The sequence below is a fragment of the Phyllobates terribilis genome, unplaced genomic scaffold (assembly GCF_046119375.1).
Source record: "Phyllobates terribilis strain yellow unplaced genomic scaffold, ASM4611937v1 Scaffold_5__5_contigs__length_657084704, whole genome shotgun sequence".
Taxonomy (NCBI): Eukaryota; Metazoa; Chordata; class Amphibia; order Anura; family Dendrobatidae; genus Phyllobates; species Phyllobates terribilis.
In genome coordinates, this window is record NW_027362765.1 from 156,358,219 (window position 1) to 156,620,017 (window position 261,799).

At 45.6% G+C, this 261,799-nt stretch overlaps 4 protein-coding genes across 10 annotated transcripts; 3 read left to right on the top strand and 1 right to left on the bottom strand.

Moving 5' to 3' along the window:
- Positions 1-24,203: 24,203 nt before the first annotated feature.
- Positions 24,204-38,404, top strand: PHOSPHO1 (phosphoethanolamine/phosphocholine phosphatase 1). Its single transcript, XM_073683293.1, has 2 exons — positions 24,204-24,357; positions 32,890-38,404. The coding sequence occupies exon 2, from the start codon at positions 32,899-32,901 to the stop codon at positions 33,640-33,642; it is 744 nt and encodes a 247-aa protein (XP_073539394.1). The 5' UTR covers positions 24,204-24,357; positions 32,890-32,898; the 3' UTR covers positions 33,643-38,404.
- A 73,432-nt stretch (positions 38,405-111,836) lies between these two features.
- ABI3 (ABI family member 3) lies at positions 111,837-200,776 on the bottom strand. Of its 5 annotated transcripts, none has more exons than XM_073681074.1 (11): positions 200,432-200,774; positions 195,964-196,131; positions 193,832-194,008; positions 186,971-187,056; positions 175,254-175,322; positions 170,936-171,057; positions 165,848-165,955; positions 149,459-149,566; positions 121,261-121,368; positions 115,004-115,099; positions 111,837-112,028 (listed from the first exon to the last, which is right to left on the bottom strand). In XM_073681074.1, the coding sequence occupies exons 1-11, from the start codon at positions 200,603-200,605 to the stop codon at positions 111,970-111,972; spliced, it is 1,275 nt and encodes a 424-aa protein (XP_073537175.1). In that variant the 5' UTR covers positions 200,606-200,774; the 3' UTR covers positions 111,837-111,969. The 5 variants fall into 5 exon arrangements, with proteins under 5 accessions (XP_073537175.1, XP_073537174.1, XP_073537178.1 ...); XM_073681073.1 differs by having other exon boundaries at positions 111,837-112,031; positions 200,432-200,773; XM_073681077.1 differs by lacking the exon at positions 193,832-194,008 and having other exon boundaries at positions 111,837-112,031; positions 200,432-200,776.
- LOC141270793 (cingulin-like) lies at positions 123,846-139,638 on the top strand. The gene is made up of 3 exons (XM_073680903.1): positions 123,846-123,908; positions 124,702-125,826; positions 139,537-139,638. Exons 1-3 carry the CDS (start codon positions 123,846-123,848, stop codon positions 139,636-139,638), a joined length of 1,290 nt encoding a protein of 429 aa, XP_073537004.1.
- Positions 197,246-221,560, top strand: GNGT2 (G protein subunit gamma transducin 2). 3 transcript variants are annotated; one of them, XR_012321788.1, is made up of 3 exons: positions 197,246-197,328; positions 197,724-197,794; positions 221,286-221,421. XR_012321788.1 is itself a non-coding variant. In XM_073681078.1 (2 exons), the coding sequence occupies exons 1-2, from the start codon at positions 210,849-210,851 to the stop codon at positions 221,409-221,411; spliced, it is 210 nt and encodes a 69-aa protein (XP_073537179.1). In that variant the 5' UTR covers positions 210,542-210,848; the 3' UTR covers positions 221,412-221,560. The 3 variants fall into 3 exon arrangements, 1 of the variants encoding a protein (XP_073537179.1); XR_012321789.1 differs by lacking the exons at positions 197,246-197,328; positions 197,724-197,794 and adding an exon at positions 202,048-202,184 and having other exon boundaries at positions 221,286-221,365; XM_073681078.1 differs by lacking the exons at positions 197,246-197,328; positions 197,724-197,794 and adding an exon at positions 210,542-210,932 and having other exon boundaries at positions 221,286-221,560.
- Positions 221,561-261,799: the final 40,239 nt, after the last annotated feature.

Below are 261,799 nucleotides of genomic sequence, written 5' to 3' on the forward strand. Positions count from 1 at the left end.
CAGTGCTCAGAAAGCTGGGCCCTGTATGACCCCGCCCACATCACTGATTGGCAGCTTTCTGTGAATAGGCTGATTGGTGGTGGGGTTGGGGTTACACAGAGCAATTGATTAGAAGGCACGAGATGTCTAGTCCTGTAGTGATAATCTCCTGCTGATAAAACACGGACTTTATTGAAACAGCAACACACAGCCTAATAAGTGATACATCACTGGAATCAGGGTCTCAGCCCGTACATCATGTTGCTCTCAGATTACACACCAGATTTCACAATATTGGATACATTATAAGACCCAATGTGGCCGATATACTTATATTGAAAATCCATGTCAGAATGGCTGTATAATCCTAGAAATTTAAAATGAGCGTTTTCCGAGTGTCAGATTTATGAGTGCCAGTATATATTGTGAAATCTGGTAACAGATCCTTTTTCAGCAACCTAATGTGGAAAGCACTTATTATTGGAAGATGTCCATTTGAAAAAAAATTGTAGCTGGGTCCAATCCATTATTGGAGCAACAATGTATTTGGGTTCATTTTCCCCCTCCTACTTGGCAAAATTGGAGCAAATTCAAACAGAGCATACAATTCTGCTTTCCTTTACTGAGAATGGTAAAAGGACCTCATATGCACACCCTATTGGGGTGTTGCACACTTCTTGACAGTCCTGCTTGATCTTTGATATTAACCAGTATAGTTCTGCATACCTGCTGGTATTTTTTATCATGTTTCTTGCTGTGAATTATGTGAGCTACAAAGTATGTGAGATTTTATTGTCTGTAGCAGAAATTGACCTGAAGTACTGATTTTAGTGTACATTTACGGGATGTTAATATAGATTGTGTCTTTACACAAAATCCACATGTAATGAATGCAGATTTTGTTTTGGATTTGTGTTAGATCAGTGGCAAATTCCACAGCAGAAAAATGGTATGTGTAGGCCTTGTTCACATTGCTGTATATGCTGCGGATTTGTGGTACACACTGCACAACCATAGGAAATTGCTATACCATTCAAGTGAATGGGATTTTTTAAAAACCTCTCCACTTGTAGCAGAAAAAAAATCTGCAAAACAAAAACCTGCATGTTGCGAGTTTCCAAGTCTTCAGAATGTTCATTCTGCAGAAAAGCAGCAGATTTCACCTTTAGTAATGCTTTATAATGCCCTCTCCATACTAAGTTTCTTATAATTACATCTAATAATGGTTATTTATACTAGTGCTTACATTCCTGCTCCTCGTTATTGGCACCAATGAGGTTTAAGTACATAATGCGGAATATCTCCTGGAAAACATTAATCAAGTGAAACACTTTTCATGTGTAGAGCACTCGTGTTAAAGGGAACCTGTCATATCTTATCTACTATGTAAACTGCCCCCATTGCTTTGTTAGTGATGCAATGTGCATCACTAACATGCTTTTTTCATTAAAATTGGTGCTAATATCATGTCTATAGCATTTTATACGCTTATATGCTACCTGCTCTTTCAGTCATAGGGGTGTGATCCTCGCATTCGGTCAGTGGTGACGCTGCCCACGCATTTGAATTTTGCTCCCGGCTAGCGCTGATGTAAGTGGGGCGCTTGCGCAGTATGACATGGCCAGCCGCTGCTCCCCGCGCGCCCCACTTACATCAGCACTAGCCGGGAGCAAAATTCAAATGCGTGGGCAGCGTCACCCCTGACCGAATGCGAGGATCACACCCCTATGACTGAAAGAGCAGGTAGCATATAAGCGTATAAAATGTTATAGACATGATATTAGCACCAATTTTAATGAAAAAAGCGCACTAACAAAGCAATGGGGGCAGTTTACATAGTAGATAAGATATGACAGGTTCCCTTTAAATACAAAAGTGCAAATGATAAACAATAATTTAAAACAAAAAACAATTGGAGGGAAAATAGAAAAACCTAAGCTTGCTGTGTCACTAGTATCGGCACCCTTTACATTAATTTAGTATGAAAACACATTTTGACTTTCCTGTGGTAAATCACAAAAGAGATTCACCTGTGGTAAATCACAAAAGAGATTCACCTGTGATTAATTGTCGGTGCCCATGTGACATAAATTAGCCAATGAATGAAGACGTCAGTGTTTTAAAAAGCCACATGGTAGGCCCTGATCCTTTGTCACAATGGTGTAGACAAAGGAGCTGTCTGAGGACATCAGAACTGCTATTATTAGCAAACACAAGACTTCCAAAGGGTATAAGGCCATCTCCAAAGACCTTGGTATCCAAGTTTCAACAGTGATCAATGTTATTAAGAAGTTTAGCAAGCATGGAACTGTCAAGACCTTCCTGGACATGGGGGAAAGAGGAAAATTAACAAGATATGTCTTTGAAGGTTGGTGTGAATGGTGGAAAAAAACACTTCAAACATCCACAGACCTGAAGGCCAACCTGGCACAGTCTGGGGTCATGGTTTCAACTAGTACCATACGCCGCACACTAACAAGCACAGCTTTATGGGCGAAGGCCAAGCAAGAAACCATTGCTGAAGAAAAGACATAAAAAGGAACGACTAATCTTTTCCACAGAGTACCTTGACAAACCACAATCCTTCTGGGAAAATGTTCTGTGGACAGAAGAAACAAAAATAGAGCTTTTTGGCAATGCAAAGCAACAGTTTGTTTACAGACGACGCAATGAAGCTTATAAGGAAAATAACCCCTTACCAAAAGTTAAGCATGATGGAGGATCCGTAATGCGGTGGGGTTGCTTTGCTGCGTCTGGAACTGGAGGCCTTGACTATCACAGGAATTATTATATCAGAAAATTATCAAGAGATTTTAGACCGAAATGTCCTAGCCAGTGTAAGAAAACTTTATCTTGCTGGGGGATCCATGCTCTTTGACTCAAACCATGACCCAAAACATATAGGAATGGTTGAAAAATAAAAAATGAACTGTTTAAAATGGCCAGCAATGAGTCTTGACCTCAATCCCATTGAAAATCTTTGGTGTGAGCTGAAATCCGCCATTGGGAAAAAGAACCCTGCAAACATTCAAGAGCTTGAACAAACTGCAAAGAAAGAGTGGGAGAAAATTTCAGCTGAGAACTGCAAGAAGCTTATAGATGGCTACAAGAAACGTTTGGAGGCTGTCAGCAATTCCAAAGAGTGTGCAACCAAGTATTAATTTGGGGTGCCTTTATTGCTGCACATGCTGTTTATTCTTTTTTTGCTTTGAAATTACAACATGGAAGTTGAAAAACAATGTTTATTGTTGTATTACTTTGGACCACTAATTAAAAAATCCTGAGGGTATAACTTTGGTATATTTCCATTTATTTCTGAAGATATATGTAGCTAAAATACATCAGTTTAGTTTCAAGTGTATCTGTTTCAAGTGGTTAGGCTATCCTCTGTGTGTACATGAGGAATCACACTATATCTGGCCATTAAGCATAATGTCCCTACAGCCCCTATACACAGCACATCCCACTATAAACCGCATGATGGCCCCACAGACAGTATGAGGGACCACACACAGCATGATGGCCCCACAGTGTGCGGAATCACACACAGTATGATGGTCCCCACATGCAGTATGATGGTCCCAACATGCAGTATGAGGGCCCTAACTCCCCCCCTCATACACACTATAATGTCCCCTACCGCTCCTCACACAATGTGATGTACCCCACAGGCAATATGAGATCTTCCCCACTGCCTCCAACACAGTATGTGGACCTCCACACAATTTGATAGCAATATAGCCCCCACTCCCACACACTATGATGCCACCACAAGGTATGTCCCCCCAAAATAAACTGACAAAAAAGTAATACAAACTACTCACCTTCTGCCGTTCCCCTGATGTTTGCTCTGGTCAGTGCACTGTGCAAACTGAGGCTCTGCCTGCACGGGAGGTGCGATCTAATGACCTAAACGAGCCTGCAGAGCTGATTCACTCTGACGCACAGTCTGAATGGTGCAGAAGGGAGCTGACTGCTTCCTGCTGCACCATTCTTCACAACGCTATCTGCATCATATGAATGCAGATACCGATGAAATTGCGATGACAGGCAGGGGGAATTGGGAGGAAGGACCCCTCACCTCACCCCATAGCAGTGATCTGCCGTTAGGGGTGTACAGTCTATATCTTCATTTTTCATCAGTCCGGGGGGGCCCCTTGCAGTCTCCCAACTTTTCCTTGACTCAGAGTTAGTGGAGGAACACTAACTGCTACGAGGTCTTCTATATAAAGCACACAGAAACAAGGGATTTCTGCCTCCGCTAGTAACTCGAACACATCCGGCATATGCTTTTGAGTAGCTATATGTTATCAGTTAAATGGATGCCAGAAGGTGACCATACAGTGGCATCCCTCAGGTTTAGAAATTCATGCTTATTAGATATTCATAAATCATATACCGATCACTGCACATGTACGGTGAAATCGTGTTGTCTGCTACACTTTGCCACTTTTTTTTTTGTATGCTCACCAAAAACCAGAAAGACACTCTTGACTTCCCACTGTCAATGGACCACTGTGGCCATGTTTAGCATGTACATCGGGAACTCTCCCAGCAGATATGCTAAATTTAGGGTTTGGAAGTTACTGAAGAACTGTACTTTTGCTATAGCCTACACACAGTAGTGCTCATTTGGCAGGTATTTCTTCATCTTTGTGTCTATGGTACTTCCACACATTTTGCTTTGATCTATAAACAACTGTTGATATTTTAGGCTTTGGTCATGACCTTTATTAAAAGATCCCGATGAACCGAAATGAATTGGGTCTGTCAAATTTCCTTTGGAGTCTTTGTATTTATGGTAAGAAGTCTTGCACCTGCTGCTACCTTTTTTTTTGTAAGTTATGAGATGGGTCCTTCATGGTTCGGGCATGTTGTTCCAACACATCCCACAGTTGTATGCTTAGATTATTATTATTTTATTTATTTATATAGCACCATTGATTCCATGGTGCTGGACATGAGAAGGGGTTACATACAAAATACAGATATCACTTACAGTAAACTAACAATGATAGACTGGTACAGAGGGAAGAGGACCCTGCCCTTGCGGGCTTACATTCTACAGGATGATGGGGAAGGAGACTGTAGGTTTGGAGGTTGCAGCAGCTCTGGTGGTGTTGAGGTGGCAGCGTGGTCATTGCAGGTTGTAAGCTTTCTTGAAGAGATGAGTTTTCAGGTTCCGTCTGAAGGATCCGAGTGTGGTGGCTAGCCGGACGTGTTGAGGCACAGAATTCCAGAGGATGGAGGATATTTGGGAGAAGTCTTGGAGGCGATTGGGTGAGGAACGAATAAGTGTGGAGGAGAGAAGGAGGTCTTGGGAGGACTGGAGATTACTTGAGGGAAGATATCGAGAGATTCGGAGGTGTTTGAGGAGAAAGGTTATAGATGGCTTTGTAGGTCAGATGTTGAGATTTTGGAGGGCAAGTTAACACCTTGAAGTTTTTGTTGTGGTTCTTAAACTATTCCTGACCCGATGGGTTTCCCTTTGCTCTAAGTGAGCCTTGAGCATCCATCACCCTGCCGCTGGTTGATATTTGAAGCACTTTTGGTAGGTACAAACCACCGCATACCAGGAATATATCACAAGATCACCCCTGTTTGAGATGATTTTACTGTGTCCTCTAGTTCTCACACTTTGGCCCTCATCATAGTTGCTCAAATCCTTGTTTTTGCCCATTTTTCAGGCTTCCAGCACACGAGTTTCACTGTTCACTTGATGCCTAATTTATCCCAGGACTTTTTTTCTTGGACTCCATATGAAGGAAAACTTTAAAAAAGATGATTAAAGACTTTGCTGATGATAAACATATATTAGTTGGCTTACCGACCCTACAACTCTTAAAGTGCTGGTTTGCTGGAGCAAGAAATAGACAATCAGGAGGCCCATCTGTTCAGCTTTTTTCCAGCTGCTGTCCCCCTGAATGTCTTGATCTTTTATTAATAGATTATTTTTGGTGAGGGGCAAGAAAAAGAAAAACTAATTACGTTAACTGAAATACATTGATTTAAAAATATTTGAGCTTAGATGGTCATTTAGGAGGAGACTGAGGTGTTGAAGATCCAGCCTAGCAGCATTGACTGTGAATGTCTTTCTGCATTTTTCTGCGGCTTTAATTCTTTAATAGGATCCAATTGCAAAATGTCCATACCCTTTAAAGACTATCTTTCACCAAGTCAATAGTGTCCAGACTTTTCTGCTCTCCTGGTATGCTGTTTTTGTGTTTTTCAAATCTGCTATATGACTTTAGAGATATGTACCTTTTTATTTAGTTTTGCTTTTTATCATCTTTACTAGTGATGATCGAGCATGCTCGTTGCTCGAGATTTACGAGCATGCTCGGGCCGAGCACCTATTATCTTCAGCGTGGTCGGGGGTTAAGTTTTCGTCGCTTTGTGAACATAATTTGCGAGTGTATGACATCTTTAATACATGTGAGGAATGCTGGAAAAACAGGCATTCCTCACATGTATTAAAGGATCTTTTTGCTGAAATCTTGCTTTCTTCTGGATCTTGCAGTACTACACGTCTCCGTGAAATTGGTATCCTTTTCCTGCAGGGGAGCGGATCTTCACTTTCTATTCAGTCAAAGACTGGCCACTTCTGACCTGATGACCAGTCCTCTTTGCTACAATAAGAAAATGACCTATTGTTTAAATCAGATTTTTGTGTTTAAATGTTTTTTTTCTTGTCAATTTTCCATATAATAATCTGTATTTAAATGTTTAAATCTTGCAATTTTTGTATTGGCAACTTATTATTTTTATAGCGCTATTTTTTCCATGGCGCTTTACATGTGAACTGAGGCTTCTTTAGAATCGAACTTCCTGTTGTTGTACATAGGGTCAGAGTCTGTTCGCTGTGGTTATCTTTTGAAATGAAGCTTCTGATGAGGGTGTGCAAAGATCATTGTGAAGGCAGGGGAAGCAAGGTCAGCTGTGACAACACATATTGTGAATCTTGTGTTCTCAGCTGTGTACAGCAGCGTTACCTGTCATTGTAATCCTGCCTCTGCTGATAAGGAGTCTGCTGAAAGCTCTTCCCTAAAAGACAGGAAGTGTGAGTCTTAAAAAGACTTTTCTAAAAATGTAACAAAAAAAAAGCGTTAGTTAAATTATTGGTCAATTTCTGATAATGGCTTCCATTAAGGTCTATATTAGGCTTTGAATTAAGATAATGCATTATCTCTGTATATTTGTGACAGTAAAGACCACCATACAAATTAAAATGGTCAGGCCTATGTTTAGGGGTCTCCTGCTTCCAGAGAATAGCTGTAGACAAAAGAATCAGAACGTTCAAGTGTCAACACATTATCCTTTTGTTTTCAGGGGAGATAAGGCAGGAACAGGTGTCTTCCCAATAGTTTTCTTACTTTAATCTGTAGAACATTGACACTAGGTATTCACACCAGGGCCTGACATATGACATATAGGATAGGTAGGGGTCTGTCTGCTACAGACATCTGTTTATTACATTGTATGTCAGTAACAGAGGTAATTAGCACCTTCACTCCCAATTACTGGGGGAATCTTGATGAAATATAAAGGGATCCATTATGATCACATGGGGCCCAAAGAGGTTTTGCACAGGACCCCCAGCTGCCTGCTCCGTTTGGTTCACACAACTTTAGGTCCATGCTGACATTTTAAAGCGTTCCTGTATATGGAAATGATTCTTTACCATAGTGTTTTCAGCAGAGGTTACCTACGCTAACAACTGCCCATTGTGTGCAGAGACAAAGGCGTTTTATGTTCCTCAGGCGCATAAAGAGCTACTCTAGGAGGTTTGATGGACTGTAGCCATAGACCCAGCATTGCTTTCAGATTATAATCCCATTTATATACTGTAGCCGTTTCACATATCCATCAGATTGGGTGGTGCTGTTCATCCTGATCTTTCTGGTTGATGACTAATGAAAGCTGCAGTGAAGACTGACAGGAAGGTAAATTAGGAGATGGAGCAGATTGAAGGCACATATTTCCATGCTCTGGAGAAAGGTAATTACAAGTGGTTGACAAGCAGCAAAAAAACTTAATTAACAGAGCTTTCCCCTGTTAAACTTGATATCCATAAAATTTGTGAGATATCTGAAAGATTTGGAAAAGGGCGGTAGTCTTTTGTAATGCCAAACCATTGGCAGAATGGGGGTAAACCTGCCCACCCTTTATTAACCATGGTCAAATGAAACCACAATCTCATACTGTCCAGCGGGATAAAAAAGGACTACTTTCTGCCACAAACAGCACCACACCTGTTGTAAGGCTGTGTGTGGTATTGCAGCTTGCAGAGTTGATTTTTCAGCTACACTTCCAAACACGGCCTATTGATGGGTGTGGTGATCTTTGTACAAGCAAGCAGCCAAGTTTTTCCAACCCATTTTTCCATCGGGCGGCCCCACAAGCTGTGTGTAGCACGCTGTACACTTATTTTAGGTCTACAAATAAGCAGCGCACCCTCCATGTGGTACACGCTTGTATGATAATTAGAGGCGACATAATGGTTACCAGCCCAGAGCGGGAGCTAAAATAACTCCTGTGGATGTGGAGCGGCGGGGTCTGTGCGACCACAGGGCTCCCTGTCATTATCCGGTCAGTGGTGCTGTGTACAAAGCGTCTACACGGCACCTTCTGATCTCTGGATTGGCGTCGTATGCTGAACACTATAATTTACCTGATTCCATACTAGCGCAAATAGCTGCAGCCCCGCACGTAACGCAGGGTCTATAAAAAGCCTTCTCCTTTCACAGCTCCAACTGGTTTGCAAAGAAGAAAGAGGAATAAATGGCACCTTCTGTATATACAGAGCTGATGAAGGGGGCCTCTGTAGTTGGGGGTGAAAATGATGGGGTAAATGTGTGTTTTAGGTGCTCTACTAGAGTTAATTGATTTGAGTTTACATCTGTCGCAATAAATAACGGCAGCACAATGTTATTTCACTTCATATAACCCCCATACACAATAGACTAAAGTCAGCCGAACGCACCGCTATCGAATGGTTCGGCCAACAATCCAACATGTATGGGGGCCCCGGCCGACTGATGGTCGGAGGAGATATCGATCGTGCATGGCCAATGGCATCATTCTCTCGGATGGGCGAATCGGCTATCATCCGAACGATTGGCTGACTCCTCTAATTTGTAAGGCCAGCTTTATTCCAGAATGTACAGACCAGTTGTTTCCAGTGCAACAAAACTGAGAATTTCTCAAGACCAAGCAGAACGAAGAGAACAAAGAAATTATTCTTACAAGGTTAAGATATCAGTTATGGGGTCATCTGTGTACAGCTCTGTTCCCCGGGACCTTATTAACCCCTTAGTGACTGAGCCAATTTTGAACTTAATGACCAAGCCAATTTTTACACTTCTGACCACTGTCACTTTATGAAGTAATTACTCTGGAACGCTTCAACGGATTCCCCTGATTCTGAGACTGTTTTTTTGTAACATATTGTACTACATGATTGTGGTAAAATTTCTTCGATATCACTTGCATTTATTTGTGAAAAAAAAAACAAATTTGGCAATTTTTTTTTGCCATTTTCAAACTTTTATTTCTTGTGCCCTTAAATCAGAGAGATATGTCATTCAAAATAGTTAATAAATAACATTTCCCACATGTCTACTTTATATCAGCACAATGTTGTAACCAACATTTTTTTTTTTTTTTGTTAGGAAGTTATAAGGGTTAAAAGTTGACCATCGATTTCTCATTGTTCCAACAAAATTGACAAAAACAATTTTTTTAGGGACCACATCACATTTAAAGTGACTTTGAAGGGTCTTTATGACAGAAAATACTCAAAAGTGACACCATTCTAAAAACTGCACCCCTCAAGGTGCTCAAAACCACATTGAAGAAGTTTATTAACCCTTCAGCTGCTTTACAGGAACTGAAGCCATGTAGAAGGAAAAAATTAACATTTAACTTTTTTTCAAACAAGTTTTACTTTAGAGGGTAACAGGAGAAAATAGACCCCAAAATTTGTTGTTCAATTTCTCCTGAGCACGCCAATACCCCATATGTGGGGGAAAACCACTGATTGGGCGCACGGCAGGGCTCGGAAGGGAAGGAGCACAGTTTGACTTTTTGAACGCAAAAATGGATGGAATTGAGAGTGGATGCCATGTCGTGTTTGAGAGCCCCTGATGTACCTAAACAGTATAAACCCTCCACATGTGACCCCACTGGGGAAACTATGCCCCTCAAGGATTTTATCCAGGGGTATAGTGAGCATTTTGAACCCACAGGTACAACACTATATTTGATGACATTAGGTCGTCATATTGAAAAAGTTCATTTTTTTTCACAAAAATATTGCTTTAGCCCCAAATCTCTCACTTTTGCAAGAAGTAACACCGAAAAGTGGCACTTTCTTACGAGCACAGTGATACTCCACATGTAGTCCAAAAGTTTTGTTTGGACAAACGGCAGGGCTCGGAACAGAAGGAGCAATATTTGAATTTTGTAACACAAATTTGGCTGAAAGACAGCAGGCACCATGTCACATTTTCAGGGCCCCTAAGGTGCCTAAACAGCAGAAACACCCCAAAACTGACCCCATTTTGGAAACTATACCCCTCCAGGAATTTATCCAGGGGTATCATTTGACAGTACATTTGATATTAGGTCATCATATTGAATACGTTGTCATTAGTTTTGAGCGCAAGTGATCGTTGCGTGAGTTTGCATTGGGTACTCAGGTATGCACCGAGTATTGCGGGTGTTCGAGTGACATGCTTGCATTTCCGCCCAGCATGTTTTGTGGCCATTAGACAAAAAAAAATGCTGGAATGGCCCGTATATAGCAGGCAATCCCCGCATAGTTTTTTTGGGAGTCTTAACAGCAGCAAAACATGTAGGGCGGGGACTTGAGCATGTCACTCAAGCACCCGCGATGCAAACTTGAGTAGCGAGCACTTGCGCTCAACACTAGTCGCCATATTGTCATTTTTTTTAAAACTTTTGAAGTAAACTCTACCCCTAACCCCAACTGTAACCCTAACACAACTATACCCCTAACCCCAACTGTAACACTAACACAACCGTAACCCCAACTGTAACCCTAACAAAGCCCTAACCTTAAGCCCAACACAACCCTAACCCCAACCCTAACTGCAACAAATTAAATTTTTTTTTATTTTTATTTTATAATTTTTATGCGACCGGGAGATTTGATTAATGATTGGCTTTTGATCACTTTGATATCACAGATCACTGTGATCTCTCAGTGATCAAAAGCAACCAACAGGAAAAAAAATTATCTGCTGTTGCTGGGTACCGGCCGACAGACCTTGGCAGGTGCACTGTGCATGTGTGGCGCCCCTGAGGGTTCAGTCGCCACAGAGGTACTGCACCTCACCCAGAGGTGTGGTGTCTCCCTTCTCTCAGGTAAGGAGGGAGTGCTTCCCAGAACCCCAAACACCTGCATCCAGCACCACACTGCTCCAGGCCGGCTGGAGGGGCAAGACGCAATGTATGTTTTCTGCTGAGCCCTGACCCTGGCTGGAGTGGGGGGAACCCAAAGGTAGGGGGTACCAGTAGTGGGTGTGGGTGGAGGAAGTAGTTAGGGGAAGAACTTTGGTAGGAGTATATATAGGGAAGCCATCTTAGGGTGGCAGAACAGTCGAGTAGTAGAGGAGAGCAGTTCAGAAGAACAGCTCGGGACAGTTCAGAAGCACAGTCCGGGAGCAGAGTCTCACTAGGAGCTCTGCTCCACAAGTAGGGCCAAGTCTGGAGGCCCGGGAGGGGAGCAGGGAGTAGGCTCCGTTCTAAGAAGGGATCCTAGGGGGTACGGCGCATGCAGGACGGCACCCGTACGCCCCGCATCTGTCAGAAGACAGAGGGATCGTAAGCCGCGTTCTAATCCCCAGGAGGGTCAAGCAGGTCCGGGATCCGACGTACAGGAAGGACTTCAGAGCACCCGAGCTTGATTGAGAGTGGGCAGCGCAGAGCAGGAGGGAGAAAGACCCAGTGTGAAGTCGGTCTAGTGAGGAACACAGGAAAGTGGGGTTCTGCCAGGCATTCCCAAATCACATGAGGAAGAACTGAACCCCTGCCGGGTGAACGCGACGCGGGAGGTTGTAAGCTGATAGTGCACCCTGTGGAACTAAAGAACTGTGAGTAAAGACACGGATGACTGCACCGCACCGCCTCTGTCCAATTATTTCATCCGTGCCAACATTCCCTCTCTGCACCACAGCGCTTAGCACAACCACCATTTACCTTACACTGCCCTGGAGCTAAGCTCTACCTGTGGAGAGCCACACCACCCCTGCTGCCATAACATCAGCTCCAGAGGACTGCTCCGCAGCGGCGGCTCCCTTTAGCCACATTTCACAGGTGGCGTCACGAACAATCCCGAAAACCCCATATAAAATTATTCCCCTTTTTAGTGACCGCCCTGGGCCACGGACCAGGCCAGCCATCGTGCTATTCCCCCAGACCGGCATCCAGAGGCCCGGCTGCCGAGTACCCCACGGCCCTGGGGGCGCGTCACATGCACCCGCCATTTTTTTTACAGGAAGATGATGCAGAGGCCGGGGGACGGATCAGGAGGGCATCAAAGCATTTTTGATGTCACTTGACAAATTCTCAATCGGATTGAGGTCTGGGGATTAGGCTAACCACTTCATAACATCAATCTTGTTGTTCTGAAACCAGGATGTTGCCTGCTTGGTGTGTTTGGGGTCGTTATCCTGCTGAAACACCCATTTCTTCTTCAGCATAAGGCAACATGACCTCTTACAGTATTTTGATACTGGAAGAGGTTCATGGTGTGCGATAAATGGGCCCTACTACATAGCATGAGAAACATCCCCAAACCATTATGCTTGCGCCTCCATGTTTTTCAGTCTTCACAGTGTACTTTGGCTTGAGATCAGTGTTTGTGGGTCGTCTTACAAACTGTCTGCAGCCCTCAGACCCAATAAGAACAATCTTGCTCTCATTTGGCTATAGAATGTTACACCACTTCTCTTTAGGCCAGTCAATGTGTTCTTGGCAAACTGTAACCTTTTCAACATGTTTTTTTGTGGCGCCCCTGCGGATTCAGTCGCCTCAGAGGTACTGCATCTCACCCAGAGGTGTGGTACCCCACTCTCAGGTAAGGATGGAGTACTGCCCGGGACCCAAACACCTGCACCCAACACTACACCACTCCAGACCAGCAGGCAGGGCAAGACGCACTTTGCTCACTGCTGAGCCCTGCCCCTGGCTGGAATGGGGGGAACCAAGAGAGGGGGAACCATGTAGTGGGTGTGGGTGGAGGAAGTAGTTTAGGGGAGCACTTCAGGAGTAGTGTAAAAAGGGAAGCCATCTTGGGAGTGGAGTACAGTTCAGGTGAGAACAGTCTGAGGGAACAGTGAGGAGAAGTAGTGGAAGCAGGAGCTCTGCTCAGGAGGAGAGGGCCTGAATGAGAGAGGCCCAGGAGGTGAGACTGACTGAAGAGAGGAGAGGAGCAGGAAAGAAGGCTCCAAGAAGGAAAGAAGGGATCCTAGGGGTACGGGAAGTGCTGGAGGCCACCCGTACGCCTGAATCTACCAGGACGTGGAGGGATCAAGCCGCAGAGGGGACCGGCGCCTAACTAGTGAGAATTGCAATATTCAGCTACAAACCGGAGGCTTCTACATTTCCAGGGTGTAGTTGCCACAGCCGCAATTAATCGCCAAAAAGGTAGCCACACAGGATCCAGGGAACACCAGGTTGCCCGCCAAGATCTAAGGTTACCGGCTTGGGACACTGTTTGCGAGGCGCAGGGCAGGAGGGTGAGAGCCAGCGCAGGAAGACGACTGAGAAAGGCACATAGAAAGGGGTCCCGTTAAGTGCTCTTGAACTACCTGAGGGATTGCTGAACCCCTCCCGTGGTGAACGCAGGACGACGCTCGTGGTTGTGATCTGCAGTTGTAACCAGGAGCAAGGTGATAACCGTGAGTAAACCCTGAAGACTGCACCCCACTGTCTCTGTGAATTATTACTGCGCCATCATCTCCTGCACCACACTGTGCAACAACATCTACCTCATCATCAATCACCACAGCAACGCCCTGGAGCTTAGCTCTACCTGTGGAGAGCTGAACCAACTCTGCTGCATTAACAACAGCTCGAGAGGACCTGCTCCGCAGCGGCGGCTCCCTTTAGCCGCATTCCACAGGTGGCGTCATGAACATTTCATAAAAACTTTATTTCCCTTTTACTATAAATACCCTTTTATTGACCGCCCTGGGTCACGGACCGGGTCACCGCCACTGTGACATCTCCCCTAGCAACGATTGGCCTGGTTACTGAGTACCCCACGGCCCAGGGTGCGCGTCATTTTTTTCGGCAATGGTACTTTACAAGGGTTTATTGCACATAGTTTGGCTTTACGTAGGTGTCTTCTGATGGTTGCAGGACTCACAGGTAACTGAAGAGCTTTGATCTCCCTGGAGCTGATCATTGGATGCTTCTTTGCCATTCTTGTGATTCCATGATCTATATGGATGGTTGTATTTCTTTTCCTACAACGTGTTTCGGGTTTTATCTTCCATTTTAAAGCATTGGAAATCTTTTTAGCTGAGCAGCCAGTTATTTTCTGCACTTTTTTTATACGTTTTCCCCACTCCAATCAACTTCTTGATTAAAGTTCTTTCTCCTTCGGTACAATGTCTTGAACGACCCATTTTATTCACTGGGTCACTAAAACTAGCAGGTACAACATTTTCTGCCCTCCTTCTTTAACTAAAGGCCATAATTGACACCTGTTTCTTCACAGAATAAATGACCTCACTAATTGAACTCTGCATTGCTTTTAATTTGAACACCCCTCCTTTCATTAAATGAGTCAATTACACCCAATTAGCAGAGTGCATGTCATGACTGATGATTATGTTGGTTGCCCATTACTCGCCTACACCTAGAATTTGTTCCCATTGTCCCAAAAACAGTAATTAAACACATTACTGATGTTAGACTATTATTTTGCACATAACTGTATGACCATGACCTATATCCTATCAGTATTACTGCTATACTATGGTATTTGTATAGTGTTGTACACAGAGGTCACACCAGTCACTATAGCGCTATAATACGACTTCTGCATCACACTGTAGGGCTGATTCCTTAGGAAGCTGATTAGACTGAATATATATTTAGAGTGCAGAAGAAAGAAAATATTGACAGAGCACTTGACAGATATTAAGTGGCACTTTAAGTAAATGAGCGAGACCGGAGGCAACAAATATTAGGAAATGTTTGTCTTGGTGAGAAAGACCTTGTGGTAGCTGAGTTAGGACAGGTCCACAAGGCCGTAGTAAATCACTAATACCTGGACTCACTGTGACCCCACTGATCTGAATCCTCATCATCGTAGACCCTGAAGCTGGATTTCACTGGCCGATTATTAGGAAGTGTTCCAAAGAAAACTCGTTTCTTGATAATATTACAGTGTAAACAGGCGGCCGATCACCTGATGAGCAAGTAAAATGCTTAAAAAAAAATATAATAATTCTCTGTAATATATCGTCCTGTATAAACAAGACGTGCTGCTGAAAACAATGACAGCTGGTGCACACTGAGGCTATGTGCACACAATGCGTTTTTAATGCGTTTCCGCTGCGACTTCTCCGCCGCGGAAACGCTTCAAAAATGCTTGTTAATTGGTCTGCCATGTACAAGAATGATAATCCGGATGCATTGTGCACCATGATGCGGAAATTTCCTTTCCGGATTCGCATTGCGTGAAACACCGCAGCAAGACCATTGTTTGGGCGTTTCGCACCCATTGACTTGCATTGAATCGCAGCAAACCCGCAGGTATAATATCTGTACCTGCAGATTTGCTGCGTTTCAATGAAAGTCAACAAGCGCAAATTCACGCCAGAAACACGCTGCGGGTGGTACCTGGTTCGGGAGAGGAGGCTACTACTCCTCTTATCCGATCGTCGCTTTCGCTGATAACAGCGAGAGTGGCGTGGCTGGGAGGAGCAGTAGTCTAAAAAAAAGAAAAAAAATGTAAAAATTAAAAATAAACCTCTATACTCACCTGTCCGGCGGCCCCCGGTGTCCTCATGGTCCCCGACGGCGATGTCTTCAGCCCGGCGGCCAGCAGTACACTGCGGGGAGCGGGTCCTGGAAGCACAGTATACTGTGCTTCCAGGACCTGTGCTGACGTCAGCGATCAGCAGCATCAGCTGATTGCCGGCTTCATCGATCAGCCGATCGGTCTTTAAGCAATGTCCCACCAAATAGCTTCATTTAGCTCCAAAAAGGAGTCATTGATGTACAAAAACGCTTGGAAAAAAAACGCGTCAAAAATGCCCAGCGTTTTTCCTGCCAAAGAGATGCAGAAACGCTCAGGAAATTTCTGCTTCAAAACCTGATCGTGTGCACATTCCCTTACAGATTGTTCTGTGCATATAGGAAATGCGGTCAACCTATCTAAGTAAGCCATTAAATGATCAGCGGTAGTAGACTGCGTCTGGGTGTACGCCCGAAAATGATGCACGGTAGAGCGGACGTTCGCTCTGTTGGCACCATTATAGTCTATGGCACCATTATAGTCTATGGCCCCATCTGCCCAAATCCTGTTTTGCAGGGGGTCTGGACGTAAGCCCCAACGGGGCCACCGAACGGTTGCCTGAACGTAATGTGAAGGTACCCTTAGATATTGAACATTTGCAGGCCACTTTTAGGCCAGTGCCAAACACCAGGAACACTGTCACATTTTAGCTCCTGCATTATGCGAAAGAAAATTACGTAGAAAGAAGGTAGTGCTTGGTAGTTACAGAATCTCCAGAAGTGCCAGGGGGTATTGAGCACAAGCAGCTGGTGCAACCCTTCAAAAAAACCTAGAGATCAGAAACAATGGCACAAGCCAAACATATCGGTTTGGATAACAGCCAAAAACTATAGATGCAAGGGACTGCCTATATTTCTGCCAAAATTTTCCTATTCATCTGTTTTCAGTCCCAAGTGTGAGAAATCCCCCCCCCACTAAAGCTCACCCATTATTTCACCCAGACCGTAATAAAAGCATCCCTCACAACTACATATAAAGGCCCAATATGTACTTCCTCTCCATCACTTCCCAGCATACACTGTTCCCATCATTATCTAATGGCTCGCGACTCCTGAGCTAAAAACTCGCCTCACATACAAAAGAGCAGGAGCAGAGGGATAAAGCCCAGTTTTTCTGTAATTCTCCGCTCTGCAGCTACAGACAGATGACACTTTACAATAGGCGGTGAGCATCAAATTAAATAGAAGGGAGACACCAAACGCCCTCATAGGCATTAGATAAGTCAGACAAAATCCATTTTTTTTTGGGATGATCAGCCAACCTTCTAATGTGTATGGGGTCTTTTCAGCTGTCCCCCAGACAGATGCCATCGGGGGAGAGAAGAGAAGGATCCGTCCTATTAAATTTCAATGGCCAAATATTTTGTCTGGCTGGAGATGAGTGTCTGGCAGAGGACTGAGCGGTCCTCTGTATGCAGGAGTCGGGAGAGTAGCTGGCAGGTTAACGATCCTTTGGCCACCTACTATCTGACTAACTACTAGCTTAGATATCTGAGTTTGGAGGTTTTTTTTGGGATGAAAACTTAATTTTGGATAAATTGAAGGGCTGTCCTGCCTTGGGGTACAAGTCTGCAGTCACTACGCGCTGTGAGGATTCCCCAGTGCTGCTGCCGGGAGCATGTGGTCATGTGACCACAAGTATACGATATGCACACTTCCGGCCACATCCTGACTAGACGTGTTGGGCCTCATTCAATACATTTGCATTGAGTAAGGCTGCGCACGTCTAGTCGGCACGTGACTGCATTTAGGAAAATCACATACTTGCGGTCATGCGCCTGCTGCTCCTGGCTCCGGACAGCGCACAGTCCGCATTCTGGGAGTTGTCACAAGTCTGCAGTCACTCTATGTACCCTAAGGCTGGACAACCCCTTTAAGTATCATTTTGCTAGCCATTATATTAGCCAGCAGATGGCTTTGCATACCACTTAAAGTGACAGTAACCTCTCAGAGTTTGTGCCTCACTGTGAGAAATAATACACTTATTTTTGCATCACACAATGGCTCAGGGTGCGGTCCCCAATGTGTTATGTGAGCGGAGGGGTAACCTAGCATTCTATGTGTTTGCCTCTCAGCCTACACATACCTGCTGTCTCCTTGGGTACTGCCTCAAGGAAAAACATAATTAGTGGTGTGACAGATGCCAGAATGACTGAGCACATTCTGCACAGGTACAGGGAAGAAGCTGTCACCATAGACCTCATCACTGAGAGGGGGTAGGTGGGGGAGGGGAGACAGGCTGAAAAAACAGGTCCAAGCAGAGGAGACCGGATCAATCTTCATACACCTCTGTCCACTGGACACTGAAAGTATTTGCTGGTAAATGCTGAATTATTACACTGGGGGTATGACGGAGGCACGTGCGAGGCTGCTAAACGGCAGCATTCCTGGACAGTCCTTAAAAAGTTCTCCTCTTCCCACTGTCCGTAACAAAAACATTTCATGAGTCCGTGATGATTTTTTGACGCTGGAGAAGCTTGTGCAGGTTATTAGGATCATTCTCCTCATTGTACAGTCCCCAGCGCAGACGTCCTCATGTCTGAATTATGGGCTGTAGACGCATCGTGCAGAATCAGACTATCTGCGATTTCTGGATAAGATGTTCAGAAAAAAAATCAAAAGTCAAGTTGGAAACCCTGGGCAGATGACAGGGGGATATGGGGGCAACACTATAGCGGAAGCTGAACAGTCTTCTCCATGTTGCCCACAGCTCCCTGCTGGAGAGTTTCAGAGTATGCTGGGAGTTGTGGTTTTGATACAGCTGGAGAACCATATGCCACAGATGGCTGCTCTACACTATATTCTGTTATTTGTCCTTCATGACCTTGACAGAATGGCGACAGCACCTCTACTGCGCTGCGGAATAAGTTGGCGCTACCTAAGGAAAGGAAATACTTCTCTATTAACTCCATTCAGGTCTTCAGGACTCAAATCTGACCTGACGTGTCATGTGCTGGGCATCACCGGCTGCAGTCACCCGACCCATATGTATGTACAGGTGCTTCTCACTAAATTAGAATATCATCAAAAAGTTCATTTATTTCAGTTCTTCAATACAAAAAGTGAAACTCATATTATATAGTCATTACAAACAGAGTGATCTATTTCAAGTGTTTATTTCTGTTAATGTTGATGATTATGGCTTACAGCCAATGAAAACACACAAGTCATTATCTCAGTAAATTAGAATAATTTATAACAACAGCTTGAAAAATGTTTTTAAATTCTGATATGTTGGCCTACTGAAATGTATGTTCAGTAAATGCACTCAATACTTGGTCGGGGCTCCTTTTGCATCAATTACTGCATCAATGCGGCGTGGCATGGAGGTGATCAGCCTGTGGCACTGCGGAGGTGTTATGGAAGCCCAGGTTGCTTTGATAGCAGCCTTCAGCTCGTCTGCATTGTTGGGTCTGGTGTCTCTCATCTTCCTCTTGACAATACCCCATAGATTCTCTATGGGGTTAAGGTCAGGTGAGTTTGCTGGCCAATCAAGCACAGTGATACTGCTGTTTTTATACCAGGTATTGGTACTTTTGGCAGTGTGGACAGGTGCCAAGTCCCGCTGTACAATGAAATTTCCATCTCCAAAAAGCTTGTCGGCAGAGGGAAGCATGAAGTACTCTAAAATTTCCTGGTAGACGGCTGCGCTGACTTTGGTCTTGATAAAACACAGTGGACCTACACCAGCAGATGACATGGCTCCCCAAACCATCGCTGATTGTGGAAACTTCACACTAGACCTCAAGCAGCTTGGATTGTGGCCTCTCCACTCTCCCTCCAGACTCTGGGACCTTGATTTCCAAATTTCCAAAATTTACTTTCATCTGAAAACAACACCTTGGACCACTGAGCAACAGTCCAGGTCATTTTCTCCTTGGCCCAGGTAAGACACTTCTGGCGTTGTCTATTGGTCATGAGTGGCTCGACACAAGGAATGCGACACTTGTAGGCCATGTCCTAGATACGTCTGTGTGTGGTGGCTCTTGAAGCTCTCTTAATCCTTTCAAGGCTGCGGTTTATCCCGGTTGCTTGTGCACATTTTTCTACCACACTTTTTCCTTCCACTCAACTTTCCATTAATATGTTTGGATACAGCACTCTGTGAACAGCCTTTTGTGGCTTACCCTCCTTGTGGAGTATGTCAATGACTGCCTTCTGGACATCTGTCAAGTCAGCAGTCTTCCCCATGATTGTGGAGCCTACTGAAACGGACTAAGGGACCTTTTTAAATGCTTAGGAAGCCTTTGCAGGTGTTGTTAATTATTCTAATTTACTGAGATAATGACTTTTGTGTTTTCATTGGCTGTAAGCCATAATCATCAACATTAACAGAAATAGAACACTTGAAATAGATCACTCTGTTTGTAATGACTCTATATAATATATGAGTTTCACTTTTTGTATTGAAGAACTGAAATAAATTAACTTTTTGAGGATATTCTAATTTTGTGAGAAGCACCTGTACATATGAATTAAATATATGTGTATATACCTATAGAAAACTATGTATTACGGTATATGAATAGGATAGACACACCTATATATACACACACACATTCACACACATATATACACATATACATACACATGATGTACACACACACACATATATACACTGCTCAAAAAAATAAAGGGAACACTCAGATAACACATCCTAGATCTGAATGAAATATTCTCATTGAATACTTTGTTCTGTACAAAGTTGAATGGACTGACAACAAAATCACACAAAAATCATCAATGGAAATCAAATTTATTAACCAATGGAGGCCTGGATTTGGAGTCACCCCCAAAAGTAAAGTGGAAAAACACACTACAGACTGATCCAACTTTGATGTCCAAATGAGGCTCAGTATTGTGTGTGGCCTCCACGTGCCTGTATGACCTCCCTACAACGCCTGAGCATGCTCCTGATGAGGTTGCGGATGGTCTCCTGTGGGATCTCCTCCCAGACCTGGACTAAAGCATCCGCCAACTCCTGGACAGTCTGGGGTGCAACGTGACGTACGTGGATGGAGCGAAACATGATGTCCCAGATGTGCTCAATCGGATTCAGGTCTGGGGAACGGGCGGGCCAGTCCATAGCTTCAAGGCCTTCATCTTGCAGGAACTGCTGACACACTCCAGCCACATGAGGTCTGGCATTGTCCTGCATTAGGAGGAACCCAGGGCCAACCGCACCAGCATATGGTCTCACAAGGGGTCTAAGGATCTCATCTCGGTACCTAATGGCAGTCAGGCTACCTCTGGCGAGCACATGGAGGGCTGTGCGGCCCTCCAAAGAAATGCCACCCCACACCATTACTGACCCACTGCCAAACCGGTCATGCTGATGGATGTTGCAGGCAGCAGATCGCTCTCCACGGCGTCTCCAGACTCTGTCACGTCTGTCACATGTGCTCAGTGTGAACCTGCTTTCATCTGTGAAGAGCACAGGGTGCCACTGGCGACTTTGCCAATCCTGGTGTTCTGTGACAAATGCAAAGCATCCTGCACAGTGTTGGGCTGTGAGCACAACCCCCATCTGTGGACGTCAGGCCCTCATACCACCCTCATGGAGTTGGTTTCTAACCGTTTGTGCGGACACATACACATTTGTGGCCTGCTGGAGGTCATTTTGCAGGGCTCTGGCAGTGCTCCTCCTGTTCCTCCTTGCACAGAGAATGAGGTAGCGGTCATGCTGCTGAGTTGTTGCCCTCCTATGGCTCCCTCCACATCTCCTGGTATCTGCTCCAGGCTCTGGACACTGTGCTGACAGACACAGCTACCCTTCTTGCCACAGCTCGCACTGATGTGCCATCCTGGATAAACTGCACTACCTGAGCAACTTCTGTGGGTCGTACTGTAGACACCGCCTCATGCTACTGTACCTCTAGGGGTGAGAGCAATGGCAAAATGAAAAAGTGACCAAAACAACAGCCAAAAAGGATGAGAACAGAGAAATGGTCAGTGATCACCACCTGCAGAACCACTGCTTTAAAGGGGGTATCTTGTTAATTGCCAGTTGTCTGTTCCATTTGCACAACAGCAGGAGAAATTGATTCACAATCAGTGTTGCTTCATAACTGGACAGGTAGATTTCACAGAAGTGTTATTGAATTGGAGTTATATTCTGTTGTTTGTGTTCCCTTTATTTTTTTGAGCAGTGTATATACATATATACACACATATATATACACACACACATACATACACATGATGTACACACACACACATATACAGTACAGACCAAAAGTTTGAACACACCTTCTCATTTAATGATTTTTCTGCATTTTCTGTATGAAAATTGTACATTCACACTGAAGGCACCAAAACTATGAATTAACACATGTGGAATTATATAGTTAACAAAAAAGTGTGAAACAACTGAAAATATGTCTTATATTCTAGGTTCTTCAAAGTAGCCACCTTTTGCTTTGATGACTGCTTTGCACACTCTTGGCATTCTCTTGATGATCTTCAAGAGGTAGTCACCGGAAATGGTCTTCCAACAATCTTGAAGGAGTTCCCAGAGATGCTTAGCACTTGTTGGCCCTTTTGCCTTCACTCTGCGGTCCAGCTCACCCCAAACCATCTCGATTGGGTTCAGGTCTGGTGACTGTGGAGGCCAGGTCATCTGGCGTAGCACCCCATCACTCTCCTCCTTGGTCAAATAGCCCTTACACAGCCTGGATGAGTGTTTGGGGTCATTGTCCTGTTGAAAAATAAATGATGGTCCAACTAAACGCAAACCGGATGGAATAGCATGCCGCTGCAAGATGCTGTGGTAGCCATGCTGGTTCAGTATGCCTTCATTCTTGAATAAATCCCCAACAGTGTCACCAGCAAAGCACCCCCACACCATCACACCTCCTCCATGCTTCATGGTGGGAACCAGGCATGTAGAGTCCATCCGTTCACCTTTTCTGCATCCCACAAAGACACGGTGGTTGGAACCAAAGATCTCAAATTTGGACTCATTAGACCAAAGCACAGATTTCCACTGGTCTAATGTCCATTCCTTGTGTTCTTTAGCCCAAACAAGTCTCTTCTGCTTGTTGCCTGTCCATAGCAGTGGTTTCCTAGCAGCTATTTTACCATGAAGGCCTGCTGCACAAAGTCTCCTCTTAACAGTTGTTGTAGAGATGTGTCTGCTGCTAGAACTCTGTGTGGCATTGACCTGGTCTCTAATCTGAGCTGCTGTTAACCTGCGATTTCTGAGGCTGGTGACTCGGATAAACTTATCCTCAGAAGCAGAGGTGACTCTTGGTCTTCCTTTCCTGGGGCGGTCCTCATGTGAGCCAGTTTCTTTGTATCGCTTGATGGTTTTTGCAACTGCACTTGGGAACACTTTCAAAGTTTTCCCAATTTTTCAGACTGACTGACCTTCATTTCTTAAAGTAATGATGGCCACTCGTTTTTCTTTACTTAGCTGCTTTTTTTTGCCATAATACAAATTCTAACAGTCTATTCAGTAGGACTATCAGCTGTGTATCCACCTGACTTCTGCACAACACAACTGATGGTCCCAACCCCATTTATAAGGCAAGAAATCCCACTTATTAAACCTGACAGGGCACACCTGTGAAGTGAAAACCATTTCCGGTGACTACCTCTTGAAGCTCATCAAGAGAATGCCAAGAGTGTGCAAAGCAGTCATCAAAGCAAAAGGTGTCTACTTTGAAGAACCTAGAATATAAGACATATTTTCAGTTGTTTCACACTTTTTTGTTAAGTATATAATTCCACATGTGTTAATTCATAGTTTTGATGCCTTCAGTGTGAATGTACAATATATATATATATACACACACACAGACATGAACATATATATATATATATATACACACACATATATGCACACATATACACAGACATATATACATAAGCACACATATACATACACATGATGTACACACACACACACATACACATACATGCATATATACAAACACATACACATATACACACACATACATACACACTTATACATGTTCACACCGATATACACACTTCTACCTTCCTATATATAAACCTCTAGCGCAGGAGAGCTCTCCTGCTACCACCCATTACGGGCGTGATTCTCAGCAGTGGGCGTTCCTCTCCCACCCACGTGGCTGCTTGTGAATGGGAATGGGCGGGGTTACTGGCCGTGGGGCGCTGCCGTCCCTCCCCGTTGCGGCGTCCTCTGATCACAGCTGAGACCCGATTGGCTCCTCACCGTGTGACGCGAGGCGATGCGATGCAGCCGGTTCTCGCTTGATATAAAATATCGGAGGAGATAACACACAGGACATCAGCTAACCGCCTACAGAAGAGGGAAGCCGTCAAGAAAAGAGCGTAAGCTAATCCTGCAACCCCCCCCCCCTTGCATGACATGGACTGTCTTGACCTCCCGTGCTATTCAATGAGGGGGGGAGATACCACTTGGGGTAGCAAGGGGGTTAACTTGTAGAGGGCAAAGCAAGGAGTGGGAGCAACCACTAGATATGTGGGGGGAATAATATTGTATATTTAATTTTTAAAGGGTTATTATATTTAATTTTTTTTAACGGGGTGTTCTAAATGAAGAAGCATTAGATCAGTCATACACAGCGGTACTTGGTGCAGAGGGGGCATTGCTTTGACCTTAGTGTCAGTGTAGAAGCAGATGGATACATGAGATCTACAGTTCTGGCACTTTATAGTCGTGAAGGCAACATTGTAGCTGAGTTCAGAGTCAGGGCTCATCAGGGCTCTGATCCTGCACCTTTACTTGGCCATCAACACATTTCTGTCCAGAACATTCTAGAATTGATAATAATATAATTTAATAGATGCAAGTGATTTTTTTCTTTTTTTTTTATAAGCAGCACTTAAAGCGTTAGTGCTCCTGAGCTGGTCCTCCTAGTCTCTGTGGCCATCTACAGAGCTTTGGTAGGAGACCTGGTGCAGGGAAGACATGATGTCCTGTCCTACCAGGGATCGCATTACCGAAGTCCTAGAATAACAGGGTGGTCCCAGCCCTCTCCATAACACCTGCTCATCTGGAGCCCCAGCACCCTGATTAGGAGCCCGTGCCGATAGGTTACATTTATCCCCTCTCCTACAATTATCTGACCCCGCTGTATAAATATTAGAATAATCACTATATTTTGATTATATTTGATTATATTTGATTATATTCCCGTTATCACTGAGCACAATGTAATAATTTAGTAGAGGATGTGAGGAGTACACAGTAATTAAATGGTGGAGGATGTAGGAGATGAATGTCCAGGGGTGTAACTATAACAGGTGCATCCTATTAAAGATCTATATTGGGGGCCCTGTTAAAGAATTTGCATCAGGGCTCATGAGCTTTAAAGGGGTGTTCCCATCTCCAAGATCCTATCCCAATATGTAGTAGGTGTAATAATTAGCAAATATCTCCAATTAGAAATGTAGTATAGTTCTTCTGATTAGCTGTGTCTTTTACCTTATGTGCAGGATAGTGAAGCAGCTCAGGTATCCATGTTGACGACCACTAACTAACTGTCACTATAGGAGTAGTTGTAATCATGGATAACTAAGGTCCTGCGATGCCCTGCATGTTGGGTAAGCGACATAGCGAATTAGAAGAACTATACTACATTACTAATTGGAGGTATTTGCTAATATTATTATTATTATTACACCTGCTACATATTGGGATAGGATCTTGGAGATGGGTATAATCCTTTAAGTTACGCCATTGGGGTGGTCATTCACATATATTCAGGGGGAATGATAGAATTGGGAGTAGAAAAAAAAACTATCCTATTTATCTTTACAAGTGACAGGGCTATAGGAATTGCAGAAATAGAAATTGTATTTGGGCCATATTCCACTTTACAACATAAAAAGGATCAGTAGAAAACAATCAAAAGATCTTTATATATATAATATAAGTCAATCGACCAAAATCACACTGAAAAGCTGTCTTGTAGGAAGTGGTCGTCTCAGAGGTGGCCAGTCTATAAACTGTATGGTGGAACTAAAAATCTGTCACTGAAAATGTGACAGGCAGGTAATTACTAACTACCAGCCTGTCCTGCCCGCCGCCGATCACTGCCGGCTCAAAGCAGTCACAGACCACTCCTGCTGGCGATCCTGTGGTTTTTGCCAACGTCACGTCAATGGAACAGCTGCTTCTCTTCCGCTCTGCTCTGTTGACGGGTCATGACTGCCGACGTCATGCTGATTGGCAGCCAACTCCCTGCTGCCTAACTGCGGGAGCCGGCTGTTAATCAGCATGATGCCAGCAGTCACCCCCCATTGACAGAGCAGCCCGGAAGAGGAAGAGCTGCTCTGTTGACATGAAGCAGCAGAATCGCTGGCGGGAGCGGTCCGGGACCACTCTGAGCTTAGTTCTTTGGCCTAACTTAAAAAAAAAAAAGTAGTCCCGGAAAGCCCCTTTAACTTCATACTTTGGTTGAGATTTCATTAGGATCAGATTATTATGTCATATTGCTGAAATAGAAGGGATCCACCTACAAATATGTAACGCCTATTTAAAGGGCTTGTCCAGGTCAGAAAAGGCTTCTTGTCCTGGGACTGTGTCTGACTTGCTTCATTCACTTACAGGGGACCTTTCACGTGTCCTAAATATGTCCTATTTTACCTGCTTTAAATCTTGCTGTTCTCCTGAATCTTATGTTGTTTCTCCTTTGTGTTTGCGCCTCTCTGTTCCTCAGATATGGCCGCCCAACTCCTTGTATATAAATCTAGTCTTTTAATCCATCTGGGAATGGTCCTCAAGAAGACACCCACACAGAATTGTTTAGGACAACGCCCACTTGGCTAAAGAGACTAAATTAACATATAGGGAAGAAAGGTCATATCTCAGGAATAGAGAAACACAGGAAAAAAAGAAATACAATGCCAGATTCAGGAGACCCACGGCATTTACACCAGAAGAAAAAAATGTACATTAATGGCAATTAACTGGTCGTGCTTAAAGGGGGATGAGATGTCATATCAGAAACGGCTTTATTTCCCAGGAGGGTCAATGAGACTACATGAGCGCACATCTATCACATACCATTAATATGCAAACATAGAAATCTAAGATAGTAGGTAGTGGTTGACATGAAGGACCCCCAGCTTTTCATCAGCGTCGCCATCTGCTCTACGCAGCAGTTTGCAGACGAGTTTTCCAGCTGTTTTTACTACCAGATCTATAATTATCACATCAGTCCATGCATATGATTAACCTATATTTAGCTCCGGATCGCACTTCACGTACGATCATCTAAATGTATGCTCATCTGAGGCTGGGGAGCAATTCATGAAAAATCCTCTAAATATATATATAATATCTTTCCTTCAATCCATCATCAGATATTATAATACACCTCTAAAAGCAGCGCCACACATGTCTATGGCTGTGTCTGGTATTGCATCTAATTGAAGTGAATCACACTAAGGGCTCGCTCACATCACCGTATTATCAGTCTGAGTGCGATCCGACAAAACATCAGATTGCACTCAGACCTATGTTATGCTATGGGGCCGCGCACATGTCCGATTTTTTCCTCTGACCTAATCGCTGCATGCCCAGGTTTGATCTGATCGCAGGATTGCACTCGGCTATGCAAGTCAATGAGTCCGTGGAAAACATTGAACTGCACTTGGATGACATCTGAGTGCAGTCTGATTTCCGTGCAGTGACACAATAGAGAAGATGGAGAAATTTTGTCTTCTATCTTCTCCTCATCCGAAAGAATCAGATCACACTATGCTGACTCTCTGACCAGCGTGCCATTCGCACAATTGTCCCGATTCTCTCAGATGAGAGAATCTGCGGCCATTTGACACTAGCATTAGGGCAGGTTTAAACGAGCGTATAAAAAATTGTTCTGCGTTCGTCCATAAAAGTGGGACGAATTGAGTGGGCGAGTCTCATCCGATTTACAGTAGAAACTAGTGCATGCTGCGATTTTTTTTTTCATAAACTGATTCGGTCAGTGAAAAAAAAATCGCTCCTCTGCACCGCCCTATAGTCTGAATGCGGTCTCCTGGGGTTTTTTTTGCACGAACGGCTCTCAGACCGAAAATACGGTAGTGTGAACGAGCGCTAACAGTGGACAGGGTTAGTGCTGGTGTTTGGAAGAAAGCAGTCATGTCTTCTAATCATGTGCAAGCTCATTTAAGCCATAGCAGTCTTCTGATGTGTCATAAAGGCATGTGGAAAGATGACTTTCATGTGGCTTAAACCCCTTTGGCACCGATCAGAAATTTATGTTTTGCAAGACTTTTGGCAACAAAAATCTCCAAACAGTGCTAAATGGGTTTTACCTTTCTAGACGGGTTTTTTTTTGCCTAAGATCCCGCTCTTCACCAGTATCATCGCCTCATATGTGTGTATCACATATCATTGTTGCAGCTGACATTTATTTCTACAGAACATCGCAAAGGCTCCGATCCACGGCACCATTACACTGCACCATTACACGGCACCATTACACGGCGCCATTACACGGCGCCATTGGACGGCACCATTGGACGGCACCATTGGACGGCACCATTACACGGCACCATTACACGGCACCATTACACGGCACCATTGGACGGCACCATTGGACGGCACCATTGGACGGCACCATTGGACGGCACCATTGGACGGCACCTTTAGACGGCAACATTGGACGGCACCATTAGACGGCACCATTAGATGGCACCATTGGACAGCACTATTAGATATCACCATTAGATGGCACTATTAGACTGCACCATTGGACATCACCATTAGACGGCACCATTAGATGGCACCATTGGACATCACCATTAGATGGCACCATTAGACAGCACTATTAGACGACACCTTTAGACGGCACCTTTAGACGGCACCTTTAGACGGCACCATTAGACGGCACCTTTACACAGCACCATTAGACGGCACCATTAGACGGCACCTTTAGACGGCACCATTAGACGGCACCATTAGACGGCACCATTAGACGGCACCATTGGACATCACCATTAGACGGCACCATTAGACAGCACTATTAGACGGCACCATTAGACGGCACCTTTACACAGCACCATGAGACGGCACCATTAGACGGCACCATTAGACGGCACCATTAGACTACACCATTAGACGGCACCATTAGACGGCACCATTAGACGGCACCGTTAGACGGCACCGTTAGACGGCACCATTAGACGGCACCATTAGACGGCGCCATTACACGGCACCATTACACGGCGCCATTACACGGCGCCATTACACGGCGCCATTACACGGCACCATTGCACGGCGCCATTACACGGCGCCATTACACGGCGCCATTACACGGCGCCATTACACGGCGCCATTACACGGCGCCATTGCACGGCGCCATTACACGGCGCCATTACACGGCACCATTACACGGCGCCATTACACGGCGCCATTGGACGGCACCATTGGACGGCACCATTGGACGGCACCATTACACGGCACCATTACACGGCACCATTGGATGGCACCATTGGACGGCACCATTGGACGGCACCATTGGACGGCACCATTGGACGGCACCTTTAGACGGCAACATTGGACGGCACCATTAGACGGCACCATTAGACGGCACCATTAGATGGCACCATTGGACAGCACTATTAGATATCACCATTAGATGGCACTATTAGACTGCACCATTGGACATCACCATTAGACGGCACCATTAGATGGCACCATTAGATGGCACCATTGGACATCACCATTAGATGGCACCATTAGACAGCACTATTAGACGACACCTTTAGACGGCACCTTTAGACGGCACCTTTAGACGGCACCATTAGACGGCACCTTTACACAGCACCATTAGACGGCACCATTAGACGGCACCTTTAGACGGCACCATTAGACGGCACCATTAGACGGCACCATTACACGACACCATTACACGACACCATTAGACGGCACCATTAGACGGCACCATTAGACGGCACCGTTAGACGGCACCATTACACGGCACCATTACACGGCGCCATTACACGGCGCCATTACACGGCGCCATTACACGGCACCATTACAGAGCACCATTACACGGCGCCATTACACGGCGCCATTACACGGCGCCATTACACGGCGCCATTACACGGCGCCATTACACGGCACCATTACACGGCACCATTACACGGCACCATTACACGGCACCATTGCACGGCGCCATTGCACGGCGCCATTACACGGCGCCATTACACGGCACCATTACACGGCACCATTACACGGCACCATTACACGGCACCATTACACTGCACCATTACACGGCACCATTACACGGCGCCATTACACGGCACCATTGGACGGCACCATTGGACGGCACCATTGGACGGCACCATTACACGGCACCATTACACGGCACCATTGGACGGCACCATTGGACGGCACCATTAGACGGCACCATTGGACGGCACCTTTAGACGGCAACATTGGACGGCACCATTAGACGGCACCATTAGATGGCACCATTGGACAGCACTATTAGATATCACCATTAGATGGCACTATTAGACTGCACCATTGGACATCACCATTAGACGGCACCATTAGATGGCACCATTGGACATCACCATTAGACGGCACCATTAGACAGCACTATTAGACGACACCTTTAGACGGCACCTTTAGACGGCACCTTTAGACGGCACCATTAGACGGCACCTTTACACGGCACCATGAGACGGCACCATTAGACGGCACCATTAGACGGCACCGTTAGACGGCACCGTTAGACGGCACCGTTAGACGGCACCGTTAGACGGCACCGTTAGACGGCGCCATTAGACGGCACCATTACACGGCGCCATTACACGGCGCCATTACACGGCGCCATTACACGGCGCCATTACACGGCGCCATTACACGGCGCCATTGCACGGCGCCATTGCACGGCGCCATTGCACGGCGCCATTACACGGCGCCATTACACGGCACCATTACACGGCGCCATTACACGGCGCCATTACACGGCGCCATTGGACGGCACCATTGGACGGCACCATTACACGGCACCATTACACGGCACCATTGGATGGCACCATTGGACGGCACCATTGGACGGCACCATTGGACGGCACCATTGGACGGCACCTTTAGACGGCAACATTGGACGGCACCATTAGACGGCACCATTAGACGGCACCATTAGATGGCACCATTGGACAGCACTATTAGATATCACCATTAGATGGCACTATTAGACTGCACCATTGGACATCACCATTAGACGGCACCATTAGATGGCACCATTGGACATCACCATTAGACGGCACCATTAGACAGCACTATTAGACGACACCTTTAGACGGCACCTTTAGACGGCACCATTAGACGGCACCTTTACACGGCACCATTAGACGGCACCATTACACGACACCATTAGACGGCACCATTAGACGGCACGATTAGACGGCACCGTTAGACGGCACCGTTAGACGGCACCATTAGACGGCACCATTAGACGGCACCTTTACACGGCACCATTACACGGCACCATTACACGGCACCATTACACGGCACCATTAGACGGCACCATTAGACGGCACCATTAGACGGCACCTTTAGACGGCACCTTTAGACGTCACCATTAGACGTCACCATTAGACGTCACCATTAGACGTCACCATTAGACGTCACCATTAGACGTCACCTTTAGACGCCACCTTTAGACGCCACCTTTAGACGGCACCATTAGACGGCGCATAATCCATTTGTTCCACTTGTGTCCTCATGCGTCAGTAATGTGCTGTAATATGCTGAAACGAACCTCAGCATGGACTGCTTTAAAGCTCCAGCTATACACACAATGCATCTGTAGACCACATCAGAAGAGTTTATTATATACCACATGTATTAATTCTGTAGCAATCCTAAAATGATTCAGTCACTACCAAGCTTAATGTTTTTTTCCCAGAATCCCAACTCATTACCTATTCACCTTTGGGACCCCCGCCGATGTTGAAAACAGGGGTTGCATTTTAATGGGACGGCAATTAAGTGTAGACAGAGCCGATCTATTCAGATTCTATAGAACAGACAGGGATAGCTGAGGACTGTGCTTCATTCAAGCAGAGGGAACATGAATCCTAGGACCACCGTGATCAGACGTCTAGCACCTTTCCCATGAATAGGCAATAAGTTGTGATTCTTAGGATATGTCTCTTAAGAGGCAATAATACATTTTAAAATGACTTTTGCCATACCATCACATTACAATGGTGAGTGTCCATATGTGCTACCAAAGGGCTTCCAAGCAGTATCTGACTAAGCTTCCTTGGACCAACCAAAGGAGATAATTCCTAGGTCAACCCTATGTAGTAGCACATGATGGCTCTAAATGGATTTGTCTTCTGCTGGACTTTTGGTCCTACTAATGTATCAGATCTTAGGCTTGCTGAATGATCCACTGGTACTTAAATAAACTTGTCTGACATTTAAAGGGATGATCCCATCTCCAAGATCCTATCCCAATATGTCGTAGGTGTAATGACAATAATATTAGCAAATACCTCCAATTAGAAATGTAGTATATGTCTTCTGATTCACTAAGTAGATTACCCCATGTATAGGGCATTGCAGTAGCTTAGATATCCATTGTTACAACTGCTGATATAGTGACTGTTAGTTTTTAGTGGTTGTAACCATGGATACCTAAGCTGCTGCAATGTCCTGAACATGGGGTAAGCAACACACAGTAGTGAATCAGAAGAACTATACTACATTTCTAATTGGAGGTATTTGTTAATATTATTACTATTACACGTACTACATATTGGGATATGATCTTGGAGATGAGAATATGACTTTATTCTTTACTACAATGCTAGGAGCTCTATGAGAATGTTCCAACTTGTATTAACTATAACATTGTTTTGTAGGTGACAAAGATGGCATCCACCCACAAGTACCTTCTTGTTTTTGACTTTGACGAGACAATTGTGAATGAGAATAGTGATGATTCGGTGGTTCAGGTTGCGCCTGAGCAGGAGCTTCCTGATTGGTTACGGGAATCCTTCCAAGATGGTTTTTATAACCAGTACATGCAGAGAGTGTTTAAATATTTTGGAGATAAAGGCGTGACGGTGAGCGACCTCAAATCTGTGTATGAAAAAATCCCCCTATCACCCGGAATGCCTACTCTCTTCCGTTTTTTGGCCAAGAACCAAGATCGGTTTGAGATCATCCTCATTTCTGATGCTAACATGTTTGGCATTGAGAGCAACTTGAAAAGGTTCGGCTATCATTCTCTCTTCCGCAGGGTTATTAGCAACCCTACCAGTGTAGAAAAGACTGGATACTTAACTCTAGGACCTTATCATTCTCATAGTTGCCCTCAGTGCCCGGCAAACATGTGCAAAAGGAAGATAGTGACCGAGTACCTCAATGAACGATCCCAAGAAGGAGTAAAGTTTGAGAGCCTTTTATATGTTGGTGATGGCGCCAATGATTTTTGCCCGACCGTTATATTTACTTCCACCGATGTTGCTTTTCCTCGAAAGAGTTATCCCATGCACAAGCTGATTAGAAAATCAGAAGAAAAGCAGAAAGGGTCCTTCAAAGCCAAAGTTGTCCCATGGGAATCAGCTGATGTGGTTGCCCAGTATCTACAGGCACTTCTGAACAAGTCCTAAGAGGATCGACAACATTTTTCATTAGAACAAGGTCTCTGAGCACTGTGACGTATCTCCGTTTCTACAGTCTGTCCTACTATGCAGTTATGTCAACTTCCAACAATAACTTCCATAGGGTTGTTGAGTTGTCTCTCACATGCCGGTGTCCAAATATGCTAATGTCTTCTCAAGGTACTATGGACTGTTCTTTCCGACGCTTAACAGAACAGAGACGTAATGATTTCTATGTATTTGTCTTCACAGAAGAAAAAAGAACAATTCCTTTGTAACTTCTTAACATTTTCGCGCACTGCTGATGCATGAAGAAGATGCATTTACTATATACCTCTCGAATCTATAGAAGTTCAAATATCTAAAAATTCTGTTGTATTTCAAGGGTTAATCATTATGGGAAATGGGCTGGATCCATCAATTTGCACAAAGTACTCTTGACATCATTTAATGTAAATTTCTTCCGTGGGTTAATAAGACCACATCATTACAGGACCATAGAAGGAATTAGCATAGAGCCATTGGATGTGAACTTGGTACCAGGCTGTAGGAGTGGATTACTTTTTAGCCTTTCTGAGATAATTGAACCTCGGCATTTAATGGATATGTTCTTGTCATCTAAAGGCGTCCATTAACCTTAAATATTGGTCCCCTGAGGTCTCGTTCAGCTGACAGCTATCTCTCCCATCTCCCTTATACAGAAAAATGCTTGGCTTGGTTGAGCGTTTCTGTCTTTTCTATGGGAAGAGATTAGCTAGTCGCTGCCAGATTCATCTGCCTTGTAATCAAAAGGGTCTGGGTTTAAATTGTAACCACCCATTCCTTATCTTCTCTTACATCATCTGTCTTGAGGTGCCTATACATATTAGATGGTTGACCGATCCATGTTAATCTACTGTGTATGGAGACCTTTAAAGTGGGTCATCAAAGGGGCTATCTAGCTTCTATACCATGTTATAGAATTTTTAGTTACTATTGGAGGGGTCCTTAATTAATTATCCTCATCCATAATCTAGACTGTAGAGTGGCTACAATGGACACCTCTTGCTCAGGAGGATCCAGCATGTCTGTAATTATACAGATGACTCATTGATTTCAATGTGGATTGTGTAATGCTTTATTTCACCAATGGGGGTGCTGTGGGGTAACTGAACACTTGCACCCAGGTTACTTTACAGTTTACATCTGATCTCCAGATTGTGATTGGTCTATCAGCAGACCCCCTTAATATTTACAGAACAAGAAACAGTAGCAATAGAGTATTTATCATTAAAATTCAGAACTCATGATTAAGAATGTAGAACTGCATGGATCCCCGCCAGGCACATTATATATATATATATACCTGCACATCATGGAGGTGAGGTCTCCATTACTACAGTTTGGTCTGTTACAGGATCACAAACAAAAAATCCTAATGGGAGTTGATTAAAGGGTTGTCTGAGATTGACGAAAAAAAAATGCTTTACCTGTTTTTCTAAAACTAGTTCACTGGTGCCCATAGGCAGTGCCTAGAATTGCTGCTCAGCTCCACTACATAGCCAATCATGGTGCAGAAACAGCAGGAGGTGGGTTGTGAAGTGGACGGGGATGAGTGAGCAATCAGATAGCGGGCATGATAAATACAGCAGGAGATCACGGTGCTCAGTAAGTGGAAGGCAGTGATCTGGTGACCTATCTGATCAGCACAGGCCTTGGGTTGTCATCCTCAATGGCGACATTAGAGTAAAGTCGGCAGAGCCCTCCAATATTAACGGGTCTAATGTGTATGGAAGAGGCGGCCAACTGATGGTCTGGAGAGATGTCGATTGGGCATGATATCAGACGGCCAATCACATTGTTCTCCCAGAGATAAGTCACCCATTGGCTTTCTCATAGAGAACACACCAGCGCTCGGTTGAATACTCCTGTGTACGGGAGAGATGGCCGAACGATCAGCCGACAGTCAGCTAATGGCATGGTGGCCTTTAGGCACACAAAGTACCCAAAGATGCCCTAATCTATGGAAGGACAGATGCACATGCACTTCATTCCATAGTTTATGAATGGGGCAGTGATATATAGGCACTGAATGTGCTATTTATTACTAGTTGGCAGACGGAAGGGCATAGTGACATATAAGAAGATGCAGAGTCAGGTAGGCTTTCGTTTTTCTTATTGCCATGCCAAGACACAGTGGCTTCTTGCCTCCTCCGTGTTGGTACCCAGCACATAAGCATCTTCATCATCGTCCAACACTATGACAATCCAACCAGAGACATAGCATGTTATGGGTTTTCTGAAGGGGTTGTTCTGGTTTGGAAGCAATTCTTTCAAAAACCACGCCATACCTGTCCACAGGTTATGTATACTATTGCGGCTCAGCCCTATTCACTTCAATGGAGATGAGCTGCAATATCAAACACAACCAAGTGTCAGGGGTGGAGCCGTTTTTAGAAGAAAGCAGCATCTTGTTGTTTTAAGGAGTTATCTCATCAAGAATTTTCCTATCCTAATGCCCTATTACAGTATACGTGGTCGCTGTATTTTGCACTGACATCTTAAAACTGCCATTACACATATAACAAGCACAACATGATATACTTTACCGTACTCATCCATTCCCAGGGAAGACTACTAAATGGAGTGTATGTGTGTGCTTAGTTCTCGGAGCAAGTCTATGTAGCTATCGAGTTAAGGGAGTATTTATTGTTTGACCTAACTTTTTACCTGTGGGTGTTACTGGTTAGAATTCTTCCTTTGCAATAAGAACTTTTGTACTTCCAAGGCACAAAGCGTACATAGAAAGTGATCCTGTTAGTATATAGGTGTATCACGGAGTTACGAGATGGTGTATGGTCCTCAGGAAACTTAATAACCAATAAGTGTATTAATGGGAAAATTGCTCAGAATTTCTGTATGTATCTGTTACATTATATATTACGAATTATTTACTTATTGTTAATAACATTGTACTTAAGGAATCCACATATTAAACCTATACATATAACCTGTCTGATATGTCCTCCTATTACTCTGTATAACTAGGGTTGGTGCGTATCGATTCACAAGTTTGTGTCCGTTGCATGAAAGTGGGAGTACCATCCCTTACTGGCTGGCTGCCGTGGTCCTCTTTTTGAACATTGTGCCAGCCCATCAGATGATCAAAAGAAGATCCGTCAGTACTTCCTCTCCTGTTCATCGGCCACAGACCACTAATGTGGCCAATGGAAAGTGACTTGCGAATATATTTGCACCAACTCCACATATAGAGTGACATGTAAAAGTTTGGGCACCCCTGGTCAAAATTACTGTTATTGTGAGCAGTTAAGCAAGTTGAAGATGAAATGATCTCTAAAAGGCTTAAAGTTAAAGATAACAGATTTCCTTTGTATTTTACGCAAAATAAAAAAAAAAATATTTTCATGTTTTACATTTTAAAAATTACAAAAAGAAAGTGGGCCAATTCAAGTTTGGGCGCTCTGCATGGTTAGTTCATAGTAGCACCCCTTTTGAAAGTATCACAGCTTATAAACGCTTTTTGTAGCCAGACAAGAGTCTTTCAATTCTTGTTTGAGGGATTTTCATCATTTCTTCCTTGGAAAATTCTTCCAGTTCTGTAAGATAAAAACTGAAGGTCTGAACTGGAATGTAAATTGGTGTGCATGCAACATGTAAGAGCATGTTCACAGTTCTGTGAGATTCCTTGGTCATCTTGCATACACTGCTATTTTGAGGTCTAGCCACAGATTTTCAATGATGTTCAGATCAGGGGACTGTGAGGACCATTGTAAAACCTTCAGCTTGCGCCTTTTGAGGTAATCTATAGTGGAGTTGATGTGTGTTTAGGATAATTAACCATTTGTAGAAGCCATTCTCTTTTCAACTTCAGTTTTTTTACAGATGGTGTTATGTTTGTATCAAGAATGTATTGAAATGTCATTGAATCCATTCTTCCCTCTACTCATGAAATGTTCCCCGTGCCATTTGCTGTAACACAACCCCAAAGCATGATTGATCCACCCCAATGCCTCATGGTTGGCGAGATGTTCTTTTCCTGAAGTTCTGTGCCCTTTTTTCTCCACACAAAAATTTGATGATTGTGGCCAAAGATTTCTATTTTAACTTCATCAATCCACAGGACTTGTTTCCAAAATGCATCAGACTTGTTTAGATGTTCTTTTGCATATTTCTGAAGCTGAATTTTATGGTAATAATGCAGAAGAGATTTTCTTCGGATGACTCTTCCATGAAGGTCTTATTTGTGTCCCTGAACAGTAGAACAATGAACCACAACTCCAGAGTCTGCTAAATCTTTCTGAAGGTCTTTTGCAGGCAAGCAGGGGTTCTGATTTGCCTCTCTAGTTATCTTATGAGCAGCTCTCATTGAAATTTTGCTTGGTTTTCCAGACCTTATCTTGACCTTCACTGTTCCTGCTAACTGCCATTTCTTAATTACATTTTGAACTGATAAAATGGCAACTTGAAAACTCCTTGATATCTTTTTATAGCCTTCTCCTGCTTTTTGGGCCTCTACCATTTTCATTTTCAGAGTGGTAGGCAGCTGCTTAGAAGAACCCATGGCTGCTGTTTTTTTGGCACAAGGTTAGAGGAGGCTGAGTTTTTATAATGCTGGGAAATTTGGATCACCTGGCTTTTTCGAACGATGATAGTAAACAAACCATAATCTTAACAGGCTAATTAAAGGGAACCTGTCATGTCCTAGTTGCTATGTACACTGCCCCCATAGCGTTGTTAGTGATGCAATGTGCATCACTAACAAGCTGTTTTCATGAAAATCGGTGATAGTATAATGATGTTATAACGTTTTATATACTTTATCCTACCTGCTCGTATTCAGTCATAAGGGTGCGATTCTCAGATTCAGTCATGGGCGGGCTCCGCATTCAGTCAGTGCTGGCGCCGCCCATGACATTTGAATACTGCTCCTGACAAGTGCTATGTTTGTGGAACGCATGCGCACTTGCAGACATCGGGCTGCTGGTCCAGCGCGTGCGCACTGAGGCTGTGTGATTACCAGCTTCAGTGCGCACTCGCTGTGACCTGTCGCTCCCGGCGCGTGCGCAGTCAATGTATCTCACGGTCACCACTGCAGTGTCACTGTGCATGCGCCCCACAAACATAGCGCTTGCCAGGAGCAGTATTCAAATGTTATGGGCAGCGCTAGAATTAACTGAACGCAGCGACCGCCCATCTGAGAGTCACACCCCTATGACTGAATACGAGCAGGTAGAATAAAGTATATAAAATGTTATAAAATCATTATACTACCACCGATTTTCATGAAAACAGCTTTTTAGTGATGCACATTGCATCACTAACAAACTAATTGGGGTAGTGTTTATAGCAACTAGGATGTGACAGGTTCCCTTTAAAGTCTGAAACCTTGGTCAAAGTCATCTGAGCACACAAATCTCCAAGGGTGCCCAAACTTTTGTATCGGCCCATTTCCATTTTTGTAATTTTTATAATGAAAAAAAAAAGACAATATATTTTTTCTTTGCCTAAAATACAAAGGAAATGTGTGATCTTTAACTTTAGGACTTTTAGAGATCATTTCGTCTTCAACTTGCTTAACTGTTCACAATAACAGTAATTTTGACAAGGGGTGCACAAACTTTTACATGCCACTTTAACCTCCCCTGTATCTCCTCCTATTACTCCATATAACCTCCCTATATCTCCTCCTATTACTCCATATAGCCTCCCTATATCTCCTCCTATTACTCCATATAACCTCCCTATATCTCCTATTACTCCATATAACCTCCCTATATCTCCTCCTATTACTCCATATAACCTCCCCTATATCTCCTCCTATTACTCCATATAACCTCCCTATATCTCCTCCTATTACTCCATATAACCTCCCTATATCTCCTCCTATTACTCCATATAACCTCCCCTATATCTCCTCCTATTACTCCATATAACCTCCCTATATCTCCTATTACTCCATATAACCTTCCTATATCTCCTCCTACTACTCCATATATCCTCTCTATATCTCCTCCCTATATCTCCTCCTATTACTCCATATAACCTCCCCTATATCTCCCCCTATTACTCCATATAACAACCCTATATTTCCTCCTATTACTCCGTATAACCTCTCTATACCTATTCCTCCATATAACCTCCCTATATCTCCTCCAATTACTCCATATAACCTCCCCTATATCTCTTCCTATTACTCCATATAACCCCCCTATATCTCCTCCTATTACTCCATATAACCTCCCTATATCTCCTCCTATTACTCCATATAACCTCCCCTATATCTCCTCCTATTACTCCATATAACCTCCCCTATATCTCCTCCTATTACTCCATATAACCTCCCCTATATCTCCTCCTATTACTCCATATAACCTCCCTATATCTCCTCCTATTACTCCATATAACCTCCCTATATCTTCTCCTATTACTCCATATAACCTCCCTATATCTCCTCCTATTACTCCATATAACCTCCCTATATCTCCTCCTATTACTCCATATAACCTCCCCTATATCTCCTCTTATTACTCCATATAACCTCCCCTATATCTCCTCCTATTACTCCATATAACCTCCCTATATCTCCTCCTATTACTCCATATAACCTCCCTATATCTCCTCCTATTACTCCATATAACCTCCCTATATCTTCTCCTATTACTCCATACAACCTCCCTATATCTCCTCCTATTACTCCATATAACCTCCCTATATCTCCTCCTATTACTCCATATAACCTCCCTATATCTCCTCCTATTACTTCATATAACCTCCCTATATCTCCTCCTATTACTCCATATAACCTCCCTATATCTTCTCCTATTACTCCATATAACCTCCCTATATCTCCTCCTATTACTCCATATAACCGCCTTATATCTCCTCCTATTACTCCATATAACCTCCCTATATCTCCTCCTATTACTCCATATAGCCTCCCTATATCTCCTCCTATTACTCCATATAACCGCCTTATATCTCCTCCTATTACTCCATATAACCTCCCTATATCTCCTCCTATTACTCCATATAACCTCCCTATATCTCCTCCTATTACTCCATATAACCTCCCTATATCTCCTCCTATTACTCCATATAACCTCCCTATATCTCCTCCTATTACTCCATATAACCTCCCTATATCTCCTCCTATTACTCCATATAACCTCTCCTATATTTCCTCCTATTACTCCATATAACCTCCCTATATCTCCTCCTATTACTCCATATAACCGCCTTATATCTCCTCCTATTACTCCATATAACCTCCCATATATCACCTCCTATTACTCCATATAACCTCCCTATATCTACTTCTATTACTCCATATAACCTCCCTATATCTCCTCCTATTACTCCATATAACCTCCCTATATCTCCTCCTATTACTCCATATAACCTCCCTATATCTCCTCCTATTACTCCATATAACCTCCTTATATCTCCTCTTATTACTCCATATAACCTCCCTATACAGTCATATGAAAAAGTTTGGGCACCCCTATTAATCTTAAGCTTAATGTTTTATAAAAATTGGTGTTTTTGCAACAGCTATTTCAGTTTGATATATGTAATAACTGTTGGACACAGTAATGTTTATGCCTTGAAATGAGGTTTATTGTACTAACAGAAAATGTGCAATCTGCATTTAAACAAAATTTGACAGGTGCATAAGTATGGGCACCCTTATCATTTTCTTGTTTTAAATACTCCTTCCTACTTTTTACTGACTTACTAAAGCACTTTTTTTGGTTTTGTAACCTCATTGAGCTTTGAACTTCATAGCCAGGTGTATGCAATCATGAGAAAAGCTACTTAAAGTGGCCACTTGCAAGTTGTTCTCCTGTTTGAATCTCCTCTGAAGAGTGGCATCATGGGCTCCTCAAAACAACTGTCAAATGATCTGAAAACAAATATTATTCAACATAGTTGTTCAGGGGAAGGATACAAAAAGCTGTCTCAGAGATTTAACCTGTCAGTTTCCACTGTGAGGAACATAGTAAGGAAATGGAAGAACACAGGGACAGTTCTTGTTAAGGCCAGAAGTGGCAGGTCAAGAAAAACATCAGAAAGGCAGAGAAGAAAAATGGTGAGATCAGTCAAGGACAATCCTCAGACCACCTCCAGAGAGCTGTAGCATCAACTTGCTGCAGATGGTGTCACTGTGCATCGGTCAACTATACAACGCACTTTGCACAAGGAGAAGCTGTATGGGAGAGTGATGCGAAAGAAGCCGTTTCTGCAAGCACGCCACAAACAGAGTCGGCTGAGTTATGCAAAAGCACATTTGGAGAAGCCAATTTCTTTTTGGAAGAAGGTCCTGTGGACTGATGAAACCAAGATTGAGTTATTTGGTCATACAAAAAGGCGTTATGCATGGTGGCAAAAAAACACAGCATTCCAAGAAAAACACTTGCTACCCACAGTAAAATTTGGTGGAGGTTCCATCATGCTTTGGGGCTGTGTGGTCAATGCCGGCACCGGGAATCTTGTTAAAGTTGAGGGACGCATGGATTCCACTCAGTATCAGCAGATTCTTGACAATAGTGTGAAAGAATCAGTGACAAAGTTGAAGTTACGCAGGGGATGGATCTTTCAGCAAGACAATGATCCAAAACACCGCTCCAAATCTACTCAGGCATTCATGCAGAGGAACAATTACAATGTTATGGAATGGCCATCCCAGTCCCCTGACCTGAATATCATTGAACATCTGTGGGATCATTTGAAGAGGGCTGTCCATGCTCGGCGACCATCAAACTTAACTGAACTGGAATTGTTTTGTAAAGAGGAATGGTCAAAAATACCTTCATCCAGGATCCAGGAACTCATTAAAAGCTACAGGAAGTGACTAGAGGCTGTTATTTTTGCAAAAGGAGGATCTACTAAATATTAATGTCACTTTTCTGGTGAGGTGCCCATACTTATGCACCTGTCAAATTTTGTTTGAATGCAGATTGCACATTTTCTGTTAGTACAATAAACCTCATTTCAAGGCAGAAACATTACTGTGTCCAACAGTTATTACATATATCAAACTGAAATAGCTGTTGCAAAAACACCAATTTTTATAAAACATTAAGCTTAAGATTAATAGGGGTGCCCAAACTTTTTCATATGACTGTATCTCCTCCTATTACTCCATATAACCTCCCCTATATCTCCTCCTATTACTCCATATAACCTCTCCTATATTTCCTCCTATTACTCCATATAACCTCCCCTATATCTCCTCCTATTACTCCATATAACCTCCCTATATCTCCTCCTATTACTCCATATAACCTCCCCTATATCTCCTCCTATTACTCCATATAACCTCCCTATATCTCCTCCTATTACTCCATATAACCCCCCCATCTCCTCCTATTACTCCATATAACCTCCCTATATCTCCTCCTATTACTCCATATAACCTCCTTATATCTCCTCTTATTACTCCATATAACCTCCCCTATATCTCCTCCTATTACTCCATATAACCTCCCCTATATCTCCTCCTATTACTCCATATAACCTCTCCTATATCTCCTCCTATTACTCCATATAACCTCCCTATATCTCCTCTTATTACTCCATATAACCTCCCCTATATCTCCTCCTATTACTCCATATAACCTCCCCTATATCTCCTCCTATTACTCCATATAACCTCCCTATATCTCCTCCTATTACTCCATATAACCTCCCCTATATCTCCTCCTATTACTCCATATAACCTCCCCTATATCTCCTCCTATTATTCCATATAACCTCCCTATATCTCCTCCTATTACTCCATATAACCTCCCCTATATCTCCTCCTATTACTCCATATAACCTCCCTATATCTCCTCCTATTACTCCATATAACCTCCCCTATATCTCCTCCTATTATTCCATATAACCTCCCTATATCTCCTCCTATTACTCCATATAACCTCCCCTATATCTCCTCCTATTACTCCATATAACCTCCCTATATCTCCTCCTATTACTCCATATAACCTCCCTATATCTCCTCCTATTACTCCATATAACCTCTCCTATATTTCCTCCTATTACTCCATATAACCTCCCTATATCTCCTCCTATTACTCCATATAACCTCCCTATATCTCCTCCTATTACTCCATATAACCTCTTCTATATCTCCTCCTATTACTCCATATAACCTCCCCTATATCTCCTCCTATTACTCCATATAACCTCCCCTATATCTCCTCCTATTACTCCATATAACCTCCCTATATCTCCTCCTATTACTCCATATAACCTCCCTATATCTCCTCTTATTACTCCATATAACCTCCCCTATATCTCCTCCTATTACTCCATATAACCTCCCTATATCTCCTCCTATTACTCCATATAACCTCTTCTATATCTCCTCCTATTACTCCATATAACCTCCCCTATATCTCCTCCTATTACTCCATATAACCTCCCCTATATCTCCTCCTATTACTCCATATAACCTCCCTATCTCTCCTCCTATTACTCCATATAACCTCCCCTATATCTCCTCCTATTACTCCATATAACCTCTCCTATATTTCCTCCTATTACTCCATATAACCTCCCCTATATCTTCTCCTATTACTCCATATAACCTCCCTATATCTCCTCCTATTACTCCATATAACCTCCCTATATCTCCTCCTATTACTCCATATAACCTCCCTATATCTCCTCCTATTACTCCATATAACCTCCCCTATATCTCCTCCTATTATTCCATATAACCTCCCTATATCTCCTCCTATTACTCCATATAACCTCCCCTATATCTCCTCCTATTACTCCATATAACCTCCATATATCTCCTCCTATTACTCCATATAACCTCCCTATATCTCCTCCTATTACTCCATATAACCTCTCCTATATTTCCTCCTATTACTCCATATAACCTCCCTATATCTCCTCCTATTACTCCATATAACCTCCCTATATCTCCTCCTATTACTCCATATAACCTCTCCTATATCTCCTCCTATTACTCCATATAACCTCCCCTATATCTCCTCCTATTACTCCATATAACCTCCCTATATCTCCTCCTATTACTCCATATAACCTCCCTATATCTCCTCCTATTACTCCATATAACCTCTCCTATATTTCCTCCTATTACTCCATATAACCTCCCTATATCTCCTCCTATTACTCCATATAACCTCCCTATATCTCCTCCTATTACTCCATATAATCTCCCTATATCTCCTCCTATTACTCCATATAACCTCCCCTATATTTCCTCCTATTACTCCATATAACCTCCCTATATCTCCTATTACTCCATATAACCTCCCTATATCTCCTCCTATTACTCCATATAACCTCTCCTATATTTCCTCCTATTACTCCATATAACCTTCCTATATCTCCTCCTATTACTCCATATAACCTCCCTATATCTCCTCCTATTACTCCATATAACCTCCCTATATCTCCTCCTATTACTCCATATAACCTCCCTATATCTCCTCCTATTACTCCATATAACCTCCCCTATATCTCCTCCTATTACTCCATATAACCTCCCTATATCTCCTCCTATTACTCCATATAACCTCCCCTATATCTCCTCCTATTACTCCATATAACCTCCCTATATCTCCTCCTATTACTCCATATAATCTCCCTATATCTCCTCCTATTACTCCATATAACCTCCCCTATATTTCCTCCTATTACTCCATATAACCTCCCCTATATCTCCTTTGATTATGTTATATAACCTCGCCTTATAACTGTTTGTCTTGTTGGATGTCTCGGCTCTGTATATCGTCCTGTACTATAGACCACCAGGATTTCTTTTATTACCTTAAGCCATATGAACTCTTTTCTCACAAATGATGCAACTGTTAAAAATGATAGATATGTACAAGTATATTCTGTATTTATATATTTCAGCATGTAACATGGATGACTACGATATAATAAACACCTAGAGAGCATGTCTTCTTTTCCTTATTCCTTTAGCCTTAATTGAAAATGTGACTGTTCTGCCGAATCCTCATGTGCAGTAATTATGTACAGTCTTTTCTCATGTAGGATAAGCTTTTTCTGCAGCAGATTGGCCTTCTGGTTTTGGGACAGGAAGTAGCTGTCGTACAGTAACTTCCTGTCAGCTACCATACTCCTCATAGTTCCAGCACATTCTTCCCTCTCATTCTCCAAGATCTTTTGCCAGTCAATCACAATGAGAGAACCCAAAAATTTTGATGACCAGTCAGTTCTTCTCCAGATGGTCCCACCTCTTGGCCTTCAGTGTACATGATTTCATTGTCACCATCCATGTTGGTTGTCCTCTACTAATCATCATAATAAGGCCTATGTCCAGGGTCGGACTGGGGTGTCTGGGGCCCACAGGGGGAATTGGCTCTAGGGGCCCACCTACAGCAATATGCAAATATCTGTCATCCACTATGCCTGTTATAGTGAAGCATTGACTGGCGGCTCCTGCACATCTATTGTGCGACACTATAACTGGGATGTACATGTTTGCATTAAAACGGTTCTTTGGTTAAAACAAGTTATCACCGATCCATGGGCTCTACAGGATCGGTGATCACTTATTGAGCGTTTGGGTCAGAACATTGGAAAACGCACCTATCGGAAGAATAAGGAAGTTTTATCCCTTACAGGACACTTATCCCCATTTTAAAATGCAGCGACAGGTGGGACGTCTGACCGCAGCTCTATTCATTCTCTTGGTGGCTTCCAAAAAAGAGCAGCGCTCACAGCCACTGAGGGAATGAATGGGTCAGTGGTCGAGTCGCACATGAGCTCCAGTCTAATGGGGAGAAAAGCTCCACATTCTGCCGGTGTGTGCCAGCAGTCAGACCCCCACCAATCAATATTATCACTGATCCTGTGGAGAGGTGATTACTTGTTTTCACCAGAGAACCCCTGTAAGTGCATCTCTGCTGCTCTGGTCCAAGTATTTAATCTGTAAGGCCACGGCCCTACTATCAGTATTCAGTCAGTATTTTTTCTCAGGAGTGGGAGCCAAAACCAGGTGAGGAACAATCAGAGAAAGGGCTAATAGAAACAAGTCACCTATTCTGCATTTATCACCCACTCCTGGTTTTGGCAGCCACTCCTGAGAAAAAATACTGACCAAATACTGATGGTGAGGCTGTGGCCTAATGGAAAAAAATCTTTTCCTAGTTAATATCAGCGAGAACAAAATGACCGCCATACACAACACAGTCAACTATATCAACACCAATAATACTACATACAAAAGGGACAAATATTGCCACACCATGACTAGATCACATAATCCCACCACATAGTGACCGAATAATACCACATACAAGGAATAAATACGGCCACACCATGACCAGACCACATATTACCACCCCAAAGTGACCAAATACTACAATACTGATCATGAATACAAACCATAATGCTAACAACACTGTTATTACCACCAGCGACATTATACACAGGAGCTCTGTATATAGTGTATAGGTAATACAGTGATCATCAGTGACATACACAGGAGCTCTGTATATACTACTGTTGGTACCCCTCGTTTAATGAAAGAAAAACCCACAATGGTCACAGAAATAACTTGAATCTGACAAAAGTAATAATAAATTAAAAATCTATGAAAATGAACAAATGAAAGTCAGACATTGCTTTTCAAACCTGCTTCCATAGAATTTTTATAAAAAATTAAACTCATGTAATAGGCCTTGACAGAAATGATGGTACCCCTGAAAATAATGTGACAAAAGGGACATGTTAAATCAAGTTGCGTCCACTAATTAGCATCACAGGTGTCTACAATCTTGTAATCAGTCAGTGGGCCTGTATATAGTGCTACAGATACTCACTGTGCTGTTTGGTGACATGGTCTGTACCACACTCAACATGGACCAGAGGAAGAAAAGGAAAGAGTTGTCTCAGGAGATTAGAAAGAAAATTATAGAAAAGCATGTTTAAGGTAAAGGTTATAAGACCATCTCCAAGCAGCTTGACGTTCCTGTGACTACATTTGCACATATTATTCAGAAATTTAAGATCCATGGGACTGTAGCCAACCTCCCTGGACGTGGCCACAGGAGGAAAATTGATAACAAATCAAAGAGACGGATAATACGAATGGTAACAAAAGAGCCCAGGATAACTTCTAAAGAGATTAAAGGTGAACTTCAAGCTCAAGGAACATCAGTGTCAGATTGCACCATCCGTCGTTGTTTGATCCAAAGTGGACTTCATGGGAGACGACCAAGGAGAACACCATTGTTGAAAAAAAATCTTAAAAAAGACAGACTGGAATTTGCCAAACTACATGTTGACAAGTCACAAAGCTTCTGGGAGAATGTCCTATGGACAGATGAGACAAAAATGGAAGTTTTTGGCAAAGCACATCAGCTCTATGTTCACAGACGGAAAAATGAAGCATATCAAGAAAAGAACACTGTCCCTACTGTGAAACATGGAGGAGGCTCTGTTATTTTCTGGGGCTGGTCTGCTGCATCTGGCACAGGGTGTCTTGAATCTGTGCAGGGTACAATGAAATCTCAAGACTATCAATTCTTGTACCGTGTTAGCCAGTAGATAGAAAAATATTTAGATTTGAGAGTCCTCAGTGGTTGATACCTTTTAATGGCTAACTGAAAAGATGGTAACAAATTGCAAGCTTTCGAGACTACGCAGGTCTCTTCATCAGGCTAGTATAACACAAAATCTGAAGAGTCACATGTTTATACACAATAAGACACAAAAATAATGCAATAGATAAGACAAGTGATGGAAAGCAGAGTTATCATGGAAGAGATAAACAGTTCTGGCTATAAATATTTTAGCAGTTAATAGATAAGGAGGGTGAAGGCAATTTGTTACCATCTTTTCAGTTAGCCATTAAAAGGTATCAACCACTGAGGACTCTCAAATCTAAATATTTTTCAAGACTATCAAGGGATTCTAAAGAGAAATTTGCTGCCCAGTGTCAGAAAGCTTGGTCTCAATCGCAAGTCATGGGTCTTGCAACAGCATAATAACCCAAAACACACAGCTAAAAACACCCAAGAATGGCTAAGAGGAAAACATTGGACTATTCTGAAGTGGCCTTCTATGAGCCCTGACCTAAATCCTATTGAGCATCTTTGGAAAGGGCTGAAACATGCCGTCTGGAAAAGGCAGCCTTCAAACACGAGACAACTGGAGCAGTTTGCTCATGAGGAGTGGGCCAAAATACCTGTCGAGAGGTGCAGAAGTCTCATTGACAGTTACAGGAATCGTTTGATTGCAGTGATTGCTTCAGAAGGTTGTTCAGCAAAATATTAAGTTAAGGCTGCGTGCCCACGTTGCATATTACAAGCGTATATGCTGCGGAATTTCCGCAGCGTAAATGTAGCACCCTGAGGATTCGGCTGCTACAGGGGTATTGCACCTCACTCCAGAGGTGTGGTATTCCACTCCCGGGTAAGGATGGAGTGTGGAACTGAGCTTAGTAGGCTGCATGCACTACATACATCCCATTTCCGGGGGACAGAACAACGGTACTCCCACCAGTATATGTGCAGGTACGACAGCGTCTGTCCCTGGCTGGAGTGGGAGGGGAGTGGAACATCCCAGTAGTGTAGGGGCAGATAGGGGGAGTAGTCTGGGTAAAGCTAGGAGCCCATTGGGTGCTGGTCACCTGGGCACACACATAGAGGGAGTATATAAGGTGGGCACCATCTTAGAATAGGGTCTTTAGTCAGAGAGCCTGAGGAGAAGCAGAGCAGAGGAGCTCAGCCAGGAGGGCTGACAGGGAGCTGTGGCTCCGGCTGGGCCCAGCTCCAGAGCAAGGCCTGCAGAGAGAGAGAGAGAGAGGAGTCAGAAGGACCCAGAGAGAAAGACAGAAGGAACCCCAAGAACCCAGAAACAGACCAGAAAGGGTGAGGGGTTGGCGGACACGGGTACCGGAACCCAAGCTGGCAGAGGCAGAAGTAACCCTTAGCCAGGAACCGGAGGTCGTGGTCAAGATTTGCCACGACCCTCACCAAATCCACCAGAAAGGCACACCAAGCATAGGGTCAGAGAACCCAGAGGAGGTTTGACCACCAGGAGACCCGAGGGAGCCGGCCAAAGGTGGATCCCTGGTGGGAACGGCCAGGAGGAAGAGAGAGACAGGGAAGCTCAGGACCACGCTCCGGACTGCCTGGGGGTTGGCCGAGTCCAGGACCTGGTGGACGCAGCACGGCTCGGGTGGTCACTCAAGGCCAGAGTGACTAAAGAAACATCAGTGAGTAAAAACCCTGAAACTGCATCTCCTGACTCTGCCTCTCCTTCCTGCATCATCACAACCCCCATCATCCACACCTGCTGCCCTGAGGCCATACCCCTCCCGTTGGGGGTTATACCATCACTGCTGCACATATACCACCGGCCTCAGCGGACTGCTCTGCAGCGGCGGCTTCAAAGCCGCAATCAACGGGTGGCGTAGTCGACACTTAACAACATCTACAAAGACTGCCACACACTTAGTTTGACACCCTGGGCACGGACCGGGTCACCGCCACAAGGACTACTACCCCCATACAGATCCAGCTCCGGGTATCCCCTGAACATGGCCCTGGGGGCGCGTCAACTTTGGCGTAGTCGGCAGGATAACGTGCCCGCAACCACCGGGTACTGCGTGCCTGAAGAAAAGTTCATATTTACCGTAAAAAGAAGTCTCCCGTCAATTCCGGAGGGTCCCCGCCATCGGACGCCATCTCGGATCGGTTCCCGCCGTTTGCCCGCCATCTGCAGTCTTTTCCCGCCATCCACAGAGTGTCCCGCCATTGGGAAGCGGTTCCCGCCATCTGAGAAGATTTCCCGCCTTGGCAGAGCGGACGCCATTATGGGCGTGCCAGAGGGTGGCAAGAGGCCACCTCCCATCGTGGGCCAGGACCAAGAATGGCGCCAAAAACGAAGACCGCCCCCACCAGCAGAGATTGCAATGATTGAGATGTCCATCAGCGTGGGGGGTCTGCCCCTGGAACTGACAATCACCAAGTTGCCCCAGGACCGCCCTCAATGGGGGCGGGGAGAGAACAAACGAGAGAAGATGGGAGCAGCTTGGAGGAGTCTAGAGAGAACGCACCCGGAGATGGAGGGAGAGGCAGGCAGCACCGACCCAGTGGTCAGGAGCCTGTTGCAAGCGACTGCCCCAGAAGGCCTGGTGGAGATCCTGGCGCAGCTCCCCAGAGATCGGGAGCATGCACGGACCGCACTGGAGGGCTTGGCTCAGAGGATGGCCCGAGTGCAGCGAGACGTACTGGCCGCGTGGAGCAGAGAAATGGCCCAGCAGGCTGGAACCCGCCAGCAAAAGACACCGCCAGCAGCGAGGAGCACGCCTGCCCTTGAAGGAAGAGCAGGAGGGACGAAGGCCGGAGACGGCGCCGTGGAGGGAGCTGAAGTAACGGAGGCAGGTAATGGGGACGTCTACACCCCGTACCCGGAGGCCGAGAACCTGCCCCAGCTCCCCGTCGCAGAGCCCGAAATCCCGTTCACTGCGCCCGTCGCTGCACCGCCACTGCTCCAAACTAGGCCTCAAGCGGCAGGAGCCGCGGCCGCGCTCCCCGTGACGTCACGCGCCTCAAATCAGAGTGCGACCAAACAGGAAGCGCCATCGGCCTGGTCACAGGGCAGAGTACCCCCGAGCGCAGCCGTCTCCACAGTGCCCTTCACATTCAGAGTGCCCCCGGGCGCCGTGGCAATCATCGCGCCCGTAACCTCCATCATGCTACCCCTGGGAGAAGACTTGTTTACCCAGCATACTTGCCCGGATGGGCAGCCCTTTGTGTGGCCGCCGGAGTTCGTCAATCCCCGACTCCGGAGGGAACGGCCTCTGGATGAGCCCCTGATCCCGGCTCCGGCGCCCGCCAAGATCACCCCACTCTCGTTGGAGGAGGCGCAGTTCGCGTGGGACCCCACTGGAGAAGACCTCATCGGGTTCACCCAAGAGACCCGGGCGGCCGCAGCCCAGCGTGCAGAGTGCTGCCGACAGCAGTTAGAGGTCTTCGACAGAGAAAGGAGAGAGAGGCGGGTCTGCGAGGAGCGGCTGCAAATCCGGAGTGCAGAGCAGAAAAGCCGGACCCGAAGAAACCCCCGTGCAGCCCACGGTCCCCGTGCCACCGGGACTGTAATTAAATTCCAACTGCAGCACGGTTGGGGCTTCATCAGAGATCATCACACCCCCGGCGACATCTTCGTGACCAGGAGAGATGTCGAGTCCCACCTACCGGAGGGACACAGAGGTCGTGACCTTTACCTGGGTGATGAGGTCACCTTTACCCGGCACCAGTGTGCCAAAGGACCCTATGCACTTCATGTACATCGCCTGACGGAAGAGGAGTTGCGGTGTGAGGAAGGTCAAGAGGACCCGGACGGGTCTGAAGCCTACCCTCAGGAAGGAGCAGGAGGGCATCGTCACCATTAAGAGGTGAACTGAAACTGTATATAGTTACCCGTAAGGGTATATGCCATGCTGCTTAATTAAAATGAGTTCCCCGTTGGGACAAGTGTGAACTGTTCCAGTGTGTCCCATCTCCCCACAGGCTGAGGACTGTGAACAGCCATCCCTATTCCCCACTGGCCGAGGACTGAGAGCGGCCATATCCATTGTATATAGTTGCGCTTCCTAAAGCGCCCCCTACTGGTTTTATAGGAAACTGTTTTTTTTTTTCTACAAGAGACTGTGGCACTTACCTGGTCACAATTTGCACAAGTGGCCAGAGGTCAAAAATGTTTTACATGAAAAGTTTTATTATGCTGAAAGAGTTAATATTGTTTTATGATGTGTCTGTAACATTTTAAGAGAGAAGTACCTCCCATAAAGGGATGGGTTGAAAGTTATATTTTATATGCAAGTGCACTTTCAAAAATTTGTATGTTTTATGTTTTGCTCTTTTACAGCCCGAGGACGTGCTGTGATTTACCAGGGGGGAATGTAGCACCCTGAGGATTCGGCTGCTACAGGGGTATTGCACCTCACTCCAGAGGTGTGGTATTCCACTCCCGGGTAAGGATGGAGTGTGGAACTGAGCTTAGTAGGCTGCATGCACTACATACATCCCATTTCCGGGGGACAGAACAACGGTACTCCCACCAGTATATGTGCAGGTACGACAGCGTCTGTCCCTGGCTGGAGTGGGAGGGGGGTGGAACATCCCAGTAGTGTAGGGGCAGATAGGGGGAGTAGTCTGGGTAAAGCTAGGAGCCCATTGGGTGCTGGTCACCTGGGCTCACACATAGAGGGAGTATATAAGGTGGGCACCATCTTAGAATAGGGTCTTTAGTCAGAGAGCCTGAGGAGAAGCAGAGCAGAGGAGCTCAGCCAGGAGGGCTGACAGGGAGCTGTGGCTCCGGCTGGGCCCAGCTCCAGAGCAAGGCCTGCAGAGAGAGAGAGAGAGGAGTCAGAAGGACCCAGAGAGAAAGACAGAAGGAACCCCAAGAACCCAGAAACAGACCAGAAAGGGTGAGGGGTTGGCGGACACGGGTACCGGAACCCAAGCTGGCAGAGGCAGAAGTAACCCTTAGCCAGGAACCGGAGGTCGTGGTCAAGATTTGCCACGACCCTCACCAAATCCACCAGAAAGGCACACCAAGCATAGGGTCAGGGAACCCAGAGGAGGTTTGACCACCAGGAGACCCGAGGGAGCCGGCCAAAGGTGGATCCCTGGTGGGAACGGCCAGGAGGAAGAGAGAGACAGGGAAGCTCAGGACCACACTCCGGACTGCCTGGGGGTTGGCCGAGTCCAGGACCTGGTGGACGCAGCACGGCTCGGGTGGTCACTCAAGGCCAGAGTGACTAAAGCAACATCAGTGAGTAAAAACCCTGAAACTGCATCTCCTGACTCTGCCTCTCCTTCCTGCATCATCACAACCCCCATCATCCACACCTGCTGCCCTGAGGCCATACCCCTCCCGTTGGGGGTTATACCATCACTGCTGCACATATACCACCGGCCTCAGCGGACTGCTCTGCAGCGGCGGCTTCAAAGCCGCACTCAACGGGTGGCGTAGTCGACACTTAACAACATCTACAAAGACTGCCACACACTTAGTTTGACACCCTGGGCACGGACCGGGTCACCGCCACAAGGACTACTACCCCCATACAGATCCGGCTCCGGGTATCCCCTGAACATGGCCCTGGGGGCGCGTCATAAACGCTTGTAAAACGCATGTATATCCGCACCCCATGGTCCCCAATGGCATTCCGCAATGTCAATGCCCATGCTGCGGATTTTTCCGCAGCGTATATGCTGCGGTCAAAAATCCGCAGCATGTTCATTAATTTTGAGGAAGCGCAGCGGAATCAATGTGCGGATGGTACCCAAGTCTGGATGAGAGGAGACTCTCATCCAGACCTGGGTACCAAAGAACCTGTAAAAAAAAGAAAAAATAAAGTTTATACTTATCTTCTGATGTCTTCCCGGTGTTTTCCCGCCGTCGCGCTGTTGTGTGAAGGACCTGCCACGTCATTGAGTCATGTGACCCATCACATGACTCAATGACGTCACCGCAGGTCCTGCACACAACAGCGTGAGCCGCTCAAGACTCCGGACGGGGCAGAGAATGCATCGGAAGGTGAGTATAAACTTTATTTTTTTATTTTTTACCATTATGATTCTTTTTTTTTAACTATTACTTGGTCACACTATATAAATCCATGCCGGTTGCATGGATTTATATAGTGTGAACAAGTTGTCAAGCACTTTTCCAAGTGATGCTAAAATCACTTGGAGAAGTGCTTGATAACCCGCATGCGGAAATGCATGCAAAGACGCTGCAAAGACGCCTCACAAACGCTTCTACCTGGCGGGAAAACCGCATGTAAAATCAGCATGCGATTTTCCCACCAGGGAGAAGCGTAAAAAATATGCTTCAGTTCCGCAACATGGGCACATAGCCTAAGAGTACCATCATTTCTGTCCATGCCCATTTCATGAGTTTAATTTTTTTCAAAATTCTGTGGAAGCAGGGTTGAAAAGCAATGTCTGACTTTCATTTGATCATTTTCAAAGAATTTTAATTTATTATTCGTTATGTCAGATTCAAGTTATTTCTGTGACCATTGTGGGTTTTTCTTTCATTAAACGAGGGGTACCAACAATTTTGACCACATGTGTAGTGTAAGTGTACATGTAATACACTGACTCACCAGTGACGTCTCTAGGTGAAGTCCTTCATCTTCGCTTTTCTTCTTCATCTTGCACAGACAGCCATCACTTCTTCCAGCCAGGACTCCTCTCTGCAGAAAATAACACACAGTTATCAATAACTGATCTCTTCTAGCGCACATTCCAATTCCCCCCCCCCCCCCCGACTTCTACACTACACCAGTTGAAGAAAAAAAGCAATATAGTGCCACCCTGCACAGTAACCGGAGCCCTCTTTTGTCCCATCCCATGGAAAACAATTTCCTAAAAAGTAAATTATATTACAGAAGTAATAATGTCCCTAATTGGACTCTAATATAATAATGTTCCCCACTAGCCACCATAAACTAATAAAGTATGTTCCTCAATCTGGCCCCCAAACAGTAATTAAGTCCCTTGCCCAGCCTGGCACCCACATATATCCATCCTGGCCCCCCTTCACTGCATATGTCCATCCTGACACCCCCCATATATCCCTTCTGGCCACCAAGTGTCCAGTGTGACCCCTCCATATATTTATCCTAGCCTACGTGTATCGAGCCTGCCCCCTCCCATATACCCATCCTAGTCCCCCATGAGGCCAACCTGCCCCCCCTGCATATCCATCCTGGCCTCCATGTTTCCAGCCTCCCCCCCCATATATCTGTCCTGGCCTCCATGTGTCCAGCCTGACCCCCTATATATCCATCCTGGCCTCCATGTGTCCAGCCTGCCCCCCCATATATCTATCCTGGCCTCCATGTGTCCATCCTGCCCCCCCATGTATCCATCCTGGCCTCCATGTGTCCAGCCTGCCCCCCCAATATATCCATCCTGGCCTCCATGTGTCCAGCCTGCCCCCCCATATATCCATCTTGGCCTCCATGTGTCCAGCCTGCCCCCGCATATATCCATCCTGCCCTTCCCCCCTGCATATATCCATCCTGACACCCCCCCCAAATATCCCTTCTGGCCCCCATATGTCCATTGTGACCCCTCCATATATTTATCCTAGCCTATGTGTATCGAGCCTGCCCAATCCCATGTACCCATCATAGTCCCCCATGTGGCCAACCTGCCCCCCCCACATATCCATCCTGGCCTCCATGTTTCCAGCCTGCCCCCCCATATATCTGTCCTGGCCTCCATGTGTCCAGCCTGCCCCCCTATATATCCATCCTGGCCTCCATGTGTCCAGCCTGCCTCCCCATATATCCATCCTGGTCTCCATGTGTCCAGCCTGCCCCCCCCCATGTATCCATCCTGGCCTCCATGTGTCCAGCCTGCCCCCCCATATATCCATCCTGGCCTCCGTGTGTCCAGCCTGCCCCCATATACCCATCCTGCCCCCCCTTAATGTACCAGCCAGCTCCCCCCTCGTCTGTCCAGCTGGGCTCCCACCTCGTGTGTCCATCCGGGCTCCCCCCTCGTGTGTCCAGCCAGGGTTCCCCCCTTGTGTGTCCAGCCAGGGTTCCCCCCTCGTGTGCCCAGCCGGGCCCCCCCTCGTGTGTCCATCCAGGGCCCCCCCTCGTGTGTCCAGCCAGGGTTCCCCCTCATGTGTCCAGCTGAGCTCCCCCCTCGTGTGTCCACCCAGGGTTCCCCCTCGTGTGTCCATCCGGATCCCACCATGTGTGTCCAGCCGGCTCCCCCCTTGTGTGTCCAGCCAGGGCCCCCCCTTGTGTGTCCCGCCAGGGTTCCCCCTTGTGTGTCCAACCAGGCCCCCCTTGTGTGTCCAGCCAGGGTTCCCCCTTGTGTGTCCAACCAGGCCCCCCTTGTGTATCCAGCCAGGGTTCCCCTGTGTGTCCAGCCAGGGCCCCCCCTTGTGTGTTCAGCCAGGGGCCCATCCCATTCTGCATCCACTCATATACATACACACACACACACACAGATACCTCTTACCTTCCTGCGCTCCCATGCAGTGTCCTCCTTCTCCGGCGGCTGAGTTGCGCGCCTCCTTCACGATGATGTAATACGCCGGCGAAGGGAGACGCGCAGCTTCAGCTGCTTCACTGGGACGTGTGCCGCAGCGGTTCAGGTAATGAACGCCGCATGCGCGCGTCCCTGCATACATTGTGCCTGCGCTTTTAAAGGGCCCATGTCCCTAAAAACCGCAGTTTTTTTTTTTTCGTTCTCTTCTGCCACCTCTCCTCTGCAGCAGGAGGCGGAGCCCACCGGGAAAATTCCCGGTACCCCGACAGCCCAGTCCGACCCTGCCTATGTCTGTCATTTAGGTGTGTCCTCCACTCTGGACATTTCTTTGTTAGCTACAATTAAGAACCACTTGAATCAATTATTTATATAGACACATTTGAAGATCCTCAGGATGGATAGTAATGGGGGAGTCTACAGGACTTATCGAGACCTTTGTGTCTGCATAATTACAGTCTGCAAAGAACCCCCATGTGTATTGTGACCTTGCTATGATATTCTAAGACTCCCATACACATTAGAATAAAGAACACCCGATAATTACACTGGACTAGCCGACCATCTACTGATGTTGTGGGAGGTAAGGATTGGGCAGTTCAAATTCAATCACCTGATCCTTTTGTTCCCCAGGTAGGCAAATTGATTCTTCAGAGAGGAATAGGACCAGAACTCTAGTGCCACCTACAGGAAGTAGCAATCCTAAAAGTCAATAGTGACCCTTTAACGAGCCTGTCACATGACTTAGGATATAAGCCAGAACCAGAAACTCAATTTGCAGACACTGTGTTTCGAGGTATTGCACCTTGTCAGTGCAAAGTGTGAGTTCTGGTTTGGCTTGGAGAGAGGCGTCAGACCGGTATCTAAGAAGTAATGTTTCTCCTTGCAGAGAGTGACATGTTAAGCATGTCACGGTGAGGAGACTTTTAAAGCCACAATGCTCCTCTGGGAAATAAACAAATTGTCTCTTCAGAGAGGAAGAGGACCAGAACTCTAGTGCCACCTACAGTTCCCCAGGTAGAACAGCCACTGCCAGACAGGTTTGACAACAGTTTACTTCACTCTCCGTATACTATCCGTATGAAAAATTCTATAATGAATGGTCGACCGAGCCACATTTTAATGTGTACAAGGGAGTCATAAGAAATAGCTAAAGTGCATGAACTCCTTATCTCCCTTCTACTGTGTGTCGTTTCTATTTACCCGCTTCTCAATATGTGATGTACTTGTACGTTATAAGTCGGGTACAGATGCTCCGGAGCTCAGCCGGCTTTACACTGTTCACATGCGCACTATGTTATTCAGCCGGCTTCTGCCACTAACGGCAATCATCCAATCATTGCTGTTTAACCAGTTAAATCTGTTGTCAATCTCTGATAGCGCCTTTAAAAGACACAGTTGCATTGTGTAATTGTTCCAGTGGCCATCGCCCACCCAATGCAAGAACAATTTTAATAGCTCAAAACAAGTAATACAACAAGTGATTTCCTTAAATCACAAAATGCTTCTTTTACTGACTACTGCAGTCTCAGAATTATTAATTCCCTTTATAACTACCATCTTTAGTACTTAGTAAAGCTCCTCTGGCTGTTATGACCTGCTGCAAATGACGCGCCCCCTGGGCCATATTCAGGGGATACCCGGAGCCGGATCTGGATAGGGGTAGTAGTCCTTGTGGCGGTGACCCGGTCCGTGCCCAGGGTGTCAAACTAAGTGGCAGTCTATGGCAGTAGATGTTAACTTGATCGACTACGCCACCCGTTGAGTGCGGCTTTGAAGCCGCCGCTGCAGAACAGTCCACTGAGGCCAGGTGTATAAGGATGTGCAGCGTGGTGGTATAACCCCCAACGGGAGGGGTATGGCCTCAGGGCAGCAGGGATAGATGATGGGGGTGATGGTGGTACACGAGCGCAACAAAGACAACTCGGAGTCTTGGTGGTGCAGTTCAGGGTCTTTACTCACGGTTACTTGGTTACTGCTCCAGGCCACCGCTGCAGAGGTGGCCGCCTGCGTCGCGCTGTGCTCACCAGGTGAGGGGCTCGGTTAACTCCCAGGTCTTTCTGGAGTGCTTTGCAGGACCCCCTTTATGTCCCCTGTTTCTGGTCTTCAACCCCACTAGTGACCACGCTTATGTCCAGCTGCCTCGGACCTTCTTGGTGGGCAAATGTTGGCCTGCGTTTCCCAGGTCCTATGTGGTGCCTTTCTAGCGGGTGTGGCGAGGGGCTGCTCCACATGTAATGTCGCAGCCTCCGGTTCTTAGTTGAGGGTAGTTTCTCTCCTCCACTAATTTGGGATCCGGTTCCCATCTTCTTGACCTGACCCCCCTACTCAGGTAGCGGCGGGCGTGTGGTGGCTACCAGCCAGTCCACACCCCTGGGGTCCCCTCTGTCCTTCCTGGAGCCCAGTCTGCTCCTCTTCCTCCTTCTTCCCTCCTCCAGGCTCAGGCCTCCTGACAGGGCCTGCCTGTGGAGCAGAGCCCATAAAGCAGCTCTGCTCCCTGTCTTCTCCTCTCTCAACTCCCTCCCTTTCCAAGATGGTGCCTCCCTTTATACTCCTGTACAGAGTGCACCCAGGATCTACTTCCCCCACGCACACACTACCGGGTTCCCTTCTCTAGGTGTTCCCTCCCCCCACTCCAGCCAGGGACATGCTCACTCGTGCCTGCATAACTAATGGGAGCACCGTCGAGCTGTCCCCCGGAAATGTGGTGTAGTGCATGTGGGTGTTAGGGTCCTGAGCCACACTCCATCCTTACCTGGAAGTGAGATATCGCACATCTGGGTGAGATGCAATACCTCTGTAGCAACCGAACCCTCGGGGTGCTACACAAACATAATGCATAGCCAGATACCATCCTCTAGCAGCATCTCTGAGGAGTTTTATCCAGTGGCGTAACTAGAGTCTGATGGCCTATCCTGATTGTATATGTATGTGTGTGTCTATCCTGATTGTATATATATCCTCCATATATCCTCCATCCTGGTATTTATGCCCTCCATCCTGGTATATATATATATATATATATATATATATATATATATATGCCCTCCATCCTGGTATTTATGTCTCTCATTCTGATATATGTCACTGGGCCCCATCCTGATATATCCCCCATCCTGGTATATGTCCCCCATTCTGACGCTGTTGTTTAATGTATAGAAAAAAATAAACCATTATACTCACCAGGGGCGTACATAGAAGTCGTGAGGCCCCATAGCAGAAGTATAATACACTCCCCATAGTCCTCCCTATAATATAATGCACCCCCATAGTCCTCCATACAGTATAATGCAAGCACACCCACATAGTCCTCCATAGAGTATAATGCTCCCCCATAGTCCTTCATATATTATAACACACCTCCCTTAGTCCTCCATATAGCGTAATGCATCCCATAGTTCTCCATACAGTATAATGTATCCCATAATCCTCCATATAGTATAATGCACCCCATAGTCCTCCATATAATATAATGCACCCTCCATAGTCCTCCATATATAACGCACAGCCCAAAGTCCTCCATATAGTATAATGCACAGCTCATAGTCCTCCATATAGTATAATGCACAGCCCATAGTCATCCATATAGTTTAATGCACCACATAGTCCTCCATATAATATAATGCACACCCCATAGTCCTCCATATATAATGCACCCCCCATATTGCTCCATATAGTATAATGCACCTCTATATATAATGCACAGCCCTTAATCCTCCATATTAGTATCATACACAGACCATATCTTTGATATAATATAATGCACAGCCCATTTTTCGCCATATAGTATAATTCACAGCCAATATTCATATACTATAATGCGCCTCCATATATAATGCACAGCCCATAGTCATCCATGTAGTATAATGCACAGCCCATAGTCATCCATGTAGTATACAGTCCATAGTCATCCATGTAGTATAATGAACAGCTCATAGTCATCCATGTAGTATAATGCACAGCCCATAGTCAATAGTCATCCATGTAGTATAATGCAAAGCTCATAGTCATTCATGTAGTATAGTCCATGAAAAATAGAAAAAAGGTGGCACTCACCGTCCTCTTAAAAAACCTTTATTTCATGTCCTTAAAACATTGCAGCTGTGTGATCATGTGGATGCTGGACGAACAGCATGTAGTATACAGCCCATAGTCATTCATGTAGTATAATGTACTACCCATAGTCTGGAGTTGGGACCCGGTCCTATTTGTCTACCCTTTTATATGCATTACTTCAACTTTGATATACAGTAAGGTTTTTAATATAGGCAGTATAGGTACCGTCCCAATTTAGGGTCACCTTGCCGCTGGTGGGACGGCTTGTATACTTTTTTTGATCAAAAATAGTTCACTAAGTACCCTATATTTATTATGCAACTTTGCTTTACATTTATATATAATTATGGTAGGGTATGAGATATATTTTTGTCTTGCTTCTTTTTTGCTAGTGTGAACATGCCTCTGTTTCTTGTATGTCTGCCATCTTAGACCTCAGTTCACATTGTCTGGTTTTTTGACTTGTTTGCATTCTGTGCAATTTAAGGGTGTGGCATGCCCTTTGTTGAGCTGATTGGTATATATGTAGCTTACCACGGGCCTAGGTGGTCTGGAGTTGGGACGCGGTCCTATTTGTCTACCCTTTTATATGCATTACTTCAACTTTGATATACAGTAAGGTTTTTAATATAGGCAGTATAGGTACCGTCCCAATTTAGGGTCACCTTGCCGCTGGTGGGACGGCTTGTATACTTTTTTTGATCAAAAATAGTTCACTAAGTACCCTATATTTATTATGCAACTTTGCTTTACATTTATATATAATTATGGTAGGGTATGAGATATATTTTTGTCTTGCTTCTTTTTTGCTAGTGTGAACATGCCTCTGTTTCTTGTATGTCTGCCATCTTAGACCTCAGTTCACATTGTCTGGTTTTTTGACTTGTTTGCATTCTGTGCAATTTAAGGGTGTGGCATGCCCTTTGTTGAGCTGATTGGTATATATGTAGCTTACCACGGGCCTAGGTGGTCTGGAGTTGGGACCCGGTCCTATTTGTCTACCCTTTTATATGCATTACTTCAACTTTGATATACAGTAAGGTTTTTAATATAGGCAGTATAGGTACCGTCCCAATTTAGGGTCACCTTGCCGCTGGTGGGACGGCTTGTATACTTTTTTTGATCAAAAATAGTTCACTAAGTACCCTATATTTATTATGCAACTTTGCTTTACATTTATATATAATTATGGTAGGGTATGAGATATATTTTTGTCTTGCTTCTTTTTTGCCATAGTCATCCATGTAGTATAATGAACAGCTCATAGTCATCCATATGATATAATGCACAGCTCATAGTCATCCATGTCGTGTAATGCACAGCCCATAGTTATATATGTAGTATAATACACGGCCCATAGTCATAGTATAATGCATAGCCCATAGTCATATATGTAGTATAATACACAGCCCATAGTCTTCCATGTAGTATAATGCACATCCCATAGTCATCCATGTAGTAGAATGGCCACTGTGTACTCACTGATTAAAAAAAAATAAATACCTTCCCTCCGCTCCCCCCCATCCTTGTGCGGTGTCCTCTTCTGAAGCTGTGCAAGTGACGGGAGCCGTGACGTCAGGGCCGGCTCCAGGTTTTTCTGGGCCCCGGTCGAAAGAGTCTCAATGGGCCCGTTTAACACATACCACAATTCATGATGCACAGATACCGCGGAGAAATATAGGTATAGTACAATGCAAAGATTTCACTTCTTACATTACATGAGCGATATCTATTGTAAATTCCACAATAGCTCAGAAACTGGCGAATCGCTCCACACAGTATGCTGGCCCCCATAAAATGCTCCATACAGAATACTGGCCCTCATATAACACTCCATATGGAATACTGGCCCCCATATAACGCTCCATACAGAATACTGGCCCCCATATAACACTCCATACGGAATACTGGCCCCCATATAACGCTCCATACAGAATACTGGCCCCCATAAAACGCTCCGTACAGGATACTGGTCCCCTTATAACGCTCCATACAGGATACTGGCCCCCATATAATGCTCCATGCAGGCTGTTCCCCCCACATAATTCCCTATGCAGGCTGTTCCCCCCTTATAATGCCCCATGCAGGATGTCACTCCCCCCTATATAATGCCCCATGCAGGATGTCACTCCCCCCATATAATGCCCCATGCAGGATGTCACTTCTCTTCCCCATATAATGCCCTATGCAGGATGTCCCTTTCCCCTCCATATAATGCCCCATGCAGGATGTCCCCCCCCCATATAATGCCTCATGCAGGATGTCACCCCTAATATAATGCCCCATGTAGGATGTCACCCCCCCATATAATGCCCCATGCAGGATGTCCCTTTCCCCCATATAATGCCCCATGCAGGATGTCCCTTTCCCCCCCATATAATACCCCATGCAGGAAGTCCCTTTCCCCCATATAATGCCCCATGCAGGATGCCACTCCCCCCATATAATGCCCCATGCAGGATGTCCCTTTCCCCCCCATATAATGCCCCATGCAGGATGTCCCTTTCCCCCGCATATAATGCCCCATGCAGGATGTCCCTTTCCTCCACATATAATGCCCTATGCAAGATGTCCCTTTCCCCCCATATAATGCCCCATGCAGGATGTCACCCCCCCATATAATGCCCCTTGCAGGATGTCCCTCCCCCCCCCCATATAATGCCCCATGCAGGATGTCCCTTTCCCCCCCATATAATGCCCCATGCAGGATGTCACTCCCCCCCATATAATGCCCCATGCAGGATGTCCCTTTCCCCCCTATATAATGCCCCATGAAGGATGTCCCTTTCCCCCATATAATGCCCCATGCAGGATGTCCCTTTCCCCCCCATATAATGCCCCATGCAGGATGTCCCTTTCCCCCCCATATAATGCCCCTTGCAGGATGTCCCTCCCCCCCCATATAATGCCCCAAGCAGGATGTCCCTTTCCCCCCCATATAATGCCCCATGCAGGATGTCCCTTTCCCCCCATATAATGCCCCATGCAGGATGTCCCTTTCCCCTCTATATAATGCCCCATGCAGGATGTCCTTTCCCCCCATATAATGCCCCATGCAGGATGTCCCTTTCCCCCCCATATAATGCCCCATGCAGGATGTCACCCCCCATATAATGCCCCTTGCAGGATGTCCCTTTCCTCCCCATATAATGCCCCATGCAGGATGTCGTCGTCCCCCCATATAATGCCCCATGCAGGATGTCCCTTCCCCCCCCATATAATGCCCCATGCAGGATGTCACCCCCCACCTATAATGCCCCATGCCTCCATACATAAAAAAAAAAAAATTCAAATACTCACCTCATTCCTCCTCACCTGCTACCGCTGCTCAGGTCCGGACTCCAGCGTCATCGGCGTCTTCCCGCTTTGCGCTGCCTGTGATGGCTCAGGGGAGGGAGCGGTGGAAAGACGTCACCGCACCCTCTGACCTGAGACGTCACAGGGAGCGCACAGCAGGAAGACAGCAGATCTGCGGAGGCACGGGTAGAGGTAAGTATCCGGCCACCGGGGCCCTGAGCAAGCGGGGGAGAAGGGCGGGCGCTGGCACCGCTTTCCTCCGCCCATTGCCCGACGGGGTGCCGACCGCGAGTGGGTCCCCCCCCCCCCGCCTGCTCAGGGCCCCGGCATTTGCTCGGGTGCTGACGCCGGCCCTGCGTGACGTGCACGTCGACATCAGCTACTGGCCTCTGATTGGCCAGCAACGTGTATTGTCGTGCACGGACCCGATGGGTCAGTGCGCTGTAATACACTTCAGCTGAATGTGCATCTGAGGACACATATCCAGGTGAAGTATTTACTGGCATCGGAGGGCCCCACACCAGCCACGGCAACCGCTGCAACTACGGTAGTTACGCCCCTGGTCTTATCGCATTTCTTGTGGACAATACCTTCCAGTTCACTAATATTCTTGGGTTTGCCCTTTGAATTGTTGTCATTCATAACTACAACTTATCCAGCAAAACAACAAGACCTTAGACGACGGTTTAGAGAACAATCAAATAGCTCTGACTCTTGGAGGTCTGATGGGATTAAGCATAGGGGGTAGCGGAAGTGAAGCAGCATGGGTACAAGTCCTGTCTACTGCAGAATCTGAGGAGACGGTGCGTGAGTATGCTCTCCACTGTGAATCCCTGAGTCTTGCACTGCGCCCTCAGGGAACCAGAAGATTTGCTTTGATGACAGGCTTTTCATGTCCTGATCTCAGTTGCTGATGAAGGTAATTATGGCAGAATGGAGCCTATTCTAGTTATTATAGGACCACAATACTTAAAACTACCCTAAGTAGAGTCTTCTATGGAATCTTAGAAAAGTCCTCAAAGAAATGTAGATTATTTTTCTCTTTCTTTTGATAGTAGTGAGTGGCGGGGTGGATTTTGGGGACAATACCACAGGCACAAAAGGAACATATACATAAATGTGAAAGTATGCAATAATGAATAGGGTGTGGTGACAACTAATAGGATTAAGATACCTGGCATTTATGGCATTCTTCTAAGTGAATATATTTTTGTTCTCTCCTTCAAACTGTTTTATGAGATGAGAATAAAAGGTAATTTTTTTCTAGAAACAGCGCCAATCTTGACTGTGTTTGGCATTGCAGTTTAGCTTTATTCCATGAATGGGGTGGTTCATCGACCTAGCCTATGGATGAGAATGGGGCTGCCTTTAATATCATGATAGGCCTATAGACATCCAGTCAGACCAATCTCAGATATATAACATTCAAAATGGGAAAATGCAGCACACGGGATGAGTTGAGCTAGGTTAAAAAAAAAAAAAAAAGAATTAGGTGCACTGTGCTGGAGTAAATGATTATTTTAGGACCAATTGTGACCCCAGCAAAATTCAACCCACAGGAGATAGTAATCAAAATTAAGGAAGCCCTCCTCCTCCCATCAAAGTTTTTTTCCCTCTTAATAAATTGCAGTCATCATATTATACAACACTGTGTACTTACAATTGCTAATTTTTCCCTTCTATCCAGCTAATTATTCTCTTTTCCATTAGGTCTATGATATCACATGATTGAAAACTGACTAGCTGAATCCTTCTAAGCTTTATGTAGAAACAGGAGGTCTCTCTTCCCTGCATGAGTCATGAGTCACTGCAAAAGTCCCTGGCAGGGGGAGGAGGGAGCAGCTGGGTCAGAAGTTGAAGAGTCAAATGATTCATGGAGGAAAAAGACACTTCCTGTTTCTACATAGAGCAGAGAAAAGAGAAGAATTAGCTGGGTAGAAAGGCAAAATGAGCAACTGCAAGTACACAGTGTTATATAATATGATGATTGCAATATATTAAGAGAAAAGCTTTGATGGGAGGAGTGCTTCTTTAATACATGTGTAGTGTAACTGTTCTGGGGTCCCAAGGTGAAATATGTAACAGGCCCCCCACCCACCCTCTGTCATTTATAATACTGGTATCTTATTTTATGACCGTGTGGGTTTTGAACCCTTTCAGTCACTAGGACCTGGGTGTAACTTCTACCTTAAAATCCCTACAGCTACTCTCCTGATTCTCACCCATGACCATCACTGTGCCGTGTATGCTGCCTTATTCCATGTCTTATACTACTTTTATTGGCACATTTACAGGTTGACATTAATATTACGAGCACTGTCTAATAACACAGAGGACGCCAGGAACGACTTTTGTTATAGAGGTTTTATTATTTATTATTATTTTATTATCACTCCAAAATACATACTGATAGGGAATTTAGATTGTGAGCCCCAATGGGGACAGTGCCAATATTTTCTGTGAAGCGCTGTGGAATTAATGGCGATGTATGAGTGAGTAAAATAAATAAATAAATACAAAATATGGCTTTCAGCCTTATGTATCAGATTGGGAGATTATTTTTCCTTTAGGGCTTCCAAACCTGAAATAATTCCATGGCGTGAACTGAAGACGTGTTATGTGGAAAGCGGAGAATAGGACAATGCAGCCATTATGTGAGAGAGGCATAGGACATTAGAAAAGTCAACTCTGACTCTGAAATACTTCAGCCTGAAGAGTTGCATGATACGGATTATTGGAACGGTCTATAAGGCTAAATTCACATGTCCAGTAATAATCCTTTACAATTGATATGTGTCCAAAAAGAAAAAGAAGGCATGCTTATAAGCAGTGATCACCCTATATAGTCAAAAATCAATTGATATATAGAAAATTCAACAATTTATTTATTATAGAAACCTGCACAACATATCAAATGTATTAAAACACAAGTAAAAAAAATCTTGTGGTATTAGCCACTGACTAGAAGCCCATATACTTCAGAAACCTACCCAAATGAATAAGATAAAGAAAGATAAACAATCAATATACCAAAGCGGCTGAATTAGAAGTTTTCTCTGGTAACCAATATTGCACAAGGACTCAATAGTAGATGGAAGCAGATTCATAAACACAATGCATACACTGTGTGCAGAATTATTAGGCAAATGAGTATTTTGATCACATGATACTTTTTATACATGTTGTCCTACTACAAGCTGCATAGGCTTGAGAGCCAACTACCAATTAAGTAAATCTGGTGATGTGCATCTCTGTAATGAGGAGGGGTGTTGACTAATGACATCAACACCCTATATAAGGTGTGCTTAATTATTAGGCAACTTCCTTTCCTTTGGCAAAATGGGTCAGAAGAGAGATTTGACGGGCTCTGAAAAGTGCAAAATTGTGAGATGTCTTGCAGAGGGATGCAGCAGTCTTGAAATTTCCAAACTTTTGAAGCGTGATCACCGAACAATCAAGCGTTTCATGGCAAATAGCCAACAGGGTCGCAAGAAGCGTGTTGGCCAAAAAAGGCGCAAAATAACTGCCCACGAATTGAGGAAAATCAAGCGTGAAGCTGCCAAGATGCCATTCACCACCAGTTTTGCCATATTTCAGAGCTACAACGTTATTGGAGTATCAAAAAGCACAAGGTGTGCGATACTCAGGGACATGGCCAAGGTAAGGAAGGCTGAAAAACGACCACCTTTGAACAAGAAACATAAGATAAAACGTCAAGAATGGGCCAAGAAATATCTTAAGACTGATTTTTCAAAGGTTTTATGGACGGATGAATTGAGAGTGACTCTTGATGGGCCAGATGGATGGGCCAGAGGCTGGATCAGTAAAGGGCAGTGAGCTCCACTCCGAGTCAGACGCCAGCAAGGTGGAGGTGGGGTATTGGTATTGGCTGGTATCATCAAAGATGAACTTGTGGGACCTTTTTGGGTTGAGGAAGGAGTGAAGCTCAACTTCCAGACCTACTGCCAGTTTCTGGAAGACAACTTCTTCAAGCAGTGGTACAGAAAGTCAGTATAGTTCAAGAAAAAGATGATTTTCATGCAGGACAATGCTCCATCACATGCATCCAACTACTCCACAGCGTGGCTGGCCAGTAAAGGTCTAAAAGAAGAAAAAATAATGACATGGCCCCCTTGTTCACCAGATCTGAACCCCATATAGAACCTGTGGTCCATCATAAAATGTGAGATCTACAGGGAGGGAAAACAGTACACCTCTCGGAACAGTGTCTGGGAGGCTGTGGTGACTGCTGCACGCAATGTTGATCCAAAACAGATCAAGCAACTGACAGAATCTATGGGTGGAAGGCTGTTGAGTGTCATCATAAAGAAAGGTGGCTATATTGATCACTAATTTTTTTGTTTTTTGTTTTTGCATGTCAGAAATGTTTATTTCTAAATTTTGTGCACTGATATTGGTTTACCTGGTGAAAATAAACAAGTGAGATGGGATTATATTTGTTTTTTTTAAGTTGCCTAATAATTCTGCACAGTAATAGTTACCTGCGCAAACTGATATCCTCCTAAGATAGCCAAATCTAAAAAAAAAAACCACTCGAACTTCCAATAATATTAAGCTTGGATATTTATGAGTCTTTTGGGTTGATTGAGAACATACCGTAGTTGTTGATCAATAATAAAAATAATCCTCTAAAATACAACTTGCCTAATAATTCTGCACACAGTGTATATGGCGGTTAATAAAGTGAAAATAGAGTAAGAAAGGGGTGGTACCACTATGGAGTGGCGTTAGAGTGGTATCTCCACCTAATAAAAAATATAGAACAACCAAGATAACCCCAGTTCATCAAAAAGGAAATATACCCACAGCAGTAACCTATGCAATAAGGCCAAATTGTCCTTGAGATAAGAAATGGTTGATGTCCCTGATTGGACCAATATTTGACATTTACTAACCTATAAATAGCATTTGGTGCTCTTCTGGATAGTGGTGGACTCATTTTTTGGCATAGTATATTGTTTTTGGGTACATTAGTAATAACCCTCTTTTTGTGGCTATTGTTCTCCGCGAGCACTGGAGACCCTATTGGTGAAATGCCTGAGTATTTTTATGGGATTGCTGAGAGATTACACTCCAGCTGTTTGCGGTCTCCATGATGATGAAAGTGTTCCTCTCACTACACGGTCGGCTGCGTCCTGCACATGCGCTATAATGATCACTTCTGAGTCTGCGCAACTGGCAGAGGGACGGAGTCCCGGCTGTTGCGGTCTCAATGACGATGATAGCGTCCCCTTCTCTGGACGATCAGCAATGGTCTGCGCATGCGTTATAGTGACCACTTCCGGTTCCAGGTTAGTGCCACTGTTTCTGCCGCGCACAGCTTCAGGCTGTCTCCCACAGCTGATTTACCGGTAATCGCATTATTTTGAGCTATATATATAACAGCGCCGTGACATGTACCTCATAAGCTCCTGACGAAGCCACCGTGTGTGGCGATACGCGTTGGGCATTACAAGCCCATATACACTTTCCTGGGTACAGGCTCTTCTTATCTCAAGGACAAATTGGCCTTATTGCATAAGTTACTGCTGTGGGTATATTTCCTTTTTGATGAACTGGTGTTATCTTGGTTGTTCTTTTTTTTTTTAATAGGTGGTTTAACTTGTGTTTTAATACATTTGATATGTTGTGCATGTTTCTATAATAAATAAATTGTTGAATTTTCTATATATCAATTGATTTTTGACTATATGGGGTGATCACTGCTCATAAGCATGCCTTCTTTTTCTTTTTAGTAATAGAAGATGCAGCACTACTGGACCTGGGTGCACGAGTAGGGTCCAAAACCGTGAAGATATGTAGAGAAACCTCGGCACACCAAATAGTAGAATTTGATATTTTTATTTTTTTGCAGTCCACAGTAATAAACGTTTCGGTCAGTAAGACCTTCATCAGTGTACTACATGTGAAAATGAACAGACAAAACATATCATATTTAACTGAAAAACCAAAAATTCAAATAGAAAAAATAGGTCACAGTGTCTCATAATAAGATGTCATATCATATATGCAGTACAAATGCAAGTTCAGATAACCTACCCAATTACTGGGAAATAGGGCAAGGAGTTGGAGAGCGCAGTGTCCCGGAATCTGGCATCTGGTTTCAGGTGTGATTTTTATATTGGCCACACCTGTTACTTGCCACAGGTGAGTTTGAACGAGCATCACATGCTTGAAACAAAGCTGATTACCCACATTTTTGGAAAGGTGCCAACAATTTTGTCCTGCCCATATTTGGGGTTTTCTGTGAAATTATTTCCAATTTGCCTTTTTTTCAGTTTCTTTGTGTTGTACGAAAACACACAAAGGAAATAAACATGTGTATAACAAAACATATAACTGCAATAATTTTCTGGGAGAAATATCTAATTTTTTGGAACAATTTAAAGGATGCCAACACTTTCTGCCATGACTTTAGACAATTGTTGTTCAGATAGGACACATATGTAAGACAGCTGTTGGATCTCCTGATCTCTCCGTAAACAAGAATGTTTAACTCGCAGCAGCGAAAGTTTCTTTCAAGGGAGAGGAGACAAACTTCTGCAGATGTTTCTAGCAGTGGCTTCTCTTATGACAGAAGAAAGGATCAGGCATGTTGAAATCCTTCATGCTCAATCCATGTTTGACTAATGATCTGCTGTCAGAAGACAGTCAATAGACCTCAAAATACATTAGCCCGTTATCTCATTGGATCCCATCAACAGAAATCTATCTCTTTGTATGTAAAACAATAGGTTTCAACAATCCAACAACCGCTTCATCCTATTAATTTCTAGATGGAGACACATACAATGTTGTTCCAGAACTGTACCATCGTAGGAACTTGATTAGGTGACAGAATGACCCACAATTGTGTTGCGTTGCCGCATGTGCGATTACATTACATGTACCTTGGCTAAAAGTGTAATATCTGGAGGTCTCATCGATCAGTAGAATGGAGCATCCAATCGCCCATTCTTCCTTACTGTTCCCAGATTTAATGGATCTAATAGAGTCATAGTCACACATGACCAATGCTGCTCCATTCATGTTTATGGGACTGTCTGAGGTGGCCAAGTGCTGTAGTTGGCTATATCCATACCTTTTTATTTTCTTCTACTTCCTTCTTAGCCATTACAGATTTGAGAAGGAATCAGCTTGACAGGAGTTGTACAAGATTAGAATAATATGGCTGCTTTCTTTCTGAAACAGCGCCACTCTTGTCCATAGGCTATCTCAGGTATTACAGCTCAGCCACATTCCCTTGTTCTTTTTACTAGGCAGAATTTCAACTCCTCAGCTATTGACCTTATCTTCAGTACACAGACATTACTTTCTCACCCTTCCTTAGCTCTCCACCCTCAATCGAAATCTGGGTGTGGTGTGTATAGATCTAAGCTCACAAATTGAGAGTGACTAGCGGAAAAGATTGTACTGTATGTAATGGCTGGCAATAACAAGTCTTGTCTAATTATGATTAGTTATTGGGTAGAATAATAATGCCAACTGAGGATATATACCCTACTGGGAACTTCTGTGCTATTAGATGGGGGTCGGTGGGCCGCTCTGGACCATCAGTTACTAGTCAGCTTGTCGAGTGATGTGGGTTGTGCATTTAATCTGATGGGAACTGTGTAATACTTAATTTGCCCTGTGGTGGCGCTGCAGGGAACTTGAACAATTGCTGCCAGTAACCACAGGTGTAGCTAAAAGAGTGTCTGCCATACAAAGAAAGCAAGCAAACATTACATGGACCCCACTTCTTCTTTTTCTATGAAACTGAGTATAAGAAGACATCAGGTGTTCGAAACGCGCTCAGTTGTCTTGTTTTTTGTACCTTCCTTGCCCCAACTACATTCTAATGAAAGGTCACAACGACTGCCTTATGTTCTAATGGATCTAATAAAGACTTTCTGATTTTATATTGCCGAAGCTGGATCCGTTTTCCTTCACTTTCGCTTACTACGTCTGGCAGAGACGTGTTCTCGTGCTTCGTTCCATGAATTCCACTGGAAATGGAAGGGTGAGCTGAAAAAACCTTTTTCTCTTTGTGTGTCAAAAAAAAGGTGCACCTTAGCCCATTCCAAACATATCACGTACTAAACAATGTTTTTGATGAAAAAAAAAGCGTAAAAGCCATCCCACCAGCGCCAAGGTGTATCTAGTCTATCCAGTCGGAACGGTCCTGACATGTACTATTAAAACCTTCCCATGTGTCCAAAATGACCTCCATGTTACTTATATGCACTGTTGCGTTTTACTTTCTTATAGCAGGGTATATGTTCATTTTGTTTCTTACTTTGTTACTTTGCATATATACCAATTTATATTCCAGTTCATTTCTTCAGAAGTCTCTGGGGACTGGAGATTAGTCGGACAGGTGGGTCTCCGGTTGCTTCTCCCCGCCGCTGCCCTGGATTGACCGGTCTCTGCCTATATGTGCACATAGTCAGAGACCTGCATTTTAGGGTCAAACATACATATCTGAGATTATACAGCCAGTGACTTTCCATGGATTGGGCAGCATGTATCAGGTTCTCTTTAACCCAATTTTGCTGCAACCAATTTTGTTTTTTTTTGGAGGCTTTTGTTTTATCCTTCCCGTCTTCCAAGAAACATAACTTTTTTATTTTTCTGTTGACATAACCATAAGAAGGCTTGTTTTTGCAGAAAGAACTGGAGTTTTGAATCAAATCATTTATTTTACCATACAATCCACTGAAAAACAGGGACAAATACAAAGCAGGGTGAAATACCCCCCCAAAAAATCCACAATTCCACCATTGTTTTTTAGGTTTTGTTTTTGCGGCTTTCATTGTGCTGTAAAAATGACCTCAATACATGATTCTCCAAGTCAGTATGATTACACCGATACAAAACTTGTATAGTTTTTTTTTTATTGTGGTGGGGCAACCAAAAACCTCCAATTTTTTATGTTTCACGCTAGTTATTGTACAGCTCAATTCATTGGATATTTTGATAGATCGAACTTTTACGTATGCAGCAATACCAAATATGTTTTTTTTTTAATATCTTTATTTTTAATGGGTGAAAAAGGAGGATAATTAAACCTTTTTTTTTTTTCATTTTTAAAAATGTTAACTTTTTTAAGTACTTGAATCTAATTACTTGTTCAATATTTTGCAGTATATAACTAAAATGACAATCTACAGTAAAGAACTGCTTGTGGCTGGGCTTCACAGGAGTACCAACAAAGCAGCTATGGGGGTCTCTAACAGTCCCGTGGCTGCCATAGCAACGCATCGGCACCACATGATCAAGTTGCGCTTGGTTTATTCCCCTGCACCTGACATGTGCCATACATGTATGGCGGATGTTAATGCTTTTTACTACACTGCTCAAAAAATAAAGGGAACACTCAAATAACACATCCTAGATCTGAATGAATGAAATATTCTCATTGAATACTTTGTTCTGTACAAAGTTGAATGGGCTGACAACAAAATCACACAAAAATAATCAATGGAAATCAAATTTATTAACCAATGGAGGCCTGGATTTGGAGTCACCCCCAAAATGAAAGTGGAAAACACACTACAGGCTGATCCAACTTTGATGTAATGTCCTTAAAACAAGTCAAAATGAGGCTCAGTATTGTGTGTGGCCTCCATGTGCCTGTATGACCTCCTTACAACGCCTGGGCATGCTCCTGATGAGGTTGTGGATGGTCTCCTGTGGGATCTCCTCCCAGACCTGGACTAAAGCGTCCGCCAACTCCTGGACAGTCTGTGGTGCAACGTGACGTTGGTGGATGGATCGAGACATGGGGTACCAGATGTGCTCAATCGGATTCAGGTCTGGGGAACGGGCGGGCCAGTCCATAGCTTCAATGCCTTCATCTTGCAGGAACTGCTGACACACTCCAGCCACAAGAGGCCTGGCATTGTCCTGCATTAGGAGGAACCCAGGGCCAACTGCACCAGCATATGGTCTCACAAGGGGTCTGAGGATCTCATCTCGGTACCTAATGGTAGTCAGGCTACCTCTGGCGAGCACATGGAGAGCTGTGCGGCCCTCCAAAGAAATGCCACCCCACACCATTACTGACCCACTACCAAACCTGTCATGCTGATGGATGTTGCAGGCAGCAGATCGCTCTCCACGGCGTCTCCAGACTGTCACGTCTGTCACATGTGCTCAGTGTGAACCGGCTTTCATCTATAAAGAGCACAGGGCGCCAGTGGTGACTTTGCCAATCCTAGTGTTCTGTGGCAAATGCCAAGCGTCCTGCATGGTGTTGGGCTGTGAGCACAACCCCCATGTGTGGACGTCGGGCCCTTATACCACCCTCATGGAGTCGGTTTCTAACTGTTTGTGCGGACACATGCACATTTGTGGCCTGCTGGAGGTCATTTTGCAGGGCTCTGGCAGTGCTCCACCTGTTCCTCTGACACGCCCAGGGGATGGGGACGACTCGGCGCCCGGGCCTTGTTGTTGCCTGACCTTGGGGGATGTCGCGGTGGTCGGCTCCCGGGCCCGTACCCTGGGGTCACTCTTAAAAGAAGGGGGGAAAGTTATATGGGATAGGGAATGTTTGTGACACCACCCTTGGCGTCCGGTGAGGATCACCAGCGCTGTGACAGTCCTCTGAGGCCGGTGTTCAGGCAGCTTAGTTGGTGCGGCTCCCCACAGGTGGAGCGGGACCTCAGGGCAGCGTAGAGAGAGTGTAGAATAGAGCGTTGGCGGGTGCAGGGCCGCGGAGGAAAGAACAGACAGAGGCAGTAGTTGAAGTCATCCAAGTCTATACTCACTTTGGTGTGTAGTCAGCTCAGAGCTTCTCTCTGCTGTCACACGTTGAGCTGCGGCTGCCAGGGTGGGGTTCAGCACACTCCAGATAGTTCAGGAGCACTTGTCAGGACCCCCGCTCTAGTGTGTTCCTCTCTTGTTCAACTTCTCCCGCCTTGTGTCCCGCCCACTGAGTCCCGTACGGGTACTGCGATGTCCCTTGTGGGTAACGTGTAGTTCCCGGACCGACTGGGTGCCCTTTTTGGTGACTTGTGGTGAGAACGTGACGTAAGACCGGGTCCCTCTGGATTAACTCAGATTAGGACATACAGGTGGCGACTCCGCTCCGTCCGTATCCCCCTGGGATCCACATAAGCCTCCGGACTTTTCCGACAGAGACGTGAAGTGCAAAGTCAGATAATCGGGGACCGGTACCCCATCTTGCGGCAGGGTCTCTCTGGCTGGGCCAGAATAAGGTATGCAGGTGGCGACTCCGCTCCGTCCGCACCCCCTGAGATCCTTTCGCCTTTGGAGCCTATCTCGTCTGCTCCCCTCCTGGGCCTTCTTGCTTGGACCCTGACCGGGGACAGAGCCGGTTATAACTCTGCCCCGACCCCCCCATCTCGAGGCCTGAGACCGGGGACCGTGGACCCTCAGCTGGCTGCAGCCTTGTGCCGACTTGCCGTCCCAAGGACCCACAACCAAAGACCTTGTTATTAAAATGGCCTCCAGTTATATAGAATTCTATTAAAGTGCTTAGGTAAATGCTTCCTCCACCCTCACTCACTACGTGGTTCCCCCTAACTTTGGTTCCCCCCAACTCCTCCATTCAGGCCCGGGGCAGCACTATGGTGCTTTAGGCCCCCTTCAGAACTGGAGTGGTGTAGTGTTGAGTGTGTGGTTGGGGTCCTGAGTAGTACTCTATCCTTACCTGGGAGAGGAGATACCACACCTTGTTCTGAGGTGCAGTACCCCTGTGGCGACTGAACCCTCATGGGCGCCACATTCCCCCCTGGTGAAACACAGCACGTCCGCGGACTGCAATAGAGCAAAGACATGGTATATTTCAGACATTCAAAAATTTAAATGCTTTTTAAACAATAACAATCTTCCCTTTATGGGAGGCACCTTTCTTAACGTTACAGGTTATACGTGATAAATATAAAAGCATTGTATATATAGAAAACAGTAGAAAATATTGTATAAGTGCAAGTTCAGCAGCATGAGGGACCTGTCCAAAGCAAACCCTCAACGTAGGCCCTGGGGTGGCTGCAGGGCATGGCGATCCCGAGTTGGACCTCCACTTGTGCCACACCAGACGGGTTTTTGTTCTGAGGTCTGGTGTTGTGCATATAAAACCAATAGGTGGCACCTTAATAGGTGCAAACTATATGCAATTGAGTTTGTTGACTGCTCACTGTCCGCTGGAACCATGTCTTAGTAAACATACAACTAACTGGGAGGTAAGGAAGTTCAGCCTCCAGTGCCGCACTATTGATGGTATCCCCACCGGGGTTACCGCTCGTGCTTGCCCACAGATCCGGACCGGTCACCCGTGGCAGTGCGCAGGGGGGCATCTTCCTTGAACACCCGGTGCACCTCTGGGCGTACCACCCACGTATTCCGTGGTGGCGGGTGTATGAGACCAAGTCTCCAGGGTAGAGATTGCGGTCGGGGTGGCCTTGCTCCAACTGGGGCTCAACGACCCGCCGATTAACGAAGACATCACGGTTGAACTGGGGGCTGCGGATGAAGCCCCATCCCGCTTCCTGGTGAAACCGGACGATAAGTCCTTCCTCCCGGGGGCTGGGACGGGAGGCCTCCGCCTGTCTGGCTTGGGCCTTGGCGGCTTTTGACCGCACCTCCAGTTGCTCACAGCGGACCCTCCGGGCACGTCGTTCCCTCTCTAGCTGGAGGAGCTCACGTTCACAAAACTCCTCCCGCCGTCGAGCTTCAGCTTGGGTCTCCCGGGGAAACCCCATTAGTCCCCCCCCCCTGGTTGTCCCATCTAAATTCCTCCCCTCCTGGGCAGGCAACTGGGGGTGCTGGCAACGGCGTTAACGGGGGCCGCTGTTGGTCCTCCACCTACGCGGACCAGTCCAGGTTCGGGTGTGAGTACACCCAGGCAAGGGCAGCTGCTGACGGTTCCGGGAGCGGGAGGGGTAGCAGGCCTCCGGAGGCTGCGGCCGCTTGGGCCTCAGGATCCGGAGCCAATAACTGCTCCCAAGCGGTGACGCCCGGGGATGGAGGCAACGGTAGGAGGTCCAGGAGCAGGTCGGCGCACTCTGCGCCCGGGACAAGGGGGTTTCTCCCTTACCCGCTCCTGGGCTGCACGCGGCCTTCTGGTTTTCCTCCTTTTCCGCCTGGGCTGGGGCATCGCTGGTGGGGCGTGACGTATCTTGGCGTCGGGCCGCAAGCTTCCCCAGCAGGTCCTCTCTCCATTCCGCGACCGCTTTCCGCTGGGCCTCCTCAACTCGACGGGTCAGGTCCTGCGTCTCGCCGTGGAGGAACTCAGCCTCCTCCGCTGTTAGATGGATGCTGTATCCCTCCAGGGTGAGGGAGGAGGCTGCTGGTGGGCCAGCGACCGAGGGCATCCTGTTCTCCTTCCATCGCGGCTGCCAGGTGTGGTCTGTCTAGACTTGCCCAGACCACACCCTGTCTCCCTCTCTTTCTCCTCCTCTTTCGGGGGCTGTTCAGTGCCTGCTCGTAGACGGTCACTCCTTGGGACGTCCCATCCGTCTTGACGGACAGAACTATGCGGACAGTCTCTATTGCAAGGGGCGGTCTGTGTTTTTGGAGCCATTGGAGAACCTGGCCCACGATGGGAGGTCTTAAGTTGTTGTCGTCTTCCCTGCACATAATGGCGCTCGTTCTTCTTGGGCGGGCACCACATTGAATGTGGAAATACAGTCTTTAGAAAAAGGCGCACAGTACCCGGTGGCAATGGGTATAGATTTCTGCCATTGCCGCGGGCACAAAATCCTGTTCGTGACGCCAGGAAGAGATGACGCGCCCAGGGGATTGAGACGACTCGGCGCCCGGGCCTTGCTGTTGCCTGACCTTGGGGGATGTCGCGGTGGTCGGCTCCCGGGCCTGTACCCTGGGGTCACTCTTAAAAGAAGGGGGGAAAGTTATATGGGATAGGGAATGTTCGTGACGCCACCCGTGGATTCTGGTGAGGATCACCAGCGCTGCGACAGTCTTCTGAGGCCGGTGTTCAGGCAGCTTAGTTGGTGCGGCTCCCCACAGGTGGAGCGGGACCTCAGGGCAGCGTAGAGAGAGTGTAGAATAGAGCGTTGGCGGGTGCAGGGCCGCGGAGGAAAGAACAGACAGAGGCAGTAGTTGAAGTCATCCAAGTCTTTACTCACTTTGGTGTGTAGTCAGCTCAGAGCTTCTCTCTGCTGTCACATGGCGAGCTGCGGCCGCCAGGGCGGGGTTCAGCACACTCCAGATAGTTCAGGAGCACTTGTCAGGACCCCCGCTCTAGTGTGTTCCTCTCTTGTTCAACTTCTCCCGCCTTGTGTCCCCCACTGAGTCCCGTACGGGTACTGCGATGTCCCTTGTGGGTAACGTGTAGTTACCAGACCGACTGGGTGCCCTTTTTGGTGACTTGTGGTGAGAACGTGGCATAAGGCCGGGTCCCTCTGGATAAACTCAGATTAGGGCATACAGGTGGCGACTCCGCTCTGTCCGTATCCCCCTGGGATCCACATAAGCCTCCGGACTTTTCCGACAGAGACGTGAAGTGCAAAGTCAGATAATAGGGGACCGGTACCCCCTCTTGCGGCAGGGTCTCTCTGGCTGGGCCAGAATAAGGTATGCAGGTGGCGACTGTAACGGGTCTGGGAGGCGGAACCTCTGAGCAACTATACAAGGGGGCGGCCCTTGTAAGGAAGCGGGTGGCGCCCAGGGAAGACGGGCAGGTAGTCACAGCAAGTGACAGGGACAGTCTCTGGGAAAACGGGCAGGTGGTCACGGCAAGTGACCGGGACAGTCTCTGGGTAAACGGGCAGGTGGTCACCGCAAGTGACCGGGACAGTCTCTGGGTAAACGGGCAGGTGGTCACGGCAAGTGACCGGGACAGTCTCTTGACAGGCGGGTGGTCACGGCAAGTGACGGCAGAGCCTCCAGGTAGGCAAGCAGGCTGGTAGCAGGTGGACGCTCCCAGGTGAGCGGGCAAGAGTCTCTGGACAGGCAGGTGTCAGACAGGAAACTGGCAGGAAACTGGCAGGTAACTGGCAGGTAACTGGAAACGGGACCTGAGGGCTGAAGCAGAGTGATGAACTGTGCTACAACATTGCTCGGGCACCTCCATTTTGGAGGAGGTGCCTTATATATGGTGAAGTCCTCCGGCCATTGGCCGGGGACTCCTTAGGAAAGCGCGCGCTGCTAGCAGAGCGGGAGGAAGACGCCGGGCACGGAGCGGAGAGGTGAGGGGAACAGCATCCCTGCCTAGCAGGAGGCAGGGACGCCGACGCTACAGTACCCCCCCTTTAGGCCCCCCCTTTTTTAGGCCAGACAGAAATTTAGCAAGGATGAGCGGGGCATGGATGTTCTCCCGGGGCTCCCACGTTCTCTCCTCAGGACCAAACCCCTTCCAATCTACCAGAAAAAAGGTCTTTCCTCTTACCCTTTTGGTGGCCAGAATGTTCTCTACCTCAAACTCGTCTTCAGCAGAAACCGGAGCAGGAGGCGTACCTGTAGACCTGGAAAAAAAGTTAAGTACCACGGGTTTGAGGAGAGATACATGGAAGGAGTTAGGGATCCGCAAGTTGGCCGGGAGTTTCAATTTATAGGCCACCGGGTTGATCTGTTTGATAACCTCCAGTGGGCCGATGAACCGAGGCCCTAACTTGTAGGAGGGAATCTTGAGCCGGACATACTTGGACGAGAGCCAGACTTTATCTCCAGGACGGAATTGTGGAGGATCCAGGCGTTTTTTGTCAGCGTGTTTTTTCATCCGCTCGGACGACTGAAGGAGTGCGGATCGGGTACTCTCCCAAATGGAGGAAAATTCGCTAACGAGAGATTCCGCAGCTGGATTATCCACCGAGGTGGAGACGGGAAATGGGATCCGAGGATGCTGACCGAAGACTACAAAAAACGGGGATTTGGAGGAAGATTCGCTCTCGTGATTGTTGTAAGAGAATTCGGCCCATGGCAGGAGATCCACCCAGTCTGAATGGTGGGCATTAACGAAGTGCCGGAGGTAACTGGTCAGGATCTGATTGATCCGCTCCACTTGACCATTGGACTGTGGATGGTAAGCGGAGGAGAAGTCCAAGGTGACGTCTAGCAGTTTACATGTGGCTCTCCAGAAGCGTGAGGTGAACTGAACCCCACGATCCGACACGATGTGGAGAGGCAGGCCATGAAGACGGAAGATGTGGCGGATAAAGTCTTTAGCCAGCTCGGGTGCAGACGGGAGGCCTGGCAGGGGAATGAAATGGGCCATTTTGGAAAAGCGGTCAGCGACCACCCAAATGACTGTACAACCGGCAGAGACAGGGAGGTCTGTTATGAAGTCCATAGCTATATGCTGCCAGGGGGCAGCAGGTACAGGAAGCGGAAGGAGGCGACAGGCTGGCAGGTGTCTCGGAACCTTGTTGCGGGCGCAGGACACACAGGCAGAAACAAAGTCTATTACGTCCTTGTGCAGGGTAGGCCACCAGTAGTGCCGGGTAATAAGCTGGAGGGTCTTTTTCTGACCGGCGTGGCCAGCAAGTTTAGACGAGTGACCCCAGTGTAGGATCTTCTCCCGATCAGGTACAGTGACGAACGTCTTACCGGGAGGGAGACGATTTAGACTCACGGGAGCCACCTGCATTACTCTGGCGGGATCGATGATATGTTTAGGTTCCTCCTCGAGATCAGACACCAGAAAGGATCGGGACAAGGCGTCCGCTTTGATGTTTTTGTCAGCCGGGCGAAAATGAAGAACAAAATCAAAGCGAGCGAAAAACAAGGACCACCTGGCTTGGCGCGGGTTAAGTCTCTGGGCACTCTGGAGGTAAGCCAAGTTCTTGTGGTCAGTGTAAATTATTACCGGGTGAAGAGCCCCCTCGAGCAGGTAACGCCACTCCTCCAAAGCTAGCTTAATGGCCAATAACTCTCGGTCTCCAATAGAATAGTTGCGCTCAGAAGAGGAGAAGAGTTTGGAGAAGAAGCCGCAAGTTACCATTCTCCCGGAAGACGATTTTTGGGTAAGTACCGCTCCGGCTCCAGAGGAGGAGGCGTCAACTTCCAGGAAGAACTGCTTGTTGCCGTCCGGGCGATGCAGCATCGGGGCGGAAGAGAAAGCCTATTTTAAGGAAAGAAAGGCTTCCTCTGCTGCGGGCGGCCATTCTCTGGGATTAGTGCCCTTACGGGTGAGCGCGGAAATTGGGGCAGTCCGGGAAGAGAAGTGCGGTATAAAGAAGAGGTAATAGTTGGCGAAGCCCAGGAACCGCTGAATAGCCTTCAACCCCTCTGGTCGAGGCCACTTCTCGATGGCAGACAGCTTCTCAGGATCCATTCGTAGGCCGGTCTGAGAAATTATGTAGCCCAAAAACGGAAGCGAGGTCTGCTCAAAGAGGCACTTCTCATATTTAGCGTAGAGGTGGTTCTGCCTGAGCCTGAGCAGGACCTGACGAACATCCCTCCGGTGAGTCTGGAGATCCAGAGAGAAGACCAAGATGTCGTCCAGGTACACCACTACGCAGGAGTAGAGAAGGTCCCGGAAGATGTCATTGACCAACTCTTGAAAGACGGCGGGAGCGTTACAGAGACCAAAGGGCATTACCAGATATTCATAGTGGCCGTCCCGGGTGTTGAATGCCGTCTTCCATTCATCCCCCTGACGGATACGGACCAGGTTATACGCCCCACGGAGGTCCAGTTTGGTGAAGATTCTAGCCCCCCTCAGGCGGTCAAATAATTCAGGAATGAGCGGGAGGGGGTATTTATTCTTCACTGTAATCTGGTTAAGGCCTCTGTAATCTATACATGGACGGAGTGAGCCGTCCTTCTTTTTGACGAAGAAGAAGCCTGCTCCCGCCGGGGAGGTAGATTTCCGGATAAATCCCCGGGCCAGATTCTCCTCAATATATTCAGACATGGACCGGGTCTCTGCTGCGGACAAAGGGTAGATACGCCCACGGGGAGGAGTAGAGCCGGGTATCAGGTCGATTGGACAGTCATATGGTCTATGAGGGGGTAATGTCTCTGCTTCTTTTTTATTGAAGACATCCGCATAAGACCAATAGGGAGCCGGTAGACCGGGTAGATTGACTGGGGTAGGAGAAGGACGAGCAGGATGAACGGGAACTAGACAAGTCTTATGGCAGTCCTGTCCCCAGCGAAGGACCTCTCCGGTCTGCCAGTCAAGCACGGGTGCATGTTTCTGGAGCCAAGGTAGACCCAGCAAGAGTGCGTGAGAGAGTCCAGGTAGAACATGAAAGGAGATGCTCTCAGAATGCAGCATTCCCACCTGCAGAGTTATGGATTCTGTGATGAGTTGGATAGGATGTGGTAAGAGGCCCCCATCCACGGCGGCGACAGATAAAGGTACGGCCAGAGGTTTGGTAGGAATGCGGTACCTCTCTACCAGGGATTGAGAGATGAGGGATTTACCAGCAGCTCCTGAGTCAAGTTGAGCCAGTTCGAAATAGCGGTTCTCTCCGCAGGTGATAGAGACTGACAGCATCAGGGATGGAGAGGGTTTACTTTTGTCTAGGGCGACCTCTCTGAGCGACCCTAGACACAGGCGTTTCCCGATCTCTCAGGGCAGGAACGGATCCGGTGCTCCTTACTGCCACAGTAGAAGCAGCTCCCCTCGGCACGGCATGAGTCTTGACGGGTTTTGACCATCTTGGTCTGGTCGACCTGCATAGGCTCAGGTGAGTGTGCCTGGGGAGTAACGGAGGGAGTGACGGGTTTCTGGAAAGTAGGGGCTAGACGTGGAAACCTCCTCTCACGGGTGACCTCTTTGGCGCGCTCCTGGAACCGGATGTCAATCCGGGTGGCAAGTGTTATCAAGTCGTCGAGAGTGGTAGGAATGTCCCGACCGGCGAGTTCATCTTTAATACGGCCGGACAGACCCTCCCAGAAGACAGACACCAGAGCGTCGTTATCCCAGGCCAGCTCCGAAGCAAGGGTACGGAACCGTATGGCATATTGGCCCACGGTGAGATCTCCTTGACGGAGGCGTAGCAGAGACGATGCGGATGAGGTCTTCCGTCCGGGTTCGTCGAAGACTTTCCGGAAAGCCGTGAGAAAGGCTGGCAGGTCGGACACCAGGAGGTCTCCTCTCTCCCATAGAGGATTTAGCCAAGCCAGTGCCTCCCCCGTGAGATGAGACATGATGAAGGCAACTTTGGCCCGGTCGGAGATAAACTGGTGGGACAGGAGTTCAAAGTGCAGGGTGCACTGGTTTATGAAGCCCCGAGCTTGAGCGGGGTCGCCTCCGAAGCGAGGAGGTGCAGAAAGCCGGGGTCCAGGGCAGGATACCACGGTATTGGTGGGTAGCGGCGCTGCCGGGTTGCGGGTCATGACGCTAGCGATGGTTGCTGGTGGAGCAGTCAGAGTGTCCAGGCGAGAGTTGACATTCCGCAGGTGACCCAGGATGGACTCCTGTTGGGACCTCTGACGGGACAGTTCATGACATAGGTCCGAGAGCGAGGGAGCTTGGGTGCCACCGGGTTCCATGGCCCGAGCAAACTGTAACGGGTCTGGGAGGCGGAACCTCTGAGCAACTATACAAGGGGGCGGCCCTTGTAAGGAAGCGGGTGGCGCCCAGGGAAGACGGGCAGGTAGTCACAGCAAGTGACAGGGACAGTCTCTGGGAAAACGGGCAGGTGGTCACGGCAAGTGACCGGGACAGTCTCTGGGTAAACGGGCAGGTGGTCACGGCAAGTGACCGGGACAGTCTCTGGGTAAACGGGCAGGTGGTCACGGCAAGTGACCGGGACAGTCTCTGGGTAAACGGGCAGGTGGTCACGGCAAGTGACCGGGGCAGTCTCTGGGTAAACGGGCAGGTGGTCACGGCAAGTGACCGGGACAGTCTCTTGACAGGCGGGTGGTCACGGCAAGTGACGGCAGAGCCTCCAGGTAGGCAAGCAGGCTGGTAGCAGGTGGACGCTCCCAGGTGAGCGGGCAAGAGTCTCTGGACAGGCAGGTGTCAGACAGGAAACTGGCAGGAAACTGGCAGGTAACTGGAAACGGGACCTGAGGGCTGAAGCAGAGTGATGAACTGTGCTACAACATTGCTCGGGCACCTCCATTTTGGAGGAGGTGCCTTATATATGGTGAAGTCCTCCGGCCATTGGCCGGGGACTCCTTAGGACGGCGCGCGCGGCCCCTTTAAGAGAGGGGGAGCACGCGCGCGCCCTAAGCACCGTGGCCGGGAAGGAGCGCGCGCTGCTAGCAGAGCGGGAGGAAGACGCCGGACACGGAGCGGAGAGGTGAGGGGAACAGCGTCCCTGCCTTGCAGGAGGCAGGGACGCCGACGCTACAGCGACTCCGCTCCGTCCGCACCCGCTGAGATCCTTTCGCCTGTGGAGCCTATCTCCTCTGCTCGCCTCCTGGGCCATCTTGCTTGGACCCTGACCGGGGACAGAGCCGGTTATAACTCTGCCCCGACCCCCCCATCTCAAGGCCTGAGACCGGGGACCGTGGACCCTCAGCCGGCTGCAGCCTTGTGCTGACTTGCCGTCCCAAGGACCCACGACCAAAGACCTTGTTATTAAAATGGCCTCCAGTTATATAGAATTCTAGTAAAGTGCTTAGGTAAATGCTTCCTCCACCCTCACTCACTACGTGGTTCCCCCTAACTTTGGTTCCCCCCAACTCCTCCATTCAGGCCCGGGGCAGCACTATGGTGCTTTAGGCCCCCTTCAGAACTGGAGTGGTGTAGTGTTGAGTGTGTGGTTGGGGTCCTGAGTAGTACTCCATCCTTACCTGGGAGAGGAGATACCACACCTCGTTCTGAGGTGCAGTACCCCTGTGGCGACTGAACCCTCAGGGGCGCCACACCTCATTGCACAAAGGAGAAGGTAGCGGTCCTGCTGCTGCGTTGTTGCCCTCATACGGCCCCCTCCACGTCTCCTGGTGTACTGGCCTGTCTTCTGGTAGCGCCTCCAGCCTCTGGACACTACGCTGACAGACACAGCAAACCTTCTTGCCACAGCTCGCATTGATGTGCCATCCTGGATGAGCTGCACTACCTGAGCAACTTCTGTGGGTTGTAGAGTCCGTCTCATGCTACCACGAGTGTGAAAGCACAACCAACATTCAAAAGTGACCAAAACATCAGCCAGAAAGCATTGGTACTGAGATGTGGTCTGTTGTCCCCACCTGCAGAACCACTCCTTTATTGAGGGTGTCTTGATAATTGCCAGTAATTTCCATCTATTGTCTATTCCATTTGCACAACAGCATGTGAAATTGATTGTCAATCAGTCTTGCTTCCTAAGTGGACAGTTTAATTTCACAGAAGTTTGATTTACTTGGAGTTGTATTCTGTTGTTTAAGTGTTCCCTTTATTTTTTTGAGCAGTGTATGTTCTGAGTTTAATGCTGTTTACTATGTTCACTATATTCTATGAACACAATTTTGCTACAAATGTGCAACCTGAGTGTATGATTTGCTGTATTAGTCAACCAAGTAGTTGATGGCATCATGTGGGGTAGGCCCGGACTGGCAATCTGCCAAAGGCAGCCAGGTGCCCGGTGGGCCTGCGGCTCTGAACTACAAAGTGGGCCACTGGCCCTTAAAACTTCTCAATATAGGCCCTGTGTGCACCCTCTCTCTCGCTTGTGTGGGCTGACAAGGGCCACAGCCTTTTTTCTGACCATGCATCCCTCCCACTAATTCCTTCCACTCATTCACAGGTGGTTTTAACTAGCTCTACCAGCAAATACATTGTAGGTTTATAGCCCAAGCAGAGACATATTGTCCATACAGGCTTACAGCCCAAGAGTGGCATGTCTAGTGGTAGCGTAGTTACCCATCAGACGGAGGTTACCTTGTCGTGGTTGATGGGCACACATGAATTGGCCAAATTATGCGCAAAAACCTTCATGTTGTAAGTATATTTCATTAAGTGACAAATCAGTCTAGATTCAATATTTCCTATGTATTCATGTATTTTGAGTACTCGCCGCAGCGGCGACCCGTGTCAGTACATGCAAGAGCGTGAGTGCACGCACACAGGGCCTTTATTGAGAAGTTTGAAAGGGTCGCAGTGGCACGAATAGGGCTCTTTCTGTCTGATGCTGGCCAGTACCAGCGTCGGAAGATCTTTTTTTGGCGGCGTTCACACTCACCAGTGTGTGGGGCCCATGAGGAGAAGACATTGCTGCAGAAAAAAACCCTCTTGTGCCATAGTTAGCTAGCAAGTGGGAGTTAAGTATTAAGGGGCATCACTCTGTGGCTTTGTAAGGGCTACAGTAAAACAATATTACAAAGTCTAGTCAGAGCTACAATTAATGATGTTCCAAGTGGATGTTACACGCATGCCGCTAGGTTCAGATAGGGCTAGATGGGTTTCATTAATTTTTTGGAATCCTGGGGGAAACGTTACTCAGGGCGACCATAGGCTGCAGCTTCTCTCAGGCACACAATAGATTCAATGGCTGACCAGACACATCTGACTAGAGTCTTTTTCAACAATTTAACAGTGGAATTTAATCTGAAGCACGGCCAGTGCAATTCAGGGATATTACAGCAACAATCTTCATTAGAGTACAGTCTCATAAAGCAGGCACAGTAACGTCAGTCTCTTCAGTAGCATAATTCAGCACAGATTAGATCTCTTGGCAGCATACTTCTATGCATAAACAACAGGCTTTTCCTTCACAAGGACTCACTAGTACACAGCATTCTTTATCCTGCATAGAGATGGAGGGAGGGAGGGTTTGATGAGAAAGATGATCCCTATGACATAATTCCTTCCAGTCCTTATCTTTCTGCCTGATAATACTCCACACTGTTAGCTCAGGGAGTCTATCTGACCTATATTTAGCTTCCCTCCTGACCTGAATTCTGTTTCCTTGTCTTCTGTGAGATACAGATCACACACCACCTTTCTCTATGGCTCCAGCCAGAACAGTAAACAACCCCCCCCACAATCTCCCTGGGGCTCTGCTAACCACTCCCTGTCTCCTGTGACTGTGTTAACTCTTATACTTGCTGGATGCTTTTGAAGCAACAGCACTACTTCTGCATGTCAAACTCTTTCCTTCTTTTTGAATGTCGTCCTCAATCTGACCAATTTTGAGACAGTGGTAACATTTGAATAACTTTATGTACAAATTGGCATTGTCAAATTGGCATAACTGTAACATCACTGGCGGTGTGCTGGCATGGCTTACCATCTCCCACCATGCAAGACCGCCAACTTACCTATCAGTCCAGGCTGCACACTTTGCTCCATTACTTGCTGTGTGCATGTCTCTTGTCTGATTGCTTAGGGCGGCGGCCCTGTTACTTCCTGATTCTTAAAGTTACAGTGTGCTCAGTCCTAATGTGTCCCCAGCCTATTGCTGTGAGTCACTGGATACTTAAACCCCCTCCACCCAGTAGGAGGTGCCTGAGCAACACTTTCTTTCAGTGTGTTCTGTGCAACTGAGTTGCCAGGTCCTGTCCAGTATCTTGTCTGTTTCCGCCACCCTGGGGGCTGAGTACCCAGGCCCGTTACCTGTATCTGTGACTTCCAGTCTGTTTCCGCCACCCTGGGGGCTGAGTACCCAGGCTTGTTCCTGTATCTTGTTCCAGGTTCAGTTCCTGTCTGAACTGTGTTCTAGCCCATTACCAGTTTGGCTCTATGTCCGATCCTTCCCTTTTCCTGCAGTGTCTGAACCTGCACCTAACTCCAACTCGTTGTCTCTGTACTTCTATTTGTGAGTTTTGTGTCCACTCACTACTTCATTGCAAGTACCTTGTGTGTATCTGGTTCTGCTTGTCCCGTTTCCCTGCCCCCGTATCTACCTCCTGTGTTCTAGCTATCTTCCTGTGTTTCCCAGTCTGTTCCATGTGAACAGAACCTTGTCCTGTCTGCCTGCACCTGTGGCTCTGCTCCGCTTGTCCTCTGCACCTGCGGCTCTGCTTCGCTCTGCTCCTCTTTCCCTCTGCACCTGCATCTTAACTCTGCTCTGCTCCGCTTATTCTCTGCGCCTGCGGTTCCGCACTGCTCCGCTTGTCCTCCGCGTCTGCGGTTCTGCTCTGCTCCGCTTGACCTCCGCGTCTGCGGTTCTGCTCCGCTTGTCCTCCGCATCTGCGGTTCTGCTCCGCTTGTCCTCCGCGTCTGCGGTTCTGCTCTGCTCCGCTTGTCCTCTGCATCTGAGGTTCTGTTCTGCTCCGCTTGTCCTCCGCGTCTGCGGTTCTGCTCTGCTTGTCCTCCGCCCTGCGGCTCTGCTCTGCTCTGCTTGTCCACCGCACCTGCGGCTCTGTTCCTGTATCCCAGTCTGTACTGGTCCCTATCCAGCTTGTTTCCCTACCTGCCAGAAACCGCCTGTCTGCATTATCGGCCTGTCTGCATTCCAGCCATGCCTGCCAGTACCCGTCTGTCTGCATACCAGCCGTGCCTGCCGGTACCCGCCTGCCTACCAGCCGTTCCTGCCAGTACCCACCTGTCTGCATACCAGCCAAACCTGACCGTTCCTGCATTCCCCGGTGTGGGTCAACAGCTGTCCACCTCCCATGTCCCTCCTCTGACCACGGAGTCGATTAAGCCGCCGTGTGTTCGTGGTCGGATCTGGTGAGGCCCCTAGTCACGCCCCTCCAGGCACTCCTCGGTTCGTGGCCCAGTGGGACCACTAACCACGATCATGCCAGTCAGTCCGGGCTTGAGGGTAACAATAACATTTACAAATATCAATAACAACCTATTCTTACGACCTTTTGCTTGTAGAACTCCTGTAAGAAATAAACAATTAACACAATTAAAACAATCAGCATCTCTTCCCCTGGAGCTTTTCGTACATCTTCAACCAGCTCTCTCTCTCACTAGGCCAAAACTAGTCTTTCCACCAGGTAACATTGTCCATACTGTCTCTCGGTGGTGAATAGGTCCATAGGCAGAGATATTTGTTTCCTATCGAAAGTCCTTGGCACTTGGCTTGGTTCACCAAGTGTCTCCTACGTCAGCATCACAGGACTTCTGACTTCTCGAGTCGACATCCTCCTGATGGGTTGTTCCTCAAATACCACGGGTTCCTAGGTTGCAGGAATTTCTTCTGCCGCACTCATTTCTCGTACTTCCTCAGATGATCTTGGAACTGCCTCTGTAAGTTGATATAAGATATAGAAAACCATTGCGCTGAAAACACTGAGAAGGGTGTGTAGTGATTAGTCAAAGGATAAATGGACTCCACTTAGGAATTATTATGCAAAAAAAAATTATTTATTATTTCTATTACTAAAATACTGGTAGGGATTTCATAAAGTACAAAATTACATAAAACCAAGGAGTCGAGCTGTGTAAAGGGGGTGATCCCTGGAAGACCAATCCAAAGATCACCCCTTTACACAGCTTGACTCCTTGGTTTTATGTAATTTTGTACTTTGTGAAATCCCTACCAGTATTTTAGTAATAGAAATAATAAATACATTTTTTTTGCATAATAATTCCTAAGTGGAGTCCATTTATCCTTTGACTAATCACTACACACCCTTCTCAGTGTTTTCAGCGCAATGGTTTTCTATATCTTATATTACCCCTACAGTGGTCTATGGTGACACTTACCATTTGCAGCAGACTCACTAAGTTTACTTACTTACCAGCGCCCCTAACTCTATATTTTAATACATACCCAGCCTCTGTAAGTTGGTGTGCGTCTCTTGAATAGTCCGTTTCCACCTGATCTGGTAATTCTGCTAATCCTAACTGTCGATTGGTCTCTTCAATGACCGGTGTTCGATCATCCATCCGATCTGGATTGGACTTCATCTGTATTCCTTGGTACAAACTCTGGAGCCTCGGGACTTAATTCACTCTCCTGAGGATGGTACATCCCTCTCCTTGCCGGTCCGAGAAATACAATGGTGTTTTCTTCTTCATCTGCACTTTCAAGGTCACTACCCACCTTCAGAGCTTCAGTCTGTGGTGATCCCTTAGTCGATCTCGGATGATGTTGGTCTACTTCTGGGAAGTCTTGTTGTGGTGGGAGATAATCACAGGGTAGTAGGAAATTCCGATGGACTATTCTAGTTTTCTTGTCTCCCGTTTCCAATCGGATTTCATACACTGGGCTGTCATCGGCTTTCCTCCTTACGACCACATACACCTTGTCTTCCCAGTACGAACAAAGTTTTCCTGGACCGCCTTTCTCATGTACATTCTTGACTAGCACCCGGCTTCCCGGTGCCAATTCTGCTCCATAACACTTTCGATCATAGTACTCTTTGCTCTTGCTCTGTCCTTGCGTAACCACTTTGGACGCTATGTTGTATGCCTCTGCCATCCGTTCCTTCCATTTCCGAACGTACTCCGTATACGTTCTGTAAGTCTCTGACACCGGAGTATCGAACATGATGTTGATTGGCAGTCTTGGCAATCGTCCATACAGTAGAAAGAAGAGTGAGTAACCCATTGCATCACTCTTTGTACAGTTATAGGCATGTACCACTTTTGACAGAGAACTCTTCCAGTCTTTCTTCTCGTCAGCTGTTAAAGTACGCAACATCGATAATAATGTCCGGTTAAAACATTCCACTTGTCCATTGCCCTCTGGGTGATAGGGCATTGTGTGGGATCTCTGAATCCTACAGTACTTTCCTAGCTTGGCAAAGAGCTGGTTCTCAAATTCTCTTCCTTGATCATGGTGTTATCTCGTAGGGAACCCAAACTTCAGAGCAAAATCATTGAATATGTTCTCTGCCGCTGTTCGACCCGCTTTATTGGTGGTGGAATATGCTTGAGCAAATCGAGTAAAAGGGTCCATCACCACCAAGATGCATTCGTAACCACCCTTGCACGTCTCGAGATGTAGAAAGTCTATTGAGACCATCTCAAATGGATACATAGTTTGGATGTTGCCCATAGGTGCCCGGGTTGATGTGTTAGGACGTTTATCTTTCAGTCACCCACACTCCCTGGTCACGTACCTCTCAATATCTCTCTGCATGTACGGCCAGAAGAAACGTTCACGGCTCAAATTTGTTGTACTTTCCACTCCTAGGTGTCCCATGTTTTCATGGAGTTCTTTGAAGACCAACCTACGGAATACTCTGGGTAGTACCAACTGCTGGTTTTGACCTCCTTTACGATACAGGATACCGTCTTCACTGAGATAGAGCTTTGTCCATTCTTCAACTAAAACAGGTACTGCTGGTAACTCATTATCTCTCTACTGTTTACTTGGAAACCGATTTTGGTCCACATAAAGTAGTATTCTACTAATTATCTGAACTTCCCGTTGTGCTCTACTGATTTTTTCTTTTGGTAGTTGTTGAATAGACAGGGGTGATATTGTTCTCTCGCTTTATTGGTGGTTTCCACCATCAACAGACACCACAATGGTGTGTCTTCCTCTTGATTAGCTTGTACTGCTTGGGTAGTGCCCTCAATTGCTTCCAGACTGACTTTCTCCGAGCATTCTTGCATGAACTCCTCAGGCTCTAGTGGCATTCTAGACAATCCGTCAGCATCTGCATTGCATTTTTCTGGCTTGTACTTGATGCTGAAATTAAAGTCAGCTAGTTCAGCGACCCATCTCTGACCTGTTGCATTAAGTTTGGCTGTAGTGAGGACATAGGTCAAAGGGTTGTTGTCAGTGTATACCTCAAACTCTTTGCTGTAGTAGAGATAATCTCTAAATCATTCAGAGATAGCCCATTTCAACGCCAAGAACTCCAATTTTCCAGAATGTAGATGGCAATTCTTCTCGGCGTCTGTCAACGTTCTAGAACCATAACCGATGACTCTCAATTTTCCATCTTGACACTGATACAGGGCAGCTCCCAGCCCAACTTCAGAAGCGTCACAATGAAGAACAAACGGTAAGTTGAAATCAGGATATCCCAAGATGGGTGGTTTTACCAGGTAGTCTACTAGCTCTTCCAATACCTCCTGGTGGCCTGCTGTCCAGAGAATGGGCTGTTGGGACGAAACGGCGTTGTTTCTTTGAAGCCCTGTCCTACCCGCGTTCTTCTTTTTCTCCGTAGGTGTTGTTGTCTTTTAAGGCCAGTACCGGAGCGATTTCTGCTGAGTCCATGGTATATCCTTCTCCTGACACAATTTTCCCTAGAAATCAGACTTACCTTTTGAACAGTTCACACTTCTTTGGGGTCAACTTAACTCCATGTTGTTGATACCGCTGAAATACGGTCCTCACGTGCTCCCGGAAGGTTTTGCTGTGTACCACATTGTCATCCAAGTACGGCTGGCAGATATCGTCCCTCAATCCTTCTAAACATGTCTCCATGCTCCTCTGGAATTCTGCTGGAGCTGAACTGAGCCCAAACTGTATGCGTATCCACTCATATAACCCCCACGGTGTGATGAATGCTGTCAAAGGTCTACTGGACTCTTCAACAAACCCTTGATGGTATGCTTTACCCTGATCGAGGACAGAGAACCAGGTACTTCCTGATAGGCTATCCAGCATATATTGAATCTTTAGTATCGGGAGCCGATCGGGTACTGACTTTTGGTTCAGTTCCCGGTAATCACAGCAGAGTCTCAAGTGTTCGCTGTCTGACCCAGTGGATGGCCATGGAACAATGAGGTGGAATAAGATTCTACAGGTGAACAACTGGCTACGTCGATGGTGCCGTCAACAAGGATTTGGATTTCTGGATCACGGAATGAATTACCTATACGATGGACTACTTGCTAGAGATGGGGTGCACCTTACGAAGACTGGAAAACATGTATTTGGAAGTCGCCTTGCTACACTCATCAGAAGAGCTTTAAACTAGAACAATGTGGGAAGGGAAGCAAAAGGCCAGAAAAAGCCATACAGCTGACAAATACTATTGAGATCTCTGCTACTGGAAGTGGAAAGGAAGAACAAAGACAAAACAATTTAAATAATAAAAATATGGGAGAAAGAGAAACCAATCACAAACTAAAATGTTTTTATACAAATGCACAAAGCATGGGCAACAAACAAGGAGAATTGGAACTACTAATGCAGGAAAAGGAATATGATGTCATTGGAATCACTGAAACTTGGTGGGACGATACACATGATTGGAATAAAAGGCTAAAAGGATACAACTTATTTGCAAGAAACAGACTTGATAAACGAGGAGGAGGTGTTGCATTGTATGTTAGAAAAGCGTATATCTGCACAGAGATTGAAGCTTCAGAGACTGGGAGTTCTGTGGAAACTGTTTGGGTAAGAATACAAGGAGAGAACAACGGAAAGGACACCATTGTAGGCATTTACTACAGGCCACCTGGGCAAGCTGAAGATATGGATGAACTCTTTATGTATCAAATGACCAAGTTCTCCAAAAAATATGACGTAGTGGTCATGGGAGATTTCAACTATCCAGACATTTGTTGGGAATCTCTCTCAAGTAAAACTAACAGGTCAAGCAAATTCTTATCCTCTCTTGCTGACAGCTTTATCTTCCAAAAGGTAGGGGAGAAAACAAGGGGATCTGCTACTTTGGATCTAATCCTTATAAACAGGGAGGAAATGGTTGAGGAGGTAAAGGTGGCTGGGACCCTAGGAGGCAGCGATCATGCTATTATAGAATTTTGGATAACTAGAGGAGGAAGACATGTGAAGACTCAGACTTCAAGGTTAGATTTTAGAAAGGCAGATTTTAAGAGACTCAGAAAGAGAATAGGAGGGATCCAATGGCTGGATGTCCTTAAGGACAAAAATGTCCAGGAAGGATGGGAAATTTTTAAAAATGAGATTCTCAAAGCACAATCGTTAACAATCCCGAAAAGTAGGAAGAATGGGAAGCATTTAAGGAAACCAGGATGGATGAACACAGAACTTAAACACATGCTAAAAAGAAAGAAAGAAATGTTTATTAAATGGAAAGAGGGAGGCATATCTAAAGAAGATTATAATGCAGTCTGCAGATCCTGCAGGGCACGTATCAGGTTAGCTAAAGCTGACAATGAATTAAGGCTTGCAAGAGATGTCAAAAGCAATAAAAAAGGATTTTGGGGGTATGTCAAAAGTAAAAGAAAAGTCAAAGATGCTATAGGATTTTTACAGGATGAAAATGGAGAAATGGTAAGAGAGGATGTTGAGAAGGCCGAACTTTTTAATTCCTATTTTGCATCTGTTTTTTCTCAGAAAGAAAATGTAACATCAACTGATCTTCACTGTCCTTTTAAAGGAATAGAGGAATCCAAGTTATCTGTAAACAGAAAGATTGTGAGGGAATATTTAGCTAACATAAATGAGTTCAAGTCTCCAGGTCCAGATGAATTACACCCCAGAGTACTGAAGGAGATCGTAGAAGAAATTTTAGAACCACTCTCCATAATCTTTGAAAATTCTTGGAGAACAGGAGAAGTCCCAGAAGACTGGAGAAGAGCAAATGTTGTTCCTATCTTCAAAAAGGGGAAGAAGGTGGACCCAGGGAACTATAGGCCGGTGAGTCTGACTTCTATACCAGGAAAGATCTTTGAACAAATTATTAAACAACATGTATGTAAGTACATGGATAAGAATGAAGTGATTAACCAGAGTCAGCATGGGTTTGTAACTAACAAGTCATGTCAGACTAACTTAATTTCCTTCTATGACAGAATCACTGACTGGGTGGATCAGGGAAATGCTGTAGATATAGTATATCTTGACTTCAGCAAAGCATTTGACAAAGTATCTCACACCATCCTTATTGAAAAAATGACCAAGTATGCAATGGACCAGGCAACTGTTAGGTGGATTCATAACTGGCTTAGTGATCGGACTCAAAGGGTGGTTGTAAATGGCTTCACATCCAGCTGGATGAATGTCTCAAGTGGGGTACCACAGGGCTCCGTCCTGGGACCTGTATTGTTCAACATCTTTATCAATGATTTAGATGAAGGAATTGAGGGTAAACTGATTAAATTTGCTGATGACACAAAGCTAGGAGGGATAGCTAATACTAGAGAAGAGAGAGAGAGGATTCAAAAAGACCTAAATAAACTGGAGCAGTGGGCAGCAACCAACAGAATGGTTTTTAACAGGGAAAAATGCAAAGTACTACATCTGGGCAATAAAAATGAAAAAAGCATATACAGAATGGGAGGAATAGAGCTAAGCAACAGTACATGTGAAAAAGACTTAGGTATACTAATAGATCATAGACTGAACATGAGTCAACAGTGTGATGCAGCAGCAAAAAAGGCAAATACAATTCTGGGATGTATTAACAGAAGCATACAGTCTAGATCACGTGAAGTCATTATCGGTCTTTACTCCTCTTTGGTCAGACCTCATCTGGAATACTGTGTACAGTTTTGGGCACCACATTTTAAAAAAGACATAGACAAACTGGAGCAAGTTCAGAGAAGAGCGACCAGAATGGTGACTGGTCTGCAAACCATGTCCTATGAGGAACGGTTGCAGGATTTGGGAATGTTTAGCTTGCAAAAAAGAAGACTGAGAGGAGACTTAATAGCTGTCTACAAATATGTCAAGGGCTGTCACATTGTAGAAGGATCATCTTTATTCTCATTTGCACAAGGAAAGACTAGAAGCAATGGGATGAAACTAAATGGGAGGAGACACAGATTAGATATTAGAAAAAACTTTTTGACAGTTAGGGTGATTAATGAGTGGAACAGGCTGCCACGAGAGGTGGTGAGTTCCCCTTCAATGGACGTCTTCAAACAGAGGCTGGACAGACATCTGTCTGAGATGATCTAGTGAATCCTGCTTTGAGCAGGGGGTTGGACCAGATGACCCAGGAGGTCCCTTCCAACTCTACCATTCTATGATTCTATGATTCTATGATTCTATGACTCCAAACTAGCTGCCTCATTAATTTTTTCAATTAGGACTTCGTCCAGAATGGCAGGATCTTCTAGGTACTGTTTCAGCTGCAACTTGATGTCTTTGCTGATTAACCCCGTTCTCAATAATCCCAAGAACTTCTTCTGGACTTGTCCAGCATCAAACCTCTCCTCCTCTTCTACATTTCTGGATGCAAACAACAGTCTACCCTTCAGTTCAATTGCTCTGAACAAGAAACTTTGAGGTGATTCATTATTTTTCTGTGAGAGGTTAATGAGTCGGTGGAACAATTCTGAAGTACTCTCTTCCTTATAGTGCCCTTTTAAAATCATATTCAGTTGTTGCAAGGTCAATTGACTCTTCATTTCTAGCATACTACGGAGGTTCAATAATGGGCTGATCGCTTTCACCACCCCCTCAACGATCTCATCTGGCTGGTAACCTTTCTGTAAGCCTGCAGCGATCTAGTGCAACAAGTTCATTTAAGACAGTTTCTCTTTTTGTTCACACTCTCCAATCTGTCCCAGGATCTTGAGTTCTTTCCTTATGATGATTTGTGGTGTTAGAGAGGACTGTTTTCCTGATTTATCTAGCCCGAGCAGGTTAAAGGTTCTGTCTGAGTCTGTCACCCATTCAGAGGTTTTGGTCGATTCCTGCAGGGCTGTTGTTAGGTCTTTGAGTTGTTCTTTCAATCACTGTAATTCAGTCTGTGGACGGAGATTCCCGCTTTTAGTTATTGGAGCCGCCCCTACATCCTCCAACTTAAACCTGGTTAGAAACTGTGTTAGCTCCTGGAGGAATGTCCCCATGATGTCTTCAGCTTCCTTCTCCCCCAGCTCATCCATTTTACCATTAATGGCAGCTAACAGTTGCCTGCGGTTGTGTGCTTTAGAAATCTGTTCTTCTGACATCTTTATATGTTCTGCTACTGTTCTCAATTCTTCACAGGTTAACTGAAGCAGCAGCTCACTAATTCTGTCCATTTGTATTTCCACATCCATTGCTGCTAGTGAGTTTTATTTAGGGCTGGTCCCCTTTAACTGGTGTAGCAGAGTTGAGTTGAGGTGCTGTGCTGTGGTGTTTTTACAGACACTTTTCCTCTACACGCTAATTCCCGCTCAGGACTCCCCGTACGGGCCACTAATGTTACACGCACGCCGCTAGGTTCACATAGGGCAAGACGGGTTTCATGAATTTGTTGGGATCCTGGAGGAACCGTTACTCAGGGCGACCATAGGCTGCAACTTCTCTCAGGCACACGATAGATTCAGTTGCTGACCAAACACATCTGACAAGAGTCTTTTTCAACAGTTTAACAGTGGAATTTAATCTGAAGCATGGCCAGTGCAATTCAGGCATATTACAGCAACAACCTTCATTACAGTACAGTCTCATAAAGCAGGCACAGTAACGTCAGTCTCTTCAGTAGCATAATTCAGCACAGATTAGATCTCTTGGCAGCACACTTCTATGCAAAAACTGCAGGCTTTTCCTTCACAAGGGCTCACTAGTACACAGCATTATTTATCCTGCATGGAGATGGAGGGGGAAGGGTTTGATGAGGGTGATGATCCCTATGACACGATTCCTTCCAGTCCTTATCTTTCTGCCTGATAGACTCCCTGAGCTAACAGTGTGGAGAATTATCTGACCTGTGTTTAGCTTCCCTCCTGATCCCTTGTCTTCTGTGAGATACATATCACACACCACCTTTCTCTACGACTCCAGCCAGAACAGTAAACAACTCCCCTACTTTCCTCCTGGGGCTCTGCTAACCACTCCCTGTCTCCTGTGACTGTGTTAACTCTTATACTTGCTGGATGCTTTTGAAGTAACAGCACTACTTCTGTATGTGACATGGAGAAGAATAGGCCACCTGAATGAGGGAGTATCTCAATTAGAGAGGAAACGATTGCCACTGCAGACAAAACCACAGAGGCTGATGCTTGAGTGTGAAGAGTGCATTTACATATGAGGTGTGAGAAACCACATCAGAGGAATCTGAGAGCTAATGACTAGATTGTTAATAGGAGTGCCACTCCATAGACTAGTGCTTTGTCTGAAGTGGTGACTGTGAGGAGTATGCCGTGAGCATGCCAGATTATCCATACAAGTTTCTGCATGGCATTGTTGCCAAACCAAGATAGGACAAGCACTTTTCTTGACAAGCACTGTAGGTGGAACTGCTAAGAAAGTGGCACACAGACAGTTGGGAGAGTGAAGGAGGTGCTGCTGAGGTGATTGTCAGCAGACCATTGCAAGTGTTACATGTGTCAGCAAAAAGCCACAAGATTATAATAACCTTAATTGCTGAATTCAACCTGTTGCTTCCTGTGAGGCTGTGCAACCATCAAGCTTGTTGCTTCCCTGTCAGTAAAATTCTTGAACTGACATGTGTATGCCTGAATCCTTCCACCATCCCCGAGGGTGAACCACTCTACTACCAAGTACAGCACTTTACCTATATTATACTTTATAGAAAACCTTAATATTCTATCTTATAAGGGGGTCTGAGCCCCTAAACCCTAACTGTACTGACCCCGCTACATGCTGAAACAGGCAGCGTAAGGTAGTAATCTGTAGTTATCACACTAAGGAGTGTACTGAGAGGCAGACTAGGACCAAGAATGCTTATGTTGTCACTAGTGTTGAGCCACCCCCGTAGTGTTCGAGTTCGGTTCGTCGAACACCAGTATGTTCGCCGAACTGTTCGTCGAACTGTTCGTCGAACACCTTCGAACACCGTTAAAACCAATGGCAGGCAAACAACAACACATAGAAACACATAGAAAACACTTCAAAGGTGTCCAAAAGCTGACAAACTGCTCAGAAGACACAACTAACACATAGAAAAGTGACAAGTACATATAGTCATGCGAAAAGAAAAGAGGTGGAGGAGTAAAAGGAGGGGGAGACACAGATATAGGCATGTCATGCCCTTCTAAAATCAAGAAAGGCTGGAGTAAAAATCTAAAATCAGCCTACCAACACCCAGACGTCGTGACAAGAAAATTAAAAAAAGAAATATCTTTAGGTAGAATGGCGGTTCCATTCAGAACACTTTCCTTACAAGACGTAGTGGTATCCCCGTTGTGAGTTGTGCCAAAAACGGAACCCAATACATTCGGACTAATCCACCATTTGTCATATCCAAGGGGCAGGTCAGTAAACGACAACATCAACGCGGAACCAAGTACAGTAGTATATACTGTACATCCTTTGACAAGGCAATCAGGCGGATCAAGAAGTTGGGAAGGGTCACCCTAATGGCCAAAACAGATATTGATGCGGCGTTCCGGTTACTTACTACCTGTGCCTCCGAATAGTGTCCACCTATTGGGCTGCTTCTGGGAAGGAGCATACTATATAGATCGCTGTTTGCCCATGGGGTGCTCCAGATCCTGCTCACTATTTGAGGTGTTTAGTTGCTTCCTCGAATGGGTTGTAATGGACGTTTCTAAGCGGGCACATATTATCCATTACCTCGACAACTTCTTATGCCTGGGGCCAAAAGATTCGCCACAGTGTGAATACACGCGGTAGTCCACCTGTGAGAAGGAGAGAGCTGGAGGGAGAGCTGACACCACAGAGCCGAGGGGTTAGATGGAGAAAGGAAGAAGGAAAGAGGGCCAGGGAGGTAAGGGAGTACAGTGGAAGGCCGACCTGAGCTCCCCCACGTTCCTGCTGGGCGGGGAACAGCCCTGGGAAGAAAGGGCAGAGGGACTACGCTGGAGTGCGAAGCCGACACGGCCAGTCCGTTCCGGCCCGTGCGACCTCTGTGTCGACGGGTTTGTACCAGCGCCGCGGTGGACTCTGATGACCAGCCCCCCTCTCCCAATACAGGTGCCTGTCTGCTGGTGGGTCGAGCCCCCCCGCGGTGGGGGGGAGTAACATCTGCAGAAGAAAGACCATCTTCCAGCCAAACTAAGATGTCTACTTCTTTTCGTGGACAATGTGATACGATCCCTTTCTTACGGACACGCCCATCGCTACAAATTCCAGATGAGGCACAAAAACAGCAGGTGCTTCAACGGATATCAAGTGTTCCTTCAAGTGGGCTCTCCTCCACCTCAACTTCAACATCACAAATACTCCAGTCCTCAGAGGTGTCACCCCAATCGCACTTGCTTCCTCACAGCTCCCAAGTCTCCAGCTGCCCGTCTGAGTATGGGGTAACACAGATGGTTGAGTCTGCACAGCTGTTTACTCATACTATAGCCTGGGAAATGGAGGTCTGCTCCAGAGCTTCTGTTAATCCAGACGAGGAAATGATCTGCACTGATGCCCAGAATCTTTATGAGTCGGATCCAGGACCAGATGAAGAAGGTTCTGAGCATAATGTAGACCCTCGTTCCCAACTGTAACTCCTGTTGGTGGAGACAATGATGAAGACGATGATGAGACTCAAATACCTGATTGGAGCGACAACTTGACTTTTCGGTCAGGGCAGGAAGAGGTTGGCTCTGAGGACGACGGGTGTGAGAACACACAGGGTGATGATGACGAGGTTGGAGATCCCACTTACTGTCAACCCACAGTCAGCCAGTCGATGAGGTCAGCAGAGGAGGTGGAGGAGGATGTGACTAGCCCAGGGGATGGGGATGACTTGGTACCTGGGCCTTTGCCTGGCCTTGGGGATGTCGCGGTGGTCGGCTCCCGGGCCCGTACCCTGGGGTCACTCTTTAAAAGGGTGGATAATTGTTAATTTTATAAGAGTTCGTGACGCCACCTGTGGTATCTGGTGAGAAGCACCAGCGCTGCAGCAGTCCACTGAGGCCGGTGATAAGGCAGCTCGATGGTATAGCTCCCCACAGGTGGAGCTAGGCCTCAGAAAAGCGTATGCAGGGGGAATGCAGGACAGGCGAGACCTAGCTGGGTCAGAGCAAGAACGGGAACAGACACGGTAGTCACTTCAGTACCTTTTACTGGTGGAAATTCAGGCACATCCCGGAGCACTGTAGGGTGAAGGGTGCATATCAGGATCCTCCCCAATGAGCGGGTGTAGGGCCTCCTGTTTCTTGCCTCTGCGTAGTAAGTTTCTGACCTGCCTGGAGCTAGGCCTAACTTTGTCTCTGTCCTGCGCTGGCTGACCTTGTGGTAGGGCCTTGTCTTGGAGTTCATGCTCCCAGTATGCAGGGCCTAAGCATCTCCTGGCTCTGTTACGTATCAGCACCTTAGCGATCCTGGGACTTGTAATTCTTCAGGTATTCCGGTTATGCCTTACTGGGTCACCAGTGGAAACACAAGCTGGTGTTGAGCGCTCTCTGACATCGAGAGCACCACGTTTGGATCAAGGCAACCTAACTTTTCCGTCTGCATCTTCCTCACAGACCGGCAGTTTGCCGGGGACACCCTACTCAACCCCGTCTAAGCACAACAGCCAGCCCTCGGTCCCTCAGATGTGGACAAGTAAAAGACCATTTCCTCCTAGCCATGACAAAGCTAAGAGGTTGAATTTCACCATCTGCAAGCTGTTGGCTAGAGAAATGCTGCCTTTCCGCCTGGTGGACACAGAGGATTTTCGAGACCTTATGTCCGTCGCAGTGCCCCAGTACCAGATGCCCAGTCGGCACTACTTCTCAAAGAATGGTGTGCCTGCGCTACACCAGCATGTCGAACACAACATCACCGCTTCTTTGAGAAACTCTGTGTGTGACAGTGTGTATTTCACCACAGACACTTGGACGAGTAGGCATGGACAGGGGGGTTACATGTCGCTGACTGGGCACTGGGTAACTATGGTGACAGCAGGACAAGGGCCTGCTGTCCAAGTCTTGCCGTCCCCACAAGTTGTGCGTCAATCCTCTTTATCTAGAAGTTCCTCCACTGCTTCTGCCTCCTCAACCTCCTCTCGGTCCTCCACCTGCACCCAAAGCCTGTCTGGTAATGCCACCCGCTTTCTAACTGCGCAGAAGGAATCCTGCACACCTCCTTACTATGCTGGCAGCAGGGCTCAACGGCATCAGGCGGTGTTTACTTTGAAATGTCTGGGAAATGTGAGTCACACAGCTGAGGAGTTGTGGTCAGCTCTGGAGACCCAGTTTCATGAATGGTTGTCTCCACTGGACCTGCAACCAGGGAAGGCCGTGTGCGACAATGCTGCAAACCTGGGTGCGGCCCTTCGCCGGGGCAATGTCACACACGTGCCTTGTATGGCTCACGTGTTGAACCTGGTTGTCCAGCAATTTTTAGCCCACTATCCCGTACTAGATGGCCTTCTGCAGAGGGCACGGTCGCTGTGTGCTCACTTCCGCCGTTCGCATCCCGCAGCTCAACGACTTACATCTCTACAGAAGTCATTGGGCCTGCCAGTTCACCGGCTGAAATGCGATGTGCCGACACGGTGGAATTCAACTCTGCACATGTTGCAGCGACTGTGGCAGCACCGACAAGCCCTGGTGCAATACATTCTGACGTATAGCCTGGGCCAACGAGATCCAGAGGCGGGGCAAATCACGCTGCAGGAGTGGTCTCAGATCAGGGACCTATGAAGTTGATGCGCCCCCTGGGCCGTGGGGTACCTGGAGCCGGGCCGGTAGATGCTGGGGGTTGTAGTCACTGTGGCGGTGACCCGGTCCGTGACCCAGGGCGGTCAATCCAAGGGTAATTTGTATATATGGGTTTTATAATGTCCGACTACGCCACCTGTGGAGTGCGGCCAAAGGGGCTGCCGCTGCGGAACAGTCCTCTGAAGCTGGTGGTTTTGCAGCAATGGTATTATTACTCCCCACAGGAAGATTGTAGCTTCAGGGCAGTGTGGGTGGATGATGGTGGTTGTAGTGCAGGGAGTCAGTAATGAACACAGAGTCCATGTGATGCAGTCCCAAGATCTTTACTCACAGTTGTTACAGTCTAGATTACAGGTACCAGAGCAATCTCCCCCGTCATGCTGTGCATACTCAGTGAGGGGCTCAGTCCACCCCCAGATAGCTCCGGAGTACTTAGCAGGACCCCCTTCTGTGTGTCCTTTCTCTGGCCTTCTCTCTGCACTTCACACCCAGTGACACTTCTATCCGGTATCCTCGGGCCTTGGCGGGCGACGTGTGTTCCGTCCCCTGGGTCCTATGTGGCTACCTTCTTAGTGAGACTGGTGTGGACTTTGGCCTGCAGTACATGAAATGCTGCAGCCTCCGGTTTCTAGTTGAGCCTTGCTGTTTCTCCGCTAGTTGAGGGACCGGTTTCCCTTATCTGGCCTGACCCCTCTACCTCCTGGTAGTAGCGGGCGTACGGGTGGCCTTCTGCACGGCCCGTACCCCTAGGGTCCCTTCGGTTCCTGGAGCCTTCCTGCTCCCACTCCTCTCTTCTCTCCTTCAGTTCTGGGCCTCCCAGGCTAGGCCCGCCTCCGGAGCAGAGCTCCTGTCACTTCTCCTCCTCTGACTGGCTTGCTCTTTTTAAGATGGCTTCCTATTTATACTCTCCCTGTCATGTGCTCCCCTAAGCTGCTTTCTCCACCCACACCCTCTACATAGGACCCTCCCACCAGCTAGGGACCTGGGACTGTGCTCTCCCTTAGGAGCAATCTCGCCCTACCCCCACTGCGGGTATGTGTTGGATGCAGGTGTTAGGGTCCCGAGCCATACTACTTCCTTACCTGATGGTGAAATACCACACCTCTGGATGAGATGCAGTACCTCTGTGGCGACTGAACCCTCAGGGGCGCCACACACCCTTCTGCACAGTTTTGAAATGGCGACGAAGATGTTTAGTGCTGATGATGCCATTATCAGCATAACTATTCCAGTGATTTACATGCTGGAGCACACGTTAAACAGAATTCAGAGTCAGGTGGTGGGACAAGAGGAGGTGGAGGAAGTAGAGGAAGAGTCGTATGCGGAAGGGATAACATCTCCAAGGTCCAGACGGTCGGCAGCACCAAGGCGGCAGGCATAGGAGGGTGGGGGAGAGGGATTAACCAGGGTGCATGGTAGCAGCCAAACTGTTGAGGAAGGTGCAGGAGCTGAGGAAGAAGTGGAGGACGAACTGGCGATGGGCATGTAAGACTCATCAGATGAGGGAGACCTTGATCACATTTCTGTTGTGTGAGGTTGGGGGGAGAGGGCAGAGGAAGGAAGCATGATTCTTACCTCGCTACCAACACAACAAGGACTTGGTCCTCCTGGATGTGCAAGACACATGAGTGCCTTCTTGCTGCACTACCTGCAACATGACCCTTGGATTGTCAGAATTCGAAGTAATCCCGACTACTGGGTTGCCACACTCTTAGATCCCCGGTACAAAAGTAAATTTGCCGAAATAATTCCTGCCATAGAAAGGGATTCACGCATGCAGGAGTATCAGCAGAGGCTGTTGCAGAATCTTACATGTGCTTTTCCACAAAACACCAGTGGTGCACATAGTGAATCTCACAGTTCTAACTTGCAAACCGTGGGACTGTCGAGTCTTCATCACTCAAACCGTAACAGTAACACAGTATCTGCTGGTAACAGCAATTTTGTGGAATCGTTTCACCACTTTTTTAGACCATCCTTTGCAAGGCCACAGGAGACAAGAAGTCTGACACATAGTCAACGCCTAGAGAGGATGGTACAGGAGTATCTCCAAGTGAACATCGAAGCCATGACTGTGTCACTGGACCCTTGCTCATTTTGGGATTCCAATCTGGAAAAATGTCCGGAGCTCGCCACTCACGCCTTGGAGATCTTGTCATGCCCTGCAGCCAGCTTTCTCTCTGAATATGTGTTCAGCGCTGCTGGTGGTGTGCTGACAGATAAGCGCATGCGGCTGTCCACTGAGAATGTAGACAGACTCATGTTCATAAAGATGAACAAATCATGGATCCGCAAGGACTTTTCTACCCCTGTGTCATCCTGGGGAGACTAAAAGCTTGAGGATTTGGTAAAATCACCTCACCAACCGTTTTAAGCAACTCTGGGGCAATTGATGCCCCTTAAGTGGTGTCTGTGCCACAATTTACGTGACGTTGACATCGTCAATTCCAGGTGGGTTGGTTCGCCCCCCCCCCCTTTTAACTGTAAGAAACTGCATATACTATGGTATGGCTTGGGGTAACACAGATGGTTGAGTCTGAAGAGCTGTTTACTCAGAGGTCTGCTCCAAAGCTTCAGTGTCTGCTAGTCAGCGTAGAATTTTTAACTACATCTAGCCTAGGCAATACTTTCGGCGTAGTAGCCCAGCTGCGAAGCAAGCTTCACCGCCTGTGTATCTAATAAGAATTTTTAAATGCATCTAGCCTAGGCAGACTGTGGGGACCCCCAACCAAACCCAGACGCTCAGCCCCCCTACCGCCCCCATTTCCTTGACAATACAATAATGTAACTCTTACAACTGGATGGGTGAGGATCGGTCACAGCTTTATTAAATCTTTATACTCATTCCATTAGAAAGGCATTTTATTTCTAAAATAATTCAGCTTGTTGCAGCATGCCCTGGGTCTCCACACCGGCAAGTTGGCCAACAAGTGTAACTCTCCAACATGTCCTTTCTATTTCCAGGCCACGGAGGATGCTGCGTACTTGTATGCAGGACTCTGACCCCCATCCATCACTCTTAACGCTTGTTCCACTCCGTCCTGGAGTCCTGACAGGAATATGTCCAGTCCAATATCCATTAAGTGAACACCGTCGGGCCGTATGAGGCCTGCTTTATCTCCTTCCAGTTGTCGGTGTTGTATCACTACACCGCCTCTGTCTCTTCTAAATTTTGCCATATTTATTACCCGCCTTGTCCGTTCGATGGCAGTGATGTCTCGCGCACCTTGCCATACCGCTATCGGCACAATCTCTGACCATACTATAGTTAGTTTTGTGAAAAATTCTCTGAAGCGCTCAGTGTCTAGTTTCATTATTGCCATTAGTTATGCGCTCTTGTGATGACCTAGGTCGTTTCCCCCGGCCTGTATAACTAAGATGACCGGACCTCTTGCCTCTCTCCCTACCTTGATTACCTCCATTAGTACCTGTGGCCATAGCAGGCCTCTAATATCTCTCCAGTTGAAATATGTGTTATGAAACTCTAATTTCCTCCCGCCTGGGCGGACTTTCGCCCTTTTTTCTGCCCAATACATATACGAGTGGCCTATCACCTGTAAAAGAAACAAACCACGTTAGGATAACAAGTCCGGTCTTATGTATCTCGCCAAACACGTCGATCTCCATCTCCCTATCCTCTGAACTTCCGTTTCTGACAGTCCTGCTCTTGCTGCTTCCGTGGCCGCGCCTATGTCGAATGAGTGTGTCCCATAATCTTTGGGGTGGTTCCCTGCCGATGTTAAATATAGCTTGGAACTGGTATCTTGATAATGGCATTCCATCAATGTGTGATAGGAAGAAATTACTTTGTGATCTGATGGTTATATATGTTTTTACTATTGTTACCCGACTCAGTGCACCGTTTTTGGGTTGTAGAAGTACCCAAGTGCCCCTGCCCGCTGGAACCATTTTCGATTGGCATATGCGTAGACGTATTGCATTATTGGCTATGACTACGTCCTGGTGTAATAAGCCTCCACTGGTGGTAATTTTGGATTGAGGGACTAATTCGCTTATGCATAGCGCCCCGAAGAAGGCGATCGCAAATGCAGTAGACAGTAGTGTTGCTTCAAATTGTGAGTGTCATGTTAATGGTGTTAGGGATATGATGTGAAAAATCAGTTTTAGTGACACGGGACGGGACGTCTACACTACTGACTTGGCTGACCCCTTTTCCACCCTTTTATGGATTGTCTGATGATGAATCTCTTTGTCACATCTCCCCAATTCAGTAGTTGGAAGTGAAATGCTACTCCGGTCAGACACCGCTGCGCTGACACCCCTGATATGCCCCTCATCATTAGCTGGTGGAGAAATTCTATGGTGACTTGTAATCTGGCTTGTTCACATTGGTCAACCCGTCTGCCTGCTACTAGTCGTGTCCACTCTTCCCATGACTTACCGTATGCTTGCCACGTCGACGGGGCAACTTACGCTCTGATTAATGGCATCAACTATTCGCCACTAGATCCCATAGGGAGGGTGGGCAACTGTTGCCCAATGGGTGGGCTTTGGGCAGGAGCTCTGTGAAGATCTGCCAATTGAATTGTGATAAAGCGTTAGCAGCAGCTTTAGACCCCTCAGCATCGTGGCTAGCGCGGACCCATACATTGTGTTTTAGGCACAGGAATGCTAGCCGGCGTAGTAGGCCTAGCACTGGGAGAGACGATGATGCTATCTTATTAATGCAGTGCGCTAGGCTGGTGTTTTTTGTTATGAAGCGTATATTTTTGTTAGCCAGGCGCGCGCCCCATTCTATTGCTACCACTATTGGGAAGAAAAATTATTTTCCGGGCTAGATGCAGCTAAAAATTATTATTAATTTCAAAGCTGGTGGAGCTTGGTATAGATGGCCTAATACAATAAGTACGACACACTGCTACTATGCCCAAAATTATTTTCCAGGCAAGATGCAGCTAAAAATTATTATTAATTTCAAAACTGGTGGAGCTTGGTATCGATGGCCTAATACAATGAGTACCACACACTGCTACTATGCCCAAAATTATTTTCCAGGCAAGATGCAGCTAAAAATTATTTGTAATTTGCAAGCTGGTGGAGCTTAGTATAGATGGCCTAATAGAATGAGTACCACACACTGCTAATATGCCCAAAATTATTTTACAGGCAAGATGCAGCTAAAAATTATTATTAATTTCAAAGCTGGTGGAGCTTGGTATAGATGGCCTAATACAATGAGTACCACACACTACTACTATGCCCAAAATTATTTTCCAGGCAAGATGCAGCTAAAAATTATTATTAATTTCAAAACTGGTGGAGCTTGGTATCGATGGCCTAATACAATGAGTACCACACACTGCTACTATGCCCAAAATTATTTTCCAGGCAAGATGCAGCTAAAAATTATTTGTAATTTGCAAGCTGGTGGAGCTTAGTATAGATGGACTAATAGAATAAGTCCCACACACTGCTACAAGCCCAAAATTATTTTCCGAGCTAGATGCAGATAAAAATTATTTGTAATTTGCAAGCTGGTGGAGCTTAGTATAGATGGACTAATAGAATAAGCCCCACACACTGCTACAAGCCCAAAATTATTTTCTGAGCTAGATGCAGATAAAAATTATTAGTAATTTGCAAGCTGGTGGAGCTTAGTATAGATGGCCTAATAGAATGATGCTATGCCCAAAAGGTTTTACTTGGCTAGGTGCAGTAAAAAAAATAGTATTCTATACACAGGTGGTGTAGCTTGCAACACAGATGCGCTACTCCACTGACTAACACACACTGCAAGAGGCCAAAAAGGATTTGCTTAGCTAGATTTAGCCAAATGTTATGAAAAACACTTGCACAGCACTGGCACAGACCTGCCTGGCAAAAAGTCCTAGGAAATGCTGTAACCTAGTCCTCAAAAGGACTGCAATTACAACTAGTCCCTACTCCCAAGCTGTCCCTTTAAGAGCACAGACCTGCCTGCTAAAAGTCGTAGGAAATGCTGTAACCTAGTCCTCAAAAGGACTGCAATCACAACTATTCCCTACTCCCAAGCTATCTGTATATTTCTGAGAAAATTGGCTTGAAATTAACAAGGTATAGCGCACACAGCAACAGCGGTGCCATCTAACACGCAGCTGCAGCAGTGAGAAAATGGTGGCAACGGGGAAAATGGCTGGGTCTTATAGGGCAAGGACATGTGACATACACTGCCAATGACACATGCCCTTGCTTGTGTGAAAAAAAGCACTTCGCTCCGTGTGTGCGCTGCTGATAGGCTGACAGATTGCACCTCCCCACTGTAAATGCGGGAAAGAGAAAAAAAAAATGGAGATCTTCATTATTTATGCAGAGATCCATCCCCTGCCCCTCCCCCCACCCCGCTGTACACTCAAACTGCGTATTAACATTAATTTTCATCATTACTGGGAAAAAATCCAGTTATGATTTTGGTGCACGAACAGTTATCGAACATAACCTCGAACAGCCGAATTTTTTTCAAATCGTTCGTGTTCGCCGAACAGCTCGAATTTGAGATTGGCGAATAGTTCGAGTCGAACACCGCTCATCTCTAGTTGTCACATTAGATCTTGTCCAGGTTAGACTTAACCCCTTGGCCGGCTGTGATACCACAGCTCTATGCGAAGTCATCAGGACACCAAGACAATACAGAAATAGAGTGGGATAAAGTTAATAAAGCATTAAAAGCAGTAGAGAAAGTTGTGCAATTCAGCAAGACAACAGAAGTCAGTTGCACAACGTCCCAGCATTCAGTGCCTCGGGGAATACTTAGCTCTGATATAACACACCTTAAGTCCTGTGTAAATGTCTGCATTCCATGTTGGCACATGGACTGCGAGCTCAACACTCTGTCACATCCTTAGTTAACACCAATATATCCTGACCAGCTCTCATTAGTCAGGTAGCTCTGGTCTCATCTGGTGAAGAACCATTAGTTATGCTCCATAAACACTTCACTAGATGTGAATCAAGAAAATTGTGCTGAAAAGTGGCCACCAGACAGATCAAGGTTTAATATTAGTCTAGTCAAGATGTTGAGGTTTAGGTCGGAGTCTGAGATCCATATCAAAGTCTGTTCTCAGCTTTTCCTCTGATGTCTTCAGATTTGGACAATCTTTATTCACATTGACATTATGGAGCCCTGTTCCAAAAAGTGGCAGTGAAATCTTGTATTGGGTGTAAAGTTTAGGATTCTTTCCAATCTCTTTCTGCTGAGGGCCTATGCCCATTCGTGGTGTAGTGGTGAAGAGTAGGAATCTCCCAAATGAAGGAATCCTTAAGGAGGCAATACACTATACAGTAGATAGTTGTAGGCTTACAGCGATACACCCTGCCCATGCCATAATCATGAATACTTGGCCAAAGGGAAAATTTGATCAGCCAATAAAGACCCCATACACATTAGACTAATATTGGCCACACCTAGCGATACCGGCATTGTCAGCTGACTGCCGTTTAGTATATATGGGGGTCTCCTGACTGTCACCCAACAGATGATATCATGGCAGAGAAGGATCTGGCATGTCTGATTTTGGATTGTCAATCATTTGGTTCGCCCTGAGATAATCTGCCGCAAAATTAGTCTGAACCGAGTACTCCTGTGTTTGGGGGAGCTATCTATTGTGTATAACATTTTGCCAAACACACTGATTTTGATCAGCTTGGCAGATGATCTTATGTGTATGGTGGTCTCTTGATGATCAGGACAGTTCCTGTAAGAATACATGAGGGTCTCCAGCAGATCAGTCTCCTCTCTTCTACTATATAATTGTCTTATCCCGTCTGTCTGTCTGTCCTGGAAATCCCGGGTCGCTGATTGGTCTGGCCGCGGCCAATCAGCTATGCGGCATTTCTGAAAAACATGGCGGCCTTTAGCAGCTCATGTGCGGCACGGAGGTCAGCGGCGATGCAGCCGGGAGATGCAGCCGGCTACTCGCAGCATAAGTCCCCCGACCGCAGGCGCTGCTGATCTACATGCGGCTATCGTCGGGAGATCAGCGGCTACGGCCACTAATCTCCCGAGGACAAGTGTGATGCCCCTCCCCTCCCCTCCTCTCCTCTCCCCTCCCCTCTCCTCCCCTCTCCCCTCCCCTCTCCTCCCGTCCCTCCCCCCGCTCGATCAGGTCCCCGGCACCCGGCGTCATACTTACCCCTCCCCTCCCCTCCTCTCCCCTCCTCTCCTCTCCTCTCCCCTCTCCTCCCGTCCCTCCCCCCGCTCGATCAGGACCCCAGCACCCGGCGTCATACTTACCCCTCCCCTCCTCTCCCCTCCCCTCCTCTCTCCTCCCGTCCCTCCCCCCGCTCGATCAGGACCCCGGCACCGGCATCATACTTACCCCTTCCCGTGCTTCCGCAGCAGCTCCTGTGTCTTCCGCTGATGCTCTGTGACGTCTCAGGTGAGAGGGCACGGTGACGTCTTTACACCGCGCCCTCTCCTGACTGGTCACAGCGCACAGCGTCAACATGCCGGCTATGCTGGAGTCCAGAGAAGCAGCTGAGAAGGGAGGTGAGTATTGGATTTTTTTTTTTAGTATGGGGCCATAGGGGACCTGCATGGGGCACTATGGGGGGGATGGATATACAGGGGATATGACTTCCTGCATGGGGCATTATATGGGGGGGAGAGGTGACATCCTACATGGGGCATTATATGGGGGGAGAGGTGACATCCTACATGGGGCATTATATGGGGGAGAGGTGACATCCTGCATGGGGCATTATATGGGGGGAGAGGTCACATCCTGCATGGGGCATTATATGGGGGGAGAGGTCACATCCTACATGGGGCATTATATGGGGGAGAGGTGACATCCTGCATGGGGCATTATATACGGGGGATGTGACTTCCTGCATGGGGTATTATATACGGGGGATGTGACTTCCTGCATGGGGCATTATATGCGGGGGATGTGACTTCCTGCATGGGGCATTATATGCGGGGGATGTGACTTCCTGCATGGGGTATTATATACGGGGGATGTGACTTCCTGCATGGGGCATTATATGCAGGGGATGTGACTTCCTGCATGGGGCATTATATACGGGGGATGTTACTTCCTGCATGGGGCATTATATACGGGGGACGTGACTTCCTGCATGGGGCATTATATGCGGGGGATGTGACTTCCTGCATGGGGTATTATATACGGGGGATGTGACTTCCTGCATGGGGTATTATATACGGGGGATGTGACTTCCTGCATGGGGCATTATATACGGGGGACGTGACTTCCTGCATGGGGCATTATATGCGGGGGATGTGACTTCCTGCATGGGGTATTATATACGGGGGATGTGACTTCCTGCATGGGGCATTATAAAGGAGGGTCGGGAGACATATGCTAGAATACCCGATGCGTTAGAATCGGGCCACCATCTAGTTATTATAATAAACGTCTACACTTAGCTATTCCTCCTAACGCCATCATAAATATGCTATCAACTGACAGTCATGTAAGGAGTGCCTTCTGTTTTTCCCCCTCCTCCAAAATAACAAAAAAGAATAGGTCATGTTAATATCCAATATGTCTGATCCTTGTCTGGCCCATCCTCCATCAGAAGATAGTCAGAGAGCTCTCGAAACAGATAAGGAGTTTGGTAGATCTCGCCGAGATCAGCTAGATCTACTGACATTGAATGTTTCTGGATACCCTTAACCATGATTACACATATACAGCCACTTATACAACATTTTATTTTCTTATGATAAAGAAACTTGTGAGGAAATCTGTAAACACATTGGGGGTGGTAGGACCAGTAAGACTGAAAGGTGTGCCGTCCTTGTATTGTATTTCTGAGTAGGTCTGTTGTCTAGAAGTCAGGCGGAGGGGGGAAATCATCCAGATAAGTCTTGCTCTCCATGGTATCAGCTGCTAGATTATAAATATAAAGATCCTGATTAGAATAAAATCTGAATTGTAAAACAGTTTACCCTTGAAACTTTTCATTAGGAAGCCATACATTGCAGAATTATTTTGGTGCTATATTATGTGGACACTATTCCATTTCTATTTGTATAGTAAGTAACTTGTATATCTATGAATGTGTCATGCGTATGCTATGTGACAGCATTATATTTGGATATTGTATGGTGGTATTTCTTAACCATTGTTTGGTTACATTTTGGTTTCAACTTTTTTTTTAATCTTAATGCAGCATTGAAAATTATGACAAAAAGTGTATTATTTTGAACATGGGGCCTACATTAATTTTTACTTTCTTGTGAAATGACGCATTACACAATACCTATTCAAATCTGTGTAATGCATGGATACGGCTCACCAAAGGACATAAATTCCAAAAATATACCAGAAAAAGAAACATCCTTACCAACACCAGGTCAGATTACCAATGCACTAGCAGGATGCAGCAGACCCCCATGATAAAGGCGGAGGCAGCACTGGTGCAAAATAGTGACGCAAACAGCCACTCACAGACCTACCAATTCATGGAGGGGGTGGCTCCCACTGAACCGGGCACATGTCAGCTGATTATTATAGCTGACATGTGCCCGCAACAGCCGCGAGTGGAATCGCGATCCACCCGCGGCTGTTAACATGTTAAATGCCGCTGTCAATATCTGACAGCGGCATTTAACATCGCTGCACCGGAAGCGCGTCACTTACCCCGCCCATCGGTGACCCCGTCACGTGATCGCGGGTCACCGATTCGTGGGCATGACAACCCTGGGTCTGCAGCAGACTCCAGTGGTTGTCATGAGCTGATCGCTATGAGCGCCACCTAGTGGTCGGCGCTCATAGCACAGGACCATTTCTGATCACCTCTATGAAGCAGAGGCGATCAGAGAAGTGCTGCTTCTAGTCTCCCATGGAGACTATAGAAGCAAGCAAAAAGTAAAAAAAAAATGTTTTTAAAAATATAAAAAAATAAAAAAAATATAAAAGTTTAAATCACCCCCCTTTCGCCCCATTCAAAATAAATAATAATAAAAAACCCCACATACACATATTTGGTATCGCCGCTTTCAGAATCGCCCGATCTATCAATATAAATAAAGAATTAATCCGATCGGTAAACGGCATAACGAGAAAAAAAATCTAAACGGTAGAATTACGTTTTTTGGTTGCCGCAACATTGCAATAAAATGCAATAACGAGTGATCAAAACATCGTATCTACCCCAAAATGGTATAAAAAAAACCTTCAGCTCGGCTCGCAAAAAATAAGCCCTCACCCAGCCCCAGATCTCGAAAAATGGAGACGCTACGGGTCTTGGAAAATGGCGCCATTTTTTTTTTTTTAGCAAAATTTGGAATGTTTTTTCACCACTTAAATAAAAAAGAACCTATACATGTTTGGTGTCTACGAACTCATAATGACCTGGAGAATAATAATGGCAGGTCAGTTTTAGCATTCAGTGAACGTGGTAAAAAAATAAAAAAAAAACATCTGTGGTATTGCACTTTTTTGCAATTTCACCGCACTTAGAATTTTTTTCACGTTTTCCCGTACACGATATGGTAAAACCAGTAATGTCGTTCAAAAGATAACTCATCCCGCAAAAAATAAGCCCTCACACGGCCATATTGACCAAAAAATAAAAACGCTATGGCTCTGGGAACAAGGGGAGCAAAAAACGAAAATGCAAAAACAGAAAATTCCAGGGTTGCGAAGGGGTTAATACTTCGAACAAAAGCCTTTGTTGGTGATGACTGCTTCAAGATGACACATGCAGAGATTGCCTGTTCGACACTCAATCTCTGCATGTGTCACAGCCGTGACACTTGCAGGCGTGACGACAATAAAAGAAATACCGAGTGCGCCAAAATACCCGGCGAGCACTCGAGCGTGCTCGCCGGAAAGAGTTCATGATACATACTCGATCAACACTAGTCGCCACTAGATTATTGATGACACACTACTGAGCGCTCCAACAATGGCCAAAATGGGGTACTTGTGTCCCTGTTAGAATGAAGCAACCATTACGGAAGTGCGCTGTTGATCCATTCATTCTCTATGGAACTGCCAGAAAAACGTTGGATACAAGTTCCCTGTTCTTTTGATCAGTGAGGGTCTTAGAATCTGGACAGTTAGAAGTCCGTTACTGCTGCTCTTATACTGACATCTAGTGTTTACAATGCATTTAGCAAGGGTTCCTGACAGTGAGTCCTGTTTACAGATCGATGTACCAACCTCTGAGGACAACGGTCTTTCGTCCTGCACAAGTCGGCCGCCTGTTTACACAGGAAATTGTGAAACAAGCATTTTGAATTTTTGTTCATGGTTATTTTGCAATATAAATGTCCCTTCAGGCTGTGTGCCCACAATGAGTTTTTGGTGAGTTGTAGTTGTAGTTGTGTATTTTTGCTACATCTAAAACTTACAGTTCCAGCAGAGTTGATGGGATTTATAGTAATCTCCTGCCCACTGTTTTTTTTTTTACTCAGCATAAACTGACCTGCGGTGCGAGTTTCAAATCCGCAACATGTCAATTTTTCTTGCAAGTACGCTGAGTATTATGGGCTGATGTCTCATACACTTGCATTGGATGCAGAATAATACGCAGGTAAAAAACACACATGCGGTTTTAGTGCGTGTCCGTGGCAGAATTGCATCAAAAACACATGTAATCTGCACGTGACTGTATTGATAAAGTTTTGTCATTACCAGGAAGTATCAAAAACAAAATAGCTTTATTTAAAGCATGACACACCAAAAGGAGACAAAAACGCAATGGAAAAAAAAGGCAAGTAACCTAATTTACCAGATGGGGTGCAGAAAATCTGCACCATCACCAAAAGCTCATGTGGGAACGTAGCCTAAAGGAGGAGAATTATACATATATAATATGCATCTATAACATATAGTATCTGTACTTGACATACCATCTTCCCCCGGCCATAATGTGTTTGTCATTTCAGAGTCTGGAGGTGGTGGAAGGTCATCAGCTGAATGTTCTGTGCATATATGGGATGTGAGACCTGCAAAAACAGATGATGATAGCCATGACTAGTCCGCAGGGCAGCATAGTGCCCACAATTCCATCTCTGGAGTTGTCAGGTTCCATTGAGATATTCTAATTCCTAAACTAGGAACGAGTTGGAGGAATTAGAATTAATTTTGTTGGAAAATAATTATGACATGGTGGGGATATCTGAGACGTGGCTGGACGAGAACCATGACTGGGCAGTTAATTTACAGGGCTATAGTCTGTTCAGAAATGACTGTACAAACAAGCGACGGGGTGTGTGTTTATATGTAAAATCCTCCTTAAAACCCATCTTGCGTGAGAATATATGTGAATCTAATGGAAATGTAGAGTCCCTGTGGGTGGAGATAAGGGGAGGCGGAAAAAATAATAAATTACTGATAGAGGTTTGTTATAAGTCTCCAAAAATAATGAAAGCAGTGGAGAATATCCTCATAAAGCAAATAGATGAAGCAGCGACTCAAGGAGAAGTCATTATTATGGGGGACTTCAACTACCCTGAAATACATTGGGGGACAGAAACCAGTAGTTCAAGCAAAGGTAATAGGTTTTAGACAACTATGAGAGACAATTACCTTTCACAACTGGTTCAGGACCCAACAAGAAGGGGGGCACTGCTAGACCTAATATTAACCAACAGGCCAGACCGCATATCAAATATGCGAGTTGGGGGTCACTTGGGTAATAGTGATCACAAAATAATAAGTTTTCATGTATTCTTTAATAAGATGTGTAGTAGAGGGGTTACAAGGACGCTAAGCTACAGGAAAGCAAATTTCCAACGGTTGAGAGATGATCTTAGTGCAATAAACTGGGACGATATCCTGAGACATAAAGCTACACAAAGCAAATGGGAGACATTTATTAACATCCTGAATAGGACCTGTGCACAATATATACCCTATGGGAATAAACATGCTAGAAATAGGAGGAAACCACTATGGCTAAATAGAGCTGTAAGGGGCGCAATAAGTGACAAAAAGAAAGCATTTAGAGAGCTAAAGCAAGTAGGTAGTGATGAGGCATTAAATAAATACAGAAAATGAAATAAATTCTGTAAAAACCAAATCAAGGCAGCAAAGATTGAAACAGAGAGAATCATTGCCAGAGAAAGTAAAAATAATCCCAAAATATTCTTTAACTACATAAATAGTAAAAAATGAAAAAATTATAGTGTTGGCCCCCTTAAAAATAGTCTGGGTGAAGTGGTGGATGAGGATGAGGAAAAAGCCAATATGCTATTTTTTTTTTTTTTTTCAATAGTATTTACACAAGAAAATCGCATGACAGAAAACATGATCAGTGATGCCAAAAATTCTCCATTAAATGTCACTTGCTTAACACAGCAGGAAGTACGGCGGAGTCTAAAAATCTCTAAAGTTGACAAATCCCCGGGCCCGGATGGGATACACCTGCGAGTACTGCAGGAATTAAGTAACATCATAGATAGACCATTATTTTTAATCTTTAAAGATTCCATAATAACAGATCTGTACCACAGGACTGGCGTATAGCAAATGTGGTGCCAATATTCAAAAAGGGGACAAAAACCGAACTTGGAAATTATAGGCCAGTAAGCTTAACCTCTACTGTGGGTAAAATCCTGGAGGGTTTCCTAAGAGATGCTATAATAGAGTAAATGAAGAAGAATAACCTCATGACCCAATATCAACATGGGTTTACGAGGGACCGTTCCTGTCACACTAATCTGATCACCTTTTATGAAGATGTAAGTTCCGGACTGGACGGGGATTCTTTACTGTAAGAGCAGTGAGACTATGGAACTCTCTGCCGCATGATGTTGTAATGAGTGATTCACTACTAAAATTTAAGAAGGGCATGGATGCCTTTCCTGAAAAGTATAATATTACAGGTTATATATATACTAGATTCTTTGATAGGGCGTTGATCCAGGGAACTAGTCTGATTGTCGTATGGAGTCGGGAAGGATTTTTTTTCCCCAATGTGGAGCTTAGTGTTTGCCACATGTTTTTTTTTTGCCTTCCTCTGGATCAACATGTTAGGCTATGGGTTGAACTAGATGGACTTAGTCTTCCTTCAACCTTAAAAACTATGTTACTATGTTAAACTAGACGTACAGTGCTGCTCACCATTATTGGCACCTCTTCATTTTTTTCATAGACTATACAATATCTTCAGAAATAAATGGAAATGTAGAAAAGTTATATCCTTTGGATTTTTTAATTAGTGGTCCAAAGTAATACAACAATAAAACATTGTTTTTCAATTTCCATGTTGCAATTTCAAAGAAGAAACAGAATAAACAGCATGTGCAGCAATAAAGGCACACCTAATTAATACTTGGTTGCACACCTTTTGGCACTGCTGACAGCCTCCAAACGTTTCTTGTACACATCTATAAGCTTCTTGCACTTCTCAGTTGGAATTTTCTCCCACTCTTCCTTTGCAGTTTGTTCAAGATCTTGAATGTTTGCAGGGTTCTTTTTCCCAATGGCAGATTTCAGCTCACCCCAAAGATTTTCAATTGGATTGAGGTCAGGACTCATTGCTGGCCATTTTAAAACAGTCCATTTTTTCATTTTCAACCATTCCTGTGTACTTTTGGGTCATTGTCTTCCTGGTGGATCCATGATCTTTGACTCAAACCAAGTTTTCTTACACTGGGTAGGACATTTCGCTCTAAAATTTCTTGATAATTCTCTGATTTCATGATTCCTGTGATACGGTTAATGCCTCCAGTACCAGCTGCAGCAAAGCAACCCCAAAGCATTATGGATCCTCCACCATGCTTAACTGTTGGTAAACTGTTCTCTTCCTTATAAGTTTCACAGCACAGTCTGTAAACAAACTGTTGCTTTGCATTGCCAAAAGCTCTATTTTTGTTTCACCTGTCCACAGAACATTTTCCCAGAAGGATTGTGGTTTGTCAAGGTACTCTTTGGCAAAGATCAGTTGTTCCTTTTTATGTCTTTTCTTCCTTGGCCTTCACTCATAAAGCTCTGCTTGGTTTAGTATGCGGTATATAGTACTTGTTGAAACCATGACCCCAGGCTGTTCCAGGTTGGCCTTCAGGTTTTTGGATGTTTGACATGATGTTTTTTCCACCATTTTCACCAACCTTTGAAGACATCTCTTGTCAATTTTCCTCTTTCCCCCACATCCAGGGAGGTTCTCCACAGTTCCATGCTTGGCAAACTTCTTAATAGCATTGCACACTGTTGAAACTGGGATACCAAGGTCTTTGGAGATGGCCTTATACCCTTTGGAAGTCTTATGTTTGCTAATAATAGCAATTCTGATGTCCTCAGACAGCTCATTTGTCTTGACCATTGTGACAAAGGAACAGGACCTACCATGTGGCTTTTTAAAACACTGAAGTCATCATTCATTGGCTAATTCATGTCACATGGGCACCGACAATTAATCACAGGTGAATCTCTTTTGTGATTTACCACAGGCGAGTCAAAATGTGTTTCCATACTAAATTTATGTAAAGGGTGGAAATACCAATGGCACAGCAAGCTTTAGTTTTTCCATTTTTCCTTCCTATTGTTTTTTGTTTTAAATTATTGTTTATCATTTGCTCTTTTCTATTTAACACGAGGGCTCTATACAAAAAAACGGTTTCACTTGATTCATTTTTTTCAGGAGATATTCCATACTATGCATTTAAACTTCATGGGTGCCAATAACGATGAGCAGGACTGTATCTATATATGAAAGTTACGCTGAATGGATAAAAATAAGAAACAAGAGATTATTGTTGAACCACAAAGGATTTTTCCTGAATATACACTACCGTTCAAAAGTTTGGGGTCACCCAGACAATTTTGTGTTTTCCATGAAAACTCATACTTTAATTCATCAAATGAGTTGCAAATTGAATAGAAAATATAGTCCAGACATTGACAAAGTTAGAAATAATGATTTTTATTTGAAAGAATAATTTTCTCCTTCAAACTTTGCTTTCGTCAAAGAATGCTCCCTTTGCATCAATTACAGCATTGCAGACCTTTGGCATTCTAGCTGTTTGCTGAGGTAATCTTGAGAAATTTCCCCCCATGCTTCCTGAAGCCCCTCCCACAAGTTGGATTGGCTTGATGGGCACTTTTTGCATACCATACGGTCAAGCTGCTCCCACAACAGCTCAATGTGGTTGAGATCTGGTGACTGTGCTGGCCACTCCATTACATATAGAATACCAGCTGCCTGCTTCTTCCCTAAATAGTTCATGCATAATTTGGAGGTGTGCTTTGGGTCATTGTCCTGTTGTAGGATGAAATTGGCTCCAATCAAGCGCTGTCCACAGGGTATGGCATGGCGTTACAAAATGGAGTGATAGCCTTCCTTATTCAAAATCCCATTTACCTTGTACAAAGCTTCCACTTTACCAGCACCAAAGCAACCCCAGACCATCACATTACCTCCACCATGCTTGACAGATGGCGTCAGGCACTTTTCCAGCATCTTTTCAGTTGTTCTGCGTCTCACAAATGTTCTTCTGTGTGATCCAAACACCTCAAACTTTGATTTGTTTGTCCATAAAACTTTTTTCCAATCTTCCTCTGTCCAATGTCTGTGTTCTTTTGCTCATATTAAACTTTTCCTTTTATTAGCCAGTCTTAGATATGGCTTTTTCTTTGCCCTGAAGGCCAGCATTACGGAGTCGCCTCTTCACTGTAGACGTTGAAACTGGCGTTTTGCATGTACTATTTAATGAAGCTGCCAGTTGAGGAGCTGTGAGGCGTCGATTTCTCAAACTAGAGACTCTAATGTACTTGTCTTGTTGCTCAGTTGTGCAGCGGGGCCTCCCACTTCTCTTTCTACTCTGGTTAGAGCCTGTTTGTCGTCTCCTCTGAAGGGAGTAGTACACACCGTTGTAGGAAATCTTCAGTTTCTTGGCAACTTCTCGCATGGAATAGCCTTCATTTCTAAGAACAAGAATAGACTGTCGAGTTTCACATGAAAGTTCTCTTTTTCTGGCCATTTTGAGAGTTTCATAGAACAAACAAATGTAATGCTCCAGATTCTCAACTAGCTCAAAGGAAGGTCAATTTTATAGCTTCTCAAATCAGCCAAACCATTTTCAGCTGGGCTAACACACTTGTGCAAGGGTTTTCTAAACATCCATTAGCCTTCGTACACAGTTATCAAACACAATGTACCATTAAAACACTGGGGTGGTGGTTGTTGGAAATGGGCCTCTATACACCTATGTAGATATTGCAATAAAAACAAGACGTTTGCTGCTAGAATAGTCATTTACCACATTAACAATGTATAGAGTGTATTTCTGATTCATTTAATGTTAGCTTCATTGAAAAAAAAGTGCTTTTCTTTAAAAAATAATGAAATTTCTAAATGACCCCAAACTTTTGAACGGTAGTGTAGCATAAATGGCACATCCATAAATGTAACATTAAGCACATAGGAACCAGTGCAAAGTGTGTAACAGCTTCCTCCACCCGCCTTCCATGTACCAACTCTGTAGAGTCTTTGTATGTGGCAGGGGAGTCTTAGGACCCCCAACATGACCTTAGTGCAACTGCAGCCCATTCATTCACTATTGCTATGCCTTTACACCCTTCTACTGGAGGGACCAGAAATGATTGTTGGTGTTCCAACTGGGAATAAGAGGACGGCATTCGTTTGATCGGTGCTGCTCACATCTATGTTTCTGTGACTGGTACTACAGTTTAGCCACATTGATTGAATGGGTTGAGCTGCTGTACAAGACACAGTCACACTGACACAAGTGCCAAAGCCTCTCCAGTCCTCAGAGGAGATCACATTTATATCTCTAAATATATGTGTGGTCAGTACAAAGGACTGGCACATGACTTATTCCTTCTGGAGACCTTACAAAGGACCAGGGGGCACTCATTACAGGTGGAAGAAAGGCGATTCCGGCACCTAAACAGGAAAGGCTTCTTTACAGTCAGAGCAGTCAGACTGTGGAATGCTCAACCACAAGAGGTAGTGATGGTAGACACTATATCAGGATTTAAAACAGGACTGGATGCATTTTAATAATAAATGGAAATTCTGTGGATTGGTCACATAGAATTAGACTTTCATTGATTCTCAGTTTGTGTATAAAAACAGATACTGATACTTTTTCGCTCCAACCAAAAGTGCAAAAGGTTTTTTACCAAATCCAAGATAACATACCATTTCCTATTGGCCATGGTGAATGTTTCTCTGCATTGTCAGTGGCTGGGGGTGGTGGAAAACATACATCAACACTTTGTAGAGATTCACAAATGGGTATTTGGTTGTCTGAAAAAAAAAAAGACGAAAAAGTAGTAGTCAACTACAAGCCAATTAAAAAAATGGCACATTAGAAACCTGACTGTACTGCCATCTAGTGTTGAAACTATTGAAGTACAGTCTAGCTTTTTTTCGGTGAACTGGATCATTTGGCTCAGCTCAGCTCACCAAAATCAAGGTGGGATCTCTTTTGGATCCAAAATGGATCACTTTTTAAATAGGTGTTTACACGCAGGAGACCGTAATATTTATCTTACAATCACTCAGTCCTGAAGTAGTCAACACCTAGCCCATCTGTAACTAGCCAATACCAGATGGCCTTTCAAGGCTTTGACTGGAGATGCAGGCTGGGTGGGTGGGTTTCGGTTACATTGGCAGTGTGATCCATGGATAAAGTGCAAATTGCTGTCATTGGGGGGCTTTCATCGATCACATAAAGGTGTCATCTCATCAAGTCGACTCGATTGCAAACGACCCATCACTAGTTGAAGCTGCTAATGCAAATGTGAATGTTGTTTCCTAACAAATTGTTTATTTGAGCAAAGTCGGGATATGTTCACATATGTCAGATTTGCATATTGCGTATTTTACTACAAGATTCGTGGCAGAATTCTGAGCGGACGTGCAGTGTGAAGGGCTGTATTTGCCCGGGGATTTGGCCCATTGAATCAGATTTGCATCAGACTAATCTCTTTTCTGAGCTGAGCTGGGGCAGTAGCATGCTACTTCTTCTTGTATAGATTTTCTCTGCACAGATATTTTTCTGTTGTATGTGAATAGGGGAGCGGACCCCCGATTCACAAGCATGGGATTTGGATTATCATTGGTCAGAATCTGCTCGGAAACTGTGTCAAATCTGACCTGTGCTTACACAGCCTTTTGAGAAATATCTGCCCTTGCCACCTTTTGCTTCTCTTTTACAATATGGCAGGAATTTAGTTATTACGAGATGCAATCCTATAAAACACTATGATGGCAGTAGCAGTGGAGCAGAACCTGTGCAATCACTTACAGGTGATTATATAATTATACAATATTATATACCTTGAACCCTGTTTTAACAACTAAAATTAGAGACACAGTGGATATAAAACATCTACACACCCCTATTAAAATACCATGTTTTTGTCACTTAAAAATAATTATACCAATCATTTCAGAACTTTTTCCATCTTCATTGTCACCCATAATCTGTACAAAACCATTGAGAAACAAACTGAAATAATTTTGAGGGGGGAAATAAAAATAAGAAAATTAAAATAATGTGGCTGCATAAGTGTGAACACCCTCTAATAATTGGGGACATGGTTGTGTTCAGAATTAGCCAATCACATTTAAACACGTAACATAGTAGTCAGCTGCCATCATTTGCAGTGATTCTGATTAGCTGTAGGATTTTTCTTTCATTTTCTTAGTTGTATCTTATAGCAAAAGCCATGGTCCGTTAAGAGCTTACAACACAGCAAAGGGATCTTATTTTTGAAAGTTATCAGTCAGGAAAAGCGTAAAAAATTTTTTTTTCAAGTAATTAGATATAACATGGAACACTATGAATATTGCAATGCAGCGGCTTGCTGCATTACTAAAATGTCCAGGGGGTGTGTTCTGGCTGACCACGTACCTCCCCTTCAGGTGACTGATCACATGACTGTGACATCATCACAGGTCCTGTGCGCACAGAAGGATATATAAATCGTGATGGTTTTGAAACAGTGGAGAGGCAAGAGGCCTGATCCCTGTGTCTGGGACACCATTAGCTCTGGAAGGCACGTGGCCTGGAGACCACATGTGGTGAGCCTTAAACCGCAGCTGTGGCAGAACAGAGCTAATGGAAGCAGCTAGACCCGGAAAAGGTAAAAAAGGTGCTTTATAAGGACATTGTTGTTGTTACCTTGCTGAAGTCTGTATTTGAAGCCAAGCGGGCATAGCTGCCACTGAAAAGGCTCTAGGATATTACATGTGTAACATTTCTGCGAGTCACTGAGATGGACTATGTTATAAGCAGTTTATGATGTGTAATAAACTGCTGGACTTTAGATTACCGGAAAACGTTGCATATGTGCTTTAATTGACCCAGTGAAGTGAGTGCCCCTCAACATGTTCATTAGCGCTACCTTACAATTGGTTTGAGAATGTGGGCAACTGCAGCCTGGTTGCAAGGGGTAACGGCACAGGACGACGAATTTGGATGCAAGCATCTTGCTGTGGCTCGGCGGGGTCACGAAGATTAAAGCACCTGGCTGTAACTCGGCGGGGTTATGAAAATTGTCGTTGCACTCAAACCTGTTTGCTGTGGCTCGGCGGGGTCACGAAGATTAAAGCACCTGGCTGTAACTTAGCGGGGTTGCGAAAATTGTCGTCGCACTCAAACCTGGTTTGCTGTGGCTTGGTGGGGCCACGAAAATTTTCCGGGGAGAGCGGTGTGAAGTGTCTAGTGTGAACAGTGTACCGCGATGGCTATGAATGGAGCAGTATCCCCAGATGGAATGGAGAAGTGGTTGGATGACCGGCTGCAGGCGTTCTGCAGCAAAATGGAGTGTCCTGAAGAGGTGCAGGAGCAGATAAAGATGACTGTGAAGGGAGCAGCAGATGAGTCTGAAGCTATTGAACGATTAAAGTGTTGGTTAAAATCGCAGCAGCAGGCATTTGAGAAACCACAACAGGACTCGCAGCAGGCATTTGAGAAATGACAACAGGACTTGGTGCAGGTACGGCAGGAGCTATTGGACAGAAGGGCGGCAGCGGACCACTCCTTGAGTTCTCCTGTGGCACTGGTGCTGTCCCAGAGTGCCCAGGGAGGTGGTAAGAGATGTTGTCAACTGGGTCCTAAGACTATCGCGTGTTTTTTTTTAAAACTCCCCTACAGGTGTGGTTGTCCAAAAGGGGGTGGAGTCTCAAAAGAGGGTGGAGCATAGAATACCAAAGTTGGTTACTGATCGTGTGTTGGTACAGTCTAAAAATGACAATTCGACCGTTGATAACTGGGTAGCTCCAGTACAAAGGGTTGACATCAAAGTGGGAGGCGACTTGTTGGTTCACAACACCATGGGGAGTGACACAGACCCCACAGCTGATGGTGACACTACGAAAGTAGAAAGAGAGTTCGGTCAGGAGGAGCTAAACGAGGTGAGAAAGTCCCCCTCTCGTCGTCAAAGGAGCAAAGGCCACAAAAAAGTTGCTCCTGTAACCTTTGCTGAAAGGGTAAATAAAGAAAATGCAATGCTGTGTGCCTTTATTCCGAGTGCGGATCCTCCTTTAGAAGCAGAGGAGATCAGGCGGGAAGAGGAGGGGACGTTGCCAGTAGCAACCTCCGGTACAGTATCAGACAACAATGAAGATTAGGTGGAAGAGTTGGATGCAGTTCTGCAGATTAGTTACAAACAGGATGATCTACTGAGACAAAAGGATAAGGAACCTACAGCCCTAAAAGGGGCGCTGACAGAGGTGGAGGCCAGTCATGACCAAAAGCTAGAGCCTATCAGGCTGCAGTATCAGAGTGACGTGCAGCAACTAAGGAAAAACATGGAGAACGTGTCCCAGGACCAGCTGAACCTGGAGTCTGAAGGGCAGAAAATAAACCAGATTGTGAGAAACTTGCAGCGAGAACTGGAGGAAAGCAGTGAGGAAATCAACAAATGGAAGGAAATGTTCCAGAAAAATAAAGAGGACCTCCGCAAAACCAAAGAGGAGGTTTTTCAGTTGAAGCTTGAGAAAGTAGAGTATGAAGATGAGCTGTACGAGATGAAAAATCGTCTCTCCCTGGTGCAGTCAGAGCTGATGCAGGAGAAGCAAAGGCTGGATGAGGGTCTACACCAGAGGGATAGGGAGCTATCTGCCTTAAAAGGGGCGCTGAAGGATGAAGTTTCTGGACGTAATCAAGACCTAGAACAACTGCACGAACAATTCAACCGGAAGCTGTGTGAATCCAAGATGGAGTATGATGAACACATGAGGGAGCTGCAGCAATTCCAAGACCAAGTAAAGTCTCTAATGCAGAAGAAGGAGCGGCTGGAGGACTCTCTGTACCAGCGAGACTGGGAGCTATCCGCCCTGAAAGGGACATTAAAAGATGAAGTATCTGGTCACGACCGTGAGGCAGAAAAGATGCATGGAAAATTCAATAGGGAACTGCAACAAACTAAGAGAGACTATGAGGATCTCCTCAAGGTTAAGAAAAAACTAGAGGATGATAAGGCGGATTCAGAGCACATGCGCCAAGTGATTGAGACCACTCTACAGGACACCCGTGATGAGAATGATGATCTCCGCAGAAAGATCCTAGGACTGGAAGCTCAGGTGAAGGAGCTGAAGATGTTCTGTGAAGATCTCCATAGGGCAGAGACGTGCCTAAAGGATAGAATCGGCAGGGTGGAAGCTGAGCGGAAAAAGATGGAGGAGTCTATCGGAGAAGGGAAGTATGATGCAAATGCCTCCTCGAATAATGCGAGCTTGGATGATTTGGTGGATGTAAGAGCCAAGATCAAGGAGCTCAAGCAGACGCTACAAGCCAATTTGAAGCAAGAGAAGCTTGAGAGACTGGCTGTCGAGAGCCGAGTGGGTGCATTGGAGACAGAGAGGTCTGAGAGTACTCTACTGATAAAGGAGCAGTTGAAGCAGGAAAAGCTTCAGAGATGGGCTGCTGAGAGGCGAGTAGCTGAGCTAGAGGAAAAAGTTTTCGAGCTCAAAGGTCGCCTGGCAAAGTACCAATCAGTGAACGAGGCCGCCTTGGAGAAGGGAAAGGGAAAACAAGTTGCGCTTAATTCTTTATACCATGAGAAGGTGGACCTGAGGAGAATTCTTGAGTTCATAGCTGTGAGTCAGCTTAGGGGAAGCATACAGGGTGAAGATGCTGAAAGTCAGTTGTCCCTGAATCCTGAGCCAGATGAACACTGGTGAGACAGAAACTTCTCGGTACAAGTGCCTCATAGTTGTACCCGAAGATTTGAGAGAAGAATGTACCAGCGAGTCCGTGCATGAAGAGTTTAAGAAGGCCGTGGGAACCTGTAAGGTGTACTCGACCTCAGAAGCAAACAGCTGGTAGTCCTGTCCACAACCGAAGTCACAGTGAAGAGGGTTGTTATCCTAAGTGACATGCACTGGCGATGTGTTTGCACGAAGCGGTTTGTCCGGTTGAAAACGGAACAAGCCATTAGACAACTGGAGCTTATGAAAAAAGCTCAAAGTCTGCGGGAAGAAGTCATCCGGGTGCCTCATGCTCTGGTAAGAAAGCTCATTGGGAGAAATGGCCAAGCCATGCAAATGATGGTAAAGAAGTCTGGTGTGATGAAACTAAGCAGTCCACGTGATCATCAGGACTGGATACCGGATGAAGACGGCATGGTGTCATTCTCCGCTGTAGGAACGGAAGAAAATCGTGCATATATACGAATGCTGATGGAGTACCGAGTGACCTACCTGCGAGAGGTAGAACAGTTGAATCTCGCCAGACTTCGAATGGAAAGACAGCGTCACCTGAGCAGCAGAAGATGGCAGCCGTCTATAAATTGTGAGACCAGACAGAGAAAGGGCCCCCTAAATAATAGAACAGCTACAGCAGAAGTTAGAGACCTTTCAGGATGTCCTGAGGATAGTGGGCGTGTGTTTAGAGGTAGTGAGAACTCTAGTAACTCAGGTCTGAGAGGCCCATGCAAACGTCCCAATAGAGTACGAGACAGTACGGAGTCCGACCAGACCTTAGATACAAGCGGAAGTGAGTCGCACTGCTGTATTGACCACTGGGAGCGGGGGAGGTCTGACAAGGTTACGACTAGGAAATGTGACTTGACGAAGTTGGAGACAATGACGGATTGTAGGTCCCTAAGGAATGGGCTAATGTTCCGGGGGCTGAGCAGCGCAAATGTCAAGTACATGGTCTCTGTGTGAACTGTGGGTTATAATGTGATTGTGTACAATACAGACCAAAAGTTTGGACACACCTCATTTAAAGATTTTTCTGTATTTTCATGTCTATGAAAATTGTACATTCACACTGAAGGCATCAAAACTATGAATTAACACATGTGGAATTATATACTTAACAAAAAGTGTGAAACAACTGTATGTCTTATATTCTAGGTTCTTCAAAGTAGCCACCTTTTGCTTTGATGACTGCTTTGCACACTCTTGGCATTCTCTTGATGAGCTTCAAGAGGTAGTCACCGGAAATGGTCTTCCAACAATCTTGAAGGAGTTCCCAGAGATGCTTAGCACTTGTTGGCCCTTTTGCCTTCACTTTGCGGTCCAGCTCACCCAAAACCATCTCAATTGGGTTCAGGTCTGGTGACTGTGGAGGCCAGGTCATCTGGCGTAGCACCCCATCACTCTCCGTCTTGGTCAAATAGCCCTTACACAGCCTGGAGGTATGTTTGGGGTCATCGTCCTGTTAAAAAATAAATGATGGTCCAACTAAATGCAAACTGGATGGAATAGCATGCCGCTGCAAGATGCTGTGGTAGCCATGCTGGTTCAGTATGCCTTCAATTTTGAATAAATCCCCAACAGTGTCACCAGCAAAGCACCCCCACACCATCACACCTCCTCCTCCATGCTTCACGGTGGGAACCAGGCATGTAGAGTCCATCCGTTCACCTTTTCTGCGACGCACAAAGACATGGTGGTTGGAACCAAAGATCTCAAATTTGGACTCATCAGACCAAAGCACAGATTTCCACTGGTCTAATGTCCATTCCTTGTGTTCTTTAGCCCAAACAAGTCTCTTCTGCTTGTTGTCTGTCCTTAGCAGTGGTTTCCTAGCAGCTATTTTACCATGAAGGCATGCTGCACAAAGTCTCCACTTAACAGTTGTTGAAGATATGTGTCTGCTGCTAGAACTCTGTGTGGCATTGACCTGGTCTCTAATCTGAGCTGCTGTTAACCTGCAATTTCTGATGGTGGTGACTCGGATAAACTTATCCTCAGAAGCAGAGGTGACTCTTGGTCTTCCTTTCCTGGGGCGGTCCTCATGTGAGCCAGTTTCTTTGTAGCGCGTGATGGTTTTTGCAACTGCACTTGGGGACACTTTCAAAGTTTTCCTAATTTTTCGCACTGACTGACCTTCATTTCTTAAAGTAATGATGGCCACTCGTTTTTCTTTACTTAGCTGCTTTTTTCTTGCCATAATACAAATTCTAACAGTCTATTCAGTAGGACTATCAGCTGTGTATCCACCAGACTTCTGCACAACACAACTGATGGTCCCAACCCCATTTATAAGGCAAGAAATCCCACTTATTAACCCTGACAGGGCACACCTGTGAAGTAAAAACCATTTCCGGTGACTACCTCTTGAAGCTCATCAAGAGAATGCCAAGAGTGTGCAAAGTAGTCATCAAAGCAAAAGGTGGCTACTTTGAAGAACCTAGAATATAAGACATATTTTCAGTTGTTTCACACTTTTTTGTTAAGTATATAATTCCACATGTGTAAATTCATAGTTTTGATGGCTTCAGTGTGAATGTACAATTTTCATAGTCATGAAAATACAGAAAAATCTTTAAATGAGAAGGTGTGTCCAAACTTTTGGTCTGTACTGTATATTATGTGTTCAACCCCACAAGTTTGAACAGAGGGGGGGATATGTAACGCAGCGGCTTGCTGCATTACTAAAATGTCCAGGGGGTGTGTTCTGGCTGACCACGTACCTCCCCTTCAGGTGACTGATCACATGACTGTGACATCATCACAGGTCCTGTGTGCACAGAAGGATATATAAATCCTGGCAGTTTTGAAACAGTGGAGAGGCAAGAGGCCTGATCCCTGTGTCTGGGACACCATTAGCCCTGGAAGGCACGTGGCCTGGAAACCACGTCTGGGGAGCCTTAAACCACAGCTGTGGCAGAACAGAGCTGATAGAAGCAGCTAAGACCCGGCAAAGGTAAAAACGGTGCTTTATAAGGACATTGTTGTTGTTACCTTGCTGAAGTCTGTATTTGAAGCCAAGCGGGCATAGCTGCCACTGAAAAGGCTCTAGGATATTACATGTGTAACATTCCTGCGAGTCACTGAGATGAACTATGTTATAAGCAGTTTATGATGTGTAATAAACTGCTGGACTTCATATTACCGGAAAACGTTGCATGTGTGCTTTAATTGACTCGGTGAAATGAGTGCCCCTCAACATGTTCATTAGCGCTACCTTACAATATGTTTAGCAAAAAGTGCATTAAACTTGGCACAACAGTAATATTACCTAGAATTGGACGTCCTTTAAAAATTGATATACAGATAAGAAGAAAATTAGTACAGGAGGCTACCAAGAGGCTTACAACAACTTTAAAGGAGCTGCAGGAATTTCAAGCAAGTACTGGTTGTGTACTACATGTGACAATAGTCTCACGTATCCTTTATACTGTATGTCTGGCCTGTGGGATAGAGTAGGAAAACCTTTTCTTATAAAGAAAAACATCCAATTTGCCTATGTTTTGCCACAACCTACTTCAAGTCTGCCAAAAGCATGTGGGAAAACATATCATAGTCTGATGAGACCAAGGTTGAACTTAGAGGCCATTATTATTATTATTATTATTATTTATTTTTAGAGCACCATTGATTCCATGGTGCCGTTCATGAGAGGGGGTTGCATACAAAATGCAAATATAAATTACAGTAAAGGAACTAACAATGATATATTGGTACAGAGGGGAGAGGACCCTGCCCTTGCAGGCTTACATTCTACCGGATAAAGGGGAAGGAGATAGTAGGTTGGGAGCAGCTTCAGTGGTCGTGAGGTGGCACCAGGGTTATTGCAGGCTGTAAGCTTTCTTGAAGAGATGCATTTTAAAGTTCCATCTGAAAGTTTCAAAACTGGCGGATAATGGGATGTGTTGAGGCAGAGAATTCCAGAATATGGGGATGCTCGGGAGAAGTCTTGGAGGCGATTGGGTGAGGAACGTATAAATCTGGAGGAGAGCAGGAGGTTGTGAGAGGACTGGAGATTACGTATTGAAAGGGGAGGCTGGAGCCCCAAGCCAGGGCAGAGGGCAGAAGCCCACATGAAGTCGGTTTGGAGGAGGTGGGGGCATAGGTGAAAGAGGTTTATAAAGTGAGCGGGATGTGGGGCCAGGTCTTTTTCCCTACTATCAGGACAAGAGAAGACCTGATCCCGTGACCTCCATGTCATCGGCTGAAGACCTCCTGGAGGTCCTCTGGACGGTGGCCAGAGGACACCCCCCCAGGCTGGATAGAGGCAAAAGTGGCTTGCATCGTGGGACGCTGGGTGCGGGAGCCTCACCTAAAAATGCTGGACGGCTGGAGTGCCCAGCAAGAAGATCCCGCCCCCAGTTGCGTTTCTCCCCGGATGGACCACGGGCCAGACGCCAGCGAAGGAGCCCCTCCCGGGACCCTCCGGCCCGGGCTACATCATCAAGGTACTCATGCCGGGCCTGGGCCGGGAGGGATCCATGAGAGCGGCCTGGTACGGTGGCGGTGGGCAGGCCAGCATCAACAGTCATGGCTGGACCTCCTACCACTGACATCAGCGGATATGCGTCATCAGCCGCGGCCCGGCTATGACAACATAGGAAGTGATGCGGCTGCGGCGGGCCGTCGCCGCAATGTACCGGTGGGGTGGCCCGCCTCCACTGTGGAGCATAGTGACCGGGCAGCGGCGGTGAGAAGAGGGGAGGAGGCCGCCGCAGATGCGGGTCTGGCGCGGCCCGCCTACAATACAACACAGTGTGACCGGGCAGCGGCGGGGAGAAGAGGAACAAGGGAGGATGCGGCCGCATACGCGGGCCTGGGACAATCACGGAGCCCCCTAGAGGGGGTTCTACAAACACAACCGGGGAACATTAGTTTTACCTGGAGGACTTGTGGCGCGGTCTCCTGGTGTACAGGCCAGGCGGCAGCGAGGGGATGGAAAACCCCCCTTATCCCTTAAGACCAACATTACCAGCGGCACAGGAACAAAGCAGATCCAGCGGAGAGGGGCCAAGGGCCGACCCACAACTCTCCTTATCTTCACCCACAAAGTGCTATACACCAAGAACGTCAACACAGGAGGATCGTCTGGATACAGGATTTCCAGCCGGTGGGGTGGGTCCCTTCATGTGGTCTGGTGAGTATGACTCTTTATCACGTCCATTTCCATCCATTTTAATGTCGCAGGGTAATGTGGGCAGTCAGGAAATAGAGGAGGTACCTATAAGGGTGGGGGGACGGGTAATGTAAGAGGGTCACTGGGTAGTTTAATACACTCGCATGGGGGTTCAAGGTTTGCTAGCCACATTGAAGGAGTATGTAGCCAGGCTAGAGGAGGACAATAGACCTCCGGCTCAGGTGGGGGTGTAGCGCCCCGAGGGTTCGGTCGCTACAGAGGTATTGCATCTCAAACCAGATGTGCGATATCTCACTTCCAGGTAAGGATGGAGTGTGGATCAGGACCCTGACACCTGCATGCATTACACCACATTTCCGGGGGGCAGGGCGACCGATATGCTCCAAGTGGAGCACGACAGTCCCTGTCCCTGGCTGGAGTGGGGGGAGGGAACACCAAGGAAGGGGGGACACTGTAGTGCATAGGAGGGAGAGGGCAGTTCCTGGGTGCACTGAGAAGGGCAGCACCATCTTAGTTCTGTGTTCAGTCAGAGAGAAGAAGTGACAGAGTAAGGGCCTCTGCAGGGGGCTCTGCTCTGTAGCCGGGCCTAGCCTGTGAGGCCCAGCCAGCACGGAAAGAGCAAGGAGAGCGGGTTGAGAGTAAGAGGAGAAGACAGGGAGCAGAGGCTCAGACCGAGCTCTGCTCCGCAGGCAGGCCTGAGAGAGCGGCCGGAGCCTGGAGGAAGGAGAAGGAAGGAAGAGGAGCGGAGGAGGCTCCAGGAACAAGGAACGAAGGGACCCCAGGGGTGTGGACCGGCGAGTAGCCACCGCACGCCCGAATATACCTGCGTAGGGGGGTCAGGCCAAAGGGGGAGACCGGTCCCCGAAACTAGTGGAGGCAGGGAACTACCCTCAGCTAGAAACCGGAGGCTGTGACATTTTATGTGGCGCAGCCCCTCGCTACACCCGCTAGGAAGGCACCACATAGGGTCAGGAAAACGGCACCAACGTTTACCCGAGAAGGCCCGAGGCAGCCGGACAGAAACGAGGTCACTGGTGGGGTATGACAGGCCAGAGAAAGGACACACAAAGGGGATCCTGTGAAACGCTCCAAAGTTATCTGGGAGTAGGCCGAGCCCCTCACCTGGTGAGCACAGTGCGACGTGGGACGTTATGACCAGCTGGAATAACGTGGATAAAGAACTGTGAGTAAATACCCTGGACTGCATTACAGGACTCTGTGTCGTTACTGCTGCTCCCGCGCACCATCACCCCCAACATCCGCACTCGCTGCCCTGAGGCTATACTCCTCCCGTGGGGAGTTATACTACCCTCAGCTGCACCCACAACACCAGCCTCAGCGGTCTGCCCTGCAGCGGTGGTTCACTCTGACCGCAATCCTCGGGTGGCGTAGTCGGATATTCAGCATATAGACTGCCATTTGGTTTGACCGCCCTGGGCACGGACCGGGTCGCCGCCACGGAGACTACAACGCCCAGCATCCACAAAAGGTCCAGTTCCGGGTATCCCCACACACATGGCCCAGGGGGCGCGTCAACTTTGGCGTAGTCGGCAGGATTTCATGCCCGCAACCACCGGGTACTGCGTGCCTGAAAAGAGACTGTTTTACTGTATTGAATGTGGCGCCCGCCCCATCAGAACGGACGCCATTATGTGCGCGCCAAAAGACAACAAGAAGCCACCTCCCATCGTGGGCCAGGTCCCAGAATGGCGCCAAACATGTCCATCAACGTGGCGGGGCTGCCCCTGAGAGTGATTGTCAGCAGGTTGCCCCGGGACCACCCCCAACAGGGGCGGAAGGAGAAGAAAACCGGGGGGCAGGGTGTGGTTTGGGTCAGTCTCGGCAGACCACACCCGAAGATGGCGAGCAGCACAAACTCCAGCACCCTGACGGGTGGCCTGCTGCAGGCGGTCCCGTGCAGCCTCATGGAGCTGATGGCTCAGCTCCCTGGAGAAGACCCGGAGTTCCTTCGGACTGCGCTGGAGGATCTGGACTGGAGGATGGTCCAAGCGCAGCGGGAGGCCGTAGCGGGATGGAGAGAGGAGATGGCCCGGTGGGTCGCGACCCGGCAGCAAGTGACGCCGCCAGCACCGGACAGCGAGCCAGCCCCTGAGGACGAGGAGTGGAGGCCGGAAGCCGAGAGCAGCGCAGCCCTGGAAGCAGGTAAGGGGGACACCCCTGCCACCAGCCCTGATGCTACAGACCTGCCTCTGGACCCCGTCGCGGAGCCAGACGTCCCGGGAGTCGCTGTGCCTCCCCCGCTCCCGCCGCCGGCACCTAGGCCTCAAGCTGCGAGCACAGCTGCCGGACCACGCCCCAGGCCGTGCCCCCTGACCCGGGTGCAACTGGGAGTGGCCCACCCCAAGCCTGGTCGTAAGGCCTGAAACCCCCGGGCGCTTTCCACCCACGAGCACCCCCGCTCCCAAAACTACCACCCCTGGGCACGGATTTATACGCCCAGCTTACCGGTTCTGAGGGAGAGCCGGTCCCCCTGCTGCACGGATGGGTCCACCCCAGCCAACGGAGGGATCCGTCCGCGGAGGCCCTAGCCCCACTTCCTCCGCTCCCTCCAGCTTCCCAGCCAACCACCGTCCCCCAGCTCCCGGATGAGGAGGTTCAGGTTGAGTGGGACCAGACCGGGAAGACCTGATGGGGTTCTCGCAGGAGACGCGGGCGGCTGAGGCCCGCAGGCAAGAATTCTGTCGCCGGGAGGTGGCGCAGCTGGAGAAGGAGGAGCAGACGCGGCGCTGGAAGAGGGAGCAGCTGCAGGCCCGGAGCGCGGAGGAGAAGATGCGGACCCGCCGAAACCCCCAAGCTGCACGTGGTCCCAAAATTATCGGGACCGTGGTTAAATTCCATCAGGAGAAGGGGTGGGGGTTCATCCGGGACTCCACCACAGACACTGACGTGTTTGTTACCCGGAGGGACGTTGAGAGCCACCTGCCCGAGGGTCACCGGGGACGGGATCTGTTTCCGGGGGACTTGGTGTCCTACACCCGACATCGAGGCCTGCGGGGGTGGTACGCCCTCAATGTCCAGCGGGTAGAGGAAGAACACTACCCTGAACCCTACTACCCAGAGGACCCGGGCGGGTCTGAAAAGTACGGCGAGGAGGAGGAGCGTCCACAAGGGGGACATCGCTACTGATGAGCGACAGTCTGACTGTACATAGTTACCCGTCAGGGTAAGAGATAAGAAAAAGTTTGATAAAAGTTCATCCCGGCTGGGGACTGTTACCTGTTGTTTTGCTAAAAGTTACCCGGAAACGGGTCAGTAATATCCGGCTGAGGACTGGGAGCAGCCAACCCTCTGTGAACTATCCGGCTGAGGACTGGGAGCAGCCAATCCATGTAAATAGTTGCACTTCCTAAAGTGCCCTCTATTGGTTTTATAAACGTTGCAACAACAGACCTCAGAACAAAAACCCGTTTGGCATGGCGGAAGGCGTGGTCCAACGGCGGGATCACCTATGCCCTGCAGCCACGCCCAGGGCCTACGTTGAGGGTTTACGAACGGGTCTCTCATGTTCAAAAGTTTTGCCAAGTTTGCACCTTAAGAAGAATGGACACCTGGTTGCAGAAAGAACTGTGACCTGTTGAAAAGAGACTTCGCCGTTGATATGCTGCTGATGATGTTTTATATGTTTTCTACTAAAAAGAATGTTTTATATGTTAGTGAAAAGAGAAAATGTTTCCCATAAAGGGAAGTTGTGTGCAGTTGGCAGTTTGATGGTGTGAAAAGTTTAAAAAAAAAAAAATTTTTGCATGTCCTAATTTGCATTGTCTTTTGCTCTGTTCCAGCCCGCGGACGTGCTGTGATTTACCAGAGGGGAATGTAGCGCCCTGAGGGTTCGGTCGCTACAGAGGTATTGCATCTCAAACCAGATAATACACACTAATCATGACCAGGTAGTATCTATCATATCAAATATCACATCAAATATTATAGACCTAAATGATTACCGTATTCAATACTACCCCATTATGGACATCATAAGGCTCCATTGCCAAAAATTTACAAACCAAACCAGAAAGAAACGAAAAAGGAGCCATAATATTGCAAAAATATCAAAAATGTATTCGTTAATACATAGATGATCAGGCAGATACAGGAATCAGTGCGGAAAATGAATGAGGCAATAAAAAACCGCAACAACCCTCTACACACGGCAGACCCAATTCAGGACACAAAAAATATTCAAATCTATATGAGAAATATCCAGGTACACAGAAGATAATCACCACAAACACTGCACTGTTCTCTGTCCTCTCTATGGAATATACAGAGAGGGCAATCTATAAGTACACAGTCCCATAGTGAAACATATCTGCAAGATTACCCACCCTGTCCTATACATGCTAGATCTAAATTCCCTCTTGTGCTCAATATAGTTAGGAGTGACTTACTAGAGTCACCATTGTATACATACCAGGGATGCCAGGCTAGCACGGAACAGTCAGAGGATAGCCAAGGAGTACTAAGTCCGTCTGGGGTCAGCAGGTGCGGAGCAGGGGTGCCCCGACGCGCGTGTCGGTATTTCCCTTCGCTCCGCACGTGCTGACCCCAGACGGACTTAGTACTCCTTGGCTATCCTCTGACTGTTCCGTGCTAGCCTGGCATCCCTGGTATGTGTCGGTACAGACTGAAATGGATAGAGGAGAAAAAATTCATCTGGATGATAGGGCCAAAGGGGAAGTATACATTTGCTTTGAGGGTCTGTTAGGAGCTCATTTAAAGAAAGAAGTAAGTGAGAAAATATGGAGGGATGAGTACGTGGAAATATTTTCGCTTTTGCCGCTTGAAAAGTTTCAACTAAATAAAAGGAGGAGCGACGATAGCAAAAAAGAAGATGAGATGAAGTGCAGGTCCACAGACCTTCAGTAACTGGATGCAAGCATTTGCCATCATGCTAAGCATCATAGGTGAAAAAGCTCCAGAGAACTGTTCGGGCCTTTTTTGCTATCAAGACTCCACCGGGAAAGCCTATAGGTTTTACGGGGGCCAGACTTGATTGAGATACGATGAGCAGTTCCGTCAAAGGAAGGCAATTAGGCCAGCGACGATCAGGTGGGATCAGAAAGATATAGGTCTATGGTTGAGGGTCATGGCGCCAGTCAGGTTTGAACACACATTTCAGAGCGCGGCCGGTTTATCCGGCCAAACAGAAAACTCAGGGGGCAACATTCAATCAGGCCAAATGGGGGCCCAAAAGCAAGGTGTATGCTGGCAATTCAATGAAAGCCAGTGCACATTGGGAAACAGTTGTAAGTTCAAACATCAGTGTTCCTATTGTTATGGATCATCCCATGGGGCCGGGAAATTTTTTTGAGAAGCCAAAGGAAAAGTTCCTCCTGGTAATTTCCAAGGGTGTGACGCCAGTAAAACTACAAGACATGCGAGCTTTTCTAAATGGATTATTCGGCAAGGCCAAAGCCGAATTACTAGCGGTCAGCTTTGAAGAGGGGTTTAGGATACCAGCACCGCCTTTCAATGTCCCACTCACTAGAAAAAACTTACAGTCTGCTTACTGTCACCCGAATTTGGTGGCGGAAAAACTAGAGAAGGAAGTAGCTTTAGGACGGATGGCAGGACCATTCGCTTATTTACCATTCTTCGATTTAGTTGTGTCCCCATTGGGGGTAGTACCCAATAAAGAACCTAATAAGTTTTGTTTAATTCATCATATGTCGTACCCCAGAGGAATTTCGGTAAATGACGGCATAGCTCCTGAGTTATGCTCCGTAGTATATACATCTTTTGACGAGGCAACTCAATGGGTTCGCAAGTTGGGTAGGGAGTCCTCATGGTAATACCAATATCGAAGCCTTCAGACTGCTACCAGTTAACCCCAAAAGCATCCGGCTGTTGGGTTGGTTTTGGGAGGGTAAATATTTTGTTTATCAGTGTCTGCCCATGGGATGTTCCCTTTCCTGTTCGGTTTTTGAAGCATTCAATAGTTTTTTAGAGTGGGTGGTTCGAGATGTATCCGGTGGGGCGCCTATCGTCCACTACTTGGAAGATTTTCTGCTTTTCAGCCCAAAGGATTCGAAGTTATGCCAGTCGACATTACGTACGATGGAATGGGTGGCAAAACGTTTTTGAGTCCCGTTAGCCCCAAAAAAAACGGAGGGGCCAACATCGTGCATACGTTTTTTGGGCATCGAAATTGATTCGGTTAATTGGGAGTTTCGCTTACCAGAGGATAAACTTTCTGGATTAACCCCTTACTGGCCCAGGGCGTATTAGTACGCCCCAGGCCAGCACCCCCGGTTCAGTGAGGGCTCCGATGCTGAGCCCGCACTGAACCGGGCACATGTCAGCTGATTATTACAACTGACATGTGCCCGCAACAGCCGCGGGTGGAATCGCGATCCACCCGCAGCTGTTAACATGTTAAATGCCGCTGTCAATCTCTGACAGCGGCATTTAACATCGCCGTGCCGGAAGCGCGGCATTAGCCCCGCCCATCGGTGACCCCGTCACGTGATCGCGGGTCACCGATGGGTGGTCATGACAACCCTGGGTCTGCAGCAGACACCAGTGGTTGTCATGTAAAGATTACTATGCGCGCCACCTAGTCGTCGGCGCTCATAGTACAGGAGCATTTCTGCTACATACAGGTGATCTGCTGATCACCTATAAGTAGCAGAGGTGATCGGGCAGTTGCTGCTTCTAGTCTCCTATGGAGACTATAGAAGCAAGCAAAAAGTTTAAAAAAAATGTTTTTAAAAATATTAAAAAACTTAAAAAAATATAAAAGTTTAAATCACCCCCCTTTTGCCCCATTCAAACTAAAATAATAAAAAATAAACCCCACATACACATATTTGGTATCGCCGCATTCAGAATGGCCCGATCAATCAAAATAAAAAAAGAATTAATCCGATCGGTAAACGGCGTAATGAGAAAAAAATTCTAAACGCCAGAATTACGTTTTTTTGGTCGCCGCAACATTGCAATAAAATGCAATAACGGGCGATCAAAACATCGGATCTACCCCAAAATGGTATCAATAAAAACTTCAGCTCGGCGCGCAAAAAACAAGCTCTCATCCGGCCCAAGATCCCGAAAAATGGAGACGCTACGGGTCTTGGAAAATGGCGACATTTTTTAAATTTTTTTTTTAGCAAACTTTGGATTTTTTTTTCACCACTTAAATAAAAAAGAACCTATACATGACCTGGAGAATAATAATCGCAGTTTTAGCATTCAGTGAACGTGGTAAAAAAAATAAAAAAAAAACATCTGTGGTATTGCACTTTTTTTGCAATTTCACTGCACTTGGAATTCTTTTCCCGTTTTCCAGTACATGATATGGTAAAACTAGTAATGGCGTTTAAAAGTACAACTCGTCCCGCAAAAAATAAGCCCTCACATGGCCATATTGACCAAAAAATAAAAAACGCTATGGCTTTGGGTACTAGGGGAGCAAAAAACAAAAATGCAAAAACGGAAAATCCCAACGTCGCGAGGGGTTAAAATCGGAAGTAGCCAGGTCAATGCGAGTAAAGAAGCTAACGCTTACAGAAATACAATCGCTGCTGGGTAAACTTAGCTTTGCATGCCGAATTATGCCCATGGGACGCGTCTTCTCCAGAAGTCTGGCTAGCGTGACAGCCGGGGTGACGGCCCCTCATCATTATATTCAACTGACAAAGGAACATAAGGAAGATCTGGCAGTATGGGAAAAATTTTTAGAATCGTACAATGGTCGCTCGTTGATGATGAAGGAGTCAGTTGACAATTATCAGTTAGAATTATTCATGGACGCAGCAGGGAGTACAGGTTTTGGAGCGTATTTTTAAGGGCAATGGTGTGCAAGTGAGTGGCCCGACAAGTGGCGAATGGCTGGCATAGAAAAGAACGCAACCCTACTAGAGATTTTTCCGATGTTGGTGGCAGTCAAGTTGTGGGGAGAACATTTTAGAGATAAACGGATACGTTTTAACTGCGACAATACGGCCGTGGTCTTAGCAATAAATAATATAACAGCCTCTTCCCCACTGGTGACTTGTGTATTACGTTGTTTGGTCCTAGAATGCTTAATGTTGAACGCTTGTGTAGCGGCTTCTCATGTTCCAGGAGTGAGAAACTCGATCGCTGATGCTCTCTCTCATTTCCAGTGGAATCGACTCTGGTTGTTGGTGCCCGGCGCAGCGTTGGAGGGCTTGGCATGCCATCGGGAGTTATGGAGCTTGGCATTTGACAGCACAACTGTTAATTGATGCATCGCTGTCAAGTAGTACGTGGTCGACCTATCAAACCATGTGGGAGGCTTGGGAACAGAGACTGGGAGGGGTAGAATAAGTTTTGTCTGATGAGGATAAGGTAGGGCTGTTGCTCTCATGGCTTAGCGAAGGAGCAGTAGAAGAATGTCGCCTTCTAAGATGAAGAGGCTTGTCGCTGGCCTATCTTTTAGTTGTAAATTGAGGGTGGTTACGGACGTCACCAAACATTTCCTAGTGCGAAAGGCCATAAAAGGCTTCAGTAGGGGTAGAAGTAGGAAAGACAACCGGCGACCAGTGTCTTTTGATCTGTTGGGACGTTTGCTGTCTTGGAAGAAATATGTTTTTCAGAGTTCAAGCTTAGTTTGTTCCGGCTATTTTTCTCACTAGCATTCTTTGATGCATTCCGGATAAGCGAGCTGTTAGCCCCATGCAGAAAAAAATCAGGGGACCTATTAGCCCAGGATGTGGTAGCAACTAAAAAAGGACTAGAAATATGGCTTAGGCGCTCAAAAACAGATTAAATGAGGAGAGGGAAAAGGAACAGCTTATGGAACGTACAAGGGTCCATTATGTGCCATTTAAGGGCCTTTTTAGACTTTAGGGGCAGGCGTACGGGCTGGGAGGGGGAAGATGGAAGTACCAGTTCACTGAGGTTTTTAGGAGCAACCTAAGAAGTTTGGGTTTAGACCCATTCAGCTTCGCTCCACATTCCTTCTGGATAGGGGCAGCTATGGAAGCGGCAGTATGCGGCCTGAGTCCAGAAACGGTATAGATCATTGGCAGGTGGGTATCACGCCGTTTGTTGTCATACATGAGGCCGGAAGCGGTAGTTAAACTAAATTAACAGTGTTCATGGTTTATTATTACTAATTTGTTGTCTCCATGCAGGTCCCCCCTTCTTGGTCTGGATAATGGGACATTCATATGTTCATTGGGGCGCAATTCGAGCCGATATGCGACGAGATGGGAGGCAGATTGGGTTTTCAAGAAACAAGGCCGTGGTTCAACGGCTAGGTTTCCGGAGCATGGGGTGGGACAGAGTGTTGCTGGAATTGCATACTTTTGCACGTCTGGACCGACCTCCCGATGTATTATGTTTACATTTAGGGGGGAACGACCTGGGAGTCCGTCCCACTAGGGAATTGATAAGGGACATGAAGCATGATTTGCTTTGTATTTGTACGTCCTTTCCGGGTCTAGTGACGGTGTGTTCCGACATTGTTCCGAGGCAGGTTTAGCAGAAAGCATGATCGGCCGAGAAGATAAATAAGGCTAGGAAAAAGGTTAACCGAGTGATATCAAATTTCGTATCCCGAAACGGGGGATTGCTGTAAGGCATCTAGATTTGGAAGACAGCTCAGGAAAATTTTGGCGGGCAGATGGGGTACATTTAAATGATGTGGGGATAGATTTATGGACTCTGGCTTTGTAAGGGGACATTGACCAAGCTTTATTTTTGAAGGAAAGGGGGTGTCTCGAGCATTTGAGGAGGTCAAACGCTCTCGTGGTGGCTGGAATTAAGGTCCTTGAAGTTGGTAAAATTGGTTCGGGGGATTCATCAAGACTGGGATCCCTTGGGATACTTTGGTTTTGGTCTGGTGATTTCTCGGGCTTACGGCAAAAGGAATGCCAAGCCCCTGGTTTGGCGATCTGTTTATAAACCCTTTGGGGTTATGGGTGCTCCTGAGCCTGTGGTAACTGCTGGGAGTAATTCTTGGCTAGTTAATTGGTGGTCACCAGATTTCGGAGCTTCAAGGACCTTAGAACATGTTCTTTATGAATGTTTTTCCATGTTTGTATTGTTTATAATAAAAGGCCACTGTGGCCAAGATTTATCCAACCTCTTGAGTTTGTGGTTCTTTGAGCAGGGTTATGAGAGGTTGGGTGAGGGTCAATAAGGGATTAAGGGCTATGAAAGGTAAATTCAATGAACCACACCGATAGTAGACAATACCAGCGTCAAGGTAACGGAAGATTAGTTCGGAGATGTAGGGAGGAAACAAATTGATAGCTTTGTATGTCAGTGTTAGCAGTTTGAACTTGATAGTTGGGGAATTGGGAGCCAATGAAGGGATTATCAGAGGAGAGAAATGGAGGAATAACGAAGTGAGAGGTGGATTAGTCGTGCAGCAGAGCGGAGATGTGCGAGAGAGTTAGCAGGGAGGCCAAAGAGGAGTACTGTATTTTTCGGATCATAGAACGCACCTACGTTTTAGAGGAGGAAAATAGAAAAAAGATTTCAAGCAAAAAATGTGGTCATGACATACTGTAATGAGGGTGGGGGGGGGGTGTTGATTTGACTCACATCGGTTCTGATCCAACCCTCGGATGTGTAATTGGAAATAAATCTCAAAGATGTGACAGAGGGAGGTCAGGAAAGTGTTAAAGAAAGGCAGTGAAAGCCAGTGAGCTGTGCATGAGAGCAGCTTGGATACTGCTTAGTATCAAGGAGAACGGGCAGGTGCAGATGACCGTATTTTTTGGTCCGAGTGCGATCTGACAAAACATCGGATCGCGCTCAGGCCAATGTTAGTCTATGGGGCCGTGCACATGTCCAATTTTTTTTATCTCAGATGGAGAAAAAATCGCAGCATACCCGAGTTGCAGCCGATATTCGGATCGCACTCAGCCATGCAAGTCAGCAACTCCGTAGAAAACATCGGACTGCACTTGGATGATTTCTGAGTGCAGTCTGATTTACACCGACTGACAGAATGGAGAAGGTGGCAAAATTGTTTACCCTATCTTCTTCTCATCTGAGAGAATTGGATCAGACTATGACCGCACTCTGATCAAACTCTGATTATTAGCATAATCAGCCCCACTCTCACGCATGGGAGAATAAACGCTGGTGTGCACCTGCATAGATGCATGCTCAGGTATGCACATAAGAGATGGCCGTCTGCTTGTGTCGTATTGAATAGGGGCAGCACTCAGCTTTGCCATGCGCATTAAAGCTGTAAAGTTTATAGATGACGTAATAGATTGGGACAAATACATGCTGAATAATTACATTGATACTCATAAAGATGAAAGAAATATTAACGATTATAGAAGACATGATGGCAATACAGGTAAACAGCTGTACTGAAACCATGAGGAGGCATGGAATATAATGCAGAGAAATTAGTAAAGCCAGTCCAGTGGGGATCAGAATTGCCCATGTCAGATTGACCAGATTTGAACCCAGGGTGACATAGGCAAGGTAAGTATCACATATAAATGGACACAATAACTTCTGCCAAGCACCTACACAGACCTATCAGCTATGGAGCAATTCACAGGCAGACCAGTAGATTCAATAGAAATTTATCCTAAAAATGCATAATTTCCAGGCCTTGACGTGGCTGCAAGTCCTAGTCTAAAGTGCCTTCTGTGGCCAAGAGATGCAGTGCACCCGATGACAGAAGACGATCGCTATTCGAGTAGCGGGGCGGCCGGAGCACTCAGCGGTGGGGTGAATATTAGTTTTTTCCTCCCTTTCCTATTCCAACTTAAATACATACAGTACAGACCAAAAGTTTGGACACACCTCATTTAAAGATTTTTCTGTATTTTCATGACTTTGAAAATTGTACATTCACACTGAAGGCATCAAAACTATGAATTAACACATGTGGAATTATATACTTAACAAAAAAGTGTGAAACAACTGAAAATATGTCTTATATTCTAGGTTCTTTAAAGTAGTCACCTTTTGCTTTGATGACTGCTTTGCACACTCTTGGCATTCTCTTGATGAGCTTCAAGAGGTAGTCACCGGAAATGGTCTTCCAACAATCTTGAAGGAGTTCCCAGAGAAGCTTAGCACTTGTTGGCCCTTTTGCCTTCACTCTGCGGTCCAGCTCACCCCAAGCCATCTCGATTGGGTTCAGGTCTGGTGACTGTGGAGGCCAGGTCATCTGGCGTAGCACCCCATCACTCTCCTTCTTGGTCAAATAGCCCTTACACAGCCTGGAGGTGTGTTTGGGGTCATTGTCCTGTTGAAAAATAAATGATGGTCCAACTAAACGCAAACCGGAAGAAATAGCATGCCGCCGCAAGATGCTGTGGTAGCCATGCTGGTTCAGTATGCCTTCAATTTTGAATAAATCCCCAACAGTGTCACCAGCAAAGCACCCCCACACTATCACACCTCCTCCTCCATGCTTCACGGTGGGAACCAGGCATGTAGAGTTCATCCGTTCACCTTTTCTGCATCGCACAAAGACATGGTGGTTGGAACCAAAGATCTCAAATTTGGACTCATCAGACCAAAGCACAGATTTCCACTGGTCTAAAATCCATTCCTTGTGCTCTTTAGCCCAAACAAGTCTCTTCTGCTTGTTGCCTGTCCTTAGCAGTGGTTTCCTAGCAGCTATTTTACCATGAAGGCCTGCTGCACAAAGTCTCCTCTAACAGTTGTTGTAGAGATGTGTCTGCTGCTAGAACTCTGTGTGGCATTGACCTGGTCTCTAATCTGAGCTGCTGTTAACCTGCGATTTCTGAGGCTGGTGACTCGGATAAACTTATGCTCAGAAGCAGAGGTGAATTTTGGTCTTCCTTTCCTGGGGCGGTCCTCATGTGAGCCAGTTTCTTTGTAGCACTTGATGGTTTTTGCAACTGCACTTGGGGACACTTTCAAAGTTTACCCAATTTTTCGGACTGACCTTCATTTCTTAACCCCTTCCCGACCCGTGTCACAGTGTCTGTGACATGGAAACCGGTGCGTTCCCAACCCATGTCACAGCATCTGTGACATGGAGGGATCGCGCCCCTGCAGCGCCTGCGAGCGGGGTCGCTCAGGTGTCACAGTTGCTACTGCAACTGGACAACCTGTAGTTGACCCCACGGGGGGTGGATTAACCCCCCCGTGCCTAGGACCCCTCCGATTGGCAGTTTCACTATCACTTTAGTGAAACTGCCAATCGGAATGAATTAAGTATTTCGCCAATGGAAATTGGTGAAATATTTATGATCTGGGCATGGCTTGATGCATATAGCATCAGCCATTGGCTGGGGGGAGTGTCAGCTCTGTCACCCCCCCGCCCCCCTGATCTGATTGGCTCTAGTGTCCATGTGACGCTAGCGCTCCAATCAGATGTAGAGGGTGTCATTTTTACAATGGCTGACAAAATTCCACAGCTTTCTCCCATCCGTGAAAGCTGTGGAGCTTAGTCACCCACCGATCTGACAACGCCGACGATCCACCGCCAATGATCCACCGCCGGTAATATTACCCCCCTTGTCCGATTTCAGCCCCCACTCCCCCCCTCTATGCATCTAGATAAGTTCCCTGGGGGGTCTAGTTTCCAAAATGGGGTCACTTGTGGGGGAGCTCCAATGTTTAGGCACACAGGGGCTCTCCAAACGGGACATGGTTCCAGGGAACTTATCTAGATGGGTGGTGAGCATTTTGAACCCACAGGTGCTTCACAAATTAATCCGTAAAAATTAAAAAAGAAAATTTTTGTGGAAAAAAAACAACACTTTTTTATTTTTACGGATTAATTTGTGAAGCACCTGGGGGTTCAAAATGCTCACCACCCATCTAGATAGGTTCCTTGGGGGGTCTAGTTCCCAAAATGGGCTCACTTGTGGGGGAGCTCCAATGTTTAGGCACACAGGGGCTCTCCAAACACGACATGGTGTCCGCTAACAAATTGAATGGAAAATCGGCTCAAATTGTTAGCGGACACCATGTTGTGTTTGGAGAGCCCCTGTGTGCCTAAACATTGGAGGTCCCCCACAAGTGACCCCATTTTGGAAACTAGACCCCCCAGGGAACTTATCTAGATGCATAGTCAGCACTTTAAACCCCCAGGTGCTTCACAAATTGATCTGTGAAAACAAAAAAGTACTTTTTTTTTCACAAAAATTTTCTTTTAGCCTAAATTTTTTAATTTTCACATGGGTAACAGGATAAAATGCATCCTAAAATTTGTTGGCCAATTTCTCCTGAGTACACCGATACCTTATATGTGGTCATAAACCACTGTTTGGGCACATGGCAGGGCTCAGAAGGGAAGGAGCGCAATTTGACTTTTGGAGCTAATTTTCCATTCAAAAAGTGAAATGGCATTCCTTCCCTTCTGAGCCCTGCCGTGCGCCCAAACAGTGGTCTATGACCACATATGAGGTATCGGTGTACTCAGGAGAAATTGCCCAACAAATTTTAGGATGCATTTTATCCTGTTACCCATGTGAAAATTAAAAAATTTAGGCTAAAAGAAAATTTTTGTTGGAAGAAAAAAATGAACATTTTAATTTTTCTATGTTGCTTTAGTTCCTGTGATGCACCTGAAGGGTTAATAATCTTCTTGAATGTAGTTTTGAGTAGCTTGAGGGGTGCAGTTTTTGGAATGTTGTCACTTTTGGGTGTTTTCTGTCATGTACACCCCTCAAAGGGACTTCAAATATGATGTGGTCACTAAAAAAAATGGTTTTGTAAATTTTGCTGGAAAAAAAGATAAATTGCTGATGAACTTTGAACCCTTCAAACTTCCTACCAAAAATTTTTTTTTTTCCAAAATTGTGCTGATGTAAAGTAGACATGTGGGAAATGTTATTTAGTAACTATTTTGTGTCACATCACTCTCTGGTTTAGCAGAATAAAAATTCAAAATTTGAAAATTGCGAAATTTTCAAAATTTTTGCCATATTTTTGATTTTTTCACAAATAAACGCAAATATTATCGACCTAAATTTAATACTAACATGAAGCCCAATATGTCACGAAAAAACAGTCTCAGAATCGCTAGGATCCGTTGAAGTGTTCCAGAGTTTTTACTTCGTAAAGGGACACTGGTCAGAATTGACAAAAATGCCAAGGTCTTTAGGGTCAAAATAGGCTGGGTCCTGAAGGGGTTTTAAAGTAATGATGGCCACTTGTTTTTCTTTACTTAGCTGCTTTTTTCTTGCCATAATACAAATTCTAACAGTCTATTCAGTAGGACTATCAGCTGTGAATCCACCTGACTTTGGTACAACACAACTGATGGTCCCAACCCCATTTATAAGGCATGAAATCCCACTTATTAAACCTGACAGGGCACACCTGTGAAGTGAAAACCATTTCCGGTGACTACCTCTTGAAGCTCATCAAGAGAATGCAAACAGTGTGCAAAGCAGTCATCAAAGCAAAAGGTGGCTACTTTGAAGAACCTAGAATATAAGACATATTTTCAGTTGTTTCACACTTTTTTGTTAAGTATATAATTCCACATGTGTTAATTCATAGTTCTGATGCCTTCAGTGTGAATGTACAATTTTCATAGTCATGAAAATACAGAAAAATCTTTAAATGAGAAGGTGTGTCCGAACTTTTGGTCTGTACTGTATATGAATTAGGAACAAAGCTACAGAACATATCTAGTTTATAACCTGGGGACTGCCTGTATTTAAATACAGTATATATCAATATGGTACATCTAGAATCGGCAATCTTTGCCCACTCTCCCTTGCAGTAGTGCTATAAATCTACACCTATATAAATAAATCCTTATGGCCAAGTAGGAATTATGAACACCAAAACATAAAGCAAAAAATAACTAAATGGCCCAAGTTAAAATTTTCAAGATACTTTATTTAAGTACATTAAAAAAAATAATAAGAATAAAAAGATGAGAAACAATGGTGGGTAGACCTGGACACACAATATACAGGTGCTTCTCACAAATTAGAATATCATCAAAAAGTTAATTTATTTCAGTTCTTCAATACAAAAAGTGAAACTCATATATTATATAGAGTCATTACAAACAGAGTGATCTATTTCAAGTGTTTATTTCTGTTAATACTGATATACCCACCTGGTGTTATCTTCTGAGTAACTCCTTGAGTATTTTCTGAGATTGTCCTTTACATATATTGTATGTGTCCAGGTCTACCCACCATTGTTTCTCATCTGTGGTGATTTCCTTCTTTTTATTCTTATTATTTTTTTAATGTATTTAAATAAAGTATCTCGCAAATTTTAACTTGGGCCATTTAGTTATTTTTTGCTTTATGTTTTGGTGTTCAGTGCTATAAATCTGTCAGATTGAGAGGACATCGCCTGTGTACAGCATCTTCTTCAGGTCGCCCATTTGCTACTGGATTCAGGTCTGGGCCACCACTTTGATCTTCTTCTCGTGAAACCATTCTTTTTAAGATTTAGTGGTATGCTTATGTGGCGCCCTGCTGCGCATGGTGCCACAGAACCCAGAAGACTGCACGGATGGAATTCTCCACAAGAGGCCATCACTACATGCAAACACCTCCACCTTCCACCTCATACCAGCAGAGGGAGCCCTGTTAGGGATATATAAAGGGAAGGTGGAGCCAGGCAGCTCAGTCTAAGAATAGTTTAGTCTAAAGTCAGTGTTCAGAGAGGAGCACGCAGGCTGCTGTGTGAGGCAAGCTAGGCCTCCAGCAGTACTGAAGCCTAGTGAGGGCCCCGAGTGTGGCCAAAGGCAAGAGGAAGAAAGGAGTGATAAAGGGGGCAGAGGAGCATACCAGGCTCACCCCAGTATATACACCGGACACCGGGTCTGAGCCTACAGGGACCCTTTACACCCAGTAGGGTTAACCGCAATCCCAGGAGGACTACAAGTCCCTGGCAAACCTGAAGCTAGACACATACAGAACCAGGAACCACGAAGGCCCTGATGTCTAGGGAAATTGGTTACCAACCGGAGGTCCTACTTCAGAGCAACAGGTGGAGTAGAAAAAGCAAGACACATAAGCTAGGCACAGTTGCAGGCTGGCCAGGAGCTTACACAGAAACAGACACGGATCAGGAGGCCTTATACCCGCTCCCTGGGGAGAAGTCCAAAAGTGCGCCCTTCACCTAGAGTACCCTGGACCATATCTACCAGCTGTACCAGTAAAGGTAATGAAGCAAAACCCCCTGTCTCTGTCCGTTACTCCGGCTGCGCCATCTACCCGCACTACAACGCCCAGCACACCGTTCCACCATCTACCTATCTACACTGCCCTGTGGTCCCGCTCCACCTGTGGGGAGCTGTACCATCTTTGGCTGCCTTGTCACCAGCCTCGAAGGACTGCTGCAGCGCTGGTGACCTTCACCAGACACCACAGGTGGCGTCACAAATTTCTCCAAACTTTATTAGTAATCGCTACCCCTTTTGTGCACTGTCCGCCCTGGGCCAGCCACCGTGATATACATATATACTGTCCCCAAACAGTAAGGCCCACGGGGGCGCGACACTTAGGGTCTTTGTCATACTGAAAGATAGAATTCCTCTTCGCCTTCAGATTTTTAGCAGAGGTCAGAGTTTTTTTTGCAAAATTGACTGACATTTGGAATTGTTCATAATTCCTTCCACCTTGCCAAAAAACAAGCCCAAAGCATAATGTTTCCTCCAGCAAGCTTCACTGTGGGTATGGTGTTCTTTTGACAATGTGCAGTGTTGGCTTTGCGCCAAACATTCCTTTTGGAATTAATGCCAAAAAGTTCAACCTCAGTCTCATCAGGCCATGGCATGATTTCCCACATGCTTTTGGCAAACTTAATTTAGATTTTGGTAAATCATAACCGGAGTTGTGTTGCTGCCATCAATTTCTAAAGTTAATTTTTTTAAATGGAAAAATGTCCAATATTCAACTTCTGATATGTATGTTCTGTAATGAATAAAATATGGCTGTAACAGATTTCTAAAACATTGCATTTTTGTTTTCTTTACAGTGTACATAGCTCCCTAACTGCATGTACAGAGTTCAAGAGATAAAAAGGACAGCTTCAGTTTTCTTCTTTTGGATTTTGTCTCTTATGCATTATTCACTGCTGTTTCCCTGTTTTTACAGGGCATGTGTTTCCAGAAGAAGATCAAAATACCTTTTATAATGGGAGCGGGGAGCCACAGTGAACCATTGCCATCGGATTCTGGAGGAGGAGGAGGGAGGTCACTGTATGGCAGAGAATAGGGGTCAGAGATGCTGGGACCTAGAGAATATGGGAAGTGAAAGTAAAAAAATGAGATATCAATGGGGAAACTCAAGTATAAGTGAAAAGAATGTAGCAACAAGCAAAAATCTTCAAATTCTATGTGTTTAGAACATTTCCAACAATGGTATATATTCCTGGACTGTAATCAGAAACATAGCTACAGTGACATGTAAAAGTTTGGGCACTCCTGATCAAAATTACTGTTATTGTGAACAGTTAAACAAGTTGAAGATGAAATGATCTCTAAAAGGCCTTAACTTAAAAATGACAAATTTCCTTTGTATTTTAGACAAAAAATAAATATTTTCATCTTTTATATTTTAAAAATTACAAAAAAGAAAATGGGCAATAGTTTAGGTACCCTACAGGTTAGTAGCACCCTCTTTTGAAAGTATCACAGCTTGTAAAAGCTTTTTTGTAGCCAGCCAAGAGTCTTTACGTTCTTGATGGAGAGATTTTCATCCATTCTTCCTTGGAAAATTCTTCCAGTTCTGGTTCTGTGAGATTCCTGGGTCGTCTTGCATGTACTGCTATTTTGAGGTCTAGTCACAGATTTTCAATGATGTTCAGATCAGGCAACTGTGAAGGCCATTGTAAAACCTTCAGCTTGCACCTTTTGAGGTAGTCTATTGTGGATGTTTAGGATCATTATCCATTTTCAGAAGCCATCTCCTTTTAAACTTCAGCTTTTTTAAAGATGATGTTATGTTTGCATCATCAATTTGCTGAAATTTCATTGAATCCATTCTTCCCTCTACCCGTGAAATATTCCCTGTGCCACTGGTTGCAACACAACCCCAAAGCATGATTGATCCACCCCCATGCTTAATGGTTGGCGAGATGTTCTTTTCCTCAAATTCTGTGCCCTTTTTTCTCCACACATACCTTTGATCAGTGAGGCCAAAAAGTTCTATTTTAAATTCATCAGTCAACAGGACTTGTTTCCAAAATGCATCAGACTTGTTTAGATGTTCTTTTGCATACTTTTGACTAGAGGTGTATCCAGGAAGGGGGGCAGGCGGGGCATGCACCCCGGGCGCAGCCGGCAGGGGGGGGCGCTGTCGGGCCACCTAATGTGGCTGTCCGAGGTGCCCCTCCCCGGTGGCAGCATTCTGCCGCCCCCCGGACCGGGATTCGGCCGTTGTCTGAGCCGGCGTCAAGCTGACAGCCTGCTCAGAGAAGCTGCGGCTTTCAGACGCGAGCATAATTGAAGCTCTGACTGTTGGCTTAGAGCGACGTCAGCAGCGTGATCAGGTAATGTCATCGCACTGCTGACTTCACTCAACTGCGCCCAGAAGATAGAAGTGCATCGGTGGTAAGTGCTCCTGTGGCTATGCAGCTGAAGACAATGAAGATTTATATCGGGGGTGGGGAGATTATTTATTGCCTGGAGGGGATGGGGTTGTTTATTAATTGGGGGAGTGGGGGTTATTAATTTATTGTGCAGGGGGCTAGTAATTGTGCAGGGGGGTTAGTAATTGTGCAGGGGACTATTAATTGTACAGGGGGCTATTTATTAATTGAGCAGGAGGCATATTTATTAATTGTGCAGGGGGAATATTACTTGTCGAGGGGGATATTTATTAATAGTGCAGGGGGGGCTAGTAATTGTGCAGGATGTTATTTATTAATTGTGCAGGGGGCTATTTATTAATTGTGCAGGGGGGCTAATATTGTGCAGGGGGTATATTTATTAATTGTGCAGGAGCTAGTAGTTGTGCAGGGGCCATATTTATTAATTGTGCAGGGGGTATATTTATTAATTGTGCAGGGGGCTATTTATTAATTGTGCAGGGGGCTATTTATTAATTGTGCAGGGGGGCTAGTAATTGTGCAGGGGGTATATATATTAATTCTGCAGGGGGCTATTTATTAATTGTGCAGGGGGCTATTTATTAATTGTGCAGGAGGCTATTAATTGTGCAGGGGGATATTTATTAATTGTGCAGGGGGCTAATATTTGTGCAGGGGGCATATTTATTAATTGTGCAGGGGGCTAGTAATTGTGCAGGGGGGCATATTTATTAATTGTGCAGGGGGGCTAATATTGTGCAGGGGGTATATTTATTAATTGTGCAGGAGCTAGTAGTTGTGCAGGGGCCATATTTATTCATTGTGCAGGGGGTATATTTATTAATTGTGCAGGGGGCTATTTATTAATTGTGCAGGGGGCTATTTATTAATTGTGCAGGGGGGCTAGTAATTGTGCAGGGGGTATATATATTAATTCTGCAGGGGGCTATTTATTAATTGTGCAGGGGGCTATTTATTAATTGTGCAGGAGGCTATTAATTGTGCAGGGGGATATTTATTAATTGTGCAGGGGGCTAATATTTGTGCAGGGGGATATTTATTAATTGTGCAGGGGGCTAGTAATTGTGCAGGGGGGCATATTTATTAATTGTGCAGGGGGCTAGTAATTGTGCAGGGGGCATATTAATTATGCATGGGGATATTTATTAATTGTGCAGGGGGCTAGTAATTGTGCAGGGGGGCATATTTATTAATTGTGCAGAGGGCATATTACTTGTGCAGGGGGATATTTATTAATTGTGCAGGGGGCTAGTAATTGTGCAGACGGCATATTTATTAATTGTGCAGGGGGCTACTAATTGTGCAGGGGGCATATTTATTAATTGTGCAGGGGGCATATTTATTAATTGTGCAGGGGGCTAGTAATTGTGCAGGGGGCATATTTATTAATTGTGCAGGGGGCTAGTAATTGTGCAGGGGGCATATTTATTAATTGTGCAGGGGGCTAGTAATTGTGCAGGGGGCATATTTATTAATTGTGCAGGGGGCTAGTAATTGTGCAGGGGGCATATTTATTAATTGTGCAGGGGGCTAGTAATTGTGCTTGGGGCATATTTAGTAATTGTGCAGGGGGCTAGTAATTGTGCAGAGGGCATATTTATTAATAATGCAGGGGGCTAGTAATTGTGCAGGGGGGCTAGTAATTGTTCAGGGGGGCATATTTATTAATTGTGCAGGGAGCTTTTTATTCATTGTGGATGATGGATATTTCTTAATTGTGCAGGGGGCATATTACTTGTGCAGGGGGGATATTTATTAATTCTGCAGGGGGGCTAGTAATTGTGCAGGGGGCTATTTACTAATTGTACAGGGGAGGCTAGTAATTGTGCAGGGGGGCTATTTATTAATTGTGCAAGGTGCTTTTTATTAATTGTGCAGGGGGCTAGTAATTGTGCAGGGGGCTATTAATTGTGCAGGGGGATATTTATTAATTGTGCAAGGTGCTTTTTATTAATTATGCAGGGGGGCTATTAATTGTGCAGGGGGCATATTTATTAATTGTGCAGGGGGATATTTATTAATTGTGCAAGGTGCTTTTTATTAATTGTGCAGGGGGCTATTAATTGTGCAGGGGGCATATTTATTAATTGTTCAGGGGGCTAATTGTACAGGGGGATAATTATTAATTGTGCATGGGGCATATTTAATAATTGTGCAGGGGGGCTATTAATTGTGCAGGGGGCATATTTATTAATTGTGCAGGGGGATATTTATTAATTGTGCAGGGGGCATATTTATTAATTGTACAGGGGGATATTTATTCATTGTGCAGGAGCTAGTAGTTGTGCAGGGGCCATATTTATTAATTGTGCAGGGGGCATATTTATTAATTGTGCAGGGGGATATTTATTAATTGTGCAAGGTGCTTTTTATTAATTGTGCAGGGGGCTATTAATTGTGCAGGGGGTATATTTATTAATTGTGCAGGGGGCTAATAATTGTGCAGGGGGCATATTTATTAATTGTGCAGGGGGATATTTATTAATTGTGCAGGGGGTATATTTATTAATTGTGCAGGGGCTAATAATTGTGCAGGGGGGCATATTTATTAATTGTGCAGGGGGGCTAGTAATTGTGCAGGGGGTATATTTATTAATTGTGCAGGGGGCTATTCATTAATTGTGCAGGGGGAATATTAATTGTGCAGGCGGCTATTAATTGTGCAGGGGGCTATTAATTGTGCAGGGGGATATTTATTAATTGTGCAGGGGGCTAGAAATTGTGTAGGGGGATATTTATTAATTTTGCAGGGGGTTAATAATTGTGCAGGGGGGCTTTTTATTAATTGTGCAGGGGGCATATTAATTGTGCAGGGGGATAATTATTAATTGTGCAGGGGGGGCTAGTAATTGTGCAGGGGGCATATTTATTAGTTGTGCAGGGGGCATATTACTTGTGCGGGGGGGATATTTATTAATTGTGCAGGGGTCTATTTATTAATTGTGAAGTAGGGCTAGTAATTGTGCAGGGGGATATTAATTGTGCAGGGAGCTATTTATTAATTGTGCAGGAGAGCTAGTAATTGTGGAGGGGAGATATTTATTAATTGTGCAGGGGGCTATTTATTAATTATGCAGGGCGGTCTAGTAATTGTGCAGGGAGCTATTAATTGTGCAAGGGGCATATTTATTAAGGCTGTGTGCCCACGTAGCGTTTTTCAAGCGTTTATGCTGCGGAATTTCCGCAGCGGAAACGCTTGTAAAACGCTAGGTAATCCGCACCCCATGGTCCCCAAGGGGATTCCGCATGTTCTATGCACATGCTGCGGATTTTTCCGCGGCGTTTATGCTACGTACAAAAATCCGCAGCATGTCATTTAATTTTGCGGAAGCGCAGCGGAACTCCCGCCATTGACTTGCATTGAGACGCATAGAAACCGCGACTGTACATTTGTACAAGCGGCTTCTATGCGTCTCTATGTGCGGATGGTACCCTGTTCTGGAGGAGAGGAGACTCTCATCCAGACCTGGGTACCATTGTACCTGTAAAAAAAGAATAAAATAACAAATAAAGTTTATACTCACCTGTCCGGCGTCTTCTCTCTGAATGCCAGCAGCGCTGAAGGACCTGCGGTGACGTCACAGTCATGTGACCGCAGGCCCTTCACCGCTCTGTCTCGCGATATGCCGGCAGCCGGGAACAAGCCAGGAAGCAGCGCTGCAGCCACGCCGGGGCCTCGGGGGTGAGTATAGCTTGAGGCTATGTGCCCACGTTGCATTTATGAAGCAGAAAATTTCTGCTGCATAAATGCAAGTCCTCTCCCGGAAAAACGCATGCGGAATTCCGCACGCGTTTATCGCGCATTTTTCGCGCGTTTATCACGCGTTTTCCACATGCGGAATTGCCTTGCGTTTTTTATGCATTGGACAAAGGCAATTCCGCTTGCGGAAACGCAAAATTAAATGACATGCTGCGGATTTTTGAACGCGGCATAAACGCTGCGGAAAAATCCGCAGCATGTGCATAGAAGTTGCGGAAACCCATTGGGGATCATGGGGTGCGGGTTACCAAGCGTTTTACAAGCGTTTCCGCTGCGGAAATTCCGCATCAAAAACGCTTGTAAAACGCTACGTGGGCACACAGCCTTATTTGTTTTAATTTTTACGGTTCACACTGTATAAATCCATGCTGTTTGCATGGATTTATACAGTGTGACCTAGTTGTCAAGCACTTTCCAAGTGATGCTATCGCCTGGAAAGTGCTTGTCAATCTGCATGCGGAAACGCATGTGAACCCGCATGTGGATCCGCATGTATTCTGCAGGAAAAACGCATGCACAATCTGCATGCGTTTTTTTCTGCCAGGGTGATGCAGAAATGCTGCAGAAATTTTCTGCTTCATTTCTGCATCGTGGGCACATAGCCTTAATGTGCAGGGGGGATGTTTATTAATTGTGCAGGGGGCTAATAATTTATTGTGCAGGGGGTTAGTAATTGTGCAAGGAGCATATTTAATAATTAGTGCAAGGGGGCTAGTAATTGTGCAGGGGGCATATTTATTAATTGTGCAGGGGGATATTTATTAATTGTGCAAGGGGGCTAGTAATTGTCCAGGGGGCATATTTATTAATTGTGCAGGGGGCTATTTACTAATTATGCAGGGGGCATATTTATTAATTGTGCAGGGGGCTAGTAATTGTGCAGGGGCCATATTTATTAATTGTGCAGGGGGAATAATTATTAATTGTGCAGGGGTCTAGTAGTTGTGCAGGGGGAATATTTATTAATTGTGCAGGGGGTATATTTATTAATTGTTCAGGGGGCTTGTAATTGTTCAGGGGGTATATTTATTAATTGTGCAGGGGGTATATTTATTAATTGTGCAGGGGGTTAGTAATTGTGCAGGGGGTATATTTATTAATTGTTCAGGGGGCTAGTAATTGTTCAGGGGATATATTTATTAATTGTGCAGGGGGGCTATTTATTATTTGTGCAGGGGGGCTAGTAATTGTGCACGGGGCTTATTTATTAATTGTGCAGGGGGATAATTATTAATTGTGTGGGGGGGCTAGTAATTGTGCAGGAGGCATATTTATTAATTGTGCAGGGGGCTAGTAATTGTGCAGGGGGCATATTTATTAATTGTGCAGGGGGGCTAGTAATTGTGCAGGGGGCATATTTATTAATTGTGCAGGGGGCATATTTATTAATTGTGCAGGGGGCTAGTAATTGTGCAGGGGGCATATTTATTAATTGTGCAGGGGGCATATTACTTGTGCAGGGGCCATATTTATTAATTGTGCAGGGGGTATATTTATTAATTGTGCAGGGGGCTATTTATTAATTATACAGGGGGGCTAGTAATTGTGCAGGGACTATTAATTGTGCAGGGGGCTAATAATTGTGCAGGGGGTATATTTAATAATTGTGCAGGGGGCTAGAAATTGTGGAGGGGGACATTTATTAATTGTGCAGGGGGCTAATAATTGTGCAGGGGGCATATTTATTAATTGTGAAGGGGGCATATTTATTGTGCAGGGGGGGATAATTATTAATTGTGCAGGGGGCGCTAGTAATTGTGCAGAGGGCATATTTATTAATTGTGCAGGGGGTATATTACTTGTGGAGGGGGATATTTATTAATTGTGCAGGGGGGCTAGTAATTGTGCATGGGGCATATTTATAAATTGTGCAGGGGGGCTAATAATTGTGCAGGGGGACATATTTATTAATTGTGAAGGGGGCATATTTATTGTGCAGGGGGGATAATTATTAATTGTGCAGGGGGCGCTAGTAATTGTGCAGAGGGCATATTTATTAATTGTGCAGGGGGCTAGTAATTGTGCAGGGGGCATATTTATTAATTGTGCAGGGGGCATATTACTTGTGCAGGGGCCATATTTATTAATTGTGCAGGGGGTATATTTATTAATTGTGCAGGGGGCTATTTATTAATTATACAGGGGGGCTAGGTATTGTGCAGGGACTATTAATTGTGCAGGGGGCTAATAATTGTGCAGGGGGTATATTTAATAATTGTGCAGGGGGCTAGAAATTGTGGAGGGGGACATTTATTAATTGTACAGGGGGCTAATAATTGTGCAGGGGGCATATTTATTAATTGTGAAGGGGGCATATTTATTGTGCAGGGGGGATAATTATTAATTGTGCAGGGGGCGCTAGTAATTGTGCAGAGGGCATATTTATTAATTGTGCAGGGGGTATATTACTTGTGGAGGGGGATATTTATTAATTGTGCAGGGGGGCTAGTAATTGTGCAGGAGGCTATTTATTAATTGTGCAGGGGGGCTAGTAATTGTGCAGGAGGCTATTTATTAATTGTGCAGGGGGGCTAGTAATTGTGCATGGGGCATATTTATAAATTGTGCAGGGGGGCTAATAATTGTGCAGGGGGACATATTTATTAATTGTGCAGGGGCATATTACTTGTGCAGGGGGGATATTTATTAATTGTTCAGGGGGGCTAGTAATTGTGCAGAGGGCTATTTATTAATTGTGCAGGGGGGCTAGTAATTGTTCAGATGGGCATATTTATTAATTGTGCAGGGGGGCTAGTAATTGTGCAGGGGGGCATATTTATTAATTGTGTAGGGGGCATATTACTTGTGCAGAGGGGATATTTATTAATTGTACAGGTGGTCTAGTAATTTTGCAGGGGGGCTATTTATTAATTGTGCAGGGGGGCTAGTAATTGTGCAGGGGGCTTGTAATTGTGCAGGGGGGCATATTTATTAATTGTGCAAGGGGGCTAGCAATTGTGCAGGGGCCATATTTATTACTTGTGCAGGGGGGCTAGTAATTGTGCAGGGGGCATATTCATAAATTGTGCAGGAGGGCATATTTATTAATTGTGCAGGGGGCTTTTTATTCATTGTGCAGGGGCATATTTATTCAGTATTCAGGAGGGCTATTTATTCATTTTGGAGGGGGGATATTTATTCAGAGTGGAGGGGGGATATTTATTCAGTGTGGAGGGGGGATTTATTCAGTGTGGAGGGTGGGATTTATTCAGTGTGGAGGGGGGATTAAATCTGAGGGGGTTGGATACAGACACATTATTGGTAGTGAGGGGAAAAATATGCGGACACAGTATGTGGAGTTGGGGGGATGTGTGCGGAGGAAATATGAGGAGCTAGGGAGAAACGTGTATGGAGACTATTGAGGGGAATAGTGTGAGGAGACAGTATGGGGGAAGAAAAGTGTGAGCGGGCACAGAATATAGACTGAGTAGTGGGTGGGGGGTAGCATGGGGGGGGGCAGTGTAAGGTCACAGCCAGCAGGGAACAGTATGCTAAGGAAGGGGAGTGTGATGAGGGGGCACAGTATAGAGACTGGGCCCTATAGGGGGGACACAGTGTGAAGAGGGGGCCCAGTATGGAAAGGAGAGGGCAGTGTGGAGAGCATGTACTATAACAGGGACAGTCTGGGGTGATATTTTGTACAGGGTAACCTCGCCCACAACCCAGCAGCCACCGGTGGAACGCGGAAGAGGGATCCTCGGCTGCAGACTGGACTTGTCGTGAGACGTCAGCGGATATCAGAGAAGGCTGCAGCCGGGGGTCACGTGCTGCCTGTGAGCGGCCACCGATAGCGCCGCTCACAGGCAGAAACAGCACCAGAAAGTAATTAGAAAAAAGCTTCTATTTATCATTAAAAGACATTGGCATATTTTTAAAAGTACTCGACAACCCCTTTAACAGTTCTTTGTTTCTACAATGTCTTTTAAGGAAAATCAAAGCATGAAAACAAGTCTTTCCACCAGGTACCATCTTCCATACTGCCTCTCGGTGGTGAATACCACTCAAGTGGGCTTACCTGGTGCACAGGCAGAGATACCTGTTTCCAGTCGACAGTCCTTGGCAGTTGACTCGGTTCACCAAGTGTCTCGTACGTCAGCATCACGGGCCTCCTCATTTCTCGAGTCGATATAATCCTCCTGGTGGGTTGTTCCTCAGATACCACAGGTTCTTAGGTCACAGGAGTTTCTTCCGCTGCACTCATTTCCCATGCATCCTCAGATGCTCTAGGAGCTGCCTCTGTAAGTTCCTTTACTTGTACTGAGTCACCTGTCTCCGCACGGTCTGGTAACTCCGCTCCTCCTGAGTGTCGATCGGTCTCTTCAGGGACTGGTGTTCGATCATCAGATCTGTATTGGACTTCATCTGTACTCCATGGTACTAACTCTGGAGCCTCAGGACTTAGTTCACTCTCCTGAGGATGGTACATCTCTCTCCTTGCCGGTCCGAGAAATACAACGGTGTGTTCTTCTCCATCGAAACTTTCAAGGTCACTATCCACCTCCAGAGCTTCAGTCTGTGGTGGTTCCTTAGTTAATCTCGGACGATGTCGGTCTACTTCTGGGAAGTCTTGTTGTGGTGGGAGATAATCACAGGGTAGTAGTAAATTCCGATGGACTATTCTGGTTTTCTTGTCTCCCGTTTCCGATTGGATTTCATACACTGGGCTGTCATCAGCTTTCCTCCTTATGACCACATACACCTTGTCTTCCCAGTACGAACGAAGTTTTCCTGGACCGCCTTTCTCACGTACGTTCTTGACTAGCACCCAGCTTCCTGGTGCCAATTCTGGTCCATAACATTTTCGATCATAGTACTCCTTACTCTTGCTCTGTCCTTGCGTAACCACTTTGGACGCTATGTTGTATGCCTCTTCCGTTCTGTAAATCTCTGACACCGAAGTATCGAACATGATGTCGATTGGCAGTCTTGGTGATTGTCCATACAATAGGAAAAAGTGTGAGTAACCCGTTGCATCATTCTTTGTACAGTTATAGGCATGTGCCACTTTTGACAGAGAACTCTTCCAGTTTTTCTTTTCATCAGCTGTTAAAGTGCGAAACATCGACAATAATGTCTGGTTAAACCGTTCCACTTGTCCATTACCCTCTGGGTGATAGGGTGTTGTGTGGGATCTCTTAATTCTACATTACTTTCCTAGGTTGGCAAAGAGCTGGTTCTCAAATTCTCTTCCTTGGTCGTGGTGTAAGCTCGTAGGGAACCCAATCCTTAAGATCTTCTCTGCCGCTGTACGACCCGATTTAGTGGTGGTGGCATATGCTTGAGCAAATTGAGTGAAATGGTCCATCACCACCAAGATGTATTCGTAACCACCCTTGCACATCTCGAGATGTAGAAAGTCTATTGAGACCATCTCAAACGGATACATATTTTGGATGTTGCCCATAGGTGCCCTGGTTGATGTGTTGGGACGTTTATCTTTCAGACACCCACACTCCCTGGTCACGTACCTCTCAATATCTCTCTGCATGTACGGCCAGAAGAAACGTTCACAGATCAAATTTGTTGTCTTTTCCACTCCCAGGTGGGTAGTACCAACTCCCGGTTTTGTCCTCCTTTACGATACAGGATACCGTCTTCACTGAGGTAGAGCTTTGTCCATTCTTTAATTAAAACAGATACTGCTGGTGACTCATTGTCTCTCTCCCGTTTACTTGGAAACCGATTTTGGTCCACATAAAGTAGTATTCTATCAATTATCTGATCTTCCCGTTGTGCTCTTCAGATTTTTCCTTTTGGTAGTTGTTGAATAGACAGGGGGTGATCTTGTTCTCTCAATTTTATGGTGGTTTCCACCATCAACGGACACCACAATGGTATGTCTTCCTCCTGATAAGCTTCTACTGCTTGGGTAGTGCTCTCAATTGCTTCCAGACTGACTTCCTCTGAGCATTCTAGCATGAACTCCTCAGGCTCTAGTGGCATTCTCAACAATCAGTTAGCATCCGCATTGCATTTTTCTGGCCTGTACTTGATGCCGAAATTGAAGTCAGCTAGTTCAGCAACCCATCTCTGACCCGTTGGATTCAGTTTGGCTGTAGTAAGGACATAAGTCAAAGGGTTGCTGTCAGTGTATACCTCAAACTCTTTGCTGTAGTAGATATAATCTCTAAATCGTTCACAGATAGCCCATTTCAGTGCCAGGAACTCCAATTTTTCGGAATGTAGATGGTAATTCTTCTCGTCGTCTGTCAATGTTCTAGAACCGTAACAGATGACTCTCAATTTTCCATCTTGATGCTGATACAGGGCAGCTCCCAGTCCAACTTGAGAAACTTCACAATGAAGAACAAATGGTAAATTGAAATCAGGACATCCCAAGATGGGTGGTTTTACCAGGTAGACTACTAGTTCTTCCAATACCTCGTGGTGGTCTGCTGTCCAGAGAATGGGGGGCTGTTGGGACGAAACGGCGTTGTTTCTTTTACGCCCGGTCCTACCCGTGTTCTTCTTTTTCTCCATGGGTGTTGTTGACTCTGTCGCCCCCCCCCCCAAGAGGAGGTATAGTGGGGTGGCAATCCTGGAGAAGTTCTGAACGTAAGTACGATAGTAGGAGAGGAATCCTAACATCTACCTCAACTCCCCGACAGTAGAGGGCCGCTTGTCTTTTAAGGCCAGTACCGGAGTGATTTCTGCTGGGTCCATGGTATATTCTTCTCCGGACACAATTTTCCCCAGAAATCGGACTTGCCTTTTGAACAGTTCACACTTCTTTGGGGTCAACTTAACTCCGTGTTGTTGATACCACTGTAATTCGGTTCTAACGTGTTCACCATTCTCCCAGAAGGTTTTTCTGTGTAGCATATTGTCATCCACGTACGGCTGGCAAATATCGTCCCTCAATTCTTGTAAACATGTCTCCATGCTCCTCTGGAATTCTGCTGGAGCCCAAATGGTATGCGAATCCACTCATATAATCCCCACGGTGTAATGAATGCTGTCAAGGGTCTACTGGACTCTTTGACAAATCCTTGGTGGCATGCCTTAACCTGATCGTGGACAGAGAACCAGGTACTTCCTGATAGGCTATCCAGCATATCTTGGATCTTTGGTATTGGGTGTCGATCAGGTACTGACTTTCGGTTTAGTTCCCGGTAATCACAACAGAGTCTCAACGTACTGTCCTTTTTCCTAACACAGACAATAGGAGAGGAATAAGACGACTTCAACTTTTGGACCCAACCTCTGTTGATGAGATCTAGTAAATATTCTTTCACTTCACAATGTAATGGTTTTGGCACAGACATGTAACTTCTGATTACTGGGGTCGTGTCTTTCAAATTGATTTTCAATTGCAACGACGGGATACAGTCTATATCAGAGTCATCTTTAGAGAATGCATGACACTCTTCTCTAAGCATCTGTTTTGCTATCGCTATATCTTCAGCACACAAGTGTTCCAGGGATACTGGGGGATCCCAGGACCCTGAGGTGGGTCATGCAATTTCCTCCCCTGGGCAACTCCTGTTCCTTGGTGGGGAGACTGAATTCACGGTAGACCCTGGGTGGGTCTCACGCTGGCTGGATATACCGTTTTAACGGTTTCAATGTGACCTAACACAGTCTTTGGATCCATTCTAATTTCGTGTTTCGTAGTATTCATCACTGGTACTGTCACTCAAGCAAACCCACCAGTAGGAATCGTAAGCAGTCTCACCTTGAACTAGGCCTTCTGGAAGTTCTGAGGAGTCTTTTCGCATGAATAGTCTTTTCTGGACGTTTCTTCCCAGTTCTACCCGGACTCCACACCTCATCCCCACCATTTGGTTTGCAGGGATGATGGTTGGGATCCAGCCTACCTTGACTTCTTTTAGGTCCATTGTATTCTGTGCTTTCTTTACTCTATGAATCACATTTTCCGCCACGGCTTTGGGTATGGCAAGTGATGTGGCAATTGCATCCACCACTAGCGTCCCTGACTTGTGTTTCGTGATGACCTCACTGATTACATTATAACCCAGGAAAGGATCCTCTGCTACGTTCTGATCACTGGTCACGAGAAAAGGTACGAAAAGCTCAATGGTGTTGCTGTTCTTCGAAGCCCTCAGTTTGAAAGTCACTTCCACCCAGCCTATGAAAGGGATTTCGGTCTGGTTGACAGCTTTGCTGTGGAGTTCCACTGGTCCTAAGAGTTCTTTTAGCGACCAAAGGCAGGTATGTGGCAGGTAGCACCTTCTCCATTCCTCATTTAAAAGGCTTGCTTGGGGTCCTGTGTCCCACAGTGCTTTTACCAGGAGTCCATCTAGCTGGCAATGTATAATGCACCTTTCACCGATTAGGCTGATGAGGCTATCTTTACTGACCGAGGAATCCTCCTCCTAGGAGTACATTGTTTGACCTCCGCACTGGGCATTAAGTAACTGATGCCCCTGTCTCTCTTGCAGCTGTTGTAGACGGGAACACACTTGGGGATAGTACTGACGCAGCCGTTTTACCTCATGCGTTGTTCTGGGGTTTGGTGAGATATGGATTTGCTTCTGGGGCCTCCTCCGTGTCGCAGTTACCAGTCGCCCCGCACTGGCAACCTCCTGCCTTTTAACACAATCGACCGTGACCATTGCCGCTCCTTGGCATAATGTCCTTCCTCACCACATCTTAGACAGTGGACACACACCGTACTCTGATTTGATGAACGGCACACTTCACAAGCCGGGTATCTTCTGTTCTGGAACCCACTCCTGGGTCTGAGGGATACAGGTTTTGGCCTGTAACGAATCAACTTTTTCACCTCAATCAACTTGGCTCGTAGTTCTCCTATTACTTCCTCCTGGTCAGCGCTGGCGGTCCTCTCTTTTGTTGGTGATTTAAGGTTCCCTCTCGTAGGTGACACTGGAGGGTCTTCATGATGATCTTTGGACTGGCCACCGGGGGTCTCCAACTTCAGCTGACTCATTTTGGTGATTTTAGGAGCAGAGCCTTTCTTTAACTTCTGTTCGCTCTCTGACTCCAAACTAGCGGCCTCATTCATTTTTTCAATTAGGACTTCGTCCAAAATGCCAGGATCTTCTAGGTACTGTTCCAGCTGCAACTTGACGTCTTTGCTGATTAACCCCGTTCCCAATGATCTCAAGAACTTCTTCTGGACTAGTCCAGCATCAAACTTCTCTTCTGCTTCTATATCTCTGGATACAAACAACAGTCTTTCCTTCAGTTCAGTTGCTCTGAACAAGAAACTTTGGGGTGATTCATTATTTTTCTGTGAGAGGTTAATGAGTCGGTGGAACAACTCTGAAGTACTCTCTTCTTTATAGTGCCCTTTTAAAATCATCTTCAGCTGTTGCAAGGTCAATTGACTCTTCATTTCTAGCATATTATGGAGGTTCAGTCCTGGGCTGATCGCTTTCACCACCCCCTCAACGATCTCATCTAGCTGGTAGCCTTTCTGTAAGCCTGCATCGATCTGGTGCAACAAGTTCATATAAGACAGTTTCTCTTTCTGTGCACACTCTCCAATCTGTCCCAGGATCTTGAATTCTTTCCATATGGTGATTTGTGGTGTTAGATAGGACTGTCATCCCTGATTTATCTAAACCGCGCAGGTTAAAGGTCCTGTCTGAGTCTATCACCCGTTCAGAGGTTTTTGTCGATTCTTGCAGGGCTGTTGTTAGGGCTTTGAATTGTTCTTTCAATTCCTGTAGTTCTGTCTGCAGACAGAGATTCACGCTTTTGGTAACTGGTGCCACCCCTCCATCCTCCAACTTCAACCTGGTTAGAAACTGTGTTAGCTCCTGGAGACGTTCCATGACGTCTTCTGCTTCTTTCTCCCCCAGCTCATCCATTTTTGCATTAATGGCAGCTAACAGTTGCCTGCGGTTTTATGTTTTAGAAATCTGTTCTTCTGACAACTTTATATGTTCTGCTACTGTTCTCAATTCTTCACAGGTTAGCTGAAGAAGCAGCTCACTGATTCTGTTCATTTGTATTTGCACATCCATTGCTGCCAGTGAGTTTTCTTTAGGGCTGGTCCCCTTTAACTGGTGTAGCAGAGTTGAGTTGAGGTGCTGTGCTGCTGTGTTTTTCCAGACACTTTTCCTCTTCTCAATCTACATGCTAATTCCCAATGTTACACGCACGCTGCCTAAGTTCAGATAGGGGCGAGACCGGTTTCATGAATTCGTTGGAATCCTGGGGAAACTGTTATTCTAGGCGACCATAGGCTGCAGCTTCTCTCAGGCACAGGACAGATTCAATTGCTGACCAGACACATTTGACAAGAGTCCTCATAAATAGTAGAACAGTAACATTTAATGAGGCACAGCCAGTGCAATGTAAATGTCTCTTTGAGCAACAGGCTCCAGTAACAACAGTACAATCTCCTTTTCAGCACAGCAGTACACAGTCTATTATCCGGTAGCACAGTACAGCACAGTTTTAATGCATACCACAGGCTTTACCTTCACAAGGACTCAATTGTACACAGCATTCTTTATCCTGCATGGAGATGGAGGGGGGAGGATTTGATGAGAGAGATGATCTCTGTGACACAATTCCTTCCAGTCCTTATCGTCCTGCCCGATGATAGACTTCCTGAACTAACAGTGCAGGGTATCTGACCTGTGTTGAGCTTCACCCTGGACTTGAATACTGTTCCCTTTCCTGCACTTCTGTGAGATACAGATCACACACACCACTTCTCCCTTTTGGCTGCAGCCAGAATAGTAAACAAGTTCCCCACAATCCCCCTGGGGCTCTGCTAACCACTCCTTGTCTCTTGTGACTGTGTTAACCACTCTAGTTGCTGGAAGCTTCTGGAGCACAACACTTCCTGTCTCCTGTGCTTGTGTTACTTCTAATAGTTGCTGTATGCTTTTAATGCAACAGCACTACTTCTGATGTCACATTCATCTCAGGTTTGTATTTACCTAAATGTAAGACCTTCTATGGACTAGATATTTTTTTTTATTAATCCCCCCTAATATTTAAAACCATAGAATTCAAAGAGGGTGTACTTAGTTTTTATGAGGACTGTATGCCATAAAGGTCTATAGAGAAAAAAACCTGCTGAGTTGTGTTATATACTATCTTTCCACTAGATGGTGCCATACTACAGCACAATAAATAGACTGTATGTACAGAGCACAAAAGCTGGGAGGGCAGCTTCAGGTTTGATCTTTTGGATTCTGCCTTTTTTGCATTATTCACTGCTGTTTCCTGGTTTATCAGCTTCGAAAACAAAACAAAAATACCTTTTATAATGGGAGCGGGGAGCCACAGTGACCCATTCACGTCAGATTCTGGAGGAGGAGGAGGGAGGTCACTGCACGGCAGAGAACAAGTGTCAGGGAAGTTGGAGCCTGAAAATTAAGGAAGTGAGAGTCAAAAATGGAAAATTGATGGGAAAATATAAAAACTCAAGCATAAGTAAGAACAAGAAAGAGTCATCTTTACATTATTTGGGTTTAGAACATTTTCAGCAATGGCGTATATCTGGGGTTGTAATCAGATACATTTCTATAATCGGAGATGGAGGATTATAAACAGTAAGTATACTCAAGAGCTTATCGGCTGTCAGTCACCATCATGACTTCACTTTGTGCACAGAAGGATTAGATAACAGCATTGTACTGGAGCTTAAAGGGATTGTTCATGCATTTAGGATAAGTCATCATTATCAAGCAATTGGGGTCTGATATCAATCACCCCCATTTATCAGCTGTTAATAACAGCTCCCAGAGTGGGGAGACAAACATACAATGATGCTTTGAGTGATGGGTGGGGGTCTCAGCAAGGGGTCGGTGCAGGATTTTAGCAGAGGTGGACACTGACAGTAAAAATTCCCTGTGCATGATGTGTGTCTGACACCCCCCTCCTTTATGCCCCAACTGCGTATACACATGTCTGTGTATACACATGTAAGGGTAGTGGACCGCTGCAGTCGCTTTTCTACCCCTGAAGAGACCCATGGCGTTAGTGTGATGTAAAATGTAATTAAAGTGAATAATGTCTTGCATCTTATGTAAATATTGTGTAATGTGAATTGTAATGTATTGTGTTCCTGTATAATGTGTATAATTAAGGAACAGTAGGAGTTAATGTTTGGGACTAGCCCACAGTGGAAGGAGGTTGTGTTAGGGAGAGTGACTGTTTCCTGCTAGAAAGAAAGATAGAACCTGGAGTGCGTATTGAATGGAACACCAGGTCCAAGGTGTACAGTGCAGCATTCGAGGGTGCCCCTAAATGAGAGGAGACCGAAGAGAAGGGATAGCAAGATCCTGAGGATAAGTGACAGAAAAACAGAGTAGCCTTGTGGAGACGTGTCCTGCGAGAGGATGTCTAGCCACTAGGCCTTGAGCTTATAACGCCGAAGTTAACGGGCCTGAACAGGACTGAGTATATGGGACTAGTGAAGGGTCCCCAGCCGAAGTTCCAGGGCGCCAGTAGTGGAAGAAATAGGACGTGGAACCGCTGAACAAGTGAATGAGACTTGTTAATCAGGACTGTAGCATTAAAGCTGGGTTTTGGAGAAGTAGGGAGAAACAGTGTACATAAATAGCTCTGGAGTAAACTACTAAGGAAGGATTCTGTGTGGAAAATGTTTCATACGGTAAAGGAAACGTCCATAAGTCTGTGTACTCTCTATCCCTTGTATATAACCCTTATCAAGTTGCCATTCAGTAAAGATTTTATTTTTGAACAGTAGTCTCTCTCATTGAACTATGAACCATCTGGTCCTGGCAAACCAGCAACATCGGTTACATGCGGCCTGCATGAGTGTAGCGCCCTCACACCACAAGTTCAAACACCCAGCCAGGACCTCCACTTTCATGTGACATGCTGGGGCGCCTCAGACGAATGCCTTGCCTGTGGCTACCACCCCGCACGCGTTACACACAAGCATATACAAACACAAACGAAATATGCACATACATGTGCATATTCACATAAGGCACACATACATATAAATGAAATACACACATATATACAATACAGAATCAAATGCATTTACACATTATGAACATGTATTATGTGTATTATGTAGGCATATATGCAGTTGTGGCACCCTACTACAACAGGTACCACAGGACCCAAAAGGGTGCATGGATGGACTACTCCACAAGAGGCCCTCACTACAAACAAACACCTCCACCCTTCCACCTCATACCACCAGAGGGAGCCCTGTTAGGGATATATATATGGAGGGTGGAGTCAGGCAGTTCAGTTTAGTCTGAGGAGAGTGTGCTGGCACTTAGACCAGTGAAGAAGCAGCACGGCTGCTGCTGTATTGAGGGCCCCGAGTGTGGCCGAGGCAAGGAGAGAGGAGAAAGGAGTTAAGGGGCAGAGGAGCATCACAGGCTCACCCCAAGACATAATCTGGACACCGGGTCCACGCCTACAGGGCCCTCTATACCCAGTAGGGATTACCGGCATACCAGGAGGATTACAGCTCCCTGGTCGACCTGAAGCTAAACCTTTTACAGGACAAGGAACCACGAAGGCCCCGGCGTCCAGGGATAGTGGTTGCCAGAGAAAGGTCCTACTACCAAGCGAGAGGTGAGAGAACGACACAACACAGAAGTTAGGCCCAGTTGCAGGCTGGCCAGGAGCTTAGAGAGAGGGAGAAACGGACCAGGAGGCCTTATACACGCTCACTGGGGAGAGTCCAGAAGTGCACCCTTCCTACCGAATACCCTGGACCGTATCTGACATCCGCACCAGTAAAGGTACTGAAGTGAATCCCCTGTCTCTGTCAGTTACTCCTGCTGCGCCATCTCTTCTGCACTACAACGCCCAGCATCACCATCTGCACCCACACTGCCCTGGGGCTGTGCTCTGCCTGTGGAGAGCCGCACCAACCCAGCTGCCCTAACACCTGCCCCGGAGGTCTGCAGCAGCGCTGGTACCCGTTACCAGAAACCACAGGTGGCGTCACGAGACAAAAACTGTTACCAACCCAAAAAAAACCCTTTTTCAAGAGAGACCCCAGAGTACGGGCCTGGGAGCCAACTGCCGTGACATCCTAAACAAGGTAAAAGGCCCGGGTACCGAGTCCCCTATATCCCCCTGGGCGAGACACAGTACACATGTAAGATTATGGCAGAAGTAAAAACACCCCTTGAAGATGTTATTGATAAATTGTTATTTAAGGGTATGTGCCCACGATGCAGAAATGAAGCAGAAAATTCCTGCAGCGTTTCTGCATGTTCTTGGCAGTAAAAACGCTTGCGGATTTTACACGCGTTTTTGCAGCGTTTTTACATGCAGATTTGACTTGTGTTTTTCAAATGCATTGGGACCTCAAATCCGCATGCAGAAACGCACAAATAATGGACATGCTGTGGATTTTTCCGCAAGGAAAATCCGCTGCGGAAAAATCCGCAGCATGGGCACAGAACATGCAGATTTTCATTGGGGATCATGGGGCACGGTTTACCAAGCGTTTTGCAAGCGTTTATGCTGCGGAAATTCCGCAGCAAAAACGCTTGAAAAATGCATAGTGGGCACACAGCCTAAGATGTTATTTAACTAAATTGTTGAATTTTTTGTGTATGATAATTGATATGACTGTTAATGTATTATTGGTGCTTCCTATGCTATTAACCGAGATGTATGTTGTTAATAGGAAGGTTAATAGCATTCTGAAGCCGTGCAGCCTCCAGACTAAGACAATGGCTGCTAGGAGGAAATTAACTTTATTCCTCCCGGCAGCCACCAGCTTTCAGTCATAGAGGCGCAGCCGTCCCGGCTTCAGTTGCTGCTCTGTATATAGTAAGCAGCAGCTGTAACCATGCTCCCGACACTAGTCGCCAGTAATCAGTGTCAAGGCCGTGTTTACAGATGCCGCTCACTATGTACAAAACGGCCACTGAAGCCACGCTGGAAACGCCTTTATGACTGAAGGCCAGAGGCTGCCAGGATGCTCGGATTAACTCTATATCTGCAGGTTAATAGGGTTTTTTCACAACAGGTTCCCTTGAACACCTGGCCTAGCCCTGTAGCTGGGAGGAGTTTTGGGGTGCAAAAAGTGGATGTTTCCTGGTTAGTGAATTAGTTAGTGGTTGATGCAACAGGGAGAAGCAAGAAGTGTAGCCACATACTGAGCGAGTCCAAAGAAGAAGATTGCTGAAGTAGCAAACCTTAATTAGTAACTGGATTTTAATACGACCATAACATCCTGGATCCTGGAAAGTGGAACAGATAAGGAAGGAGAGCTCAGCTGCAGTGAGTACAGCCGGGAACCCAAGGTAGAACTGTGAGTTTGTGGGGACTCTCGACAGCTAGAGGAGTGGGGTTAAAGAGGCAACGTACAGGCCAGAATTGGAAGCATTAATTAAAGGAGAGTAGATTTGACAGGCCGGGGCATGGCTGCCGCAAGGAAATGGGCTATGGTCACAAAAGGGCTGATATAAAGCCGAATGGAGTATTCAAGTAAGGCATGCAATATTGCTGAAATGCTATTTACAAGTGATGTACTGCACATGAAACCGATACATCAGTGCCTCTATGTATAACATAAAAAAAAACAATTCTGGACTGCCCATATGATGATGTCGTGTTTGGAAGCTTCTGATAGGTTTTGTGGCAACATCTAAGTTCATTAGAGACACACCTGTGAATGTATTTTAATGCACAACTGAAACAGACTGCTTCTTTGTGTAGCATCAAGGGAAAGTCTAAAGAAATCAACCAAGAAGTCAGGAAGAGATTTAAAGGCATAATAATCTTAGTGTATGTAAACTTTTGACTTTGCAGTAAGTAATAAAAATGCCTTAAAATATTCGCTCTCTCACTATTCTGGCATTTGGCAAATATTAAAAATTATGGTAATCCTAATTGACCTAAAACAAGAAAGGTTTATTCTGATTTTATGTCAGATATTGAGAAAAACATGCATATGTGTCTTTTTATATAGTGTATGTAAACTTCTGTTTTCAACTGTATGTCATAGCTGATCCTGTTCACCCTCCCATAACACATTTCCATCCACTTATCAGATTCTTCCATACATGAGATAGAGCTAGAGTCTATTCATTGTGGCTATGTGCATATGTTGTTTCCTGAAACAGCAGGAAGATAGTTTAAAAAAGCCCCAGTAGTAAGTGTGAAAATGAAAAGATTTCGATTTTTTAGTTTTCAATAAAAATCACGTTGTGGAAAAAAATTCACCAAAAATGTAAAAAATATATATATTTAACACCAAAACCTGACTCAAAGAATAGGTAATTTCCTAATTATAGCTTTCCATTAAGACCAATTTAACATGGTTGTGAAATGACATTACAGTAATCTGACACATTGATTATAGATAGTAAACTCAGCCTAGATATCACACTCACGTGTCTTTAGTGATCGTTGGGCCTGAAGTGTAGAAGGATCTTGGTGCTCAGGTGGTGGCAAAGGTAAGTCACTATTTATTTCAGTAGGATACGCAAAATTAGGAAAAATTGTATCTGGACTTCTGTAGTAATAAAGCAAAGAAATACTTGTCGCTTAATGGCCTTGTAAAATAATAGGAGGAGAAATAAGGAGGTTATATGGAGTATTAGGAGGAGCTATAGGGAGGTTATATGGAGTAATAGGAGGAGATATAGGGATGTTATATGGAGTAATAGGAGGAGATATAAGGAGGTTATATGGAGTAATAGGAGGAAATATAGGAGAGGTTATATGGAGTAATAGAAGGAGATATAGGGAGGTTATATGGAGTAATATGAGATATAGGGAGGTTATATGGAGTAATAGGAGGAGATATAGGGGAGGTTATATGGAGTAATAGAAGGAGATATAGGGGAGGTTATATGGAGTAATAGGAGGAGATATAGGGGAGGTTATATGGAGTAATAGGAAGAGATATAGGGAGGTTATATGGAGTAATAGGAGGAAATATAGGAGAGGTTATATGGAGTAATAGAAGGAGATATAGGGGAGGTTATATGGAGTAATAGGAGGAGATATATGGACTAATAGGAGGAAATATAGGGAGGTTATATGGAGTATTAGGAGGAGCTATAGGGAGGTTATATGGAGTAATAGGAGGAGATATAGGGAGGTTATATGGAGTAATAGGAGGAGATATAGAGAGGTTATATGGAGTAATAGGAGGAGATATAGGGAGGTTATATGGAGTAATAGGAGGAGATATAGGGAGGTTATATGGAGTAATAGGAGGAGATATAGGAGAGGTTATATGGAGTAATAGGAGGAGATATAGGGGAGGTTATATGGAGTAATAGGAGGAGATATAGAGAGGTTATATGGAGTAATAGGAGGAGATATAGGGAGGTTATATGGAGTAATAGGAGGAGATATAGGAGAGGTTATATGGAGTAATAGGAGGAGATATAGGGGAGGTTATATGGAGTAATAGGAGGAGATGGAGGTTATATGGAGTAATAGGAGGAGATATAGGGAGGTTATATGGAGTAATAGGAGGAGATATAGGGGAGGTTATATGGAGTAATAGGAGGAGATATAGAGAGGTTATATGGAGTAATAGGAGGAGATATAGGGAGGTTATATGGAGTAATAGGAGGAGATATAGGAGAGGTTATATGGAGTAATAGGAGGAGATATAGGGGAGGTTATATGGAGTAATAGGAGGAGATGGAGGTTATATGGAGTAATAGGAGGAGATATAGGGAGGTTATATGGAGTAATAGGAGGAGATATAGGGAGGTTATATGGAGTAATAGGAGGAGATATAGGGAGGTTATATGGAGTAATAGGAGGAGATATAGGGGAGGTTATATGGAGTAATAGGAGGAGATATAGGGAGGTTATATGGAGTATTAGGAGGAGCTATAGGGAGGTTATATGGAGTAATAGGAGGAGATATAGGGAGGTTATATGGAGTAATAGGAGGAGATATAGAGAGGTTATATGGAGTAATAGGAAGAGATATAGGGAGGTTATATGGAGTAATAGGAGGAGATATAGGAGAGGTTATATGGAGTAATAGGAGGAGATATAGGGGAGGTTATATGGAGTAATAGGAGGAGATGGAGGTTATATGGAGTAATAGGTGGAGATATAGGGAGGTTATATGGAGTAATAGCAGAAGATATAGGGGAGGTTATATGGAGTAATAGGAGGCGATATAGGGAGGTTATATAGAGTAATATGATTAGATACAGGAAGAGAAGAGGTTAGACACTTTCTGAACACTTTGGAGTATTGCTGCAGGACAGCATTTCACTCTTATATGTGTATAATACAAGCAGTGGGGAAAATAAGTATTTGATACACTGCCGATTTTGCGAGTTTTCCCACCTACAAAGGATAGAGAGGTGTGTAATTTTTATCGTAGGTACACTTCAACTGTGAGCGACAAAATCTAAAAATAAAAACCAGAAAATCACATTGTATGATTTTTAAATAGTTAAATTGAATTTTATTGCATGAAATAAGTATTTGATCACCTACCAACCAGCAAGAATTCTGGCTCTCACAGACCTGTTAGTTTTTCATTAAAAAGCCCTAGTACTCTGCACTCATTACCTGTAATAATTGCACTTGTTTGAACTCGTTACCTGTATAAAAGACACCTGTCCACACACTCAATTAATCATACTCCAACCTCTCCACCATGGCCTAGACCAGCAAGCTGTCTAACGACACCAGGGACAAAATTGTAGACCTGCTCAAGGCTGGGATGGGCTACAGGACAATAGGCAAGCAGCTTGGTGAGAAGGCAACAATTGTTGGCGCAATTATTGGAAAATGGAAGAAACACAAGATGACTGTTAATCTTTCTCTGTCTGGGGCTCCATGCAAGATCTCACCTCATGGGGTAACGATGATTCTGTGAAAGGTCAGGAATCAGCTCAGAACTACACGGGAGGACCTGGTAAATGACCTGAAGAGAACTGTGACCACAGTTACTAACATTAGACTGTGGTCCCGCGGCTCACGCCAGCACATGTCCAGGTCCGTTTGAAGTTTGCCAATGACTATCTGGATGATCCAGAGGAGGTATGGGAGAAGGTCATGTAGGCAGATGAGATCAAAATAGAACTTTTTGGTATTAACTCCAAACGTTTGAGGAAGAAGAAGGATGAGTACAACCCCAAGAACACCATCCCAACCATGAAGCATGGCAGGGAAAATATTGGCATGTCAGGGTGCTTTTCTGCAAAGGGGACAGGATGACTGCACCGTATTGAAGGGAGGATAGATGGGGTCATGTATCGCAAGATGTTGGCCAACAGCCTCCTTCCCTCAGTAAGAGCATTGAAGATGGGTTGTGGCTGAGTCTTCCAGCATAACAATGACCTGAAACACACAGCCAGGGCAACTAAAGAGTGGCTCCGTAAGAAGCATTTCAAGGTCCTGGGTCCTGGAGTGGCCTAGCCAGTCTCCAGACCTGAACCCAATAGAAAATCTTTGGAGGGAGCTGAAACTCAATGTTGCTCAGCGACAGCCCCGAAACCTGAAAGATCTGGAGAAGATTTGTTTGGAAGAGTGGGCCAAAATTCCTGCTGCAGTGTGTGCACACTTGGTCAAGAACTACAGGAAACTTCTGACCTCTGTAATTGCAAACAAAGATTTCTGTACCAAATATTAAGTTGTGTTTTTCTATTGTATCAAATACTCATTTAATGCACCTCCTGTCACCTCCAGCTCAAAAATATTGCATGAATCCATCCTTTCCTCAACCCTCAATCTACTAAACTGCTTGTGCATGCCCTCATCATCTCCCGTCTTGACTACTGCAACAAACTCCTCTGTGGCCTACCTGCTATCACTCTCGCACCTCTCCAGCCCATCCTTAACTCTGCTGCGAGACTAGTTCATCTCTCACCTTGCTACTCCTCTGCTACCTCCCTTTGCAAATCCCTTCACTGGTTCCAAATTGCCAGGCATATCCAGTTCAAACTACTAACACTGACCTATAAAGCCATCCATAACCTTTCTCCGCTATACATCTCTGAACGAATCTCCCGATATATTCCCTTATGTAATCTCCAGTTCTCCCAAGACCTTCTTCTCTCCTCCACATTTATTTGTTCCTCACCCAATCGCCTCCAAGATTTCTCCCGAATATCCCCCATCCTCTGGAATTCTGTGCTTCAACACGTCCGATTAGCCTCCACATTTGGATCCTTCAGACAGAACCTGAAAACCCATCTTTTCAAACAAGCTTACAGCCTGCCATAACCTTGCTGCCACCTCAACACCACCAGAGCTACTGCAACCCCCCCAACCTACTGTCTCCTTCCCCACCATACTGTAGAATGTAAGCCCGCAAGGGCAGGGTCCTCTTCCCTCTGTACCAGCCTATCATTGTTAGTTCGTTTACTGTAAGTGATATCTGTATTTGGTATGTAACCCCTTCTCATGAACAGCACCATGGAATCAATGGTGCTGTATTAATAAATAATAATAATAATAATAATATTAAAATGAAAATTAATTATGTAAAAATCATACAATGTGATTTTCTGGATTTTTTTTTAGATTCTGTCTCTCACAGTTGAAGTGTACCTATGATAAAAATTACAGACCTTTCTATTCTTTGTAGGTGGGAAAACTGGAAAAATCAACAGTGTATCAAATACTAATTTTCTCCACCTTAAACATAGGACATAATATTCTGTAGATGTTTATATAGGTTAATACTATTGTTCAGATATTAAAGCAAAGTTCAGTACTTACACTGGGCACTGAAACTTTTGTGCTGGGATATATGGGGGAGTTATAGGATCCCTAACCCGAGAATTTTTCCTGTAAAAAATTGAAATGCCATTTACCAAAACCAAATTATATTATTGAATCCTACGTTTTACTATTTCCTTATCAGTCATCAATCACATAGTATTGACCTCAAGGAACCAGAGTTTATTTTTCAAGTGCTGTTTAGGCAGGATTGCCAACCTACTATTCAATTTTTCTTGGACAAATAGACCAAAATTGATGGACAGTCCAAATTTTTTCATTGACATTTCCCATGCTCCTTAAGGCTGTGTGCTCACTATGTGTTTTTCAAAAAACACTTGGTAATACGTGCCCCATGGTCCCCAATGATAATCCGCATGTGCTGTGCACATGCTGCGGAAATTTCCGCTGCGGATTATCATTGTGGAAAAATACACAGCATGTCCATTAATTTTGCGGACACTCAGCGTAATTGCCGCCATTGACTTGCATTGAAACGCTTAATATCAGTGCAGCACATTTGTACATACGGATATTATGTGATTCTATGTGCGGATGGTACCCGGGTTTGGAGAAGAGGAGACTCTCATCCAGACCCGGGTACCATAGTACCTGTAAAAAAAGAATTTAAAATAAAAAATAAAGATTATACTTACCTTCCGATGGCCCCCGGTGTCCTCAGCGATGCGTCCGGTCTGTTGTATGGGTCACGGTGGTGGGAAGGACTTACCATGACATCATTTAGTCATGTGACAGTGTGACCAAGTTATCAAGCACTTTTCCAAGTGATGCTAAAATCGCTTGGAAAAGCGCTTGATAACCCGCATGCAGAAATGCATGCAAAAACGCTTGACAAATGCTTCTACCTGGAGGGAAAAACGCATGTAAAATCTTCATGTGTTTTTCCTGCCAGGGAGAAGCGGAAAAAATATGCAGCATTTCTGCATCGTGGGCACTTAGCCTAATAAAGCCATGTCCCTTGATAAAACCACACACACTGATAAAACCACACCCACAAGAGATGTCCAAAGTAATACAGAGTAAGAGCACATACTGAGATTTACACCCAGCATTAAGAATAGGAGAAGTGGCAATGTGCAGTGTATGTGTGTGTATATATTGTGACAGGGTCACTGGCAATGTATGTGAGGGGACATATGAATCACGAAGACTGCTATGTTCCGTGATGTGAAATCCAGAAGTTTCTCTCCAGCATGTTATGTCCTGAGGAGTTAATTGACAAAGATAGGATTGTGCTTTTTGTTAGTAGTTTGTAAGAGATGGGAGAGATGGCCACTCACTATATCTCCACCTCAAGGGTGTGGTCCGGCAGGTTAAATGCCGGGTCACTGAGTTTTTTTTCTGTCTGTGTGTCTGGAGGCAGGAGCTCCAGACAAGTGTTCATATGAACTCTGTTATTGTACCCTGAGCGAGCGCATCCCCACAGGCCTATGCACTGTGCTATACGTTATCTTTTGTTTTCCTTTATGCCATAAAGGCCATGTTTATTCTGCTGAACCCTGCATTGGTTTATGCCATGTTCTAATGAACCATCAGAAGATTAACACAAGAAGTGTTCCTGTGTCTACCTCTGTGAGCAGCCGAGTGAGCCGATCTACTACAAGATATTTATATATATTAGGGTGACAAAGTGTTCTATAGAAAAAATAAAAATTTGTTTTATTCCAAGTCTCACACCCTATAATTGTTACATATAATGATCTGTAATATCCTTTAAAAAATCGTTTCTTTTGTTTGTGTTTAAAAGGTCGCTCAATGTCCTCAAAGTCAGCCCTTGAACACTTAATTGCCGTTAAAATACGATTTGGGTAGTTTTAATATAGAGCATCAATAAGGGCTCCACCGCTCCTTGAAACTTTCTCCAATTTACTTATTTGTAATTTTCAAAGAATATTTAATATTATTAATATTATTTCCTGTTTCAAAGTAAACTTGCCAGATTACAGATAACATTCAGTATTATTCACTGTTTTCAGGTAAGTCTAATCTCTAAATATTTATGCAGCAGCCTACACCACTCCCATGTGTCTTTTACTGTCTAATTAAATTTTTGCCTGAAATTCACTTATTTTAATTTATAATAGTAATTTACAAGTGTTGATGAGCGATATTAGGGTGATTTGCAGCAACTAGGGTAAAGTGAAGTTTATGTCATTTGACAAGACCAGTAGTAACAATGGTACAAATTCTGGTGCGTGCGTCCTTCTGCAACAGAAACTGCAGGTAGATCTACTGAGTGTAGGCACCACATTCACAAGCTAATTATTGCAAGCGTGTTTGATAAATTGTGTCCGGCATCAACAGGTCAAAATATAAAGTTGTTAAGAGAGATTTTCGGCTGCCTGGAATCAACTGGATAAAACTACGTTTTCGGCTGGAATAGAAGATGACATAGTTTCAACTGAGCAAGGTCCACTTAAGGAGTGTCTAGTTGAATTTTGCACCAACCAGCTTGCACAATGGCAACCAAGAGATGACTACAAGGAATTGTTAATAGTAGCACTCCTGTTCCTTGGTTCGCCGGCAAACCCAGATGTGCACGTCAATACTCCAGGGGACTACCATCGGTCCCAATGGATGGCCAAAGTGATATACACTCTGAAAATCTTCATGTTTTGTCACCAATTTCATTTAACTTTGACAGATTTAAAAGATCTCCGTCAATTTTGCACTTTTACTGTCCATTTATTTTTGAAGGCTTGGTACCTCAGATCGCAGCCACATTGCTGCGAAATGACTAGACATTACTGCAAGAACTTGTAGTCAGCAATGAAAACTTTCAACAGACACCTGGGGTCCCTCAGTGAGTTTATGGTGGGTATGGCTTTTTTTGACAGTGAGGTTCCAACCACAGAAAAGGTTGAGATGGTACTGGCTCTGCGGAAGGAACTCGTGTGCAACTCGTGCGCAGCTTACCGAAGACCTTGTGTCACACAAGAAGGTTCATCACTTCATGTTGTCCAACACAAAAAAACTTTTTGTTGCACTGGAAATGAACCAAGATTTTCTTCATCAAGATCCTCCTTGTCCATGGGCACACTAATGGAAGTTACATCTATGTATCCTCAAAAGTCGTCAGATTGAAAATCGTGAATGATGCCATTGAATGCTCCATTGCATTCATGAGTATATTTAATTAATCACTAAGCATTCAAGAAGACCAGAAACAGTTTATTCTCCAGTGTGTGAAGAAGCATCTCCATGACTATCCTGAGCCAAATAAAGCCTGTTTCGTTAAAAAAAGTTAAATTGTACATTTACTTTGCTGCAAGACATTTATTACAAATAATTGTTAGTTTTGTGATGATTGAGCCACCAGTAAACCATGTTGCAATGTTACGAAACTTTGTGTATGTTACAATCACACCAAAGAGAATTATTCCCAGGGGTGAGACCTAAAAAATTACACAAAGTTTTTGACTGTCACCCTGAGATATATATATCTCCAAAAGTCCAAAAGTAGGTGGACAGAAAGTGTAATAAGGTTATGAAGGGGGAGATTTATCAAACATGGTGTAAAGTGAAACTGGCTCAGTTGCCCTTAGCAGCCAATCAGATTCCAATTTTCACTCCTTACAGACTCTTTGGAAAATGAAAGGTGGAATCTGATTGGTTGCTAAGGGCAACTGAGCCAGTTTCAGAGATCTAGTTTTCACAGATAGATCTCCCCCAAATCTGTTTTCTTTTCAGATAATTCAGATAACACATAATGGCAAATAATTTAAATACAGATCAAAGAAAATGGATTTTAACAGAGTACTGGAAATCTTAAAATGCTGAAAACGTTGGAGCGAATTGGGTTGAAACATTTGGTACTCAAGCCCCAAAGAGACAAACCATTTACCGCATTCGTGACAAATTCAATGCCACTGGCTCAATCCTTAATGGTCCAAAAACTGGTCGACCCAAAACAGTCTGTACAGAAGATAATAAACAACTTGTTGCTGAAACATTTGTTCAGAGTCCAAAAAAGTCCACCAGAAGAGCCTCTTTGGAATTGGGAATTTCACGAGCTTCTATCATGCAAATCCTGAAATCTATTGGGTGGAAAGCTTATCGTCCACGTCTAATTCATGGTTTATTGGAGGATGATCCAGACAGGCGGCTGCAATTTAGTGTTTGATAAATCTCCCCCTTCATAACCTTATTACACTTTCTGTCCACCTACTTTTGGACCACCCTGTATATGTATATATATATATATATATATATATATATATATATATATATATATATATATATATACACTGCTCAAAAAAATAAAGGGAACGCTTAAACAACAGAATATAACTCCAAGTAAATCAAACTTCTGTGAAATTTAACTGTCCACTTAGGAAGCAACACTGATTGACAATCAATTTCACATGCTGTTGTGCAAAAGGAATAGACAATGGATGGAAATTATTGGCAATTATCAAGACACCCTCAATAAAGGAGTGGTTCTACAGGTGTGGACCACAGACCACATCTCAGTGCCAATGCTTTCTGGCTAATATTTTGGTCACTTTAGAATGTTGGTTGTGCTTTCACACTCGTGGTAGCATGAGACGGACTCTACAACCCAAAGAAGTTGCTCAGGTAGTGCAGCTCATCCAGGATGGCACATTTGTCAGCGTAGTGTCCAGAGGTTGGAGACACGCCAGTACACCAGGAGACGTGGAGGGGGCCGGAGGAGGGCAACAATCCAGCAGCAGGACCGCTACCTCCGCCTTTGTGCTAGGAGGAACAGGAGGAGCACTGCCAGAGCCCTGCAAAATGACCTCCAGCAGGCCACAAATGTGCATGTGTCTGCACAAACTGTTAGAAACCGACTCCATGAGGGTGGTATGAGGGCCCGAGGTCCACAGATGGGGGTTGTGCTCACAGCCCAACACCATGCAGGACGCTTGGCATTGGCCACAGAACACCAGGATTGGCAAAGTCGCCACTGGCGCCTTGTGCTCTTCACAGATGAAAGCAGGTTCACACTGAGCACATGTGACAGACGTGATAGAATCTGGAGACGCTGTGGAGGGCGATCTGCTGCCTGCAACATCCTACAGCATGACTGGTTTGGCAGTGGGTCAGTAATGGTGTGGGGTGGCATTTCTTTGGAGGGCCACACAGCTCTCATGTGCTCGCCAGAGGTAGCCTGACTGCCATTAGGTACCGAGATGAGATCCTCAGACCCCTTGTGAGACCATATGCTGGTGTGGTTGGCCCTGGGTTCCTCCTAATGCAGGACAATGCCAGACCTCATGTGGCTGGAGTGTGTCAGCTGTTCTTGCAAGATGAAGGCATTGAAGCTATGGACTGGCCCACCCGTTCCCCAGACCTGAATCCGATTGAGCACATCTGGGACATCATATTTCGCTCCATCCACCAACGTCACTTTGCACCACAGACTGTCCAGGAGTTGGCGGATGCTTTAGTCCAGGTCTGGGAGGAGATCCCACAGGAGACCATCCGCAACCTCATCAGGAGCATGCCAAGGCGTTGTAGGGAGGTCATACAGGCACGTGGAGGCCACACACAATACTGAGCCTCATTTTGACTTGTTTTAAGGACATTACATCAAAGTTGGATCAGCCTGTAGTGTGTTTTTCCACCTTAATTTTGGGGGTGACTCCAAATCCAGGCCTCTATTGGTTAATAAATTTGATTTCCATTGTTTATTTTTGTGTGATTTTGTTGTCAGCACATTCAACTTTGTACAGAACAAAGTATTCAATGAGAATATTTCATTCATTCAGATCTAGGATGTGTTATTTGAGTGTTCCCTTTATTTTTTTGAGCAGTCTATATATATATATATATATATATATACAGTGCCTACAAGTAGTATTCAACCCCCTGCAGATTTAGCTGGTTTGATAAGATGCAAATAAGTTAGAGCCTTCAAACTGCAAACGAGAGTAGGTTTTATGAACAGAAGCATAAATCTTACAAACCAAAAAGTTATGTTGCTCAGTTGAATTTTATTAAATTTTAAACATAAAAGTGTGGGTCAATTATTATACAACCCCTATGTTTAATATTTTGTGGAATAACCCTTGTTTGCAATTACAGCTAATATTCGTCTTTTATAAGACCTGATCAGGCCGGCACAGGTCTGTGGAGTTATCTTGGCCCACTCCTCCATGCAGATCTTCTCCAAGTTATCTAGGTTCTTTGGTTGTCTCATGTGGACTTTATTCTTGAGCTCCTTCCACAAGTTTTCAATTGGGTTAAGGTCAGGAGACTGACTAGGCCACTCCAACACCTTGACTTTTTCCCTCTTGAACCTGGCCTTGGTTTTCTTGGCTGTGTGCTTTGGGTCGTTGTCTTGTTGGAAGATGAAATTACGACCCATCTTAAGATCCTTGATGGAGGAGCGGAGGTTCTTGGCCAAAATCTCCAGGTAGGCCGTGCTATCCATCTTCCCATGGATGCGGACCAGATGGCCAGGCCCCTTGGCTGAGAAACAGCCCCACAGCATGATGCTGCCACCACCATGCTTGACTGTAGGGATGGTATTCTTGGGGTCGTATGCAGTGCCATCCAGTCTCCAAACGTCACGTGTGTGGTTGGCACCAAAGATCTCGATCTTGGTCTCATCAGACCACAGAACCTTGAACCAGTCTGTCTCAGAGTCCTCCAAGTGATCATGAGCAAACTGTAGACGAGCCTTGACATGACGCTTTGAAAGTAAAGGTACCATACAGGCTCGTCTGGAACGGAGACCATTGCGGTGGAGTACGTTACTTATGGTATTGACTGAAACCAATGTCCCCACTGCCATGAGATCTTCCCAGAGCTCCTTCCTTGTTGTCCTTGGGTTAGCCTTGACTCTTCGGACAAGCCTGGCCTCGGCACGGGAGGACACTTTCAAAGGCTGTCCAGGCCGTGGAAGGCTAACAGTAGTTCCATAAGCCTTCCACTTACGGATGATGCTCCCAACAGTGGAGACAGGTAGGCCCACCTCCTTGGAAAGGGTTTTGTACCCCTTGCCAGCCTTGTGACCCTCCACGATCTTGTCTCTGATGGCCTTGGAATGCTCCTTTGTCTTTCCCATGTTGACCATGTCTGAGTGCTGTTCACAAGTTTGGGGAGGGTCTTAAATTGTCAGAAAAGGCTGGCAAAAGAGATCTTTAATCCACACATGTGAAGCTCATTATTCTTGGTGCCTGAACTACTTCTCAATACTTTAGGGGGACCAAACAGAATTCTTGTGGTTTGAGGGGTTGAATAATAAATGACACTCTGAATTAACTTTTAACGTTTTAAAAAAACAAAAAAAAAAAAACAAAAACAAAACCAAAATTTGCTGCAGTGCATTTCCCACTTCCAGGCTGATCTACAGTACAAATGTCACAATGCCAAGTTAATTCCGCATGTGTCAACCAGCTAAATCTGCAGGGGGTTGAATACTACTTGTAGGCACTGTATATACAGTATATGTATAATACAGTTACTGACAATTACAAAAAGGAAAATGGGCTGATGCAAAAGTTTGGGCACCCTCCATAGTTGGTACCTAGTAGCACCCCCTTTTGAAAATATCACAGCTTGTAATCTCCTTTTGTAGTCAGCCAGGAGTATTTCAATTCTTGTTTGAGGGATTTCTATCCATTCTTACTTGGAAAAGTCTTCCAGTTGTGTGAGATTCTTGGGTCGTCTTGTATGCACTGCTATTTTGAGGTCTAGCCACAGATTTTCAATGATGTTCAGATCAGGGGACTGTGAGGACTATTGTAAAACCTTCAGCTTGCAACTTTTGAGGTAGTCTATTGTGGAGTTTGATGTGTGTTTAGGATCATTACCCATTTGTAGAAGCCATCTTCTTTTCAACTTCAGCTTTTTTACAGATGGTGTTATGTTTGCATCAAGAATTTGTTGAAATTTCATTGATTCCATTCTTCCCTCTACCCATGAAATGTACCCTGCACCATTGGCTGTAACAGAAACCCCAAAGCATGATTGATCCACACCAATGTTTAATGGTTGGTGAGATTTTCTTTTTCTGAAATTCTGTGCCCTTTTTTCTCCTCACATACTTTTGATCATTGTGGTCAAAGAGTTCTATTTTAACCTTATCGGTCCAAAAGACTTCAAGATGCATCAGGCTTGTTCAGATGTTCTATTGCATGCTTCTAATGCTGAATTTTATGGTGATGACGCAGGAGAGGTTTTCTTCTGATGACTCTTCCATGAAGGCCATATTTGTGCAGGTGTCTCTGAACAGTAGAACAATGTATCACAACTCCAGAGTCTGCTAAATCTTTCTGAAGATCTTTTGCAGTCAAGCGGGGGTTCTGATTTGCCTCTAGCAATTCTACAAGCAGCTCTCACTGAAATTTTCCTTGGTCTTCCAGACCTTATCTTGACCTCCACTGTTCCTGTTAACTGCCATTTCTTAATTACATTTGAGGTAAGGGTATCTTGAAAACGCTTTGCTGTCTACTTATGGCCTTTTCCTGCTTTGTGGGCCTCCACCATTTTCATTTTCAGAGTGCTAGGCAGCTGCTTAGAAGAACCCATGGATGCTATTTTTTGCCACAAGGTTAGAGGTGGCTGAGTTTTCATAAAGCTGGGAAATTTGTATCATCTGGCCTTTCCTAACAATGATAGTGATCAAGCCATAACCCTGACAGGCTAATTAAGGTCTGAAACCTTGGTCAAAGTTATCTGAGCACACAAATCTCCAAGGATGTCCAAAAATTTGCATAGGCCCTTTCTCCTTTTCAGAATTTTTAAAATGTAAAAAATGACAATATATTTTTTTCTTTTTGCCTAAAATACAAAGGAAATGTGTCATCTTTAACTTTAGGCCTCATAGAGATCAGTTCATCTTTAACTGGTTTAACTGTTCACAATAACAGTAATTTTGACCAGGGGTGCCCAAACTTTTACATGCCACTGTACACCCAGCTCCCCACTATATACTGTAATATAGCCCACAGTCTATAAACTGTACACACAGCTTCATACAATATACTATAATATATTATACTATATATTGTAGAGCTGTGTATATATTATACAGTGAGAAGCTTAGCTGATATACATAATTTATTATGTGGACTCCACACTATAGACTCTATACACAGCTCTACACTTTACTGCACTCCACAACATTTAAATTGAAACACTAAGATTGAATGGATGGAGTCGTCCCCGATGTGCTAGATGGAGACCAGTCCGGAGACACTGCATGCCATGGTAGCACGTTTAGGCCAAGCAGGTTGCTCACAGTAGCTCCAGCGACACGGGGTCTGGTGTTGTCATGTTGAATAATGTCTCCAGGGACACTTTGAAGAAATGGGCGCACCACGGGTTCTACAACCAAATTAAATTTAACGCTCAGCTGTTAGTGTACCTTGAATGAAGGCTAGGGGCTACTGTAAAATGTTGCCACCTGTCACCATAACCCTAGGAGTAGGACTGATGTGATGTCCTCATGTGAAAGCCTATTCATGTGTTTCCTACCTGGTCTGCTGGCCAATCTCTGGCTATCAAATGCGTTCAAGAAAAAATTAGGAGGACTCATCGATGAAACTGTCCAGCCGTTCAACAGTGAATATATTTTTATTCAGGGACAAAGATAACACAGCTTTCAACTGGTATTTCTTATAGCTTAGGATCTTAGCATCTTGTCTGTTAGTTCGCAAAGTGAAAGTGAAAGTGTGCTTCAGCTGCACACACAGTGAGCAGGAACTTCCTTTTTTTAACAGTGCTTTAATGGCAATATAACACTATTGCTGGAGACAGAAACTTATGCACTATTAAATAGTAGAAAATAGTAGTTAATGCAATATATACAATAATAAACATTACTCCAACACCCCTACTCAACAATTACTTATCCTGTTAGTCCCATAGTGGTTCTGAATTCTTCAAACTTCGCTCTTGGAAGTGACTTTGTCATAACATCAGCTATCATCTGGTCAGTCTTGCAATAAACAAACTCAACTATGCCATGTTCTATCAAATCACGCAGGTAATGATGTTTAACGTCAATGTGTTGGGTTCTCGCATTGATCTCTCTACCGTCGGTTCATTTGATGGCTCATCAAGATCCACCTAATAATTTGTTTAACCAAATGACCTCTTGATTTGCGTGAGCTGCAGACATACTCTGCTTCCATAGATGACAAGGCTACACACACCTGTTTTCTGCTAGACCAAGAAATTTAACTATCCAAGCTTGATCAAATAGCTGCTTATCGATTCATGATCACTTAAGTTACTGGCCCAGTTTGCATCCACATAGACTGTGAGTTTTAGATCTATTATTGAAGATATCCTTAAATTTATGTCACTTCAGCAGGCAGTGTAATCAACTCCCAGTTGAATGATGAAGGTCTTACTGACCGAAACGTCTTGAATCTGGAATTTCTATGAACAATAAAATATTTCAGTCTATGTGAAGAAGCGAGTGCCAAGATGATCAAAGACAGTCTCAAGTTTCCTGTGAGTACTGTGACAGTTAAAAGACGCCTGTGTGAAGCTAATTTCTTAGCAAGAAGTCCCCGCAATGTCCCACTGTTAAAAAAAAGACATGTACTGAAGTGGATACAATTTGCCAAAGAACACATCAACTGGCCATAAGAAAAATGGAGAGACATTTTGTGGACTGATGAAAGTAAAATTTTTATTTTTGGGTCCAGGGGCCGCTGACAGTTCCCCCAAACTCTGCATTCAAGCCATAGAACACTCTGAAGACAGTGAAGCATGGTAGTGCAAGCATCATGATATGGGCATGTTTCTCTTACTATGGTGTTGGACCTATTTACCGCATACCAGGGATCATGGACCAGTTTGCATATATTAAAATACTTGAAGAGGTCATGTTGCCTTACATGGAAGAGGATTTGCCCTTGAAATGGGCGTTTCAACAAGACAACAACCCTAAACACAACAGTAAATGAGCAAAATCTTGGTACCAGTCCAACAAAATTGAGGCTATGGAGTGGCCAGCCCAATCCCTGAACCTTAATCTGATAGAACACTTGTGGGGTGACGTCAAAAATGCCATTCCTGAGGCAAAGCCCACAAATGCCAAAAAATTGTGGGATGTAGTCTTAGCATCTTGGGCTGGAATAACAGCTGACAGATGACAGAAGTTGGTTGACTCTATGCAACATAGATGGGAAGCAGTTCTAAAAACTGTGGTTGTACAATTAAATATTAGGTTAATGATTCACAGGAATGCTAAACCCTAAAAAATAAGAGTACATGTTGTGAACAGCCCAATGTTAATTTTTTGTTATTTTCTGTAAAGTAGTTAAAAATTATATACATTTCTCTTCATGTTTAGAATTAGAAAACAGTGTGCAATGTTCCCAATGCATGGGAATGAAAACTAAGTTTGTGTGGAGACTGGATGTTGTGTCAAACTATTTAAATTGCAATACGTAATGGATCAATGGTTGTACCAGTGGTGCAGCCATTTCTCCAAAGTGTCCCTGGATCCATTTCTCAATATGACAACCCAAGGCCGCATGTTTCTTGTGATACTGTGAGAAGCCATAAAGGGGTTGTCCAGGCTTGTGTGATCTTCCAGTAAGGTCCTGTTTGTACTGTGCCAGTGGTGTCACCCCCTTCTCCATTTCTCCAACACCACAATAGTCTCAGTTAGCTTTTAAATGATACTAGTACTTGAGTACAATACATGTGCGTACATTATTACCTCTCTTAGATATGGAAAGTTAATGTATCTACCGTAGCCAACTTACCCCAGTGAACCGTGTGTCTGGCTCATGGTTTTCACACTTATTCTCCGGGACATCGTTCCAGTTCTAGATAACTGTGAGTCAGAATCCTAAGATATTGGAAACAAATGGAAGTCCCCATCTTATAGTTACTAGTATCAACATTTAGTTCTAATCCCTAGAGCCAAAACTGTGAGCCTGGATGCAAAATATATTCCAGGGTCTTCTTATAGTATTGCTTATTGTTTATAGGACAGATGGGTCCCTTAGAGAAATCAAAAACCATGAAAAAGAAATCTGGCCTAGATTAAAGGGAATCTGTCAGTAAGATCAACCCCTGCCCAAACCGCAAATACTGTATAGGCATGCCGGTCTTTGAAAGCTAAATCTGTTGACTTTTTATATCTTCTATCTGTTGCTGCATTCCCAAGAAACCAATATTTAAATTCATATGCAAATGAGGCATTAAGTGCTCTGGGTGTGAAAGAGCACGTAACAAGCCTCTGCCTCCTGAAGCTGTTTCCTCACCCAGTACTAGCTTTTTTAGCTTGAATGATATCTCACTATCTGATTTTCTTGCCTGGCTCCTGAGGTTGTTTGCCCACCCACCACCAGCCTTTCTAGCTTGATTGATAGGTCACTGTCTGTGTGATGTTGCAGTTCCCAGCTTGCCCATAAGGATGCAGTTTGAGGGAAGACTAGAGTTCCTATGAGACATGATCAGATATAATGTAATTCTCAATGGAAGAAAACTAGATCCAAGTAAAAGCGTACTTCAAGAACATTCGCACCATTGAAGATTGGAGCCACCAAGTTTGTACATCATATAGGAGCCTAATACAGTAAAGGAGAACCTACACCAGATTTCACAATATAAGCTATACTGCATATTTATATACCGTAAGTTCCTTGTATTTATTTAATACAGGGGTCCTCAAACTACGGCCCACGGGCCACATGCGGCCCGCGGAGGATTTTTATCCGGCCCGCCGAGCTGTGGGCAGAGGAGAGCTGTGCCAGGGCCCGCCCTTCCCCTCGCTCGCTCAGGACCCCGGCAGCCGGATACTTACCTCTGCCCGTGCCTCCGCAGATCCGCTGTCTTCCTGGTGCGCACTCCCTGTGACGTGTCAGGTCAGAGGGTGCGGTGACGTCTTTACACCGCGCCCTCCCCTGAGTCGTCATAGGCAGCGCAGAGCGGGGCGACGCTGGAGTACAGACCTGAACAGCGGCAGCAGGTGAGGAGGAGGGAGGTGAGTATTGCATTTTTTTTTTTCATGTATGGAGGCATGGGACATAATATTAGGGGTGACATCCTGCATGGGGCATTATATGGGGGGTGGGGGTGACATGCTGCATGGGGCATTATATGGGGGGGTGACATCCTGAATGGGGATAATGACAGGGGAGTGATATCCTGCATAGGGCATTATATGGGGGGTGGGGTGACAGCCTGCATGGGGCATTATATGGGGGAGTGACATGCTGCATGGGGCATTATATGGGGGGGTGACATCCTGAAAGGGGCATTATAACGACAGGGGAGTGATATCCTGCGTGGTGCATTATATGGGGGGGGTGACATCCTGAAAGGGGCATTATAACGACAGGGGAGTGATATCCTGCATGGGGCATTATATGGGGGGGGAGTGACATCCTGCATGGGGCATTATATGGGGGGGTGACATCCTGCATGAGGCATTATATGGGGGAGTGACATGCTGCATGGGGTATTATATGGGGGGGGTGACATCCGGAAAGGGGCATTATAACGACAGGGGAGTGATATCCTGCGTGGCGCATTATATGGGGGGGTGACATCCTGAATGGGGCATTATAACGACAGGGGAGTGACATCCTGCATGGGACATTATATGGGGGAGTGACATGCTGCATGGGGCATTATATGGGGGGGTGACATCCTGAAAGGGGCATTATAACGACAGGGGAGTGATATCCTGCGTGGTGCATTATATGGGGGGGTGACATCCTGAAAGGGGCATTATAACGACACGGGAGTGATATCCTGCATGGGGCATTATATGGGGGGGAGTGACATCCTGCATGGAGCATTATATGGGGGGGTCACATCCTGCATGGGGCATTATATGGGGGAGTGACATGCTGCATGGGGTATTATATGGGGGGGTGACATCCGGAAAAGGGCATTATAACGACAGGGGAGTGATATCCTGCGTGGCGCATTATATGGGGGGGTGACATCCTGAATGGGGCATTATAACGACAGGGGAGTGACATCCTGCATGGGGCATTATATGGGGGAGTGACATGCTGCATGGGGCATTATAAGGGGGGAACAGCCTGCATGGGGCATTATAAGGGGGAAATAGCCTGCCTATTGAGGACCTATGCTGCCTATTGGGGACATTTAACTGCCCATTGAGGACCTATGTTGCCTATTGGGGACATTTACCTGCCCATTGAGGACCTATGCTGCCTATTGGGGACATTTACCTGCCCATTGGGGACCTATGCTGCCTATTGGGGACATTTACCTCCCCATTGAGGACCTATGCTGCCTATTGGGGACATTTACCTGCCTATTGGGGACATTTACCTGCCTATTGGGGACCTATGCTGCCTATTGGGGACATTTACCTGCCTATTGGGGACATTTACCTCCTCATTGAGGACCTATGCTGCCTACTGGGAACATTTACCTGCCTATTGGGGACATTTACCTGCCTGTTGGGGACATTTACCTGCCTATTGGGGATATTTACCTGCCTATTGGGGACATTTACCTGCCTATTGGGGACCTATACTGCCTATTGGGGATATTTACCTGCCTATTGGGGACCTATGCTGCCTATTGGGGACATTTACCTGCCTATTGAAATACCGGTTTATCTAACTTTACTTGTTCTTCATTTTAAATAATTGTATTTGTTCCTGTATTGTTTTTTTTACGTCAAAATAAGATATGTGCAGTGTGCATAGGAATTTGTTCATAGTTTTTTAAAAAAACTATATTCCGGCCCTCCAATGGTCTGAGGGACAGTGAACTGGCCCCGTGTTTAAAAAGTTTGAGGACCCCTGATTTAATAGATATCATGGACCTGATGAGGCTGATGTACTTACCTTTAAATTCCATATTAAAATGACTGTATGAACCAGATAGATAACTGAACAATTTCATCTGTACTTATAAAATTTCATTCTAGTGTCAAGCAAACACATTGCCAAATAGAATTATATTCCATTCTAACATTGACTGTCAAAGTAAGTATGTAGCGCCCCGAGGGTTCGACCGCTACAGAGGTATTGCATCTCAACCAGATGTGCGATATCTCACTCTCAGGTAAGGATGGAGTGTGGATCAGGACCCTGACACCTGCATGCATTACACCACATTTCCGGGGGGCAGGGCGACCGATATGCTCCAAGTAGAGCACGATAGTCCCTGTCCCTGGCTGGAGTGGGGGGAGGGAACACAGAGGAAGGGGGGACCCTGTAGTGCATAGGAGGGAGAGGGCAGTTCCTGGGTGCACTTAGAAGGAGGTATAAAAGGTGGGAGCCATCTTAGAGACAGTGAGAAGAAGTTCAGTTCAGTCAGAGGAGAAGACAGGGAGTAGAGGCTCAGGCCGAGCTCTGCTCCGCAGGCAGGCCGGAGGGAGCGGCCGGAGCCTGGAGGAAGGAGAAGGAAGGAAGAGGAGTGGAGGAGGCTCCAGGAACAAGGAACGAAGGGACCCCAGGGGTGTGGACCGGCGAGTCGCCACCGCACGCCCGAATCTACCTGCGTAGGGGGGTCAGGCCAAAGGGGGAGACCGGTCCCCGAAACTAGTGGAGGTGGGGAACTACCCTCAGCTAGAAACCGGAGGCTGTGACATTTTATATGGCGCAGCCCCTCGCTACACCCGCTAGGAAGGCACCACATAGGGTCAGGGAAACGGCACCAATGTTTGCCCGAGAAGGCCCGAGGCAGCCGGACAGAAGCGAGGTCACTGGTGGGGTATGACAGGCCAGAGAAAGGACACACAAAGGGGGTCCTGTGAAACGCTCCAAAGTTATCTGGGAGTAGGCCGAGCCCCTCACCTGGTGAGCACAGTGCGACTTGGGACGTTATGACCAGCTGGAGTAACGTGGATAAAGAACTGTGAGAAAATACTCTGGACTGCATTACAGGACTCTGTGTCGTTACTGCTGCTCCCGCGCACCATCACCCCCAACATCTGCACTCACTGCCCTGAGGCTATACTCTTCCCGTGGGGAGTTATACTACCCTCGGCTGCACCCACAACACCAGCCTCAGCGGTCTGCCCTGCAGCGGCGGTTCACTCTGACCGCAATCCACGGGTGGCGTAGTCGGACATTTAATCACAAAACCCTATAAATAGAATGCCATTTGGGTTGACCGCCCTGAGCCACGGGACCGGGTCCCCGCCACGCAAGGACTACAACCCCCAGTATCCACAACGGGTCCGGTTCCGGGTATCCCCACACACACACGGCCCAGGGGGCGCATCAAGTACATCAGCCTCATCAATTCAAAGAGATCTATTTAAGAATGTATGTGGTTTATATTGTCAAATCTGATGGCGGATCAATATAAATTTCTCCTGTGGTTGTGCTGCTGGTTCTTCCACAGAATACATCTCATTGCCCTGTGACCTGCTTATTATTAGGCGATTCTTCTTTAAAAAAAAAGATATATGTACCCGTTTAAAGTAGAAGAAGCTCTTATTGAACACTGACACCTGCTGAGACAGTGTCCAGTTGGCTGTGCAAAAAAATTACAAATGTATAAATTGTGCACCCCTATAAAAGTGCTTTAGTTGACTGCCTAATTTACTTATGCATGTGTCAAGTACACTGCATGGTGATAAGGACCATTCAGTGATCACCTATTTGATCCTATAGAAGTATGTCTTTCATCTTGATGCTATTTTTATAAGAATGCTCTAATGTTTATTTCATGCTGTCTCTGCATCTTAGACGCGGTGATGGGAAAACTTTGCTGCACATTTCTCCCTTTGTATAACCACTTCTCCTTTTCGTTATTACTCAATGCTCCTGTAGTGGTGTGGATGGCGCCTCTCAGTACAGCTGACACTATTATATCAGTGACGTTGCGTCTGATTGATGAAAGTAATATCTTATTACACAGTTCAGATCATTGTAGAGACTGATTTTTATTTCAGTTATGAAACAACATTGTCAGAAATAAATAATTTAAAGTATGTGTTTACATGAATGGATATGTTTTGTCATTTAAAATTCCCTGGTGGTCTAGGGTAGTGAAAGGATTCATTGTAAATTTCCTGGTGGGCTAGGGTAGTGAAAGGTTCATTGTAAATTCCCTGGTGGGCTAGGGAAGTTAAAGGATTCATTGTAAATTCCTTGGTGGGCTAGAGTAGTGAGAGGATTTATTGTAAATTCCCTGGTGGGCTAGGGTAGTAAAGGGATTCATTGTAAATTCCCTGGTGGTCTAGGGTAGTGAAAGGATTCATTGTAAATTCCCTGGTGGGCTAGGGTAGTGAAAGGATTTATTGTAAATTCCCTGGTAGTCTTAAGGCCCCCTAAAGTTGTCTGAATCTGCCAATATAGTTCGGTCAATAATCTAATATGAATGGAAGCAACGGTTAACTGATGTTCAGGAGAGATGTTAACCACGCATGTCCGATTTTGGACTGCCGATTGTATTGTTTCCCGAGATAAGCCACCAGCCGACATTTCAGCCGGTAGCTTTCTCATACCGAACACAGGAGTGCTCATTCGAGTGTGTGCTACTGTGTATGGGAGTATCGTCTGGCGGTCAAACAAAGGATCGATTAATGCATTGTTCAGCTGACAGCCATTTAATGTGTATGGCCAGTATTAGGTACTGAGAGGATTAGTTGGAAGTGACTTGGTAATCTAGTGTAGTGAAAGAATTCATTATATGTAAATTTTCTTGTGTTCTTGGATAGTAAAAGGATTAATTGTAAATTCCATGTTGACCTAGAGTAGTGAAACAATTCAGTGTAAATTCCCTGGTGGTCTAGGGTAGTGAAATGATTCATTGTAAATTCCCTATTTGCCTTTAGTGGTGAAAAGACTTGTACTAAATTCCCTGATGGTCTAGGGTACTGAAAGGATTCATGTGATTTATTATAAATGTCCTGATAGTCTAGAGAAGTAAAAGGATTCATTGCAAATTCCCAGGTGGTCTAGGGTAGAGAAAGGATTAATTGTAAATTGCCTGGTGGGCTAGGGAAGTTAAAGGCTTCATTGTAAATTCCCTGGTGGGCTAGGGAAGTTAAAGGATTTATTGTAAATTCCCTGGTGGGCAAGGGAAGTTAAAGGATTTATTGTAAATTCCCTGGTGGGCTAGGGTAGTGAAAGGATTTATTGTAAATTCCCTGGTGGGCTAGGTAGTGAAAGGATTCATTGTAAATTCCCTGGTGGTCTAGGGTACCAAAAGAGTCATATTATTCATTGTACATTTCCTGGTAGTCTAGAGGAGTGAAAGGGTTCAAATGCAAATCCAGTGGTGGTCTTGGGGAAAGAAAGGATTCATTGTAAATTGCCTGGTGGTCTAGAGTAGTGAAATGTTTCATTGTGTGTTCCCTGGTTGTCTAGAATAGTGATAGGATTCATTGTAAATTCCATGGTGAATTCAAACTTCAAGAAATCTAGATAGTTTTGGGGGGCTTACATGCTAGGTAAGGTAGTTGCTAAGTTTGCACTCCTCACTATAAATTCTAATGAAATCAATCAGCATTACAATCCCACTAATTGCTAGAATCATTACTTTGGATGCTTACTTAGGTCTATTCTTAATGATCCGTCATCTATAGTGACAACATCATAGTGGTCATGTGACACTTTCTTATATTTAGCATTTGCCCCTCTACCCCATTCGTGAGCAGAGAGTAGAAGTCTTACCATTATCCCATGACCAGTATTATCAAGAGAAGTGAAGCTAATGGGCATTCTGGAATAAGAGCCCAGAGGTCTGCTGTTCTGTCCACTTTGGATTTTCGGGCTGTGTTGAAATTTTTTGGCTGTCGTCATCTTCCCAATTTTTTGGCGGGCAACTTTTTCCATGTGAATGTCTAGTAACTGCAGATATAAATCATTTGCATTCCCTATGTTACTGCGTAGTTTGTGCTCCCTCTAAATACATATTCCATTTTAAGCAAGTAAAGCTGGAAAGTATTGCAATACTTGTCCTTACCTTTTTCAAGATTTCTTCAAAATCAGCATATAGATATCTAAAAACCCATGAGGAATGGATACACAGAGTATATTTCATAATTCAGTAATATTTGTAGGGACTAGCTGTATGAATGTGTAGATACTGTTATAATTCCTAAATATAGACAAACAGCGTCTTCAGAGAAGAATGGGACTAGAACTCTAGTGCCACCTATTAGTAGTAGGTTGTTGGAAGGGGTTGTCTGGCCTTGGGGTACAAGTCTGCTCACCGCACAATGTGAGGATTGTCCGGCGCCAAGAGTGGGCGGTCATGTGACCACAAGTTTGTGATTTGCACATTTCCGGCTACACTCCAAATAGACATGTCTGGCCTTGCTCAATACACGTACATTGACGAGGCCGCATACGTCTAGTCTGCATGTGACTGCATGTATGCAAATCACATACTTGAGGTTATGCTGGTGACTCGCCCCCTGGGCCGTGGGACACTCGGATCCGGGCAACAGGGCAATAATGGGGGTAGTAGTGGCAACCCAGTCCGTGGCTCAGGGTGGTCAGACCAGTGGCAGTCTTCTATAGGGTTTTTATGATTAATGTCCGACTACGCCACCCGTGGATTGCGGTCAGGGATGACCGCCGCTGCAAGGCAGACCGCTGAGGCTGATGTTGGTGTGCAGCACAGGGATAGGATAACTCCCTACGGGAATAGTGTAGCCTCAGGGCAACGTAGGTGGATGGTGGGGATTGTAGTGCAGGGCGTCCCAGTACCGTTAGTGCTGGCGTGGTAAGAAACACAACGACAACGTGTTGCAGTCCAGCGTCTTTTACTCACAGTTCGTATACTCCAAGCCACTTCTGTACAGGTAGTGACTGCCCAAGCCGTGCTGCGTCCACCAGGTGAGGGGCTCGGTCAACCCCCAGGCAATTCAGGAGTATGGCACAGAACTCCCTTCTATCCTTCCTCTGGCCGTGCCCCACCAGTGACCAAACTTCTGTCCGGCTGCCTCGGGCCTTCTCTGGGAGAACTTGGCGCCAGCTTCCCTGGCCCTATGCGGTGCCTTCCTAGTAGGATTAGCGAGGGGTCGCACCAATAAATGATCACGACCTCCGGTTCTTGGTTGAGGATTATTTGCCTCCACCAACTTGGGATCCGGTACCCTTTTCTTGCCTGACCCGTCGCCCGTAATCTCCTAGGTCCTTAGGGTCCTTTCTACCTTCGTGTTTCTGGGCCTTTCTTATTCTTTTGGTTCCTTCTCTTTCTATTCTGTTCCTTTCTCTTTTCTCTCTCTCGCCCTGCCCGTGTCCTAGGCCTGGCTCTGGAGCTCCCCTCCTCCTCCACTCTCACTTTCTAATCACAGACTGAACTTCTTCTCTACAACTAAGATGGTGCCCACCTTTTATACCTCCTCCTCCGTGTCTGAGCTCAGGTGACCTGCAACCAATGAGCTACTTCCTATGCCCAGAAACCAGCCCCTATCTGCTCCCACATCACTAGGGTTCCCCCCCTCCCCACTCCAGCCAGGGACATAGTCAGTCGTGCCTGCATACTAATGGGAGCACCGTAGAGCTGTCCCCCGGAAATGAGGAGTGTATATGTGTGCAGCTAACTGAGCCCTGGTCCATACTCCATCCTTACCCGGGAGTGGAATACCACACCTCTGGTTGAGGTGCAATACCCCTGTAGCGGCCAAACCCTCGGGGTGCTACACTGGCACCGAAGAAACCTCACAGAGTGCAATGCGTGCGCTGTGAGGAGTGACTGCAGTCTTGTACCCAATGGCCAGACAACCACTTTAAATATAGGCAGCCATTTTTTATCATGACACAGCAGTTTTGTTTGGATCCTCTTGGTGACTGACCTGAGAAACATACCGGACTCTTATTTCCTCCTTCTGTAGCATTAGGCTCTGTACCTCAAACATATCTGACACATGGCGGGCAGCCACTCCTACTTGACAGGCCACGCTGGCCAGCGTCTGTGTGACTAGAGACATGGTGCTCTCCAGGGCCTTACGCTTGTCAGGAGCCTGAAAAGACAGTATGGGGAGAATCAATGTAAGGTTTTTTTTACTGATATTGCTGTAACGTGGCAGAGGGGACATACTCGTCTCCCCAGCCCGTTACATGAAGGTGGGGGTCCTAGCTGGGTGTATGGACTTGTGCCGGGGGGGCGCTACGCCCTTGCAGGCCACATGTAACCAATGACGTTGGTTTGCCAGGACCAGATTTTCACAATTCAGTAACAGAGACCACCAGTCAAATGATATCTTGGTAGGGGTTACACTGTATACAGGAGATAGTGGGCACAGATCTTGATGAACATTTCCTTTGTAACACAGAGCATTTTCCACACACAGTACCAATTCCTTCCCCCTTTCCCTCTTATCCTTATCTTCAACTCTCCTTTTCACTTCTCTGCAGCCCAGCTCAGTACTACAGTCCTGTTTGTAAGAGTCCTATGCTCAACCCACAGTTCCATGTCCTTTTCCCCTTAGGGGAGCTACTTTGCCACTATGGCCGCTACTTATCTCTTCTGTCTCTGACGCTCTGCAACTCCTGCCCAGGGCACTCTCTTCGTCTTACGTACTATGTGAGTTACAAACTCTAGGCCGTACTGTTAGGGGTCTTGACATAGGACCCGTCTCCGATCAATCACTCTGTTCTTTCAGTCACTTCTCTTCTCAGCTCAGGATCTTGCTTTCCTCTGGCGCTGTCGCCTCTCTCATTAGGGACATCCACGTCATGTGGCACTGCTCACACTAGACCTTAGGTCTTTTCTCTGCGCACACTGGGCCCTTTCTAACTTCCTGAAAGGAACTGTCTCTTGTCCCTTCAGCTTATCCCCTCCCACTCTGTGCTAGTCCCAACCATTCATTAACACTAACTGTCCCTGTTAGCTACCTGTTGCTCTGCAGAATACAATACCAACACCTTAACGCATTTCACAGTTCACATTACACATCATATCAATATACTTGTTCTTCAAGAGGGTACGTGAGCAACATGTCCATCTCCTTACATTGCTATAAAAAAATTATAAACAATTTTTTAGAAGCTGGTATGCAAATTGCCTCTTCAGAGAGTAAGATTATTTGAACTCTAGTGCCATCTATTAGAAGTTACAATCCTTTAATCTTTAACTTTCCTTGCCAGATGACTTAGATAAAGGCTAAACCAGACACTCTATTTGGCTGGGTGAGAGGCCTCTGAAGGAGATCTAAGGGGTAATGTCTCTCCTTGTGTATCGCAGAAACTGGTATATAGACAAGTGGTTGGGGTAGTATTAAGATTGAGTATACCAAATTTGCTGTTAGCTCAATGCCAATCTGCTCTTCAGCTGAAAACGTGAGTGATAGGAGACACTGATTCCTTGGTATGAGCTGCCTATCTCCCATAAAAAGCTGTAATTATTATTGTGTCTCTATAAAAACTTGTCTTTCTCAAATAATGGAGTGTCTGCCATTCCAGATCACAGCCTTCATTATTAGAGTATCAGAGTTTTCTGGAAAAAAAAAGTTTAGTTGGGAGTTTATTAGAGGTGTCCAGATCCAATAGTCTACAGTGCCACTTATAAACTATGTAAACTATGTAACTATGTAACTATGTTGTCTTTACACAGTCCTGTTCTCCATCAGCTAAGCACAAATCAGAGCATCTGCAAAATATACCTCTCTCTGGAGAACCCCATCGGTAAGTGCATAAATATGGACAGCCCATTGTTTTTAATGCTAAAAGAGCAATGCTTTATTTCCCCTGTGGGGGAGCTACAGATAAACTTAACACTTACTTCCAATTCCCTGCAGATTACTGGGATTCAATCACAGTTTCAGAAATAAAAAAAAAATACTGTGAACAGACTATAATAGTAGTCGAGACAATTACTGAATGATTGGCCACTACATAGGGTATGTAGTTCAGGGCCTTACTAAAGCTGATAATGGAGGCGACCTGCTAATACTGCGTTAGTAGCTGTCACATTTAATAGATGTCTTCACAGTATATGGAGGGTATGCTAAGCCTATGGATTAATGACCTCTACAGAATGTTGTACAGAATGGAGGGGAGATGCAGAATTTATATAGCTAATACCATACATTTAGGTCCATATATATTTGGACAGAGACAACATTTTTCTAATTTTGGTTCTAGACATTACCACAATGAATTTTAAACAAAACAATTCAGATGCAGTTGAAGTTCAGACTTTCAGCTTTCATTTGAGGGTATCCACATTAAAATTGGATGAAGGGTTTAGGAGTTTAAGCTCCTTAACGTGTGCCACCCTGTTTTTAAAGGGACCAAAAGTAATTGGACAGATTAAACAATTGTAAATAAAATGTTCATTTCTAGTACTTGGTTTAAAACCCTTTGTTGGCAATGACTGCCTGAAGTCTTGAACTCATGGACATCACCAGACGCTGGGTTTCCTCCTTTTTGATGCTCTGCCAGGCCTTCACTGCGGTGGTTTTCAGTTGCTGTTTGTTTATGGGCCTTTCTGTCAGAAGTTTAGTCTTTAACAAGTGAAATGCATGCTCAATTGGGTTGAGATCAGGTGACTGACTTGGCCATTCAAGAATATTCCACTTCTTTTCTTTAATAAACTCCTGGGTTGCTTTGGCTTTATGTTTTGGGTCATTGTCCATCTGTAGTATGAAACGACGACCAATCAGTTTGGCTTCATTTGGCTGGATCTGAGCACACAGTATGGCTCTGAATACATCAGAATTGATTCGGCTGCTTCTGTCCTGTGTCACATCATCAATAAACACTAGTGACCCAGTGCCACTGGCAGCCATGCATGCCCAAGCCATCACACTGCCTCTGCCGTGTTTTACAGATGATGTGGTATGCTTTGGATCATGAGCTGTACCACGCCTTCGCCATACTTTTCTCTTTCCATCATTCTGGTAGAGGTTGATCTTGGTTTCATCTGTCCAAAGAATGTTCTTCCAGAACTGTGCTGGCTTTTTTAGATGTTTTTTAGCAAAGTCCAGTCTAGCCTTTTTATTCATGATGCTTATGAGTGACTTGTACCGTGCACTGAACCCTCTGTATTTACTTTCATGCAGTCTTCTCTTTATGGTAAATTTGGATATTGAAATGCCTACCTCCTGGAGAGTGTTGTTCACTTGGTTGGCTGTTGTGAAGGGGTTTCTCTTCACCATGGAGATTATTCTGCGATCATCCACCACTGTTGTCTTCTGTGGGCGCCCAGGTCTTTTTGCATTGATTAGTTCACCAGTGCTTTCTTTCTTTATCAGGATGTACCAAACTGTAGATTTTGCCACTCCTAATACTGTAGCAATTTCTCGGATGGTTTTTTTCTGTTTTTGCAGCTTAAGGATGGCTTGTTTCACCTGCATGGAGAGCTCCTTTGACTGCATGTTTACTTCACAGCAAAACCTTCCAAATGCAAGCACCACACCTCAAATCAACTCCAGGCCTTTTATCTGCTTAATTGAGAATGACATAACGAAGGGATTGCCCACACCTGTCCATGAAATAGCCTTGCAGTCAATTGTCCAATTACTTTTGGTCCCTTTAAAAACAGGGTGGCACATGTTAAGGAGCTGAAACTCCTAAACCCTTCATCCAATTTTAATGTGGATACCTTCAAATGAAAGCTGAAAGTCTGAACTTCAACTGCATCTGAATTGTTTTATTTAAAATTCATTGTGGTAATGTCTACAACCAAAATTAGAAAAATGTTGTCTCTGTCCAAATATATATGGACCTAACTGTATTTATCTGTATTCCTCCAAATCTTCCCTTTCATGACCATTTGCTATATGTTGAGCACATATTGATATTTTGCGCCGACGTATCTACTACCAATATGGAACAAGGGCAAAGGCTAATCTTCTGTGACACCTAATAAAATTATGTGATACAAAGTAGCACTTTATAACATATAATACAATTTTCTGACTTTTATCCATATGTTATATCTTTGTGGCATAGATTATTTCTTGTAGCATGGGATTAAAGTTTGTAAACATTGACCTCAGCTCTGAAAAATGTACTTTGGTACAATGGTATCTCATAGAGTAGTCTTCTTGAAATGGTTTAGTTTAGCTATAAATACCTCCATGTCTTTCAAGGTTGAATATGGAAACATACTTTAGTAACTCCTTCTCCTTCATACCACCCATCAACACCATAAGAGTAAAGTTGGTACTCAACCACAAACTTGTTAGATGATCCCATAAGTTGTCCCACCCACACCCAGTAAAACCACTTATGACTTATCAAGCCTGATATCTCAAAAACTCCCTAGCCAAACCTGGTTTCACTCCTGGAGTCAATGGTTTTCTATTGTCCTCTTACCTCCATATAGTTCTTCTCGCAGTAATCGGCAACATCCTGCAGGTTCTGGTAGCTGTCCCTCAAGGCTTGCCTTGCTGTAAACACTTCTCTGTAAATGTCCTTTATTTCATGTCTTGGTGATGAGACATCTGGAGTCTTATTCATCAAGTAAGCCATTCTGCAACTGTACTGCATTCAGAGCATCTTAACAGTGACTTTGAGAACAGACGGTGCCTCTGAGACACTTCCTCACATGAAACCACAATGTACTGTGTCGCCTGCAATACATTCACTATATGTCATGCTTCTCTGTCGTTACTTCATGCTTTACTTACATGTTCACAGAGTACAATTTAATAGGTCAGGGGTTTTTGCAGCAGAAAAACAGACTACATTTAAGAACCACTTCTCTCTTGGATGAATGAAGAAGTAAGAGACAAAACCCCCACCCAGAAGAACAACCTATGACAATGTTCTGACTTTCGTGAAAGTTTTTTTTACCAGATAATATACTATAAGAGATCGGAGTGTTGTGGTTTTCATATTGAAAGCCTCTTTATCTTCATCGGTGGCACTCTGACCCTAATGGCTATCTGCATTATAGATGACCTCATTTATTATATATGGTACTTAAAAAAGATCAGAAGTTCTCCACTCAAAACTCAGAACATTTTTTGGTCAATTGAGCTAAATACACTGTGAGATGACTTTTTAACTTCTCAGACTCCCATGATGCTCCGTTCTTTGATTAGAACCTTAAACAAGATCCTAGTTGCTAGCAGTCCTGAATTTTCCAGGGATGCCCTTACATTTTTAGAAACAATCATGGCAAATTCGGGCATGTCCCAAGGCAAACAGGGCTGAGGCTTACTCAAAACTTGGTAATAGTGGATGTTCCCTCTGGTTTTGCCTTTTCCAGATTAGAGCTTGGGCAGGTCTAAAAATGTCCATATTTTACAACCAAACAGGTTGGAAAATATGTTAAATGTTATTAAAAAATGCTAAAAATGGGGAGATTGTGTGTATGTGTGTGTGTGTGTCTGGGGGATGTGTGAAACCATCCAGTCTTTTCTTTTATTTAGAGGTTTTCTATTAGAGCTGTAAAGTACAAGTGGAAAGGTGACAAACACTTGGACAAGCATTGGAAATAACTGTTTACTTATAGATGATTTGGCTGAATATCGATAATTGCCATTTCTTACATGGCTTGATATGTAACAGAACATGAGCTGATCCTTCACAGTGGATGTGTGGTGTGCAGATACAAGAATAACGGGCCAGGGTCATTCCTTTCACTGCGGAAAATGGTGCAACACTGGGCTGGGCTGTACTCATTCCTTGGCCATTGTTGTTATACGAGTTACCCCAGGCTGATAATTATAGAAAATTCTAGGAGAACAGGACAGCAGCAGGCGTTGAAATCAAACTTAGGTTTGGTTCCTGTTGTGCATAAAGCTTTTACGGTACATTGTTCATTGTACAAAGGTGCAGGCATAAACGTAACATGACAGCAGGATATTCTCTGGATAGTAAAATTGGACTGTAAAAGTAAAACTGGACTCTGGACTGTAAAACTAAAGAAATGAGCTGGAGCACAAGTTGATATATGTGCAATGTGTAAGAGCACTTTCACACTGTGGCCATTTCACAGAGAAAACCCAAGAAAAATTAAGGCATTTCATCTACTTACTGTAGCTTCCCATGGGCAGGTGTCTGAACAGTCGGGCTCCTGTCCTGCTCTGCCCTTATCTACATTGAGGTTGGCTGACACAAGGTAAGGTTTTAGCACTAGAGACAGGATAGGACAATCCCGATGGATACACCTTGTTGCCATATACTGTATACCAGGATGGAGATCCTATATATCAGAATGAGGGCCATATATACCAGGATGGAGATCATATATACCAGGATGAGGGCCATATACTGTATACCAGGATGAGGATCATATATACCAGAATGAGGGCATATATACCAGGATGGGGATAATATAGTTGTGCTCAAAAGTTTTACATACCCCGGCAGAATTTTTGCTTTCTTGTCTTTGTTTCAGAGAATATGAATGATAACAAAAAAACTTTTTCTCTGCTCATGGTTATTGGTTGGGTGAAGCCATTTATTTTCAAACTACAGTGTTTTTGTAGCACCCCGGGGGCTCGGTTGCTACAGAGGTATTGCACCTCACCCAGAGGTGTGATATCCCACTTCCAGGTAAGGATGGAGTGTGGATCAGGACCCCGATACCTGCATGCATTACACCACATTTCCGGGGGGCAGGGCGACCGATATGCTCCAGGTAGAGCACGACAGTCCCTGTCCCTGGCTGGAGTGGGGGGAGGGAACACCTAGGAAGGGGGAACCCTGTAGTGAATGGTAGGAGAGAGTAGTTCCTGGGTGCACAGTTAGGAAGTATAAAAGGGAGGAGCCATCTTGGATTCAAGGCTCAGTCTGAGGAGAAGTGACAGGGAGCAGAGGCTCTGCACGAGCTCTGCTCCAGAGGCGGGCCTAGTCTAGAGGCCAGAGCCTGGAGAGGAGAGGGAAGGAAGAGGAGCGGAGGAGGCTCCAGGAACAGGAAAGAAGGGACCCCAGTCGCCACTGCACGCCCGAATCTACCGAAGTGGAGGGGTCAGGCCAAGAGAGGGTACCGGATCCCTTACTAGAGGAGGCGTGAGACTACCCTCAGCTAGGAACCGGAGGCTGCGACATTTTAAGTGGCGCAGCCCCTCGCTACACCCGCTAGAAAGGCACCACATAGGGTCAGGGAAATGGAGGCCAACGTTTGCCCGCCAATGCCCGAGGCAGCTGGACAGAAGCGTGGTCACTGGTGGGGTATGGAAGGCAAGAGAAAGGACACACAAAGGGGGTCCTGTGAAGCGCTCCAAAGAGACCTGGGAGTTGGCCGAGCCCCTCACCTGGAGAGCACGGCACGACGTGGGCAGCCATTACCTGTACAGAAGTGGCTTGGAGTAGACGAACTGTGAGCAAAGAACCTGGACTGCAACACGTTGTCTCCGTGTTTCTTACCACGCCAGCACTAACGGTACTGGGACATCCTGCACCACAACCCTCATCACCCCCATCCTATCTACACACTGTCCTGAGGCCACACTCCTCCCGTGGGGAGTTGTACTATTCTCTGCTGCACCCACAACACCTGCCTCAGCGGTCTGTCCTGCAGCGGCGGTTCACTCTGACCGCGATCCACGGGTGACATAGTCGGACATTCAACTGCCACTGGTTTGACCGCCCTGAGCCACGGACCGGGTCACCACCACGCGGAGACTACTACCCCCCCTAAGCGCCGTACACCAGAAGACCCGGTTTGGAGTACCCCACGGCCCAGGCGGCGAGTCATTTTCGCTTTTTAAATCTTAATGACAACCAAAAAACATCCAAATGACGCTGATCAAAAGTTCACATACCCCAGTTCTTAATAGCGTGTATTACCCCCTCTAACATCAATGACAGCTTGAAGTCTTTTGTGGTAGTTATGGATGAGGTTCTTTATTTTCTCAGATGGTAAAGCTGCCCATTCTTCTAGGCAAAAAGCCTTCAGTTCCTGTAAATTCCTGGCCTGTCTAGCATGAACGGCACACTTGAGATCTCCCCAGAGTGGCTCAAAGATATTAAGGTCAGGAGACTGAGAGGGCCACACCAGAACCTTCACTTTGTTTTGTTGTAGCCAATGACAGGTCGACTTGGCCTTGTGTTTTGGATCGTTGTCATGTTGGAACGTCCAAGTACTTCCCATGCGCAGCTTTCGGGCTGATGAGTGCAAATTTGCCTCCAGTATTTGCTGATAACATGCTGCATTCATCTTTCCTACAACTTTTACCAAGTTTCCTGTGACTTTGTAGCTCACACATCCCCAAAACATCAGCGATACACCTCCGTGCTTTACTGTAAGAATGGTGTTCCTTTCACCATAGGCCTTGTTGACCTCTTTCCAAATGTAACGTTTATGGTTGTGGCCAAAATGTTCAATTTTGGTCTCATCACTCCAAATTACCTTGTTCCAGAAGTTTTGAGGCTTGTCTCTGTGCTGCTTGGCATATTGTAGGCGAGTTACTTTGTGGCATTTGCGCAGTAAAGGCTTTCTTCCGGCGACTCGACCATGCAGCCTATTTTTCTTCAAGTGCCTCCTTATTGTGCGTCTTGAAACATACACACCGCTAGTTTTCAGAGAGTCCTGAATTTCAGCTGATGTTATTTGTGGGTTTTTCTTTGCATCCCGAACAATTTTCCTGGCAGTTGTGGCCGAAATTTTTGTTTATTCGCAATCCCAATTTCAGCAGGGATATTTTCGTGAACCGGCGGGATGTTGAGCCCGAGCTGGAACAGGGCCATCCCGACCGGAACTTGTACCCCGGTGACCGTGTCACTTACACTCGACACCACGGGGAACGCGGGTGGTATGCCCTCAAGGTGTACCGCGTGATTGAGGAAGGAGAGGACACGCCCCCGCATTTCTTAGCTGATGACCTGGCTGGGTCCAGCAAAAAACAAAAGTACCCAAGGCGGGGACCCCATTACTAAGTGCAGTAAGTGGGACTGAACATTGTGTATATAGTCACCCGTAAGGGTATAGGAGTTTGAAATAATGTTTGATTTATGTGTGTTTTCATAATTACCCATCAGGGTATACAGACTTCAGCTGAGGACTGTGAGCAGCCGAGAACTGATATTGTACATAGTTCTGCACTTCTTAAATTGCTCCCTATTGGTTTTATAAGTGCAATCAAGTGACCTCAGAAGAAAAACCCGTTTGGCGTGGCGGAAGACGTGGTCCAGGACCAGGATCACTTATGCCCTGCAGCCACGCCCAGGGCCTACGTTGAGGGTTTGCGGACGGGTCCCTCATGCTGCTACTTTTGCACTTGTTTAAAAAGAAAAATGGACACCCAGTTACACAATGTTATTAAAGGAGTTTTATAGTGTAACGATGACCTGTAACGTTTAAAGAGAAGTGCCTCCCATAAAGGGAAGAAATGTTTTTGTTACTTATCTTATATGCGAATGCATTCTAAAAACTGCATGTCTAATATACCGTGTTTTGCTCAGTTCCAGCGGACGTGCTGTGCTTTACCAGGGGGGAGTGTGGCGCCCCTGAGGGTTCAGTCATCACAGAGGTACTGCACCTCAACCAGAGGTGTGGTATCTCCTTCTCTCAGGTAAGGAGGGAGTGCTGCCTGAAACCCCAACACCCGCATATAACACTACACTGCTCCAGGCCGGCTGGAAGGGCAAGAAGCATGTGCACAGTGCTGAGCCCTGTCCCTGGCTGGAGTGGGGGGAACCCAAAGGTAGGGGGAACCAGTAGTGGGTGTGGGTGGAGGAAGCAGTTTAGGGGAGCACCATAGTGGTAGGTATATAAAGGGAAGCCATCTTAGGGTGGCAGGACAGGGAGTTCAGTCAGAGAGAGGAGAGGGTGAAGACAGTCTGGGAGCAGAGTCTCTTTAGGAGCTCTGCTTCACAAGTAGGGCCTAGTGCTAGAGGCCCAGGAGGGGAGCAGAGGAGTAGGCTCTGTTCTGTTAAAGGGATCCCAGGGGGTACGGCGAGTGCAAGACGGCACCCGTACGCCCCGAATCTATCAGAAGACAGAGGGATCAGGTCACAAGAAGGGGACCGGCCCCTGGACCAGCCGTGTTACTTCAGGTCTCGGCTGGAAAAACCGGAGGCTTCTGGCTTTCATAGTTCAGTTGCCAAAGCATCATTCCAATCACCGTGAGGGTCAAGCAGGTCCGGGAACTCCAGTTAGACAGGAGGGACTTCAGAGCACCCGAGCGGGACTGCGAGTGGGGAAGCGCAGGGCAGGAGGGAGAAGACCCAGCGTGAAGTCGGTCTAGAGAGGAACATAAGAAAGCGGGGTTCCATCAGGTGCTCCTAACCTACCCGAGGAAGAGCTGAACCCCCGGTCTGGTGAACACAGCGCGACGTGGGAGGCTGGCACCCGCGCAGTGTATCAGTGGAACGTACATGAAAACTGTGAGTAAAGACTCGGATGACTGCACCGCACCGCCTCCGTCCATTATTTCAGCTGCGCCATCTTTCCCCCTGCACTACAATGCCCAGCACAACCTGCAATATCCACAAACTTTACAAATCCCCTATAAATAATTCCCCCTTTTTATTGACCGCTCTGGGTCACGGACCGGGCCAGCCACCGTGATATCCCCCCCACCAGCATCCATAGAGGCTTGGCTGCCGAGTATCCCACGGCCCAGGGGGCGCGTCACCACCTCTAAAACCTAGGTGCATTTTATAATCCGGTGCATATTATAATCCGCAAAATACAGTACTTACTACAGGGTTTTTTCTTGAGTTTGGTTAGTGGCATACTCTGCAAAACTATTCAGGGCTTTGGCTCTGTATCTACTTCCTTGGTGTTTAGGTCTACACACTTCACTCTACTCGACTCTAAAAGGCATTATTGTCTGCATTAGGCCTTAATATCCAACTTTGGTAAAATCTCTCTCCCATTTAATATAGCGGATTAGCCCTCTTATGTCTTATACTCTCCAGTTGTTGCTTTATCCACTTCAATATAGGGCAGCCCTGCCCCTGTGGGTATTCTAGCTGTCTCCCCTCCTTGAGGGTATGCAGGTTTCATGGCGCTAGACTTGTCTACTACTCCTACATCTTCATAAGCAGAGGCCTCCTACTCCTCTCAACTTCTCCATCACCTCAAAGTAACTGCTCCAAACTTCAACCTGTAGTTGTGGCCTACATATAACATTAATCACTCCCACTAACCAGAAACATCTGTGGTGTGAGCATATGAAATTGGGGAAATTCGCTAGTCTGGTTAGCTATCTCAATATCAAGTGGGTATATAAAACTACAAACTTATGTATTCTCAAAGGCATATACACAATGATATCATACACATCATAAGTATGGACATACATAATTGTGCATACATTAAATAACAGTAGTACAAAACATTAACACTTGACAAGTATTGTACTACCCATATTTGGGTTATTACTAATAAACAGTAATGATGGTAGTTAGCTTAAAGAAGCACTCTGATCAAAGTTTTTATCCTCTTAATATATTGCAATCATCATATTATATAGCACTGTGTACTTACAATTGCTCATTTTGCCTTTCTACCCAGTTAATTATTTTTTTCCATTAGGTCTATGACATCACGTGATTAAAAACAGACTGAATCCTTCTAAGCTCTATGTAGAAACAGTGAAGTCTTTTCCCCTGCATGAGTCATCAGCAGAACTACAGGGATACATCACTGAAATGTGTCTGTCAGCTCAGCTCCACCTTCTCTTCAACTACTGACCCAGCTGCTCTTCTCCTCCCTCCTGTCAGGGACTTTGCAGTGACATAGAACTTTAGTTCTAATGATGACCCATGCAGGGAAAATAGATTTCCTGTTTTTACGTAGAGCTTAGAAGGATTCAGTTAGTCAGATTTTAATCACATGATGTCATAGACCTAATGGAAAAGAGAAGAATCAACTGGATAGAAGGGTAAAATTAAGAATAGTAAGTACACAGTGCTATATAATATGACTACAATATATTAAAGGGGTTGTCAGGTCTAAAATAAAAAGTGTGCAATCACTCTGTGTGATTTTAGACCCGACGACCCCTTTAAGAGGATAACAACTTTGAGGAGACTGCTTGTTTAAATAGTCTCTGGGGAAACTTCTGCTCAGGGGTTGTCCACAGTTTAAATCTAATCCACAAGGTTATTTTTGTAGTCTGTCTTTCCTACCTTCTGCAGTTAGAGTCTCTGTACACCAGGTGCCCTTTTGCTGTGACTCATCTTACTCTGATGTTTGACCCTTATTGGAATTGGCCTTGCTGGTTTTGGTAAAGATGATCTATACTGGGCTCTCCCACTTCAGATGCTCCAGTAATCTCCCCTTGCTGAGTATGTAGATAGGATTGAATTGATTCATTCCGCTGTCTCTTCAGCACCCACACCATAAGCCCTGCGCATGAACAACTCCCTCGCCCGAGTTTGTGCTCAGACTTATTATCTCTTATTCTCATTCTCTGGCGGTCTCAACCAGAGATTCGGTGCTCTTTTCTGCACAATACAGGCAGGTAGAAGGTAGCATAGATGTAGGTGTGATCATACCACATCTGTAGCCTGTTCAGCCATACAGAAGGGTGGTCCAGACACTTGTCCTACAAAGGGGACCTTCAATGTCAGTGTCTGCCCCTGCATAGAAGGCTGATGCTACTGTAGCATTTCTGTGAGTTACAGGGTTAGCAGTTAATATGGGTGGGGGGTGGTTCTTCATTCATAATCATCAAATAATTGGAATGGCTGCAAATTGGAGCAGCTATAAAGAGTGATTTTTATTGTGGAGGATGGACCCAGCACGTTCTTATAATATTAATAGCCCATAGATATCAATGCGAGCTTTGTAATGCTTTATTTCCCCTGTGGTGGTGCTGCTCAGATATTAGTGTTAGGGTACTTCACAGTTAACAGCTGGTCACTGGGATGCCTGCTGTAAAACTAAACCTAATCATCAATTTATTGAAATTATCGGGAACATGAAAAAAGTCCCATAAAACTACATACTAGTGTCTCCAAATATATCCCACAATAACTTTATCCCTCTTTATATGTTGCAGCTGAAAAACATAATAAAAACACTTTTATTTATTTATTATATTCAGTTATATATCACTAACAAATTCCAGAGCGCTGTACAGAAATCGTCATCACTCACTTCATTCCCGGACCACCTTGGGGCTCACAATCTAACTTTTGTGTTGGGGGAAACTGTGTAGGAAATCCATGCGAATACAGGATCGTAATACCAGGAAAAATGCTCTGTTCATGAACACGAGAACATCACTATTTCAACATCTATTATGTCCGTTGCTTGGCTGTAACGAGAATGGTGCCACATCGTAAAAAAAATAACCCCTCCTGGTTATGGTCCATGGCATTTCACTCCCTCATTTTTTGGCAGCAGAGCCCAGCATTTTTCTACTTCTCTCCCACGGAATTTAGGACTGAATGGTGGCATGATCTTTCTTTAAAGAATAAACTTTTTTTTTGTATTGATTACTGTGTATGGGATATTCGCTGACAGAGCCTCTCTGCTCTCCACCATGGTACTAAGCCAGGAGAATTCCAACACACTGAATATAGTGCACAGATCTTTGCCGAGTAGCAGTTGAAAGGAGCTTCTAAAGGAGCATTAACTGAAAATTTAAATAGAACTGCAATTTGGCATTTGGGACTTGGGAGTGATAAAAGCAAAATAGGGTAATGAAGTGTACTACAAAAAAAGTATTACTTTTCAATGTTTGGAGGATAATGAAATAATAAAAAAGCTTAGCTACTCTTTAACTAATGTTGAGCCTTCAGTAGCGAAGAGTAGCCTTGTGCAGCACAAATGGGTGCTGGGTCATGTTCAAATCAATATAGTCCCGATTTTGTCAAGATATTTCCACAAACTGGATAGAACAAAGGAACAAATTATGAAAATTATCTCCAATAGTGCCCTTGTAGTGGGCATTCAAGGGAAGGGAAGGCCTGAATATCTTAATTTGGGGGATTTCAATGTTGTTAATATACAAACCTTCACTGGATTTCCCCTATCTTGAGCCATATGTGTGACCTCATTGAAAAAAATAAATGATTTATATCAGCTTCTGTCAATGTTTTAATGACCCAGTAATATTATAAAATCTCAATCAGTAATCTGCCCATGGCAACAATGGCACACGGAGCCTCTATATCTCTTTCAGCCCCCATCTTATTTATTAAAGGGAAAGAGACAATAATACTAAGCAGACTAGTGGCTGTAGCTTGTTTAATGAGCAGAGGTTGAGGAGAGATAGAATTAATTGTAATGGATAAATGGATGCAAAAAGCCCCCTGTAATTCTGTGATGATCGTATAATATATTGCTTAATATATAATAAAAGCAGTCCTATATGTATGGTAACACTATATGTACTGAACACTTCTCCAGTTGTTCTAGACATGAAGAATTATTTTCTTTATCTGACACATAGATGTATACACCGTATATCCCGACAGAGCTGTAAGAAGGTTAGATGCTAAGCCCTTTATCAGATTAGGATTAAAGAGGATATTCCATCTGTGGTCTTCAATATCGCCAGTCTGAATGAGAGGGATGAGACATGAGAGGAGATAGCAAGGCCTGGCTCAGCATCCCCTGTACATAAAGACATTCACGTTCTCTATATGCATTTAGATGAACAGCAACATGCCATTTTCTGAGGAGCTTTCTTGAGTTTTCTTCACAAAAATTTCCTTCTCCTGAAGACCACCATCACCATCAAAAATCTCCAGAAAACTAGGGCTACTATCCCATTATTAACAAAACGTGATAATAATCTCAGGGTATTGTTGTGAAGACCATTAGTTACCTTCTTTATTTGGGACTATATAATCAGTGGGGCTCATTTAAAGTTGTAAAATGGCCCAAGACATGACAGAGAAAGACCTTCTGAAGATGGAGGTTGAGCAGCTACGAAAAGAAACCAAAACAGAAAGGGTGCTGGTAATGTATCAGCCTTTTTCCATCAAAATTATTATGTCTACTCATTCGTATCTATGTGAGTCTGTATGTATGTTCATGTATGTATAGCTGTATGTTCACTTTTTGTCATGTTCTCTTGTGTAGTTCTATGTCGTCTTGCATTATGTTCTTTAGTGTAGTTGTACATTTTCTAGTTGTATGATCCTCCATGCAGTTGTATGTTTTTTGTTCATGTTGTTTTATGTTCTTTAGTATACTTGTACATTTTTTAGTTGTATGGACCTCCATCTAGTTGTATGATTTTTGTTTGCGATTTATTATGTCCTTTAGTGTAGTTCTACATTTTTTTAGTTGTAGTCGTCCTTGTATTTGTATGTTTTTTTGCTTGTCATGTATTATGTTGTTTCGTGTAGTTGTACATTTTCTAGCTATATGGTCTTTCCTGTAGTTGTATCATTTTTTGTTTGTCTTGTATTATATTTTTTAGTGTAGTTGTACATTTTCTAGTTGTTTGATCCTCCATCTAGTTGTATGTTTTTTGTGTTATTATGAGTAGTTGTTCTTTTAAGTAGGGTATCATCTTGTATGTTCTTTTTTCTAGTTGTATGAAACCTTGTGTTGTAAGTTCTCGTTACATTTTCTCATTTTTGTTTTGTAAGAGTGCTTTCTTTTGTATTATGTCATTTTGCATAATTGTATGTCCTTTGCTTGGTATATTCTCGTGTTGGTTCTAATTTTATTACCAGTATATTCTCATGTGTTTTAAATTTTTGCTTTTTTTGTGCAGGTGTGTTATATTACTTCTGTTTTTTAGTTGTATCTTCTTTTGGGTAGTCGTATATAATTACATATTTTTCTTGGGGAGCAGTAAGTTCTCTAAAAGCAAAGGTTTCTATATCTACATGTAATTGGAAATCTCATACATAATATACAGTATACAGCATTTCAGAATCCACCAAACATTTTGATACGTTCTCTGGCTATCTTATTTATTATTACTTTTATATAAAGTAAATGTATAGACAAATGTGTATTAAAAGTAAAAGTATTTCTATTCTCAAGTGTTTTACATAAAAATCCACAAAATCCCAAAAATATCTGCATGGACTTTATATCACACTCCCTTCAAAGAAAATGTATCATTAACATAAAAACTTGATTCAAACAATAGGTCATTATCTAAACGTTTTTTAGGGTTTTTGAATTGTCAATGCCATTATCTACAGTGGGGAACATAAATATTTGATACTCTGTCGATTTTGCAAGTTTTCTCGCCTTCAAAGAATGGAGAGGTCTGTAATTTTTATCGTAGGTACACTTCAACTTTGAGAGACAGAATCTAAAAATAAAAACAGAAAATCACATTGTATGAGTTTTAAATAATTTAATTGCATTTTATTGCATGAAATAAGTATTTGATCATCTATCAACCAGCAAGAATTCTGGATCTCATGCTACTCTGCACTCATTACCTGTATTAATTTCACCTGTTTGAACTTGTTACCTGTATAAAAGACACCTGTCCACACACTCAGTCAATCACACTCCAACCTCTACACCATGGCCAAGACCAAAGAGCTGTCTAAGGAAACCAGGGACAAAGTTTTAGACCTGCACAAGGCTGGGATGGGCTACAGGACAATAGGCAAGCAGCTTGGTGAGAAGGTAATAATTATTGGCACAATTATTAGAAAATGGAAGAAACACAAGTTGATTGTCAATCTTCCTTGGTCTGGGACTCCATGCAATATCTCATCTCGTGAGGTAAGGATGATTCTGAGAAAGGTCTGGAATCAGCCCAGAACTACATGAGAGAAACTAGTCAATGACCTGAAGAGAGCTGGGACCACAGTCTCAAATATTACCGTTAGTAACACACAACGCTGTCATGGATTAAAATTCTGCAGGGCAAGCAAAGTCCCCTGCTCACTCCAGCACATGTCCAGGCCCGTTTGATCTTTGCCAGTGACCATATGACTGATCCAGAGGAAGCCTGGGAGAAGGTCATGTGGTCCATGATGAGACCAAAATAGAACTTTTCATATAAACTCCACTCGCCGTGTTTGGAAAAAGAAGAAGGATAAGTACAACCCTAGGAACACCATCCCAACCGTTAACCATGGTAGAGGAAACATCATACTTTAGGGGTGCTTTTCTACTAAGGGAACAGGACGACTGCACCGTATTGGATGAGGTTATGTATTGTGAGATTTTGGCCAACAACCTCCTTCCCTCAGTAAGAGCATTGAAGATGGGTCGTGGCTGGGTCTTCCAGCATGACAATGAAACACACAGCCAGGGCAACTAAGGAGTGCCTCCGTAAGAAGCATTTCAAGGTCCTGGAGTGGCCTAGCCTGTCTCCAGACCTGAACCCAATAGAAAATCTTTGGATGGAGCTGAAAGTCAATGTTGCCCTGCAACAGCCCTGAAACCTGAAAGATCTGGAGAAGATCTGTATGGAGGAGTGGGCCAAAATCCTTGCAGCAGTGTGTGCAAACTTGGTCAAGAACTACAGCAAATGTGTGACCTCTGTAATTGCCAACAAAGGTTTCTGTACTAAATATTAAGTTCTGTTTTTCTATTGTATCTGTAGCGCCGGCGTCTCTGCCTCCTGCCTGGCAGAGATGCTGACCCCCTTACCACCGTGGCCCCGGTCCTGTGCCCACCGCTCCTCCTCCTGTCTCCCACGCCGTGCCTGCCCGGGGTGCGCACATCACGCGCAGATCGCTGGAAACTGTGCTGAGGGTGCGCACGCTCCCTGCTTCTTCAAGGGGCCGCTCATGACATCCTAAAATGTCCCCGGCCAATGGCCGTAGGACATCCTACATGAAAGACACCTCCCCCAAAATGGAGATGCCTGTGCAATGTTGTAGTTTGTGTAGTAACACTCTACTCAGCCCCCAGGTCCCAGTGCTGCCCACCAGCCTGTCTAGCAGCCGTGCCTGCCAGCCTGTCTAGCAGCCGTGCCTGTCAGCCTGCCTATCAGCTGTGCCCGCCTGTCCGCCTACCAGCTGTGCCTGTCCGCCTACCAGTCAGTCGGATCCTGTCATCAGTCCCGTGGGAGTTGCCTGATCTCACACAAGGTTGGTCCCGGAATGGGACCCGGCCCACCTTCCTGGTCTTTTCCTGGCTCACGGAGTCGACTAAGTCGCTGTATTGCCGGGTCGGTCTGGATGAGGTCCCTAGTTACGCCCCTCTGTTCCCTCCTTGTACCACGGCACAGAGGTTTCACCATCCGGACCTGTAACAGTTTGCACAGGCCATGAAATCCGATGGCTCCCAGGCTCCTTCGGTCTCAGACCTTTACCAAGAGGTCTCCCACCAGAGATCGCAACAGGATACAATCCTGTCCTTCCTGCGGACTGTACACTTCCGCCTGGATGCACTGTCTACCCTTGCTGTGCCTGCCCCTACCCAAGCGGTAACCACTCCGGTGGCACCTCAACCCAGTAGCGGTCCTGTATCCAGCTTTGGACCCCTATGTCTGCCCCTTCACGATTTGGCGATGATCCCATTCTATGTCAGGGCTTCGTAAATCAGTGCACGTTGCACTTCGAGCTCCTGGCTCATCAGTTTGCTTCTGACTGGGCTAAAGTGGCCTTCATCATATCTGATCTCACTGGAGACGCGTTGGCATGGCTCAATTCCCTATGGGAGAGGAGGGACCCTCTGGTGTCTAATCTCCAGGCCTTCCTCGAGGCCTTCCGGAGGGTTTTCGATGAGCCTGGCCATGCGTACTCTTACTCTACAGCCTCCGCTCTCCTCCATCTGCGCCAGGGAAACCTCACAGTGGGACAGTACGCTGTATGTTTCTGCACCCTCTTGTCTGAATTCGCCTGGAATAATGCGGCTCTGGTGGCTACCTTTTTGGGAAGGCCTTTCTGGGCGAATCAAAGACGAGCTGGCCGGTTGTGACATACCTTCCTCTTTTGATGACCTAGTGTCTCTAGCCACGTGGTTTGACATCAGGTTCCAGGAGCGTTCTAAGGAGGTGGTGTGTGAGACCACCTCCGGGAGACGCCCAGCATCTACCTTTCAGAGACAACAAGCCTCGGCGTCCACACCTGAAGCTATGCAAGTTGACCAGGTGACGATGGTCAAAACTCGCCAGGAGGTCCACCGCGCTAAAGGAAGATGCTTTTTTTGTGGCAGTCTGGAGCATGTAATCCGCTCCTGTCCTGAGAGGCTGGGAAACTTCAGAGCCTAGGATTGCTTGGAGAGGTCATCCTGGGCAAGAATCTTTCCTCTCCATCCCTGATGCTGTCAGTAGCCATATCCTGCGGCAACATCCATTTTGTCGAGACTGCCTATCTGGATTCCGGCGCTGCTGGGAACTTCATCCAACAAGCCATTGTGGACCGGTACCAGATCCCTATCCAGAGTCTCCCAGATCCATTGGCGGGTTGTTTGGTGGATGGGAGACTCCTTGCCGAGTCCATTCTGTTCGTCACCGAGCCGGTGGTTCTTTAGATAGGAATGCTGCACTCGGAGAAAATCTCCTTCTATGTGTTGTCCAGTCTCTCCCATCCTCTATTGTTAGGTGTGCCATGGTTACGGAGACACGAGCCAGTCTTGAATTGGAGTTCGGGAGAGGTGCTCCGCTGGGGTCACGCGTGTCACAAAACCTGCCGGGTTTCTGTTCGTCCTGCACGACCGCCGTCCACTCTAATCTACCTGGCTTGCCAGCACCCTACTGGTCATACACGGACGTCTTTGACAAGAAAGAGGCAGAGACACTACCTCCCCATAGGCCGTATGATTATCCCATCTACCTCATCCCCGGTGCCTCACCTCCCCGTGGTCGAATCTACCCCCTGTCTTTGGCCGAGACCCGTGCCATGTCAGATTACATTGAAGAGAATCTTGCTGGGGGATTTATCCAGAAATCCACCTCTCCGGCTGGAGCAGGATTCTTCTTGGTCAAGAAGAAGGACGGCTCTCTTCGGCCTTGTATCGACTATGGGGAACTAAATCAAATAACTATAAAGAACAAGTATCCACTACCTCTCATTTCCAAGTTATTTGATCGCCTCAAAGGCACAAAGATCTTCACCAAGCTCGATCTCCATGAAGCATACAATCTGATCCGGATTCGCCAGGGTGACGAATGGAAGACGGCATTCAACACTCGGGATGGCCACTACGAGTACTGCGTGATGCCCTTCGGACTCTGCAACGCACCTGCAGTCTTTCAGGAGCTAATGAATGACATCTTCTGAGACTTTTATACACGTGCGTGGCAGTGTACCTGGATGATATCCTGGTGTTCTCTCCTGATCTGCCCTCACATCGGAGAGACGTTCGACAAGTATTGCAGAGGCTCAGGAAGAATCGGTTATATGCCAAATTCGAGAAATGTGTTTTTGAGCAGAGTTCTCTTCCATTCCTGGAATACATAATCTCGGAGACCGGCCTTAAGATAGATCCCGAGAAGGAATCTGCCGTTCTAAAGTGGCCCCGACCTGAAGGACTGAAGGCTATTCAGTGGTTTCTAGGATTTGCAAATTATTGCAGCCTGTTCATTCCTCATTTCTCTTCCCAGACTTCTCCCATGTCTGCCCTGACCCGCAAAGGGGTTAATCCCAAGGAATGGACTCCCGAGGTGGAAAGTGCCTTCGTGTCCTTGAAACAAGCCTTCTCTTCTGCTCCAGTAAAGCATCGTCCTGACTGTAACAAGCAGTTATTCCTGGAGGTAGATATTTCTTCTTCAGGGGCCGGAGCATTCCTGACCCAAAAATCCTCGTCCGGGCAAATGGTGACCTGTGGCTTCTTTTCCAAGCTCTTCTCTCCTTCGGTTGCAATTATTCCATTGGAGATCGGGAACTGCTTGCCATCAATCTGGCGCTGGAGGAATGGCGATTCTTACTAGAGGGGGCCCTACATCTGGTGGTCATCTACATGGATCATAAGAATCTCTCCTACTTGCAGTCCGCTCAATGACTTAACCCTCGTCAGGCCAAATGGTCTCTGTTCTTTGCCTGCTTTATTTTATTCTCCACTTCCGGCCAGGGGAGAAAAATATCAAGGCAGACGCGCTCTCCAGATCATTTCTGTCGACTGACCAAGAGGAGGAGCCTCAACACTATTGAGCCCTCCAGAATAATTACGGTAACTCTATTTGATCTGTCTCATCTTTCCCCAGGTAAGACTTTTGTGGCGGCTCCGGATAGGAAGAGGGTCCTACTCTGGGGTCATTCATCTGAAACGGCAGGCCACACTGGACAGAAGAAAACGGCTCAGCTTATTTCCTGACATTATTGGTGACCGACCCTATGCAAGGATACTGTGGATTTCATCTCTGCCTGCTCTTCCTGTGCCCGAAACAAGACTCCTGAGCAACTTCCAATGGGTCGACTGCTTCCTTTACCTGTTCCTTCCACTCCGTGGCTGCTTATTGCGATGGATTTCATCACGGATCGGCCGGTTGTACTGTCATTTGGGTGGTAGCTGACTGCTTCTCCAAGATTGCTCACTTCATTCCTCTGCCTGGTCTACCCTCTGCGCCAATGCTGGCTAAAGAGTTCATTCTTCACATCTTCCGTCTCCACAGCCTACCTCTTCATATTGTCTCTGATAGAGGGGTCCAGTTTCCTCACGCTTCTGGAGAGCCACGTGCAAGTTTCTGAATGTCGCATTGGATTTCTCATCGGCTTATCACCCACAGTCTAATGGCCAGGTTGAGCGTATCAATCCTCACTAGCTTCCTTTGGTCAACGCCCACCATAGCAACTGGGTGGGCCGAGTTGGGCCGAATTTTCCTACAATAATCATGTGAGCGAATCTTCAGCCAAATCTCAGCTTTTTGTGTTATACGGTCAGCACCCCAATGTCCCGTTTCCTGTTTCCACTTGTGATGACAATCCTGCCGCAGAGTCTCTTGTTAAAAACTTTTCTGTGATCTGGGAGGACACAAAGTCTTCATTGCTACAGACCTCTGAGTGGATGAAGAAACATGCATTCAAGAGATGTCTGGATCCGCCGGTATTCCGTGCAGGGGACAAGGTCTGGTTATCATCCAAGTATGTTCGTCTCAAAATACCTTCATACAAGTTGGATCCACGGTACATCGGCCCTTTCGAGATTTTGAGGCAGATTAATGCAGTGGCATACAAGCTGAAACTCCCTGCCTCCTTAAGGAACCCCAACTCCTTTCATGTGTCTCTCCTCAAGCCTGTCGTCCTCAATCCTTTCTCTGATGACCCGGGTACCACTCAAGCTCCAGTCTGTGCTGAGGACGTTTTTGAGGTAGAGAACATTCTGGCTACTAAAGGGTAAGAGGAAAAACATTTTTTCTTGCGGATTGGAAGGGGTTTGGTCCTGAGGAGAGGTCATGGGAGCCCAGGGAGAACATTCACGCTCCTCTTCTTCTGGAAAAATTTCTTGCGGGCTTGAAGAAGAGAGGGCGTAAAGGGGGGGTACTGTAGAGCCGGAGTCTCTGCCTCCTGCCCGGCAGAGACGCCAACCCCCTTACCGCTGCGGCCCCGGTCCTGCACCCACCGCTCCTCCTCCTGTCTCCCACGCTGTGCCCGCCCGGGGTGCATGCATGGCACGCAGATCCCTATGCACTGTGCTGAGGGTGCTTCTTAAAGGGGCCGCGCGCCGTCCTAAAATGTCCCCGGCCTATGGCCGTAGGACATCCTCTATTTAAGCCACCTTCCCCAAAATGGAGGTACCTAGGCAATGTTGTAGTTTGTGTAGTAACACTCTCCTCACCCTCAGGTCCCAGTGCTGCCCGCCAGAATGTTTATCAGCCGTGCCCGCCAGCCTGTCCATCAGCCGTGCCCGCCAGCCTTTCCATCAGCCGTGCCCGCCTGTCCACCTACCAGCGGTGCCTGCCTGCCTACCAGCCGTGCTCATGTGCCAGCCTATCTGCCATATCAGTCGTAGTCTGTCATTAGTCCAGTGGGAGTCGCCTGCTCCTACACGAGGTCGGTCCCGGAGTAGCACCTGGCCCACCTTCCCGGTCTTTCCCTCGCTCACAGAGTCGACTAAGCCGCCTTATTGCCAGAGTCGGTCTCGGTGAGGCCCCTAGTTACGCCCCTTCAGTCCCTCCTTGTTCCACGGCACAGTGGTTCCACCATCCAGACCCGTAACAGTATCAAATACTTAATTAATGCAATAAAATGCTAATTAATTATGTAAAAGTCATGCAATGCGATTTTCTGGATTTTTTTTTAGATTCTGTCTCTCACAGTTGAAGTGTACCTGCGATAAAAATTACAGACCTCTCCATTCTTTGTAGGTGGGAAAACTTGCAGAATCGGCAGTGTATCAAATACTTATTCTCCCCACTGTATATTTGAAAAAATCCTGAAGTTGTAACCAATTATAGCCACTCATCATAAATTGACACTACCTGTTCTACAGAGATTATTTCAGTAGTCCTTTCTTGAAGGCAGATAGCATACGATCAATGGATCAATCATTGACAATTTGTGCTAGACACTGCTCACCACCTCCCCTTCCTCCACAGTGACCTATGCACAGGTGAGAGATCATGCCAAGAACATACCTAGAAGTCAATCAGACAGGTTGTAAAGACAATAGAATAAATTAATTAATTTATATAGATAAAAATATATAGATAAAAAAAATCTCGAATTATAAAGTAACAGAACAGAATATATTTCACTAATCTAAATTCATCTAATTAGTTTTCATTTTCAGGGAAAAGCATTTTTTTAATCATTGCATTTCAAAAATAATAACTTTTCTACCAATGTGAAGGCTTGGATTTTTGCAATAAGAGTTGTATTTTTTATGACACCATTAGGGGGTACATATAATGCTCTACTATAATACATATAATACATATGCTCTGATTGCCTAATGATTCAGTGCAAAACACTTTTTTGCAGTATATTATTGTCCGTCACTGTTTTACAGGTAACTTAATGTTCTCTGTATAAGGCATCTAATATGCAAATACATATGGCAGACATGGGACCTTTGCTAGGCCAAAGGTTACCATGACATCCCATAGGTACAAGACCAATGGGTTACATAATGTGAAAATAGCTATTGATACAGCTGACATCTGCTGCACAAAGTACAATTTTTGGATGTTCTCAGAACTGAGGACATCTTATTGGTCTACGTCCCTTAACTTACCTTTTTGAACATACATCTGGGCATAGAATTGCGTAGCAGTCACACCCAGATCCTGGTGCTTTTTGCCTGTAGGACCCTTTGCAATATAAGAAGAGACTTGTAATACACATTGCACATAATTGATTGGAGTTCTGGTGCAGATTTATAACGGGGGCCTAGGAACCTAAAGTCAAACTTCAGTATGACTATACACCAGGAAGCCAATACGTTGACTTGACTATTTCCAATTTTCCATAATTTTCTATAGCGTTGGATTACACTGTATTTACCAGAAGATAATTGACTAAGGTTGTTTAAGGAAGTCACTAAGTCATTTAGGAACTTCCTACTTTTTATTTTGTGTTCCTAAATCTCCCCTTACAGTAATAAATATAGAATTTTTACTTTTTTCTTTTTGCAAATGTCCTTATTTTTCCATGTCAATCTAAATGAAATAAAAAAACCTTAAATATTGCCATTTTACACTGATGTGGACCCTGGGGTTATAGAACGGTGGATGATCCCAGCAGATGATATAAAAAAGCTCCTCCTCCCTCTCCAGGCACAGTGATCCCTGCACATGATATAAAAAAGCTCCTCCTCCCTCTCCAGGCACAGTGATCCCTGCACATGTCACCAGCATGCTCACAGCACACTCCCATAGAAATAAAAGGAAACACCCAAAGGCCTAATCTTTAGTTTGCAAGATGTTAGCCTTTTTTTAACAAAGTAAAGGACAACTCCTACATCTTGATAGTAAATCATGGAAACGTATTCTTGTCGGGCCTTGTTTGGTTACACATCAGCATTTTTCAAGTGTATTCGCTTTGTCTGTATATGTTACAGAAGATCAGCAGAAGTCGTGTCATATTATCCCCTCTCGTCCTGCATTAGGTATAACTAATTACCATAGATATATATGGCTTTTCGTCAAAGTTTTTTTTGTGAACCCTTCCAGGGTCTATAAGGTATGTAACAGAAGTTCATTGTTGACTTCTCTCCTGGAATCTCTAGTAGATTCCCAGAGTGAAAAGAAGACTATATTGACCCAATTGCCTCCTCTGACTTTTTATGTTGTCAACTACTTTGTAGTCTTTAGGGTAGGCAGTGAGACAAGGCACTCATCTTGAAAAATTATGGTGTAAAACACCTTTTGAGGTGAGGAGCTTTCTTGCTTGAGGTACGGGTAAACACAAACCACTTATTGATCGAGCGTGGTTGGGGCATTTTATCGTCATGGTTTATAGATTAACAGAGGCAACATTTATTTTGTTCTCTTTGAAGGTCTCTAAATCTGCCCAGGAAATGAAGACCTACGTGGAATCTCTAGCAACAGAGGATCCCTTGATTAAAGGAGTACCAGAAGATAAAAACCCATTTAAAGAGAAAGGTGGCTGTTCTGTTTCCTGACACTTGCACAAAACCGGATTCCTGGAGCCATGCAATGAACTTTTCCCATTGTAGTCCAGTCATTAGAGTAAATTGTGTTTGCCTGTAAGATTTTGGAAACGAGGCTTCTCCTTTGGCTTTCAAAAAAGGATGATGGGATATGTAGTAGGAATGTCAATCAAACCATATTTCACTTACGATTGGATTTTTCAAAGTATCTGTAATAAAACAGACCAATACCTCAAAATATCTGAGATTTTTATTATATTTTACATTGATATTCAAGTATACTGGGTAAAATTAATCAGATCTATGAATCGGTGTCAGGCCTGGTGAAATTACAATTATTATAGGGGCATTCCCACTATAGATGTTTGATAGGTGCAGAACCTGCCTCTGGGATCCCACCATTCAGCAGAAGAGATAGCTATTCTGGAGATTGGTGGGGGTCCCAGAAATGGGTTATGCATAATTGACGGAAGTAGGAATGCCTCTTCAACCATAGTGTCTCAACCGTACGAGATTTCTCACCACTTGCTGGTAGGACACTCATATTTTGGTTCTATGACTAAAAGCAAAGTCCTAGCCCGGAATATCTGGAATATCCTGTCAAAGAGCTTTAGTTCTCAGCACCAGAGTAAATGCCCGCTTTTGCCCACCCTACTGCTCTGATTTTTCAACATTTGCACTGGGTTAGCAGGTATTAGCGCTTAGTCTCCTGTCACCTATTAATGAAGAAATTATCTGAGGACATGGGTCGTGGTCTAATTTGTTAATCAGCTATACTAGGAAGTATGAGCTGATCCCATCTGTTCACACAGATTAGACCGCTCAATAAAGAACACTACACTCATATGACACTATACGTATACCTGTCTATACCCTTACAAACCCTCAACCCATTCACATCACTTTATAAAATAAGCACAGTGGATGTCAAATAGGGTGCGTACATTTTTGTAACAGTTTTTTGCTCCATTGCATTTCAAATTAAAAATGCAGCAACTTTTAAAATAGTCTTTCTTAATAATATCCTATCGCATTGTGTATACAGCTCCTATGTGTTACAAATTGCAAAGAAGCCCCGTACATAGCCTTATTCTGCAGTGAGTTACTTACCTCCCCACAGTTGTGATTCCCAGTCTGACTCGTCCCATCCTTTCAGAATGTCAGAGCTTACATGATTTTCTATTTCTTCTTGTGTCATAGGAGGATTGAACAATCCCTGTCACTAATCACTCGGTTAAGATGGACTTCTCAGGCTAAGTCCTGATACCCTGATATTAAACTGGAAGTCTTGAGTAATCTTATCGGGCCTTCTTAGCTTGCCTGCCACAGACTTTCAGATTTATGTCAATCACTGCAGATGGAGTGTGACCTAATGACAAAGACACAAACTAAAAAAGAATAAAGTCTGTATATAAACACTCTATATACTATGCACAAGTATTACCTAGATATATTATCAAGTACAAAAATCATACTGTAATTATCCTAAGGATTTATCAGTGCATGATTGCCAGTATATAAGGGGTTAAAAAAATAATTTCTATTATTTTTCCATTTGCAAATTACTTATCTTCAGAGAGGAAGAGGAATAGAGCTCTAGTGCCACCTATTGGAAGTAGCAATCCTAAAAATCAATATGGACCCTTTTACAAACCTTGCCACATGATTTATGATAAAAACCAAATCACAACCTCAATTTGCAGACACATGTTACGTGGATGTTGCCCCTCCTCAATTCAAAGCATGAGATCTGATTTGGCTGTGTGAGAGGCCTCTGACTGGGGTCTAATGGATGAGGTCTCTCTTGTGGAGAATGACAAGTTTGACATGCTATTGAAAGGAGATTTACAGTCCATGCAATTGACACGCCCCCTGGGCCGTAGGGTACTCTGTAGCCGGGCCGGTCAATGCTGGGGGAGGTCATGGTGGCAGTGACCCGGTCCATGACCCAGGGCGGTCAGTAAAAGGAGAAAAATAAAAGGGGATAAAGTTTTTATAGAGATAATGTTCGTGACGCCACCTGTGGTATGCGGCTATATGGGGCCGCCGCTGTGGTGCAGATCCTCTGGAGCAGATGGTGACGCAGCAGAGTTGGTTCAGCTCTCCACAGGCAGAGCTTAGCTCCAGGGCAGGAAATAGTGGTGTTATGAGGTAGATGTTGCTGGTGCTGTGTAGTACAGGGCTGGTGGCACAGCAATTATTCACAGACACAGTGGGGTGCAGTCTTCAAGGTTTACTCACAGTTGTTCAAGACTCCAGGTTACCAGCACCAGTGTGTAACCTCCCACGTCGTCCTGCGTTCACCAAGGAAGGAGTTCAGCAATCTCTCAAGTAACTAAGGAGTACTTAAACTGGACCCCATTCTATGTGCCTTCCTCGGTCGTCTTCCTGCGCTGGCTCTCACCCTCCTGCCCTGCGCCTCACAATCAGTGTCCCAAGTCGGTAGCTTTGGATCTTGTCGGGTGACCTGCAGTCCCCTGGACGCTATGTGGCCACCTTTTCGGCGATATAATTGTGGTAGTGAGCAGCTGCACCTAGAAAGTACAGTAGCCTCTGGTTATCTAGCTGAGCCTTGTTGTTCTCCACTAGTTAGGGGCCGGTCCCCTCTGCGGCCTGAACCCTCCACGTCCGTGTAGATTCGGGCGCACGGGTGGCTTCCTGCAATCCCCGTGCCCCTGGGATCCCCTCTGTCTCTCTGGAGCCTTCCCTCTGCTCCCGTCCTCTCTCAGTCTGTCCTCCTGGGCCTCTCAGTCTAGGCCCGCTCCTTCGTCCTCTCCTACTGAGCAGAGCTCCTACAGAGCTCCTGCTCCCAACACTCTCTCCTTTGACTCTATCCTCAGACTGAACTGTCTCCTACAAAATGGTTCCTTTCTTATACTCCTACTGAAGGTGCTCCCCTGATCTCCTTCCTCCACCCACACCCACTACATGGCTCCCCCTCTCTCGGTTCCCCCCACTTCCAACCAGGGACAGGGCTCAGCACTGTGCACATGCATCTTGCCCCTCCTGCTGGTCTGGAATGGTGTAGTGTTGGATGCAGGTGGGTGGGTCCAGGCAGTACTCCCTCCTTACCTGAGAGTGGGATACCACACCTCTGGGTGAGATGCAGTACCTCTGTTGTGACTGAACCCGCAGGGGCGCCACACAATGCTCCTCTGGGAAATTAAATATGCTAATTACCTCTTCAGGGAGGAAGAGGACTAGAAGTCTAGTACCACCTATAGGAAGTAGTAATCCTAAAAGTCAATATCAAGCCTTTAATGAGCCTTGACACATCACTAAGGATAAAAGCCAAATTACAGCCAAATTAGATCTCATGCTTTGCAATGAGGGGGGGACAACACCCCAATACACTGTCTGTAAATTGAGATTCTGGTTTGGCTTTTATCCTAAGTCATATGGCAAGGCTCGTTAAAGGGTCGATATTAACTTTAAGGATTGCTACTACCAATTGGTCCTCTTCCTCTCTGAAGAGGCAATTTGCATATACTATTTTTCCAGAAACGGTATCAAGTTTCCATGGGCTGGTTTTGGCATTAAGTAAAAACTACCAGACACAACCCATTGACCAAACTGGTTACTACTTTTTGAAAAATAGCTGCAACAGGAACTCTTACTTTGGTGGTTTCAACATAACCACATAGTCACCCATTTATCTGCAGCCACATTGAGCTTACTTTACATCTGATCAGAGGGTAAGAAATTCATGAACAGGCAGTGATCAGTTGACTAAAGGGTTGTCAAGATGAGACACCACTTGTAAAGAACTATAGAAAGGCTACATGGAGAACTTTCCTTTTTGTAACTGGGTGTAATGCATCATTACACTTGTGGTTGTGCACTTATTGCCATGTCCTCACAGATTACAGGTGATTGCTGAAGGTCACATAAGTGGCACATTCTGTGATCGGCCTGTGGTTGGTGGTCCTTCTAAAATGATTGTCTACGCATCATAAATATTAAGCTAATACAAACTGAAGGGCAACCATAGCTAAGGGAGAACTTTTGTGGCATTTGCATTCTTCAAGGATGCTGTGGTTGGATGCCAACAAGCCACTTTACCTTGACCATGATATTTATTTACAAGGCAAGGGGCTTGGTTATTCTTCTAGGCCCGGAAGAAGGAAATCCAAATTAAAGCTCTGCTATAAAGACAAACACGTTGAATGCCATGGATTTGTCAGAAGATGGCTGCAGCTTGGCCTGGGCGTGTAAAGGTCTTCTGATAAAACATCAACGTTGTGCTGTATGGAATAATATATATATATTTAATTATAGAACCACAGAAATAGACATTGTGGGTATTTTACTGAATACAGTAGGTTAAAGCATACTTGAGGGAGGAAACCAGAGCATGAAGGAAACCCACACACACACATATACAGAAGGCGTATATACACATGCACATTAGACCAAAGTGGAGATGTTTGGTCACAATGGCCTGTACCATGTTTGGTGAAAACTAAACATAGCAAATCAGCACAATCACCTCACATCAACAGCTTATATACAGGTATGTATATTATATAAAAAAACAGTATATACATACATACAGTGATGAGAAAAATAAGTACATTATCTTCGAACTCTATGTATAAAGACTTAAAGAAAGATCTGGTCGTGATTAAAATTCCTCTTCTGTTCATTAACTTTGTATTTTATTAACGTCTTAATTATCAAAAATAAACTATGAAGACTTCTCTTTTTAAAGTGTTCTTTTTCATTCTTCCACACCTGCCTAAAACTTTTGCATAGTACTATATACAGTGGTGGCCAAAAGTATTGGCACCCCTGCAATTCTGTCAGATAATACTCAGTTTCTTCCTGAAAATGATTGCAATCACAAATTCTTTGGTATTATTCTCTTCATTTAATTTGCTTGCAAGGAAAAAACACAAAAGAGAATGAAGCAAAAATCAAATCATTGATCATTTCACACAAAACTCCAAAAAAGGGCCAGACAAAAGTATTGGCACCCTCAGCCTAATACTTGGTTGTACAACCTTTAGCCAAAATAACTGCGAACAACCGCTTCCGGTAACCATCAATGAGTTTCTTACAATGCTCTGCTGGAATTGTAGACCATTCTTCTTTGGCAAACTGCTCCAGGTCCCTGATATTTGAAGGGTGCCTTCTCCAAACTGCCATTTAGAGATCTCTCCACAGGTGTTCTATGGGATTCAGGTCTGGACTCATTGCTGGCCACCTTAGAAGTCTCCAGTGCTTTCTCTCAAACCATTTTATAGTGCTTTTGGAAGTGTGTTTTGGGTCATTGTCCTGCTGGAAGACCCATGACCTCTGAGGGAGACCCAGCTTTCTCACACTGGGCCCTACATTATGCTGCAAAATTTGTTAGTAGTCTTCAGACTTCATAATGCCATGCACACGGTCAAGCAGTCCAGTGCCAGAGGCAGCAAAGCAACCCCAAAACATCAGGGAACCTCCGCCATGTTTGACTGTAGGGACCGTGTTCTTTTCTTTGAATGCCTCTTTTTTTTCCTGTACACTCTATGTTGATGCTTTTTCCCCAAAAGCTCTACTTTTGTCTCATATGACCAGAGAACATTCTTCCAAAACGTTTCAGGCTTTCTCAGGTAAGCTTTGGCAAACTCCAGCCTGGCGTTTTTATGTCTCGGGGTAAGAAGTGGGGTCTTCCTGGGTATCCTACCATACAGTCCCTTTTCATTCAGACGCCGACGGATAGTACGGGTTGACACTGTTGTACCCTCTGACTGCAGGGCAGCTTGAACTTGTTTGGATGTTAGTCGAGGTTCTTTATCCACCATCCGCACAATCTTGCGTTGAAATCTCTCGTCAATTTTTCTTTTCCGTCCACATCTAGGGAGTTTAGCCACAGTGCCATGGGCTTTAAACTTCTTGATGACACTGCGCACGGAAGACACAGGAACATTCAGGTCTTTGGAGATGGACTTGTAGCCTTGAGATTGCTCATGCTTCCTCACAATTTGGTTTCTCAAGTCCTCAGACAGTTCTTTGGTCTTCTTTCTTTTCTCCATGCTCAATGTGGTACACACAAGGAAATAGGACAGAGGTTGAGTCAACTTTAATCCATGTTAACTGGCTGCAAGTGTGATTTAGTTATTGCCAACACCTGTTAGGTGCCACAGGTAAATTACAGGTGCTGTTAATTACACGAACTAGAGAAGCATCACATGATTTTTCAAACAGTGCCAATACTTTTGTCCACCCCCTTTTTTAGGTTTGGTGTGGAATTGAAGACAAATTAAATGAAGATAATAATGCCAAAAAATTTGTGATTGCAATCATTTTCAGGAAGAAACTGAGTATTATCTGACAGAATTGCAGGGGTGCCAATACTTTTGGCCACCACTGTATATATAAATACATATATATATATATATATATATATATGTATATATATATATATATATATATATATATATATATATACAGTACAGACCAAAAGTTTGGACACACCTGCTCATTTAAAGATTTTTCTGTATTTTCATGACTATGAAAATTGTACATTCACACTGAAGGCATCAAAACTATGAATTAACACATGTGGAATTATATACTTAACAAAAAAGTATGAAACAACTGAAAATATGTCTTATATTCTAGGTTCTTCAAAGTAGCCACCTTTTGCTTTGATGACTGCTTTGCACACTCTTGGCATTCTCTTGATGAGCTTCAAGAGGTAGTCACCGGAAATGGTTTTCACTTCACAGGTGTGCCCTGTCAGGTTTAATAAGTGGGATTTATTGCCTTATAAATGGGGTTGAGACCATTAGTTGTGTTGTGCAGAAGTCAGGTGGATACACAGCTGATAGTCCTACTGAATAGACTGCTAGAATTTGTATTATGGCAAGAAAAAAGCAGCTAAGTAAAGAAAAACGAGTAGCCATCATTACTTTAAGAAATGAAGGTCAGTCAGTGCAAAAAATGGGGAAAACTTTGAAAGTGTCCCCAAGTGCAGTTGCAGAAACCATCAAACGCTACAAAGAAACTGGCTCACATGAGGACCGCCCCCGGAAAGGAAGACCAAGAGTCACCTCTACTTCTGAGGATAAGTTTATTCGAGTCACCAGCCTCAGAAATCGTAGGTTAACAGCAGCTCAGATTAGAGACCAGGTCAATGCCACACAGAGTTCTAGCAGCAGACACATCTCTACAACAACTGTTCAGAGGAGACTTTGTGCAGCAGGCCTTCATGGTAAAATAGCTGCTAGGAAACCACTGCTAAGGACAGGCAACAAGCAGAAGAGACTTGTTTGGGCTAAAGAACACAAGGAATGGACATTAGACTAGTGGAAATCTGTGCTTTGGTCTGATGAGTCCAAATTTGAGATCTTTGGTTCCAACCACCGTGTCTTTGTGCGACGCAGAAAAGGTGAACAGATGGACTCTACATGCCTGGTTCCCACCATGAAGCATGGAGGAGGTGTGATGGTGTGGGGTTGCTTTGCTGGTGACACTGTTGGGGATTTATTCAAAATTGAAGGCATACTGAACCAGCATGGCTACCACAGCATCTTGCAGCGGCATGCTATTCCATCCGGTTTGCGTTTAGTTGGACCATCATTTATTTTTCAACAGGACAATGACCCCAAACACACCTCCAGGCTGTGTAAGGGCTATTTGACCAAGAGGGAGAGTGATGGGGTGCAACGCCAGATGACCTGGCCTCCACAGTCACCAGACCTGAACCCAATCAAGATGGTTTGGGGTGAGCTGGACCGCAGAGTGAAGGCAAAAGGGCCAACAAGTGCTAAGCATCTCTGGGAACTCCTTCAAGATTGTTGGATGACCATTTCCGGTGACTACCTCTTGAAGCTCGTCAAGAGAATGCCAAGAGTGTGCAAAGCAGTCATCAAAGCAAAAGGTGGCTACTTTGAAGAACCTAGAATATAAGACTTATTTTCAGTTGTTTCACACTTTTTTGTTAAGTATATAATTCCACATGTGTTAATTCATAGTTTTGATGCCTTCAGTGTGAATGTACAATTTTCATAGTCATGAAAATACAGAAAAATCTTTAAATGAGAAGGTGTGTCCAAACTTTTGGTCTGTGCTGTATATTATGTGTTCAACCCCACAAGTTTGAACAGAGGGGGGGATATGTAATGCAGCGGCTTGCTGCATTACTAAAATGTCCAGGGGGTGTGTTCTGGCTGACCACGTACCTATATATATATATATATATATTGTGGTAAGATGCCTCATTCAGCCTCTTCCGGAAGTAGACTCAGGAACCGTGTTTTCTCTTCTGGCTTTATTTAGTGGCATAAAGCCCTGCAGCTCCAGCAAAAATAAACACAGCCTTACTGGCAAAACAACAAAAGATAAACGATAGCACAGTCCATAGCAGTGCGGGATTAGCCTCATAGGTTGTAGTCCCAGCTTTCAGCTCCTCTCTGAGCTTTGACCTTCCAGTCTGGAGTCTTTGCCACTCCAAACTCAACAACAGAGAAAAAAAAACAGGATTGAACATTTAAACGTTGCTCAGCCACACCCTGAGGTGGAGGTATGGGGATTGACGTCCCTCGCATCTCTGTCATTCCCGTAAAACCACGCCCTTTAAAAGAGTAACCCCCCAGCATATAACATGCTTGCAGAAAGTTTATTGGTTTTAGTTCACACAGGCTAGCAACCTGCGTGACACATACCTCCCCACATATACCATACCAGTGACTCTGTCACATATTCCCCCCCTCTGCCCAAAGCCAGGGGTTTGGGCACCTTTAGATATGAGACAGGGAATTCTAGACTGGGCATCAGCGTTCCTGTGTAACTTCCCGGGCCTATGCTGTATGTGAAAGTTGAAGTCCTGAAGAGCTAGGAACCATCTAGTTACCCTGGCATTTTTACCCCTCTCTTCCCTCAACCATCTCAACAGGACATTGTCTGACACCAACTTAAACTTCCGGCCTAGTAGGTAGTATCTTAGTGTATCTACGGCCCACTTTATGGCTAAACACTCCTTTTCTACTATTGCATAATTTTTTTCGCAGGAGGACAGCTTCCGGCTCAGAACTCTAACCCTTTCTTAAAGTCTGGTGTGACCAGGACCGGCTGTTTACACAGTGCTGACTTCAACAGTTGAAACGCGGTCTCTGTTTCCTCCGTCCACTTCACCATGGTTGACCTGGTGCCTTTTAGGAGATCCGTCAGTGGCGCGGCCATCATGGCAAAGTTTGGGATAAACTGCCGGTAATATCCCACCATTCCCAGGAATGCTCTCACTTGCTTCTTGGAGAGCGATTTCGGCCAGGTCTGGATTGCCTCCACTTTATTAACTTGAGGCTTTATTTCCCCTCTCCCGATGACATAGCCCAAGTACTTGGCCTCCTCTTTTCCAACGGCGCATTTTTTCGGATTTATTGTAAATCCCGCTTTCCTTAGGGCATCCAGAACGGCCTGTAGTTTAGGTAGATGACTAGCCCAGTCTGGGCTATAAACTACAATGTCATCAAGGTAGGCTGCGGCATACTTCTTATGTGGGTCTAGGATCCGATCCATAGCCCTCTGGAAAGTGGCTGGGGCCCCCTGTAGCCCGAACAACATCCAAGTGTATTGAAAGCACTCATCCGGTGTTGAGAAAGCCATCTTCTACTTGGCCATCTGGGACATGGGGATCTGCCAATAGCCCTTCGTCAGGTCGAGAGTGGTGATGTATCTCGCCGGTCCAAGCCTCTCGATGAATTCGTCAACGCGGGGCATCGTGTACGCGTCACACTTGGACACCTCATTCAGCCGGCGGTAGTCATTACAAAACCTCCACTCTCCATTGGGTTTTGTCACGAGGACGACTGGGCTCGACCACCCACTCTTTAACTCCTCTTCACCTCGGCGGAGATCACCTCCTGGCGTGCTTCCGGAATCCTATATGGCTCCAGATTCACTCTTACATGTGGTTCTGTTAGCACGTCATGCTCTACCACCTGAATATGCCCCGGCAACTCTGAGAACAGTTCCCGATTCCGCTGTAGTAGTTCTCAACACTGTTGCTTCTGGGCTGGCTATAGAGTCTATGCTATAGTGACCTCTTCCACCTTGCCTTCGGGAGCGGCTCCCAGGGAAGGAGTTTCCACAGGCTCCCAGTCCCGCCATGGCTTGAGCAAGTTCACATGGTATACTTGATGTGGCTTTCTTCGGCCAGGCTGGTGGACTCGGTAGTTCACTTCACTGAGTTTCTCCACCATCTCATACGGGCCTTGCCACTTGGCCAGGAACTTACTTTCGACAGTGAGAATAAGAACCAGAAATCGATCCCCAGGCTGGAACTGTCTCAGCCTTGCTGACCGGTTATACACCCTCGCCTGGACTTCCTGCTCCCGGAGGAAATGTTTCTTCACGATGGGCATCACCTTCGCCATTCTCTCCTGTAACTGGGCGATATGTTCGATGATGCTCTGGTGGGGCGTGACCTCGACCTCCCAGGTTTCCTTGGCGATGTCTAGGAGACCCCTTGAATGCCTGCCATATAGAAGCTCGAATGGAGAGAAGCCAGTGGAGGCTTGGGGAACTTGTCTGATGGAGAAAAGTAGAAACGGAAGCAGGTAGTTCCAGTCTTGATCATCCTTCACGATGACCTTTTTGAGCATCGCTTTCAGTGTCTTATTGAAGCGCTCCACAAGGCCATCGGTCTGCGGATGCTAAGCGGAGGTTCACAGCTGGGTAATCTGAAGCACTTTACACAGCTCCTTCATCACCTTGCTCATGAATATGGGTTCCTCGGTCAGTCAGAATTTCCTTCGGCAGGCCGGTCCTGGCAAAGATGTGGACAAGTCCCCAAGCTATGCTCCTACTGGACGAGTTCCTTAAGGGTACCACTTCGGGATACCGGGTCGCATAGTCCATGACGACCAAGATGCATTGATGGCCCTGGGCCGATTTAACTAAGGGACCCACGAGGTCCATGGCAATCCTCTCAAAGGGAACTTCTATCACAAGTAGTGGAACTAAGTGACTACGGAAGTGCGAGCTGGGCGCAGTTATCTGGCAAGTGGGGCAGGACCTACAATAGTTTAAGATCTCCCGGTAACATCCTGGCCAATAAAACCTCCTCACTATTCGCTCCTGAGTTTTTTCAACCCCTAGGTGTCCCCCCAGAATATGTGAGTGGGCCATGTCTAATACCCTCCGACGGTATGACCCTGGATCTAACAGCTGTTCGACTACCTCTTCACCTTTCATATATACGGATTTTTACGGAGGTGTGTGATGATCACCAAGTAAAAAAAAGGAGTAACAAAAGAAATATTAAAATGAATATTTTATTTAAAACATGTATAAAATTTAATAATAAAAAGATAAAAGGGAAAGGTACCAATCTAGGGAAGACACAATAGGAGCTTTTTAGTATTGAGGGGATATCAGATGAATAAATTATGCAAATCGGGCTAAAATCGTCCTTCATCAAAATTTCATGGTGGAAAATATCTCCACAGCAGTGTTCTTTCTAAATACAATCAATAACGTTCCAACATGATTTGATCAGTCCAAAAAAAAATGAAAAGCAAAGTAACACCCAAGGTTGACCTATATGTTCCACATGACGGGGCAAATCACAGACAGCAGCATATCAGGTGAGGGAAACAGCAGTGTTCTCGTGCATTACCTTCACTCTTCACCTTTCAGTTTGGTTACCCGGTATAACAGCTCCCCCTGAACAGCAAAGTGAGGGTACCTGGTGTCTACCCCCGGCTCTTGGGCAACAGCATTACAAACTTTAACATTGTCCCATGCCTCTTTCAAGGTGAAGTCCTGAACTTGAGCTTCCCCAAAGTTCTCTCCGGGCACCTCTAACTTAGGGAGGTCGGCCTCCTCTGTCACAGTCTCATCCTCGTCACGGACAAGGACACACAATGGAAACCCATCGACTTCCGATGTCGACCGGGGTATTTCTCTAGGGTCCTGGCTTTTGCTCCTGTGACTGAGTCTGGATCACTTCCCCCACAAATCCCAGAACAAGGGAAAATCGCGCCCCAATATGACAGGATGCATCAGGTCCTTGACCACCCCGATCTTGTGGGATTGGGCGCCACAATCTGTTCCGACTGTCACTCTGGCCACCGGTTAGTTCTTGGCATCCCCATGTATGCAGCGGACACTCACCGATCTGCCAGGGATCAGCTGGTGGGGAAAGGTGGCACTGATCAAGGTCACCAGACTCCCGGAGTCCAACAGCAACAGGACCATCACTCCATTAATGGACACGGCACACACCTGCGGCCCCTGGCTGGGTTTACAGTTCACACTGCAGGCTGGGTAAGCATAGTATGAGCATCGTCTGCCTAGGCTGCAGCCAATTGGCTCAGCAGACGTATGACACTGGGCGGCTACGTGTACCGGATTGCGACATCGCCAACAGATCACATCCTTCACAACAGACCTTGCAGCCCCTTCAGTGGAAGTGGCATGTCCCCCAGTTGTGGCTCAGAACCTCTTCTGTGGTGAACCCATCCCCTTTTGGCCACTCCAGTAAGGGAAGGTGGCTATGTCGGGTTTCCCCAGGGATTTTTCGACCACTTGGTATCTCTCTAACAGACCTACGTCTGCGTTCCGAGGGTCGCCCTGGGCAACCCAGGTCTGCACCGGCCTGGGTAGGGAATGTATGAACCTGTCCATCACCACATGCTCAACCATCTGGACAGGAGAGGAAGACTCTGGCTGCAGCCATTTCTGTACAAGATGTAACAAGTCAAATATCTGTGAGCATAGAGGTCTGTCGCCAGCATACGCCCAGTGGTGGACCCTTTGTGCTCTGGCGGACATAGTCACTCCTGAGCATGCCAATATTTTGGTTTCTAATTTGGCGTATTCCTTTGCGTCCTGTAAAGTCAGATCGTAATAAGCCTTCTGCGGCTCCCCAGTTAAATATGGCGCCAAAGCCTCCACCCACTGCTCCAGCGGCAATTTCTCCCGTTCCACCACCCTCTTAAAAACAGTCAGGAATGCCTCAACATGATCCCCCGGGGTCATCTTTTGTAACGCTCTCCTTAAGCCCCCGTCACACTAAGCGAGATCGCTAGCGAGATCGCTCCTGAGTCACAAGTTTTGTGACGCAACAGCGACCTCAGTAGCGATCTCGCTATGTTTGACACTTAGCAGCGACCAGGCCCCAGCTGTGAGATCGCTGGTCGTGTCGGAATGGTCTGGACATTTCTTTGATCGTTGAGGCCCCGCTGGGTAGCATGCATCGGTGTGTTTGACACCTTACCAACGACCTTGTTGACGACTCAGACACAGAAACACATAGGCGAGCATCGTTATACAGATCGTTACGGGTCGCTGCATCGTTGTTGCGTCGTTGGGAAGATCTGACTGTTTGACATCTCACCAGTGACCACATAGCGACGCAGCAACGATCCCTGACAGGTCGTATCGGTGTCGGGATCGCTGTAGCGTCGCTTAGTGTGACGGGACCTTTACCTTCTTCCTGACGTATGCGTCATCACCTGGACTTGTTGGAGTCATTGCCTTGCCACGGATCGCCTCTGCAAGTAACTTGATCTGCTGTTGTTGTTGGCGATGCTGATCCTGTTGCTACTGTTTCTGGAGCTGAACCTGTTGTCTCAGCAGCTTAGTGGTCTCTTGTTGCTGCTGTAGCTGTTCACTATGCTGCTGCTGCATGCTCTGCTGGCTCTGCAAGTGCTGCTGCCGCATGCTCTGCTGGCTCTGCACCAGGTGCTTAACCCCTTAATAACATCTGACGTACTAATACGCGTCTGTGCCCTGGGACTTAAGAGCCAGACCCGTATTAGTACGTCATCGCGATCGCGCGCGCACACAGGCTGTGCGGGCGCGATCGCCGCCGGGTGTCAGCTGATTGTCACAGCTGACACCCGGTACTATGTGCAGGGAGCGGTCTTGCACCGCTCCCAGCACATTAACCCCCGCGATGCTGCGATCGAAGTCGATCGCGGCATTGCGGGGGCAAGGGGAGGTGATCGGCGATACTCACCTCCTCTTCCGGCTTCCAGCGCAGTCTGCAAAGGCTTCCCGGGTGTTGCCATGACGACCCGATGTCGACATGACAACATCCGGGTCACCAGAGAGCAGGAAGATTGCTTGGACATGCGCAGTGCATCTCCAAGCAATCTTCACACTGTGCACTTCTGACAGCCTTCATGGCATAGGGATGGTGCTCCATTCCTGTGCCATGCAGGCGATCAGAAAAAAAAAAGTGAAAGTCCCAGAGTGGGACAAAGTAATAAAGTGTATAAACTGTGTGAAAGTGAAAAAAAAAAAAAAAAAAAAAAAAAGTGCAAAAATATTATAAAAAAATAAAAAAAATAATACACCAAAAATAAAAATATAATGTACCCATCAATAAATATTATTATAAAAAAAATAAAAAAAAAACAATAAAAGTACACATATTTGGTATCGCCGCGTCCGGAACAACCTGACCTATAAAACTGTCCCACTGGTTAACCCCTTCAGTGAACACGGTAAAAAAAAAAAAAAAAAAACGAAGCAAAAAACAATGCTTTATCACCATACCGCCAAACAAAAAGTGGAATAACACGCGATCAAAAAGACGCATATAAATAAAAATGATACCGCTGAAAACGTCATCTCGTCCCGCAAAAAACAAGCCGCCATACAGCTCCATCAGCCGAAAAATAAAAAAGTTATAGCTCTCAGAATAAAGCGATACTAAAAAATATTTTTTTCTATAAAATAGCTTTTATTGTGTATAAGCGCCAAAACATAGAAAAATGATACATATGTGGTACCGCTGTAAACGTACTGACCCGAAGAGTAAAGCTACCTCATCAATTTTACCACACGCGGAACAGAATAAAAAAAAAAAAAAAAAAACAATTCCTGAATTGTTGGTTTTTGTTTATTCTGCCTCCCAAAAATCGGAATAGAAAGCGATCAAAAAATGTCACAAGCCTGAAAATGGCACCAATAACAACGTCAAGTCATCCCGCAAAAAACGAGCCGTCACATGACTGTCTGCCAAAATCTGGAAAAATTATAGCTCTCAAAATATGGCGATGCAAAAACTAGATTTTACAAAAAATGCGTCTTTTAGTGTGTGACAGCTGTCAGTCATAAAAACCCCATATGATTCTGGCATTGCTGTAATCGCACCGACCCGAAGAATAAAGTCGTCTAATCACTTATACCGCACAAGGAACGGCGTCAAAAATAAACTCTTGGGTTAGGATTGGGCTAGGGTTAGGGCTGGGTTTGGGGCTAGGGTTGTGCTGGGGCTAGGGTTGTGCTGGGGCTAGGGTTGTGCTAGGGTTAGGGCTGGGGTTGGGATTTTTTTCAAAAGTAAGAAAAAAAGATGACGATATGGCGACTAGTGTTGAGAGCAAGTGCTTGCTACTTGAGTTTGCATCGGGTGCTCTGGTATGCATTGAGTATCGTGGGTATTTGAGTGACACGCTCGAGTCTCTGCCCCATATGCTTCGCGGCCAAAAAACTTTACGGGGATTGCCTGCCATGCACGAGCGATCCCCGCATGTTTTTTTTGGGGTGTCTAATAACCGTGAAACATGCGGAGCAGGGACTCGAGCATGTCACTCGAGCACACTCTGTACATGGTGCATACCTGAGTACCCGATGCAAACTCAAGTAGCGAGCACTTGCGCTCAAGAATAATGACAACTTATTCAATATGATGACCTAATGTAAACAAATAATGTGCCGTACCTCTGGGTTCAAAATGTTCACTATACACCTTAATAAAATCCTTGAGGGGTATAGTTTCCAAAATGGGGACCCTTGTGGGGGAGCTCCACTGTTTAGGCACATCACGGGCTCTCCAAATGCGACATGGTGTCCGCTAACAAATTGAATGGAAAATCGGCTCAAATTGTTAGCGGACGCCATGTTGCGTTTGGAGAGCCCCTGTGTGCCCAAACATTGGAGCTCCCCCACAAGTGACCCCATTTTGGAAACTAGACCCCCCAAGGCACCTATCTAGATGCATAGTGAGCACTTGGAACCCCCAGGTGCTTCACAAATTGATTCGTAAAAATTAAAAAGTGAAAAAAAAAACACTTTTTCATTTTTATGAATCAATTTGTGAAGCACCTGGGGTTCCAAGTGCTCACTATGAATCTAGATAGGTGCCTTGGGGGGTCTAGTTTCCAAAATGGGGTCACTTGTGGGGGAGCTCCAATGTTTGGGCACACAGGGACTCTCTAAATGCAACATGGTATCCGCTAACAAATTGAATGGAAAATCGGCTCAAATTGTTAGCGGACACCACATTGCGTTTGGAGAGCCCCTCTGTGCCCAAACTTTGGAGCTCCCCCACAAGTGACCCCATTTTGGAAACTAGACCCCCCAAGGCACCTTTCTAGATGCATAGTGAGCACTTGGAACCCCCAGGTGCTTCACAAATTGATTCGTAAAAATGAAAAAGTGAAAAAAAAAACACTTTTTAATTTTTATGAATCAATTTGTGAAGCACCTGGGGTTCCAAGTGCTCACTATGAATCTAGATAGGTGCCTTGGGGGGTCTAGTTTCCAAAATGGGGTCACTTGTGGGGGAGCTCCAATGTTTGGGCACACAGGGACTCTCCAAATGCAACATGATATCCGCTAACAAATTGTCGGCTCAAATTGTTAGCGGATATCATGTTGCATTTGGAGAGTCCCTGTGTGCCCAAACATTGGAGCTCCCCCACAAGTGACCCCATTTTGGAAACTAGACCCCCCAAGGCACCTATCTAGATGCATAGTGAGCACTTGGAACCCCAGGTGCTTCACAAATTGATTCATAAAAATGAAAAAGTGTTTTTTTTTTCACTTTTTCATTATTACGAATCAATTTGTGAAGCACCTGGGGGTTCCAAGTGCTCACTATGCATCTAGAAAGGTGCCTTGGGGGGTCTAGTTTCCAAAATGGGGTCACTTGTGGGGGAGCTCCAAAGTTTGGGCACAGAGGGGCTCTCCAAACGCAATGTGGCGTCCGCTAACAATTTGAGCCGATTTTCCATTCAATTTGTTAGCGGATACCATGTTGCATTTAGAGAGTCCCTGTGTGCCCAAACATTGGAGCTCCCCCACAAGTGACCCCATTTTGGAAACTAGACCCCCCAAGGCACCTATCTAGATGCATAGTGAGCACTTGGAACCCCTAGGTGCTTCACAAATTGATTCGTAAAAATGAAAAAGGTTTTTTTTTTTCACTTTTTCATTATTACGAATCAATTTGTGAAGCACCTGGGGGTTCCAAGTGCTCACTATGCATCTAGAAAGGTGCCTTGGGGGGTCTAGTTTCCAAAATGGGGTCACTTGTGGGGGAGCTCCAAAGTTTGGGCACAGAGGGGCTCTCCAAACGCAATGTGGCGTCCGCTAACAATTTGAGCCGATTTTCCATTCAATTTGTTAGCGGATACCATGTTGCATTTAGAGAGTCCCTGTGTGCCCAAACATTGGAGCTCCCCCACAAGTGACCCCATTTTGGAAACTAGACCCCCCAAGGCACCTATTTAGATGCATAGTGAGCAGTTGGAACCCCCAGGTGCTTCACAAATTGATTCATAAAAATGAAAAAGTGTTTTTTTTTTCACTTTTTCATTGTTACTAATCAATTTGTGAAGCACCTGGGGGTTCCAAGTGCTCACTATGCATCTAGATAGGTGCCTTGGGGGGTCTAGTTTCCAAAATGGGGTCACTTGTGGGGGAGCTCCAATGTTTGGGCACACAGCAGCTCTCCAAACGCAACATGGTGTCGCTAACAATTTGAGCCAATTTTGCGTTAAATTTGTTAGCGAACACCATGTTGCATTTAGAGAGCCGCTGTGTGCCCTAATATTGGAGCTCCCCCACAAGTGACCCCATTTTGGAAACTAGACCACCCAAGGCACCTATCTAGATGCATAGTGAGCACTTGGAACCCTCAGGTGCTTCACAAATTGATTCATACAAATGAAAAAGTGTTTTTTTTTTTCACTTTTTCATTGCTACGAATCAATTTGTGAAGCACCTGGGGGTTCCAAGTGCTCACTATGCATCTAGATAGGTGCCTTGGGGGGTCTAGTTTCCAAAATGGGGTCACTTGTGGGGGAGCTCCAATGTTTGGGCACACAGGGACTCTCTAAATGCAACATGGTGTCCTCTAACAAATTTAACGGAAAATCGTCTCAAATTGTTAGCGACACCATGTTGCGTTTGGAGAGCCGCTGTGTGCCCAAACATTGGAGCTCCCCCACAAGTGACCCCATTTCGGAAACTAGACCCCCAAAGGCACCTATCTAGATGCATTGTGAGCACTTGGAACCCTCAGGTGCTTCACAAATTGATTCATAAAAATGAAAAAGTGTTTTTTTTTTCACTTTTTCATTGTTACGAATTAATTTGTGAAGCACCTGGGGGTTCCAAGTGCTCACTATGCATCTAGAAAGGTGCCTTGGGGGGTCTAGTTTCCAAAATGGGGTCACTTGTGGGGGAGCTCCAAAGTTTGGGCACACATGGGCTCTTCAAACACAACATGGCGTCCGCTAATTATTCAAGCAAATTTTACAATCAAAAAGTCAAATGGCGCTCCTTCCCTTCCGAGCCCTGCTGTGCGCCCAAACAGTGTTTTTTCCCCAAATATTGGGTATCTGCGTGCCCAGGGGAAATTGCACAACAAATTTTGGGGTCCATTTTGTATTGTTACCCCTGTGAAAATAAAAAAAATTGGGTCTAAAGTAACATTTTTGTGAAAAAAGTTAAATGTTCATTTTTTTCTTCCACATTCAAAAAATTCCTGTGAAGCACCTGAACGGTTAATAAAGTTCTTGAATGTGATTTTGAGCACCTTGAGGGGTGCAGTTTTTAGAATGGTGTCACTTTTGGGTATTTTCTGTCATAAAGACCTCTCAAAGTGACTTCAAATGTGATGTGGTCTCTAAAAAAATGGTTTTGTAAATTTTGTTGGAAAAATGAGAAATCGCTGGTCAACTTTTAACCCTTATAGCTCCCTAACAAAAAAAAATTTTGGTTCCAAAATTGTGCTGATGTAAAGTAGACATGTGGGAAATGTTATTTATTAACTCTTTTGTGTGACATATCGCTCTGATTTCAGGGCTTAAAAATTCAAATTTTGAAAATTGCAAAATTTTCAAAATTTTCGCCAAATTTCCGTTTTTTTCACAAATAAACGCAAGTGATATCGAAGAAATTTTTCCACAATCATGAAGTACAATATGTCACGAAAAAACAATCTCAGAATCAGGGGGATCCGTTGAAGCGTTCCAGAGTGATTACCTCATAAAGTGACAGTGGTCAGAATTGTAAAAATTGGCCCGGTCATTAACGTGCAAACCACCCGTGGGGCTTAAGGGGTTAATTAGCTCTTCCATGCTGCTGAACGTCTAATGCTGGCTGGCAGCCTTCACCCAAGACATCCACCGGTCTCTGTAGCAGGTACACTTGTTCCTGGAATCTTGCTCGCACTCTCACACCAACTGTGGTAAGACACCTCACTCGGCCGCTTCCGGAAGTAGACTCAGGGACCGTGTTTTCTCTGCAGGCTTTATTTAGTGGCATAAAGCCCTGCAGCACCAGCAAAAATAAACACAGACTTACTGGCAAAACACCAAAACAAAAGATAAACAATAGCACAGTCCATAGCAGTGTGGCATTAGCCACTCAGGTTGTAGTCCCAGCTTTCAGCATCTCTCTAAGCTGTGGCCTTCCAGTCTGGAGTCTTTGCCACTCCAAATTCAACAACAGATAAAAAAGAAACAGGACTGAACATTTAAATGTTGCTCAGCCACACTCTGAGGTGGAGGTATGGGGAATGACAGTAGGGACAGTGTTCTTTTCTTGATATGTTTCATTTTTCCATCTGTGAACATAGAGCTGATGTGCCTTGCTAAAAACTTCCATTTTTGTCTCATCTGTCCATAGGACATTCTCCCAGAAGCTTTGTGGCTTGTCAACATGTAGTTTGGCAATTCCAGTCTGGCTTTTTTATGTTTTCTTTTCAACAATGGTGTTCTCCTTGGTCATCTCCCGTGAAGTCCACTTTGGATCAAACAATGATGGATGGTGCGATCTGACACTGATGTTCCTTGAGCTTGAAGTTCACCTTTAATCTTTTTAGAAGTTATCCTGGGCTCTTTTGTTACAATTCGTATTATCTGTCTCTTTGATTTGTCATCAATTTTCCTCCTGCGGCCACGTCCAGGGAGGTTGGCTACAGTCCCATGGATCTTAAATTTCTGAATAATATGTGCAACTGTAGTCACAGGAACATCAAGCTGCTTGGAGATGGTCTTATAACCTTTACCTTTAACATGCATTTCTATAATTTTCTTTCTAACCTCTTTCCTTTGCTTCCTCTGGTCCATGTTGAGTGTGGTACACACCATGTCACCAAACTGCACAGTGAGTATCTGTAGCCATATATACAGGCCCACTGACTGATTACAAGATTGTAGACACCTGTGATGCTAATTAATGGACACAACTTGATTTAACATGTCCCTTTTGTCACATTATTTTCAGGGGTACCATCATTTCTGTCCAGGCCTATTTTATGAGTTTAATTTTTTTAAAAATTCTGTGGAAGCAGGGGTGAAAAGCAATGTCTGACTTTCATTTTTTTCATTTTCATAGATTTTTAATTTATTATTACTTTTGTCAGATTCAAGTTATTTCTGTGACCATTGTGGGTTTTTCTTTCATTAAACGAGAAGTACCAACAATTTTGACCACGTGTGTATAAAAAAGTAGGTAGCAAATTTAAAATAGTGAAAAAGTAAGGATCTGTTATCCACCAACACCAGCTACGTTTCAGCTCTCTCCATGGAGCGTTAGTGAATAAAGGATCCTTACTTTTTCACTATTTTGGATGTGCTGCCTCCTTTTTCTGGATTTTTTATCTTTGATAGGAAACTTTGCCAGTTTTCTTGGGTGAGTTTTTGCACACAATTAGGCAGTGGTGCTGTTTTTCTATATATATGTATATATTTTTTTTTTATTTATTTATTTATTTTTTGACCACCTCAAACATATACTACACATACTGGTCCAGATGTGAATGCAAATTTGCATCTCCTTTTGTCAGATTTGCCAAAGACTGCAAAATGGGATACTTCACAATTTGAAAGAAGCACATCAAATGCGTGTGATAGAGGAAAATCAATAATCCACATCACATGACCTTGGGTGCGGTTGGGTGCATTCCCCATAATGCCTTGCAGTTACCATCACATCGGTATAGCACAGTCAGGAAAGACTATACAGTGGTGGCCAAAAATATTGGCACCCCTGCAATTCTGTCAGATAATACTCAGTTTCTTCCTGAAAATGATTGCAATCACAAATTCTTTGGTATTATTATCTTCATTTAATTTGCTTGCAAGGAAAAAACACAAAAGAGAATGAAGCAAAAATCAAATCATTGATCATTTCACACAAAACTCCAAAAATGGGCCAGACAAAAGTATTGGCACCCTCAGCCTAATACTTGGTTGCACAACCTTTAGCCAAAATAACTGCGAACAACCACTTCCGGTAACCATCAATGAGTTTCTTACAATGCTCTGCTGGAATTGTAGACCATTCCTCTTTGGCAAACTGCTCCAGGTCCCTGATATTTGAAGGATGCCTTCTCCAAACTGCCATTTTGAGATCTCTCCACAGGTGTTCTATGGGATTCAGGTCTGGACTCATTGCTGGCCACCTTAGAAGTCTCCAGTGCTTTCTCTCAAACCATTTTATAGTGCTTTTGGAAGTGTGTTTTGGGTCATTGTCCTGCTGGAAGACCCATGACCTCTGAGGGAGACCCAGCTTTCTCACACTGGGCCCTACAATATGCTGCAAAATTTGTTGGTAGTCTTCAGACTTCATAATGCCATGCACACGGTCAAGCAGTCCAGTGCCAGAGGCAGCAAAGCAACCCCAAAACACCAGGGAACCTCCGCCATGTTTGACTGTAGGGACCGTGTTCTTTTCTTTGAATGCCTCTTTTTTTTTCCTGTACACTCTATGTTGATGCTTTTTCCCAAAAAGCTCTACTTTTGTCTCATCTGACCAGAGAACATTCTTCCAAAACGTTTCAGGCTTTCTCAGGTAAGTTTTGGCAAACTCCAGCCTGGCGTTTTTATGTCTCGGGGTAAGAAGTGAGGTCTTCCTGGGTATCCTACCATACAGTCCCTTTTCCTTCAGACGCCGACGGATAGTACGGGTTGACACTGTTGTACCCTCTGACTGCAGGGCAGCTTGAACTTGTTTGGATGTTAGTCGAGGTTCTTTATCCACCATCCGCACAATCTTGCGTTGAAATCTCACGTCAATTTTTCTTTTCCGTCCACATCTAGGGAGGTTAGCCACAGTGCCATGGGCTTTAAACTTCTTGATGACACTGCGCACGGAAGACACAGGAACATTCAGGTCTTTGGAGATGGACTTGTAGCCTTGAGATTGCTCATGCTTCCTCATAATTTGGTTTCTTAAGTCTTCAGACAGTTCTTTGGTCTTCTTTCTTTTCTCCATGCTCAATGTGGTACACACAAGGACACAGGACAGAGGTTGAGTCAACTTTAATCCATGTTAACTGGCGGCAAGTGTGATATAGTTATTGCCAACACCTGTTAGGTGCCACAGGTAAGTTACAGGTGCTGTTAATTACATGAATTAGAGAAGCATTACATGATTTTTCAAACAGTGCCAATACTTTTGTCCACCCCCTTTTTTAGGTTTGGTGTGGAATTGTATCCAATTTGGCTTTAGGACAATTCTTTTTGTGTTTTTTCATTGAAGACAAATTAAATGAAGATAATAATACCAAAGAATTTGTGATTGCAATCATTTTCAGGAAGAAACTGAGTATTATCTGACAGAATTGCAGGGGTGCCAATACTTTTGGCCACCACTGTAGATGGTGGATATACTGTACAGATAGTGATAAGGAGAGAGATAGGAGAGTAGATCAAGTCACTGTGTGTCCTACTATGTCATTGCATCTAATACTCTGTAAAGGGGCATTTATACTGCAAGATAATCGTGAAATGAGCGTTGTTAAAAACGTTTGTTTCATGATTATCTTGCTGTATAAACAGGCTGCCAACTTGTGCCACACAAAATATCATCGTTCTTGGTATAGACAGGTCTAGCACTGCCGGTATCTATGGCAGCCTATGCACACTGAACGATCTAGTACTGATCGCTCAGTGCGCATTCTTTACTTTACTCTGCCGGTGTAAGCAGACATTCAAATGACTGCTGATTGGTAATAGATTACCAATCGGCAATCGTATCTTGCAGGCGTTCAGTCCATGTAAACAGACCTTTAGGCAGGGGGCTGTGAGACAGATCACTGCAGTGCTTGTTCATACAGTAGGCATCTATTGCTGCAGTTCAATCAGTCTATGCTCCCTATACATTCACTTCAGTGCAATTATTTTCTTCAGTTTTGTTTGCATTCTTAGTAGTGATGAGCGAGCACTAAAATGCTCGGGTACTCGTAGTTTGAGTTGAGCAAATTGGAATGCTCGAGTGCTTGATCCGAGCAACGAGCCCAATGTATGTGTGAGACATCAGACACATCCTGTTTAATTTATGAAGGAGGGACACTGAAAGTCACAAAGCCTATTTTTATAGGGCCATCAGGCGGCCCTTACTATTTGCAAAGGGCCAGCAGTCGGCCCTCACAATTGTTAGAGAGCCATCAGCCGGCTATGCTTTGTTGTTCCCATTATTAAAGAGTGGGTCTTCTATACTGTTATAGCGTATGCAGTGACTGCAAGGGCTGCCTAAAATTTAGACGCACCCCAATACCCCTTTGAAGAGACATAGAGGAGGGTCTCAGTAAAAAAAAATGTTCCCATTATAAAGGAGTGGATCTCCTATAGTGGTAATGCCCATGCAGTGACTGCAAGGGCTGCCTAAATTTGTGAAATGCCCTAATACCAATTTGAAGAAAAATTCAGGTGGGCCTCAGTAATGACATGTTCCCATTAGAAAGGAGCAGTTCTGCTATACAGTTATTGCGTATGCAGTGTAAGGCAGTGCTCAACATCATGCTGGGGGACACTCGCTGCACCGGGTCAATTAAAGCACACCACCCCCGTTTCTGGTATTTCACAATCCAGCAGTTTATTATTTATCATAAACCGCTCATAACCGAGTCCATCTCAGTGGCTCGCCGACATATTACACATATAATGTCCAAGAGCCTTTCCAGTGACAGATACGTCCACTTGGCTCCAGATACAGCCTTCAGCAAGGTAACAATATAAATGTCCACATCAATCAGTGTTTTTACCTTTGCCGGGTTTTAGCTGCTTCAGGTTTGTTCTGCCACAGCTGTGGCTTTACAGCTTCCCAGATGGGGTTCTCCAGCCCTCGTACCTTCAAAGGCTACTGGTATGTTTACACACCTAACATCCAGCCTCTGCCTTCCAGGACTCTTGTCTTCCAAGCCTCTTGCCCTCCAAGGCTACTGGTATGTTTACACACATAACATTCAGCCTCTGCCTTTCAGGCTTCACCAGGCTTCACCAGGCCTCTCTAGGCCTCACTAAGCCTCTCCAGGCTAACAATGTCCCACACACGGGAACAGGCCTCACGCCTTTCACACCTGTTTCAAAACTACCAGGGTTTATATATCTTCCAGTGCACACAGAACCTGTGCTGATGTCACAGTTATGTGATCAGACCTTCTGTGTGCATAGGACCTGTGCTGATGTCACAGTCATGTGTCCAGTCACCTGAGGGGGAGGTACATGGTCAGCTAAAACATACCCTGGATCATTACAGCAATGCCGCAAGCCGCTGCATTACATATCCCCCCCTCTTTTCAAACTTGTGGGGTTGAACACATGATATACACAATCACATTATAACCCACAGTTCACACCGAGACCATGGACTTGACAATTGCACTGCTCAGCCCCTGGAATATTAGTCATCGACATTAGCCCATTCCTTAGGGACCTACCATTTGTCATTGTCACTGACTTCGTCAAGTCACATTTCCGGGTCAGACCTCCCCCACTCCCAGCGGTCAGTCGTAACCTTGTCAGACCTCCTCCGCTCCCAGCGGTCAGTCGTAACCTTGTCAGACCTCCCCCGCTCCCAGCGGTCAATACAGCAGTGTGACTCACATGCCCTGGTATCTAAGGTCCGGTTCAACTCCGTACTGTCCCGTACTCTATTGGGTCGTTTGTATGGGCCACTCAGACCTGAGTTACTGGAAGTCTCACTACCTCTAAACCCACGTCCACTATCCTCAGGACATCTTGGAAAGTCTCTAACTTCTACTGTAGCCGTTCTATTATTTGAAGGGCCCTTTCTCTGTCTGGTCTCACAATTTCTAGACGGCTGCCACCTTCTCCCGCTCAGGCAATTCTGTCTTTCCACTCGCAGTCTAGCGAGATTCAACTGTTCTACCTCTCGCAAGTAGGTCACTTGGTACCTCATCAGCATGCGTATATATGCAAGACTTTCTTCCGTTCCTACAGCGGAGAATGACACCATGCCATCTTCATCTGGTATCCAGTCCTGACGATCACGTGGACTGCTTACTTTCATCACGCCAGACTTCTTTACCATCATTTGCATGGCTTGGCCATTTCTCCCAATGAGCTTTCTCACCAGAACATGAGGCACCCGGATGACCTCTTCATGCAGACTTTGAGCTTTTCTCATTAGCTCCAGTTGTCTAGCTGCTTGTTCTGTCTTCAACCGGAGAAACCGCTTTGTGTGAATAAATCGCCAGTGCATGTCACTTAGGATAGCCACCCTCTTCACTGTGACTTCGGTTGTGGACAGGACCAGCAGCTGTTTAGCTTCTGAGGTCGAGTACACCTTACAGGTTCCCACGGCCTTCTTAAACTCTTCATGCACGGACTCACTGGTGCATTCTTCTCTCAAATCCTTGGGTACATCTATGAGGCACTTGTACTGAGAGGTTTCTGTCTCACCAGTGGTCTCCAAACGATCATCTAGCTCAGGTTTCAGGGGCAACTGACTTTCAGCTTCTTCACCCTGTATGCTTCCCCTGAGCTGACTCACAGCTACAAATTCAAAAATTTTCGTCTTGACCACTTCCATATCATACTTATCTTCTGTTAACACACTCTTAGCTCTCCTCAGGTCCACCTTCTCATGGTATAAAGGAGTAAGTGCAACTTTTTTTCCCTTTTCCTTCTCCAAGGAGGCCTCGTTCACTGAGTGATACTTTGCCAGGCGACCTTTGAGCTCGAAAACTTCTTCCTCTAGCTCCGCTACTCGCCTCTCAGCAGCCCATCTCTGAAGCTCTTCCTGCTTCAACTGCTCCTTTAACAGTAGAGTTCTCTCAGACCTCTCTGTCTCCCATGCGCCCACTCGGCTCTCAACAGCCAGTCTCTCAAGCTTCTCTTGCTTCAAATGGGCTTGTAGCAAGTCCTTGAGCTCCTTGATCTCGGCTTTTACATCCACCAAATCACCCAAGCTCGCATTATTCAAAGAGGCATTTGCTTCATACCTCCCTTCTCCGATAGACTCCTCCATCCTGCAGAAACTTTCCTTAAGGCACGTCTCTGCCCTCTGGAGATTATCACAGAACGTCTGCAGCTCCTTCACCTGAGCTTCCAGACCTAGGGTCTTTCTGCGGAGATCACCATTTTCATCACGGGTGTCCTGCAGAGTGGTCTCAACCACTTGGCGCATGTGCTCTGCACCCGCCTTATCATCCTCTAGTTTTTCTTTAACCCTGAGGAGATTCTCATAGTCTCTCTTAATTTGTCGCAGTTCCCCACTGTGTTCACCATATTCCTTTTTGGATTCACACAGCTCCCGGTTGAACTGTTTGCGCAGTCGTTCTAGGTTTTGTTCATGCCCAGAAACTTCATCCTGCAGCGCCTCCTTCTCAAGCTTCAACTGCAAAACCTCCTCCTTGGTTTTGCGGCGGTCCTCCTTAATTTCCTGGAACATTTCCTTCCATTGGTTAATTTCCTCGTTGCTTCCCTCCGGGTCTCGCTGTAAGTTCTTCACAACCTGGTATATTTTCTGCCGCTCAGACTCCAGGCTCCGCTGGTCTGAGGACACGTTCTCCAGGTTTTTCCATAGTTGCTGCACGTCACTCTGACACTGCTGCCTGATAGGCTCCAGCTCTTGGTCATGACTGGCCACCTCCTCTTTCAGGGCTGTCAGATCCTGATCCTTCTGTCTCAGTACTGTACCGGAGGTTGCTACTGGCAACGTCACCTCCTCTTCTGCCTCTAAAGGAGGATCCACACTTGAAACAAAGGCACACAGTACTACATTTTCTTTATTTTCACTTGCAGCAAAGACTACAGGAGCAACCTTTTTGTGGCCCTTGCGCTGTCGACGACGAGAGAGGAACTCTCTCCCCTCGTCTAGCCCCTCCTGACTGAACCCTCTTTCTACTTTCATAGTGTCACCGTCATTTGTGGGGTCTGTGTCACTCCCCATGGTGTCGTGGACCAACAAGTCACCTCCCACCTTGACGTCAACCCCTTCTACTGGAGCTACCCCATTATCAGTGGTCAAATTGTCATTTTTAGGCGGTACCAACCCACAACCAGTAACAAATTTTGGTTTTCTATACACCACGCTCTTGTGAAAATCCGCCCCTTTTTTTAGACTCCGCCCCCTTTTGAACAACCACACCAGTAGGGGAATTTTTACAAAAAAAATCAGCAATAGTCTTAGGACCCAGTTCACAACATCTCTTACCACCTCCCCGGGCACTCTGGGACAATACTGGCGCCCCCTGAGCGTTCACAGAATGGTTCACTGCTGCCATTCTATACGGTGCCCACAGCTCCTGCCGTTCCTGCACCATGTCCTGTAGACGTTTCTGAAATACCTGTTGCAGTTTTAACCGGCACTTTAATCACTCAATAGCTTAATTTTCTTTTGCTGCTCCGTTCACAGCCATCGCGGTACACTATTCACACTAGATACTTCACAACGCTCTCCCCAGAAAATTTTCGTGGCCCTGCCAAGCCACAGCAAGCCAGGTTTGAGTGCGAGGACAATTTTCGTAACCCGCCGAGTTACAGCCAGATGCTTTAATTTTCGTGACCCCGCTGAGCCACAGCAAACCAGGTTTGAGTGCGAGGACAATTTTCGGAACCCCGCCGAGTTACAGCAAGATGCTTTAATCTTCGTGACCCCGCCGAACCACAGCAAGATGCTTGTATCCACACTCGTCGTCCTGTGCCATTGCCCCTAGCAACCGGGCTGCAGTTGCCCCTAGCAACCGGGCTGCAGTTGCCCGCATTCTCCACCACATGTAAGGCAGCGCTCAACATCATGCTGGGGGACATTCGCTGCACCGGGTCAATTAAAGCACACCAGCCACGTTTCTGGTATTTCACAATCCAGCAGTTTATTATTTATCATAAACCGCTCATAACCGAGTCCATTTCAGTGGCTCGCCGACATATTACACATATAATGTCCAAGAGCCTTTCCAGTGACAGATATGTCCACTTGGCTCCAGATACAGCCTTCAGCAAGGTAACAATATAAATGTCCACATCAATCAGTGTTTTTACTTTTGCCGGATTTTAGCTGCTTCAGGTTTGTTCTGCCACAGGTGTGGCTTTACGGCTTTCCAGATGGGGGTCTCCAGCCCTCGTACCTTCAAAGGCTACTGGTATGTTTACATATCTAACATCCAGCCTCTGCCTTCCAGGACTCTTGTCTTCCAAGCCTCTTGCCCTCCAAGGTTACTGGTATGTTTACACACATAACATCCAGCCTCTGCCTTTCAGGCTTCACCAGGCTTCACCAGGCCTCTCTAGGCCTCACTAAGCCTCTCCAGGCTAACGGTGTCCCACACACGGGAACAGGCCTCACGCCTTTCACACCTGTTTCAAAACTACCAGGGTTTATATATCGACCAGTGCACACAGGACCTGTGCTGATGTCACAGTCATGTGATCAGACCTTCTGTGTGCATAGGACCTGTGCTGATGTCACAGTCATGTGACCAGTCACCTGAGGGGGAGGTACATGGTCAGCCAAAACACACCCTGGACCATTACAGTAATGCCGCAAGCCGCTGCATTACAGCATTGAGTACAATGGCTGCCTAAGTTTAGGAAAAACCCCAATACCAATTTGAAGACACATAGAAGTGGGCCTCAGTAACGAAATGTTCCCATTAGAAAGGAGCGGTTCTGCTATACAGTTATTGCATATGCAGTGAGTACAACGGCTGCCTAAATTTGGGAAAAACCCCAATACCAATTTAAAGACATATAGCGGTGGGCCTCAGTAACAACATGTTCCCATTAGAAAGGAGCTGTTCTGCCACACAGTTATTACGTATGCAGTGAGAACACCGGCTGCCTACATTTGGGAAAAACCCCAATACCAATTTAAAGACACATAGAGGTGGGCCTTAGTAACGACATGTTCCCATTAGAAAGGAGCGGTTTTGTTATACAGTTATTGTGTATGCAGTGAGTACAACGGCTGCCTAAATTTAGGAAAAACTCCAATACCAATTTAAAGACATATAGAGGTGGGCCTCAGTAACGACATGTTCCCATTAGAAAGGAGCTGTTCTGCTACACAGTTATTGCGTATGCAGTGAGAACAACGGTTGCCTAAATTTGTGAAAAACCCCAATACCATTTTAAAGACACATAGAGGTGGGCCTCAGTAATGACATGTTCCCATTAGAAAGGAGCGGATCTCCCATATTGTTCTTGCATATGCAGTGACTGCAACGGCTGCCAAAAATTTGGGCGCACTCCAATACCCCTTGGTAGAGATGTAGAGGACGGTCTTATGAATTTTTTTTTCCCATTATTAGGGAATGGGTCTCCCATTCTGTTATTGCCTATGCAGTGAATGCAAGGGCTGCCAAAAATTTGGAGGCACTCCAATGCCCCTTTCAAGAGACGTAAGGAGGGCCTCATGAATTTTTTTTTCCCATTATTAGGAAGTGGGTCTCCCATACTGTTATTGCCTATGTAGTGCATGCAAGGGCTGCCAAAAATGTGGACGCACTCCAATGCCCCTTGGAAGAGAAATGTAGAGGAAGGCCTTATGAAAAATTTTTGCCCATTATTAGGAAGTGGGTCTCCCATACTGTTATTGCCTATGCAGTGAATGCAAGAGCTGCCAAAAAGACACTGTATTTGAGTTTATGTTACGCTGCTATCATTCGGTGGTGTTGAGAAGCCTGGCCCAATCCAGCCTTTGTTCACTTTTATAAGAGCCAGCCTGTCAGCATTTTCAGTTGTTGGATGCGCCTATCAGTTATAATTCCCCCGGCGGCACTAGAAACCCGCTCTGACAAAACGCTAGCGGCAGGGCAGGCCAGGACCTCCAAAGCGTAAGTAGCCAGTTCATGCCGTGTGTCCAGCTTGGATACCCAATAATTACAAGGCTCAGAGGAATCACGGAGCACCCTGGTCCTCATCCTGACTTTCTGACAATTGTGTCTCATCATCATCCACCTCTTGTAACAGTTATTGCACTTTCCCACCATTGCCTTCGTGTGACCATGGCTGCTCAAATATTTGGGCATCGCTACACACGTTCTCCTCTTGCCCCACTTGAAGCTGGCAAGGCGAGAGGCCCGAATCTATAAATGGAAAAGTCGACAACTCTTCGGAGTGTCCAAGTGTGGGATCAGTTGCCTCCGGGCACTCGACATGGTAGGAGGAAGGAGGATCAGGGTGAGGAATATGCAGTCCAGACTCACGGCTACTGAGACTTGACAATGTGGAAGACAGGGTGGTGGCAAAGTGACTGGAAGCATTATCTGCTATCCAACCAACAACCTTTTGACACAGCTCTGGGTTCAATAGTGGTGTGCTGCGGTCCCCTAGCAATTGGGACAGGAAGGTCGAGAGACAAGAAGTGGGTGTTTGTTGTGGCACAATTTCAGCTTGCCCACGGCCTCTGCATGCAGCATCACCATCACATCCACTTCTCCATCCCTCGCCACGCGCCTTGCCCATTTTACATGGAGGATAATATTTTCCACTACGTTCACTTCAAATGGCTGAATTTGAACCTCAGTTATATGTGATACGTCTGACGGACACCCACGGTTTTAAATAGCGGTGCTGTAGTTTACTATTCTTGGCAGCGACCTCGTGTGAATAGGTTCACTGACACACTGCTACAAACTCTAAATGGAGGACAATATTTTCCACGTTCACTACAAATGACTGGATTTGAACCGCAGCTATATGTCATACATCTGACGGACACTCCCGGTTTTAAATAGCGGCCCTGTAGTTTACTATTCTTCACAGCGACCACGTGTGAATAGCTTCACTTACACACTGATGCAAAACTCTAACTGGAGTACAATATTTTCCACGTTTACTAAAAATTTGTAGATTTTTATCGCTGTAATATGGCATCATGTCTGATGATGGAAAAGATCTGGCTGTATTCTGCAGTGTTAACAAGCAAATGGAGAACTAAAATTGTGTACTCTGTATTGCAATGTGGCACCCTGCTATACTACAGGTACCACAGGACCCAAAAGGGTGCATGGACGGACTTCTCCACAAGAGGCCCTCACTACAAACAAACACCTCCACCCTTCCACCTCATACCACCAGAGGGAGCCCTGTTAGGGATATATATATATGGAGGATGGAGTTAGGCAGTCAGAAAGTCAGAGAGTGTGCTGCCACTGAGAGCAGTGAAGACGCAGCACGTCTGCTGCTGTATTGATGGCCCCGAGAGTGGCCGGAGGCAAAGAGGAGAGGAGAGAGGAGTTGAGGGGGCAGAGGAGCATCATAGGCTCACCCCAAGACACAAACCGGACAGCGGGTCCGCGCCTACAGGGTCCTCTATACTCAGTAGGGACAACCGGCATACCAGGAGGCTTCCAGACCCCTGGTCATCCTGAAGCTACCAGCAATAACAGGACTAGGAACCACGAAGGCCCCGGCGTCCAGGGATAGTGGTTGCCAAAGAAAGGTCCTACTACCAAGTGGTCAGGTGAGAGAGCAACGCAACACAGAAGCTAGGCCAAGTTCCAGGCTGGCTAGAAGCTTAGAGAGAGGGAGACACGGATCAGGAGGCCTTATACCCGCTCACTGGGGAGAAGTCCTGAAGTGCACCCTTCCTAGCAAGTACCCTGGACCATACCTGCCGTTACACCAGTAAAGGTACTGAAGCGAACCCCCTGTATGCGTGTCCGTAATTCCCCCTGACCTGGCCATCTCTCACCTGCATCCTTTCCATCAACTCTGCCCCGGGGGTCCGCTCCGCCTGTGGGGAGCAGAAACATCCCGGCTGTCGTCTCATCACCCCCGGAGGTCTGCAGCAGCGCCGGTAACCATTACCGGAAACCACAGGTGGCGTCACGAAACAAACCATACACTAAAAACCCCCCGTTTTCAAGAGAGACCCCAGAGTACGGGCACGGGAGCTGACTGCTGTGACATCCTAAGCAAGGTAAAAGGCCCGGGTACCGAGTCCCCTATATTCCCCCTGGGTGACACATCTCTCTTCCTGGTGTCACAAACAGAATTTGGTGCCCGTTGCCACCGGGTACTGTGTGCCGTAATTGAACTGTGTTTTAACTGTGGTGAACATCGCCACCATTACCGCGTCGCCGTGCGGGAAGAAGAGGGGCATAACCGCTGGAACCAGAGAGGCGTGACTGTTGAAAGCGCGCGAAGCTCAAGCCCCGCCTCGCGCTCTGACGCAGCACCAGGAAGCGTCAGGTCCTGGAAGGAGACCGTCATCTGCGGAGCTGCGGCCTACCCGAAAAAAGAAATAGGAAGTAGGCTACGGTTTACTAGGGGGGGCGCAACCATGGCCGACAACCAGCAAGACGCCGGAGCACCAGTTAACGCTCCTGATGTTCAACTTGCGCCCGGCGCTGCTCAGGCCGGAGCGGTCGCCCCACCAGCAGGGGTCGTAACTCCATTAATACCCATGGCCCTGCTGTATATTCCCGGAGCAAAATGGCTTCCCCAGTATGATGGCAAACCAGACACCCTGTCTGGATTCAAAAGGAAAATATGCGGTGTACTGGATATGTATTCAATGACTGGTAAACAGAGAGCTGCTGTTGTGCTGGAACAATTGACTGGTGTCATGGAGCGGGAAGTTGAAACCTGGCCTGCCGCAGACCAGGAATCAGTATCCATTATCTTTAAGAAACTGCAAACTGTCTTTGAAAACTGCACTGAGACAGATCTCCGGATGAGGTTCTACCACTGTACCCAGAAACCTGAGGACAGTATCCGGGGCTATGCCTGGCGTTTACAAGAGGCACTGCGGGCCCTGAAGCAGGTTAGTCCGGCCAGCATACATGATGAGAACAAAATGCTGACAGAACAGTTCATCCGGGGGTTGAGGTCTCAGGAGGAGAGCAGAACCGTACGGTGGTGGGTCTTAGATCATCCAAATGCCACCTTTGACGCCTTGAAGGACATGGCTATTAAGGGTCTGCAGCCCCTGGAACCATCAGATACTGCTATCCAGCGTTACCAGGGTGGGGCCACCCCAGTGCCCGCAGCACCCACTGCTTCTTCATTAACGGCTGAAACAAAAATACAAACAGTGCCCCCTAGCGAGCTGGACAGCCTGCGCTCTGAAGTGCGTCAGCTAAGTAAAACCCTGGCCTCTGTCCTGAGCACCCCGCAGCTACAGACGGAGCCCGAGCCGGAAGGAAGGATCCTACTCGCCGACAGTCCTGAAGATGTCCCCTGGATGAGGAGAAGAAGGAGGACAATGCCACCCCGTAGGAGGACAGCGCTACCCCGTGGGAGGACCAACTACCAACGTCGCCCTCCAGGAGACTTCATCTGCTACTGTTGCCACAAGGCAGACCACACCACGCGGAACTGTCCTTTAAATGGGCAAACCCTGGGGCCAAGGGCCGACACCCAGGAGTAGATCAATCAGGCCCATCAAGCTGGTATGACCGGTTTGTAGAAGGAAGGCCTTTCCTGTCCATCGTGCTGGATGGCATAGCAGCACCTGCATTACTGGACACCGGCTCACAGGTAACCATCATACCTGATGTCCTCTACAAAAGGTACTGGCCCATAGATGAACTCCACCCGCCAGCCCCGAACCTCTCTGTGTATGCCTCTAACGGCCTTCCTCTTAACCTAGTAGGGGTTAAGGACATGACAGTGAAGGTGGGGAGAGTGGAACTGAAGGACCAGGGACTAATTGTCATAGAATCTAACCCTGGTGATACCAATCCGTATATGATACTTGGTAAAAATATTGTTGGTAACTGTTTGGGAGAAGTGTTGCTTTTACTCCAACAGATTGCTGACACTGCCAAACCAGGGCAGAGGAAGGTGCTCCAGAAAGAAATTCGAGCCCTCCTGTACCAACAACAGGTAAAGCTAGCAGTAGGTGAGATTGGTAATGTACGGGTGACAGACCCGATACCCATTGTGATTCCCCCAATGAGTGAAATGCTAATTTGGTGTAGGGCAGCAATAGGTCTCAAGGGACAGAACTACCAGGCGGTAGTGGAGCCCATCAGTTCAGAACACAGACCTACACTCCTAACTGCTAGAGGGGTAGTTGATGTACGCAATGGAAGGGTACCTGTACGTCTCCTAAATTGTGGGGAGGAGGAAGTTAAATTGCCATGATACGCCACTGTTGCCCGACTGTATACTGTGAATCATGATGCCATACACACAGTAGAATCCTTGACCCCACCAGACACAGTGGAGGACAATGACTCCGAAGCTCAGCTGGAGGATTGGTGTCAACAGCTCCATGTTGGAACTGACGCCACTCCTGTCCATCAAAAACACGGTGTCTACAGAGTGGTTCAGGAATATGAACAAGTGTTTAGTAAACACCCACTTGATTTTGGAAGGGTTAAAGGGGTACAACACCACATACCCACCGGTAACCATCCACCCATTAAGGAGCGTTACAGACCCATACCACCAGCACATTGCCAAAAAGCCAAGAAAATGTTGCACGACATGAAAAAGGCAGGGGTAGTAAGGGATAGCTGTAGCCCCTGGGCAGCTCCCCTGGTACTAGTCAGGAAAAAGGACGGTAGCATGAGGATGTGTGTAGATTATAGACAAATTAATCGAATAACACATAAAGATGCATACCCTTTGCCCCGTATAGAGGAATCCCTTGCTGCACTAAAATCTGCCAATTACTTCTCTACATTGGATCTCACTAGCGGGTACTGGCAAGTCTCTGTTGCTGAGGAAGACAGGGAGAAGACAGCCTTCACCACCCCAATGGGATTATGCGAGTTCAACAGTATGCCGTTTGGGCTCTGCAACGCCCCCGGAACATTCCAGAGGCTGATGGAGTGTTGCTTAGGACACCGGAACTTTAAGACAGTGCTGCTGTACCTGGATGACGTTATCGAGTACGCGAGGACGTATGAAGACCATCTGAAGCACCTGGCGGAGGTATTTGAAGCATTGTCCCAGTATGGGATGAAACTAAAACCTTCTAAATGCCACTTGCTCAAGCAGAAGGTTCAGTACCTGGGGCACATAGTCAGCTCAGAGGGAGTAGCACCAGACCCGGAGAAGGTCACTGCCATCCATAAGTGGCCTGAACCGAGAAGCATCAAAGAAGTACGGCAATTCCTGGGACTGGTCGGGTACTACAGGAGGTTCATAAAGGACTATACCAAAAAGGTAGCACCTCTACAAGATCTCCTGGTAGGACAGTCAAAATGAGGAAAAAGTCCCCCATTCCAGTGGGGCAAAGAGCAGACTGAGTCCTTTGCATCAATGAAGGAAGTCCTAACTGGTGAAGAAATCCTGGCTTACCCTGACTACAGCCAGCCTTTCCTGTTGTATACCGACGCCAGCAATGAGGGACTGGGAGCTGTGTTGTCCCAGAAGCAAAACGGCAGAGAAAAGGTAATCGCCTATGCCAGTAGGAAGCTTCGCCCTACTGAGAGGAACGCGGAGAATTACAGTTCCTTCAAGCTGGAGTTCCTGGCCTTGGTCTGGGCTATCACTGAGAGATTCAAGCATTACCTAGCCTCAACTAAGTTCACAGCCTTTACCGACAATAATCCCTTGACACACCTGGAGACAGCCAGGTTGGGAGCCATGGAACAGCGTTGGGTGGCCAGACTGTCGAATTATCAGTTCACAATCAAGTACCGGGCAGGTCACAAGAATACCAATGCTGATGCCTTGTCAAGGATGCCCCACCAGTCGGACACCGAGGATGAAGTGGATGATCTCGAAGAAATTGAACTGCCTGCTTTTTACAGAAATGGAATGGTCCACGAGCAGCACGCCTCCAGAAGATGTCATGGTAGGACGCCAAACCCTCTACCTCATCACAGCTGGAAGGAGACCCAGAACAGTGACCCGGTTGTCAGCCTCATCAAAAGACTGATAACCCAAGAAAGTTCTCACCTGGAGAAGAATGCTCCCCCACAAGCCAAACACCTGTGGAATGAGAGAAGCCGGCTGTTCATCTACAGAGAGAAGCTGTGCAGAAGGTATGTCAACCCCAAGACCCATGAAGTGGTGTGGCAGATTGTTGTACCCAGGACAGATATCCAGACGGTATTAGAGGCCTACCACGACCAAGCAGGTCACTTTGGCTGGAAGAAGCTGGAAACCCTGGTGAAGGACCGATTCTATTGGGTTAGGATGCGGAGTTCCATAGAAAGGTGGTGCCGGAATTGTGGGCCCTGTAGCCTCAGAAGGAAAGACTACGGCAGCCAGAAAGCACCCTTGCAGTCCATCAAAACAACCCAACCCCTGGAGATTGTCGCTCTGGATCACGTCAACCTTTCGCCCAGCAGATCAGGCTATTCCTATGCCCTGACCATGGTGGATCACTATTCCCGGTTCCTGGTGGTAGCCCCTGTCAAGGATCTGACAGCAGAAACTGCAGCAAGAACGTTTCAAGCCTACTTCTGCAGACCCCATTGGTATCCGGACAAGGTGCTAACAGATCAAGGCCCTGCTTTTGAAGCTGAGCTATTTAAGGAATTCTGTCACCTGTATGGATGCAAGAAGATCCGGACTACGCCATATCATACGCAAACCAACGGTATGTGCGAGAAAATGAACAACATCATTATAGACCTGTTGAAAACCCTACCTTTGGAAGAGAGGAACCAGTGGCCAGAAAAGCTACCTGACCTAGTGGACCTGTATAACCACATACCCGTGAGTTCTACAAATTGTACCCCAGCGTACCTTATGAGAGCAAGACCTGGAAAATTGCCCATGAACCTGGAGCTCGGAGTGGTAGAACCTGCTGCAGATACGTCCACTGAAGATTGGGACACAAGTCGGCAGGAGCAGTACAGGAAGGTACAGGCCTGTGTCGAAGACAGTCTAAATAAGGTGAGGGAAAGGCAAGAAGAACAGTACAATAAACATGCACCAGCAGAACCCTTGGCACCTGGAGAGATAGTGCTAAAGCGGAAAAGAAGAGGTCACAAGCTCGATGACCAGTGGGAAAGAGAGCCCTACACTGTGCTAAACTCCAGATTTGACAACAGTAAAACCTGTCTGATCAGTAAAGATGGAGGTAAAACGACCGCAACTGTCTCAAGAGACCACTTGAAAGTGTGCCCAGGTCTACTGAAGACAACGGAGGAAGAAGTACCTCCTATAGCACCAGAAGAACCCAAGGAAAATGTGCTTCACACAGTTCTAGATTTCCCTGCGGACTGGCCTCAACTTGATGGGGCAGTTATTATACCAGTAATGCACTTCTATCAACCAGAAGCAGAACCTGTGAGCGCCCTAGAAGAACGTGCTCAGGAACAGGAAGAGTCCCTAGTAAGAGGAGGATCAACCGTTGAAACAGAGCCTGAAGGCCCAGTAATCAGTGCACTTGCCAGTCCCATAGAGAGATTGAGGCAGTTTTATAATCTACCAGCACGTACACCTGATAGGTTAGCAGAGAGTGCATGCACAGACACCAGTAACACCCCAGTGCTACGAAGGTCATCACGCAGCACACAAGGCCAAATCCCTGCCAGATTTAGGGATTAAAATACAAAATACCTAAAGTATAAATAGTTACCCAGCTGTGTATTGCCTATTGTTTATTGTGTAAACTGAAAATAATGTGTGCATTTAGTTACCCGTAAGGGTATAAAGACTTGTAGGCTGAGGACTGTGAGCAGCCAAAAACTGTCCTTGTAAATAGTTGCACTCATAAAAAGTGCCCCCTTATTTGACCACTGAACAAAAACCCGTTTGGCGTGGCCGAAGACGTGGTCCAACACCTGGATCACTAATGCCCTGCAGCCACGCCCAGGGCCCACGTTGAGGGTTGTTGTAGTTATTATTGTTATTACTTGTTGTTATTGTTGTAACCTGTTACAAAATGCTTCAGTCCAGAAGTACTGAATTGTACTGGGGGGAATGTGGCACCCTGCTATACTACAGGTACCACAAGACCCAAAAGGGTGCATGGACGGACTTCTCCACAAGCGGCCCTCACTACAAACAAGCACCTCCACGAATCCACCTCATACCACCAGAGGGAGCCCTGTTAGGGATATATATATATGGAGGGTGGAGTTAGGCAGTCAAAAAGACAGAGAGTGTCCTGCCACTGAGAGCAGTGAAGACGCAGCACGTCTGCTGCTGTATTGAGGGCCCCGAGAGTGGCCGGAGGCAAAGAGGAGAGGAGAGAGGAGTTGAAGGGGCAGAGGAGCATCATAGGCTCACCCCAAGACACAAACCGGACAGCGGGTCCGCGCCTACAGGGTCCTCTATACCCAGTAGGGACAACCGGCATACCAGAAGGCTTCCAGACCCCTGGTCATCCTGAAGCTACCAGCAATAACAGGACTAGGAACCACGAAGGCCCCGGCGTCCAGGGATAGTGGTTGCCAAAGAAAGGTCCTACTACCAAGCGGTTAGGTGAGAGAGCAACGCAACACAGAAGCTAGGCCAAGTTCCAGGCTGGCTAGAAGCTTAGAGAGAGGGAGACACGGATCAGGAGGCCTTATACCCGCTCACTGGGGAGAAATCCTGAAGTGCACCCTTCCTAGCAAGTACCCTGGACCATACCTGCCGTTACACCAGTAAAGGTACTGAAGCAAACCCCCTGTGTGCGTGTCCGTCATTCCCCCTGACCTGGCCATCTCTCACCTGCATCCCTTCCATCAACTCTGCCCCGGGGGCCTGCTCCGCCTGTGGGGAGCAGAAACATCCCGGCTGCCGTCTCATCACCCCCGGAGGTCTGCAGCAGCGCCGGTAACCATTACCGGAAACCACAGGTGGCGTCACGAAACAAACCATACACTAAAAACCCCCTTTTTCAAGAGAGACCCCAGAGTACGGGCCCGGGAGCTGACTGCAGTGACATCCTAAGCAAGGTAAAAGGCCCGGGTACCAAGTCCCCTATATTCCCCCTGGGTGACACAGCAATTTAAGCAAATAATCAGGATTAAGATACATTTTTTTTTACTCTGGCCTCTGATATCTGGGGCTATGTCTACAGATATCTGTAACAGCAGGAGCTGACAGAACGTGCAATGGACCCTCTTGTGCTGTATACACTACCACAAACCCTGCCTGCCTGCCTAACTCCTGCTATCACCACTGAATATATGCAGCTGGATTAGTCCTCAGAAGGACTGTTCGTTCAGATGGAAATATAGATAAGTTGTGGAATACGTATGCTAACTAATAAACAAGCAAATCTCTCCCTCACTCAGTAGCAGCTCTCCCTACTCTGCCTGTTTCCGGGTAAGACTGACGAGAATAGGGGCACCAGGTCTTATATAGACCTGATGACTCTATGCGGCCAGCCAATCACTGTAATGCCACAACTAACATAGCCACGGCATTACAGTGCGTGGCAGGCAACCTCTGCATGTTCATTGGCTCTCTAAAAAGCGCCAAACATGCAGGGCAGAGACCCGAGCTCCCGCCGAGCAACCCGGAAATACTCGGCGAGTGCGGAGCATGTCGAGCACATCACTAATACTTAGCTTTATTTGTTCATTTTGACTATTTTTTGTTTTTATTGTGACTTTCTGTGACAAAGTGAGCATATCACACACAGGACTGATTTCTGTATCTGTTGGTATTTTTTGCCATTTATCACCCAATAGGTGCAATTGTTTGGGGCAGCTTTTTGTTGCTAGCAACTTTTTGTTGCTCCTTTTTGGGAGCGGGTAATTGTGAAAAAAAAACAATAAGTATAACTAACAGAATTTTTTTAACCTTTTATTGCGACAAATTGCATGTGTTACATAGACTAATTTTTGCACCTGTTTTGCTGTTGTAATTCGTCATATGCCACCCCAATATATTTGCAGCCTGTGATGTTGAATTTTTTTGGAGTTTACCTAGCAGGGATAAGTTTTGGAATACAGGTTAAAAATGTAATGGCTTTCTCCTTGTTCACCACCTGAGGAGCAGGGGTGGAGATGAGGGCAAGTATGAGGAAACAGTATGAGGGGGGATGGTGCAGACACAGTATGATGAGTTGGGGGGTGGGTGTGAACACAGTATGAGGAGCGAGCGGGGGATGCGTGCAGACACAGT

Bases quoted from the DNA above. Each gene is read 5' to 3' on its own strand.
- PHOSPHO1 (XM_073683293.1), top strand. From the start codon at position 32,899: ATGGCATCCACCCACAAGTACCTTCTTGTTTTTGACTTTGACGAGACA.
- LOC141270793 (XM_073680903.1), top strand. From the start codon at position 123,846: ATGGAGAAGTGGTTGGATGACCGGCTGCAGGCGTTCTGCAGCAAAATG. The intron at 123,909-124,701 runs GTGCAGGAGCAG...AATGAAGATTAG, and splicing joins AAATGGAGTGTCCTGAAGAG to GTGGAAGAGTTGGATGCAGT. The intron at 125,827-139,536 runs GTAAGAGCCAAG...TCTCATTTCCAG, and splicing joins GCTTGGATGATTTGGTGGAT to TGGAATCGACTCTGGTTGTT.
- ABI3 (XM_073681073.1), bottom strand. From the start codon at position 200,605: ATGCAGTACAGTTGCAGAATGGCTTACTTGATGAATAAGACTCCAGAT. The intron at 171,058-175,253 runs GTAAGTACTGAA...TTATTACTACAG, and splicing joins CAAAAGTTTCAGTGCCCAGT to AAGTCCAGATACAATTTTTC. The intron at 149,567-165,847 runs GTATTTTTGTTT...CATATTCTCTAG, and splicing joins CCCCGCTCCCATTATAAAAG to GTCCCAGCATCTCTGACCCC.
- GNGT2 (XM_073681078.1), top strand. From the start codon at position 210,849: ATGGCCCAAGACATGACAGAGAAAGACCTTCTGAAGATGGAGGTTGAG. The intron at 210,933-221,285 runs GTAATGTATCAG...TTCTCTTTGAAG, and splicing joins CCAAAACAGAAAGGGTGCTG to GTCTCTAAATCTGCCCAGGA.